The sequence below is a fragment of the Pongo abelii genome, chromosome 7 (genome assembly GCF_028885655.2).
Source record: "Pongo abelii isolate AG06213 chromosome 7, NHGRI_mPonAbe1-v2.0_pri, whole genome shotgun sequence".
Taxonomy (NCBI): domain Eukaryota; kingdom Metazoa; phylum Chordata; class Mammalia; order Primates; family Hominidae; genus Pongo; species Pongo abelii.
This window is the reverse complement of record NC_071992.2, coordinates 116,080,776-116,369,133: the sequence shown is the minus strand read 5'-3', so window position 1 is coordinate 116,369,133 and position 288,358 is coordinate 116,080,776. Positions and strand designations below refer to the sequence as shown.

General features: G+C 39.7%; 4 protein-coding genes and 1 pseudogene across 20 annotated transcripts; 3 read left to right on the top strand and 2 right to left on the bottom strand.

Moving 5' to 3' along the window:
* Positions 1 to 105,356: 105,356 nt before the first annotated feature.
* On the top strand, positions 105,357 to 222,148 carry RNF19A (ring finger protein 19A, RBR E3 ubiquitin protein ligase). Of its 9 annotated transcripts, none has more exons than XR_008509431.1 (13): positions 105,392 to 105,683; positions 127,291 to 128,057; positions 140,797 to 141,005; positions 145,950 to 146,094; positions 146,798 to 146,960; positions 150,960 to 151,074; positions 151,553 to 151,714; positions 154,002 to 154,215; positions 155,772 to 155,915; positions 156,740 to 156,879; positions 192,297 to 192,393; positions 218,992 to 219,146; positions 221,819 to 222,148. XR_008509431.1 is itself a non-coding variant. In XM_054519235.2 (13 exons), the coding sequence occupies exons 2-13, from the start codon at positions 127,384 to 127,386 to the stop codon at positions 196,982 to 196,984; spliced, it is 2,220 nt and encodes a 739-aa protein (XP_054375210.1). In that variant the 5' UTR covers positions 105,392 to 105,683; positions 127,291 to 127,383; the 3' UTR covers positions 196,985 to 198,707. The 9 variants fall into 9 exon arrangements, 8 of the variants coding, with proteins under 8 accessions (XP_054375215.1, XP_054375212.1, XP_024106981.1 ...); XM_054519235.2 differs by lacking the exons at positions 218,992 to 219,146; positions 221,819 to 222,148 and adding exons at positions 196,716 to 196,865; positions 196,978 to 198,707; XM_063726441.1 differs by lacking the exon at positions 221,819 to 222,148 and having other exon boundaries at positions 218,992 to 220,132.
* On the bottom strand, positions 172,377 to 248,461 carry SPAG1 (sperm associated antigen 1). 6 transcript variants are annotated; one of them, XM_054519232.2, is made up of 19 exons: positions 247,575 to 248,459; positions 243,794 to 243,935; positions 240,138 to 240,297; positions 228,246 to 228,371; positions 222,781 to 222,842; positions 222,155 to 222,261; positions 221,485 to 221,590; positions 218,977 to 219,107; positions 214,730 to 214,836; positions 211,948 to 212,107; positions 200,783 to 201,154; positions 200,293 to 200,392; positions 193,816 to 193,968; positions 188,916 to 189,082; positions 182,988 to 183,120; positions 180,733 to 180,859; positions 174,875 to 175,039; positions 173,504 to 173,875; positions 172,377 to 173,386 (listed from the first exon to the last, which is right to left on the bottom strand). In XM_054519232.2, the coding sequence occupies exons 2-19, from the start codon at positions 243,931 to 243,933 to the stop codon at positions 173,255 to 173,257; spliced, it is 2,820 nt and encodes a 939-aa protein (XP_054375207.1). In that variant the 5' UTR covers positions 243,934 to 243,935; positions 247,575 to 248,459; the 3' UTR covers positions 172,377 to 173,254. The 6 variants fall into 6 exon arrangements, with proteins under 6 accessions (XP_054375207.1, XP_063582510.1, XP_054375208.1 ...); XM_063726440.1 differs by having other exon boundaries at positions 247,990 to 248,459; XM_054519233.2 differs by having other exon boundaries at positions 248,062 to 248,459.
* Positions 240,233 to 240,971, top strand: LOC129047707 (ubiquitin-fold modifier 1-like; annotated as a pseudogene).
* Positions 248,462 to 252,135: 3,674 nt separating the features above from the next.
* POLR2K (RNA polymerase II, I and III subunit K) lies at positions 252,136 to 255,670 on the bottom strand. Its single transcript, XM_002819329.6, has 4 exons — positions 255,440 to 255,670; positions 254,732 to 254,801; positions 254,227 to 254,319; positions 252,136 to 252,851 (listed from the first exon to the last, which is right to left on the bottom strand). Exons 2-4 carry the CDS (start codon positions 254,790 to 254,792, stop codon positions 252,829 to 252,831), a joined length of 177 nt encoding a protein of 58 aa, XP_002819375.1. The 5' UTR covers positions 254,793 to 254,801; positions 255,440 to 255,670; the 3' UTR covers positions 252,136 to 252,828.
* A 4,661-nt stretch (positions 255,671 to 260,331) lies between these two features.
* Positions 260,332 to 272,903, top strand: FBXO43 (F-box protein 43). Of its 4 annotated transcripts, none has more exons than XM_002819326.4 (5): positions 260,332 to 261,154; positions 264,039 to 265,524; positions 268,519 to 268,621; positions 271,837 to 272,040; positions 272,151 to 272,903. In XM_002819326.4, the coding sequence occupies exons 1-5, from the start codon at positions 261,070 to 261,072 to the stop codon at positions 272,397 to 272,399; spliced, it is 2,127 nt and encodes a 708-aa protein (XP_002819372.2). In that variant the 5' UTR covers positions 260,332 to 261,069; the 3' UTR covers positions 272,400 to 272,903. The 4 variants fall into 4 exon arrangements, with proteins under 4 accessions (XP_002819372.2, XP_054375203.1, XP_054375205.1 ...); XM_054519228.2 differs by having other exon boundaries at positions 260,354 to 260,748; XM_054519230.2 differs by lacking the exon at positions 272,151 to 272,903 and adding an exon at positions 271,180 to 271,243 and having other exon boundaries at positions 260,354 to 261,154; positions 271,837 to 271,953.
* The last annotated feature ends 15,455 nt before the right edge of the window (positions 272,904 to 288,358 follow it).

The following is a 288,358-nucleotide window of genomic DNA, read 5'->3' as shown; positions in this document are numbered from 1 at the left end:
AGTCTCCAGGGCTAAAATTGGAGATTTGTTGTCATCAGAAAAACACCACCTTTATCAGTCTAACCACATGAGCCAACTCCTCCTCTCTGCCACAGCATGAGGTAGATGGTTTGGAACCAGCTAGGCCACTCCTGTCCAAGTGTGGTTCGGTGACTGCGTGGGCATTGAGATTACCTGGAGTTTAGTAGAGATGCAGACTGTGAGGTCCCACCACCCAGGAGCTACTGAATCCAAATCTGCATTGGCCCACCATGCCCTGGTGATTCTCCTGCACTCATTCCCTGAGTGGAACTGTTCTAGGCCTTCCTTTTGGTTGTGAGGAGAGAGATGAGGGGGAGGAGATGAGCCCTGAAGGCACAGGCTCTTTCTTGGGTGAGCTTGTGAGTAGACACAGGGAAAGTGGCCTGTGAGTAACATGGCAGCTCTTCCTGCTTGTGGGAAACTTTCAGCACTGAGTCACCATCATTGTCTCCCTGCTAAATTCTACAGCCCCTCCTGTCTCCTGCCAGGTGAGAAACACCAGGGGGCAATGACCTCAGCCCTTTACGTATGCAGAACTGTTTATTTCCTTTTGCCTGTAGGAAATCATGTCCATCAAGTATTCCTGGAGCTTCTGACTGCATCAAAGTGAGAGGGGCTCAGCCCCTTGGGAGGAGCTCTGCCGGTTCAAGACCTTCACCCTCACCCTCTTGTCTGGCCCAGGCCTTATTCTCAGCTATCTGGGGCTAGCAGGCAGGTTGGCCTTCACCACTGAGGTCCCTGGTAAACTTCTACAGATAAACCCCATTTAATTTTTTTTCGTGTTGCCTGCCCCTCCCCTGCCACCGCAAGATGCCAGGAGCAAAGAAAGGTTATATTACAAAATTTATTTGAAAGAAAACCTCCTAAGCATTTTCTTAACCTTGCAAATATTTCAAGAATGTCTGTGTTGTCAAGAGTGTGAAGAATGTCTCCTTGGACATCCGTCAGCATCACTGAAAAAAGAAACCAATCGCTGATGTGGGGAGTGTGAAAAACAGTGTATGAAGGAAAAGCAGGGCTTTTCTTTTTGTAATAAGCAACGCTGGCATGCACATGTTTTCTCATGTTACATTAGAACACGATCTGGCCTCCGTCCCTTCTGCCTCCATCTGCCCTTCTCTTTTTGCTTCAAGAAGGCCTTCAAGATAGGAATGTTCATTTATTTGAGCAAAGATGTGTCAAAATTTGGTTTTAAAAAATTGCTGATGAGAAAGCTACGTGAACTTGATCTTTGAGCCAGCTAATTACTCACAAGCTAGGGCCATTTTCAAGTATTAACAGAGTTTGACAAAACATCAAGTATGATATTGAGGACCTTATTATGTTTGTGCTGTATTCCCAAGCCCAGCACAGTTCCTGCCACATTGTAGGCACTTGGAAAGTGTCTGTGGCTGAAGCAGTGAAGGAATCAGAAGAACAGAGGGCCAGAGAGCAGGCAGTGCATCTCAGAGTGCCTCACCGCTTTCCTCCACAGGGTCATGTCAAGCACCCAGAGACCCTGAATATTTACATATAAATTGAGGATGAAAACGGAACAATAAAGATTTGGGGGAGAGTGAACCCTAACAATCCTCAGGCCTCCTGGTCTGTAGGACCCTACCATAAGTATCTTTTCCTATTGCTTGGGGACCCTGTCTTAGGCTGAATTCTGTTAATAGCAGAACTGGAGACAGGGATTCTCATGCAAGTGATTTATCAAAGAGTGCTCCCAGAACAATGGGAGTGAGGACAGCAGGATAAGGTAGGGGAAAACTAGCAAGGATAATGCTCAGGGAGTGAAACTACACCACCAGGTTGGCCCCACCTTGAGACAGGTGCCCATCAGTCTCAGTCATTGAGTCACATCCTTTCACAGGATGTGAAAGGAGCAGGGTGAGGAGAGAGGTTAGAAGTGAAGTTATATCAGAGTTGTATCAGCCCTAAAGGGGATTGGGCAGTGCTCCAGAAGCATCTACCACATTCCCGAGGTTTACTTCAAGATGCAATTGGGCCTGCTTGTCAAGCCTTTGCAATAAACATGTAGGTTGATTTTTGTGGATGCATATAATTTAGGAGACATTTTAACAACCCTCCATCTTGACCCCACCTTCCTTACTCTATTTACATGCTACATAGTTCATCCATCTTTATGTTAATTAACAGCTTATTTATTATCTCTGTTTCCATACACTAGAATGGGAGCTCCAAGAGGGCAGGCATTTGTCATGCTTTTGACTGATGTATCCCGAGGATAGTGCCTGACATGTAGAAAGTACTGGGTAAATATTTGTTGAATGATATTCTGACAAACATATTCTGCCTGGTTGTGGTTTAGGGATTTTTGTAATGATTCTTTGGGTCCAAGCAATCAACTTCTGACCTGCATGAATAAGCAGGGAATGCTAACATACTGGAAGAAGGATTAGAGAGCCCTGTGATTCTCAGATTTTAGCACATTTAAGAATCACCTGGCCGGGTGCAGTGGCTCACGCCTGTAATCCCAGCTCTCAGGGAGGCAGAGGCAGGAGAATAGCTTGAGCCCAGGAGTTTGAGACCTGCCTGGGCAATATAGCGAGACCCCGTTCTCCACAAAAAAGAAGAAAAAAAAAGACAAAAAAAAAAAGTGTAAGAATCACGTGGGGATCGTGTTAAAAATGTGATTCTTGGTTCCCCAACCCAGAAATTCTGATTCAGTAGTTCTGATGGAGCCCAAGAATATGTATTTTACAAAAGCATAACTATCAATTTTGATGTGGGTGACCTGAGCACACATTTTGAAAAACACTGGTAGAGTCTGAGACAGTGGATCAGTTATAAATAGCTACCCTGGCCCACCCAGCTGATCAGCCACAGAGCTGGGGCTAGACCTGGCTCTTCCCAGTTCAGTGCAGCATGTTTTCCACTCACAGTCTTTCTTAAGATATGTTTATAAGCTTTGCACATATGTTGGTTACCATGGGAACATAAAAGCCTGCTAAAATCCTACAACTGTAGTTGGGCTTTGAGGCATAGGTTGATAGCTATCTTTAGCAAAATTTGGCATCACAGTTTATTATGGCTTGTATTGCCCCTATTTTCCTGTAGATTCTTTTAAAATTGTAAATGTGCTTTTGTGGTGTGCCGATGTCATAATCGTTTGTCAGGAGGGAATCCGGTGTGAGCCAGGAACTGGGGCAAAGATGCACGAATTGATTTGGGGGGTGTACTAAAAAGACATGCGGAAGTTGTACGGAAAACTTTGGAATGAAGTGGTGTGATTTAATGCATGGTGAGGAGATTTGGGGCAGGAATACATTCGCTGATTAGGAGTCAGTAAGCTAAAAAAAAAAAAAAAAAAAAAAAAGCCGTGAGGAGGAATTTCTCTGGGCCTAAATGAATGAATGAATGAGGGTTGGCTTAAAGATATTGCAATGAAGCAAATTTCATTCACCATAAATCTTCTGGTTGAGAGCACTGACCATCCTTAAAAGGTGTGTGCTGGGGGTGGGGGTTAGATCCCAAAGAAGGTGTTCAGTGGACAAAGGTGGTTGATAAGCTGTCTCCTAAGAACAAATCCTTAAAGTAAGCACTGTATTACTTGTGCATGACACTTAGTGTGCCAGGCCCGGCTTTAAGTTTTATATATCATCTCATTTGACTTCATAAAAATACTCTAAGGTAATAATTATTTTTTAAGTTTGAGATTGGGTCTCACTGTGTCACCCAGGCTGGAGGAATGTAGTTGTGCAATCACAGCTCACTGCAGCCTCCAACTCCCAGGCTCATGTGAACCTCCTGCCTCAGCCTCCTGAGTAGTACAGTAGATACTATTATCTTCATTTTACAGATGAGGAACCACAGAAGTTCCATCAGTTGTCTAAATTCATACAATATTTGAGCTAGGATTTGATCCAGGCAATCTGGGCCCAGAACCTTTGCTTTTAACCAACCACTACTCTCCAGTGCATCTGAAATGTAACAGATGGGACTTTGTCTTCTGGAGCATTGACAGTAGGGTTGAAGAACGATTTAATAAAGAGAGCTGGGACAAAACTGAATGTCTTCGCATGTTGGTAGGGGGAGGGCATCAGGAAGGGGAGAAACAGCACTGAAAATGGTCTTGGAAGATGCATTTCAAATCATTTCTCTGGAGTTACATGACCTAGATTCTCTCTTCCTTGCCTCTTCGACCTACACAGAAAGTGTACCATATTCATTATTGCATTTGTCAAGTGGATTCTTTTCTGGGGGAGGAGCTCAAAGAGGAGGAAGAGGGGACAGTTGACATCAGTTCCACAGAGGACAGGAGGCACTGGGTTGAAGAACACAGGGAGTCTCTCTTGACCATTGTCTTGAGTTGTGTGCCCTGACCCAGGATTCAGTAAATGAGGGGCCCAAGGAGAGAAGAGCAGTAGGACTGGGGAGGAACGTGGTCTAGATCCTAAATGCTTCCAGGCTGTGGCTGGGAAGCTGTAGGAGAAACCCCGTTGCCTTGGCAATAGAGGCTGCCCAGAGGAAAAGAGAGCCTGAGACACTGGCCTGAGGGAGGAAACCACCGGAGGCTGGAAACAAAAACCAGAGCTGGTGGCAAAAGTTTGCACTAACCCTCAAACCAGAGAACTTTCTTTTCATATATGTGCCATCAGAGAGAGGCCCTGTGAGTGGGGATTTTTCTGGAATCCATCTTAAATGCAAAGAAGCTAGAGGTGGAAGGGAAAGAGAACGTCTTGAAAGAGAAGTTGGTTTCACTCAGAGTGGTGTGTAGCTCCTCCCTGATCCTACATCCTCTGTCCCTCTTTTCCTCCTCCTTCTCCTCTTTCTCCTCTTCTTTCTCTAGTTCTGCTACTTCCTGTCTTCCTCCTCTGTGGTCAGCTAAGGTGTGATGAAAGCAAATGAGATAGAAATATACAGAAAGGTTTGTAGACTTAACCCTTCACCCAGGAAGTGTATTTACACTCTAAATAAAGTGCAGCTTGTTAGCCCTACAGAATTTCTAATGATGAATTTCAAACAGGTGACTGTGGGTGTACAGGGCTGGAGGAAGCCAGGCAGTGGTAGTGGATATTTGTGAATGAGACACCTACTGTTGTTCCTTTCTTATGCAGGAAACCCTATGCAACACACACACACACACACACACCCCATCCTCTTCACAGGCACACCTGCACTACAGTTGGGTCATACTTTGGGGAAGGCTGCCCAAAGACTCTGCAGTCTGGAGGAGGAGGAGAGTTAGCCAGGTGAAGTGGCGCTCCAGGAATAATGCCTTGGACCTGGTAAAGCTAGTGGGGAAGGAGCCACAGTTGCCGAAGCAGTAACATGAGCATCTCATCAAGTAACCCTATAGGATCCCTCTTATATAAGCCTTTTCTAAGTACCAGTACTTTAGTGTGGTCTGATACCAGTATTCAATGTACCAGCATCAGTATATCCTTGGAAGACTGGCTCAATGTAGCCAACGCCCTCCACCTCCCAGCCACTCTCTCCCAGAGCCTATCAATGTTCAAAGTCTCATGTGACTGTGGCCTCTTTGGTACCCACAGGCTAGCAAGGTCTGGGGATATTTGAGTTACAGAGCAAAAATAGAAAAATATGTTTTTGCCTTATTATATGCAATTCAAAGCATGTCCCCTGATCTTTTTCAGTCCATGTATCTCTAATGAGTGACACAAACACAGCTTGGTGAGTAGTCCCCTCCCTGTCCCTCAGCCCTCACATGTGTATTCACAGATATGACCCCCTCTGCCCCGGGAGCCTCATAGCCTGGCCTGCCCCATTCCATGTATCATCATTACAGTTCATTACTTACAACCATCTACGATTTCATGGTGAGTAGGCAACAGAGATCCATACAACGGCTGTATTTTGGGTACAAATAGTATGGTTGATTTTTTTTTTCCAAGTTCTCAGTTTATTTTTGAAGAGTGAGATAGATTTTCCCACACAGAATGACACTGAGGTTTTGGAAAGGTTTCTGGTCTGGGAAATCCATGACTGTGATAAAAGGGTTTATCAAAGCTGGTTGTTTCCAAAGCAGGCATCACACACTGGTGTGAACAGTGCTGACGTGGGTCCTAGGAGGGTTAGGCTCGGAGGGCAGGTGAAACCACCTGATGCCAGACAAGAGCCAGAGATACTCAGGAATCAGGGCTGTGGCTGGCGACGCTCAGAAGAGACTCCAAGATAGGAATCAAGCAAGGGGCCACCCCCAGGTTCCCAGGAACTCCCTCAGAGGATGACACAGGGTTGTGACAAGAAAGGCAAGAGTGGGAGGTTGGCACATCCTGCCAAAGAGCTCCAGCTGCTCCAGCCCCACAAACGTGCTTTGCCTTGCCCTTTGATTACCGACCTGCCAGCCCTCACGTGGCTCTGCACTGAGACCTCTGGGCTCTGTAGATGCCTGGTTTCTGTTACTTTATTTCTCACATTCTAAAGAAGTGTGACCTCTTCTGCAGAAGTTAGGGGCTCAAGTCTATGGTTCATGGGAAATTGCTCAGACAGAAAGCCTGAGCTGATATTTGATGAGTGCAAATGAGTCTGACAGTGCCGATTGTTCAACATTTTGACTATCATCCCCGTGACCCTTGAATCACATTCAGCCCAGAGAGAAGCTCATACTGTGAGAGGCCAGATAAGGGACCAGTCACACACATATGGCACCCTCTAAATTCTTTCCAGGACCACTCTGCTTATGGCTGGTATCATCATCACCTGCATTATTTCTATTGTTATTTTCTCTCTCTCTCTCTCTGTCTCCCGCTTCCTTGACTACACTATTGAATACAAAGTAAATTAAGTGTGCTTTTATGTGTCTTGATCTTTGTCTTCCTCTGCATGTCTAGGTCTGGGCCTCCTGCTCATTCTTGGCTCAGCTCAGGCCCCTCACCCACCCTAGTCCTCAGCACTGTCAACATGAATGTGTGACACCCTGTTTTGGAAACAATGCTGGAAGCAACCTCCTCAGGCTTTGTGGTTCTGCAGCATCTGGGCCCAGCCAAGGACTCTCCCATTCACCCAAACAACAGATGCTCTTGTGAACACTGTGTTGCCATCCATCACTAATACATTTTGGTTACAAGAAGGGTTGCTGATTTAGCAAATAAAAATACAGGACACCCTGTTAAATTTCAATTTCAGATGAGTAATGAATAAAATTTTACTGTATGTCCCATGCAATATTTGGAACATACATATAACAAAAATTAGTTATTGTTTCTTTGAATTTCAAATTTGACTGGGTGTCCTGTGTTTTATCTGGTAAACCTAGTGACAAGTCATACAACAATAACAATAAGGAACTAGAACTTAACTGATGTAGACACCTGAGATATCTAAAGGCTGGACTGGCTGCAGCACACCTGACACTGGGGCCTAAATTATGTCACGAAGAACAGGAAATCCTCTTTCTCTACCTTCTAGGTCAGCCTCCGTGAGTTGGCTCCATTCTTAGATAAAGTTCTGTCCTTGTGGTGGCAAGATAGTTGCAGTTTTCCAGTCTCCTGTTCTAAGATTCTGAGATGGTAAAAAATGAAAAGTTGTTTGTCCAAAGGCTCCCACAAAACTTTTAAGATTCATTCCAGGCCAGGGGTGCAAGGGCTCACACCTGTAATCCCAGCACTTTGGGAGGCCAAGGCAAGAGAATCACCTGAGGCCAGGAGTTCAAGACCAGCCTGAGTAACATAGGGAGACCTCCCCACCCCCAGCCCCTGTCTCTACAAAATATTTTTAAAAATAAATTAGCCAGGTGTGGAGGTGCACACCCATGGTCCCAGCTACTTGGGAGGCTAAGGTGGGAGGATTGCTGGAGCTGAGAGATCAAGGCTGCAGTGAACTGAGATCGTGCCACTGCACTCTAGCCTGGGCGACAGAGTGAGACCCTGTTTCAAAAAAATGAAAGGATTCACTCCAGTTAGATCAGCTTAGGTCACCTTTCCACCACTTGGGTTTGGGTTCCACAAACCCAAGCTTTGTGGCCAAGGAAATGAAATCCACTGATTGGCTTAGGCTGTTGCCAGAGAATGGGAAAGGGACGCTTGGGAGGCCAACAATACCTATTCACTACTCACACCAAATTAGTATATGGGTGGGCAATGCTCTTTGGCTTCTACAGCAGCTTACCAAGCCCCAGAGAGAGGAAATGTAGAGGTCAGCATAAGGCAGTGTGGGAGGCAAGTCTGCCCCTTTCAAACAGTCCAGAATGTGCCATTAAATTGCTGTCCTGGATACTTCTCACAAAGTGCCTCGTTTGTAGCAATACGTGAGATTGTTTATGAGTGTGGCTGAATCTCAGAAGTGCAACTTCATTATCAGAAACACTACTGATAGGAAAGGTTTTCAGGATGTTGAATGACCCAGGCACATATGATCTGCTAGATGGCTTTTCTGTGTATCTGTTTGCAAGGGTGATTGGCTTAGAATATTGTGAATGTTTAATCTGAATTTATTTACATCTTAAGGAATTGCCTCAGCTTTGGTAAGTATTTATTAATAATACTATTTAAAGAATTGCTTCTTTTAAAATCAAGTATGGAAAACTAGGGATTGCTACAATCCTACAAAGATTCTATGAGCAGAACTAAATGGGGAAATGAACCATTAATCAGTGGCCTAATTAATATTTTTCTTTATATGAAAAAAAGTTGAAAGGCTAAAGTCCTAAGAAATAAGATAGAAGCTTCTTTCTCTCTCATGTAAAAGAAGTCTGGAGGGAGGTAGCCCAGAGCTGATGGAGTGTCTTCACAGTCATCGGGAACCCAGCCTTCTAACTGCCCTTTCATTCTTGGCATATTTTACCTCATGGTCCATGATAGCTGCTTGAGCTCCAGCCATCATATCTGCATTATAGCCAACAGGAAGGAAGAATAGGTCAAAGAGCATGCTCATGCCCTTCAAGGACATTTTCTTAAATTTATACATAACATATTATATTTCATTGGCCAGAACGTAATCACATGGCCACATATATCAGCAAAAAAGCAGGGGAAAGTAATTTTTATTACAGGTGGCCTTTTGCCCAGTTGAAAACTGGGAGTTCTATCAGTAAGAAAGAAAGAATGGATATTAGGTGCAAGTAGGAATCTTGGAGCCACGGACAACCGGAAAACTTTTAATAATATAATGACAGTGAAATATTGGAATATTTTTATTTTTAATTTAATTTAATTTAATTTATTTTTTTCATTATACTTTAAGTTCTAGGGTACATGTGGACAACATGCAGGTTTGTTACATATGTAGACATGTGCCATGTTGGTGTGCTGCACCCATTAACTCGTCATTTACATTAGGTATATCTCCTAATGCTATCTCTCCCCCTTCTACCCACCCCACAACAGGCCCTGGTGTGTGATGTCCCCCTTCCTGTGTCCATGTGTTCTCATTGTTCTGTTCCCACCTATGAGTGAGAACATGCAGTGTTTGGTTTTTTATCCTTGCGATAGCTTGCTGAGAATGATGGTTTCCAGCTTCATCCATGTCCCTACAAAGGACATAAACTCATCATTTTTTATGGCTGCATAGTATTCCATAGTGTATATGTGCCACATTTTCTTAATCCAGTCATCATTGTTGGACACTTGGGTTGGTTCCAGGTCTTTGCTATTGTGAATAGTGCCACAATAAACATACGTGTGCATGTGTCTTTATAGCAGCATGATTTATAATCCTTTGGGTATATACCCAGTAATGGGATGACTGGGTCAAATGGTATTTCTAATTCTAGATCCCTGAGGAATCGCCACACTGTCTTCCACAATGGTTGAACTAGTTTACAGTCCCACAAACAGTGTAAAAGTGTTCCTATTTCTCCACATCCTCTCCAGCACCTGTTGTTTCCTGACTTTTTAATGATTGCCATTCTAACTGGTGTGAGATGGTATCTCATTGTGGTTTTGATTTGCATTTCTCTGATGGCCAGTGATGATGAGCATTTTTTCATGTGTCTGTTGGCTGCATAAATGTCTTCTTTTGAGAAGTGTCTGTTCATATCCTTCACCCACTTTTTGATGGGGTTGTTTGTTTTTTTCTTGTAAATTTGTTTGATTTCTTTGTAGATTCTGGATATTATCCCTTTGCCAGATGAGTAGATTGCAAAAATTTTCTCCCATTCTGTAGGTTGCCTGTTCACCCTGATGGTAGTTTCTTTTGCTGTGCAGAAGCTCTTTAGTTTAGTTAGATCCCACTTGTCAATTTTGGCTTTTGTTGCCATTGCTTTTGGTGTTTTAGACATGAAGATCTTGCCAATGCCTATGTCCTGAATGGTATTGCCTAGGTTTTCTTCTAGGGTTTTTATGGTTTTAGGTCTAACATTTAAGTCTTTAATCCATCTTGAATTAATTTTTGTATAAGGTGTAAGGAAGGGATACAGTTTCAGCTTTCTACATATGGCTAGCCAATTTTCCCAGCACCATTTATTAAATAGGGAATCCTTTCCCCATTCCCCATTGCTTGTTTTTGTCAGGTTTGTCAAAGATCAGATAGTTGTAGATGTGTGGTATTATTTCTGAGGGCTCTGTTCTGTTCCATTGGTCTATATCTCTGTTTTGGTACCAGTACCATGCTGTTTTGGTTACTATAGCCTTGTAGTATAGTTTGAAGTCAGGTAGCATGATGCCTCCAGCTTTGTTCTTTTGGCTTAGGATTGACTTGGCAATACAGGCTCTTTTTTGGTTCCATATGAACTTTAAAGTAGTTTTTTTCCAATTCTGTGAAGAAAGTCATTGGAAGCTTGATGGGGATGGCATTGAATCTATAAATTACCTTGGGCAGTATGGCCATTTTCATGATATTGATTCTTCCTATCCATGAGCATGGAATGTTCTTCCATTTGTTTGTATCCTCTTTTAATTTCACTGAGCAGTGGTTTGTAGTTCTCCTTGAAGAGGTCCTTCACATCCCTTGTAAGTTGGATTCCTAGGTATTTTATTCTCTTTGAAGCAATTGTGAATGGGAGTTCACTCATGATTTGGCTCTCTGTTTGTCTGTTATTGGTGTATAAGAATGTCTGTGATTTTTGCACATTGATTTTGTATCCTGAGACTTTGCTGAAGTTGCTTATCAGCTTAAGGAGATTTTGGGCTGAGACGATGGGGTTTTCTAGATATACAATCATGTCATCTGCAAAGAGGGACAATTTGACTTCCTCTTTTCCTAATTGAATACCCTTTCTTTCTTTCTCCTGCCTGATTGCCCTGGCCAGAACTTCCAGCACTATGTTGAATAGGAGTGGTGAGAGAGGGCATCCCTGTCTTGTGCCAGTTTTCAAAGGGAATGCTTCCAGTTTTTGCCCATTCAGTATGATATTGGCTGTGGGTTTGTCATAAATAGCTCTTATTATTTTGAGATATGTCCCATCAATACCTAATTTATTGAGAGTTTTTAGCATGAAGGGCTGCTGAATTTTGTCAAAGGCCTTTTCTGCATCTATTGAGATAATCATGTGGTTTTTGTTGTTGGTTCTGTTTATATGCTGGATTACATTTATTGATTTGCATATGTTGAACCAGCCTTGCATCCCAGGGATGAAGGCCACTTGATCATGGTGGATGAGCTTTTTGATGTGCTGCTGGATTCGGTTTGCCAGTATTTTATTGAGGATTGTTGCATCGATGTTCATCAGGGATATTGGTCTAAAATTCTCTTTTTTTGTTGTGTCTCTGCCAGGCTTTGGTATCAGGATGATGGTGGCCTCATAAAATGAGTTAAGGAGGATTCCCTCTTTTTCTATTGATTGGAATAGTTTCAGAAGGAATGGTACCAGCTCCTCCTTGTACCTCTGGTAGAATTCAGCTGTGAATCCGTCTGGTCCTGGACTTTTTTTGGTTGGTAAGCTATTAATTATTGCCTCAATTTCAGAGCCTGTTATTGGTCTATTCAGAGATTCAACTTCTTCCTGGTTTAGTCTTGGGAGATTGTATGTGTTGAGGAATTTATCAATTTCTTCTAGATTTTCTAGTTTATTTGCATAGAGGTGTTTATAGTATTCTCTGATGGTAGTTTGTATTTCTGTGGGATCGGTGGTGATATCCCCTTTATCATTTTTTATTGCGTCTATTTGAGTCTTCTCTCTTTTCTTCTTTGTTAGTCTTGCTAACAGTCTGTCAATTTTGTTGATCTTTTCAAAAAACCAGCTCCTGGATTCATTGATTTTTTTGAAGGGTTTTTTGTGTCTCTATCTCCTTCAGTTCTGCTCTGATCTTAGTTATTTCTTGCCTTCTGCTAGCTTTTGAAGGTGCTTGCTCTTGCTTCTCTAGTTCTTTTAATTGTGATGTTAGGGTGTCAATTTTAGATCTTTCCTGCTTTCTCTTGTAGGCATTTAGTGCTATAAATTTCCCTCTACACACTGCTTTAAATATGTCCCAGAGATTCTGGTATGTTGTGTCTTTGTTCTCATTGGTTTCAAAGAACATCTTTATTTCTGCCTTCATTTCGTTATGTACCCAGTAGTCATTCAGGAGCAGGTTGTTCAGTTTCCACGTAGTTGAGCAGATTTGAGTGAGTTTCTTAATCCTGAGTTCTAGTTTGATTGCACTGTGGTCTGAGAGACAGTTTGTTATAATTTCTGTTCTTTTACATTTGCTGAGGAGTGCTTTACTTCCAAGTATGTGGTCAATTTTGGCGTAAGTGTGGTGTGGTGCTGAGAAGAATGTATATTCTGTTGATTTGGGGTGGAGAGTTCTGTAGATGTCTATTAGGTCGGCTTGGTCCAGAGCTGAGTTCAATTCCTGGATATCCTTGTTAACTTTCTGTCTCGTTGATCTGTCTAATGTTGACAGTAGGGTGTTAAAGTCTCCCATTATTATTGTGTGGGAGTCTAAGTCTCTTTGTAGGTCTCTAAGAACTTGCTTTATGAATCTGGGTACTCCTGTATTGGGTGCATATATATTTAAGATAGCTCTTCTTGTTGAATTGATCCCTTTATCATTATGTAATGGCTTTCTTTGTCTCTTTTGATCTTTGTTGGTTTAAAGTCTGTTTTATCAGAGACTAGGATTGCAACCCCTGCCTTTTTTTTGTTTTCCATTTGCTTGGTAGATCTTCCTCCATCCCTTTATTTTGAGTCTATGTGTGTCTCTGCACATGAGATGGGTTTCCTGAATACAGCACACTGATGGGTCTTTACTCTTTATCCAATTTGCCAGTCTGTATCTTTTAATTGGAGCATTTAGCCCATTTACATTTAAGGTTAATATTGCTATGTGTGAATTTGATCCTGTCATTATGATGTTAGCTGGTTATTTTGCTCATTAGTTGATGCAGATTCTTCCTAGCCTCAATGGTCTTTACAATTTGGCATGTTTTTGCAGTGGCTGGTACCGGTTGTTCCTTTCCATGTTTAGTGCTTCCTTCAGGAGCTCTTGTAGGGCAGGCCTGGTGGTGACAAAATCTCTCAGCATTTGCTTGTCTGTAAAGGATTTTATTTCTCCTTCACTTATGAAGCTTAGTTTGGCTGGATATGAAATTCTGGGTTGAAAATGCTTTTCTTTAAGAATGTTGAATATTGACCCCCACTCTCTTCTGGCTCGTAGAGTTTCTGCCAAGAGATCAGCTGTTAGTCTGATGGGCTTCCCTTTGTGGGTAACCCGACCTTTCTCTCTGGCTGCCCTTAACATTTTTTCCTTCATTTCAACTTTGGTGAATCTGACAATTATGTGTCTTGGAGTCACTCTTCTCGAGGAGTATCTTTGTGGTGTTCTCTGTATTTCCTGAATTTGAATGTTTGGCCTGCCCTTCTAGGTTGGGGAAGTTCTCCTGGATAATATCCTGCAGAGTGTTTTCCAACTTGGTTCCATTCTCCCCATCACTTTCAGGTCCACCAATCAGACGTAGATTTGGTCTTTTCACATAGTCCCATATTTCTTGGAGGCTATGTTCGTTTCTTTTTATTCTTTTTTATCTAAACTTCTCTTCTTGCTTCATTTCATTCATTTGATCTTCCATCACTGATACCCTTTCTTCCAGTTGATCGAATCAGCTACTGAAGCTTGTGTGTTCGTCACGTAGTTCTCATGCCATGGTTTTCAGCTCCATCAGGTCCTTTAAGGACTTCTCTGCATTGGTTATTCTAGTTAGCCATTTGTCTAATCTTTTTTCAAGGTTTTAAAATTCTTTGCTTTGGGTTCAAACTTCCTTCTTTAGCTCGGAGAAGTTTGATTATCTGAAGCCTTCTTCTCTCAACTCTTCAAAGTCATTCTCCGTCCAGTTTTATTCCATTGCTGGTGAGGAGCTGCGTTTCTTTGGAGGAGGAGAGATGCTCTGATTTTTAGAATTTTCAGTTTTTCTTCTCTGTTTTTTCCCCGTCTTTGTGGTTTTATCTGCCTTTGGTCTTTGATGATGGTGATGTACAGAAGGTGTTTTGATGTGGATGTCCTTTCTGTTTGTTAGTTTTCCTTCTAACAGTCAGGACCCTCAGCTGTAGGTCTGTTGGAGTTTGCTGGAGGTCCACTCCAGACCCTGTTTTCCTGGGTATCAGCAGCAGAGGCTGCAGAAAAGCAAATATTGGTGAACAGCAAATGTTGCTGCCTGATCGTTCCTCTGTAAGTTTTGTTTCAGAGGGGTACCCGGCCGTGTGAGGTGTCAGTCTGCCCCTACTGGGTGGTGCCTCCCAGTTAGGCTACTCGGGGGTCAGGGACCCACTTGAGGAGGCAGTCTGTCTGTTCTCAGATCTCAAGCTCTGTGCTGGGAGAACCACTACTCTCTTCCAAGCTGTCAGACAGCGACGTTTAAGTCTGCAGAGGTTTCTGCTGCCTTTTGTTCGGCTATGCCCTGCCCCCAGAGGTGGAATCTACAGAGGCAGGAAGGCCTCCTTGAGCTGTGGTGGGCTCCACCTAATTCGAGCTTCCCGGCTGCTTTGTTTACCTACTCAAGCCTCAGCAATGGCGGGTGCCCCTCCCCCAACCTTGCTGCTGCGTTGCAGTTCCATCTCAGACTGCTGTGCTAGCAATCAGCGTGGCTCTGTGGGCATAGGACCCGCCGAGCCAGGCGTGGGATATAATCTCCTGGTGTGCCGTTTGCTAAGACCATCGGAAAAGCACGGTATTAGGGTAGGAGTGACCTGATTTTCCAGGTGCCATTTGTCTCCCCTTCCCTTGGCTAGGAAACGGAATTCCCTGACCCCTTGTGCTTCCTGGGTGAGGCGATGCCTTGCCCTGCTTCGGCTCATGCTCGGTGAACTGCATGCACTGTCCTGCACCCACTGTCCGACAATCCCCAGTGAGGTGAACCCAGTACCTCAGTTGGAAATGCAGAAATCACCCATCTTCTGCATCGCTCACGCTGGGAGCTGTAGACTGGAGCTGTTCCTATTTGGTCATCTTGGAACCTATAGGAATGTTTTTATAAGTGGGATTTTAAAACAAAACTGAACAAAGATACCAGACATGAGCAAATAAACATTAAACCCTGGGCTGGGCTCCGTGGCTCATGCCTGTAATCCCAGCACTTTGGGAGGCCGGGGCAGGAGGATCGCTTGAGCCCAGGAGTTCAAGACCAGTTTGGGCAACATAATGAGGCCTCATCTCTACTGGAAAAAAAAAAAAATTAGCTGGGCATGCTGGTGCACGTCTATAGTCCTAGCTACCCAAGAGGCTGAGGTAAAAGGATTGCTTCAGCCCAGAAGTTCAAGACTGCTGTGAGCAGTGATCGCACCACTGTGCTCCAGCTGGGCAACAGAGTAAGACCCTGTCTCAAAAAACAAAACAAAATATTAAACCCTGAACAATCTGTAATATTCTAAATTTTTTTCCCACATGTTAAATGTATCATTTTACATAGATTTAATCAATGTATACTTGGTTTTTCAGTGGTTGTAATTAAATGTTACTTCCAATAAACATTGCCATATTTGGTCATAATTCACATATTTGTAGTTTTTAATATCCACTTGATATTCTACCACATTAGCATAGTTTTAAAGCATGGAAGGGGAGAGAGACGATGCAAGAGTGGCATAATGTTCATAATGGTTGAAGTTGCTTGATGAATACAGAGGATTTATTATTCTGTTGTCTCTACTATGCATGTTTGAATATGTCTCTCATAAAAATTTTTATATGTATATCATCATTTCCTTAGAGATAGGTAAATGTTTAAAGAGGAGGACCAACTGCTGAGTTTTCTTTTTATAGTCGGAATACCTGGAGGGTGGAGAGAAGATGGAGAAGAACTCTCTTGAGGCTTCTTCCATCTCCCCTCTAAGCAAAACAGATTTCATTCAGAAGACTGATCTCAATCTAAGAAAGCAAATTACAAGACTTCTTTGTTCAAGAATAGCAATGCTGTGTTGTGCTTTAAAAGGGTTGGTTTCAGCAGAGAACTTCAATCGTTCATAAAGTTTTCCTTGTTAGAAAAAATCTGTAGGCCAGGCATAGTGGCTCACACTTGTAATCCTAGCACTCTGGGAGGCTGAGGAGGGTGGATTACTTGAGTTCAGGAGTTCAAGACCAGCCTGAGCAACATGGTAAAATCCTGTTTCTTCAAAAAATTAGCTGAGCATGCTGGCATGCACCTGTAGTTCCAGCTACTTACCAGGCTGAGGCAGGAGGATCGCTTGAGCCCGGGAGGTTGAGGCTGCAGTGAGCCGAGAGACAGGGAGAAAGAAGGAAGGAAGGGAGGGAGGGAGGGAGGAAGGAAGGAAGGAAGGAAAGAAGGGGATCTGTAGAGGTGTTGTACATGATTCCTTTTCCATCTCCCACCCCATTCTCCCCAGTCCCCAATATTTATTGAAAACCTGTTCTGAGCTGTTCAGAGATGCAGAGATGAGTAAGACACTGTCACTAACCTCAAGCAGTTTGTATTCTGCAAGGAGAAAAAGACATGGAAAAAGATAGTTGTGAAATAATGTGGTCAGTATACTGACAGGGCTATACACCGCATATCACGACTATACAACGCACATTCATGTAACAGGATGGGTACAAAGTATGAACCCAGGAAGATAAAGCCCAGAAAAACATGATTTCTTTTGAAAATGTTGCCTTCATTGAAAGAAACTTAATACTGAGTGGCATTATAGTTAGATGAAGGCCAACTATGACACTAACATAAACTGCAAAGAAGTTTTAAAAATGAATGGAATTTGCAAATGTTAATATATTCCACAAATTTTAAATGGTAATATGACTTTACCACAAATTCCTCAGTTGCAGTCAGAAAAAATGTGATATTTAATGAGGAAAGTCCTTTAAATAAGCCAGTGAAAGATAAGTTATTATGTAACATGATGCACAGGTTAGTGGAAAATATCTTTTTAAGCCGATGTGACTTATTTAAGTTGTTAAGTAAGTCTTTTCAGATACAGCAATTAGCGCTTTGCTGGAACAGGAAATATTTGTGGATAAATGAATGAACAAGCAAAACGAGTGAGAACACTTGGGCTCTAGACTTGGCTCTACCACAGAGTGCCTAGGTAGGTCAGTTAACCTCCCTGGGATTTTATTTCTTAACCAGTGAAATTAAGGGCAGGATTTATTGGGGGTTTCAAACTTTATTTAGCCACATCACCCTTTGTTCAAATGAGTTATTACTTGGAGTCTCGACAGATAGGATGGAGCTAAGTGGAGGTACCCGTGTGTGTGTGTGTGTGTGTGTGTGTGTGTGTGTGTGTTGTGTCAGGGGTGCATTCTTTTTGCTTTGTTTGTTTAATACAGGGTTCCACTCTGTTACCCAGGCTGGAGTGCAGTGGCATGATCTCAGCTCACCGCAACCTCCGCCTCTGGGGTTCAAGCAATTCTTCTGCCTCAGCCTCCCAAGTAACTGGGATTACAGGCACATGCTGCCATGCCTGGCTAACTTTTGTATTTTCTGTAGAGACAGGGTTTTGCCATGTTGCCCAGGCTGGTCTCAAACTCCTGGACTCAAGTGATCTACCCACCTCAGCCTCCCAAAGTGCTGGGATTACAGGCATGAGCCACTGCACCCGGCCAGGGGCGCACTCTTGGTTCATTCTCATGTTCCCCTCCTCTGGTTATCCCAGAGTCACCTCCTCCAAAGAACCAAGTCTGACAGTTAGTGGTCTAGAGGATCTCTGAGGTCATTTCCAGCTCTGACATTGGATGATGCTGTTCTTGGAAGCCATTTAGCTGTAGAATACTAGCTCAGGAAATATCAAAGAAAACTTAGTCCCATCTGTGGAGAGAGATTGTGGAAAAAGGGGGAGGTTTTGAATTGCTCAAACTTGGTGCATATCTGAAGCCAGGAACAAAAGATGGAGTAGATTTTTATTCTGATCCACTTTTAGACTAGGTTCCTAAAATGGAGAGAATTTAAAGGAGCTTACACCCAGAGTCAGGCCTCCCAGAAGAATCCAAGGGGCAGTATCACCAGGCACAGAAAGTTGGCTTTTCTTGGCCTTTTCTGTTTAATGCTTTCAGCCAAAACATCATGGAAGAGAACTCCAGGCTTATGAAAGTCATGCCTGTTAATACATAGCCTGGCCTACTGATAACAGATGTGGTTATAATAGGAGCTGAATGAACAAAAACACATTTCCCCAACATTAAACCTCAAGTACATTTTCCATCATTTGTAACAGACAGAAATGCTGGCTCAGGGCAGATTTTCTTTGCTCATTTGTGGAAATTGCTGTGAGCACTTGTTGGGAAAGGAAGATCTGAAGTCTCCTTTGGCCGGTGTCTGAAGGAGACGGCAGGACAGAAGCAAATTCCTCTCCTTTTCTTGTAGGAACTGCTTTTGGGCTATTGCTAAAAAAGGCTTTTTGTTGATACAAACCCTCCCTGAGATAACACTAAGTACACATTTCTCAGAGAAAGGCTCCAGAAAGCTGAGCATTGCTGAGCTAAACCGTAACAGTCTTATGACTTATGCCTTGGCCAAAACCACCTCCATATTGCCCAGCCATGAACTTCATCTGTCAAGCTCTTGTGTTAGTGCAAAACCACATACCATCTGGAAACAGTCTTGAAGAATTCATGCAATAAGAGATGGAGCCCCCAAACTTCACCTTCCTAAAGCCAAGCCACCCACAATTGGTCACTTTAGCAGCCCTTACAGCTTTCCTGGGAAGGGCATTGAGAAATGACCAGGTGAGACTTGATAATAATCAGCCTGATTCTCAGGCTGCTTTGAGCTTCTGGCTTCCAATCTTACACTTAATAAACTAGACCAACTACTTCTTTGTACAAATTTATTTCTGTAGACTGTGGGGAGAAACCATTGTCAACAGTGTGCATTTTATAGACACAAGTTCCAAACCACATAACATTTAATTTTTCTCAACACAGCCCTGAGTGCTAAAAGACTAAATCTGTCTCTCAGAAGAGCATTTGCAGCCTTCATTTGAGCGTCTGGCAGGAAGGAATCTGATTTTCCAGTGGATCAGTATTAGCTAAAATGTTTGTCATTATATATTCCCTGGAGTTCTCTATGCTTTGCTGGGTCAGCTCCTGCCCTTCTGATAGTAGCTTGAAATCATTGTCAGGGAGCTTGAGTTACACCATAAATGTGAAGTCACCCAGGAAAGCTCTTGTTTAGACTGGAATTAAAGCCCTTGACTGCATGCTTAAGCTTTCCCTTCTCTTTGTCCAAGTGCCCAAGGATCAAGCTCCCCAGCTAATACTGTAGCATATCTGTATTATGTCTGCTGCAGATGAGCTTCAGTTACCCAGAGCAGCATCCTTGAAATATTGTGTCATCTGACTGCAAGGCAATGTCGACAGTATAATCCATATTTCATTTTAATATGTATGCAAACACTGAAAGGAAATTCCTTAACTGATAACAGTATCTGTCTCAGGATGGTAAAAATCTGGATGATTTCTTTTTCTTCCTAATACTATATTTTCCAAAATTTTGCAATGAACAGCTATTGCTCTTACAGTAGGGAAACAAAGAATGTGTGTGTGTGTGTGTGTGTGTGTGTGTGTGTGTATGTGTGTGTGGTTATCATGCCATAATCAATATAGAGTTCGTACTCTAGAGATCTCAGGCTCCAAAACCTAGACTCTTCACTGAACATTCTGGAAGAGGTTCTTAGCCTCCATATTCCTGTTATACAGAAAATTTGATCAACCTCCTACTTCACTTCAATTGTGGAGGCAACTTAGGAAACACTGGCAAAATTTTCAAGTGCTCAAATGTCCTCACTACTTGATGGAAACAGCTGATGGGAGCCCAAATTAATAACTTAATTTTTTTAATTTTATTTTTATAAATGTTTATGTTTAGTTGGTTACAAACTATGCTTAGTATCAAAAGGATGACCATTGCTAACACTTTGGTCTATTTCTCTTCTTCCACTGAGTCAACGTCAAAAGTTGCCACCCTGGGCATCCATTGCAGGGTGGGAAGAGGAAAGACCCAGGACTGTGACTCTGGAACCCTGGGCCCAGAAGATTTATTTTCCAGTTGTCTGGGCAGGACCTTCAATGATGCTGTTTCTCAGTGCATCCGCAGGGAGAGGAATGGGGCTGCATGATTTTGTTCTCCAGCCTTATTCTTTTAACTCAAAGGAAAAATTTATTTGTATAAGCTCTCCAAATAACTCTGATAATGTGCCTAGATTCTGGTTGTCCAAAGATCAATAAGATGGTTTTGAGACAAAATACAACAAATAATAAAAATACAACAGCGGAGTACTTCGATAGACACAAGCTGAGGACTACAGCAAAGAGTGCAGCAGAGGGAAACCCTGGGGACAGGATTCCCTCTCGGATTCCTCCAGCTGTTCAGTTGAGTGCTGACTCCTGGAAGCAGCTGGCTCAGGCCTGGAAACTAGTTCTGCCATTATTTTCCATAGGCAGTAAAAGAATTACCAAAGTTTTCTGAGTCACAGGGGACTGACCCCGCCTTCCTCATAGGGTTCTTGAGAGAATGACTTGAGATAAGGTCAGCATGCCCTTAGCCAAGCTTGGGAGGCACAGTGAGCACTCCCGAGATTCTGGGGAACAAACCCCGGGCTCCCCTTCCTGCAGGTTTGTCCCATCAGCTTCCTCCACAGAGCCTGAACCAGCACCAGCTCCACTCTGCAGGAAAGAGGATGTGGAAATGAAGAGGGAGGCTCTGATGACTCAACACAGCCACCCAAACAGGTTAGGTGAAGGATACAGTGGACATGTCTCAGAATTCTGAACTGCTTTTCCAACCGTGCTCAGTCTGGGTGGGAGAAAGAGGCTGGGGCAGAGGGGAATACAGTTTTGAACCATCCATAGCCTCTTGTAGTTCAGAAAGGGACATTCTGCCTGGCTTTTGCCTCTGTTGTAAACTTAGCAAAAGCAGGGAATTCACTGAGTACTGGCATGGGTGTTATTAACGCCAGTTTAACCCTTTGGTGAATCAGCATTATTCCATCTGGACTCCAAACGTAACATACTTGCAGGTGGAATAAGGTGGGCTACAGGACTGACACGTGGTGTGCGTGCCTCACACAGTGTCTCATGGATCCACACAACTAACCTGTGAGGCTTGTAGGTACAAACTCATCATTCTGAGTGCACAGAAGAGGACACTGCAATTGCTGATGTGAAAAAACTTGCTCCAACTCACACAGTCAGCAAAGTCTGAAAAGCAGTTGAACCTTTATCTAACCACCACCAAAGGCTACATGTGCAGCACTTACACAGTAGTTTGAATGACCTGGAGTAGTGCCAAGAATCAGGAAATCCTTTAAAGGGCGGCTAAAGGACACAGCATTGACTTTACAAACTAAAGTGAGAATATTTTATTCATAGGCAATCTCCCTGGGACTTGCTCAGGGGATTTTCTCCCCCCTACATGAAGCAGAGAAATAGTGAGTTTCCTCCAAGATGTAAGCAAATCTCATTGACTCCCAGTAGTGCTTCCTGAAAACTATAGTTCAGTTCAGACACGCCTATTGGACAACTTTGACCTATTTGGTCATTGGTCCTCCTACCTCAGTCTCCCCAACACATCACCGCACCTTGCCATCAGGGTTTAGGATCTTATTGAGAGAAGATAATCTTTGAGCTCCAGCTTTAAGGATAACAGGAAAGAAAAGTTTCTCTTGCTTCTCAGCTCTAGAAATGAAGAAATAGGTTTGTTAAGTCCAAGTAGAAGAAAGACCAAGTCTAGCTAAAATTACATTTGAATAGAGAATCCCTTTGTGAGTGAAGTCAACAACTATTTACTGGGAAAAAGTTCTTTGAAAAGAATCCACAAACATGATTCAAAAGTAAAAATATATTCTTTTATTTTCTATTCCTAAAATGATTTATGACAATTCACTTTTGGCATGAGATCAGCAACACATGAAGGATATTTTAAACTTTGGATCTGATGCTTACCTTATCTGTAGAGCCCTGTGTGTTGCTCTACATAAAAGCAAATGCTCACTCACGCTTACTGACCAATGCATTGGAATCAATTTGGGACACTATCATGAGGAGTTCTGCTGGATCCTGCAAGTGCTTTTTTTTTTTTTTTTTTTTTTTTTTGAGACAGTCTCACTCTGTTGCCAGGCTGGAGTGCAGTGGTGCAAACTCGGCTCACTGCAACCTCTTCCGCCAGGATTCAAGCAATTCTCCTGCCTCAGCCTCCCGAGTAGCTGGGACAACAGGTGCACACCACCACACCTGGCAAATTTTTGTATTTTTAGTAGAGACGAAGTATCGCTATGTTGGCCAGGCTGGTCTCAAACTCCTGACCTCAGGTGATCTGTCCTGCCTCGGCCTCCCAAAGTGCTGGGATTACAGGCGTGAGCCACCGCGCCTGGCTGCAAGTGCTTTTTAATGCATTTTAAAGAAATGGAGAAATTCCCACTGATATCCATTAGGGCATTTCAGAGAAGATGGATTTTGGCACTTTAGTAAATCCGGTCCCATCATGATGGTGCAGAGTAAATCATACTGCAATACAACAAAGAGCCTACAAGGAGGTTGGGCAAACAATCACAGAGGCACAGCCCTGGAAACCAAACCAAGACTGGGGAGCTAAAAGATTTCAAGAAGCAGTGATGGAGCATCCCTGCTCTCATAATGCCCTTATAAGAGTATAAATAGGGAGAAAAAAAATTCAAAGCCAAAGACTCATGGGTTAAGATTTAATAACATAGGCACCTAGCAAAGGAACTTTGTTAGACTCAAAATTGGCATTAATCGGAATTTTTCATTAGAGTTACTTTCTTTTATATACAATATTTGAAATGCTTAGCTATTACCAGCTGTTATGTGGACTGTGGGTTATTATTTTATACCATTAAATTTCAGACTGTGGAATTATTTTCACAATAAAATTTTAGGAGTTTATTGTTGCTGATAACAATTCAGCCCTGCCAAATTTTGATATGTCTTGCTTCAGAACCACCCTCACCTGCCCAGCAGATTTCTTTATTAGGATAATTTGCTATAATGACATTTTATGCAGGAGGAAGTTTTTTCATAAGACATAATTTTGGAAACAGAGGCAGGGATACTCCAATGTGCTATCTTTTGAGTTCCTAAACCCATTCCTGGTTTAACTCCACTGGATTCTAATGGTTATTAAGTAACCTTGGAACAAGCACCAGCGTCTTCCTTTGCACTTCATAAATCACAGACACAAATGCCACGTTCCAAAAACAAAAATTATGATAGAGTGGCATGCACAGAAAAATGAAATTACAGAGAACCAGAAGATGATGTGGTGGAGCAGATCTTACTGAAACCCTTCTTCCTAAGCAGGGGTGAAGGTCAGGAAAGGGAGGTCCACTTATTACTATAATAATGGTATTCTTGGCCGGGTGCTGTGGCTCACGGCTGTAATCTCAGCACTTTGGGAAGTCGAGGTGGACAGATCTCTTGAGCCCAGGAGTTCAAGACGAGCCTGGGCAACATGGTGAAACCCCATCTCTTCAAAAACTACAAAAATTAGCCAGGCGCGGCAGCATATGCCTTTGGTCCCAGCTACTCAGGAGGCTGAGGTAGGAGGATTGCTTGAGCCTGGGAAGTCAAGGTTGCAGTGAGCCAAGATTGCAACACTGCACTCCAGCTTGGGTGCCAGAGTAAGACCTTGTCTCAATAATAATAATAATAATAATAATAACATGGTATTCTTTGTCCATAATAATGTCTCCATTGCTGATGAGTCTGAATGGAGCCATGCACATGCTACCATATCTTTTGCAACTAAGGGATATGTTTTGTGAGACGGCTGCCTGGAACAGGGATGGAGGCAGAGAGGAGCAGGGAAAAAGGCAGAGTCTGGAGCTCCGGAACAGGAAAACAAGAGGTATATGTCATCTTGACCTTGGCCATCTGACTTTGCCAGATACACGCCGACCAGAATAACCACTAGTCCTGGTGCCCCTGCTGTTGCAATATGCTGTGACATGTTGTTGGGTTTATAGAACATGTGAGAGAAAAGTCATTCTCCCTGAGCAAGCATCTGCCTTTTGTTTCTTGAAGGGGCCTGAAAATTTGCATTATTTGCATTTTGTAGTCACTGGGGCACAGATGAACGTTAGAAAGAAAACATGTATTAGAAGAATACAAGTACAAATGATTAGGAACACAAAGTCTTGGGCCAGTTGGCATGGATTCAAATCCTGACTTCCACTGAAGCCCACGTGACCTTGAGCATACTTCTTTAACCCTTTTGTGGCTTAGTTTCCTCATCTGTACAATGGGGATCATAACCTTACCTTCCTTACTGAGTTCTCATGAGAATTAAATAAATTGATATATGTGAAGGGCTAAGTCTATAGGTAGCACTATGTGTGAGTTGTTATTTATTGAGTACCTAATGTGCCAGATCCCATGTAAGGTGCTTTCATATAAAGTTTTGGTTAATCTTTATAATATAATAGCAAACTTAGGAGGCGGCAATATTATTTCCATTTTACAGACAAAGACATTGAGGCTCAGAAAGGTTAAGAAAATTGCTCAGGTGTATGGAAATAAGTGGTCCAACTGCAAGGTATCAAATCCAGGTGTGTCTGCTCCAGCATGACAGCAAACACCACTGGTGTCCCAAGCTCTCAATGGCTGCCATTTTATAAACACTTGCATTGTGGTTTAGACTATTACATTTCTAATCAATTTTATTATGAGAAAATTATTCCTCTTCTCCATCATCATTTGTCTAAAGCATTTGAAATTAACAAACACCATTAGATCAATGCATTTGACACCTGAAGTTGAGTCACTCTGGACTTCAGGGGAAAGTCCTGCATGTCATGGGCTCTGGTGCTATTGGAGGGAAAGAGAACAATTGCTCCTTCCTTCCTTCCTTCCTTCTTTCTCCCTTCACCAGACAGGAAGGACCAGCAAACGTACAGCTGCCTCTCAGCAGAGTGATGAGGCCCTGAGCAGCCTTCTTTCCTGAGCCAGAGGAGCATCTGGGAGATCAATTACCAGGCGGTGTTTTTCACACAGGCTCTCCTTTGGGGGCGCCACAGCACTCAGGAACTGGGAACAAGTCTTTCCTCCCTGCCAGCACTTGAGACAGGAAGAAGGCCTTCCTTCAGGTTGCCGGACTCAGCTTCCTGCTCACACAACAGAGTGAAGGAAGAACAGGCGTCGGAAAAACATTAATTAGGAAAAGAAAAAAAAACAAACAAGAACTAGTGTGGAAATAGCACAATGATGTAAAGTTTTAGTTCATAAGAAATGTAGTCCTGGCTGACACTGATCATTTTTTCATCCACCAAATGTTGGCCAAGTCCTTCAGAAGCTTTGCCCAATGGGGTGGGAGGGTTATTGCTGGAGCCTAGAAGGGTGATACCTAGAAGACCCATCAGACAGGACACTATGACACCACCATCAGAAACAGGTCTGTGAGGGCTTGGTCTCTGAAGGGTACCTGGGTTTGGCATGGCCAGAGAAGCAACATGGCTCACTGGGTGATATTGACCTCATAGGTCCCTATGCCCTATAGATGTTAACTAAAGCATTGCTTTAACACACCTGAACGGGTATTTAAGATGGAAATAATGAACAGGCAAATTAATACTGTTGAAGAAATGCTCCTAAACAGTTTCTTCTATTTTGTCTTTTGTTCCTTATGCTCTAGGTGACAGATCTAAGAACCCATTGGCAATCCAAGGTTAAGGGATTTTATGCCTATGTTTTCTTCAAAGACTTTTATAATTTTAGATTATACATTTAGGGGTTTGATTCATTTTCTTTAGTTAAGTTTTGTATATGGTATAAGGTAGGAGTCCAACCTCACTCTTTTGCATGTGGTTATCCAGTTGTCCCAGGGATATTGGTAGAAAAGACCATTTTTCTCCCATTGAATTGTCATGGCACCCTTGTCAAAAATCAATTGACTGTGAATGTCAGAGTTTATTTCTAGACTCTCGGGTCTATTCCAATGATCTGTGCATCTGTTCTTAGGCCAATACCACACTATCATGAGTACTATAGTTTTGTAGTAAGTTATGAAATAGGAAAGTAGGAATCCTCCAACCCTGTTCTTTTCCAAGATCATATTGGCCATTCTGGGTCCCTTGAATTATCGTGTGAATTTTAGGATCAGCTTGTTCATATCTGCAAAAAGGCAGCTAGGATTTAGATAGGGATTACATTGAACCTGTAGATCAATTTGGCAATATAGAAAAAATATTTTTAGGTTAGTGAAGAAATAAGGTTAGCACCTCCCAAACTCTGGCACTTGAAGTCAGAGTAACTTTGGGACTCTTTGAATCTGACTCTCACATCTACTAGAGAAAAATAAAGCCTACCCCAGAGGTGACCAAATAAATGACACAATCTACATGAAAGCATTGTGAAAACTATATTGTGAAAATCAGAGGTGTTGTTGAATCTATTTTTGTAGGAAGTCATTAATTCATTCTTTCAATTGAATTTTTATGGAATTTAGATGCTGTGCTTATAAACTGATACACTTATAAGTGACTTAGAATTCACACATTAAAACAAATATTTATTGTCCCTTTCAAGCTGGTCATCTTGCAAAATTATATATTTATTCTAACAATGCTACATTTGCTTGAAATATTTTCAAGTTATTTTTTCACATTTCTTCTCTTTAAATTTAATAATTAACTGAATTGAACACACATATTTCAAAATTAATAAAAGCATAAAAGTTACATTCATAAGGATCAAACTTGTATACTAAAATGTGTCTGTGTTTACATACTTGTTTGGGAAACAAGAAACTGATGAAAAATAAAAATAATGGTATTATTCTTGCCATAGTAATACAAATGCTTTCCTGATCTAACCAAGCTCATTGAATTAAAGTTATTGTAATTTTATGTTAGCCATTCATACTTAAATTGAAGATTGCATTATAAAATGCATCACATTACTTTGAAGATCCTCAGTAATGGCAAATTATTGCAAATTGTTTTTGAAAGTAAACTTGATTTCTTGGAATGATCAGAAGTCATTTAGAGCCAAGTCGGATGGCTCAGTGAAGGCAGTGATCAGCCTGAGTAATGTGTTTCTTGAGACTGCAGTGTTATTACTAAGTAATAGTTAATTTTTTCTTTAATTAAACTGTCACTTATGTGTTTTAATTAGTTAACTTATTTAGTAGAGATAGGGTCTCGCTATGTTTCCTGGGCTGGTCTTGAACTCCCAGCCTCAAATGATCCTTTTGCCTCTGCCTCCCAAAGTGCTGGGGTTATAGGTGTGAGTCACTGCACTCAGCCATGAATTTATGTGTTCAAATAATAGCAGTCCTACAAAGATGTGCCTGGCCCAGGCAGTGATGTACTTGTCATCTGATAAACTGAGAAAAAAATGAGGTTCTCCCACCAGGTCTCTCCCTCAACACCTGGGGATTACAATTCAAGATGAGATTTGGGTGGGAACACAAAGCCTAACCATATCATTTGGCATATTGATTACTTCGAGCTGAAAGCACTTGAGAAACAGTAGTTGCAGAAAAGGCTACAGACTTGCCCTTTCCTATAGGTAGCTAGCCATAAAAACTCCTTTGTGAAAGATGCTTTCCCTGTACCAGGACAAAAAAAATAACCCTTAGCACCAGAGACTGGGAATTGACACTGAGATGGATCTGTAGAAATAAACTTACTAAAATAGCTATCTTCCAATATTTTATACTCCCCCCTAAAACATATCTCCTAACAATTCCCCATGATTCACTGCCCTTTCTCATTTCTTCACAAATGTATCAATTTTTTGTTTTTATCTAAAAGGCATAAAAGCTTTCTGTTTTGTCCATTTCTTCAGGTCTTCAGCGTCTTGTGAGAGCCCTCATATACATGTAAAAATTAATGAAATGTGTATGCTTTTCTCCTGTTAATCTGTCTTGGATCAATTTAATTCTTAGACCCAGCCAAAGATCAAGGAGGCGAAGGAGAATTTATCCCTTTCCCCCACAATAGCTACCAGTAAGAACCAATCATTGTGAATACCCAAAGTGGCTTCAGTCAGTTCAGCACACCTGCCAATGCTAGTAGATGGGAGAGGAGTCAGATTTCACTTGATTTTGAAAATTAAAAGAACATGACATTTCTTTCTCGCAGGACCAAGGATCAAATGCGTGACTGTTACACCCTTATTCTGTCAATACCGCCAGTGCCCACATGTGGAAGTCCTCTTTTTCAATCATTGTTGGAGAAAAGGCAGTCTTTTTAATAGTCACACCTGGCATGTTACAGCTGCGCCTTGTTGGAATCATGTATCTATAATCTCAGCAAAAGATGCTGAGAGCACCTGCCTAGAAGTGGGGAGAGAAGTCTCAGATTTTCTTCGATGTTTCAGGCGGTTCTCCATGCTTTACCATGAGATACTCACTTATCCCTTCATTTCTATTCAGTTAACACACATGAAGCACCTACTATGGGCCACTTCTCTATTAGGCCTTGTAAGGATTAGAGATGTGAATTAAATGTAAATCTTCAAACCACTGACTTCATAATCGGTGAGAAAGAAAGAAAGATGTGCAAACATCCTATAGTAAAAACCAGAATATGACCATTTAAAAGTGAGATGAACATCATGCTAGGGGACGTGTGGCTGCAGGGATGATTAGGCTTTGGAGAGAAGGTTTAAGTGAGCCTTGAAGAGAGAATGGAGGAGGATGCTCCATGTGTAAGGAAAGCCCTAGAAGTAGGCAAACCCTAGCGTGTACAGAGAAGAGTGGTAGAAGGACACAGCAGAAGGTAAGACCAGAAAGTGGGCTTGGGACCATCTCAACTACAGTTTGTAACTGGCTCCAAGGAATCCTGCCACACGGTCTGTGGGGGAGTGAAACTCAACCCTCCCTCAGCTCATCAGCCATGCTCCAACCACCCAGAGAAAGGGGCATCTTTTCAAATTTACACAGAGACACAATAGGGGCTAGTGGAGCCTTATTTTTTTTGAGACAAGATCTCGTTCTGTAGCCCAGACTGGAGTGCAGTGGCATGATCATGGCTCACTGCAGCCTTGACCTGTGGGGCTTAAGTGATCCTCCCACCTCAGCCTCCCAAGTAGCTGGGACTATAGGTGCATGCCTCCACACCTGGCTAATTTTAAAAAAATTTTTGTAGAGCCGGGGTTTCACTATGTTGCCCAGGCTGGTCTTGAACTCCTGGCCTCAAGCAATTCTCCAAACTCAGCCTCCCAAAGTGTTGGAATTACAGGTGTGAGCCCCCACACTCGCCCTGGAGCCTCATTCTTGATGGTCCTTAATAGCATGCCAAGGAGTCTGGGCTTTGTTGTGTAGGCGACGGGAAGCCCTTGAGGATTGTTGTGGAGGTTAGAAGAGTCTTTAAAAAATAATGTGAATAATGAGAATAGTAGCCAGATCGGTATTAGGCATACTTTCCTTTGTTGCTTGCTCTGTTTCAATTATATTCTTACATATTCACAAAGGCCTCTGAATGGTAAATTTTTCTAACATATGAGCAAATGAATTACATAACAGACGAATTGAAGAGCCCATGTTGAATGCAAATCTAAAGCCCAGTTCTTTAGACTTTCAGCCTAAAAAAGTCAAAGTCAGTGAGACAGAAAGTTGAATTGTGGTTGCCAGGGGCTGGAGGGAGGGAAGAATGGGGAGTTATTGTTTAATGGGTACAGAGCTTTAATTTTGTAAGAAGAAAAGAGATATGGAGATGGATGGTAGAGATGGCTACGCAACGTTATGAAGGTATTTAATACCTTCTTATTGTTTGGGGCTTTTTAATGTTGGACCCATGTAATGATCACTAATGCAGTACTCAAGTGGAAGAAAGTACAAAATAAAACACACGCAGACACACACACACACACAAAATCTAAGAGTGAAAAATAAATTATTTCCCCTTCTTTTTTTTTTTTAGACGTTCTACATTTTTCCACTTATAACCAAAAACCCTTTAGACCTTCTAGTAAGATAAAGCTAAAACTGTAAAACATTAGTAGGTAGTTTACTCAAATAAGTTCAAGATTATAAGCAAAAATGTCAGCCACTTTCACCACCTTACAGAGGCTGACGTATTTCCATTTGTCTCAATGCTAAATAATGTAGCATTTGTCCAATTGTCATTAAAAGCTGTATGCCCTCAAGAAGCAACATCTTGGGCCTTTCTGGGTACAGACCAAGTTTCCACTGCAGTAAACGCTTAAAGGAGCACCAGTTCCCATGCTAGCACTGTCCTGGTGGAGGTTCTCCCACCTCCGGCTGCGATGCTTCATCACTGTTTGTGTAGGTCTCGGCACAGATGAAGGCAAGGGTCACAGATCCAAGGTCAGCTAGCATGGCATTGCGGGCAGGGCAGAGGAGGCCCTAGAGGGAAATATTGAAATCATCAGATACAGAAAGTGGAAGGAAACTTAGTGTTTCTTTTTTTTTTTTTTTTTTTTTTTAACTTTTATTCTAGGTATGGGGTACATGTGCAGGCTTGTTATATAGGTAAACTCATGTCATGGAGGTTTGTTGTACAGACTATTTTGTCACCCAGGAACTAAGCCTCATACCCAGTAGTTTTTTTTCTGCTCCTCTCCCTCCTCCCACCTTCCACCCTCAAGGAAATCCCAGAGTCTGTTGTTTCCTTCTTTGTGAATATGGAAACTTAGTGTTTCTTTACAGAAACCCTTAGGTTACCTTTTGGTTTCTGTAATGAGGTAGGAGAGGCTAAAGTGCCTTTTTAAGTCATTAGGTTCCTGTTTTCAGTCCACTAGTTTTTCTCCCACCCTATTCAGCCTCACTAAATATGTGCTGATCTATCTCATTTTCGGATTTGTGTATTTATTATTTATTTTTCAATGATTATCCTCCCATATATGAGTATTTTGAAAGCATTTTTATTGAGAGATATGTCGCATGGTGTGAAATCCACCACGTTAAAGTGTACACTTCAGTGGGTTTTAGAACATTCACTGTATTGTACAACTATTACCACTTTCTAATTCCAGAACATTTTCTTCACCCCAAAAAGAAACCAGTATGCTAAGTGAAATAAGCCAGCCACAAAAGGATAAATATATACCATAGGATTCTCCTTATATGAGGAGAGTTGTCAAATTCAGTGAGACAGAAAGTTGAATTGTGGTTGCCAGGGGCTGTGGGGAGGGAAGAATGGGGAGTTACTGTTTAATGGATACAGAATTTCAATTTCTAAGAAGAAAAGAGACAGGGAGATGGCAGGTGGAGATGGCTACATACATTATAAAGGTATTTAATACCACTGAAGTGTATACTTAAATGGTTAAGTTAGTAAATTGTATGTTATGTGTATTTTACAACAACAAAAATAATTTTGGTAAATACCACAATGAAAAAAATTGGGAAAGGAATCCCTGTAGGTACCTTGTAAATAGCAAAATATTATTGAATCATTTGTGCTAATAATTTTCATTTATTAAATGTAAACATTCAAAATACACCAAGTATTAAGAAAAAAAAAAGGAGCCCATAGCTATTAGCAGTTATTCTCCATTCTCACCTTCCTCCAGTTCCTGGCAGCCACTAATCCACTTTCTGTTCGATTTGCTTACTGAGGGCATTTCATACAAATGGAATCATACAATAACATGACCTTGTGTGTCTGGCTTCTGTCACTTAGCATAGTGTTTTCAACATTCATCCATATTGTAGCATATATCAGTACTTCATCCCCTTTTATGGTGACATATGTGGGCTTTTTAAAGTAGATTCCAGGCTGAGAGATAAGAGTCTTTCCCTCCAAAGGTTTCCTCCTGGAAGTAGAGCTTTGGCATATCTGAGCTGGGGAGCACACAGGTCTAAGAGGCTTCATTGTACGCAACTCACCACGTGGCCCAAATGTTTTGCCCCGTACAGGCTCCCTTTTCCCTCTTTAGTGTGAGAGGCCCCATAACAGGGGGCCCTGCTTTCAGACTCAGCTGGGATACTATGACCCCTGGTGAGGTCTTTAGTAGTGATATAACTCAGAGATGTCATGGTACCAGTGGCCACTCTGTAACTGGTGCTTTTATTTAAATATAAACACGTATCACAGAGGAGAAATTCTGCTAGACATTCTGCTAATTGCAACTGAATGTAGCCTGTGATAACCAAACCCACTCTTCTGAAGCACGGTTCACTTTGGAGCATACCCTGTTGCACATGCCACTTGGAATCAGAGGTAAACCAGACCCATTTAAGCTATGGCTAAATATAATGTGCTGCTTTGCTGCAGAGCCTGGGGAAGCTTGGCGGTGGGTCATGCGGGGAGGGTGGGCCACTGCTCTATTTCAGCAAGAAGTTGCTGTGCTTTCCTTGTTTTATAAAATGTCCCCAAATATGGAGGCTCTATAACGGGTAAAGCAGTGATGCAGCTGGACTCAGTCTAGATATGATTTATCACAGTATAAAGAGGTAAGAAAGATCACTTCATGTTTCAAAGCACAAATCTCTTTTAGGAAGTTACACTGGGCATTCAAAATTTTTGTGTAATTTTATCTCTTGCTTTTTTTTTTTTTTTTAGATGTGGGTTCTCTCTCTGTCACCCAGGCTGGAGTGCCGTGGCACAATCATAGCTCACTGTAACTTCAAACTCCTGGCCCCAAGTGATCCTCTCACCTCAGCCTCCCAAGTAGCTAGGACTACCAGGGCGTGTCACCACGCACAGCTAAAAGTTTTGGTTTTTCAAAAAAATGTTCACAGCAACAGGATCTCATTATGTTGCCCAGGCTGGTCTGGAACTCCTGGCCTCAAGTGATCCTCCCACCTTGGCCTCCACCAGCATTGGAATTACAGGAGTGAGACACTGTGCCTGATCAATTTTCTTTTTTATATGTGTTACTTTCTACAATTTCTTTGCTAGCTCACTTTGAAGATTCTTCTTTGGAATAGATGTGATGTTCAGGAACCAAGAGGATTTTCCTCATCCAAGTTCATGGGTAATTTGGTGGGTTTTCTTGGAGAGTTTAAGTAGAATTTAATTGTGAATATTTGAGTGTTTGAGATAGGGAGGGAGGAGATGGCCTGAAGGATAGTCACTGCTTGCTTGATGGCAAGACATAATTAATGGGAATGTTCAGCATTATTTTCCTCTAAAACATGGAGTTCTACATGATTCTTATATGAACATGGGCTGAGAAAGCACGCTGTGTTGTGTAGCATTATCTGGATTCAAGAATTCATTATAATGAGATCAACAAAGCATGAGTACTGCCAGCCATGCACTCAGTGGCACCCACTGTTGTTGGGCTGATACACCTTCTCATTACCACTTGCCTACCTCCAATTCTAAAATGCTTTTTTCAGCCTCCCTTGCAGCTAGGAAAAACATATGACATAGTTACACGTACAAAGCTTTTGCTTTTCTGATAAAAGGGGGAAATATTCCCAGTGTGACCCCCTTCTTCTCCTCTTCCTTGAAAGTGGCGTGATGCCTAGAGCCACAGCAGCCTTCTTGAGGCAGTCATCTTGTTATGATAAGGAAAGGCCAAGAGAACTGTCAAACTGTTAGCTCTGGCATCACATCACTGAGCTGGTGAATCAGCACCATTGTTATACTTTTAACCTTCCTGTTGTTTGAGAAACATAAACCCCTATTTGTGGAATTTACTTTTAGTCAGAGTTTTGCTAACAGATATAATTCATGGAAAGAATTTTGCTTTACTAGTATTTACTCTAATACGTCTACCTAAATATCCACCATGTCCTTTTTGTCTCTTTCCCGTATGTTTCAGCACTGCCTAAAGTCTGTATTTATTGTTCCCATGGTTTTTTATTTATTTATTTATTTTCTGAGATGGAGTCTCACTCTGTCTCCCAGGCTGGAGTGCAGTGGCGTGATCTCGGCTCACTGTAACCTCCACCTCCCAGGTTCAAACAATTCTCCTGCCTCAGCCTCCTGAGTAGCTGGGATTACAGGCATGCACCATTAGATTTTGAAAATGAAACTTACTCATAAATATATTTCTCTCAAAATGAATTTTATAACTCTTTTCCCTCCAAATTTAAAACTTAAACCTCCACTAAGTTCCCACGGGTTCTTTTCATGGAAACTTAGTAGAGGTTTAAGTTTTAAATTTGAAAGGAAAAGATTTACAAAATTCATTTTGAAAGAAATATATTTATGAGTAAGTTTCATTTTCAAAATCTAATGTGTGATCACTTCATTTAGATTAAACTGTTGCCTGGTGCACTTGCAACCCACACATGGCAGAATTAGCTGGTGTGGGAGAAGGAAAGGGAAACTCTGACTGCATAGGGTCCAAAGCTGTTTGATGGCAGGTCCGTTTGTGCATAAGGACAATACTTTTAGAAACCCATAACCTTAGCAACCTCAAATGCCAAAAGCAGAGTGTGAAATAACCAAACTAGAAAAAAAAATGGAGACCTTATTGATCTTCATCGCACTAATATACCCTTACCATTTTAAAGAAAAGTATACTTTTTAGAAGAAAAAAGAAATCTATGTTTTTAAAATTTTTTAATTACTCCCTGGAACGTGTGTGTGGTTTCTTTAGGAGAGTCTGGGTAGTTGACATTGTTTTGTCTATTAAGGATATGAGTCTATTGTATCACATAGTTTCCTGTTTATTAGGACCCTTGGGGAAAAATTTCTGTCTGATCATGGGAGCCCAAATATTTGTAACAGAGCAACAGGTTTATTTTAATCTCATGAATATTGTAGGTGATTTAATTGTCAATGGGCTGCTTATTTTTGTTTTCTTGGTTGCTTTTTTAAAGAGTTATTTAAAAAGGTACACAAGTCACATGGCATTAGTTCCTATTAAAAAAGATTGAGTTAATTCGGTCAGATTTTTATGCAACATCCAAGAGTGACTCTGTCCCATAATATGCCCTCTGCTTCACTTGATGTTTTCTAGCATTGACTCAGGATATGCAGTAGCAACTAACATCATATGAATTTTCAAAATCGCATTTTTTTTAGCACCAACTTTAAGGATTTTTATTATGACAATAGAGGTTAATGAGCATTTTCACAAGATAAACAAAAAATCCCCCCAAATATGTAAGTGTTTTAACATCGTGATTGCAGTTTATTTTTCACTCAGGTCATATCCAAGATGGGTGTTCCTGATCTGCCTGTAGCTCTCCTCCAACCCAGACTCCTTTCAAACTGTGGCTCCACCATCTTCAATATGGAGCTTCCAAGATTGCCCCACTGCCCTGCACCAAGCCTGCAAAAGAGGATAGGGGTCAGGCCACTCATATTTCACTGGACCAAATTCAGTCACATGGCCACACTCACTGCAAGGGAAGCTGGGAAATGGAATCTAGCTCTGTGCCCAAGAAGCAGAGAAAAACAGATTTGATGAAGACTTAGTCAATCTCTGCAACAATGAAACAGAGAAGAAGGCAAAAGAAAAAGAATTTTACAACGCGAGGAGGGAGAGAAAATTCAGTTAACAAAAAGATAGACTACACCCCAAGGTAGTCTGCAGAATTCTACCTACCCAAATCATGTGTTAAATTGTGAAAGAAGTTATGATAAAAATAGGGTAAGGGTGAAATTTGATAAATGCTCTGGGGACACGTAGCACACTCCTTCCCTGGTGACGCAGTAGGCAGAACCAAGCCAACTATAAAAGGAAGCTCAGTGTGTTTAATCTGTTGCTCAAATAAAACCATCCTGGAAAAACTCCCAGTTTTACAATCTAACTGATCATCAGTATCTCAGTTATACAAATAACTCCAGCCTGCATGAAATACCTTCTTGCTCCCCTTGACTGGTAAAAATAACTTTGTTTCAACGGAAAAGGTGTAGAAAATGGATGTTGAAGCCAACCAAACTCATAGTATCAATACTTTGTGTTAAGCTTTAGGCGTAAGTTTTGTAATCATTGCAATCAGCTTGTTTTTGTTATTTAAGAAGCTTAAAATGATTAAGATAATCTGACATATTAGCCTTACGATTTTATTTTGGAATGATAAACTAATACTCAATTTGTAATTTTCACTTGAAAGTTGCAGAATAATTGAATATGTTCTTTAAAAGTGTTTGAATATTCAGAAGAATCTAATTTACTACAAGTATAAACTAGTATTATTACAAAAGTTAATTGAGATATTGAAAGATTTTTCTTGCTTTGTTTGTAAATGTTGCCCCATCAGGCATTTGAAGTGTTTGAGAAAGTCAAAGTTATTAAATTTGTAAAGATAGTTAAAAATATTTTAGGAAATCTTTTTACACGTATAAAGATGGTCAGTTTGAAGAAATTTAATGTTTTTAAGTTTGTAAGTTGATTGAACACTAATCAAACAAGAAAAGCAATTGTTCTCATTTTTATATAAAAATCACTATATTTACAAATAAAATAACCAGGTTTATAGATTAAGCTTGAAGACCTAAAACACATTTTAAGTGTAAGGGCCAGAGGTAGGGGGGCAACAAAGAGCAAGAAGCTAAGAGGAGCTAAGAAACTGGAACCTGAGCTGCGGTCCCCAGAGGAAGGGACTTGCTTGGAAGTCTACTTCCTCCCAGGGGTAAGCTGTTGAGTCATATGGGAAAGAGGTAGTGAGACTAATGGGCAGAATCAGGGTCACTCCTGGATTTCTGTCTAAAACAGGGCAAAGGGGAACAGGGGTAGGGCCCAGCAACAGGATATGGGTCTGACCGAGATTCAAGATGGGTAGCAGGGCCCTGTGTGGACAGAGAGTGCACATAAGAAGACATAAGAGGACAATGGAGAGGCTACACCATAATGGAGATGTCTGGCCACTTGGTGCTGAGATAGAGAGCAGAACAGACACTAAATAAGGCCAGTGTCCCCACCACCAAGGGACAGGAGAAGGAACAGAGAGGCCCTTGGGGAAGTGGATGCTCTTGAAGAACAGGTGGAACAGACACTTGGTGTCTTGGTGCCTATCACGTGATAATCATCTTAACTATGAACCCGGTGAAGAAGGACAGGAGCAGCTTATGTCAAGTTCTGAGGTGTGGGGGTGGGGATACAGTGCTCCAGTATGGGGTGTGGAAAAGTGGGGCTACATTGACAGCATCACAGGACTCTACTATCTAGATGACAGTAATGCCCCTCCCCAACTCATGAAAATCAAAACTATCTCCAGAAATTGCCACATTTCCCCCCAGCCCCCAGGGGGGACAAAATCGTCTATGGATAAGACCCACTGCTCTAGAATGTAAATGCCGTGAAAACTGGAACATTTTCTAACGTATCTTCAGCAACCATAAGTGACACTGAATAAGTATTTGTTGAATAAATGAATGAATGAGTGGCTTATGAATCATAACAGCAATGGAAGAGCAGTGAGAACACGACAATCAAATTCCAAAGCCTTCCTGGATTAAAATAAGTGAGAATCAATTGGCATAAGATGGAATCAAGTTAGCTTTATCCTTAATAAAGTTAAGAAAGAAATAATGATTTGTTTATACTTAAAATTTAAAATTTTTCTGGTTGGGACATTGATTTATTTCCTCATGCTAGTAGTGAGTATATACTTATCATTATAAATATAATTTCATACATTTAAACACAGGCATGTTTCTTCTCTGGGGTTCTTAGCATTCCAGTTGGAAATCCATCTCTCTTTTAAGCACAAAGCTCCATATGTCACTTAAGTGAATGGACCGCCAATCAACTAGTGATAGCAACAAGAGGCAAAGGGCACAGAGTGAAGGAGGAAGAGTACAAAATGCCTTCCTATTTTCCCCAAAATCCCAGAATGCAATCGCCATATCTGAGGAACATCTGGTTGAATTGGGAGGGTGGGTAAGATTTTGGAGGATCTGGGAGGCCAGGCCAATGAGTTGTTTTAAGGTAGTGAGCATTTGAGAGCCATGAGAACATGTGGAGCACAGTCAGATGTTGTCAATCGTGCCTTAAGAAGATTCTGCAGGCAGTGGCGGTCAGGGAAGAAAGTAGAGGAGAGAGATGCACCAGGCTGCCTATGATGAGATGTGCACCAAGGAAGCTGGCTGCTTGACTTCAGAGCCAAGGAAATGGAGTGTAGCCATTACTGCAAAGCTGGATTTCTGTTAAAGACAGAGCTTTCACAATGCTTACGCATTGTTGGTTTACAATTCCCTGAATTTAGCAATGCTTGATGATAATGGAATTTACTTTCCTATTAAAACAACTAAGGCAGGGTCATAAAGACCTGGACAAACTGACCCTCTCACCGCCTTGGATAGCCTTGGTCACTTGAGTCAAATCCAGTGTTATCTGGGAGTGAGGGATTATTTTGTCTCAAGGGTAATCAGCTTTAAGGCAAGATTCTAGGAAGCAACCTTCACTTAAAATTTTCTTTTCATTAAGATCCAAAGAATAATTTTCAGTGATTATGAAGTTATAGTCTCTTATCTTTGTTTCTTTGATTTTTATAACATTATGGCAGAAAATGCCAGCAAATCCCTTATATCCATTCTTCCTTTCTCCCTCATAACAGAATCCCTGGTTTATTAGCTGGGAATATGGAAATCCAGACAGCAAATCTCATTTTCCAGATTCCCTTGCTAGCTAGGTGTGGCCCTGTTGCTAACTTCTTCTTCTTCTTCTTCTTCTTTTTTTTTTTTGAGACAGAGTCTCACTCTGCCACCCAGGCACAATCTTGTCTCACTGCAACCTCCAGCTCCTGGGTTCAAGCAATTCTCATGTCTCAGCCTCCCAAGTAGCTGGAATTACAGGCGTGCACCACCAGGCCCAGCTAATTTTTATATTTTTAGTAGAGACAGCGTTTCACCATATTGGCTAAGCTGGTCTCAAACTCCTGACCTCAAGTGATCTGCCTGCCTTGGCCTCCCAAACTGCTGGGATTACAGGCATGAGCCACCGCACCTGACCTGTTGCTACCTTCTGACTAATGACATGGGGGCAGAAGTATCACATGGAAGTTTTTGGGAACCTTCCTTTAAAGACACCCTGTGTCTGCCCTTTGCCCTCCTCCATCTTGCTGATATGGCCTCCCGGGCCATGGGAAGCAGGCTGTCCTAAGGATGGCGGTGGGGTAGTGGGGTGGGGGACCTGGCAAGTCTGCCACACCAGTCCTTCACATGAGACAGAAATAATGCCATATTTTGTGTAGGCTTCTCTTTGGGATGTTTTCCATTACTTGCAGACAAACTCATCCTTAGTAATACAAAAAATAAAATTATATTCTATAGTATGATCTCTCACCTACCCTATTAAAAATGTTTTGCAACTTCTCCTTACTCATTCTTTCTTCCTCACAATTTGTCCCACATGTAGTTGATAAATGATCTCTGAAAGTCCCGGCTGAATCATGTCACCCACACCCTGCCACCCATGTTTGAGAATCTTCATTGCCTTCCCATTTCCCTCAAACCAAGTGACACTTCCTTGGCCCAGTATAGAAGGTCTCCATGAGCCACGCCCACCCTGCCTCTCCAGCCTTCTCTCTACTACTCCCTCTGCTTGGTTGGGACTGCCCTTCTCCTTAAAAAGGAAGCTGTCCCCACTTCTGCCTGTCAATGTTCTCTACATCTTTCAAGATCCATCTCATTAGCCAGGCATGGTAGCTAGTGCTTGTATTCACAGCTACTTAGGAGGCTGAGGTGGGAGGATCACTGGGAGGTTGAGTCTTCAGTGAGCTATGATCATGCCACTACACTCCAGCCCAGGTGACGGAGCAAGACCCTGTGTCTTACAAAAAATAAAATAAAATAAATAAATAAGTAAATAAACCTGTGAAAGGTTGTATTTGCTTTGTTTCCCCACCCCTCAAACTTCCCGGGCTTTACTCATCTTTGACTCAGAGGGTGTCTGTAGCTCTCCCCTGGGAGGGGGAATCCACCCAGGAGTCAACATTACTACTTCTCTAATTGGACCATATCCACAGTATTTCCTTTCCTCTAGTGGCTTTTCGCTGAAGGTGTCCTTTTTCTGATCTGTCATCTGCCATTAGCACTCACCAGGTCATATGTCTTTCCTGTTAACCTAACTTTGGGTTACCTATACCTACTACCCTATAAAAGTTTCCCTCTTCTTTTTGATTTTGAGTTCTATTACAAAGCCTCCTTCTATGAACTTAGCCTGAGGTGGCACCATGCCTGACTTCTTCTTCCTGACCTTCCCACTCAACTGCAGAATTCTGTGGGTTGGGATGGGGGAATCCAAGACAGTCTCTCCAAACTAGAACGGACAGGAAAATGTTAACAATTCTTGGGCCAGATTATCATGACACATGGTAATCACCTTACATCTATCATCTCATCTCTCCCAAAAACCATAAGGTCACATAACTAGTAAATGGTAGAACCAGAACTCAAACCCAGGCAGCCTGCCCCCAGCACCCTTGCACTGTAACGTGTTATCTACTCTGCAAACTCAAGGCAGTATGCCAATGTCACATATGGACAGTTTAGTCCCAGAAGGAATCACTTCTTCCCGAACCTCTTTTGCGTATTTCTATTTTTATAGGAGGTGTTTCCTAAAGCCACAGAGAATGTGCAAAAAATGAAATCAGATTCTTTTTAAAGAAGCTCACGAGGAACAAATGACTCTCGTTCAGGCTGTTTCTCTCTTTGATCAACATCCTGGCAGGAAACATTGCCTGCAACAAGCACAAGAGACTTGAGAAGCAAGGAGTGTTTGCCCTTGCATATAACTGGGTTTCCTGTTTTGCTTTCCAAAATTTTCATAGAATTTTTTAAGTGCTTTTAGGAAAAGTTTTTTTGTATTGTTTTGTTTTGTTCTTTGTGTTTTTTCCATGAGACAAGATTTATGTTGGTGAGTGATCAGCCACAGAAATTGTGCAGGATCAGCTTGACTTACCTAGATACAAACTCTGTTACCTCCTCACTGAAGCCTATTCCATGCCTCTCATCCATCCACTGAGAAGTACCCAGTCCTTCTTTTGTGCTTTCACTGTGACCCCACATATTCCTGTGGCACTTTGTCAAGCTTCGTTGTATATATGCCTGTTACTCTGCTAGACTGTCAGCTCCTTGGAGGCAGGAACTATGACTCATCTGTTTATCTCAACGTGCCTGGCACATAATAGCCACTCGACAGATGCTAATAGCATGAATGAGAAAACAATGACTGCTTGAAGGGTGTCAGCATTGATTGAGTACCTCCTTTGTGACAAGCACCATGCAGGTGGCTTGCACCCACATTTCATTTAATTCTCACAACCCAGCTGGGCAGTTACTCTTATTCTTCATTTTTCGGATGAGGAAACAGCCTCATGGAGTTAAATGCATCACCCAAGGTCAAGGTCACACAGGTGGTAAACAGGAAGTCAAGCTCAAGTGCTCTTTCCCATTCTATGTCTTTTGCCTCCTTCCTTAAAGTAACACATGAAGGAAGTCAGCAGCTTAGAAGAACTGCTGATCCTTACAGCTACTGGGCAACTTTGAAAAGCTGTTTCCTATTTGGAATGGTGAAGCTTACTTTTGGGTGGTCCTGGCAGAATGAGATTATAGAGACAGTAACTGCCTTGGTTTTCTGTGATCTTTCCTAGAAATAGCAATATGGAGCAGGGAAAGGAAGGCAACTAGGGGGTATGCTAGGCCAGGGTTCAAATCCTACTTCTACCACTTACCGGCTATGTGACTCTGGCAAGGTATTCTACAGCTCTATAACCCTTATAGATGGACAATCACACTTACTGGATAGGAGAGTGAAGAGGAAATCAGAAATTTCAAGGAAAGTAGCTAGCACACAGTGAATGCTTCATAAAAAATAGTGTTTTAATTTATTTATTTTTATTTTTATTTTTGAGACAGAGTCTCACTCTGTCACCCAGGCTGGAGTGCCATGGTGCAGTCTCGGCTCACTGCAACCTCCGCCTCCCAGATTAAAGCGATCCTCCCGCCTCAACCTCCTGAGTAGCTGGGACTGCAGGCGCGTACCACCACACCCAGCTAATTTTTGTATTTTTAGTAGAGAGAGGGTTTCACTATGTTGGCCAGGCTGGTCTCGAACTCCTGACCTCGTGATCTGCCCACCTCGGCCTCCCAGTGTTGGGATTACAGGCATGAGCCACCGTGCCTGGCCAAAGGTAGTGTTTTTAATAGGAGGGTGCCCATGAGTTGCTGTGTTCCTGTGTCAGTGGCCCCAGCTGACACCCTCTAGCCTTACCAGGCCCAAGGCATGTGGCACAGCTCTGTCCCTTCATGCCAGGGTTCTCTCTGTCCGGAGAGGGAATCTTTATCTACCCAAGTGACAAAATCCTCTATAAGACACCCTTCCTGAACTCCTTTAACCACTTTAACCCTGCTGCATTGTTTGTTTGTTGTTAGTTTGGTAGTTGGTTGATTGGTTGGTATAAGAAGGATCTTGAACTCTTGGCACAGGCCAGGGGTCCACAAACTAGAACCTACAGGCCAGCCACGTTCATCCCTCCCCCGGTTTTGTGTGGTTCATGAAATAAGAATGGCGTTTACATTTTTGAACAAAAAAATCAAAGGAAGAATATTATTTCATGACACACAAACAACTGTATGAAATTCAAACTTCAGTGTCCATAAATAAAGTTTTATTGGAACACAACCGTGCTCATTTATTTACGTAGTGTCTATGCCTGCTTTCCTGCTACAATGGCCATGCTGAGTAGTTGCAACAGAGACCGTATGGCCCGCCAGCCTAAAATAGTTCCCATCTGGCCCTTCACGGAATAAGTTTGCCAGGCCCTGGTATAAGCAAATCACAGCAGAAGCCTCCTCACTTAGAAATACTCAACCAGGCCGAGCGTGGTGGCTCACGCCTGTAATCCCAGCACTTTGGGAAGCCAAGATGGGCGGATCACGAGGTCAGAAGATTGAGACAATCCTGGCTAACACGGTGAAACTCCATCTCTACTAAAAATACAAAAAATTAGCTGGGCGTGGTGGCGGGCGCCTGTAATCCCAGCTACTCGGGAGTCTGAGGCAGGAGAATCGCTTGAACCCGGGAGGCAGAGGTTGCAGTGAGCCAAGATTGTGCCACTGCACTCCAGCCTGAGCAACAGAGAAGATTCAGTCTCAAAAAAAAAAAAAAAAAAAAAGAGCCAAAGAGAATGAGGGAGGCAGTGAAAAGGCTAAGGCTAAGCAACGTCATAAAGAAGTTTGTTCCAGACAGGAGAATCCATCAAAAGCCAGAAAGGGAAACATTTAACAGAAATTTATAAATACTCCCACTTTTTCTGCAACTGACATAAGCATATCATCTCCTCCTCAAGAAAGCTTTAACAGTTTTGACAAGATGGCAGCAAGAGGCAATAACATCAGCTAGGGAAGAGGATTGATCAAGCAACTATTGTTGAAAAAGTTTAATATTTACTCAGTTTAGGAACTAACCAGTTGACAGGGATGAGCTCAAAACTCTTGGCAAGATTTGACTGTCTGGCAACAAAGCTACAGAGTTAGAGTTATCTAAAAGAAGTCATTGAATCCCTTAAAAAAGAAAGAAACAGCAATTTTTTTGGCATTACAATTGTAATGTTGAAAGACTATAAAAATCAACAAGGACAGCCCTGGTAGAAAAAAGGCAAGGACATTATTTAAATATTTTTAAAAGCCTGCATCTTCACTTGATTAACATGTCTTATTTGATCAATAGAAAGACAAGCCTTTGTAATGTTAATACCAGAGAAGAGCTGCAAAACCTTGGTACCTAAGGACCTCATAGCAAGATTTCGAAGCTCAGAAATAGGGATTGCTAAAAGACCAGAATAAGCCTAGCAAAGCATTTCTCCATTTTAAGACAGAGCAGAGATGAAGACCCCAAGAGCACAAGTGTTTGCCAAAGTCAAGTCCCACTGGGCTTTGATACAGAGGGGAGATTGAATCTAAACAGGACTCACAGGGCGATGTGAGAAGCTGAAAAATCTCATTTCCCAAGATAAAAGAGAAAAATCACAAAAGCAAAAAGCAAAGCAGTACAAGCAAAAAGAAGAGTAAAGCCAGGCATGGTGGATCACACCTGTAATCCCAGCACTTTGGGAGGCTGAGGCGGGCAGATCACTTGAGGCCAGGAGCTCAAGACCAGTCTGGCCAATGTAGTGAAACCCTGCCTCTACTAAAAATACAAAAAAAAAAAAAAAAAAAAAAAAAAATTAGCTGGGCATGGTGGCATATGCCTGTAATGCTAGCTACTTGGGAGGCTGAGGCATGAGAATCGCTTGAATCCAGGAGATGGAGGTTGCAGTGAGCTGAGATTGCACCACTGCACACTAGCCTGGGCGACGGAGTGACATCCTGTCTCAAAAAACAAAAAAACAAACAAAACAAACCAACAAACAAAAAGAGTAAAGCACTTGTAACGCTGTCTACACTCTGGTCCATTTAGTGTTGGCTTATGCTCTTGGCTCTCCCAATTCAGGGGTTCTACATTTCACATTTGTAGGAGTTTGTTTACAAGTCTACTCACAATCTGAGAAGCATATCCCAGTGGTTTATTGTCAATTATTAATTGCCACAAATCAAATAACAAAAGGGGCAAAAGGAAAAAATTAAAACGAATCATTCTAACCAGTACTCCTCAAAACTGTCAAGATCACAAAAAACAAAGCAAGTCTGAGAAACACAATCACAGCCAAGAGGAGTTTAAGGAGACATGATGAGGAAATGTAATGTGGGATCTCGGATGGGATCCTGGGACAGGAAAAGGATATTAGGTAAACACTAAAGAGATCCGAATAAAACATTGACCTTGGTTAATAATAATGTATCAATATTGATTAATTGTGACAAATCTACCATTACTAACAAAAGATGCTAACGCAGGGGAAACTGGAAGAGCAGAGGGTGGTAATATAAGAACTCTGTACTAACTTTATAGCTTTTCTGTAAATTTAAAACTATTCCAAAGAGAGAGGGGGAAATGGGGAGATGTTGGTCAAAGTTGCAGCTCTGTAGGATAAACAGCTCTACAGCTCTAATGTACAGCATGAAGACTGGAGTTAATAATATTGTATTGCATACTGGAAATTTGCTAAGAGAGTAGATTTCAGGTGCTTTTACCACCATCACCACCGAAAAAAAGAAAAGTATGTAAGGAGATGGATATGTTAGTCTGTTTGACTGTAGTAATCATTTCAATATGCACATGTATATCAAAATATCATGTCATACACTTTAAATATGTGCAATAAAAATCAAGAACTTTTTTAATTAAAAAAACTTAAAAGAAAAAATTATTTACTTAGTGAACATTTCATGAGTGCCTACATATCCATCAACCACTGTGCCAGGAGTCTCACTTGAAATCTGGAGTTTTGGTGAGTTTGCCTGTCAAAACTAGCCAGTGGCGCACTACAGATAGGCTATGGGAACAAAGTGTCCCCTTGACCTTGCAATGGCCTAGGTCAGTGTTTTCCAAAGTGAAACTTACTGTAAGATGTAACACGTCTTAATTTAAAAGAAAAAAAAAGAAACAAAAAAAAAAGAGGGTGGTCTTTGATTTTAAAAAATTTTAGAAAAATTTAGATTAAAACAAATTAAACATACGTCTTTACTACTGCACCTCTCAGAGCCCTTATTATGCTTTTGCACATTGCAACTACATTGAACTGTACAATGTAGCATTTCCCAAATTTATTTGATTATAAAACTCATTCATTGCAGAACACCTCTTGGGACAAGCTTCCCCCAAAGATACTTTGGAAACCACTAATTTATGCAGCCTGAAAAGAGGACTAAGATGCTGAAAACTGCTAAAAGAAGAGCCTGATACAGTAAAGTTAAAAGAAACACAATGAAAACAATCTAATTAGCCATTACTGGTTTTTAACTGGTTGCTTCCGAGATCTCAAAAGCAAGAAATTTCGCCAAACTAATTTCTGAAAACTTATCATATGATGCCCACAGCCTGGAACAAGAGCCGAATGGACTGTGTATCTTGTTATATGTAACTGGATGGGGAAACTATTAACATTAAACTCAGTCGAATTCTTCACCCTAAACAAAAGGCATTTGTATCTCAGCCTTTTGAAAAGTTACACAAATTTGGGGGTGGACAACGAATATTTGGTTGAGATTAGTTAATGCAGCAATGAATAAAACCTTCTTATCCTGAAGAACAAAGACAATTCAGTTTGCAAATAACTGCAGACACCCAAATGTATCTTGCACAGCTGGAATATTTAGAACCCATATATGATAAATTGTATATTTTCTTCCTTTCCACATGCAACTTTCTCAAGTCTAAACTGCATTTTAATTTAATCAGTTTGGGCAGTTGTATCTCTTCAGCTGAAATTAAAATAAAAATAGGTTCAGACCAGGCGGGGTTCTTTTGCAAATTTGTTTCAAAATATAGCAGATGATACGGATAAAACTTGAATCTTGACAACACAGCTTTGTTATGGGACACAGTAGTAGCATTTTTATCATCCTGTGACTGCGTTTAGCACAGTCCTTGAAGAATTGAAAAATTCTTGCTTGGGATGCATTTAAAGTAGCAGAAAAATAATTGTCGAGGAAACAGAAGACCTAAGACAGCAGAATAGAGTAAGGAATCAGAACTTAGCAGAAAAAGTACAAGCTTTTTGGAGTGTGACAGATGTTGGTTTGAATCCAAATCCTTCCTTTCAAAGCTGAGTAATCTTGGGCAAGTCACTTTTGGAAACTCAGCTTTCTCCTCAGTAAAATAGGGATACTCTCATCTCCTTTGCAAGGCCATTGTAAGTAATAGAGTTAATGTATGCAAAGTGTGCCTTTAACAGTACCAGACACAGATAACATAGTACTAGTACTAACATAATACTAGTATATCTCAGTAAATGGTTATTATAACAAGAAAGTACCATCACCCATCTTAAACAGCAGAGTTTGGCAAGGATACAAGAAAATAATGGAATACAAACACAAAATAACTGAAAGCCAGGTTAAAAAAGAAATGCAGACCAACTAAAGTGAAGGCTGTATGGAAAGAACAACTTTATTTGTATCAGAAGAGTTTTTTGGAAGGGAAGCAAGACTAGTAAACTTTTGGCTGTTTGACAAAATCGAACTCAGTTACAGTGGTTCTGCTTCAGTCAAGTTTATAAGATGGGCTAATCTGTAATCTCCAGAGCAAAGTCTCTTAAAACTAGTACATTCCTAGACTAAAGCAAGAAAACTATTGGATCTTCAATAATGATACAATGAAAGTGAACCAAGGAAATGTTTCCCAAAGTATATTCTGGGTGTTATTCAGAAAAAAAAAAAATTATGGAATTATATAATGTAAGAGCTGATGGGTTAAACAAAGTTAAACCAGTTTCTAGGATTTTTTCCTAAAGTAATGCATATACTTGATAAAAATTTAGGGAAGAACATTGGATGAAAAGTAAGATTTCTGCTCACTTCAGCTTCTATCCTCCAGTTCTTCACAGAATCAGCAATTGTTACTAGTTTCTTGTATATCCTTCCAGAACCATTGCATGTGTATATGAGGAGACCTCAAAAAGTTTATGAAAAAAAATGAAATTAAAAGATAAAAGTAAAAACATAAACTTTATTTTTCAGAATAAGCTCTATCAAGGTCTAGATACTTTTGTAAGTGATGATACCAACCATTTAGTTTATCTCTAGAGAACTGAGAGTCCTGGGAATAACCATGTCATGTAGTTTCATATATATATATATACACACAAAACTTTGTATATATATATAAAGTTTTATATGCCTTTTATAGTTTTTTTTAGATTAGGAAACAAAAAGAAGTCAGAAGGAGCCAAATCAGGACTGAAAGTTGGATTCTTAATGATATTCCGTGGAAACCCCCACAAAATTGCCTTTGTTTGATGAGGGGAACTAACAGGAGCATTGTCATGATGAAGAAGGACTCTCTGGTGAAGCTTTCCTAGGCATTTTTCTGCTAAAGCTTTGGCTAGCTTTCTCAAAACACTCTCATAATAAGCAGATGTTATCATTCTTTGGCCCTCCAGAAAGTCAACCAGCAAAATGCCTTGTGCATCCCCAAAAAGCTGTTCCCATGACCTTTGCTCTTAACCAGTCCCTTTTTGCTTTGACTGGACCACTTACGCCTCTTGGTAGCCATTGCTTTGATTATGCTTTGTCTTCAGGATTGTAGTGGTGAAACCAAGTTCCATCTCTTGCTATAATTTTTCAAAGAAATACTTCAGGATATTGATCTCACTTGTTTAAAATTTCCACCGAAAGCTCTGCTCTTGTCTGCAGTTGATCTGGCTTAATGGTTTTAGCACTCATGAAGGGGAAAATTTGTTCACTGTAATTTCTCAGTCAGAATTGTGTAAGCAGAACCAATTGAAATGTCTATGGTGTTGGCTATTATTTCTGCTGTTACTCATCAGTCCTCTTCAATTACAGCATGGACAAGATGGTTAATTTTTCTCTCAAAAATTGATGTGGATGGTCTGCCACTATGGGATATATCTAGCACATCATCTTGTCTTTTCTTAAAATGAGTTATCCATTTGTAAACTACAAATTTGTTTGGAACATTGTTCCCATAAAGTTTTCATAAAACATCAGTGGTTTCACCATTCTTCCACCCAGACTTCACCCTAAATTTCATGTCTGTTGTTGCTTCATTTTAGCAGAATTCATGTTGCTCTAAAAGGGGTTCTATTCAAACTGATGTCGTATTCTTTCTACTGCCTCAAACTAGATTCTGTTCAGACATGTTATAAAGAGTTAGTGCAAGTTAATTTTGGTACAAAAATTTTTTAAATCTATGCATAGTTTTTTTCATAATATGCATTTTCCAAGAACTTTTTGAAGACCCTTCATATAAACATTTTAGTTAATCAATGTATAGCTAGATATGGATAAATACATTACAAAATGGTAGCAAACTATAAATATTTCTGCAACTTCCTTTGTTCACTTAATATACCTTGGGAGAATGTCAGTTCATTTAGATCAGTGATTCTCTCAGTTGGATACATTAAATATAACAAAAAAATAGATTAGTGGTTCTCAACCTGGGATAATTAGTCTACAGATTTTTTAATTGTCACAACTGGGAGAGTGACAGAGCAGGTTGCTACTGGCAACTAGTGGGCAGAATTTAGCAGCATCCCAAACTCCCTACCCATTAAATACCCTTCAAATAATGGGTAGAGTTTAGGGATGCTGCAAAACATCCTACAATGCACAGGACAGCCCCCACAACAAAGATTTATTAGGCCCCAAATGGCACTGTTAAGAAACCCTGATTTCTGTCTAGTCACTTTTAAATGACTATCCAGTCATTTCAGTGTATAGATTAATCATAATTTATACAACCAGTATAATATTGGTGGTCATTTAGGTTACTTCAAGTCCTTTACCAGGAAAAAAATAAAAGCTGAAATAAATACCCTTGTGCAAATGCGAGATAACATCTGTAAGTGGAATGCGGAGGGGGTGTCAAACTGTGTGTGCATTTTTATCTTTTATAAATAGTGTCAGTTGTCCTCCAAAGACAACATAGCAACTTACACTGCCTTCAATAATGCATGCAAATTCCTGTTTCCTGATAACCTACCCCAAACAGTGTAGTAACATACTTTTCGATATTTGCCAATCTAATTGGTTAAAATAGTGTTGTCTAAATTTGCACTTACTTAATTATAAGCAAAGTTGAACTTTTAAAGCTATTTGTTACTTTTATCAACTATCTGATTAATTTTACTTGACACTGGACTTCTCAGAGCCTTTAATATGTTTGTCTATATATGGCACTCCAAGAGACAGCATTCAGCATTTCCCAGTCTTTTATCTTTGTAACCTAATTTTTTTCATAGGTCATTTAAGTAAATATCGTTCTGTAAAACAGTCTTTGAGAATTACTGAATATAAGACATCAGGATGAGATTGATATATAGAAAGAATTTATACAATTTCAGTGAACGTGTAACAGTGACTTATCAATTATTTGGTGCACTTCTAGGAGATAGGGACACTGCTAACCCATGGTTGCAAGTAAGAGCAATCAAACTTGAATCTTATAGACCTCTAACACTCCTTTACCAAATGTATTAATCAAGATTATTTTCCTTGTGGGTGAATTAAATTCACGGGAACAATTAAAATTGATTTATTTTTTAAAAAAGAACTTATTTGCTCATAAAAATAAACTTTGGGAAGGGCTTCTATGCAGCTATGCCTCAAGTATAACTGGTGCCCAGAACTCGAACTCTGTGAGTTTTCTCTCCTGACCCTTCAGTTTTATTCTCTCAACTGAGCCACCAGTTAGTTGTCTACATCTGGTGTTTCACTGTTTCACCACCAGAGAGAGACTGAAACACTTGCTGTCATACCCCAGGTTCAGAAGTACCAGGAAAGAGCTGGATTATTGCCTATCCCCGTGCCAAACAGCAATGCCAAGACCAGTAGCCATGAGAAGACTGAGTACTCATTAGTGTCACATGATAGGAGTAGAAGGAGTTTAGCCCAGAATAAAGACAAAGGGAGGTCTCTCTCACCAACACATGACATGACATTCTTTGCTTCCATGTTAACAAGAGACCAAGAAACATCCCTAGAGAACACAGTCATCTTGAACCAAGTGGCACTTGGCAAATAAATTTAAAAGAATTTAATATCCAGTGTCCTTGTGCAGTTTACACAGACTTGCCAATGTTTAAAGCCACTTTAGACACTGGAGAAAAGCTCTCAGTTGAGTGGATTTGGACAGGTGAAGAAATAAATATCAGAAAGATTGGCAGCTGTAGTTCTGGGACAGAATATAGATTCATCAGCTTAGTAAGATATCCACATTCAAACAGCTACAATGGTATCGAATGAGAAAACTGGGCTACTCAGTAGCATTGTGCCAACATTTCAAATCTTATTAGTTTTCTATTTGCTGCCGTAACAAACTACCACAAACATAGTGTCTTAAACAATACAAATGTATTATCTTACAGTTCTGGAGGTCCAAAATGGGTCTTACTGGGTGGAAATCAAGGTGTTGGCAGGCCTGCATTCTCTTCTGGAGGCTCTAGGAAAGGATCTATTTCCTTGCCTTTTCCAGCTCCTAGAGGCTGCTCACATTCCTTGGTTCATGGTCCCTTTCTCCAGCTTCAAAACCAGCAACAGTAGGTCTAGTCCTCACATCCTATCACTCTGACCTCACTGCAGTTATCATATCTCTTTCTTTGTGACTTGTCTTCTGCCTCCCTCTTTCACCTTTAAGGACCCTCGTGATTACATTGAGCCCACAAGGAGTATCCAGTATAATTTCCCAATCTTGAAGTCAGCCGATTAGCAACCTTTATTTCATCTTCTATCTTAATTTTCCTTTGCCACGTACGTACCGCATTCACTGGTTCTGGGCATTAGGACATGGGCTTTCCTGGGGGAGGTATTATTCTGCCTACCACAAATTAAGAACTTAGGAGGCAGGCATGACAGCGTACATCTGTAGTCCCAGCTACTTGGGAGGCTGGGGCAGAAACATTCCTTCAAGTCCAGCCTGGGCAAGACAGTGAGATCCTATCTCTAAAAAGAAGAACTTAGGCTGGGCATGTTGGCTCACCACCTGTAATCCCAGCACTTCAGGAGGCCAAGGTGAATGGATCACTTGAAGCCAGGAGTTTGAGACCAGCCTGGCCAACATGGTGAAACCCTATCTCTACTAAAAATACAAAAATTAGCTGGGCATAATGGCTCATGCCTGTAATCCCAGCTACTTGAGTGACCGAGGCATGAGAATCACTTGAATCCGGTGGGGCAGAGGTTGCCGTGAGCCGAGATGGCACCATTGCACCCAAGCCTGGGTGACAAAGTGAGACTGTCTCAAAGAAAAAAAAAAAGGACTTAAAGACAGCATCACTATTTTCTCCTGAACTACTAAAGGACAACTGGCATTTGAAATACTGATTATCAATGATACTAAATACTCCAAATGTATAAGGTAAATGTCCAAAATGTAAATGTTTAAAATGTTCAGGGGACCCAGCTTACGTGGAAAGGTAAGTCTCTCTGTAAACTAACTCCTAAGAGTCAAGGAGTTTGATTTCTTAAAAATTCAGGTTAACATTTTTCAAACTGGTTACTTATTTTTTAATAATTCAGGAAATTGTTCACATTGCTTAATTTCCATTATATCTCCCAGCAATGGTAGCAATCATATATACGACATAAATCATAGCATCCCATAGAATGCAGACATTAAAATTTGAAAAATAAAATACCCATAATGTAAAACCAGAGGGCAAAAGTTCTTATAAATTGTATTAAAATTATTAAAGAATTGTCCTTTTCTTAGTGGATATGGGAAGCTTCTTCATAATAATGCTGATATTATTCCCTCTTTTCCTGAATGCAAAGCTTATGCTTAAAGCAGTCTAAATATGTAAAGACAATATTGATAGAGTTTCCTGCAGATACAACATGAAATGAGAAAAATAAATTAGTTCACCCATGACCCCATTAAAAACTTGTCTATCTAAGAGTATAAGGAAAGATGTACCCTCATACCCTGTTCGTGGGAGTATATATTGGTATAATCTTTTTGGAGGGCAATTTGGCATATCTATAAAAATATTTCTAGATACATATCTTTCAACTGTACAATTATGCTGCTAGAAATCTATCCTATAGAAAAGCACAAACACTTGAGAATATATGTACTATAACATTTGTTGTAGCATTATTTATAACTGCAGGAAAAATAGAGATAATCATCCACGGATGAATGGTTCAATTATGTGCACCTGTTTCTTGGAATATTATATTTTTAATTAGAAATAGAGTTATAATAGACAAATTATAAGGAAATGTATAAAGAATTGTAGTGGAGGCTGGGTGAGGTTGCTCACGCCTGTAATCCCAGCACTTTGGGAGGCTGAGGCGGGCAGATCACCTGAGGTCAGGAGTTTGAGACCAGCCTGGCCAACATGATGAAACCCTGTCTCTACTAAAAATACAAAAATTAGCTGTGCGTGGTGTTGTGCGCCTGCAATCCCGGACTCAGGAAGCTGAGGCAAAAGAATTGCTTGAACCTGAGAGGCGGAGGTTTCAGTGAGCCGAGATCGCGACACTGCACTTCAACCTGGGCAACAGAGTGAGACTCCATCTCAAAAAAAAAAAAAAAAAAAAGAGAAGAATTATAGCGGAAATTCAGTGGATTAAAAGAAGTTAGACCCAATTTTTAAATGTGCAAAGGATTTAATAGATATTTCTTCAAAGAAGATACACAAATGGCCAATAAACACATGAAAAAATGCTCGACGTTACTAGTCATTAGGAAAATTTAAATCAAAACCTCAAGGAGATGCTACTTTACACCAAGTAGGATGGCTAAAATAAGAACGACAAATAGTAACAAGTGTTAATCAGCATCTGGAGAAAATGGAATCCTCATTCATTGCTGGTGGGAATGTAAAATAATTCAGCCATTACTAATGGGTCCAGATTTCTAGTTTCTTTGGGGACAATGAAAATGTTTTAAAACTAGATTGTAATGATAGTTGCAGAACGCTGTGAATACACTAAAAACCACTGAATTGTGCGCTTTAAGAAGATGCATTTTGTGGCATGTAAATTGTATCTTAATAGACGTGTTATACCAAGAAAGAGTTCAGAGAATCACGTGGTGGATCTGCCCCAGGATCATTAAGTAAAACCAAGCCCTTCAACAATAATTTACATTTACTGAGTGCTTATTAAGGACCAGACTTTCTCTAAGTATTTTATATGTATTAACTCATTTGATCCTTACAAGACCTTATAAGATAAGATTCCTTGTCCCTGTATATAAAGAAACTGACATGCCCATGATCACATAATAGTAAACGGCAGAATTGGGATCTGAACTCAGGCTATCTAACTCCCAGCTCGTATGTCTTAACCACTCACTATTTGTTCTCTTAACCACTACACTATAACATACTGCTTCTTTGAACATATGGTGTCCATTACTAGAACACAACAATCTGGAAACCCAATTAAAATACTACAAGGTATTTTAAGCAAAGAATTATGGTGCAAAAGGAACTTGATATTTTACTTTTAAATAGCTGTGTATTTTGGCAGAACTAAACATTATAACCAAGAAGAGTCAGCCTACTGTCAAAGCCTGGTTTGCCAGAATATGAGAAGTGATAAAACAGAACAAGTCACCACAGATTAAAGCCCCATCCTACCCAAGTCCAATAGACATTTGTTTGTCTGTTGTATGCCCTTTCAAAATTTTATCTATAAGCAAAACAATGCAACCAGAAAAGACCAGATACTACACATGCCATAACATTGACTTCTGTAGGATAAACAGTGATTTGACATCAAGAAGAAATACAAATATCTTCATCATCTACTTTGATGTGTAAGCCATTAGAATTCCTATGTCATTTTCTAAAAATTTACCTTTTTCTTTTGTTACTAGTGCCATTAAGCTAATCTGGTGGGGAAAATTGAAGTATGTATGACAGGTTAGAGAAGATTTCAAAAGCATTTCTTTTCTTCACAAAATAAAAGGCAACAAATATCTGTTAAACAGATTGCAAAAGGATAAGATGGTAACAATTAGTGCTTTATAATAGAAGTGACATTTCTTTGCTCTTTTGTTTTAAAATTAAACTACAGGGTCTTGCTTGGCTGACATTCGAAAACCGAATGTTTTGTGACTTATTGGCTGCACAAAGTACTATATTTTCAAAAAATGATGTTGATGTTGACTCTAAAATTTTCCTACATACAAGGACACATTCTCATCTCTCTCACCCTGCGGCAAGATTTTCATGGGATAAGAGGGCAGGGAATTGGAGTAAAAATTCATCACGGGAGCTTGGTTAATTGGCTTGGAGGTGTACCTGAATTAGAATTTAGGTATAATTGCAAACAACAGTCATCACAATCTTAGTCCTGAACAAGATGTGTGTCTGTCAGAGATGTGGAAAAGAAGAAAAGTGGTAACTAGCTGGTTACTGATCTCTCCTCACTCTCTTCCATGTCTCACTTACCCCAGCCCCAGGCCTCATTTCCACCATGCTGCCTTCTGATGCCTTCCTACATCTGTTCTACACTCCACCACCTCTGAGCGTTGGTCCATGTTGCCCACATTCCTGGAGACACCTTCCTTTTTCTGCTGAACCCTGCCTCCCTCGCCATCAACACTCCCAACATATATATTCTAGGCCTTTTATTTAAGTCCCCACCAAACCCACTTAATTCCAGGATATTTCCATTAACTGTCTTTCATTCATTTGATAATCTTATTCAACTGGCATCCACTCATTTAGAGGAAAAACTACATGCCAAAACAACCTTTAAATGACTATTGATTTCCTCCAAGCACTTTTGTAATGATAATAGTGATTGTGTATATTTATATCATGACTCTGCCTCACTCTGTGTTCCGTTACTCGATGGGACTTTCCTGCTCTTTGTACCTTAAGCACTCTGGACTCAGGTATACAACTGATACTCAGTAAATTCTTGTTAACCTACTGAGAGACTGAGCTGCTGCCAAGAATGACTATTCTAGCTACGGTCCATGGTAAGAGAAAGTGAATGTCCTTTGTCTCACATTTCTGAGCCACATGAATCCAAATAACTTTTGGCTCATCCTCCCCCCTCCTTCAACCTCCTCACCAAAACAGATATGGAATATTTATCTCCAAGAAGTAACCACATATCCCATTCAATTTTGGCCAAAAGCAGGAACCCTCAGACCCCAAATTCTAGTGCATTGCCTAAAAGGCTGCTTATTAACTGTGAGCTGAAATGAAATTTCAGAATGGTGGACAAGAAGACAGGATTTGAGTCCCAATGCTGCCACAGATCAGCTATGACATGCTGAACAAGTCATAACTTCTTGGAAGTTTAATGTCCTCATCTGTAATATGGAAATGCTGGTGCCTTCAGAAGTCTCTTGTGAGGATGAAATAAGGGACTGTATAAGAAAGTGCATTGAGGTGAGCAGATCACCTGAAGTTAGAAGTTCGAGACCAGCCTGGCTAACATGGTGAAACCCCATCTCTACTAAAAATACAAAAATTAGCTGGGAGTGGTGGTGAGTGCCTGTAATCCCAGTTACTCAGGAGGCTGAGGCAGGAGAATCGCTTCAACCTGGGAGGTGGAGGTTGCTGTGAGCCAAGACTGCACCACTGCCCTTCAGCATGGGCAACAAAGCGAGACTCTGTCCAGAAAAAAACAAAACAAAACAAACTACAAAGGCTTACAAAAAAATATTGAGGAGGCTCTTCTGCCTTTCTCTAGTTCACTTATCACTTTGCAAAAATCCCCAAAGAGCCTTCCTAAAACTAATTCCACATCAATGACTCGGACCTTTAATCTTTGCCTTTTGCCACTACAATTTAAAATCAAACTTTACAAAAGAAAATAATCACTGACTTTCTATGCATTCAGTCATACCTCAACCCCCTGCAATCCAGCTTCTGTTCTCAGAAGTCTAATGAAGCTGTATTATCCTGAAAGATCACCTGTGAACTTAATTTGCCAAGTCCAGGGACTTTTTTCTCTCACCAGCCTACTGGTCATGGGAGGCATTTTTCTCTCTCCACTTCTGTAATATAGCAATAGTGTGATTTTTCTCCCACTTCTCATGCCCACTTCCTCAACACCCTTTGCCTACACTCCTTCCTTCTTCCACCTCCTAACTGTGGTATTCTCTGATCTTCTCACCTACAGTCTCCTCTTGCACGGCCTAGTACCCCTCATGGTCTCACTGTCTCTCACAACTTCAGTGACCAGTTTCTAAGCAGAATGACCCTCATATGTAGCTCAGTCTCCATCTCTCCCCAGGTCTGCAGGGTGCTCCCACATATATGGGCTAGCATCAGCTTGACTGTGTCATGCCTAACACAAACCTTATTTTTTTCCCCTAAATGGCTCTTCTTCCTGCTTTCTCCCTCCCTCAACCCCCATACATAGTTAGTTACCCAACTCCAGTAGTTCTCTTTTGCAACATCTTGTCCAAGTCCTTGTGACTTCATGGAGAACTGTAATAATAGCCCTGCATCTATCTTGCATCCCTAGTGGGCTTTCCTTATTGATAAAAGTGGGAGAATACAAGTTTTCATCTGTTGTTTAGTTACACAATAGCTTTTAAAATTATAAAAAAAATTTTCTTTCTTTTTTTTTTTTTTGAAACGGAGTCTCACTCTGTCGTCCAGGCTGGAGTGCAGTGGTGCGATCCCAGGTCATTGCAACCTGCACCTCCCAGGTTCAAGTGATTCTCCTGCCTCAGCCTCCCAAGTAGCTGGGATTATAGGCATGTGCCACCATGCCCTGCTAATTTTGTATTTTTAGTAGAGAGAGGGTTTCTCCATGTTGGTCAGGCTGGTTTTGAAGGCCCAACCTCAGGTGATCCGCCCACCTTGGCCTCCCAAAGTGCTGGGATTACAGATGTGAGCCACTGTGCTCAGCATTCGCAGCTGATTTTTTTATTTTTAGTAGAGACGAGGTTTTGCCATGTTGGTCAGGCTGGTCTCGAACTCCTGGCCTCAAGTGATCCGACCACCTCACCTCCCAAAGTGCTGGGGTTACAGGCATGAGCCACCAGGCCAGGCCAAAAATTTTTCTTTATTTTTTTCTTCTTCTTTTCTTCTCTTTCTTTCTTTCTTTATTTTTTCTGGAGATAAGGTCTCAATCCGTTGTCCAGCCCAGAGTGCCGTGGCACGACCATAGTTCACTGCAGCCTCAAACTCCTGGGCTCAAGCAATCCTCCCACCTCAGCCTCCCAAGTAGCTGGGACCACAGGTGTGCACCACAACACCAGGTTAACTTTTTAATTTTTTGTATAGAGACAGGATCTCACTATGTTTCCTAGGCTGGTCTCAAACTTCTGGCCTCAAGCAATCCTCCTGTCTCAACCTTCCAAAGCACTGAAATTACAGGCATGAGCCACCTGGCTTGGCCCTTGATGGAAATTTTTTCTAAGTAACACATTTCTGCTAAGCATTTTGTACATATTGTCTTAGGAGGAAGGTTTGAGTTTTTTATTCTTATTTGGTAGTACAAAGATACAGTAAAAGATTACATAATAAGTGTTTTTCAGATCAACAAACTGGGAATGATATGGTTTCCCAAAAATATTACTAGCACAGTTTTTCTAACTTTGCAAACTTCTGCCCTATCCAAATTGGCCCTTGCGTCAACATGAGGTTCCAGATGCCCAGGACTTGCAGATGGAATCTACTTTATTTCTAAGTGCCTAGGGATCCAGTACCTTCCTTGACAATTGATGCCTCACCTCCCTTCCTACCGCTCCTACCGTAATGCCCCTGCCTCATGCACACACCAACCCCAGTGAATCCTTTCTTAATTTTCTGCTGTGCATGACCTGATTTTCTCTGCTGCATTGCTGGAACACTTTTCAGTTGTCACCAATGCCAAGCCCTTGCCTTCTGCCCTGTGAGAAGGTTCGTGCCTGTAGTTCCACTCAGGGACTAGAGCCTACAATGCCCCCTAAAAGTACATGATGTTTCGATATGGTCATTTTGAATCTGTCTTTTGAGTCTATTCATACTTTAACATTTATCTCTCTTATAACCCTAAAAGGCAAATCATATATAGGACTCCTTTTTATTACTAAATCGTGTGTCCAACAGATGATGTAATCCTATCTCTATTCCCCTCAACCCTGACGCCCCACACTGACCTCAGAATGCCATGCCATTCTTCTGGGGAAGTCCGGGCCACAACTTACAGCCCCACTTGAGCTGAGGGGAGGCTTCCTCTCACAGCCATAGTATTTGGTCCTGTGCACCCTGCCTTTTCCCCCCTCAAAGGGAGAAGCTTGACCCCCACCCACACCACAGAATCAACTCCAAGACTCTACCATCTGCCGCTCCCTTCTCTCCTTGCAGCTGCTTCCTCTGTTCCCCCAGAGTGCAGAGAATCTTCCCAAGCTCAGTGAACAGACTCAGCTCTGGTACATTCACTCCCCAACCTTTTACAGTCTCTAATCACAGTTGTCCTTTGCCTAAAGTCACACAACAAAATCTTGGCCAAAAAATGCCAAGATACTCCAATCTCTAATTCACGTGTTGCCAGGAGTTCGCTCCAGCAAGCTGAGTCTGTTGAATTGACTGAGAACGGCTGTCTGTCTGTGATGTACATTCTTAGATTATTGCTCCCTCACAGTCAACACCCTTGTGCTGGCTTTTTATTTAAAATTGCAGGCATAGCGGCTAAAGACCACCAACAACATTGAGACATAATTTACTACCCAGCACCAAAGGGGGCTCGTAGAAAGGGAGTATGAAAAATCAGGAAGAGGCCAGGTGAGGTGGCTCACGCCTGTAATCCCAGCACTTTGGGAGGCTGAGGCAGGCGGATCACCTGAGGTCAGGAGTTCAAGACCAGCCTGGCCAACATGGCAAAACCCTGTCTTTACTAAAAATATAAAAATTAGCCAGGCATGCTGGCAGGTGCCTGTAATCCCAGCTTCTTGGGAGGCTGAAGCAGGAGAATCGCCTGAACCTGGGAGACGGAGGTTGCAGTGAGCTGAGATTGCACCACTGAACTCCAGCCTGGGCAACAAGAGTGAAACGCCATCTCAAAAAAAAGAAAAGAAAAAAATCAAGAAGAAGCAAGGCCTGTGGATAGAATTGCCCCCACTTCAAGAACCGTCTGCGTCAGAACAGACAATCACAACAGCACAAACTAGGACAGCGACAGGATGAGTCTCCTTCCATACTAATTCACAAAGATGCTTATGCCCCAGTTCCCATTTAAAACATTTTCTTATTTTGGTGGGGGCTTTGAGGTCTATGACCTAGTTTTTAGTTTACCTTTTCTACCTAGGCTACTGCCTCCACATTCAAAAAGACAAAGCTGTTCTATTTTATTCCAGGTAGAAGTGGTCTTTCAGGACTACTCCTGAATGAGAATCCAGAGCAGTGGAAAGACTTCTCCTTTCCTGCCCCCGACTCCCCTTCTTAACCTCCTCACATAGCCTCTAGCTCCTACTCACTGGCCTGGAATTCTCCTATCAGCTCATCATCCTGAAGCATAATCAAATGGTTTCGGCACTAAGTTAAAATGGAAATATCACAAAAAGAAATAAACATTTTCCTTCCTTCCTTCCTTCCTTCCTTCCTTCCTTCTTTCCTTCATTCCTCCCTCCCTCCCTCCCTCCCTCCCTTCCTCTCTTCCTTCCTTCTGACCTTCCCTTTTAGAGATGGGGTCTCACTCTGTTGCCCAGGCTGGTATCAAACTCCTGGTCTCAGGCATTCTACCCACTTTGGCCTCCCAAAATGCTGGGATTACAGGCGTGAGCCACCTTGGCCCACATTAAGTCTGATTGGTCATTTGCATTTTGATAAAAAGTAGTTGATTGTTTCTCTTTTTCACTTTCCACAGAGCAATTATTGAGAAAGAAAAAAATGAGTCTCAGACAATGAGGAGGATATAAAGGTCATGGAAAAATTTAAGAGTCCAGATGCCTACATCGCAATCTAGCCAAAAGCAGGGTCATAGGTGTTCCTATTTCCATTTCTGCCATATTCCCTCTGCCTCATGTGGTATCTAAGAGACAAACAGCTCACCACTCCCATCACTACCTGAGAAATGAGAGAAAGAAAAAGTAGATGGATCACAAGTCGGGAGCCAAAGCATGCCAAAAGAGATCAAGTCAATGGTTTGGGGAGGTTTCTGTTCCTCGAGTGTAGCTATACTTTATTATTAGTCAACGATCAATGCAAGTTCATGACTTCAGTGATCTTTACTGTCAGAGATACAAGAACCCATTGATGCACAGCAAAAACACTCAATTCCTAGAGCGAGAAGGGGAAGGAGGAAGTAACCCTGCAGCCATCACCTTGGGACCTTGAATGATTTTTTTTATAGGAACTTAGACAAAAGATCTCTGAAATCTTGATAGAAAAATAGCCATTTAAGACCACAAACAGTTTCAGCCTTACAAACAAGGAGATCTAAAGGGCCAGTTAGGACCAGCTACATAATTTGCAGGACCCAGTACAAAGTGAAAACCTAGAACTGTTCTTCATAAATTCGTAAGAATTCCAAAGTGATGGCAGCGGAGCATTAAAACAAACACCCTTTCTAAGCACAGGGCCCTGTGGAACATCCCAGGTTGTAAGACCATGAAGCCCACCTTAGGGCCACTTAATCACTCAAATACTGAGCACAGACCCAGTGTTGGAGACATGACTCCAAGGATCTAAACTGTTCTGTTTAAGAATTTGACTTTCATGAGAACAGGGATTTGTACTGTTTGACTTAGCACTGTTCAAACAGTGCTAAGTCTAGCCAGGGCCTAGAGTAGGTGCTCAATGTTTGCGTTCAATTTTTCTATGTAGGAAACTGGCCTGTAAATAAATGCAGATAAACTATTGCCTGCGCTTATGGAAACATGAATACTCTTTTTTTTCTTCTTTTCTAGAAACAGAGTCTCTGTTGCCCAGGCTGGAGTGCAGTGGTGCAATTATAGCTCACTGTAGCCTTGAACTCCTGGGCTCAAGTGATCCTCCCCGCTTAGCCTCCCAAAGCACTGGGATTACAGGCATAAGCCACTGCACCCAGCCATGAATACCCTTTAGAAAGCATTTATTCGAGAACTTAAGGAGATTTTACATTGAAGGTTTTGAGAGAATCTGAGCACAGATGGTTCCCTGGAGTCAAGAGGACCAAGAGCAGCCCCAAGGTGGGAAAAAGCCCTTTTTCTTACATACGAAAGGAACCCAGTACCATTTTTTCATCTCATCTATTGGAAGCATCAGGAGCATATCTTGGAATACTAGCAGTCAGCAGTGTGCTGAAGACCATCAACTCTGACATCGCTACTTTCGTTATTACTTGCTACTTGACCTTGAGCAATTACTTAGCCTCTCTGTTACTCAGCTTCCTCATCCATAAAACAGAAGAGTAATGCAGTATCTACCTCACAGGGCTGTTTAAAGGATCAAATGAGTTCTATGTGCAAAGCCCTTAGAGCACTGCCTGTGCTTTACAAGTACTTGCTATTTACTATAACACTGTTTGGAAGGACATCACTGTCCATGGTGATCTTGAGGGCCCTTGGAGCAGCTTCCCAAACCGTGGATATTGATGAAGGGAATGAGAACAGAAGAGAGAAACAGGCTGGGTGCCGCCAACAGGCAGGTGTGTGAGCACTTCCATCTCCTCACCTGCTCCCTGGAGAATTCCCAGAAATAGCCCAGGAAGAAGTGTTCTTTACTTGGTCAGGGGCACGAAGTTGATGGAGTGGCAGAACTGCAAGCACAGGACCTTCTAGGCACAAATGCTGTTCCGTGATTTGACTTGTATGTTTAGACTAGAGAGGCAGAATTGCACAATGGGAGCCAACACACCTTGGTTGTTAGGAGCAAGGGCTCTGGAGTCAGACTGTCCAAAGTCAAATTCTGCCTCTACCATAGCATCAAAGCTAATCTAATGGTGTAACTAGAACCCAGCTGATATAGTTTGGATATTTGTGCCCCTACATCTCATGTGGAAATGTAATCCCCAGTGTTGGAGATGGGGCCTGGTGGGAGGTGATTGGATCATGGGGGCAGGTTTCTCATGAATGGTTTAGCACCATCCCCTTGGGCTACCTTCACAATAGTGAGTGAGTTCTCATGAGATCTAGTTCTTTACAAGTATGTGGCACCCTCTTCCTTTTGCTCCTGTTCTTATCATGTGAGACCCCTACTCCTGTTTCACCTTCCATCATGAGTTAAAGCTCCCTGAGGCCTCCCCAGGAGCCGAGTAGATGCCAGCACCATGCTTCCTGTACAGCCAACAGAACTGTAAGCCAATGAAACTTCCTTTCATTATAAATTACCCAGTCTCAGGTATTCTTTTATAGCACTCCAAGAGTGGCCTAACACACCAGCACTGAGTAATAATCCTTCTTGTAAAAGCCCAAAGTTGAACTGGAATTGGTTTTCTAAGTTTTACTGAGTTCCCACAGAAGACCAAACCCATGTTTGGGTAACCTAAAGGACTGCAGCTAGCCCAGTTAGCATCTAAGTGTCACCAGGAAAGGGCTTCCTTTTCTGAGACTGAGAAAGTTCAGGCTGGACTCCACTCCCAATTCATACCCTTGCCTGGGAGCCCTGTGCTGGTCATAACCTTAACACGTATACCCAGAGCACAGTAATTAACATAGTTACTATTTTAGTCTTGAAGAAAAAACTTGGAGGAAAAATGTCATTTAATTAAAAAATTACAAAGTCCATGAGTTTTATAGAAATTTTTGCCACCAATCGGCCGGGCGCAGTGGCTCACACCTGTAATCCTAGCACTTTGGGAGGCTGAGGTGGGTGGATCACGAGGTCAGGAGATCGAGACCATCCTGGCTAACATGGTGAAACCCCGTCTCTATTAAAAATACAAAAAATTAGCTGGGCGTGGTGGCGGGCACCTGTAGTCCCAGCTACTCAGGAGGCTGAGGCAGGAGAATGGCGTGAACCCGGGAGGCAGTTATAAAGCGAGGAATACTGGACTGAGGCAGGATACAGGGGTTTTACTTTGTACCCAGCCACCAACCGGCTGTAGTGCCTGGAATGATCTTCCATTCTCTATCTGGCAAACTCCTACTCAAGAATCAGCTCAAATGCTGCCTCCCCTGAGAAACCTTCAAGGACTACCTCCAGGAAAATCTCTGGGTTCTCATACATTTTGCTCATATCTCTTTTAAAGTATTTTTTCTGTTTCATAATTTTGGTTTTCCTATATGCTTTTCTAACCAAAACATAACTTTCTTGAAGACAGGCAATGTGGTCTAGTATGTTGACTTCCTTGGCACCTAGAACACTAGTTGACTTAATGAATGATTAAATAAATGAAGGAGCTGTATGACCCTAGACAATTCACAGAACTTCTCTGGCACTGCACTTTATTCATTTGTAAAATGAAGGTATCTGTATTAGTTAGGGTTCTTCAGAGAAACAGAATCAAGAGAGAGTAAGACAGAGATAGAGAGAGATTTATTATGGGAATTGGCTCACATGATTATGGAGGCTGAGAAGTCTCATCATCTGCCATCTGCAAGCTGGAGAACCAGGAAAGCCAGTGATGGAATTCAGTCCTAATCTGAAGGCCTGAGGCCTGCGGGTGAGCAGGTGGGGTTCTGCGAGAGTCCCAAGAGCCAGAAGCTCCAGTGTCTGAGGGTAGGAGAAGACGGATATCCCAGCTCAAGAAGAGAAAGGGACAATTTGCCTTTCCTCTCTTTTTTGTTCTATTCAAGCCCTTGGTGGATTGGATGATGTCCACTCACATCAGTGAGGGTGGATCTTCTTTATTCACTCTATCAATCCAAATGCTAATCTCTTCTGAAAACACTGTCATGGACACATCCAGAAATAACATTTTTACCAGGTATCTGGGCATCCCTTTGCCCAGTCAAGGTGACATATAAAATCAGTCATCACAGCATCTGTCTATTTTTTCCAAGTCCTGGCCTGCTCAAATACTCCTTGAATGCATAATATTCAGTTACAAATATTCCATCTAGGCCTCTCCAGGGGTAGGACAGACAGAATTGCCTTTGGAGTTCTGCCATCTCCCCTTTGTACCCTCTCCATTCATCTGATTCCCCTTCATGTCCTGGTTAGGAGTGTTTTCCATAGACCCTTGCACTCAGTTACTTGACAATAGTGTTAAGGTTATGAGCACAGAGCCTGGGGACAGATTGAGTTCAAATACTGGCTCTAGTACTTATTAGCTATGTGACCTTGCATATGTGACTTTGAGAGTTATTTAATCTCTCAATTTTCTAATTTTAAAATAGAGATGATATTAATAAAAATACCCACCTCATAGAACTGTCTAACATAGACTCCAATCAAAAAGAATGGATGTCAGCCTTAAACAACTAGCATAGTCTCTACTGGACATCGGAGTCCTCTCACCTCACCTCCCTCCAGTGCTGAGTCTGTTGCAGTTGTTGACTCTCATTTTTGAGAATGGGTAAAATAAAGGCTTAGTAGAAGATGTATGCACACACGTCCTAGATATTTTAAATAAGGCAGAGGAGGTGGGGCAATTCAGGTAATAAGTCTAGGCCCTTAAAGGCTCACCTCAAGGCGGATACCTAAACTTGGTTGATTTCACTTAGACAATGAATAATGAGATTAGGGCTGTAGAATTCACCCTTCCTGGTTTGTGAACAGAATATACGTCTCCTTGTTATCAAAGAGTAATATTATATGCCTTCCCAAGATTTATATTTCTTTTATCATACCTATTATTATATATTATTTTTAATAATACCTAATATTAGAATAACACTTTATTCATTTTCCTGTAAGTATTTCATAAGCTTCTTACAAGCTTGTGAAGTGAGTAGAACAGATATTATCAGCCCCATTAAAAGAGCAATTACTAATTTATTTTATTTGGGAGTGTCTAACACATAACAATTTTGACGATTCTCTGGAAACTTACATAGATATTTATGAACCAGGAGCATTCTCTGAGAAGGTAAGAGGGTAACTTAGATTGTATTCATCAATTTACTGGAATCTAACTGTAAATCTTGGATAACTTTAGAGTCTAAGTATAATATTAATAGATGTGTAGCTTAGAAATGGTTGCTATTGCAAATAATATATTACTTCACTTATTCCAAAAATATAAGGTAAGTGGCTTTTGTGATTCACAGAGTAAAGTAGAAATAGAAACATAGCAAAAACATGGATTAGGTATAAATTGACATAGCAACATCCCTGCAAGACGCAAAGCTATAAGGAGCTAAATAGACCATTCCTCCTACATAGAAATGAGTATGGTTATTTGGTCACAGATTCTAATTCCACTTGACTTTGCAGAATATATGGTGCAGAATGAATAACGTTTACTCTGACAATTCACCATTATGTTCCCAAATTATACTCACAATCTTCTTTCATTGTTCATTATATTAATGTAGCCATGACTTTATGAATTTATGGAAAAGATATTAACATATAATAGCTGAATCTTCTGCCTTGAATTCTAGGTATTTGTTTGCTGGTAATCTTATTTGATAAGTCCAGAGTAAATGAATTGTATCAGTTCATCACTAAATGCAATTCCTGTAAGGCTTTATTCCTGAGAGCAAGTAAGGAAACACTATTTATTGAAGAGAATGATGGAATCACATTTTGGCAAAATTATGGGGAGTAAGCAGATGGGAAATGGGAGAAAAGCCACATGGGTAATAAAAATCATGAGTTTTCACCACATAACTAAAATATAAAGGAAAATTCTCCTGGGAACCCCATAGGTCATTTGATTCAACAACAGTGATTTATTTTCCATTCAGCAAGGGTTCTACACTTTGGGGCAGAGGGAGTCTTATGACATATGGTTCTCAGCTCCAGCTGTGACAGGGAAAAAGGGCTGTTGATAGAATAATCCTGACCCAGATAATGAGATCCTTAGCTACCTGCATCTAATAGCTTCACAGGACATCTTAGCATGGAAGTCAGCCAAGAAAGCCATCTTTGTTTGCCCTTTACTTTAATTTGGCACAAACAGTGGACACTTATTTCTCTAAAAAATAAATTATTAAAAAAAATTGAGCCGGGCACGGTGGCTGAGGCCTGTAATCCCAGCACTTTGGGAGGCCGAGGTGGGTGGATCACAAGGTCAGTAGTTCAAGACCAGCCTGACCAACATGGTGAAACCCCGACTCTACTAAAAATGCAAAAATTATCTGGGCGTGGTGGCACGCACCTGTCATCCCAGCTACTCAGGGGGTTAAGGCAGGAGAATTGCTTGAACCCAGGAGGCAGAGGTTGTAGTGAGCCGAGATCGCACCACTGCATTCCAGCCTGGGCTATAGGGTGAGACTCCGTATCAAAAAATATATATACATATATTAACGGGGTCATTTCACTTGACAGAACAGCCTATATCTCAAACTAGGTACAAAGCTTTAAAAATGCTACCTAACTTCCTGGCTTATTTCATTCCATCCTTCATCTTTCATTCATCCCTGTCCTTGTGATGTAACACTGGGTGTTATGTCACAACTACTGAGGGTGGAGGGACTGATCAATAACTAGAGCAATTTGGAATGTGAATGCAGGAGGGAAATGGCCACTAAAGAACTCTGAGACTCAGTGAGGTGGCTTATGCCTGTAATCCTAGCACTCTGGGAGGCTGAGGTGGGAGGATCTCTTGAGCCCAGGAGTTCAAGACCAGCCTGGGCAACACAGTGAGACCCCATCTCTACAATTTTTTTTTTAATTAGCTGGGCAAGGTGGTGCATGCCTATGAGCCCAGCTACTTGGGAGGCTAAGGTGGGAGGATTGTTTGAGCCCAGGAAGTTTAGGCTGCAGTGAGTCATGATCACACCACTCCATTCTAGCCTGGGCAACAGAGCAAGACCCTGTCTCAAAACAAACAAACAAACAAACACACAGACAGACAGACAAATAAAAGGAATTCTGGAGCTACTTCTGGTTTGCCGGACTAGGATTGAGCAGTAGCAAGCCAAAAATGTTTTCTTTTTTTTTTTTGACACAAAAGAGGTGATTTATTTCATAAATAAAGGGCTCTTATAAATCAAATAAAAGCAGTCATAAAATCAAAGCAGGACAAGGGGATAAGGGGGCCATTTCCATTACCTGTCATCCATTCTTTGATAAGAACAACGAACCATAGACCTTTTCTCAATCTTATGTAAACTATGGCACAATCACAATTTTAAGGCAAAGTCCTTAGCTTTACCGTTTCCAACAAGGTTGCTTATCTTAAGCTCTTTCTATATAGAAATTCCGGTGTTGCCACTAAAAAGAAGACATTCAATTCAACAGAATAGTGCGCAAAGAACATAAGTAGGCAATATAAAACAACCACATAAAGATATATTCAACCCCAGTCATCGTTACAGAAAGTTATATTAAGATAATAATGTGATATCATTTCCCATCTATCAAATGAGTAAAGATTTAAAAGACTGAAGTTACCCTGTGTTAGAGAAAGTTAGGCAAATGGGCAGTCTTATTTATTATTGGTGGAAGTGTAAACTGGTACAACTTTAGGGCTGCATTTAATATATATATATACAAAAATATATACGGGTGTGTGTGTGTGAGTGTGTGTGTGTGTGTGTATATATATATATATCTCCTTTACCCAGCAATTCCACTTTAAGAAATTTATCTTATAGATATACTTGTATATACATACTATAGTATATATACATACTATAATGTATCTTATAGATATACTTGCATATACAAGTACACAAAGACTACATATGTATGTATACATTATATGTGTGTGTGTATGTGTATATTTTTTTTGATATAAACAGCTGTTTATTAATGAGTATTTGAGTTGTTTTCTTTTTTATTTTTTTAAAGTATTTATTGATCATTCTTGGGTGTTTCTCGGAGAGGGGGATATGGCAGGGTCATAGGATAATAGTGGAGAGAAGGTCAGCAGATAAACACATGAACAAAGGTCTCTGGTTTTCCTAGGCAGAGGTCCCTGCGGCCTTCCGCAGTATTTGTGTCCCTGGGTACTTGAGATTAGGGAGTGGTGATGACTCTTAACGAGCATGCTGCCTTCAAGCATCTGTTTAACAAAGCACATCTTGCACCGCCCTTAATCCATTTAACCCTGAGTTGACATAGCACATGTTTCAGAGAGCAGGGGGCTGGGGGCAAGGCCATAGACCAACAGCATCCCAAGGCAGGAGAATTTCTCCTCCCAGACGGGGCGGCCGGGCAGAGACGCTCCTCACCTCCCAGACGGGGCGGCCGGGCAGAGGCGCTCACTTCCTAGACGGGGCGGCCGGGCAGAGGCGCTCCTCACCTCCCAGACGGGGCGGCCAGGCAGAGGCGCTCCTCACTTCCCAGACGATGGGCGGCCGGGCAGAGGTGCTCCTCACCTCCCAGAGGGGGCGGCTGGGTAGAGGCGTTCCTCACTTCCCAGACGGGGCAGCCGGGCAGAGGTGCTCCTCACTTCCCAGACGGGGCGCTCACCTCCCAGACGGGGCAGCCGGGTAGAGGCGCTCCTCACTTCCCAGACGGGGCGGCCGGGCAGAGGCGCTCCTCACTTCCTCCCAGATGGGGTGGCGGCCGGGCAGAGGCGCTCCTCACCTCCCAGACGGGGCGGCCGGGCAGAGGCACTCCTCACTTCCCAGACGATGGGCGGCCGGGCAGAGGCACTCCTCACTTCCCAGACGATGGGCGGCCGGGCAGAGGCACTCCTCACTTCCCAGACGATGGGTGGCCGGGCAGAGACGTTCCTCACTTCCTATACGGGATGGCGGCTGGGCAGAGGTGCTCCTCACTTCCCAGACGGGGCGGCCAGGCAGAGGGGCTCCTCATATCCCAGACGATGGGCGGCCAGGCAGAGACGCTCCTCACTTCCTAGACGGGGTGGCGGCCGGGCAGAGGCTGTAATCTTAGCACTCTGGGAGGCCAAGGCAGGCGGCTGGGAGGTGGAGGCTGTAGCGAGCGGAGATCAGGCCACTGCACTCCGGCCTGAGCAACATTGAGCATTGAGTGAGCGAGACTCCGTCTGCAATCCCAGCACCTCGGGAGGCCGAGGCGGGCAGATCACTCGAGGCCAGGAGCTGGAGACCAGCCCGGTCAACACGGCGAAACCCCGTCTCCACCAAAAATACAAAAACCAGTCAGGCGTGGCGGCGCGCGCCTGCAATCCCAGGCACTCGGCAGGCCGAGGCAGGAGAATCACAGGAGCCCGAGGCAGGGAGGTTGCAGCGAGCTGAGATAACGGCAGTACAGTCCAGCCTCGGCAACAGAGGGAGACCCAAGAAAGAAGGAGAGGAAGAGGGAGACCAAAGAAAGAGGGCGAGGGCGAGGGCCAAAAATGTTTTCTAATTAGGAGTAGGGCATGATCAGATAAAGAAGTCACAGTAGTGATCATATGGAGGACAGACTGGAAGAGAAAGACAATGGACTTCGCACTATCACTTGTAAAGTTCTAGAAATACACTAAGGAGAGAAATGCAAAAGACTAAGACAGTGGTTTTGGGGATAGAACGAAGAAAACAGTCAACAGCCAGGTCCTGTCCATTCTCTCTCTGAAATTTCTTTACCAATTTAGTCAAGTGTCTCAATAATGTCCTTTATGGCATTTTGTTTTCCTCCAGTCCAGGATCTTGTCCAGGGTCACATATTGTGTTTAATTGTTGTGTCTCTTTAGTCTCCTTTAATCTGAAACAGTTCATCAGCTTTTCATTATCTTTCATGACACTGACATGTTTGAAAAGTACGGGTCAGTTATTTCATAGGTTGTTTCTTAATTTTTGTTTGTCTCATGTTTTCTTAAGATTTGATTTGAGTTATGCATTTCCAGTGGGAATACCACATAAGCAATGTTGTGTCCTTCTGACGGTCACATTTGGAGACCACATTATGTCCACCTGCTCTTCATTGGTTATGTCCATCTTGATTATCTGGTCAGGATATTGTCTGGTTTTCCCACTGTATAGTTACTATTTTCCTTCTTGTTACCAATTTGTGATTAGTGGGAAAATACTTTAAGACCACAGAAATATTCTGCTCTTCAACAAACTTTCTTGCCTAGATTTAGCACTCTCTGATGATTCTTGTCCAAATCAATCTTTACCATGATGTTTGCAAAATTGCAATTTTCCAAATCTTCCATACCGTACACCAGAACTTCCATTTTTAACCAGACACATTACTACCTGAAAGAAAGGACCACATACCACAGTTTGGTCATGGTTTATTAAGTAAATCCTAACAAGTGTTCTGTGGGACTTCCAAGAAGTCTTCTTAAAAGTGCAAGGGTGAGGTAGAAGTGGGGACTGGTGTCTTCCTCCTCCTTCCTAGGAAGAACATGGTGTAAGAAGAGAAAAGAACAAAATATTAGGGCCCCGAGGGACATGGAAAGTTCCTGGGTAACTAAAAAAAAAAAGAGTAACCTGTGTAGAGGTCTGGAGAAATCAAACATCAGAACTGAGTGGTGCCTCCAGAATCAAGGGAAGGAAGATGTTTAAGGAGAGTAGAATGAACAGTTCAAATATCATAAGGAGGTCAAACGAAATAAGGACTGAAAAGTCTCTATTGAATTCAGCCATTTGGAGGTCTTTGATAGCCTAATAAGAGGAATTTTATTAAAATGGATGGGAAACCTGGACTGCAGCAAGTTAAGGACCAAACAAAAACCAAAATATTAGCATTAAGTTTAGATGTTTCTTCCACAAAATTTGCTTCAAAAGAAAAGGAATAGGATCAGGCAAAAACTAACCCTCAGACTATATATTGAGAGGAAAAGCACTATCTTGTTCCATTTTGACTTTCCAGTCAAGATGTATGCTTGCATGTAGTAAACAATGAATAAATATTAGCTGAATACAAACTAGACAGAAAAAGCCTCCTCCCTTAGAGAACTCACACTTAAGTAAGTAAATAAATAAATGGGACAGGATGCATGGTTGAGGTTTTTTTTTCAGGATAAAAGATACTGATTTTTCAAGTTTATGATATTATGCATACAGCTCTATGAGTTTTGACAAACAAATGCAGTCATACAGCAACCGTGACAAATTATTGATTATTTCTATCACCCTCACCCCCCAAATTCCCTCATGTCCCTCACCCACACACCCTAGTCTGTGGCAACCACTGATCTAATTTCTCTCCCCATAGTTTTGACTGTTTCAGAATGTCATGTAAATGGCATTCAAACAGGAGTCTATTTGTTTACTAGATAATCAAACCAGAGCCTTTTGCATCTGGTTTATTTCATTTAGTATAATGCTTTTAAGATTCATCCATGTTGTTGCTTGTGTAGTTCATTCCTTTTGATTAGTGAGTGCTATTACAATTTGTCTTTCTCTCAGTTGATGGACATTTGAATTGCTTCCAATTTGGGCCAATTATAAATAAAAATGCTATAAACCTTTGCATACAGGTCTTTGTGTAGGCGTACGTCTTCATTTCTCTTGGTCCTTGGGAGAGGGTTACTGAGTATAAATTAACTTTTTAAGAAAACTGCCAAACTTTTCCCAAGTGATTATACCATTTTGCATGCCAACAATGTATGAGTTCCTGTTGCTTTGCATCTTCCTCAGAACTTGATATTGTCAGTTTTTAAAAGTTTGGCTGTTTTAATGCATGTACAGTGATATCTCACTGTGGTTTTAATTTCCATTTCCTACTGCATTTGCACTCTGTTAATTATGTTGAATATCTCTTCATGTGTTTATTTGTCATTTGTACCTCTTCCTTGGTGAATTCAAATCTGTTGCTCATTTTAATTATTGGGTTGTCTGTTTTCTTATTATTGAGTTGTGAAAGTCTTTACATACTCTGACTTCAAATCCTTTATCAGATAGGTGTTTTTCAAACATTTTCTCCAAGTCTGTGGCTTGTCTTTCCACTTTCTTAACAATGTTTTTTAAAAAGCAGATGTTTAAATTTTTGATGAAATCCAATTTATCAAGTTTTCATGGTTCATACTTTCGTGTTCTATCTCAGAAATCTTTGTCTAATTCAAAGTCCTATGTTTTCTTCTAAACAGTTCATAGTTTAGATTTTAGGTCTATAATCCATTTTGAGTTAGGTTTTGTATGTGGAGAAAATAAGAGATTTGAACATAGTTACCATTAGAGAAAAAGAGTGATTGAAGATATATAATATAAAAAATTACTAAAGAGTCAAAAGCAGATTGGAACAGGAGTTCATGAGGACACAAATGAATCCCTTTTCCCACTAAAACAAAAAGGAAAGAAATTAAAGCAAAATTTGTAAGTGGGTGGGGTTGGGGGTGTTAAGTGGTATCACCTCTTGGTCTCCATTTTCTCTGGAAGGAGACAAGATCATCTGATAAAAGAAGGGAGACAAGGCTAGAGAACAGTATGTTGGAGAAGAGTAACTAAGATCTGGCATAGATACCATGGAGAATGGGGAAGAGAGGTAACCAGTAACAAATAAAAGGGAAGCTAAATGATGGTAAGGGCCCAGGTGAGTCTGGGAACCTTGAAATTGCAATTGCTTTTGTTAGGCAATTGTCCTTGGTTGTATTGCTGAACATGATCAGCATAAGAGTGATGAGGCCAATGCGGGAGAGGCTTGGCAGAGGACAAAGGAGTGAATTCACTGAGACTGATGAGAAGTGACGCTCCTGTTTGGATGGAAGAGGAAATTAGTCCAGGAGAAATAGATAGGAGGAGACTATAAGAAGTGACTGCAGGAATGAGAGGAATAGGTGAGGCTGCAAAGCAAACTCCAAATCCAGTGGTTATTCTGTGCTTTTTGCCTCATGGGATCAAATTACATATTTGAGCTATACATCAGTTAGGATGCATTTGAGCTATACATCAGTTAGGATGCATTTGGCTGCAAGTAAAAAAAATTTGGTTTAACCAGATAAAAGTGATGTAAACAACACAGGTTTGTTTTAGTTTTGTTTTTTCTCCATTTTGTTTCTCTTCCATAACAAGAAGCCTGGAAGTAGGAAGCTCTGGGAATGGTGAAATAAGTGACATGACAGTGTCAGGACTCTGGGGCAATCTCTCTGCTTGGCCTGGTTTGCTGTCATAATTACAAAATGGCCACCAGAACACCAAGCCTTACATCTTTTCATGGCCATATTCCTTTCTTTTTTTTTTTTTTTTTTTTGGCATTTTAAGACACTTTTATTGTGGACAGTTTAAAGCATAAAGAAAAGTGACAAAATAGCAAAGTGAACCTCATGTACTCATCACTCAGCTTTAACAGTGATCATCTATGGGCAAACTTGCTTATCTTCCACCACCACCTACGTGCCTCCTCCTGGGTTATTCTGGACATTCCATGCTGGAACTCATCCTTGACTTCTTTCCCCAGTCCCACACATCTAATCCGTCAGCATGTTCCACTGTTTCTGTTTTGTTTTGTTTTGTTTATCTCCAAAATATACCCTGACGGTGTCCTGCCCTCCATCTCCATTGGTGTTACTCTAGTGCAGGTACCATCATCTCTCACCTGGACCACTCCAAGAGCCTCCTAATTGGTTTTCCTGCTTCTTCTCTTGTCATGGCCATATTTCATAGATAAGAAGGGGGAAAAGGGTTTATATTCATGGTCTGTCTTTTCACATGGAGGAAAATTTTCCCAGAAGTCCTTTCCCCCCTAGATTTCTCTCCATTCCCATTGGTTGGTATACAACCCCCCACTGGTAAATTTGACTGGCTTAAAAATTAATTAATTAATTTCAGCCTTAGGCCTTCCATTTAACTGACTTATTTGATGTTAGTCCACAGTCACATATTAGATAATGCCACTAAAGTGTCTTCATATGCTGAACTTGGATTTTTTGTGTTTAAGCTAACAAACGGATATTTGAGGTAGGTAGAGGGAGCTACCTGGTAGGCAACAGGTTGATTTCAAATATATTGCCATCTTTCTCTGCCTCAGTGTTTCAACAATTATTCAAATAGTTATTGTATTTTACCTTCGTTTTACTAAAAGTATAAAATATGAAATGAAATTGTTAATAATGGGAATTAGAAGCATTGGTCTTATGAACAATCATGACAGTCAGAAAGATGGGAATCCTCAGCCTCCTCAGATGCTTTTTTAGACATAAGCTGATTAATTTTTGTTCAGTTGTAATGGAAAAATACAAAATTGATAATATGAGTAAAATGCTAGAACCGTATTGCAAAGTTTATGCCTAAAGTTTCATATAGGTATACACAATTATTTATACTCTGGACTAAAATCCTCCTTGTAACATATAATTCTAATGTTCAGCTTTGACACATTTGATTTAAATCCACATTTTCACAAACTCGTGTGTGAAAAGGGGACTGTCTTCCTTTCTTTATATTCAAACTTCTCCAATCCTATGATTTTGTTGAATCAACTTCTCTCATTCCTTCCCAATACCCCCACCAATCCTTTTACTCTTAACAGAAATCTAATATTGCTGTTCCTCTTATGTTTACCTCTGACTTTTCGTCTCTGTGCTGAACCACAGCTCTCCCCTCTCAGCCCTTTTCGTTGTAGTCATACTCTTTTTCCTTATCCCTACATTGCTGGCCAAACATCTTGATTATTCTTCCCAGAGTGATTCTAAATGCCTTTAGGCAAAGGGATTAGAAATATAGTCAACATAAAGAATTAGAAATTAAAATAACTCATCTGTTGATGAGTGCCCTCTGTTTCTTAGTATGTTATTGCATGTAGATTATTTCTTGCTCATCCTCTCTAGGCCATAAGAACTATTCCTCTGCTCATCACAGCTGTGACTATTCTGTTATAAGCACTAAGTGTAACTCTAACAAACAAAATGTAGTGAACGGTGCACACAGAAGACCTAAATTCCAATCCAATGTCAGTCTTTCATATCATAATAAATACAGCAAAATCCTACTCATTTACACGTAGTAGAGAGAAAACTCTAAAGTTGTGAAAAGTCTGAATTAGAGACTTTAAATAACCAAATCATTCAAAAACAAGCAATGGGGAAAGGATTCCCTGTTTAATAAATGGTGTTGGGAAAACTGGCTAACTATATGCAGAAAACTGAAACTGAACTCCTTCCTTATACCTTATACAAAAATTAACTCAAGATGGATTAAAGACTTAAGTGTTTAAGACCTAAAACCATAAAAACCCTAAAGAAAACCTAGGCAATACCATTCAGAACATAGGCATGGGCAAAGACTTCATCACTAAAACACCAAAAGTATTGACAACAAAAGCCAAAATTGGGAAATGGGATCTAATTAAACTAAAGAGCTTCTGCACAGCAAAAGAAACTATCATCAGAGGGAACAGGCAACCTACAGAATGGGAGGAAATTTTTGCAATCTATCCATCTGACAAAGGGCTAATATCCAGAATCTACAAGGAACTTAAAGGCGGGCGGATCACAAGGTCAGGAGATTGAGACCATCCTGGCTAACACAGTGAAACCCCGTCTCTACTAAAAATACAAAAAAATTAGCTGGGTGTGGTGGCAGGTGCCTGTAGTCCCAGCTACTCTGGAGGCTGAGGCAGGAGAATGGCGTGAACCTGGGAGGCGGAGCTTACAGTGAGCTGAGATTGTGCCACTGCACTCCAGCCTGGGCGACAGAAGGAGACTCCATCTCAAAAAAAAAAGGAAAAAAGAAAAAAACAAACAACCCCATCAAAAAGTGGGCAAAGGATATGAACAGACACTTTTCAAAAGAAGACATTTATATGGCCAACAAACATATGAAAAAAAGCTCATCATCACTGGTCATTAGAGAAATGCAAATCAAAACCAAAATGAGATACCACCTCACGCCAATTAGAATGGTGATCATTAAAAATGTCAGGAAACAACAGATGCTCAAGAGGATGTGGAGAAATAGGAACACTTTTACACTGTTGGTGGGAGTGTAAATTAGTTCAACCATTGTGGAAGACAGTGTGGAGATTCCTCAGGGATCTAGAACCAGAAATACCATTTGACCCAGCAATCCCATTACTGGGTATATACCCAAAGGATTATAAATCATTCTACTATAAAGACACATGCACACATATGTTTATTGCAGGACTATTCAAAATAGCAAAGACTTGGAACCAACCCAAAAGCCCATCAATTATATATTGGATAAAGAAAATATGGCACATATACACCATGGAATACTATGCACCCGTAAAAAAGGATGAGTTCATGTCCTTTGCAAGGGCATGGATGAAGCTGGAAACCATCATTCCCAGCAGACTAACACAGAAACAGAAAACAAACACTGCATGTTCTCACTCATAAGTGGTAGTTGAACAATGAGATCATGTGGACACAGGCAGGGGAACATCACATACTGGGGCCTGTCAGCGTGGGTGGGGAGCTAGGAGAGGGATAGCATTAGGAGATATACCTAATGTAGATGACGGGTTGATGGGTGCAGCAAACCACCATGGCACGTGTATACCTATGTAACAAACCTGCATGTTCTACACATGTATCCCAGAACTGAAAGTATAATAATAATTTTTAAAAACGCTAAATCATTGTATTCCTTTTGGAAACATACAGTAACTTGAACTAGTAAGAAGGGGTTTCTAAGTAGAAGCTCTAGTTGCCTACTTTAGTGATGGAATAACGCTTTGGGTAGTTAGCTGTATCTATTTACATATAAATAGCAAATGCATCTATCTCCTTTGCTTTTAAGTAGGCTAACTTCCTAACCACCACAACCACACAATCACAGTCTCACTTAGGGGACTAATTTGCTTTCTTTAGATAGCAGTAAAAGTTATTCCTTCCAAGAATGGTTTCGTTAGAGATTTACATTTTACATTATTTTAATCTCTATAGAGTTATATGCATGACAAATTTAGAAAGGGTTAGAAAGGGATACACTGAATTAAAATAGTGTATATGATTTCAACTGCAAGGGGCAGATTCAAACATTGCCTTAGGCTGTGGTGACCCTCAATTTATCACTCAATTTATCATAAATAATTAGGCAGTCATTTGTTATATCATAATATGTATGGGTCTTGAGGTTAGAGAAACAAAACAAGATTATACTGAAAGTTTGTACTGAGAATTTGCAGGCTTTGATAACCCTAAGATACAGCACTTAACTAATGCCCTACCTCCACCTCTCAAATTTATTTTAAGGATAAGAAAAAGGGAGAGTAAGTGCCATTCAAACCCCATAAGATTTAGAGTAAGACCAGTTTAGTTTTTACCCGGTGCACGTGGCACTGTGACTCTGAACAAGTCACATAACCTCTGTAAGCCTGTTTTCCAGCTACAAAATGACATTACCAACCTCAGAACATTATTATTGTTAATTATTATTATTTTGAGACAGGGTCTTGCTCTGTTGCTCAGGCTGGAGGGCAGTGGTGCTATCACAGCTCACTGCAGCCTCAACCTTCTGGGCTCAAGTGATTCTCCCACCTTAGCCTCCTGAGTAGCTAGGACTACAGGCACGTGGCACCACACCAGGCTATTTTTTTTTCTTTTTAAGAGACAGGATTTCACCATGTTGGCCAGGCTGGTCTCGAACTCCTGAGCTCAAGTGATCCTCCTGTCTCGGCCTCCCAAAGTGCTGGAATTACAGGCATGAGTCACTGCACCTGGCCAGAACATTATTTTGATTATTAACTTTAATCATGCACAAGAAAATGTTTTGTAAACTGTTTAGTACCATTCAAATGCTAGAATAAAAATGGAGAAACATTTACTTTGTATTTTGTTGTTTTTTAAATAGAACTCTTCTGGTTTTGGCTTAGAGGAAATGTTTTCTCTAACACCTGGCACCTTTTGAAAAACTACTAATAAACTCTTTCACCTGTGGTTGACTTGTAATTATTTCATACTTCTGTGAAGAGAAGGAAGTATGATAGAAAGTAGTGATTTTAGACAAATTCTCAAATCACCCCTACATTCCTGAAGACTTTTTGGTCAGGAAAGCATCCCTGTGTAGATGAAATGTGGAGTTTAAATTGATTTTACAAAAACATCAAAAACTTTTAGTTACGTTGTTAAAAATTAAATCTCCACTATGTTTTGTTTGAACAAGAATTAGTTTTATAGTTGGGCGTGGTGGCTCACGCCTGTAATCCCAGCACTTTGGGAGGCCGAGGTTTGGGGGATCACTTAAGGCCAGGAGTTTGAGACCAGCCTGGCCAACATGGAGAAGCCTCATGTCTACTAAAAATACAAAAATTATCCGGGCGTGGTAGTGGGTGCCTGTAGTCCCAGCTACTTGGGAGGCTGAGGCAGGAGAATCACTTGAACCCAGGAGGCGGAGGTTGCAGTGAGCCGAGACCGTGCTACTGTACTCCAGCCTGGGTGACAGAGTGATATTCTGTCTCAAAGAAACAAATGAAACCACAAGACTAGTTTTACAAGGATAATTTAGTAGTAGAGTCCTGAGAAATGACAGAAAAGAGCTGAAGGGAAGAATTGTCTTTAACATTTTTGTAGTTTTATATAAATAAAAACCAAAATAGCAATTATTTACTAGACTAGATAATCTAACTCCAGGTGCTGATAGGTAATATCACCAACAAACAATTTGTTTATTGTTAGTAGGACTTTAAGTGCTGAATAAAGAGCAAAAAAGAAGAGGAAAAGTAAATATGTAATAATACATTACCTATCACAGCTCAGAAATTCAGAAATTTCACTCAGGTCAAAATGCCAGTCATTTCACCCCTGCCAAAATCTCCTTGGAGAGCCTATCCGCCTGCAGACTGGAAGGACATTCCTTAAATAATAGGGGCTGTGCTCTGCTCTCTGACCAGCTACTTTGACTAGGGGCAGTCACTTGGCCCAAACTGAGTAAATCATATTCTGAGAGACACAGAAGCTGACGTGGATGGTGTTGACACTGAAGATGCAAGGTCATGAAGAGTTGTTGCCAAAATTGGCAGCATGGCAGCTCAAAACCATATGTAAGCCAGTGTTATCAGGGTAAAGTAACTAAAAAAACTTACAGAGATGCAGAATAACTAGTCTGCCAAAAGGAAAATGGAGCAGATGTGAAACAAGGACAAAGAGATTGGAAAACCAAGCAAAGGGAGGAACAGAAAGAGGGAGAGAAGCTGCCTGATCACACATGATTTCTTCAGTTGGGTTCTGTATAATACCTTAAAATAAATCTCCTTCCCATTACTTGTGCTGGCTCCAGTATGTTTTGATTCCTCAGAACCAGAGATTACTTTAGTAAGATATGTGCCAACTGGACTAGAGCCAAAAGTAAAAAAGTAAACAAGAAATGCATCTGAATAGCCAAACTGCATTTTCAAAATACTATATACAAAAGATCTTGTGATACTAAAAATCCTTTATTACTTTTTAAATTTGTATAACAACTGTATTAAAATTTAACATACATCCTATAAAATTCACCCTTGTTTCATTGCTTGTTTACTTTCAACTTTCTAATTCCATCAAGCTTCCAGATCTAGTGTCCAAGTCTATGAGTAGCTTTATTAACAGAGAGAATGGCCAGGAGAAGCAACCACACTATAGCAACAAAGAGTGACAGTTGACAGCCTAGCAGCAAAGGAGGAAACAGAAAAACTATAAATAGGAGTACAATAATTCCAAAGAAGAAGAAAAAAAAAACCAATCTGGGGCCATTTAGAGTGTTTTCGTCAGGCTCTTTTGGTTCCGAGGAACAGCTCAAGTTACATCTAATATTAGGGGAAGGAGTTATAAGGAATGAAGAAAACAGGGATCTTAGCCCCAAAAGGCCTCGTGGGAACCAAGGAGAGGCCAAATCACCAAGCCTCTGGAAGAACAGGAGCTTCAAGAGCCAGAAGTCTCATGAAGACTGGAGCCAGGACGTCATCGGGAATCCAAGGTTACCTCAGGACTTCAGCATCGGGAGTTCACCTCAGCGATGAGTTATTTTTGTGAATCTGCTCTCCCTTGCCTCTGTGCTTGTCAGTGTCGTTCGGTTTCTGGGCTTGCCCCTAACTGACTTCCTCGTCCTTTCTTTGGAATTTGCAAACTGGCAGCTCCTGATCTATTTCAGCCTGCAGACTCATTGTGTTTGGCCAGCATGACGCCTTTGCATTGTTGAGAATTCCGAAGTCTCTGGGCGTGGCATGAGCTTGGCAGTCCCGGAATCTTTATGTGCGGGATCACCTTCGCTGCGCCCTCTTCTCTCATTGGCACTGCGTGTCTACTGCCGAGGGCGTCTGAGTGTGGGACCCATGCCCTGCATTTCTTCGCTACCCCACAGCTTCTGCTCATCGTAATACCTGGTTTCTTATCAGTGTTGCTTGTTCTATCCCATGGACTCTGTCTGTACTGTATATCCCTTTAGCTCCCACTGCCAACCAGTCATTCAAATTCTCCAAAGGGAGAATCTGGACCATCTCACCCATTTTTGGCTAAACTTGTCCCATTGGTTCATAGTATAGAAAGCGGCCAGCCTATAGGATAGCTGCTTTGGGTCACCTGTGGGCTCTTTGCCCAATCAGCCGTGGCTGAGGGGCAGCCTGGCCCACTTAGACCAGAGCACTGCTGTCTAGGGCCCGCACCTCCGCAGGGACTGTGGGCAGAGCAGTTACCTTTAGAAAGCACCTAGGGACAGGCGGCCACCGTCACTGTCCAGTGCACTGGGTAAGAGTGACCCAACTCTTCAAACCATAAAAAGCCCCAGAGAATCAGGCTCCATCTAGCCTCCCCAGATAATTAAAGTCTATGACAGTAACAGGAAGTCCTTAAGAAAAGGTTAAATTGTGTTCAGTTTCTTCTATTTAAGGAAGCAGTGATGTATACAGTAGACGTCGGAGTAATTTCCATAAAAGTTATTAAAGTAAAAATAAGAAAAGGTATTTAATATGTACTCATATTTGGGACAGCTTGGGTTTCTTTTTTCTCAATTCAATCTCATTTTCCTTTGAAATAGAAACTAGGAAGTTGTTGAGTAGATATCTCTGAACATTTTCTAATCTTGGCTCTGCCACTTAGCAGCTAGCAAATTCTTTTGTAATACAGTGCCTCAATTTCCTCATAGATAAAATGAGGATAATAATAGTACATCTTTCACAGGGTTGGCACTTTAAATGAGAAAAATCCAAATTAAACATTTAGGATGGGTACCTGGTTTACAGTAAGTGTTAAAAATTGTTAACTATTAGTATTATTGCTGCTGTTGTTGTTTTGTTGTTCTTATATAAATAGGGGAGCTATGTACTAACATATTAGTAGAGTTTTTATAATGGTTGATAATAGTTGAGGTTTCCCTATTTGTATATATGTAATTACTTTTCCTTGACACTGAGTTCTAGCTCTGTCATAAAAATTGTGTATTGCATTTCCAATTAAAACAAATTGCTTCAATCAGATTGCTTAACTGTGTAACAACAGGGTATTGTTTGGGGAGATCTGAGCTTATTTTAACCCTAGTGCTGGTCTATCTACCCATTAGCTTATCTTGATGCCTAGACTGAAAGGCAACCTTCAGAGCAGGCCCCAGTGCAGACAGTTGTCAATTTGAAGGTAAACACCTTTGAAATACAACAAAGGCTATAGCTGATGTCAAAGGACTTATCTAAAGACCTTCTCTTTGGAGCCTCTGGCCAGTTCTAGGGTGACTTCCTGCCTGGAAACTAGACAGGAAAGTGCTGAATGGGTGCACGCCAGCGGGGCTGGGTCTTGAAAGGAGTGGGACTCAATGAAACCGTTAGAATCAACAAGGGAGCTTTAGAAAACATACCAATGCTGGTCCCATCTTAGACCAATAAAATTCTGGAGCTCAGAGGTGGGGCACAGGAAAGGGAGAAGGTGAGCAGCCATATTTTTTAAAGCTCCCCAGATGCTTATAATGTGCAGCCAGGGCTCAGAACCCCAATGTTCTAGGGCTTCAACTAATTTGCCTCTGCTACTGAGCACTACTCAGAAGAGGCTAGCAGGTAAGAACAGAGGAAAGGAGGAAAGAAGACATTGCCCAAGAATTTGGTCATCATATCAGCCTTGTCAGCAGTTTACCAAGCCTTACCCTCTGCTCAGCACTGTGTGGAAACTGAGCAGAGGGTGAAAAGAAGATAATGATTAATACTGCCTGCCTTCACAGAGCTTTCAAAATAGTTGAAGAGTCATAATTAGCACACAAGAAATGGTGGCAGAACCATGAAGCATTATGTTGTGGCTATGATGAAAAGAACATGCTCTGAGAGTTTGGCAAAGGGCAAGGTGAAAGTCAAAATGGAAGAGGTGGAATCTTCTGAAGATGAGAAGGATTTGGGCACAAAGGGAGCATGGGGAAGTGCATTACAAGCACAGTGAACAGAATGAGCAAAATCAAGAAAAGGCATGGTGTGGGCTCAAACAGTGACAGACCAGTCCAACTAGGGTGAAGGATGTTTATTGGGCAGTAGTAGTAAATACACTTGAATAATTTCAGTAGAGTGGGACCAAATTTAGAATATCGGGGTACTAGACTGAATAATTTAAACATCATGAATTAGGGAACAGGGAGTAATTATGGGGTCATAAATAAAGATAAACAATGTGTTTTGAGTTTTTGTTGTTATTGTTTACAGACAGGGTGTCACTCTATTGCCCAGGCTGGAGTGCAGTGGTATAATCATAGCTGGCTACACCGTTGAACTCCTGGGCTCAAGTGATCCTCCCATCTCAGCCTCCTAAGTAGCTAGGACTACAGGAGACACCACCATGCCCAGCTATTGTTTTAAAAAAATTTTTAGAGATGGGCTCTTGCTATGTTGCCCAGGCAACACACAGAAAAGTAAAAGGAACCAGAAAAATATTATGCATAATCTCTAAACACAGGTAACTGCTGCTTTGACATATTTCTTTCTGATTTTAATATACTTTTATATAGTACTGATCTTGCTGTATAAGCAATCTTGAATCTTGCCTCTAATATAATAGTGTGAGCATTTTCTCATGTCATTAATAGCTTTAAGCTTTGTTTTTGTAGCTATGTGACCTTCCTTGGTATAGATGCACTGTGATTTACTTATAAGACAACAGCTGTCTTAGTCCATTTTGTGCTGCTATAATATAATACCTCAGACTGAGTAATTGTTAAACAATAGAAGTGTATTTGGCTCATTGTTCTGGATCTGGGAAGTCCAAGGTTGAGTGGGCACATCTGATGAGGGCCATCTTGCTACATCATTACGTGGCAGAAAGCATCACATGGACAAGAGGAAGAGCAAGACAGGACCAAACACACTTTTGTGACAAACCCACTCCCATGTTAACCCACCCCATTTATGAAGGCAGAACCTAGGTTTGTTCTTTTTTTTTTCCATACTAGAAATAGTAAGAAGGAACAAATTTTAAGAGTTAGCAATATACTAAGGGTGAAAAAGAGAAGAGTCAAAGCTGTCATGTTCTTGGCAAATGTAAATAAGACAAAGCAAAAAGAGAACCCATAGACAAAATGAAAGATTAAACAGCAATATAGAAAAAAATTGAAACACATATGCTAGAAAAGAGGCTAATTTCCATAAAATATAAACAGCTTGTACCAATCAATAATGGTCAACAACCTAATAGGAAAATGGGCAAAGGACATGAACAAATGGTTCTAGAAAAGGAAAAACAAATGGGTTTTAAAAACAAAAGATAATCAACTTCACTCACAATTAAGTGTGCAAGTTAAAATGAAAATGAGAGAACATTTTAACAGATTTGCAAAGACCAAAATGTTTAATAATACACTTTGTTAAAGAGGATGTTGGAAAATAGGCAATGCATACATTGCTGATAAGACCATTTGTCTTATCAAGGTGATTTATGTGATCACTTGTAGGATAATTGGACAATAGATATTGTATTAGTCTGTTTTCACACTGCTATAAAGAACTTCCCTGAAACAGTAATTTATAAAGGAAAGAGATTTAATTGACTCACAGTTCTGCATGGCCAAGGAGGCCTCAGGAAACTTACAGTCATGGTGGAAGGAGAAGCAGCATGCTCTTCACGAGGTGGCAGGACAGAAAGAAGTGCAAACACGGGAAATGCCAGACACTTGTAAAACCATCAGATTACGTGAGAACTCACTCACTATCATGAGAAAAACATGGGGGAAACTGCCACCATGACCCAATCACTTCCCACCACATCCCTCCCTCGACACTTGGGGATTATGGGGATTACAATTCGAGATAAGATTTACATGGGGACACAGAGCCAAACCAAATCAGATATCAATATGGAAAGTGGGCATATCCTTTAACCCAGCAATTCCACTTTTAGGAATTTATCCTACAGATAATTCACAATATGTGTAAAATAATATATAACCCAGATAATTCTTGCAAGTGTGTTTGTGGGAGCATAATATTGGAAACAACATAAGGTATACCAATAGGAAATTATTTAGGTAATATATGGTGTATCTGTAAAGTTAAATATCATGCAGCCATTAAAAAGAACCATGTGGGTTTGTAGGTACTGATATATTAATAGTAATTCTCCAAGATATATTCTTGAGTAAAAAAGCAGGGTGCAAAGGTTAGTACTGTGTAAGAGAGGTAGGTAGGGCTGGGGAGGATATATATAGATTTATTTGTATGTGCACAGACTTGCTTTTGATCAATACATGTGAAACTGATAATAGTTGCCTGCAGGAGAGGCACTGAAGAGGTGGAAATTAAAGAATAGAATTTAAAAAGAGACTTTCTCTCTACCCTTTTATTCCTTTCAAATTTTGCACCGTATATCTGGTTTTTGTTTTGTTTTGTTTATTGAGACAGGGTCTCTCTCTGTTACCCAGGCTGGAGTGCAGTGGCACAATCATGACTCACTGCAGCTTTGACATCCTGGGCTCAAGCAATCCTCCTGCCTCAGCCTCCCGAGTAGCTGGGACTGCTGGTGCATGCCACCATACCCAGCTACTTTTTTAAATATTTTGTAGAGATGGAGTTTCACCATGTTGTCCCGGCTGGTCCCAAACTCCTGGGCTCAAGCAATCCTCTCACCTTGACCTCCCGAAGTACTGGGATTACAGGCAGGAGCCACCAGACCTGGCCTATATCTGTTTTTCTATTCTAAATAAGATGTCTTGAAAGGAGTTGCAATGGGAATATCTCAAGAGGATGATGGCTTTTCTACATTATGTGAAATCAAGGTTCAAAAGGACAGCCACTTGGATTCTCTCCAAACTGAAATTCAGATACAGCTGTGTCAAGTGTTCTTTCCTTTAAACCCACGATGATCAGGCTGTGAATGTTGTCTTTCTTATTGAATTGCCCAGCACCTGACCCATACGGGATGTGCTTAATAAATATGTTAGATAGTAGATTAGGATTCTAACCTAAAGAGTAGAAAAGTGGAGGAGCCATAGATAGAAATGGACGTATCAATGTGAAAGGAAGACTCAGAGACAAAAAGCATTTAGAAGTGAAAAGAAGATTCCCTGCAAAAATGTTACAAGGGAGTCAGATTTCAGAAAGACCAGCTCAGAGCCTTGGAGCCAGTCTGCACTTTTTGCATTAATGCTATATACACAACAAGAGTCTCAAGAGGGTTGTGGAGAGAGATGAAGTTGGAGAGGTGGGCAGGGCCAAGTTTTCTTGGGCCTTAGAAGCCATGGGAAGGAGAGAGAAGGAGAGAAGTTAGAAACTGAAAAGACAAACATATTGTTCAGACTACTTTGGCTTCAAGAGATGGAGAGCTAAATAAAATAGGTAATTTATTGCCTTGGGTAACTGGAAAGTCCAGAGACTCAACAATATCATCAGGATATTCATTCTCTTTCTCCACCCTCCCCAACACCCACTTTTCTGTGTTGGCTTTATTCTCTTGCAGACTCTTTCCACATGTTGGCTTCTGGCAACTCCAGCTTTGCAATTAACACATAAGTGTCCCCAACAGTTCCTAATAGTTCCAGTAAAAATCTCATCACTAATTCATATTGGACAACTGTGTCACATGCCCATCCCTAAAATAGTCACTATGCCAAACACTGGTAGGCCAGGCAAAGATCATAACCCTTACAGGTCATGACTTTAATATTATGAACCAAGAGTGAGGGAGGGATGGGTCTCCAAATAAATCAGGATGCTGTTTCCAAACACAAAGATGCTGAACAGTCGAAAATAATAAAAATAATAACAGTCCACTATGGGCAAAAACAAGATCAAATGACAGTTGTTCCCTTCCTTAACAAAAATTAGAAAGAGCCTTTGGAGAGAGAAAAAGTTAAGATGCTAGAGAAGGTTGGGGAGATTGTGGGAGCAAACTCTGGAAGAAATGGAAGGGATGGTGTTTGGATGGAAACGTCAGTAGAGAATAATTATGAACTCTAAGAGCCAAGAAGGATCCTGGCAGCCCTCTAATCCAACTGCCCCCACCTCTCCTATAAGCCTCCTTCCACAGCCTCCCCTACAAAAAAACAAATTAGGATCCCTTACATGACCATCTAAGCTCTACTTGAACATATTCAGTAATAGATAGTTCATGATTTTGGAAAGTATTTAATTTTTTTCATTTGTGCAAATGTATGGGATACATGAGAAAATATTTAATTTTATTGTCATATGGGTCTGATTCTTTAAAATGTCTGCTTTTCATTGAGCTGAAATCTAGTACTCAGTTTGCCCTCTGGATTAACAAACCATGAGGCTACTCCTTCTTTCATCAGACGATCTTTTAAGTGTTGGAAGACACTTCCTTTCTGCTCCAGTCTTTTCTCTCTTAGCCAAGTACAACCAGTTCTTTTGACCACATATCAGGTGACATGGTTTCCAGACTTCTCTTAACCTAGTTGTCTGTCTTTGGATTCATGCTAGTTTGCATGTGTCTCTCTTTAAAATGTGCTTAAATATAAGCCTCCAGATGAGGCCTGACCATTGCTGAGGTCAGTGGGACCATTGACTTCCTTTATTTGGACACTATACATGCTAATGCAACCTAAGATTCACTGGCTTTTTTTTTTTTTTTTTTTTTTTTTTTTTTTGCAGCACTGTATCACAACTCACTCATTTTGAACATATGACCATTAAAATCCCCAAGTCTTTTTTTTTCCCTCATGAATGGCTGCCAAGTCAGGCCTTTTGTAACTATGTAGGTGGTATTTTTTGAGCCAAAAGAATAGAACGTCCTAATGTGTGTGTTTGTGTACGTGTATGTGTGTATATGTGCATGTGTGAGATGAGCTTTGACCTGTGGTTTCAAGTCAGCCACTGCCAACCTTTGCACCCACTTTTGCTTTGTGCCAGCAGTTCTGGATGAACGAACACTTTGACGTCTGTAAGCTGCACCACCCGTCTCCCTCTCCTATATCAAATTAAAGGGTAGCAGCCAGGACAGCTCTGGAGGCACCTGGAATTAGTCACATCTGGCCTGTGCTTTGGAGAAGAGTCATCACCATGTAGCCACACTGATAAACCTTCTGCCCAAGTCCCAGATTCCTAGATCCACCCCAGTATCCTTAGTGGAACTGAAGCCCTTTGTGCTCTAGCTGTGTCATCTGGGGGCCCTATTCCCTTATGACCTCCTCACCTGGTTTATAGAAGACCCTTTGCACAAGGCTATAACCTGCTTCTTCTATTTGGAAAGATCTCCCTGATCTACGATTTGCACAACCATTGCTGTCTTAAAACATTAACACAGGCCAGGCGTGGTGTCTCACGCCTGTAGTGCCAGCACTTTGGGAGGCTGGGGTGGGGGTTGGGGGGGGGGGTGGATCACGAGGTCAGGAGTTCGAGACTAGCCTGACCAACATGGTGAAACCCCGTCTCTACTAAAAATGCAAAAATTAGCTGGGTGTGGTGGCGCGTGCCTGTAATCCCAGCTACACAGGGAGCTGAGGCGAGAGAATCGCCTGACCCCGGGAGGTGGAGGTTGCAGTGAGCCGAAATTGTGCCACTGCACTCCAGCCTAGGTGACAGAGCGAGACTCTGTCTCAAAAACAAACAAGCAAACAGACAAAAAACAAAAACATTAATGCCTAGAAGTCCTCTCCTATTCTCTGTCCCAGGCCCCTTAGACTAGAACCTGTGCATGTAGACAGACCACATAATGAACTAAAGTTCACTTTGTCTCTTGGATTTGATAATTTCCACTGCTGACCTCTCCCTGGCAGAGGCGAGATCTTTTGACTCAATGAGTCTCAGCCCCAACACTGCCACGAGGTCCTAAGTACCTTGAGGCTCTGGGAAAGTGCCAATTACAATAATTAAGGAGAATGGGCAACTGGGACACTGAGGATGTGGCAGAAGGTGGAGTCTTCCCTGACTCACAGAAAGGGAGATGCATTCTGCGAGGAGTGGGTGGAGAGTGGGGGGATGTAGATACCACCTAACCTTTCATGCCGCCTCCCATAATGCATGCATTCAAGAGCAAAGACAGCTACTCTTATAAAAGAACTGAGTTCTCAGACTCATCATGATGCGAGACTCTTACCTCAAGCACTTGAAGAGCCTACCTGTTTGCTAGGATTTATTTATCAGTTTTCTCACAAATCTCTGCAATAGCTGTCAGATTGTGTCAGCAGCAATAAAGAAATGATATATTTGTGCTTCTTGCTCACATATTCTGAGTCCCTGGAGAAGAAATGGTGCCTTGAAGAACAATGGTGAAGCGGAACCATCCATGATGCTCTCATCACCTTTCCAAACTTGTTTTGTGTGATGCCCTTTTTGTGTTATTTTCAAAAGAGGAACTGGATGTTTTCCTAAAGGGAAATTTATAACACCCTCTTTCTGAAAAATAAGACACTGGAACTGAGGGACCATCCACTCAGGATTTCCCAGGTTATGACCACAATAAAGTCATGGATGACATCACCTATAGGAGAGAGTTTTTCAAGAACTGATGCAGTAAGTAGCATATAAGAAGTAATTGTGGCCAGGCACAGTGGCTCACGCCTGTAATCCCAGCAGTTTGGGAGGCCGAGGCGGGAACATCACTTGAGTCGGGAGTTTGAGACCAGCCTGGCCAACACGGTGAAACCCCATCTCTACTAAAAATACAAAAATTTGCTGGGCATGGTGGCACACGCCTATAATCCCAGCTACTCGGGAGGCTGAGGCATGAGAATCACTTGAACCCAGGAGGCAGAGGCTGCAGTGAGCCAAGATCATGCCACTGCACTCCAGCCTGGGTGACAGAGTGAGACTCTGTCTCAAAAAAAAAAAAGAAGTAATTGCTAAATTTTATAAGAATTCCTAGATACTCAAACACTCTTCCTTACCAACCCAAAATTAGTAAGCCAGAAAATGAGAATAATTTTTCTTTACATTTGTTAGCGAGGCTAAGATTAAAAATGGAAAAACCAAACCAGAGATGTGTGAGACTTTTTTCATAGCAAAATAAAAAGTACCTGGAAGATAATCCACATAAAATCATTTCAAGAGAAGTAATGCTGACACAACTGCTGAGAAACTGTTAATCAGAACGTTTAGACCAGATCCAAGGATGTCAACCCATTGGCTCCTCTGCTGATTATTTTGGGACAGAACCAAATTTCAAAAGGAAAAGAAATATAACACTTAAATAAACCTTGCCAATTCTGAGTTAGAAACTATTAGCAAATATGCTCAGCACTTCTTTCATCAAAGAGAGTCAAACAGTTTTGTGTTTGATACAGACTGTTTAAAGGGTTTAAGATAAGTATCACTTCTTTCAGAATAAAAAATATTAAGGCCCATAAGAAGTAAGGTCTTGGAAGAGAGAAGAAGGGAATGAATTCAAGAGCTCATGGGAAGGAAATAAGATAGAGAAACTTGAAGGGAAGGCAGGGAGAGATGGCATGGGATGAAGGTGGATAAGGGGGTCAAGTGCTTTCCCCTTTATTGAATGTTATCAGTAAAGCAGGAAAGGGGGAGGGGCTACCTCAGTTTCCCTCACTAGACTGCAAGATCTGTTAGGGCAGGGGCTGGCTCTGTTCTGTCTCTAGTATAATACCCTCTGCCCAGCACAGTATATAGCATATTTTTGATTCTTGATTAGAATTTGCTAAATAAAAGGAATGAAAGAATGTGGGCATTAGGGACTTAGAAGAATGGAAAATGCTGGGAATCGCTGTGTTACGAACTGTGCTCTGGAATCAACAAGAAATGAATAATGAGGTTGCTAAACTGAGGTTAGGTGGTATGCATTTAAAGAGAATTGAATCAGCATTTTCCTGAAGTTCAGAAGAAAGAACAGAAAAAACAGGCAGATGGGAATTGGCATGACCAGCAGAGTGGAATGGAAACAGGGTAAGAGAGATTCGTATGCATGTGAGGGTGATGAAAGCCAGGCTGGAAATGAGGTCAAGGGTGGAGACAGACTGAAAACGGCAATAGACTGACAAGGTCATGAGATTACAGGCACTTCTGAAGGCTTTAGACAAAGAGCATAGAACACCAGGATAGCAGATAGCATATAGCTTTGTAGCACATAGATTTGTAGTAGGATAAATGTCCAACTCAAATATATACCCTGAATTCTGTGAGTGTTCAGACATGGACTGTGTCTGATGTGTTTTCTCTAGTAGCTCAGTTTGTTAATTAAATAAATTTTAAAAAGAGGAGAGAAGGAAGAAAATGAGTTAAAGTCTTGCTTGACGTGTTATAGCTATTGAAATTATGAGCTTAGATTTTATGGATATAAATGTGTGTGTGTGTGTGTGTGTGTGTGTGTAATACATACTCACACACAAATACATATACCATCCATAAACGTCCACAGATATTTTCTGCAATATTGGGGTTGATAACAATGACTAGAAAATCCATCTGTTAAGTTGTGTTTAATCTTCCCTACTGTGGGATGGGGCCAAGATATGGCAAATATAGGCTGGGCTTGAGGACCCAGGGAGTAGGCTAGAGGTGTGGTGCTGCTGAGGGCAGAGAACTAGATCCAAATTCCTGGGTATACATAAAGTTGAAACGTCTTGTTCAGAGGTCACTTACTGAAAAGAGGAGACCTAGATAGAGGTGACAAGGTGTGGTCTCACCAGCATCAGAGACCATGAAACTGGCCAGGTTAAACAGAGGGGCAAATTAGCAGACACCATATAGGCAGATCCAGAATTACTTTGTAATTTTATAAATTAAATTTACACAGTTACATTGTAACTACTTTTTGGAAGACTCAGAAACCAAACCCTCTGCAAAAACCCTTCAGGCTCTTAAGTTCTCTGCCTTCAGTATCAAACGTGTTTCTTCTTCTAGGATTTTCTATTAAAAATCGATGCTTTTAAACTGGGTGCAGTGGCTCATGCCTATAATCCCAGCACTTTGGGAGGCCAGGGCAGGTGGATCACCCGAGGTCAGGAGTTCAAGACCAGCCTGACCAACATGGTGGAACCCCATCTCTACTAAAAATACAAAAAATTAGCCGGATGTGGTGGTAGGCACCTGTAATTCCAGCTACTCGAGAGGCTGAGGCAGGAGAATGGGTTGAACCTGGGAGGCAGAGGTTGCAGTAAGCTGAGGTCGTGCCATTGCACTCCAGCCTGAGTGACAGAGTGAGACTGTCAAGAAAAGAAAGAAAGAAACAGAGAAAGAGAGAGAGAGAGAGAAAAGAGAGAGAGAGAAAAGAGAAAGAGAGAAAGGAAGGAGGGAGGGAGGAAGAAGGAGGAAGGATGGAAGGAAGGAAGCAAGCGGAAAGAGAAAGAAAGAAAAAAGATCAATACCTTTAATCAATTTTCCTATAATCTCTTGTAAAAATGTCTTGTCATGAGGTTCTGTTTATTTATTTTGAATTTTCTTGAAGCAAACACGTAGATTCATATTTAGGTTTCTCAGGTTGGAAATTCTTCGTTTGTGAAAAATCAATGCAAATGTATGTTAGAAGCCTATTTAAAAGAAAACAGCGATTCATTACTAGATGGGGGTAAAGTGGGAATAGGGTTTGGACAGAGGAGAGAATGAAAGGAACTTCTACTCTCCTCCAGATTTCCTTAGCCTTTAAAATGTAGAATTTCAAGAGAATCCATTGTTTGTTTTAAAGGAAAACAAAAATTCCACATTTGTTTTCCTGTTGGGTCTATAAATCAGTAAATATTAAGGTGGAAACAAAAGAAACACTTCTTTGTGATTAATCATCAACTTTAGTCATCCAAACTCTTGAACTTGATTGTGTTGCAGATTGTACTTCTGAAAATAGTCTCAAGTATTGTTTCTATACCCCAAAATGCTTGCCACTAAATTATTCCTGTTCTACTCAACACTGAAATACAGAGAAGATCATTTAAAAGGGCTCATGTGATCTATGGAACTAACTTTATAAATCTAGATTGGGCTTCCTCCTCTGTAAAAAATAAATTATAGCAGCAACTTCAGTGTGTGGGAATTTTATTTGAACAAAGTCATCTCAAAATCACAGCTCTGTAGTAATTGTTCAGTTTTTCCCTCATGTCCTTGGGATACATTGTACAAAGTTTTGCTTTTATCACAGGATACTAAACCCTTAGAAACAATTTGAAATTGAATACAGATCTCTGGCCCCGAGACCTCAGATAAATTTTTCTCCCTTGCTGAGTTATCCAACCATTTAAAAATCTTACTTTCTTTGATCGTTGACAGGAATGTTGGCTTGGCACAGCCATTTTACAAACAACTTGTGATGTTTATTGAAAACTCCCAAGTATGAATTTCAACAAGTTAACACAGGGCCCTAAATTTTCCCTTCCAGCCCTAAATATCAGCTGATATGTTCAAGTTATTATATGTCATCTCTTGCCTATCTTTTTATATCACACAAACTTTCAATTAGCCATTTTGGGTTCTGACCACATTTGCTAGGAAATTACTATTTAAATATGTCTTCCCCTAACGCATTTCTAATGGGATTCCCCTGGCAAAGGTAGATGGGATTTTAAAAACTGGAGCCATACTAGAAACAGAATTGTTTTTGGTAATTCCTGATAAGTTTCTTGGCTAGCATACGTGCAGTTAATGCGACAATTCTAAGAATGGACGGCAGAAAAGAAGGGTGAAAGGTGGTCGTCCTGCAAAAACAGGCTGTCCAGCTTCAGCAGGAGTTATTTTCTACTTAGTTGCCTTTCTCTACTGTTTTCTTCTTACTGTTTCAGTGCTGAGATTCTGCCAAGAATATGAATTAAATACAATGTGAAAGGAAAAGGAAAATATTCAGATAAAACTTCCAAAAATGATATTACAGAGAAGAATAAAGTTTTCTTTCTTCCTTAAAAACTTTCTATGAAATACTACCTTAAAATAAAAACCATTGAGTCCTATATCTCATCATCTTAAAATAACACTCTGGGTGACAGCTAATATTTATGGGCTTACCTCATTTTATTGTGCTTTGCTTTATTGCACTTCACAGTTTTTTTTTGTTTTTTTGTTTTTGTTTACAAATGGAAGGTTTGTGGCAACCCTGCATCCAGCGAGTCTATTGGCAACATTTTTTGTTAGCCTGTGCTCATTTCATGCCTCTGTGTCATATTTTGGTAATTCTCACAATATTTCAAACTTTTAAGTTATTATTATATCTGTTATGGTGATCTGTAATCAGTGATCTTTGATGTTAATATTGTAATTGTTTTGAAGTGCCATGAACCACTCCCACCGAAGACAGTGAACCTAACCAATAAATGTGTGTGTGTGTTCTGACTACTCCACTGACCAGCCATTCCCCTATCTCTCTTCCTCTTCTTGGGCCTCCCTATTCTTGGAAACACAATCTTGAAATTAGGCCAGTTAGTAACCCTACAATGACATCTAAGTGTTCAAGTGAAAGAAAGAGTCGCATGCCTCTCACTTTAAATCAAAAACAAGAAATGATTAAGCTTAATGAGGAAGGCAGGTCAAAAGCTGAGATAGACTGAAAGCTAGGCCTCTTACGCCAGTTAGCCAAGTTGTAAATGCAAAGGAAAAGTTCTTGAAGGATGTTAAAAGTGCCACTCCAGTGACCTCATAAATGAAACAGCCTTATTGCTAATTTGGAGAAAGTTTAAGTGGTCTGAATAGAAGATTAAACCTTAAGCCAAAGCCTAATCCAGGGCAAGGCCCTAACTCCCTTCAATTTTATGAAAGCTGAGAGAGGTAAGGAAGCTTCAGAAGAAAAGTTTGAAGCTAGCAGAGGTTGGATCATGAGGTATAAGGAAAGAGTTTGTTTTGTGCCATGAAAGTACAAGGTGAAGCAGCAAGTGCTGATGTAGAAGCGGCAGCAAGTTATCCAGAAGATCTAGCTAAGATCATTAATAAAAGGGACTATACTAAACAACACATTTTCAATATAGACTAAACAGACTCATATAGGAAGAAGATGCCATTTGGACTTCATAGAGAGGAGAAGTCAATGCTTGGCTTCAAAGCTTCAAAGGAGAGGCTGACTCTCTCCTTAGGGGCTAATGCAGGGGTGACTTTACATTGAAGCAAGTGTTCATTTACCATTCCACAAATGCTAGGGCTTTTAAGAATTAAGCTAAATTCTGTCAGGGTATTGATAAAGAAAAAAAAAGAATTTTGTTAAACCTACTTTACATGTGCTCTAGAAACGGAACAACAAAGCCTGAATGATCGCATATCTGTTCACAGCATGGTTTACTGAATATTTTAAGCCACTGTTAAGAACTACTGCTCAGAAAAAAGATGTCTTTCAAAATATTATGTCTCACTGACAATTCACCTAGTCACCCAAGAACTCTGATGTATAAGGAGATTAATATAGTTTTCATGCCTGTTAACCCAACATCCATCTGCAGCCCGTGGATGAAAGAGTAATTTCAACTTTCAAGTCTTATTATTTAAGAAATACATTTTGTAAGGCTATAGCTTCCATAGATAGTGATTCCTCTGATGGATCTGGGTGAACTGAAAACTTTCTGTAAAAATTCACCAATCTGGAAGCTATTTGTCATTCATGGGAAGCGTTCAAAATATCAACATTAACAGCAGCTTGAAAGAAGTTGACTCCAACTCTCATGCATGACTTTGAGGGGTTCAAGACTTCAGGGGAGGAAACACAGATGTGGTAGAAATAGCAAGAGAACTAGAATTGGAAGTGGAGCCTAAGATGTGACTGAATTGCTGTAGTCTCATGATAAAACTTGAACAGGTGAATAGTTGATCCCTTATGGAAGAGGAAAGAAAGTAGTTTCTTTAGATGGAATCTACTCTTGGAGAAGATGCTGGAAACATTGTTGAAATGGCAATAAAGGATTTAGAAGATTTCATAATCTTAGTTGATAAAGCAGCAGCAGAGTTTGAGAGGATTGATTCCAATTTTGAAAGAACTTCTACTGTGGGTAAAATGCTGTCAAGCAGCAGTGCATGCTACAGAGAAATCTTTTGTGGAAGGAGGAGTCAATCAATGTGGCAAACTTCATTGTTATCTTATTTTAAGAAACTGCCACAGCTACCCTAACTCTCAGCAACCACCACCCTGATCATTCGGCCACCATCAACATCGAGGAAAGACTCTCCACCAGCAAAAAGACTATGTCTTTGACTTGCTGAAGGCTTAGATGATCATTAGTATTTTTTAGCAATAAAGTGTTTTTAAATTAAGGTAAATACATTTTTACACATAATGCTATGGCACACTTAATAGCCCACAGTATAATGTTAATATAACTTTTATATAATTGGAAACCATAAATTTGTGTGACTCGTTTTATTGCAAAATTTTTTATTTTGGTGGTCTGGAACTGAACCCACAATATCTTCAAGGTATGCCTGTATTGAGCTATTACTAAGTGCCAGACACTGTGCTAAATGGTTTATGTGTATTATTTTATCTAATCCACATAGAAACCCTGTGAAGAAGGTATTTTTATTACCTTCATTATAAAAATGAGAAAACAGGCCTAAAAGACCTTGATGTATGGGCATTCATCACCCTGATTTAGTCATTTTAGACCTTGTACTGGAAGGGCTCTGAGAATCCGAATGCACCTGTTATTTTTCCACCCAGTGAATATTAGCACCTACAAGTATAATCAGTATGGGGATGGAGGTTGGTTATAGTATTTTTCAACTTTTAAAAGGGTTTCTTCAGTAATTCTGCTTCTAGGCATATACCCTAGAGAAACTCTCCTGCATGAGCAAGAAGATACATGTATGAAAATGTGTATTTACATTGCAGTCGAAATGAATAAACTAAATTTCCATGTATCAACATGGATAGATCTTGAAAATAGTGTTTTGTTGTTGTTGTTGTTTTTTAAAAACAAAGGCTATAAAATGATACATTCAGTATAAAATCATTTATGTAAACTTTTGCTTAGTAAAAACTATTTAAAATATAAAACAATAGAATATGTTATTTGTGAATTTGTACTTACGTTGTAAAAGTATAAAAATGTGAACCAGATAGACTAGGCACAGTGGCTCACGCCTGTAATCCCAGCACTTTGGGAGGCTGAGGTAGTTGGGTCACCTGAGGTCAGGAGTTTGAGACCAGCCTGGCCAACATGGTGAAACCCCATCTCTACTAAAAATACAAAAATTAGCCAGGCATGGTGGCGGGCACCTGTAATCCCAGCTACTTGGGAGGCTGAGGGAGGAGAATTGCTTGAACCCGGGAGGCAGAGGTTGCAGTGAGCCAAGACCCTATCATTGCACTCCATCCTGGGCAACAAGAGCGAAACTCCATCTCAAAAAAAAAAGGCTGGACGCGGTGGCTTGTGCCTGTAATCCCAGCACTTTGGGAGGCTGAGGTAGATGGGCCACCTGAGGTCAGGAGATGGAGACCAGCCTGGTCAACATGGTGAAACCTCATCTCTACTAAAAATACAAAAATTAGCCGGGCATGGTGGTGTGTGCCTGTAATCCCAGCTACTCAGGAGTCTGAGGCAGGAGAATCACTTGAACCTGGGAGGGGGAGGTTGCAATGAACCGAGATTGTGCCACTGCACTCCAGCCTGGATGACAGAGTGAGACTCTGTCTCAAAAAAAAAAAAAAAAAAAAAAAAAAAGTGAACCAGATAGGTAAAACTTCAGGATAGCAGCTAGTTACTTGAGGGAAGAAAGGAATGGTGCACTAGGGGAAGGTACAAAGTAGGCCTCAACTCCATTTCTATGTTTCATTTATCTTGTTTTAAATAATAATACAAATATGAGAAAAGTTAACATTTATTCTTACAGGGTCTACATGAATTTATTACCTTATTTTCTGAAAGCTTTTGTATTAAAAAAAAAGACTTCCATCCTAAGAAAAATTTATATTCTTGCTGGAAAAGAGCAGGAATCACCATATAAAACATAATCTCTCTAAAATTTTAGCTTACAAATATTTTTTGAAGCAGGTTTAACTACAAGCTCAATTTATCCATAAAATAACTTAGTAAACCATCCATAGAGTGTCTATCTTTGAGTCTTGGAAACTCAATGTATCCTCCAAAATGAACTAGTTGTAAAATATATTCCTCAGTAATTTGATTACGGTGAATTTCTTTATTCAGCTTTACATTAGCTGCAAACCACAAGGTACCAGTCCCTACAACCTCTCACAGCATTATCCAGGGCAACAGGAAGAACAGTTGCCTGGGGATTGCTCTGGGCCATGTGCTTCTGGCCATAATTCCTTCTTGTGGGTCAGTGTTATCATCTGGACTGTGCATTCCCAAATCTGATTCCCCCAACCACCATTCTTCCTCTCCCTTTCTTCATTTCCAATAGCATAGGATTTCACTCTGAGGGTAAACAACCATGCATGCTATCAAATTAGGCTACGTAAATCCGGTAGTGAGTGTTCTTTGTTGCATTATTTGGTATCAAGGTTCTGGGTCATATCTAAAAGTGTTCCAGCTTGAAAATTAATTTAATCTCTTGTTTATTTGCTTTTGTTTGGAATCATTTCACTCTTTAGATAATAATGTAGTTGAGGAATGCTGAAGCCAGCATTATTTGAAGTGCTACTCATTGCTTACAATTATATTTCATAAGTGTGGAAATTATTCTGTGTACACATTTAAATATAATCCTTTTCAGTTATATAACAATCAGCACCTGTTTTTTTGTGTGCATGTATTCATACACTTTTTTTATATTTGTCTTGTTTCAAAATTGATAAAAGGGCTACAAATATACATAAAATATAGCACCAGAAAAATTCAGTCTGAAGGCAGTGAAGGAATGGGAACAGAGAATTTAAGCCAAGAGTAAGTTAATTATATAAAATACATCCTGTTAAATCTTATACACAGACCGGAAGGAGACCACATATAAGGCTGTAAGCTTTCTCACAGCCAAGGGAAATACTGTCAGTTCCACAATTAGGTTTCCAGAAGGCAAAAACAAATGGGGATAATAAACAAGGGAAACACAACTATACCAGGTGCTAAAACCAAAGAAAAATATTTTCTAGATATTGTCAGAGGGAGTAAATATAGCAACAAGTTTCATGGCTCCTATAAATCCCTTAATGTAGGCCCGAAGTATTATACCACAGGGGATTCTTTAAGGAAATCTGAGGGGAGGAAGGAGCCATGGCATGGGGTCAGGGGCTGGAGAGGGTGGGGAGGGGGTGGTCTAGGCCCTATCCAGGTGCTAAAATGTCACAGTTGGCCTTGACATGAGGCTCATTACCAGGGTGACCATGTAATTTATTGTCTAACCCAGGACCCTTTGAGAATGAAAGAGGGTACTATTAATAATCAGGCCCCCACAATAGGTGTAAGCCATGAGTGTCCTGGGCAAGCTGCCACATATGGTCACTCTAAGTCATTGCTCATCACCTGCTGACATCCTGCCCCAGTGCATCCTGCCACTCTAGACCTAGTGAGCCAACCTCATCCTGTCAAACATGGAGTTTGTCTAACCAGCTCAATTTGTAGTAGCCTCTGGAGGATTCTGGTCCAGGTCACCAGCACAGTGTGGGCTTGCCTGTGAGTCAGTCAAACAGGGAAGGGAACCAAGAAAGACTGAAGTAGGCAAATGGGAACAGTTGCCTGAGAATCCATCAAGAAGAGTTTTGGGGCTATGTCAGAAGAATGGGTGGGAGGGGAAATAAAGAAGATTCTAAGTAATTGCATGGGTCCCATGAAGAGGAAAGAAACAATTTCCTTTCCCCTGGCACTCTCTGAAGGGCCCAGTGAGAGATCTAGTGAGAGAAAACTTCCTGAAGTTGGGATATTATCATAATGACTGAAACACTTATGCTGTGGTTCTCAAACATGTGATATGAATTACCTGGAGAGCTTGTGGAAAACTAGATTCTAGCACCCCAACCCCATAGATAATGAGTCTGTTAGTCTGAGATGAAACTCAGAAATCTATTTTAAGAAGCAAGATTAGCCAGGCATGGTGGCACACACCTGTAGTCCCAGCTACTCAGGAGGCTGAGGTGGGAGGATCGCTTGAGTCCAAGAGGTCAAGGTGATTGCACTGCACCACTGCACTCCCACCTGAGCAACAGAGTGAGACCTTGTCTCAAAAAAAAAAAAAAAAAAAGAAGAAGACGAAGAAGAAGAAAAATTTCTATGACTCTGCCGGGAAAGAAACTGAATCAATTTGGAAATCTGTATATTTAGTCACATAAGGACGGGTAAGGAGGAGAGTCAAGAAGTAGTACATTCCAATGATCAATTGTACCAAATGAGAATCTCTTTCTCCCTGGACAAGGCCCAAGACTGCCTCCCTAAGCCAGGTGAAATGATGGTGGAGAATAAAGCCCCCAAGCTCCTATTCATTCCTGGTTACATTCCCCCCCCCACCCACCCCAGTGAAACAAACATAAGGCCAAGCTTCTTGCCTTTGATGTCCTGAAGCAGAATTAATGGTACCCTGTCCTGTGTTTATATCATATGTACTTTATTGGCTCTTATATTAGAGTGAGTATACATATCTGGACACAGAGTCTTGCTCTGTCATCCAGGCTGGAGTGCAGTGGTGTGATCTTAGCTCACTGCAGCCTACAACTCCCAGGCTTAAGTGATCCTTTCACCTTAGCCTCCTGAGTAGCTGGGACTACAGATGTGTGCCACCATGCCGGGGCACACGACAAAACTCCTAGAGATGGGTTTTATTATGTTGCCTAGGCTCAAATCATCTGCCTGCCTCAGCCTCCCAAAGCGCTGGGATTACAGGCATGTGCCACCACACTGGCCTAGTGATTTTCTCCATGTCAGTTTCCCTGGCAAGTTTACAAGCTGCTCAAGGGGAGGGACAATACTTTACCATATTGGTGTCTCGCAGCACCTAGGGAAGGCATGTCATGTGCATAGCTAAGCTTCTTTGCCTGCTTCCTTCTCTCACTAGGTGTCAGGCATTAAGCTCTCTGCCTTCAAAGTTTAGTGGGAAAGGCCTACAAATAATGACAATGAAGTGCTTTATACAGAAAAATTATAGAGGTAAGCATGGTTGTTGTGGAGCCAGGGAATGTGAGCTTGATTTAGCCTGTCAGGACCAGTGAGAGTTGATAGAAATGAGCCAGGCAGAGGAGAGGGGAGGGGGCATTTTAGGCATAGTAGCATCTGCAAAGCTAGGTAGTACCTACAAAGAGAAAGAAAGTTAGCAGGGTGTGTGAGAAAGAGAAGAGAAGGAAGAGAGGAAAGGATGGGGGATTTGTGGTACTGCTAGTAGCCTACTGTGGCTAAAGAAATGTTCACTTAGGCTGTGACACCAGCGAAGGGGCCAGGGGTAGGGTTAAGAGAAGAGCATGAGCTCTGGAGCCAGCCTGCTGGGTGGTCCAAATCCCAGCTCTGCCACTTAGCTACGTAACTTTCAGCAAATTACTTAAACTCTTGTGCCTCAGATCCTAATTTGGGAGCTTTAGGGACTCTTTATGATAAACTAAGTGGCTTAATACTTATAAAGCAATCAGAATAGTGCCTGTCATATAGTATATGTACTCAATGAAAAGTATATATAGTATGTGTACTCAATAAAGATATGTACTCAATAAAGAGAACATATAGTGTACTATATATAGTATATATAGTATGTACTCAATAAAGAATAGTTCTCGGCTGGGCACGTGGCTCATGCCTGCAATCCTAGCGCTTTGGAAGGCTGAGCTGGGCAGATTACTTAAGCCCAGGAGCTCAAGACCCGCCTGAGCGACATGGTGAAACCTCGTCTCTACAAAAAATACAAAAATTAGCCAGGCATGGTGGCATGTGCCTGAAGTCCCAGCTACTCATAAGGCTGAGGGTGGAAGACTGCTTAAGCCCAGGAGGTGGAGGTTGCAATGAGCCAATATTGAGCCACTGGGTGACAGAGTAAGACCCTGTCTCAAAAAAAAAAAAAAAAAAAAAAAGTAGTTCTCTTTCTCTTTACTTGCCACTTTTATTCCATTCCATGCAAGTTTGACTGATTATACCTCTAAAACCAAAACCAAAACCAAAACCATCCACTTCTGTCCCACAGTCTCCACCTTGATTCAAAGAACTATGACATCTTTATTGGATTCCTGGAATAGCCTCTTAACTGGTCTCCCTACTTCCACTCTTGCTCTGCCTTAATCTGATCCACAGAACAGCCTGAGTGATCCTTTTCAAAGACAAATCAGATGTCATGCTGCTTAAACATCTATTGTCTCATCACACTTCATACCAATCATTTAGAATTCTCCTTACCATACCTAAAAAGGTATTAAATCATCTGGCTGCCTCCTACTTTTCTGACCACCCCACGTCCCCCGGCCCATGTCATACTCCCCTCCCTTTTACTATGTTCAGCCTCTAGCTGCCTTGAATTTGACAAGTGTTTCTGGCTAAGACCTTTGCATCTGCTGTTCCTCTGTCTTCCCCACCTCCTAACTAGTTTGCCTTCTTCTTGTCTTATAGAATCCAGCTCAAATGTCAGAAGAATTGACGTTAGTTTGAGAGACCAAACTAAGTTACAGCCTCTCTGGTTTCCGTTACGCTGGTAAGTGTATTTCTTTTTCATTATTTTTCCTTCTTTATTCCTCATCCCCCAATGTAAGCACCATGCAAATGGATATGTAGGCTTTTTCATTACAGTCTCAGTGCCTGTAATGGCAAACACCCCATCCCCACCATAGTAAGCATTCAAATGTTTATCGAATTGATGTTAAATGAATTAGAAGAGAGGAGGGAAACAAAAGAGAATACTGCTAAAAATTAAGGTACCTGGGGCCAGTTAGGCTTTTGCAGTATTTCAGTGAGAAATGATGAGGCCCTAGCAGTGGTTTCCAACCTTGGTTGTACATTGGAATTACCTGGGAAGAGGTTATTTATTTTTGTTGTTGTTGTTTTTGTTTTGTTTTGTTTGAGACGGAGTCTCGCTCTATTGCCTAGGCTGGAGTGCAGTGGCACAATCTCGGCTTGCTGCAACCTCTGCCTCCCAGGTTCAAGCGACTCATGCCTCAGTCTCCTGAGGAGCTGGGATTACAGGAGTGTGCCATCATGCCCAGCCAATTTTTGTATTTTTTATAGAGATGAGGTTTCATCATGTTGTCCAGGCTGGTATCAAACTCCTGGCCTCAAGTGATCCACTCACCTATGCCTCCCAAAGTGCTGGGATTACAGGCGTAAGCCACTGCGCCCGGTTTTCTTTCTTTCTCTCCCCGCCTCCTTCCCTTCTTTCATTCGTTCTTGAGACAGGGTCTCACTCTGTTGCCCAGGCTGGAGGGCAGTGGTGTGACCAGGGCTCACTGCTGCCTTGACCTCCTAAGGCTATGGAGATGATCCTCCTGCCTCAGCCCCCTGGAGTAGCTGCGACTACAGACGTGGGCCACCATGCCAGGCCAATTTTTGTATTTTCACCATCTTGCTCAGGCTGGTCTTGGACTCCTGGACTCAAGTGATCCAACCAACTCTGCTTCTCAAAGTGCTAGGACTACAGGTGTGAGCCACCATGCCCAGCACACTTGGGGAGTTTTAAAAACTACTGATGCCTGAACACCACCCTCAGTGATTCTGATTTAATTGTTGGGTGCAACGTGGACATAAGAATATGCAGCCAAAGTTGAAAACACTGCTCTAAAAGCAGAGGGAGATATAGGAGAGCACAGGGATATTTCCGGGGTATAATAAACAGGACTTGGTGGTTAGTTATGAATTGGAAGGGACAAAAAGAATGGGGCCTGGGAAGAATCCTAGGTTTCTGGCTTGTGTCTGGGTGAATGAAAGAAGCACGCTTTGAGGAAAGGACAAACTACATCTTAGCCTGAGTCTGAGGTGCCTCTAGGAATTCAAGTTGGGGATGTTCAATAGGTATTTGTTTTTTAATAGATTTATTTGGCCTAGTGAAGAATAGAAAGTCCTTCTAATTTTTAGGAAGACAAGAAAGCCAGAAGCAGTATCTCTGGAAAATATGACAGTTGTACAGAGTGTAAGACTATTTTCATTCCGCACAGCTTCTTTATTCAAAATCTCCTTTCAAGCCAGTGCCCCATCTGTGCTGAAATGTTGTTTAACATGTTGATATATTTTCTTTCTTTTTTTTTATTTTTTTGAGACGGAGTCTCGCTCTGTCGCCCAGGCTGGAGTGCAGTGGCGCGATCTCGGCTTACTACAAGCTCCGCCGCCCGGGTTCACGCCATTCTCCTGCCTCAGCCTCCCAAGTAGCTGGGACTACAGGCGCCCACCACCACGCCCAGACAATTTTTTGTATTTTTAGTAGAGACGGGGTTTCACCATGTTAGCCAGGATGGTCTCGATCTCCTGACCTCGTGATCCGCCCGCCTCGGCCTCCCAAAGCGCTGGGATTACAGGCGTGAGCCACCGCTTCCGGCCAACATGTTGATATATTTTCAAGAAGGATATTATGTATGGGTACTTAACTTACTATTCTTGTGCTATCTGTAGGCTTAAAGCATCCCATCTGTAAAGTCGCTGGCAGCCTTCAAGTAGCATTTAAAGGTATAACAGCTTTAAAACTTCCCATAAATGAAAATAAACATACCCATAATTACTTCCTTTAAGATTTGAGGCCAAAGACACTTAAACCTAAATTGCCTAGCTTGTTCAATTTTCTAATTGGTAAACATTTACTGGGTTACCAAAGATACCAAGTACATTCGGAAAGACCATGGCTCCTTGGTTTGTTTCTAATTTAAATTACACAGACACACTAAACAAGGACTGAGAGAGTGATATATTTAGTTAAGTAACAGATGGCAAAATGGACATTCTGTCCAGCCTCTATCACATACGTTTCTCAGTATTCCATGTTAGAGTGATCTAAATCTTGAAGAGAAATAAACCAGGAGGAAATGCACCAGGCCCAGACGGAATTTGTTTATTCAACTAACAATACCAAGACTAGTGTAGATTGAAACATTCAAAGGGGATATGACTGGCTGAAAAGATATGAGAGGAAGGAACAAATAAAGCTGGATTAAAGTAATTAGGAATGTATTAGAGATGAAATAGGAATTCTGATTACCTGACTGCAAAATAGCAAAAAAAATGAAATAAAAGAGATGAATGGAAGATACTCTCCAAACCCTCACGTAGGCTTGCTATTGTGGCTAAGTACTGCTCCTAACAGCCTCTGCAAAGACAGGTCCACTAAGAGGGCGGCTGCAGACGCACAGGGTGCTGCCGTCCTCTGGGAAAGGACATTTCCTCGCCGAGAGCTGCAACATCCCGGCACTTCTCTCCCTGGGCCTGCCAATCTAGCAGGTGAACCCTGAGAACACAAAGGAATGAATAATGCCCGGCAAACTGCCAAGAGCCAGGGTCGCCGAGTCTGGCAACTCCCTTCAACCGGGCGCAGCTCCAGCCACCCCGACCTGTCCTTGGAGGAGACGCTCTCTGGGCCACGGAGAACCGGACAGGGAGACACCGGCCCCACTGCCCGGCGCGCTCGAGACGAAGTCCCCTCCGCCAGGGACAGGCGTGGGGGCCGCAGTCCGGGCCACCCGGGTGCGGCGGGGCGGCTCCTGCGCGGGCGCTGAACGAACGTGCGCAAGGGAACAACCGCGCGCGAGGGAACAACCTCGTCCAGAGCCGCCCGCAGCGGGCCCGGTGGGCGTGACGCCATGACGCACAGCACGCGGGCGGCGCGCCGGGGCGGGGCGGGGCGGGGCGGGGCGGGGCGGCCGGGGGCTGGAGGAAGAAGTGGGAGGAGGAGGGGAAAGCCGGGGCTGCGGGAGGGGGAGGTGGTAGTTGCGGCGCTGGTTCTCGGGAGCAGTCGTCGAGCCACAACTGCGGAGGAGGAGTTCGGGAAAGCGGCCGTCGGGACTCCTCCCCTCCGTCGTCTCCGCCCAGGTTGAGAGGCGCCTCGGCACATCGGAGGGACCCTCCCCCGCGCTTCCTGAGGCTGCTGTCGCCGCTGCTGGGAGATGGGCCTACTCGCCTGCCACCCTGCGCTGCCGCCGCTCTGAGGAGTTAAAGGTACGGGCGGGCACCTGGAGGAGCTTGCGCCCCGGAGCGGGAGAAAAGGGGCGGCTCTCGCTTACGACCCGGGGAGCTCTGGCCGGGCCACAGCCCTCGCGCCCCTCCCCGGGACAGAAATGGATTCGGAAGTCCGGTGGGAAAGGCGTCTCCTCCAGTGTCCAGCGTGGGCTCGGGGCCGTGGCCGGCTTAGGGGGTCAGGCCTCGGGCAGCTCCGGGTCCCCTACCCGGCCCAGGCGCGGGCGCCTCCCGGGCCGCGGGGGCCGAGGTGGAGCGTGGGATCCGCCCCAAGCCCTGTCCTCCTGGCCCGGGTGCCTGTGCGGCCGGCGGCCGGCCCGGCGATATTGTGACGGGCCGAGGCGGCGCTCCCTCGAGCTGTCTTCTGCCCCTAAAGCGGGGGAGACCCAGGGGCGGTTGCCGCGGGGAGGCGGCGGGGGCGGAACGCATTCCTGACGGGTGAAATCGGCTCTAACGGGACCGATTTCCGGGCCTCGCTGCAAATTCGGAGCCGGGACATCGCCCCGCAAGCCGTGCTGCCTGGGGCCCTAGGGAGGGGAGCTGTGTTCCGAGGAAGGTTAGTCTGGGACTGCTACTACCTCCTTCAAAAGCAAAAATTACACACCACACCAAAATGGTGTAGCCTTGGGGTGAAGTATGTGTTAACGGGGGTCTTCCGGGATTGTCTCTCCATGCTAAGCCTTTAGGGTGTTCCCAGCCCTCGCCCAGCAAGTAATACTACTATGAATTTTCAGTTTTTCCTATCTGGGTTCCACTCTGCAGTTGCTCTTTTTTTCCCATTTCCATTAATGGGAAGAAGAAAAAGAAGTTTAGGGTTCATTAACCCCGCGACAAGGGCAGTAAATAAAAAGAGGGAAGAGAGTGGTTAAGGCTATATATGGGAGAGAGAAACGTTTAATTTTTTCCCATTGGCCCTTGGAGATATAAATACACGAACGATGCTTTACTCTGCTTAATGTTTACTGTCCACAATGTTGCAGAATGTTCTGTTGGGGTGACGTTAGAAAAGACAGCGTTTAAGTGCCGCTGCAATTTTCAAACCTAGATGTTGGCTAGAAATGCTAATTTTAAGTGTTAGTAAACAGTAGAGGCTTAAAGCAGCCCTTTGATCGGTTGTCTTAAATTGTGATCGTTACATTCCACTTTTTTTTTTTTAAAAGAACATGGCTGTCTTTTCATTGTTTTTTATATCTTTTCTTATTTTAACCTAGATTCATTGAGTTTTGGTTGTTTGAAGTCTGACGGTTTGCCTAAGTTTTATTTTCAGTTTTGCCATTACCCGTCTTAATACACATTTTACCACTTCTGTTTATAATACAAGCCATTACTGTATTTGCCTGTTTATGCTTCTTTAACACTGAACTATCTGAATTGAGTTAAAATGTAAATACTTCTCTATTTAGAAAATGGCGATGATCGTATTTTCAAATGTTCTTTTCTTGTTACAGTTTCATGCTAAAAATTTAGAATTAAGTCTTGGGACTTAATAAACCAAATTATGCTAAAAAAAACACTTTTAAAATTTGTTAGTTTAATGCCCTGCTTAATGTTCTCTTTCTTTAAATTACTGTATAAAATTTAACTGAGGTTTAAATTTTACGTGTCCACGGAAAATATTTTAATGTCATCGCAAGGTGTCTTTGAGGAAAAAATTACAGTTGGCAACTAATGTGAGTGTATTTTTTTCACTATCTCATCTTCCAGGAGATTCCAGTAAGATTAATTTTTAAAACTGCAAAATCATTTTAGGAGTTGAAGCATAACCCAATTCTTAGTACCAAATAGTGGCCATTGGAAATTTTGTTTTCTCATTTAGGGGATGCCTCAGTTGATCAGTAGACTTAATATAAAGAACTGTCCATACTGTCAACCAGACAGTGTTGGGATTTTAAAAAAAATTTTGGTGATTTCTTGAGTTTTTTATGTATTTTGCTTGACTGAAACTTATTTTCTGCCTAACATACGAGAGGTGCTAAGATTCGTATTTTTAAAGATACTTCATTCAAGAACATGGATGAATAAATAAAATACTTAGCATCTTGGTGGAAAGTAAATGCACTTCCCAAATTTGAATGTAAGTGAAGTCGTAAAGCAGTATGTTTGCAGTTGAGGATGTAAGACACTTGGGTCACCTCTATTTTAATGGGGTTGGATTGAAGGATACTATTTGTTATGGGGTTGTTTAGAATTAAATATGGGTAATTAAAAGCAAACTTTTTGTTTCAACTATTTGAAATAATCACTTGTATATTATGGAAGATTCTGACACCCCCTCCCCCCCACGGTTTTTTTTGTTGCAGCAGTTTGTATCTTGAACACTTACTTAGATTTATATAGAAATTTTTTGGTTTCAAATTATTTCCCCCCCTTCTCCAACACACATAGTTTGTTGTTGCCGTTTTTAATCTACAGGGCACAGATGGTTGAGATACGTAGTTTTCTGTAATTTCCAAGTAGGGAAAAAAAGGCAAAATATTTGTGATAACATGTAAAAGTCCCTAGTCAAGTGCTGGGCACAGGGTAAGCTGGAGATAAATTTTGTTATATTAATATTTACATCTGAATTGCTCACTTATATCCTCTCTACTCGGGTTATATAGGAAATCTTAGGGAATTGTTATTCGTTTTTCTAATGTCATTAATAAGTGAAAACTGACTGTCAAATGCAGGCTGGTTTTGTACTGAACTAATAAGCTTATGCTCTTTTAACATTCTTTGCCAAGATAAAAATTAGGCCACCTTGGGCAAAAGCCCAAAGTAAAGTTGAATTTCTAAATTTACATTTGATTGCGTATTGCATTGTATTTGGCCAACTAGCACATCATAGCAAAATGGTAGTTTAATTTAGATTGTCTGAAAGGACCCATGATTATATATGGAGTAGTACTTCAGCTTAAAAGCTATTTATCAAAATATTCATCTTACTACTTACGGAGAATAGCTAAATTTTTCTTTACTTAGGAATTTTTTTTCTCCAACTAGGAGTAATTATGAATTTTCTTTTTTTAAGTCATGCCAGTTCTTTGTTAGCTTAGATAGAAGATGTCTAACGTTGAAACAACTCATTTACTTAACCATACCTGCACAGCTAAAGACTAAGGGATAATATTTCCTTGCTAAACATACCTGTATTTCAGATGGTGGTAGGCTTCAACCAAACAGGCAGTGAAATCACTTTGGGTGTTTAAAACTTGTGTATTTCATTTGTTTCTCAAAAGCTATCATATGTCAGTGATACTTTCTATATCAAAGTGGAAAAAAGTAACACTTTTTGATAAATTAGGTTTTGCTTGCATTGCTCTCTTTATCACTGTCATTAACACCTGAAGAATTATTTTTATTGATAACTTTTTTAAAAGCTGTGCCATTAGCCTTAAAACCATTAGTCTTATCCTATTGATGTTATCTAGTATTTTATTTTATAAATCATTTACTAAAGAATTACTGTTAATTTGTTTTAGAAGTCCTATTAGGGAAGGTTTTGTTACATGAAACTCTCAATATGACAGAAGTGATCAGTTGTTTTAACTCTCAAATAAGTTTGTGCATTGAATTCCGAAGCAAAAATCCTGCTCAGAAATCACCTTAGCTTGTTTACACCCAAAAGAAACTTTGAAACTTAAGTCTTTGTTTCAAAAAACTGGAGTTGGCCCCATGAAATTATGTATACTTAGCATTTTTAACTTCTGTCCTGTTGGGGAGACCCCTGAGGATAAAAGTAGTCCTTATGATTTGAATAGCAGGCAGGTTGCCAATTGAAGAGACTCTGGTAGAAGTGAGCCATAAGGAGGGAGCCAGTGTTGTTAGAGGGAAGGAGCAAGAAACCAGGAGAAGCTTTTGGGAATGTGATGATGTTAGGCTTCCAGATAAATATTATGTAACATATTAATATAAATATTGTATCACAAGAATAAACTCATTAGCATCAATCTATTGATTTATATTTTGTGATTTCTAAGTCAAGTATTGGTATTTGCCCCTGAAAATGGTAAGGTATCCTAAATCAAGTTATTCTAATGCATAATCACAAATGAGACTATGTGAAATGTGCAGAAGTATAGGAGATAATGCAAGCTCTGTGGTGGCAGGGACCATTTTCTTTGTTCACTCTTCAAGTCTCAGCACTTAGCATAAGCCTGACAATAAAAGATGTCGAGTAAGTATTTGCTAATAGAATTAAAGTATCTACAGTCTAAGCTATTTATTTTATAACTATCTCTTCAGCAGTGTTGTCCAATAGAAATACGATGTGAGCCACAAATATAATTTAAAATTTTCTAGTGCCACATTAAAGAAGTAAAAGGAAACAGGCAAAATTAGTTTTCGTAATGCATTTAAGCCAATAGATCCAAAAGATTATCATGAGTGACCTTACATACTTTTGTTCATATTGGACAGCGTAGCTCTAGGGGCGTTTTGTATGACATGTTTCTTTCTGCAGAACTTCTTTGTCTTTTTGTAGTCTTTTTCTAACTGATTGATGTGTCTTTTGAGGCCAAGTACAGAATTGCATACACCTTCGAACTGGAGTTATTGAGTTGGGCTGAAAGTGAGGCTACCTGTCTTCTCTCAGTTTTACATCTCCCCACAAAATGACTTTGCGCGTTACTGTCTTTCCCCGTGTATAATCCTGTAATCCCAGCAGTTTGGGGAGCTGAGGCAGGCAGATCATTTGAGGTCAGGCAAGACTAGCCTGACCAACATGGTGAAACCCTGCCTCTACTAAAAAATACAAAAATTCGCTGGGCTTGGTGGCAGGCACCTGTCATGCCAGCTACTAGGGAGGCTGAGGCAGGAGAATCGCTTGAACTTGGGAGGCAGAGGTTGCAGTGAGCTGAGATTGTGCCACTGTATTCCAGCCTGAGCGACAGAGTGAGACACCATCTCTAAAATAAAATAAAATAAGGAAGGATATTCATCCTCTATTTCATTGGATTAGTATAAGTTAATTATGCCTTTGAAACACTCTGGGCTACTCAGACAAGACTGTTATAAAAGAGATCCTCTAATTATTAGTAACTAGTCAGAGCAAGGCTCAGTGTAAAAAACAGGATAGAAGTTGCCATGAGACTAGTGCATATAGAATGTACTGTTACCTCCCACATTGGAATCAGTAACAATAAATCAATACAAGATGCTCTTAAATAGAATCAGGAGAGGCGACTAGGTTGGTTTGAGCACCAGATTTTAAACCTCTCATCTATTTAATATTGCCTGAACAAATCTGTTTTTCAGTTTTTGTATGGAATAAATGGGACTTTTTATATAGGCATCCTTAAATCAAAATCATGAAATAAGGTCATTTGGAAAGTGGGGATGGGAACTGGTAAGTAGTGTGAGTGCGTAAGTGGGGAAAATAAAATAACCGTTTAGAAAAGCCTATATTCTTAGGGTATATGATGTATATAGTACAATGACTGTAATTCTTTTATCCAAAGCAAGGGTGGCAGTGGTTACCTGGTAGGCAGTTGAGACTTCTGGTTGTATACCTAGCCATATCAAATAGATTTCTCCTTATAGCCATACCCTTTAATATAAAACCGACTTTTGTCAGGCATGGTGACTCATGCTTGTAATCCCAGCACTTTGGGAGGCCAAGGTGGGCAGATCACCGGAGGTTAGGAGTTTGAGACCAGCCTGGCCAACATGGTGAAACCCTGTCTCTACTAAAAATACAAAAAAAATTTACCTAGGTGTGGTGGTGGGCACCTGCAGTTCCAGCTACTTGGGAGGCTGAGGCAGGAGAATCGCTCCAACCTGAGAGGTAGAGGTTATAGTGAGCCGAGATTGCGACATTGCACTTCAGGCAGGGTGACGAGCAAATCTCTGTCTCAAAAATAAAAATAAATAAATAAATAAAAACTTTTTTTTTGGAGACAGAGTTTCGCTCTGTCACCCAGGCTGGAGTGCAGTGACGCAATCTTGGCTTACTGCCTCCTAGGTTGAAACGATTCTCATTCCTCAGCCTGCCAGTAGCTGGGATTACAGGCACCTGCCACCACACCCAGCTAATAATTTTGTATTTTTTTTTTTTTTTACAAGAGACGAGATTTTGCCATGTTGGCCAGGCTGATTTCGAACTCCTGGACTCAAGTGATCTGCCCACGTCAACCTTCCAAAGTGCTGGGATTACAGGCGTGAGCCACTGCACCTGGCCTATTTTTAAAATTATGCACAAACGTTAAATATCCTTTAGATTTTTGCATAATTTAGCATAGCTTACTGATGTCCTTAGCAAAAATTTCCAGAACCATATTGTAGTGCATTGCATGGTAGCCCCGCAAAAGATAATGTTCATATCCTAATCCCCAGAATCTGCAAATGTTATTTGGAAAAAGGGGTTTTGCAGATGTAATTAAGAATCTTGAGATAAGATTATCCTGGATTATCCAGGTAGCCTCAAAATCAAGTGACAAGTGTCTTTGTAAGGGACAAGTAGACACATTACAGAGAAGACGACACACAGAAAAGGAGGAAGCAGTGTGCTCATGGAGGCAGAGATCGGAGTGATGTAACCGCAAGCCAAGGAATGCTTATAGTCACCAGAAGCTGGAAGAGTCAAAGGGCAGATTCTCCCCTTGAGCCCCAGTGGGAGCACGGCCCTGCTGGATTTTGGACTTCTGGCCTCCAGAACTGTAAGAGAAATGTCCATTGTCTTAAGCCAACCAGTTTGTGGTAGTTTGTTACAGCAGCCACAGGAAACTACTATACAGTCAAAAGTCTTCAGTAAACCAAAAATCTCTAATTATCGTTGTTTTATATCATGTGCTATGACGGTCAGAGACTAAACAGCCCTTTCGTTAGAATTCTAATTCTGAGAAATATCAGAGGAAGTGTTTTAATACCCTCCAGTCTCAGCAGGAATCGATTATATCTTGTAAGATACATTTTGTTATTTTTGCTTGTATCGTTTCTTTCTTCTCCTAACTTGGTGGTCCTTCTTTGCTCTTTGTATACTTTTTAAGATGTAGTTGACATGGGGGAGGGGAATGAGTAAAACACTAGTAGGATAGACCAACAGATTTTGACTTCTTTAAGGTGTAATTCCTCCATGATCCGCCTTCCACCTTTTCTGTCTCCTTTACTGGATTCGCCTCTTCTCCCCTACATCTTAGTGTTGGGATGCTACAGGCCTCATTCCCTACTCTTTAGTATTTACTTTTTGGTGATTTCATCTGTGTTCATGATTTTGCATACCATCCAAATAACAGCAACTCCAAAATTTACATCTCTAGGCTTTACTTTTTTCCTAAACTCTGGGCTTGTCAAACGGGTATTTGGATATACATCTCCACCTAGGTATAAGAGATATCTCAAGTATAAATGTCTAAAAATGAACTTCTGGTCTTGGCTCCCTCTTAAAACTTGTGTTTCATAGCCTTCCCCATTTCAGTGGTTAGCAGTTTCAGCCTTCTGATTAATCAGGCCAAATCCTCTTGTAATCCATCAGGAAATCCTTACAGTTTTACCTTCAAAACATGTCCTCAACACTTTCACTGATGTGCCATCGTCATCTTTCTCACAGATTACTTCAGTAGTCTTTAAACTGTTCTCCGTGCTACCATCCTTGATACCTCCCCTATCTGTTCACAACACTTGAATGATCCTTTTAAACTTAGATTTTAAACTATCTCTGTCACTTTAGAAACCCAAGTTTCCCTGTCTCACGTAGAATAAAAGCCAAAGTCCTTACAGTGGCCTTAACCCCACACAACCTGGCATTCTCATGTATCTCAGATAGTCTTTGCCTTGCTCATTTATTTTCAGCCATATTAGGGCCTCCTGGCTATTCCTTGAGCATACCAGACACATTCCTCCCTTAGGGCCTTTGCAGTGGCTGTTCTGTGCCTTGGATGCTCTTTCCCCAGATTTCCACATAGCTAACACCTCCTTTTTACCTCCTTCAGGTCTCTGCTAAATGCCACCCTTTCAATGAGACTGTGATCACCCTGTTTAAAGTAGTAATCAGCACCACACATACACTGATCTCCTTTGCTCTGCCTAACTTTTTTCCCCACCTTCTAGTAAAGAATAATATTAAAATATTTAGACGATATTTAGAAAATTGTAAACTTGTATATAAGAGCATGGAGTAACTTTTAGTAATGCTTATTTATAGTTACTGACCTAGAATGATTGTGGAGATAAGATAGGAGTTGGGCCTTGAAAGAGGAGTAGGACTAGCAGTGAAGATGGAAAAGAATACTCTAGGCAGAGACAAAGGCGTAGGAAAATTCATAGAGGTGAAACTATGTATGTTTTGTTAAGATATTTAACAAATAGGTCAGTTGGCTAAAGTGTGGGGTTTTTATGTAGAACAGTGAGAAACTGAGGTTGCACTGTGGAGGGCTTTTAATGCCACAGGAAGCTTGAAATTTATTCTTCATCTCGGGGAAACCAGTGGAAATTTGTAAGCAGACTTTAACAAAGAGGCTAATATGGTAATTTGGGTGCCAGGTGATTAATGAAGGCCTAGTCTAGGCAGTAAGATAGTAGAAAGAACGCTGAGCCTTTAGCTCTGCCACATTAGCTGTGAGGGTAAGTCACATCTCTAGACCAGTGCTGTGCAATAGAACTTTCTGTGGTGAAGGAAATGTTCTAGACCTGTTCAGTCCAATATGGTAGCCAATAGCAAGCTATGGTTGTAGAGCATTGAAATGTGACTAGCACAACTGAGGAACTAAAATTTAATTTTAATTTAAATAGCCTCATGTGAATAGTGGTGATACATCGAACCTACTAGCTCTAAATTCAGTTTTCTTACTTACAAAATAGGTTAGATTAGAATGCTAGAGTCACTAGAAGGATAGGTTTCACAGCCACATAAAGTTGGTGCAGCCCCTTGAGAAGAGCAAGTAAGTGCATGAGCACAGCGACCTTTACATGACTAGTTTTTTTGTCTGTGTGAAATAGGTCCAGAATTTGTAGCCTTTTCACTCTTTGTATCTTCTTGACTTACTTAAAAGACCCTCTCTGTTTTTTGTTGGCTACTTTTTCAAATTAGTCTTTGGATTACTGTCTCCCAGGAGTTGACTAGTTAAATATCTGATACATCTAATTTAATAGTCTGTTTTAGAATTGTAGTTAAACTGATTATGTTGCTTTTTTTTTATTTTTCAATTTTTTTCTATTTCATTTTTTTCAGAGACAGGGTCTCACTGTGTCACCCAAGGTGGAATGCAGTGGTGTGATCATAGCTCACTGCATCCTGGAAATCCTGGGCTCAAGCAACCCTGCCACCTCAACCTCCCAAGCAGCTGGGACTACAGATGTGCACCACCACACCCAGCTAATTTGTGTAGTTTTTGTAGAGATGGGTTTCACTGTGATGCCCAGGCTGCTCTTGAACTCCTAAGCTCAAGTAATCTGCCTGCCTTGTCCTCCCAAAGTGCTGGGATTGCAAGCATGAGCCACCATACCATGGCCAGCTGATCTTGTTGCTTTTGAATTCTCAATAAGAAAACCATAACAGAGATAAACCTTTATGATTGTTTACCTGCTGTGTAATTATTACCTAAATTTTTCTGTCTTTAGAAAATACTCCCTTTTCTTTCCTTATACAGTTAATAATATTTCCTTTGTACACGAGTTTTTAATCTCATTTTCGGGAGACTTGTGTAAAGAGAAGCTAATTTGAATACTACATATCCAAAGGGAAACAGACACATTTTGCTTATTGTGCCTCTTGGTTCCCAAGAGATATTATTGCATCTGAGAATTACCTTATAGTTTGAAGAAAATTTTAAAACTAAGTTCTAGGATCTCTACCAAACACCTGTTACAGATTGCACTCTATCTCCTATGTACATATATCATTCAATTACATGCACACACAATGATTTAGCTAACCAGAGGTCTTCCCTCCCCCTTACTCATGGTGTCCTTCAGGAGAAAGAGACAAATGAGCTTCCAGAATTGGAGAGGTGGGATGCTACTGTTATCAATAATTTGTATGGAGTTGAGGGATTTCCAGAGAAAGTGGTTAGGATAAGATTAGTCCAAACACTTAATTTTTTTTTTCTTTTTTTTTTTGAGACAGAGTTTTGCTCTTGTCATCCAGGCTGGAATGCAATGGCACAGTCTTGGCTTACTCTACCTCCACCTCCCGGGTTCAAGCAATTCTTCTGCCTCAGCCTCCGGAGTAGCTGGGATTACAGGCATGTGCCACCACGCCCAGCTAATTTTGTATTTCTAGTAGAGACAGTGTTTCACCATGTTGGCCAGGCTGGTCTCGAACTACTGACCTCAGGTGATCTGCCCACCTTGGTCTCCCAAAGCGCCGGGATTACAGGCGTGAGCCACCGCACCTGGTCCAAACACTTAATACTTCTAATTGTCCAAATAGTAGAATCAGATTAATCATGAGACTTGGTAAAATTCACTGTGACACTGAATTTACTAAGAAGAGTATACTAATACTTGGGAGAATTTGGAGACATTTTGTAAAGAACAGAAACAACAATTATTTGTTTATCCTAGAAAATTGTAATCATCTACTTAACCTAGAGTATTCTGTGTATTAAAACTGCCTATATATTTGTATATTATTATCATAGTCTTTTGGAACTAAGGGACCCTAGACATTATCTGGTCTTAATCACCTTAGTTTTCAAATATGGAAATTAAAATTCAAAAACATAGACAAACTTGGTTAAGATCTAATACTAGGTTAGTGTTTCCCTTCTGTTGAGAACCAAGAGACACAGTAAGCAAAATGTGTCTGTTTTCCTTTGGATATGCAGCATTCAAATTAGTCTCTCTTCAGCAATGTGTATTTTAACCAGTTGAAGGAAATTTTTGACAGCTAGGTATCTTTTTAAAACCTATTTAAAAACTTACATGTCTCTGGGCACTTGATCATACCTGGCATTTTGCACTCTGCTTTCCCTGTGGTTTCCCTAATGGTGTATTGTTTGCTCTTCTTGTCGAAGAGGGCCTGGAATAAGCTAACGAAAATGTTTTTATTGGAGAAATTGAATGAGTAATGCTTTATTTCTTTCTGCAGCAGCTTACTTTTTGTAATAACTTGAGTAGTGAATATTACTTGTAATGAGTATTATTAAAACCACAAAGCACCATTTTGTTCTTCTCCCAATCAAATATGGACTTAAACAGGTAGATGTGGCAGGTGCGTGTTTGTGAAGCTGTTTAAGAAATACCTCTTTTGGGAGGCTTTGTGGCTTATGGGAATAGCTTATTCTGAACTTTGAGTTTCTGTTTCTGAGAGATTATAGAAAGTATCTTAAGGCTAGAACCCAAGAGAGTATATCTGGGTCTTGGTAAGCATTTACTTTCTAAAGAACTTGTTGGAAACTGATACCTACACTAATGATATGTTGAATTATCCCCATCTCCCTCATTTATAAGTAGTTGAATTAGAAATATTTATTCAATTTTTAATATTAGACCACTTGAGGTAGGTTTGTACTAGCTGTACATTATTTATATTTACCTTTGAGAAATTTGTGTGCTTTAATAATGTATTCCAAACTTCCAAGTGCCTATTCATTAGGGAAGCTATTTCAGAGCCAAGCATTTGTTTTTATTTCTAACCTAATGTGTAGTAAGTTTTTTTTTTTTTTTTTTTTTTTTTTTTTTTTTTTTTTTACCCAATACATGGTACATTTAGATACATTTGTGCTATCTTCTCAGATGAGTATACTTACAGGTAATATTTAAGTGATTATATGTACCATACCCTTTACTGAATTCTTGATGTGTTATTTTATTTAATCTTTATAATCTATGGACTATAGGTACTGTAATTCACATTTTACAATTGAAGAAACTGAGTCTTAGTAATTTAACCCAATGTCACATAGTTAATGTAAGTTTCAGAGGCTGAACTTGAACTCAAGATATCCTGACTCCAAAGTGCATGCTTTACTCACTCAACAAAATATACTCTATCACTACCCCATATTTGTATAGCATTTGAAAAACCTTTCCCCCCAAGCTAATCTAAATTTTGTTACCTCATCTTATTATATTTTCCAGCTTTAAGGTGAGTAAGATAGATAATTGTATCTGTAACAGAAAACCCAAAATCTCATGGTGGAACACAGTAACAATTTATTTCTCACTGACACAAAGAACCATGTGGAGTACTCAGGTATCCAGATTCTTTCCATCTTGTGACTCCTCTGTCCTCTAAGTTCTGCCTCACTAGAATTACTCCATTCAGCCAGCCATTGTGTGAAGAGAAAGAGAGCTTGAAGGTTTTTTTTCAGGGATGATTTAGAGGTCAGTCCTTGAAAGGGCATACATTATTATACTCAGATTGCATTGGCCAGGACTAATAACGTGGCCACACCTAGCCATAAGTGGAATGGGAAAATGTAGTCCTGCTTTGTGCTCAGGAGGAAAATGAAGCAGATGAGCGTATAACAGCATCTCTGCCACAATAGTATTTTCCCCATTTTACAGATGATACAGAGAGGTCCTTTCTGAACAAAAGGCATAAAACCACTTGGTAGAGATCATAGAACCTAGGTTACCTTAGATCTGCGTATTATGTGCTCACGCTTCTAAGGACACATTGAAATAATTGAAAGGTATTTAGATTGTATGTCTAGTACCATTGCTTTCTTTCACATTGGGCATTAAATGTCTTAATCTCTTCATGTCTGTTATTAATACATTTTAAATAGGTTATTAATTGACTTACCTCATAAGGAATAATCAACTTTAAAATTTTTTCAGTGGTAATTGCCATTTTAAGTAAAGATGACACAATAGCATTATAATATCTTTATGGACATATTTGTGGTCACCTGTCCTTTGAATATACAATATTGATTAACCTTTGTTTATATGATTTTTGTTTTCAGTACATGTGATGGGTTACTCTGGGCCGGCCATCTATCCACGTAATGTTTATTCTTGTGTGATGAATCGGAGACTTTGTTTAGCCATGAAAGTTGTTTTTTAACCTTCCCAAAAACTTAACTCTTGTGGAAAGAGTTGCAACTTCAGCTGGAATACTTCTAATGGAATAGAAGTATTTTCTAACTGAGCTTATAATTGGTACAGCTGTGAATGCTGTACTAATAATGTAAATTAGCGAGAGTAGGAAGGATTTACAGAGAAACTGTTAACTTTTACTGGCAAGTTAAATCTGACATCTCAGCATTAACAGTTAACCTTTCATTGTACTTTAGACTCCTTGGAGAATGTGTTGAAAGCTGTGGATCTATCCTCTGCCTAGAATATGTATATATTCACAATTTCACATACACTTTGAGATTTCATGGATTTCTCTGAAGCCAGTCCATGCATTAGCTGTTATTTTTAAGCATTTTTATTTTTTTCTAAAAATGCGCTTGTTATATTTTTACTTTAATAGGCTGTAGAAAGAGATGTTTAATAAATACTATTACCTGGGCAGTAAGAATAATGCCCAGAGGCTGGGCGTGGTGGCTTACGCCTGTAATCCCAGCACCTGGGGAGGCTGAGGCAGGAAAATCACTTGAGGCCAGGAGTTCAAGACCAGCCTGGCCAACATGGTGAAACCCCGTCTCTACTAAAAATACAAAATTAGCCAGGCATGGTGGCACGTGCCTGTAGTCACAGCTACTAGGGAGGCTGAGGAGCGAGAATAGCTTGAACTCAGGAGGCAGAGGTTGCAGTGAGCTGAGATCATGCCAGTGCACTCTAGCCTAGGCAACAGAGTGAGACTCCGTCTCAAAAAAGAAAAAAAGGAAAAAAAGAAAAAAATAATAATGCCCAGAGAATGCATTGCTGCTTGGTATCTGAATTTGGTAGTTATGTTGGGGAATCAATTTATTAGAGGAAAATAATGACATTTCTAAATTTGAGGTTCATAAGCAAGTCTTACAAGTAAGCATAGATCATGAATGACATAACTTAAAAATAACATTTAAATGTGATTTTTGAGTAATAGCAAACTTTATTATAATGAACTTCAGTGATTTCTCTCTGTTAAGAGAAAGCGATATATGAGAATCTAGTTTAATGCCTCAAACTTCTGTTAATGATATGATTCAGATTTATAAAAACGCTATTTACTTTGGGCCAAAATTAGCTTGGGTAGAAATAAATCATTTCTAGTAGATCACTTTAAGTTATAGTCTGATCAAAGGATGGCTTATGATAATTATCTATTTTTTGGTAGTCAGCTACTACATTAAATTGTACATAGCCATATTTAAATTTGATGAGATGGTGTTTGCAACACTACATATAGTAAATGCTACACAAAGATAGATACTTCCCTTTTTTCGTTGCCTTAGGAACCTTTATGTAGCACCAGAGGCTGAGCAGATCCAAAATAGTGAGTCTAGGGTTGAGGATTTCCCCACCTTTTATCTGCTAATATTGGTTCCTAAAGTTATGCCCAGTGAGCAAAATGAATATTCTGTATACTAGATAATTTGGTTAGATAGTGATTTCTTTTGTGCAACTTAAATTGTCTACCAAAATGTTCAGGTATTAGAAAACCATTGTAACTACGAAAAATAGAGTGCTGTCAAAAGTATCTAAAGTCTATTAGGAAGAAAGCTTTAAAATGGATTTTGATAAATACTAGTTTCAGTTATGGGACTACCATATATGTCCAAATAAAAATCAATTTTTTTCTTTAAAATTATGCTTAGAAAAGAGGGAGTTACTTCATTAAAATTTAGATCCTTGCAGAGTCATTCATGTTACTGTTTGGAGAAGATATCATCTGAAGTATCTGTTCAATGCTTAAATTTACTAGAATGAAAGTTCCACAGAATAGGGACCTTGTCTATTGTTCACTATCCAGCACTTACAAGAGTATCTGGCACATGATAGGCACTGAACATATTTGTTGAAAGAATAAATGAATTAATACTTATACAGGTTACTTGGAGCAAGTAAGGCAAAAAGTTTAACACATTTAGTCATTTGTTGAAGACCTTACAGTTCCAGGTATTGAATAATGCAAGAAAATCTTTTAAAGGATTGTTTTAAAAAAGCAGTCTAGTAAGCAGTTATATTGTGGAGATCGTGGATGCATAAGTAGGCTAAAATTCCCTGTGACAGCATACTGTACAGATTCAAGAATACTATATCTCAAAGCCTAGATGAAGATATTCTTTGGAAAACTGCCAGATGTTTTCCTTAAAAAATTTATACATCTTTCCCCCTAAAGAAAAGTCTATGTAGTGTAGGGCAGCTGAAAGTCAAGCAGAAAATCAGAGTCTTACTGGCTTGAAGTATCAGGGGATGGAGTTAAGTGGCCAGAAATAGGATAAATCGCAGAAAGGAGGGAGTTATGGTAAGTAACTTCCAAAAGTCTGTGGGTAAACTCCCTTCAGATATCTAGATGTCCCCTAGAACTGTGCTTGGGAGATTCCAAGGAGTTCAGTGGAAAACAACAGCTGGCAGGCAGAAAAAACTAAATAGAGATTTTAGGTAATGGCTTCTGCAGGGGTGACAGAATTTGGTGTTTGATTCCCAGCAAGATAGAAGGGATTGGTAAACATGGGTGCTTTCCACAGATCTACTCTAAAAGAGCATAAAACCAAGATTTCAGAAGTTCAAGTTGACTAGCCAGTGACTTAATTGCCCAGTATAATAAAAGTCCTCACTCTTCAGGAGAAGACAAGAGACTACAGAGCCTCTGTAAGATATCCACAATATCTAGTTTATAATAAGCAATTACTAGACATGTAAAAAAGCAGGAAAATATGGTTCATTCCATGTCAAGACTCCCTCAAAAATAGGTAGCAGACCCTGCAATTAGCAGAATTAGCAGACAGACTTTATAGCAACTGCAATGTTTTAAGGACTTAAAGGGGGAAATATCATAATGACTGAACATGTGGGTAATCTCATCAGAGGAATGGAAACGATGAAAAAGAACAATAGATGTTATAGAACCCAAAAGTACAATATCTAAAATGAAAATTTCACTGGATGGATTTAACAGCAGATTGGAGATGGCAGAATAAAAAATTGATTAAATTGAAGATAAATCAATAGAAATTTGCCAGTCTACCAAACGAAGAAAAAAAGATTACAAAAAAGAACAGTGCCTCAGTTGCCCCGGGACAAAAATCAAACTAACATACAAATAATTAGAATTCCAGGAGTGGGGAGAGAGAGAGAGACAGTATGGTAAAAAATACTTAAAGAAATAGTTTCCCCCAAATTCCTTTATTTGGTTTAAATCAACTTCAAATTCAAGAAGTTCAGTGAACCCCAAGCAGGACAGATACAAGGAAAACTACATCTAGGCACATCTTTATCAAACTGCTGAACATCCAAGATAGAAAACAATGTTGAATGCAAGCAAAGGAAAAAAAGACACATTATGTACAGGGGAATTAAAATATCAGGAAAGATGACTTGTCAGAAACGATGGAGGCCAGAAGACAGTGTAATAACCTATTTTAAGTCCTGAAAGGATAAAGATAACAACGTGGAGTTCTGTATTCAGCAAAAATATCCATAAAAAGTGAAGGTGAAATAACATTTTTTCTTCCCCAGATAAAAGTTGAAAGAATTCATTGCTAGGAGACCTGCATAGCAAAAAATGCTAATGGAAGTTCTTGAGGCTGAAGATACATGACACCAGATGAAAAGTGGATCCACAAGGACAGGGCTCCCCAACCCTTGGGCCACGGTGTGTGGCCTGTTAGGAAATGGGCCACGCAGCAGGAGGCGAGCAGCCATGAGCATTATTGCCTGAGCTCCACCTCCTGTCAGATCAGTGGCAGCATTCATTTCTCATAAGAGTGTTGCGAACTGCACTCGAGGGATCTGGATGGCACACTCCATATGAGTATATAATGACTGATGAAACCATCTCTGCTCCCACCCCCCACCTCCATCTGTGGAAAAATTGTCTTCTATGAAATTGGTCCTGGTACCAAAAAGTTTGGGCACTGCTGCACAAGAAAGAATGAAAAGTACCAGAAAATAAATATGTAACAATTAGGTTTCATCCTCCAAAAGAAGACTTTGTAAGCTTATAGAGCAATGGAATAATTTATAAATAAATAAATAAATGTCTCAAAAATAAAAAATAAGAAATTAAAAAATTAAATCAGTGTGTATGTAGCGGGTGGGGCATGGAGGAAAGGTCATTATTCAGTAACTGGTGTTGAGGTAACTGGCTAGCCATTTAGAAAACAAATTTTGATCTCTACTTATTCGTAAACTATCAAATTACCAGTAGAAAACATGTGAAGGGATTTTAAAAATATAATCTTAGAGTGGGCAAGGCTTTCTAAGGCTGATGTGGAAGTCAAAAGTCAGAAAGATATGTGAGTTTGAGCACGTTAAAAACTTTTGAAATTTCTACATTGGAAAATTGCCATATAGTCAAATACAATTTATACGTACACACACACACACACACACACGCACACACACACACACACACACACACACCCCCCCCCCCCCCCACATGATAGCAAGGCTCTTTATTAAATAGAACTATGTCTTACACATCAGTAAGGAAAAGTGCTGCAGCAGGATATGAACATGTGCCTGGTTCACAGAAAGTGAAATGTAAATGACTTGTAGTGAGACTACTAAAAATGTCTTTCCCATCAAAGCAAATGTTCCTCGTGGATTCCCAATCTCACATGCAAATACATAGCCATTAAAATTAAATTTGTTTTCTTTATTATTTATTATCTTCTCAACATAAGCATGTGCTGAAGTTTAATAGCCTGTTATTCTTTTGTAATACAGAATACAGCATTTAAAATAGTCTTTTTTATTTGTCTTCTTTATTGACACTTTCACTTGAGTATAGAATAGCTTTAAGTTTCTGTAGTGACCAAGTTAGTGATCAGTAGAAACTCTGCTGGGAATTCTCTGTACCTATTCTGTCTTTACTTTAAAAAAAAAAAAAAAAGACTTAGTCCTCTTTCTGTTCTCTTCAACAGTGCTAGTAAATATTGTCACATGCTGTTTTTATTGCATGCTTATTTTAGAAGTACCATACATCTGGATGTCAGACATCTAAAAAACAAATTAAAATTAGAAGACATAGGTACACTGCTCTTACATTTAATATTTTGTCCATCAGCACAGAATTACTGGATTTTCTCCGTATTTTAAGCTGTTTGAGAAGTGACAGAAGAAACCTAATTTTAGCTGAATAACAAGCAAAAACTGTTATTTGACCATGTAGTAGGTTTTCCTCTTGGGAAGTAAGTGTTTTCTGTGTATACAAACTTTTTGCCCTGCCTTCTTCATTTCCAGAATACCTTTCTAATGATGTGTAAATCATTTAGGCACATAGGTGGCTATTAGATGCTGCTGAAGTGTTTATGGTTAGAAGATGTTTATTGATGGGATATTATAAATGTATAATTCTTGTGGTGTCAGGATACTTAACATGTTTTGCGAATCCTGAAGCACTTCTGAAGGTAAAAGGTTCTTGTCTTTCCACAGTTAAAAAACTGGATGTAGTAAGGCCGTATGGCTTAAGGATCACAGAGTAATAGCAACTGAAATGCATCATTCATTCATTTAATATTAAGCACTTGCTATAAGGTACACATTTTGTAAAGCACTAGGTTACCTTACATTCCATTTCAGCTAACATTTAGTACGGTGCCGGGTTTGTTAGGCAGGTTTAACACGTGTCAATTTCACATTATTCTTAGAACATCTATTTGAGGTGAGTGGTATCATCCATATTTTGTGGTCCTGATCACTGATTCAGGAATGTATCTTACCTAGGATATGATAACAAAAAATAGCTGAGCCAGGTCTTTTGACTCCCAAGTTCTCTTCTTTATACATACAATACTGGATGTTTTTTGTTTGCATATCCAGATCTACTCTCATTCAGCCTTCTCTACCCTGCTTTGTGCCCCAGGAGGTTGACCTCTAAGGACTGCCTTAGAGGCAGTTGGTTTCTGGTTGGATTTACCCAATGCGAGGCACTGGCAGGATACTGGAGAGCCAAAGGAATGAAACGTTCCTTTTCTATGTTTAGGTACACAGATATCATTGTGTTGCAAATGCCTCCGGTATTCACTACAGTAACATACTGTACAGGTTTGTAGCCTAGGAGCAATAATCTATACAGTATACCCTAGGTGTGTAATAGGCTATAACATCTAGGTTTGTGTAAGTGTGCTCTGTGATCACATGACAAAATCACCTAATGACACATTTCTCAGAATGTATCCCGATCATTAAGTGATGCATAACTATGTTTGTATAGATTGAGCTCTCTGACTGTTCCTTATCTATCCTGTGTTTGTGAAGGGAAATATAAACCGAGGGACATGAGGTGAAGTTTGTTTGAGTGAAATGTTTTTTCAAAAAACATGTTAATTATGAGGTCAGCCATAGGAGGAAAAAAACACATAGAAAAAGGCACATTAATCATGAGTTTCTGGGTCATGTATGTATCACAAAGTGAACATACCTTTGTCACCACTATGCATACTGCACATATGAAGAAAGTTTGGCTGGGCACTGTGGCTGACGTCTATAATCCCAGCACTTTGGGAGGCCAAGGCGGGCAGATCACTTGAGGTCAGGAGTTTGAGGCCAGCCTGACCAACATGATGAAACCTTGTCTCTACTAAAAATACAAAAATTAGCCAGGATGGTGGCGCATGCCTGTAATCCCAGCTGAGGCAGGAGAATTGCTTGAACCCGAAAGGTGGAGGTTGCAGTGAGCCGAGATTGCGCCACTGCACTCCAGCCTGGGCAACAGACCCAGACTCTGTCTCAAAAAAAAAAAAGGAAGTTCCCTTTGTGCCTCACCACAAAATGTAGCCACAATCCTGACTCCTAACATTGTACATTAATTAATTCTGTCTGTTTGGAACTTTATATAAATAGAATTATACCACATACTCTTTTGTATGAGAGTCCTGTCTTGTGTGTAGCGGTATTTTGTTCCTTTTCATTGCTTCATTGCTTTAGTGTGTGAATATACCACAAATTATGTATTCATTCTACAGTTGATAAAATTATGGGTTGTTTCTAATATTTTGAATATTATTACTAATGCTATTGTGAGCATTGTTAAGTATGTCTTTTAATGTATGTGTACATTCATTTTTCTTATGCACTCCTTTCTAGGAGTAAAATTGTTGGGTAATAGGGTATCTCTGTGTTCCAATTTGATAGATATTGTTAAACAGTTTTCCAAAGTAGTTATGCCATTTTACACTCCCACGAGTAGTGTAAGAGAGTTCCTATTCTTCCACATCCTTGCTAACACTTGGAAATGTCAGTCTTTTAATTTTAGCCATCCTATTAGGTGTGTTGTCTCTGAATGTGGCATTAATGTGTTTTTTCCTGATGACTGATGATGTTGAGCACTTTTCATATCCTTTTGTGAAATGCCTGTTAAGTCCCCTGCCCGTTTTTCTACTGGATTGTCTATGTTTTCTTATTGATTTGTAAGCATTCTTTACATAGTCTGGGCACTGTGCCTTTATTAGTTATATGTGGCAAAAGTCTCCTCCCATACCCTTAATACTATCTGTTGATTTTATTCTAGTCCAATTTATCAGTCTTTTATTTTATGGTTGGTATTCTTGTATGTTCTGTTTAAGAATTTTTTCATTGAAATAGTCTCTTGTCTCCTAGAAGCTTTATATTTAGATCTGTAAACCATCTGTAATTGATTTTCACACATGGGTGAGCCATCCATCCATCAAGTTTCTTTTCTTTTCTCAGGTGGATAACCAGTAGACATAGTATTTTTCTTTTTTCAAAGGCCATTTATTCTCAGTTCTCAGCAACATCACCTTTGTCATAAATCAAGTCTCATATACATATATATGACTTTTTTTTTTTTTTTTGTGAGATGGAGTCTCGCACTGTTGCTCAGGCTGGAGTGCAGCGGCACAGTCTCGGCTCACTGCAAGCTCCACCTCCTGGGTTCACGCCATTCTCCTGCCTCAGCCTCCTGAGTAGCTGGGACTACAGGGGCCTGCCACCACCCGGCTAGTTTTTTGTATTTTTAAAAGAGACAGGGTTTCACTGTGTTATCCAGGATGGTGTCAATCTCTTGACCTTGTGATCCGCCCGTCTCGGCCTCCCAAAGTGCTGGGATTACAGGCGTGAGCCACCACGCCTGGCCTATATGGGACTTTTTCTTGACTACTTTCTGTTCCACTTGTCTTTGTATTCATCCTTGTGGCATAGCACACTATGTTAATTACTGTAACTTTATAATAAGTCATTATATCTGGCAGTGTTAGAGCCCTTTCCCCACTTTGTTCTGCAAGATTGTGTAAGCTATTCTTAGCCCTTTGTATTTGCATGTATACTTGATGGTCAGTTATAAACAACAACAAAAAGACCTGCTAAAGGCAGTGAGAAATCATTGAAGTCAGAGTGATAATGACCAGAAGTTTTTTCTAAGATTTTAATAATAATTAGGCCAGCTCAAATCTAGAATCTTTTATTAAGATTAAAGAATGCCCTTGTTGTTATTTCATCATTAGTCTTGTAGTTTCTTATAGACTATTTAATAAATTGGCCTTATTAAAAAAAAACTACTACTAATGGTTAAGAAACATACTTGTTTGAAATTTCATATTTATAAAAATATACAAACTAAGAATACAATTAAATGATCTTGATTTTTTTATTTTTTATTTTTCAGAACATCCATGATAGCAGTCTTCTGTAAATCGAACTTTTCAAGAATTCTCTGAAGGAACCAAGTAGGATATTCTTACATCATGACTTAATGTGAATGCAAGAACAAGAAATAGGTTTTATCTCTAAATATAATGAAGGGCTGTGTGTAAACACTGACCCTGTCTCAGTTGTAACAGGCATTTTAGACATGAGTTTACATCGGCAAATGGGTTCAGATCGAGATCTTCAGTCCTCTGCTTCATCTGTGAGCTTGCCTTCAGTCAAAAAGGCACCCAAAAAAAGAAGAATTTCAATAGGCTCCCTGTTTCGGAGGAAAAAAGATAACAAACGTAAATCAAGGGAGCTAAATGGCGGGGTGGATGGAATTGCAAGTATTGAAAGTATACATTCTGAAATGTGTACTGATAAGAACTCCATTTTCTCTACAAATACCTCTTCTGACAATGGATTAACTTCCATCAGCAAACAAATTGGAGACTTCATAGAGTGCCCTTTGTGCCTTTTGCGGCATTCTAAAGACAGATTTCCTGATATAATGACTTGTCATCACAGATCTTGTGTGGATTGCTTACGACAATATTTAAGGATAGAAATCTCTGAAAGCAGAGTTAATATTAGTTGCCCAGAATGTACTGAACGGTTTAATCCCCATGATATTCGCTTGATATTAAGTGATGATGTCTTGATGGAAAAATACGAAGAATTTATGCTTAGACGGTGGCTTGTTGCAGATCCTGATTGTAGGTGGTGTCCAGCTCCAGACTGTGGGTAAGAAGATATTGTTTGATTTTTCTTGAGTTAATTTTTTTCTCTGTGGGTAAAATAATTTGCTATTACTCAAAAGAAAAATTTTTACATGCTGGAGAATTCATTCAACAGACATGTTGAGTGCACACCATATGTCAGGCACTATGCTAGGTGTTAAAGGCAGTGATCCTATCTTACTCATTTCTATGTTGTCTCTGCATTACATACTCACTGAGCACTTTTAGAAGAAAAGGGTAAGGTGGTAGAGTACAGGATCTAGTTGTATACAAAATTGGTTTTCTCATCCATTTGGAGATTTTTATTTTGGAATAACAGATGAAATGATCAGGGTTGTTTGTGATGAGGGGGTTATTTGTGGTCATAAATTCAAATGACCTTCTTCTTTATTTTTTTTCTCTTTATTGACATGTTTCTCATGTGAGATAAATGGCCCTTTTGAAAGGTACCTACCTTAGCATGTGCCACAGTATGATGTGTTCATGTTGATATACATAAGCATTTGCTAGTCTCAAGTTCTAGGGTTATGTAATATTGGATTTGCCTCAAGTTTTTGAATTACACATACCATATTCTCAACATTTAAAATAATTTTGCTTATATATTTGATTATTATGTTGGTGAGCAGCTCCGGTTTATAGAGTATTTATTGTGTACAGTTGTCAGAATTAGGGAAACAGTAGTCATATACTATTCAAGAATAGTAAAAGCCACAAACAATTAATGTGATACATAGCATACTATTAGTAAACCAGAGATTATAAGTAAGGTTTGGGGAAACCCAGAACTTCCAAGATTATCTGGGTATAATCTCAGAGGCAAGACTAGGATGTGAGTTTCATTTATCAAATTACAATTTCAAGACTGATGACCTGAATCAAATCCACTATTTAAAAGTTTCTTGAGTAGTGAATTTTCAGATGGCATCTAACCTACATTCCATAATTTTAAATGAGAAAAGTAGTGTTTCCTGCCTGTGCAAATCCCAGTTTTCCCAGGTATCACTAGCACTTTATCATCCACCAAGGATTTCTATGTAATATACAACATTTAAAAATTACCTAATTAATATTTTATGAATTAATTAGTTGTATGTAGGATTCAGATATTATTCATTATTAAATTTGAATTATGCTGTCCTATACTGCAGGGAACTTGTACTATAATATAGATAACAACAAAATATGTTATGTATGGTGTCTAAACTGGGCCAAGGTTAGCTGTGTTTCCAGGTGTAATGGCAGAAGCAAACGCTGGGACGTATGCAGGGCTAAATTTTCAAGAAAAAGGTGGGAAGAAAATAGGAATAATGAACAGTAGCTTTAAATAACTTGAGCAGAAGACAGTATTCTGACAGAAAAACAGCTTAGATACGATTGAATCGCCCTTGATCCCATGGACCAACCCTTGCATAACGTCTCCACTGGTGCACATGTGGAAGTTATACTCTTGAAATTAGAGTAGATTTCAAGTAGGATAGCAAATTTTAGTTTAAAAAAAACTTTTTGTGAGTCATTATAACAAATACTCCCATAGCAAGAGTTCAGATGCTGAGGAATATGTCTATGTTATGTTTCATCTACAGAAAGAGTATGGTTTTTCTGTCTATCCTTCATAGAACCCCAGGGTGCAAGAGGTGCTTCATACATTCCTCTAAATTTTTAGTAGCTTAAAAAAAAAATCTACACCTGGGCATGGTGGCTCATTCCTGTAATCCCAGCACTTTGGGAGGCCAAGATGGGAAGGTAACTTGAACCCAGGAGGTCGAGGCTGCAGTGAGCCGTGATTGCGCCACTATACCCCAGCCTGGGCAATAGAGCAAAGCCCTGTCTTAAAAAAAAAAAAAAATTCTGACAATGATAAAGGAAAAGGAGACTTAAGTTGTCACAGCCTTTGGCCAGGAGATATTAAGACAATAAATCCAGGGGCACAAACCTTCTGGTCACTTAATTGCTGTATATTATCTTGTACTAGGTTGATTGGTAATGTCATCATAATATATAGTTAATACTAGCAACCTAATTGAACACAATAGATAGGGCTAAAGCAAATTATAATTTGTATAAGAACTTGATTTTAGGGGAAGCATGCCAAACCAACTGGAAAAGAATTGATTATTCAACATATAGAATTATGAAAATTAGTTATTTGAGGGGGAAAACATTAGATTGTCACCACATATATTAAAATCAAAACAGATTACAGAGGTGTAGGTTATATAAATAAAAGGAAAAAATTAAAAGAAAATGTAGGTGAATGATTAGCTAACCTACTGCCACATTGTGTATTAAAATTGAACACACATTTATTCTACAACTGAGAATTTCAACTCCTAGGTAAGTACTGTAGAGAAAATCTTTACTTGTGTACCAGGAGATTTGTATAGGGATGTTCCACAATAACAACAACAAAAAAACGTTCATTAACAGTAGAATAGATAAATATATTTAGTTTATTGGTTACCTCGAGAGTAGGAAGAGGGGATGTGAACTTCAGGGGGTAACCAAGTTACTTCTAAAGCCACTGATAAATAAAGGTTCTGACTTCCAGTTCATGCTTAGTATACTGATATAATTTTTAATAGCACTACATTTCTTTCTCAAGTGTTCCAATTTAGATTGTGAGTTAATGATCATCCTACTGATAATGTTCTTAACTTCTGTGGTAGATACAGGAGTATTTATTTTACTATTCTTTATAAACCCTTTTTATATGTGATATTTCTTAATAAAAATACTTTTTTTCAGAAACTCATACTTGGGGATATTTTGGCACATTTTCTTCTCATTGAGACTTCATTGTTAAAAAGTAAAATGGCTCAGTATTAATATTTTAGAGATGATAATTCAAATGTTAACTCAAATATAAAATATCATAAAATAATACAAACACTTGCTTTACTAGACTCTGTTACTATGAAAACAACCACATGATTATTATATAAATTTAACAAATAATTGTCCGTGATTAATTTGGCCATACATTAATTTTTGGTGTTATTGGTTGTCATAGTCTTACCCACAAAGGACAGAGGAAAAAAAGTCACAGAGATTACTTTTGTGTATTTTCTTTTATATTTGACTTACACTGCTCTGTTAGTTGTTATGGTCGTATTTCACGTACTTGATGACATAGGTTTTATGATTGTGTTTTGAAGAAAATGTCACCCAATAATATAAAATTTGTATGTATACTTCATAGGATACTACACAAGCCCTCATTAAAAGTTAGCTTTACTTATTATGAGCTGTAAATACCTGATTTTGAGTCCCTATCCTATCTTGTTGTTATAAGGATTAAGTGAGATCTTTAATGCTATTACTAGCAACATTCTTAGCACACAGTAAGCTTGTCATTGCTCTTACTTATTATTCTTCATCTCTGTTTCCAAAGTTTTGCTTTTTTTTTAAAATCATTCAAATATTTAATGCACCTATATACCAGGAACTGGAGGTTTATTAATGAACACAAGACAAAAATCCCTGACCTATTAAAGCTTACTGAAGCCTTTGAAACACACAGAGGACCCCCCTTTTTAAAAATTAAAACCCCATTTTTTATTTAAATCTGGCATAAGAAGTATTGGTAAATTTCTGAATATTTGATTTTTATAAAAATGTTTAGCCATGGTGCCAGGACCACAGGCATATATGTAGTATTTAACCCTTTTATTATATAAGACACTTGAAAGGTTCTTTTCTAGAAATGCCAGGTGTGAAATTATGAGTTTTTTCTTTTCTATTTGTTATTTATAGATATGGCCATTTTCTGTATCTGACATTAATTTTATTTAAACATATAGTTTAACACACCTTGAGAAATACTGTCCCTACCACAGAGTAGAAAAGAGTTCTCCCTGACCTGGTTTCCATTTAAGATCTCTTGGGGTTTCTGACCTAATATTCTTTCCACTCTTTTGAGGGCTAGGACTGATCACACTTGTTTAAAGGACGGTATTTCTAAAAATCCCACTTGAGGAGGGGCCCAGGGGACCAAATTTGAGTGCTGTGATTTAACCAGAGTAAGTCTAGCTAGACAGCTTCTAGAACATGCCAGTCCTCACAGGTTCAGAGAAAAATCCAGCCATAGTTAGGGAGAAAAATTGGGGGAGGGATCCCAGTGTGCAAGGAGAAGCATAGAAGCTGCTTTGAATAAAAATATCTGATTACCTTCTGCCTTGGAGTCCTAGTTTGTACATTGTTTAGGCAGATGAGCAAAAAGTTGTTGTTTTAGTTTCTATCACCTGTTTCAGTTGGCTAAGGCCACCCTGCTACCAGCACACATTATCCCTGTCATCCCATGTGAGTTCTTCTGACCTTGTTGGGGAGCTTTGAATATACAAGAACATTTATTATACTGGGACGTAATTAATGATTTATTGTCTATGAGCCTCCCAAGGATCCTCCAGAAAAGTTCCTTTTTGTTTTTGGAACCACAGGCTAACCTCATGCTCAATAAAAAATTGTTCAATGAACCAGCCTGACTGTATGCTACTAACATAACTCATATACATTTGGGTAATGTGATCAAGTATAATTGGCTTTGTTTGTAAGCTTCAATCTGGTTTGCTATGACATTTAAATGGCTTTCAATGATAACTCTGGTAGAGAATATTGTTCTTAATGGATTAAAAAAAAATAGGGCCATAGACTTAGGGACTAAATAACATGTATTTTTAGAATTCTAATTAATGTCTGTGTAACTCATTCTCATCCTACAAAGATGTGTTTTAGCTATACCTTGACTATCTTTTGACATGCTGGAAATGCTGTTGTAGACTGGCCTTTTACAAATTATGCAGAGATCACAGATCCTACTTTGATTTTATCCAGAGAAAACAAGTACATGGGACTTAGAAAACAGATTTAGGGTATAAAGAGCCATAATGAATAAACTGCATTTCAGGGGACGTTGTAATTCATGACTAGTGATAAATTGTATGTGTTAGAACACACATACATAAACATATTATAAGAGTTAATAGCTTGAACTAAGAGTGCTATTTTTAATTTATTCTTCCTAACCATAAAATTAACCCAGGTATATTTTAACACTAAGTAATTAAATATACTATGTGGGTAGTTCTTTGAAGTTTAAAAATCACATTTTCTATGTCTTCTAACAGTGTAATAAACTTTAAGCATTTCAGATTTTGAATTTTTTGACTAGGGATGCTCAATCTGTATATTACTCCTATACCAAACATTGTTAGTTGATACTAAGATTTTTGGTGGTGTTTTAATGAGTCAATAAAAATAACATTCTTCCCCTCCACCCTCATTCAAAACCATGTTAATATATGACAAAGAAGACATGTCAGCTTTCTCTAATTAGTTGACTAAAGAATGTGACTTTGGATATGCAGCCAAAATGGCTGGCTAACACTTCATCCCTAAATTGGACAGACTTCCCCAACTATTCTCAGGCATGTAGCCCTGAGAACAACTGAAGGCCTCTCCTGCAGCATGTAGTGGAAAAAAGAACAGAATGTATCCTGTCTGCAGGATGCAAATCCTACAAAAGGGAACCAGGAGATGAACCTCCCTTTGTCTAGACCTTCTCTCAAGTGTATTAAGTAAGTCATTCCTTTTTCGCTGGAATAATCAAAACGTTAAAGTAGAAACATGAGCCTCTTGATTCTGATACAAAACTTGACTGTTCCCTTAACTGGATCAAATAATTTTGGTATTTTTGATTATATTTTCTTTCTGTTCTTACCTTTAAAGAACAAAGAAAGTTATTTAAAGGTATGTTAAAAGCTTTATGCTTTAAAAAATTATTTTGGACTTAAAGATACTTTTTCTTCATTCTCTTTTCATCGACAGAAGTGACATGAAAGACAGTGTCATTTTTTAATCAGAATATTTATTGAGACTGTCATGTCTTTCTTAGGATTACATTTCATGTTAGGTATGTTTTTTTTCTTCTTACTTGTTCCTCACAAGGAATTTGCTCCAGGTAGAATATATCACCCTAGCTGGTATCCCTACTTGCTTGATGTTATCAATAGTATAATTTGTAAAACATTAGTACTATGAAATTCTCCCAGGAGATATTATAAATGACTTAATTTAAATAAATTAAGAAAATACTGCATACTATGTACTGAACATTGGTATGTTAAAAATTGTTTTAGCAAATCCTATAATAGAAAACAAAAACCACTTTAATTTTACTTGGCATTTTCCTAACTTGACCACTGAGTTCTTAGTGTGGATCACCTGTCAACAATGCAGTGAACAGAAGATACTTCTGGAGAGACTGCTGTTTCAGCCCCTTCCTGTCTTCCCCACTTTCTTGCTGTCCATCCACTCCTAGGTTAAGCATTTCAAGTACAGTAGCTAGAGACCTTCAGCTGAAGGATAGAGAAGGAAAGTAAGGCTTGAATTAAATAATGGACCATGGAAGGAAATGGAGCTAACCACTAAACTAAGGTTTGGGGGCTGTTTGAGCCAGAGATGTTCAGTTATTTCCATGACCTTCTATTGAGCCTGTTCTTTTTCCAAATAATGCTTATTATACCAGAGCAGAGAGACTCCTGGAATTTTCTATAAAGCAAGTTTCTTGTATTTAATTTACTTTTACCATTTGCTTCCATTATAATTTGAGAGTTATTTTTCAATGGAAAATAAATATGGCTCCCACAAAAGGAATGTCATCTTCAAGAGGCCTGACAATCTGTTTTCAAAATGTGTGAATGCCAGGTACCTTTAATTCCTTGATATATTACAGAACGTGCCTAATACTGTTATGGTTAGGATTGAATACATATGAATGTGAAACACCTACATAGGAAGCACTCAATAAGTGTTAGTGTGAGAAAAAACTACTAGACAAACTGCTCTAATTTTCGTTGTCAGATTATACATTTATGAAAACATTTGGTCAGTATTATTAAAGTAATCCTGTTTTTCTTCGGAATTTGTATAAATTCAGTAAGACTTGAATGTTTAGTTCTAGGGGTAGGACATCTTACCTTTTCCATTTAAAAAATACTGAGAAGTAGCATAAAATGTTGGTACTTTAACATTTGAGTAAATATAACATGCTGTGAACTAAACTCTCCTTTTCTTTCTACCCCCGTAACCCTACCTCTCCTCTGTCCTCCTCTCTTCTCTCCTCATCTCTCTTCACAGACACACAAACACTACGTTATGTATGATCTTATTTTAATCTCACAAGTCTTTTTATTATTTGCTAGTTTTGGGGATATATTTTGACCAAATGCCAGGTGGCCAAAGTCAGGTATCTCCATCATAGTATGATGAACTTCTGGGATACAAGAATAAATGGAAATTTTTAGTTAATTTTTAAAAACTAGCAATCAAGGGCCAGGCACTGAATGGAGATTTATTCAAATCCAGCCCTGCCCCTTAATGACTGGCCAATTCACTTTATTTCTTTTAACTTCAGCTTCATTATCAAAGTGCAGGAATTATGATTATAAGTAATCATAGGGAGTATAGAGATAACAGTGCTTTAAGACAGCTATCTTAAGAGATTGGAGTTATGAAAAATTCAAAAATGAAATCAGAAATGAAGCCAGGAGTGGTGGTTCACACCTGTAATCCCAGCACTTTGGGAGGCCAAGGTGGGCAGATGAGGCCAGGAGTTCAAGACCAGCCTGACCAACATGGCAAAACCCCATCCCTACTAAAAATACAAAAAATTGAGGCTGGGTGTGGTGGCTCACACTTGTAATTCCAGCACTTTGGGAGGCTGAGGTGGCCGGATCACTTGAGGTCAGGAGTTCGAGACCAGCCTAGCCAACATAGCAAAACCGCGTGTCTACTAAAGATACAAAAAAAATTAGCCAAGCATGGTGATGTGCACCTGTAATCCCAGCTACTTGGGAGCTTGAACCCGGGAGGTGGACGTTGCAGTGAGCCAAGATTGTGACACTGCACTCCAGCCTGGGCAACAGAGCAAGACTCCATCTCAAAAGTAAATAAAAAAATAAGATAAAAGTACAAAAATTGGCCAGGTCTGGTGGCTCACGCTTGTAATCCCAGTTACTTGGGAGGCTGAGGCATGAGAATCACTTGAACCTGGGAGGTGGAGGTTGCAGCACGCTGAGATTGTGCCACTGTACTCCAGCCTGGGTGACGGAGTAAGACTCTGCTTAAAAAAACAAAAAAAAAAAACCTGGCAATCAAATATTAAATGTTTGACATGATAATGCAGGATTGGTAATTTCTCCTATACTGCCAGCTATTAGTTTGCTCCTGATAAATATATGTGTGTGTATATATGTATATTTTATACTGTGTATTTTAAAAATTCTAAATATTCACTTTAATATCATCACTATTGATATAATTCTAATAAAATTCTAAATAGATAATCTAATAATTCTATTATTAAAATTATATTATAATTATAAATATTTTATAATTATATATTATAAAAATGTTATAAATATATTTTAAAATATATTTTAAAATATAAAATATAATATAAAAATATAAAAGTATAAATATAATATTTTATAATTATAATTATATATAATTTATATATAATATATAAATTATATATAAAAATATATAAATATAATTTATAATTATAATAATTATAAAATTATATATTACAATAATATGATATATTATTAAAATTGTTATAAAAAATTCTAAATAGATATTCTAATAATAAAATTCTAAATAGATATTCACTTTAATATCATCACTATTGATATAATTCAGGAGAAAGTTTTATAGTAATATATCTTATAGGAGGAACACTGTATTTGGTATAAAGTTTGGATAAATCTCAAAAATCTTGTTCTCTATAAGCAGCCATTTTCATGAGTTTAAGTCTCTAGACTCAGAACTTGTAAGGAATTATCATCTGAAAGCAATTTATGAAGCTGTTTTGAAATTTAATTATTGAGAAGATCTGAACAGAGTTAGAAATACAAGGAAAAATTTGAGAAGAAAATATGCTTTAGGTCCACAGTTTTCTCTGTTTTCTTGCCAAACCCCTTCATGTTTTTATGGAAATTGTACCAGATTTTGGAACTTGTCATGAAATTTTTAAACGGTGAGGTTGATGTTCTGCTTTTAATTCTTCTTGTCAAGAAGAAGTACTTTTTTTTAAACTTAATTCATTAATTTTTTTTTACTTAAATCATTAATTAAAAATTAGATCAGTTCTTAAAAGTTTGTGTAGTGCTATGAATACTAGTATATTGAGCAGCCTTCTACAAAAGTTAGAATTGTATGTAACCTAATTTCTATTAATCTGCCTTGTATATTTTTATAAATCTTTATTTGCTTAGAAACGATATATTCTTCTTAAATTTATATAGATAAAGCACTCTCAGTGTTCATATTAGCTGTAAATTGTTTTCCTATTTAATTATTTGAAAGTTAAGCATGTACCTAAATTTGGCTTTTACGGTCATCACAAAGATTATAACATTTTACTCTTGCAACATACTGGACATTTATACTTAAGTTACTCAGTTATCCAGTAAAATGTTACCATATAAAAGATGTCTGTTGTTATGTCTAAAATGCCAACCAATATTTATTTTAAGGTGAGTATTCAAATATTAATATTCAATCCTAATAACACATTATTTATATTATTTATGTAGAAATGATAGTCACTTGTATGATCACATGGTCATTAGTCAAGCACAAGTGCAGGGCTATGAGAAATGTCATCAAAGCAGCCATTTGCTTATTTGGCATCCTAAAGGCCAAGGCCAAGGCCAAAGCCAAAGATTATTTTGGCTGAATACTGAGGCTAAGCCATACTAAAGTGAATGCCTGTTTTATGTATGAGAAAACTTAGTTGTTGGGAGATAATGTAATTTACTTAAAATTACACAAGTATTAAGTGGTAGAAGTAGAATTTGAACTGGCCACGCTAAAACTTCTTTGCTGCCTTTGTATATTGTAACCGACTTCAGAAAACAGTTTTGGCATTGTCTCCTGCATACACAGATTTCCCCATTCTGCCCGTCCTCTTTCCTTCTTCCTTCCTTCAATAAAAGGTAGGTAGAGAAAAAGTTTGAAAGAGAATGCCATTTCCTTTTCACTGACATTATTGTTTTAAAACAAAGACTACACTTTAGCTTATAGATACTTTAGATTAAAACTTTGATTTAAAAAAAATAGGGTCTTTTTTCTTTATCTGGGACTGCAATGAATAAGCTGTCTTGGAAATTTTAAAGCTCAGGGAAATGAAGCTTTGTTAAATTACCCATTGCTGATTATAAATTGCCTTTAATTCAATCCTGTTTGAACATATCTATGATAGAGAACGGTAATTAGATAATTGGTCTATCAGAAATAAGATGGAATTTAAGATGTATTTAAAGAGTACGTGGTACTTGGGAGGCTGAGGCGGGCAGATCACAAGGTCAGGAAATCGAGACCATCCTGGCTAACACGGTGAAATCCTGTCTCTACTAAAAATGCAAAAAAATTAGCTGAGCATGGTGGTGGGCGCTTGTAGTCCCAGCTACTCGGGAGGCTGAGGCAGGAGAATAGCTTGAACCCAGGAGGTGGAGATTGCAGTGAGCCGAGATCACGCCACTGCACTCTAACCTGGGCAACAAAGCGAGACTCTGTCTCAAAAAAAAAAGAGTGTGGTACTAAGGGACCAACAAGTCCAAAAATGGAGGGAACTCCCTGACTCTTAAAATCCTGCACAGTTTTATAGAGTATCTTGAAACTTAATTGCAATCTCAGTTACAATTATTACTTAAATTTTATTGACAGCTCTGAAAACTCCCCTAAATTTCCAGGCAAAAGGAAATGTTTAGTATTTACAAAAGACATGCGTTGATAAAACTTGATTGTTGCTGCTTTCAAAGGGAACTAGAAACTTCTAGAAATTTTTAAATTGAAAGTTTTATAGAGGTAATGGTAGATTCACATGCAGTTGTAAGAAGTAATTCAGAGATCCTATGTACCCTTCTCACTGTTTGTCTCAGTGGTGCCATTTTGCACAAGTTATAGAACAATATCAGAACCAGGATATTGGCATAGATACAATCTACCAATCTCACTCAAATTTCCTGATTTACTTCTAGTTGTTTCTGCACAGTGTATTTAGTTATATGTATTTTATCACGTTTAAGTTTGTGTACCCACCACCACAGTCAAGATACCGAACAGTTCCATCACAACAAAGATCCCTCATTTTACTCCTTTTTTTTTTTTTTTGGTACAGTGGTGCAATCTTGGCTCACTGCAGCCTCTATCTGCCTCCCAAGTTCAAGCAATTCTGCCTCAGCCACCCAAGTAGCTGGGATTACAGGTGTGTGCCACCACTCCCGGCTAATTTTTTAAATATTTTTTGTAGAGATGGGGTTTTGCCATGTTGACCAGGCTGGTCTTGAACTCCTGACCTCAAGTGATCTGCCCACCTCGGCCCCACAAAGTGCTGGGATTACAGGTGTGAGCCACCACGCCTGGCCTATGTTGCTCTCATAATCACATGTACTTCCCCCCACTCTTTCCCCTCCCCAGTCCCCATTCCTAATCCTTGGCAACCACTAATCTATTTGACATTTCAAAAATATTATATAAATGGAATCATACAGTATGTAACATTTTGAGATTGACTTTCTTCTTGGTGTAATTCTCTGAAGAGTCACCTAAGGTGTGTTACTTGTATCAGTACTTTCTTTATTGATGGTAGTGTATATGCACTATAGCTTATTTAACCATTTACCTTTCGAAGGTCGTCTGGGCTCATTCCAGTTTTGGTTATTATGAATAAGGCTGCTTTGAACATTAGTGTACAAGTTTTCGAGTGAGCACAAATATTCATTTGTTTGGGATAAATGTCAAAGAATGCCTAGAAGTTAAGTCATAAGTTTTTAAAGTGTCAGAAATATTAACTTGGAGAAAGGTATTTGTGCTAGTCATGAATCTACAGTTCTCAGTCTTTAATCTGAAGAAAAAAAAAAAAAACAGTTTTTTTTTTATTTTTTGGCAGGAGATTGGCACCAAAGACCACTTTTGCCATGCATCTTAGGAAGAAAAATGTGTGACTTCTGCATACATACAAGATTATCACAAAATTTATAAATTGGCACAGTATGCCGTTACCTGACAGTTAAAACTTACCTATAGTCATTACATTTTTAAACAGGCAATCTTTTTTTCTTTTAACTTTTTCCACTTTAACAAGTAATTGTAGAAAATCAGAAATGTATAAACATATAAACAAGAAAATTAAAAACCAATACCAAGAAAACCATTATTAAGATTTTTGGTGTTTTTCCTTCTAGTCTTTTTTTGTGTGCATACAATACTGTACTAATTTAATATGGTTTTTTATAAAATTGGGATTAGGCTAAATGCAGTTTGATATCCTACTTAAAAGTTAAAAGTTGAGGGAGAGGGGCAAGAGTTGAAAAACTGTCAGGTACTGTGTTCACTATTTGGGCGACAGAATCATTAGAAGCCCAAACCTCAGCATCATGCAATAGACCTATGTAACAAACTTGCACATGTACCCCCTGAATCTAAAAAAAACCCCTGAATCTAAAAAAAAACCCTGAAAGTTAAAAATTGAACTTTTAAAATATTTTACGCCATTTATGTATCTTCATTCGTAAACTTCATTTTCCCCCATTTTTATATTGGTGAGATTGTGCTTATGACTGTTTGCTAATGTATAAATAGAAAATGTTTTTCAGGAATAATCTTTAGTTGGATACTTTTTGAAATGAGTATCTCTTGTTTTATGTCACATTTTAAATCATTTTTCTTGTTCTTTCAAGATATGCTGTGATAGCATTTGGATGTGCCAGCTGTCCAAAATTAACTTGTGGGCGAGAGGGCTGTGGAACAGAGTTTTGCTACCACTGTAAACAGATTTGGCACCCCAACCAGACCTGTGATGCTGCTCGACAAGAGAGAGCCCAGAGCTTACGTTTGAGAACTATACGTTCTTCATCCATTAGTTATAGTCAAGAGTCTGGAGCAGCAGGTATTTATGTCTAATTTTTTTCTAATAAAATATTTGACACAAAACACTAGTTATTTTAACTTTTTAAAGTTAAGTATTCCTGTTTTCCTTTCACTTGCCCAAAGTGTTTTTAAGTGCATTTCTATCCCAGAAGCACTCATTCTTTCCTACGGAAGGAAGTGGTTCTGAAATTAGAAAGATTATATTGTCCAAGAAAAAAGGAAAAAAGGAAGTGTTGTGATAATTTATATAACTGATAGCTAAAGATGGTCTGAAACTGTTGATTATAAAGGTATCTGTCCAGGTGTGGTAGCTCACGTCTGTAATCCCAGCACTTTGGGAGGCTGAGGCGGGCCGACCACTTAAGGTCAGGAGTTCGAGAATGGCCTGGGCTACATGGTGAAACCCCGTCTCTACTAAAAATAATTTATATTCCTGCCAGCAGTGTATTGAGATAATCGTGTACTTCATGCTACTAGAAAAAAAGTCACATGAAATTTTAACACAGAATGTTCGACATTTAATACTTTTGTAACATAAATTTTTTTTATACTTGTTTGCTGATTGATTTGCTTCTCTTTCCTAAAGATTTGTGGAACTCAGTAGTATTAATATTAATTTGTAGGTATGGGTCCAGAAGCAATTCAGAGAGGACCTGAATATACCTAAACTGTTCCCTGAAGAGTCAGCAGTAGCCATTGGGTAGTTCACTTGGAAATGATATTCCTCTCCTCCAAGTTGGGGGTGTGTATTTATTGGTCACAGAACACACAGTCATACAGAGCAAGAGAGAATGACTCTGGAATCAGACTGCCTGAATTCAAATCCCACATTCTCTACTTACTCCGTGAGCAATGCTGAGCAAGTTACTTGTCTCATCTTTAAAATAAAGATACTGGCCAGTCACGGTGGCTCATGCCTGTAATCCCAGCACTCTGGGAGTCTGAGGCAGGCGGATCACTTGAGATCAGGAGTTCAAGACCAGCCTGGGCAACATGGTGAAACCCCGTCTCCACTAAAAAAATACAAAAATTCGCTGGGCATGGTGGCGGGCGCCTGTAATCCCCAGCTACTCGGGAGGTGAAGCAGGAGAATCACTTGAACCCAGGAGGCAGAGGTTGCAGTGAGCCGAGATGGTGCCACTGCCCTCCAGCCTGGATGACAAGAGTGAAACTCCGTCTCAAAAAATAATAATGATAATAATAGTAATAATAATAATAAAATAAAGATACTAATAATGCTTATATCCATATAGTTGAAATATTTCCTGGCTCATAGTAAGTGCTTTGGCTATATGAGGTAGGGGACCTTAGAGAAACCACAGTCACTTTATAGAGATTTAAGTATGTCTGGGCTATCATTAAATTAAAAAATGACAGAAATGGCTTTTATTATTTTTTAAAATAAACATCATGATTTAGTTATCCAAATGAATATTGGTCTTCCTCAACGTAGTCACCATGGGAGTTTTTGTGTTTATTTCAGCAGTGCTTCCCTGGAATGCCTCATTGGCATAACCTTTAGGATATGTCAGTTTAATATCAGTTTGATTTCTGAGTATGACTAAAAGTTCCTTTAGACCTAAGTCTAGCAGCTAGAGTATCATACCAGGTTGGATTATTGGTTTGGTATAGATGCAAAGTAAGATGTGACTGTATGATCATGAGTGATTTTTCTTTTATATAAAGGAGCTTTGAGGGTAATTATGAAAGAAAACCTTACCAAATTCTTTGAGCCAAACAATAACATTGTTGGAATAAATATCCTCAAGGTGATTGTTTTAAAAAAAACTTCATTTGGAATTTGTTCCATGTTTAAAAATCTTGGCTGGGCACAATGGCTCACACCTGTAATCCCAACACTTTGGGAGGCCAAGGCAGGAGGATCGCTTGAGCCCAGGAGTTCGAGACCAGCTTAAGCAATGTGGCGAGACTCCTTCTCTACAAAAAATTTAAAAAATTAGCCGGGCGTGGTGATGGGCATCTCTGGTCCCAGCAAGCCAGGAGGCTGAGGTGGGAGGATTGTTTGAGCCTAGGAAGTCAAAGCTGCAATGAAATATGACTGTGCCACTGCATTCCAGCCTGGGTGACAGAGTGAGACCCTGTTTCCAAAAACAAGAGGAAGAATTAGAAGTGCAGTGAGGGCCGGGCGCAGTGGCTCATGCCTATAATCCCAGCACTTTGGGAGGCCGAAGCGGGCAGATTGCTTGAGCTCAGAAGTTCTAAAACTTCAACAGCCTGGGCAACATGGTGAAATCCCGTCTCTACTAAAAATACAAAAATTAGCCAGGCGTGGTGGTGTGCGCCTCTAGTGGTGTGTGCCAGCTACTTGGGAGGTTGAAGTGGAGGATTGCTTGACCCCAGGAGGTGGAGGTTGCAGTGAGCTGACATCATTCTACTGCATGCTAGCCTGAGCGACAGAACAAGACCCTATTTAAAAAAAAAAAAAAAAAATGTAGTGAACTTGGCTTCTCACAGACTTGTAGAAAGTTAAAAAGGAAGCTACCATCTAAATGGTTTTATTATTATTCCACATATTTTGGTATTGTTTTCTGTATCATGATAGTCTGAAAAACTAGTTTTACTTTTAATATTAATTGGTATAATAATTAGTTGTTTTTTTCCCCAGTCACTGAAGATAAATGTGTGCTTAGTTGCATAAAGTACATTAATATTTGTGTTTATAAAATAATATTTATAGTATAATGTTTATATTTGTCTTTAAATTGTGACAGCACTGCATCCACTTGAGGCTCTTTCTTATAGCTACTAGGAGGTTTCTGCACTTGGAGTTAAATTTTAAATGAACCACATATTTTTCATTTTTGTTACTGTAGTTTTCCCATTTTATAAAAATAAAATATTTAATTGGCTCCCCACTCCTGCCTCTGTCCCCTTACCGCTACCACCCTAAGAGATTATCATTGTTAACATTTGAGGACATGGTGTTTTGTAACCTGTTGTTTTTTCTTAATATGACAATGGCCCATATTTTAGCACTAAACAAAAAGATACAGAAGGTGAAAGCTTAGCCAAACACTCTAAATAGAAATGGGGAGCTTTTTCATATCGGGGAACTGTGGCTTAATTGATTCTTGGGGAATGGGGGATCAACTAACCATAAACAATTTCACTTAGGATTTTTGCATTATGAGGGTATTTGGAGAGAAATATATCATCCTATAATGTGCACAGTAAGTTTTTCCTAATTTGTTGCTTTGCGGAAAGACACAAAGCAAACTAAACAGCCTTTCATAGATAAATAAGTATACAGAGAGTGAAAGATGTGGGTACAAGTATATACAGACCTATCAAAAATACATTGCTTGTGGTATTAATTCTCTCACGTGTAATTTTAGCATATTAAAAGGCTGTTGTGTGTTTTTACAACTGTAAGAATAAATGGGGATGTTACCTTTCAGTTTATTCCAAAGATTGCATGCATCAGTACCAAAGCTTTTTACTCCCCCGTCTTATTGAGATACTACTACTTGAGCATACTCTGGAATGAGAAAGTTTATCGATTAACATGCTGCTTAAGCAGATATGATTAGCATTTCCTTAATTTAGTATACTATGTGTTGTATCAGGCATAAAAGCCAGCTTTTTTTAGTCATTCCCCAATGTTTAAAATTGTTAAATGCAGACTTTATGTTCTTTTGATCATTTAAATCATGACATGGATATTTTTAATTTTTATATTCTAGTAATTATCAATTGTCCTGGTCTGGCTGCTTAGAGTATCAGTTTGCTCAAAATTGCTTGAATCATTAAAATAAATACTAATTGTGAGCATTGACCAGATCTTAAGTTAAAAAAAAAAAACATCTTTGGTCCTAGAAGAAGCACTAAGGAAACCTGAATTAACTGATAAAGCACAGGTAAAGTTGGACCATAAAACTTGTAGAAAGAATGGAATATAGCTTAATGCTTATAATGTAAGACATTGGAACAAATACTTAAATTCAGTGGTTAGCACTATAAATATCTTTTCTAAACTGTGAGTAGTTGGAAAATATAGCTGGCTAATAGTAATTACAAGTTACTATTTAAACAGATGCCAACATGCAAAGTAGTTGTATAATTTTCCTAAAGTTATGTTATACTTGATTTTAACTTGACACCATTGTGCATTGTAACCATATTATTATACAAGGAGCATAGACCAACAACAGTTGAGTAAATGGGTGAATAAATGAATAAAAAGGATAAACACAACTAATTTAAAAGTCATGAGCATAACTAACAATGATTGCTTTTATTCTGAAACTGTTTTCCATGGTTTATAACGTTCATAGCCATATGACCCTTCCTTAATCTCTTCCTTCCTTCCTTGTATTTTGGGTACTGATTCTTTGCAAGGTCCATCTCTCTTTTGTGTGAAGTAAAATACTGGGAAAAGGCTGCTTTTCTAAAGATACCTGTTTTGCAGTTTTTATAGTGCTTATAATTGATGTAATTAGAAGAAATAAATTCATAGTGCTTTGGATATAGCACCTCAGATTAATATCAAATTGTCACCTCCTGTTAGTGTTCATTCACTAAAGGAATAGTATACAGAATGTGTACATTTGAATTAAGGGAAGATGGTTAGAAAAGTTCTAGAACCGAGAACTACCATTCAGAAGATTTCTATGGGACCAGGACAATGACAAACTTTATGTAGTTCACAATTTGCCTAGAGCTGTCCTTGATTCTCCTTTCTCTTTTCATTCTTTTGTTATTCTTTGTTCTCATTGTTTTACTACTATGTTTAAAAAATATTTATAACTTGATATTTTAATGTAAAGTATGTTTTCTTGGGAAGAAAAAATGCTTTATATACTAAAAACAGCAGGCTGAAGCTATGAGTTAACAAACTATCTACATCTTAAGATTTTTTGGCAGTGCTACAATTGATAAACTGTTGGAAGTTATTTTTAGACCAGTTTTATGTACTTAATAGATTTCTCTATGTTCCCAATAGCTGATGATATAAAGCCATGTCCACGATGTGCTGCTTATATAATAAAGATGAATGATGGGAGCTGCAATCACATGACATGTGCTGTTTGTGGTTGTGAGTTTTGTTGGTTGTGTATGAAAGAAATCTCAGATTTACATTATCTAAGGTAAGCTTATAGAAGGAGCTATTTATATGTAAATGTAATTTTATATTGTAAGACAAAATAACTTGTCTTAAATTTGGGTTTTATAAGATACTTAAAGGGATTGGTTTTATTCTAGTTAAATAAATTTAAAAGAAACCAAGTTATTATGCTAGTCATTTGGAATTAATAACTAGTCAAAATAGGAAATGGATATTTCCTTTTTTTGTTTTTGTTAAACTAGAATGCTAGTAAGTATGTAATACCCTGTGTAATTATGCTAGACCATAAATACTTTCATTGAATTTTCCCATACATAAATTTTATCATTTAGGCTACAGAGTGAGTTTATGATATAATCAGATAATTGGTGCCTAAAAATATGCATGTTTTGCATTAGTTTACTATGAAAAAACTGACTTAAGGGTTTGAGGATAATGGAGGACTAGGGTTAAATTTTTAACCTGAATCTCAGTTATCAGTATCTTGTTAATATAATATAATATAAATTAAATAATAAAATATAATATAAAATAAGATATATCAATATCTTGTTAATATAATTTATAGTGGTTCTTACCTTAGTTTAATGAACTCAGAATTTAAAGGGGAAAAAAGCTCCTAACTATGAGAAGTTTTTAAAAATAGTCATTGCTTTAATATATTGCACTAATTTGTTATTGTGGTGTTTTGCGGCAGTTATTTACAATATAATTTTTTCTGTTAGTCCATCAGGATGTACTTTTTGGGGGAAGAAACCCTGGAGCCGAAAGAAGAAAATATTGTGGCAGCTGGGAACACTGGTTGGTGCTCCTGTCGGAATCGCTTTAATAGCTGGCATTGCTATTCCTGCAATGATTATTGGCATTCCTGTGTATGTGGGCCGCAAGGTAAAATGCATACTTCTTGTTAGTCCATTATCTTATTCTAAATCTTTAGGTGTATTCTTTTAGTATTGATGATTTTTGGGTTTTTTTTTTTTTTTTAGACAAAGGGTATCTTTAGTTTCTTCAGTATAAAACAGTTAACTCTTTTTTCATAAATTTTTAGTGTTTGGCAAGCATATATAAATACGTATAAAGCAGACTTGCTTTAAAATGTTCTGAATCTGATAATTTTAGTATGTTTGTATTATAAAACTTTGAGTATAAAATATTGAAGGATACCCACCTGAGATTTTTCTCATAGGTATATCCTTGTAAGGTCAGGTCTATGAGATCTTTTTAATGAAAGTTAATAGCTAAATAACACATGCCCTCAGGCAAAGAATAATTAGCCAGTTCTTGAATTATTTCTGCTGCAGTTCAAAGCTTTTTTTCTGGATTACTGCTCTTAATAAATACACTATTTTGCAAATTATAACAATCTTGTGAAAGTCCAAACACCAGTGACTGCCACTGGCCTCTAATTGATGAATTATATTTCATTAGCTAAGCAAATAGTTCTTTTGTTAATTGTTAATGGGATAATTTATGAGGTCCTAAGAAGTCTGTTGTTGCCTAAATTAATAGAATCTCTGGATTGAGAAGTAACTTTCAGTAGGATATAGCTAAAAGAAAAAAAAAATTTTCTTTGGTATCCAAGAAGATCAAAAAAATTAAAACTTTTTTTAAAAAATAAAAAGAAATTAATCCCAACCTTGTACCCAAGCAGAACAAAGGATAGCAATTTTTACAAAGGGAACTAACAGGCCGGGTGTGGTGCCTCACCCCTGTAATCTTAGCACTTTGGGAGGCTGAGGCTGGTGGATCACCTGAGGTCAGGAGTTCAAGACCAGCCTGGCCAATATGGTGAAACCCCATCTCTACTAAAAATACAGAAAAAATTAGCCAGGCATGGTGGCAGGTGCCTATAATCCCAGACTCGGGAGGCTGAAGCAGGAGAATCACTTGAACCTGGGAGGTGGAGGTTGCAGTGAGCTGAGATTGCACCATTGCACTCCAGCCTAGGCAACAAGAGCAAAACTCCATCTCAAAAAAAAAAAAAAAAAAAGAACTACAAGCTGTGGTGGCTCACTCCTGTCATCGTAGCACTTTGGGACGCTGAGGCAGAAGGATCACTTGAGGCTGGGAGTTCAAGACCAGCCTGGACAACATAGTGAGACCCCATTTCTCCAAAAAATTTAAAAATTATCTGGGCATGGTAGTGTGCACCTGTAGTCCCAGCTACTTGGGAGGCTGAGGTGGGAGGATTGCTTGAGATGGGGAAGTGGAGGCTGCAGTGAGCTGTGATCATGCCACTTCACTCCAGCCTGGGTGATAGAGCAAGATCCTATCTCTAAAATAAAAAAAGGATCTAAAGGTTGTCATACTGTGTCATAGGTGTTGTATGTACTTTTATTCATTTTAACCCAGCAGCAACCTCGATATTTCGGTCTCTGTGTGTTAAAATATTGAGATTTAGGAAAGTTTATGTAATATATCTTCAGTTACACACAAAGAAGCAGAGCTGAGATTTGAACTCAGATGCATGAATTCTTAATATAAGTTCCCTGATTAAGTTTCATTAGCTATTTGGGAACTCAGTCATTGGGAAACCACCAACTCATGAAGCAATCCATTCTGTTGTAAAATGGCTACTAATTGTTACAAAATTCTTACGTTGAGTCAGATCTGTTTCCTTTTGTTTCCTTTATTTCTGTTTCTAACTTCTGGGACCCGACTGGGAATAAGGTTGATCCTCTTCTGTAAAACAGCTGAATTTTTTATATTCAACATACATTTTATAATCAGAAAAATAATATATACTATTTCTTAAAAATTAGTTTTGGGGCTGATGACAAACATATTTATAAGCCACATATTTATTTCTGAAGGTTTTAAGTGAGTAAACCTGGACTTTAAAAAATGTTGGGCCATGTGTGGTGGCTCACGCCTGTAATCCTAACACTTGGGGAGGGTGAGGAGGGAGGATTGCATTAATCCAGGAGTTTGAGACCAGCCTGGGCAACACAGTGTGACACCTTGTCTCTACAAAAAATTAAATAATCAGCTGGAAGTGGTGGTGCATGCCTGTAGCCCCCGCCATTAAAGAAGCTGGGGTGGGAGGATTGACTGAGCCTGTGAGGTTGAGGCTACAGTGAGCTGTGATCGTGCCACTGCACTCTAGTCTGAGCGACACAGAGAGACCCTATTTCCAAAGAAAGAGAGAGAGAAAAAATAAAAAATTTCAAAATATAGTAGCTGATTGTAATTTTTCATGTAGTCATTCAAAGCAAGGCTTTGCTGAAAACAAAACTATTCAGATACTTAGAAGGGAAAGAGAGACTGTTGTACCACATGTACCTATAAATCATTTATAGAGAAGAGATTATTTACCTCATTGTTCAGGTCATAGGGTACAGTTACAGATCTCCTTTTTTCAAACATGTACCCAAAGGGTTGTAAATGAATGAATTAGTTTTCCATTGAAACAATATTCTGTGGTGCTTTGGGATCCCAACCAGCCCAGGAAAACCTACTAAGTCAATAAAGTACCCAAAAGCTGAGCCTTCACTTAACAATAAAAAGTAGAGAATGTGGCAAAAAATAGTAAACAGCAACATTAAGTTGAACCAGAAATAGTGGGATGATGTGATCACTAATCGAACATTGGTGCTTGAGGCTGAAAAATTTTCCAGAAGACTCCTTTCTCTTGGCAGCCTGCCTTTGCAAGTCTGCTCCATCAGTTGTGCCTTTTCTCTTCTTCAGTGCTGAGTTTCCCAGGAATGGGAGTGGGGAGGAGCAGGAATTAGCTGCAGTGCTGAAGGATAATGAAAGGTACCTTGGGAAGGTCTGTCATCTCTGCCTGCATGGACTGTGTAGGGAAGTGAGGAGGCTCATTGACAAGGAACCTCTAGTCAATGCTGGGAAATAGGATTCTGACTAGGAAATAGAAAGGTTTCTTGTCCCATACATGCATCACCCACCTCCCACCCCAACCTTTCTACTGTTTTCCACAACACTCATTGTACTTTACAGCCCTCCAAAGGCCAAAGATATTATTATACCACGTAATAATAGATTATTTTATAAGTCCCATCTGTAATATTGTTTATAAGTCATTTTATTTTAGGGAGTCCCCATACTTTTGAGGCTGTTTTGAATTTGTCTTGGAACAGAGGGGGAAAATGTGCTGTATTAGCCCTTGCAAACCATGAAAATAAAGATCTCAAAGTTCATATAATTTCACAGGCCACTTTTTAATCACCACTTCTATGATGATATCAAATTCTACTTATTAACACCTGTCCTGTACAGAGATTGCTGAGTGAATTCAATCCTGTCCTCTGGTAGCCATTATTTATCATCTTTTTTCTTTCTCTGCCATTTACTTTGAGCTATAAATGAGAGCCCTGGAATTTGAGTCATTTGTCAATAGTTGTCTTCATAAAAAGGATCTGAGAAAAAAATAATACTGTTTATTCATACTTGTTTATTAGAACTGCTTTTTGAGGTCAATTTTTAAAAAGAAACCTTCCCTGGAACCCAATTTTTACCATTTAGAGAATCTTCTTTAGAAAGAAACCTTTAGAATGCTGGAAATATCCTGTTGGTGAACCATGTAACTCATAACTGTGTTGAAAATAATAATCTTAATTTCTTCCTCTTTGCTCAATACATAATTATACTACTTTTGATTAAAATTATAAAGACGACTTTTACTCAAAACTTTTAAGCACAAAGTAAAATCCATTAAATCACTGTCTTAAGCAAATTATTAATAAGGAGCAAATTATTTGTGAGAATATACTAATAGTTTAAGGACACTAGTAGGTTTACCTTGAACTAAGATACTCAGCTACGAACTTTTATGAAAAATCACTTTAGCAAGTATAGGTCTTTTTCAACTAAGTTAAATTGTAATGTATTTTCTCTTTAATCCCCCACTCCTATTTTTATTAATTCAAGATTCACAATCGCTATGAAGGCAAGGATGTTTCAAAGCACAAACGGAATTTGGCCATAGCAGGTGGTGTAACGTTGTCTGTAATCGTGTCTCCAGTAGTAGCTGCAGTGACTGTAGGTAAGAAAATGCTGAAAAGTACTAATTACCTGCAATTTTATGGAGTTAAAGTTTTGCGGAAGGATTTTTTTTAAAAATTGTTTTTTAATTTGAGGACAATTTAAATTGAGCCTGCAGTAAGTCTTGGTTGAAAGTATTACAGATTCAAGAGCCTAGCCTTAAAGTAGTTGGTAAATTGTTAGTGGCTGATACCCTTCCTCCCCACTCCACCCCAAGTACAGTTCAGAGGCCTGGCACTTCAAAAGAAAAAAGTTTACATCTCTCTCTTTTTCGCCTTATGTGCATTACCTGAAAGGCTGGGAACCTTGAATTTGCTTAACAACTGGGTAAATCTACTTTTGGCAAATGTTCCAGCCAACTCTTCAGAACCCTGGCACTTTGCTCTGTATGACTCTCTTGAAAAGACTTTCTAAAACTCATGTTTCTGTGAGTTATTTTGTTGTTGTTGTTTGTAATGACTGATTTAATTTCTCTTTAGGTATTGGTGTTCCTATTATGTTAGCTTATGTCTATGGCGTTGTTCCAATTTCTCTTTGTCGAAGCGGAGGTTGTGGAGTCTCAGCAGGCAATGGAAAAGGAGTTAGGATTGAATTTGATGATGAAAATGATATAAATGTTGGTGGAACTAACACAGCTGTAGGTAAGTCCTTTAAGCAAAGGGAGAAAATGTGCTTATTAACAGTGTAAGTAGTGGGGAGGCCAGAGATAACATGCAAGTCAGAATTTCCATTTTCATCCTTTTACTAGGCCTAATAGTATTCATTCAGAAGTACATCAGTGAATAAACTGCCAAGGAGGAGTGTATGGATGAAAGAGGTGGGGGTAATTCTGGGTACCTGACCTCTAATTGGAATATAATGTCTTAGAAATCATAAACTTTTCATCTTAAATTTTGCCTGAAACATTACAAATAACTAAGTAAAGGATATGAAGAGGAATACAGTTAATAAAAGAAATACGGATGACCAATAATTCAAAAATATCTTCAAATCAATGTTGTTCAAAGAAATGTGAATTAGAACAGTAACGAGCAAAGATTAAGAAGAATAAAAAAGCCTTCATAGATTGCCTATAGGAGTATGTCAATAAACCTTTTTTAAAAAGTGCATGTTCTATATTCTAGCAATTCTTGTTTTAGAAATTTGTCATAGGGAAATAATTAGGCAGATGTGTAAAGATAATGCCTACTTTCTTACCTCTTATTTTCTCTTGAATTGGCCTCAATCAGATTTTTGTCCCTACCACTCCAGAATTTTATTTCTGCTATTCACTGAAGCAGAGTCACCAGTGGCCTCCACGTAACCTAATACAGTGGTCAGTTCTTGGTCCTCATCTTAATGTAACAGTATATCTGACATGGTAGAGACTCTACCCTTCTTGAAATACTTCACTTTTCTTATGGGAAACCACTTCTTAACCATATTTCCTGGCCAGTCCGTCTCATTAATCTTTGCTGGTTCATTTTCCTCTTCTGACGTCTAAATGTTTGTTCCCCAGAGCTCAGTTCTCAGAATTCTTCTCTTATGTATCTACACTTTTGCCCTAATCTCATCTGTTAAATAATACATAGACTGACCTCTCCCCTGAACTTCAAACTTGCTTGTCTAACTTTCCTCTTTAATCTGCACTTGAGTGTCTAACAAGAATTTCAAGCTTAACTTGTCTACAGCCAAATTCTTTGCTCTAAAATCTCTTCTTCCCTCCATCCTCCTTAACTCAATAAGTAGCTTCTCCATTCCTCCTGTTGCTTGGGCCAAAAACCTTCACTTACAATGCCTCCCTCTTTTCCCTCTTGTCCTACATCTGATTGATCTGTCAGCAAATTCTGCTGCTTCCTTCAATATTTAGCCATAATCCAACCACTTCTTACTCTCTTCATTGTCCTTCCCTTAGTCCAAGCTACTATCCTCTTTCCTGGGCTATTGTAATAGCCTCTTAACTGCTGTATCAGCTTCTCAGCTTCTATTCACTAGTCCATAGTGCAGCCTTAGTCACATGTCTAAACCCTATCAGATTATGACTTTCTTATGCCCAAAACTTCCCCAGTGGCTTCTAACTGTACTGGGGAAGAAAATCCAAAGTCCTTATCGTAGCCCAAAAGGCCCCACATGATCTGCCCCAACTATGTCTCTGAGCTCATCTCTTGTTACCCTCCTATTTTATACCACTCTCACTTGATTTTTGAGGGTGCCAAGCATGCTCCTACTTCTAGGCTTTTAAACTGGCAGTTCTCTGCCTGGAATACTCTCCCTAGAAAATTTCGTGACTCACTGTTTTACTTCATTTGTCTCTACAAGTATTACCTTATCAAAGAGGCCTTCTGTCATCACATCATATAAAGTGGCTCACAGACATGTATGTACATGCACTTCTCATCACTCTCCTCCCTTTACTCTCTTGTATTTTTCCTCATAGCATTTATCACCATGTGATTGGGTATATAATAGGAACTCAAATGTTGGTGCAAATAAATGACTCCTTCAATACAAAATGTGTGAGAGGTACTGTAAAATTGGAACATAGTGTTATCAGATCTTAATAATAGCTTGTAGACAGAACTGTGGCATATATCTAGAAATCAACTTTTAGCCTATTCTTACTGACCTAGAGAATAATAAGCTCTTTAAATGACACCCTTAATGAAAACTGTCACATAATTTTCCTCTAAAGTCAGCTATATTTTTTAACAATCATATTCTTTATAGAATTCCTAAACCTGGGTTTTTGAAAAAAGAAACTAGTGACCATTTAAAATCGTCGGCTCTATTCCCACTGCTTCTAGTGGACTAGCCTGAAAAAAAATATTTTTCCATGTTTGCGTATATTTTATACCTTATATAACGTCCTCTCTGAAATCATGGAGGAATTTAAGAAGGAGAAAATTGATAATCATACTTACTTAGTTTCTTTGGAATATTTGCATTTAGACACAACATCAGTAGCAGAAGCAAGACACAACCCGAGCATAGGGGAGGGAAGTGTTGGTGGGCTGACTGGCAGTTTGAGTGCAAGTGGAAGCCACATGGATCGAATAGGAGCCATCCGAGACAACCTGAGTGAAACGGCCAGCACCATGGCACTAGCTGGAGCCAGTATAACGGGGAGTCTGTCAGGAAGTGCCATGGTAAACTGTTTTAACAGGTGTGTGTTTTGGTTTGGTTTGGTTCTGCCTTCTGGTAACTACAAAATATTAATTAGGTGAGAATTTTGAACATAAAGCATGATGATTGTATATAACCCTACTATGTCGAGGTTCAAAATAGTAATGTTAAAAATGAAATTTGGGGCCAGGTGCAGTGGCTCACGCCTGTAATCCCAGCACGTTGGGAAGCCAAAGCAGGTGGATTGCCTGAGCTCAGGAGTTCGAGACCAGCCTGGGCAACATGGCGAAACCCCATCTCTACTAAAAAAAATATTAAAAATTAGGTGGATTTGGTGGTATGCACCTGTAGTCTCAGCTGGTTGGGAGGCTGAGGTAGGAGGATCACTTGAGCCTGGGAGTTGGAGGTTGCAGTCAGCCAAGATCACACCACTGAACTCCAACCTGAGTGACAGTGAGACCCTGTCTCAAAAAAAAAAAAAAAAAAAAAAAAAGAAAAAGAAGAAATTTGGTGGTAGATTTCTAAGTCTAAGGAATAACATTCTGCCAATTTTTTCACTGTCCTTGTCACATTTTATATTATAAATCATTGCTACAGCTGCTTCAGTAGACATTGAAGCAAAGGCAATACTTAAGCCTAGATCTTACCTCTGTGGGTAGCAACAGCCGGATATTAGGAGATGGGACTTTGGCTGAGTCCTGGGAAACAGGTGGAGTCAGGACATCCAGGAATGTGTGAACTGGGACCGGGATAATCGGCTAGGGTCCTTTTATGTATTAATGCTTGCTTACTTTGTTCTCACCAAGTCTTTTATCAATAGCCGTATAGATAAGTAGGAAAATTATCTTCCCCTGTTTCTCTTTAATTCACTATTTTTCACTTAGGCTTATTAGCCTTGCTTTTTTTAAATGTAGGGGAGAATACATGAATTAAAAGATAAATTAGACATATTTTTAGGTAATTTGCATTTTAAATACAAACTCTTAAGTTATAGTGGTATATATTACGTCTTTTTAAAAAGGCAAATGTTGGTTGGGCTCAGCGGCTCATACCTATAATCCCAGCACTTTGGGAGGCCAGGATGGGAGGATAGCTTGAGGCCAGGAGTTTGAGACCAGCCTGGGCAACATAACGAGACCCTGTCTCTAAAAATATATATAAATAAATAAAGTATTAAAAGGCAGGTGTTATTTAGAGAGTCATTTTTTAATATAGATGCCCAGGATTTTTGGATTCATTGGTCTGTCATGTTTAATAATGTATTCTAACTTTGTGTTTTGCATTGAAACGTTACAAAGTGCCATATGCTGAGTGAGAATAATGGAGTACATTTAAGTGAAAATCCTTTGTGTCTTTTTTGTGTTATTTCATTGCCACTTTACTTGGCAGACAGCTGATTTTTCCCATTTTATTTGGATGGCTGGTACTATGCAGTGTGCTGCAGTAGAATTTAAATTAAATAAAAGGAAATAAAAAATAATGGTTCCTAAAATAGCTTCTGGTTACTAGGGTTCTTAACTGAATTATTTAAAGATACATATTACAGTAGTGCTGATATTAAATATAATTTTGGTGATTTCATACCCCCCCTTTAAGGTTGGAAGTACAAGCAGATGTACAGAAAGAACGGTACAGTCTAAGTGGAGAATCTGGCACAGTCAGCTTGGGAACAGTTAGTGATAATGCCAGCACCAAAGCAATGGCAGGATCCATTCTGAATTCCTACATCCCATTGGACAAGTAAGGAAAAAACTGTTATAAAATCGAAAGTATTTTTTAAATTAATTTTAAAGGAATAATTCCTATCATTAGAGAAATTACCAGTGAAAAGTGGCTACCAACTATTAAGTTCTCTGAGAAAAGGAAACAGTGAGCTGTCCAGAGTAGGCAAATCTGTATAGATCATAAAGTGGATTTGTGGTTGTCAAGGGCTGGGAAAGGGAAGAATGGTAACTAACTACTAATGGATGCAAGGTCCCTTTTTAGGATCATGAAAATGTTCTGAAGTTAGGTAGTGGTGATGGTTGCACAGCTCTGATCACAACTAAAAATCACTGAATTGTACACTTTAAATGGGAATTATATCTGAATAAAGCTGTTCTTTTTTTTTTTTTTTTTTTTTTTTAGTCATATAAATTTTATTTTGTTCTGTCTGCACATAACACAATGGTAAGGCTGGAGAAGATGAGTTTCTCCTGAACATTCCAGGAAACTAGAAAACAGAAAACAGACAAAACTTCAAATGCAAGCCAAACTTGTCAAATGCCACTCTTGGAAATATTTACTTCAATAAATTTAAGGCTCTTTTTCCTTCTTTAAAAAAAGGTAGCATAGTGTCTAGAACAGCATAAGCAATAAATGTATCCACTACTATTTTAAAACATTGAAGCATTATAAAGAGTTCTCTTATATCAAGTACGTTTTTTAAGTAGAACGTGTCCTGCGTTAAGATGTTCTCATAGCTTATATATAGTCTGAATTTTCCACATAGAAACCCTTCCCCCAGTCATCTGAACAAAAAGAAGTCAGCAATTGTGTTTGTATTTGTTACTCTTATATTTCAGAGAAGGCAACAGTATGGAGGTGCAAGTAGATATTGAGTCAAAGCCATCCAAATTCAGGCACAACAGTGGAAGCAGTAGTGTGGATGATGGCAGTGCCACCCGAAGTCATGCTGGTGGTTCATCCAGTGGCTTGCCTGAAGGTAAATCTAGTGCCACCAAGTGGTCCAAAGAAGCAACAGCAGGGAAAAAATCAAAAAGTGGTAAATTGAGGAAAAAGGGTAACATGAAGATAAATGAGACGAGAGAGGACATGGATGCACAGTTGTTAGAACAACAAAGCACGAACTCAAGTGAATTTGAGGCTCCATCCCTCAGTGACAGTATGCCTTCTGTAGCAGATTCCCACTCTAGTCATTTTTCTGAATTTAGTTGTTCTGACCTAGAAAGCATGAAAACTTCTTGTAGTCATGGTTCCAGTGATTATCACACCCGCTTTGCTACTGTTAACATTCTTCCTGAGGTAGAAAATGACCGTCTGGAAAATTCCCCACATCAGTGTAGCATTTCTGTGGTTACCCAAACTGCTTCCTGTTCAGAAGTTCCACAGTTGAATCATATTGCTGAAGAACATGGTAACAATGGAATAAAACCTAATGTTGATTTATATTTTGGTGATGCACTAAAAGAAACAAATAACAACCACTCACATCAGACAATGGAATTAAAAGTTGCAATTCAGACTGAAATTTAGGCCCATAAATGCTGCAGAATAATTACCACTGTACAACCGTGTTTGGAGCTGGTTGGACTACATGTGACTGCTTAAGTTTCAGGTTACCAGCAAAAGCTGGGTTTCATTATCATAATGCAGATACATTTTCTGTGTTCAGCAAGGCATTGTGTGTCATGTGGATCTTAGTTACCAAACTATGAAGTGAAGGCTTTAAAAGTGCATTATTTTAAGGATAATAAATTTGAAGAGCAAAGCATGTTTTGTGTGTTTGCCACAAAACATTGCTTGAAGCACATACTTAGATAGAAATTGGTCTTAATTTATATAATCAATATAAAATACTAATGCAATTCTACAGCATTCAAATGAAGAAAACTTGAGGCTTTAGGGATAAGTGGTTAGTGATATTTTATTGAAACCACTAAGAGATAAGTTTAAAAGAACTGCATAGGTTACTCTCAGTATATGATACTCTGTAACATTTCTATTTATATCGGCATAAATTTCATTTTTTTTCTTCATATGCAATGTGGTTATATAAAGCTTAATGCAGCTCATTTGCTACCATTTGGATACTTAGACACTTTGAGCAAGATTGTGGCAGTTTTTGCACAACTTTGAAATAGAAATACCTGGTACTCTATCTTGTTTACTGTTGATGCCATCTTAGAGGAAAAAATGTAAAGGTAAGTAATTAAGCATATGACAGCAACAAATAAGATATATAAAACTACAAAATAAAGTCCCATTAGGTTATAAGTATTACAAAAAATCCACCTTTCTCTAAGGGGAAGTTTGTACCCCATTGATTCTTGGTGCCTTTGGGATCGACTAGGTTTTAATGGCCTAGTTATTTGAGGATTTTGCTGTGTTGTTTTCCATGTCTTCTCTGGTCACCTTGGATTATATATAAAAATACAGGAAATAGATAAACATGAATGTGATTAATAATGCTGAAAAAGTATTAGCCTACCAAAGACACACTCAGGCTTTAGTGAATAACTTTACATAACCTCAGTTTTTAACACATGCGTATCTTCTCCAACCATGAAATCAAAGCACGGTGCAGAACTTGTACCAAGTACAAAAGGTCCATGTATGATTAGCATTATTTTCTTTTGCTTTTGTTTATGGACAATGTTCAGCTGACATAAGCAGAAGTTGGCCAAAATACTGCCTGTACTGTTAATTTCCTGTATAATTCACTTAAATAAAAGCAGGTTAACCTCAATGATAGCAGTTAAAATGTTCTATCTTATGTATTTCTTTTAAGTATTACCATTATGGTGCTACTGAGCGTTTTCTTTTGGTAAAAAGAAAAATGCCATGGGCTGCAGTCTTCTTCCATCACTTTTCCCTACCAGGTCCATTAATATGCTTACAACACTAGTGCCAGTTATTTTATTTGATAATGCTTATGGTATTTGTATATTTGTTTGCATTCCAATTTTGTTTAATAATGAGTGTGTAAACTGCATATGTTAAATAAATGTAAATACTAATGTATTGCTGCCTTCTGGTGTGTGCACAAGTGTTTTTTGTTTAATAAGAATGAGAATATTCATTCGCCATGTGGTAGTATTCATAAATATTGCAAGCCATTGTGATTATTCTGCCTTCTGGTCTCAACTCAAAGGGAAGCATTTGCTGAACTTTTCAACAGTGTTAGAAACTACCCTTTTTTCCTAATTCCTGCCTTCCCACCAGAAAAAAAGATGCTGTATACATCAACATAGTTTTTTTGAGTAAATTGGTTGAATTTAACTTGAGTAAATATATCTATCATTAAATTGTGAAGAGAAATCAGTATTATAAATCCTCATCTTAGAAAAGTGGAAAGATCAGCTAACTTGGGAAAAGGAGAAAAAAGTAAAAAGATCTTATAAGACTATTGTAAGAGATTCTATTCTAGCAACATTAGATTATGAAACTGGAGCTATTTAAATTCAAGCTAATTGTAATCAGATGCTTTCTATTCTTGTAGCCTCTATAAAATGCATAGATGGTTTTTCTGTTTCCCTGGTATATAGTTAATACTTCATGAACATAATCTTTTTTTTTTTTTTTTTTTTGAGATGGAGTCTCACTTTGTAGCCCAAGCCTGAAGTACAGTGGTGCGATCTCAGCTCACTGCAACCTCCGCCTCCTGGGCTCAAGCAATTCTCGTGCCTCAGCCTCCCAAGTAGCTGGGATTACAGGCAAACATTACCACGCCCGGCTAAATTTTTTGTGTGTTTTAGTAGAGATGAGGTTTCGCCATGTTGCCCAGGGTGGTCACAAACTCCTGAGCTCAAGTGATCCACCCACCTCGGCCTCCCAAAGTCCTGGGATTACTGGTGTGAACCACCATGCTCGGCCAAAATCTTATGAATATGTTGACTGCCTTCTTGACATTTCTTTAAAAGGCTGAAGATGAAATGGAAAGCTAAATGATCTTCAGAGGAACACAGCAAAAATAGTGCCCTATAGGAGGCTGGTGCATTAATTCACCCTACACCTACTTCTGGTGATATTCCCAACCAGTACCACTTCAGTCTCACCTTAAAACTAGCTTCAAAAATTCCTTGTCTCCTGGATCTTTCAACTAGCTTCAGAAATTCCTTGTCTCCTGGATCCTTCAAAGTTGGATTAATTTAGGACCAAGCCAGTTTTCCCTGGAGCTCAACTCTGGGCTAGCCTCGAACAAGAGATAACCTCCAGGGTATTCAAAATAAACCTTAACCCACTGAAATCTTGTTAAAACTCTTTGTACTTTAAAGCCTGTTGGAAAAATCATCTATTAATGAGAGAAAAGAAATACAAAGATTATAATATTATATCCTACTGTTGATTATGTAGACCACCAATTTAACTGGTAGATTCACTTCATTGTACAAATTTTCAGCTTCAGAGCACTTAGTTAGCTTTTTATATTAAATGCACATAATCCACCACTCCTAACTTATTTTTGCTGGAAATTGTGTAATGTAAACATGTAAGACTTTCCCTAGCCTGTTATCTAGGTAAACATATAGACAAATCACCAAAGGATAAAGTATGTGTTGAAAAACGTCAGAGCTATTAATTGCTACGTGACATGAGCAAAAGAAATTCCTGCTCCATAGATTATTTTGCCTTTCCATTCAGAGTCATCATGCTTCTTACAGATTCTAGTCTGTACTTGGATCTAAGGAAAAAATTCTTTTCTCAAGGCTACATTTCATATGGTTCCTTTTAATGGATTTGTTGTTTCATTTATTTCCTTCACTAGAGCATAAGATATCATTGCTTAACAGCCAGTGTTTACATACTGGTTGATTTTTGGATGCCAAAAATAGTATTTTAAACTTGGGGAGAGTTATGTTATTTAGGGTGGCTATCATTTAATAGATGGATATGAAAAGGTTTGCAGTTTTAAAATTTAGTTCAAATTGGATCACTGTACATCATATGCTAGTCAGAATTTTTGTGACTTCTACCAATTTATTCATTCAACAAAGTAGATGCTGGAAATACAGCATAGTACCAAATAAACAAACACCCTGGCTTCAGAGGGCTTATATTAGAATTTGGAGGATACAAAAATAATAAACATATGCATGTAGCTTCAAATAATGGAACCGGATGTAAAATAACCAGATGATGGTTGCTATGAAAAATTCGAGGTGGGCACAGTAAGAGTGACTGGGGTTTTGGGGAAGCAGTACTGTTTTATACAGGGCAAAACAGGAAAAGTCTCTGTTTGGAAGACATTTGTGCCAAGATCTAAAGGAAATGAACCATGTAAAAACATACCTGGTGAATGAGCATTTCAGAAACATCTCCAAGGTGAGTTATTGGACAATTTAGACATCAGTCTTGGAATCCGAGTTTGCGATCTAATAGGGCAAGTCTGCCACTGATTTTTCCTCGGATGGTGTCTTGACTGTCCTCGGCACTTTACATTTCCATAAACATATTAGAATAACCTTGTTGTGTTTCGCTAATTTTGATTGGGATTACATTAAATCTATAATTATCCCTATAGAATTCTTTTACATCTTTTGTTAAATTTCATTCCCAGGTACTTGATATTTTTTATCCTATAATAATGGTATATTTTTAAAATGTCATTTTCTTTCTTTCTTTTTGAGACAGTTTCACTCTTGTTGCCCAGACTGGAGTGCACTGGTGCGATCTCAGCTCACTGCAACCTCTGCCTCCTGGGTTCAAGCGTTTCTCCTGCCTCAGCCTCCCAAGTAGCTGGGATTACAGGCATCCCACCACCATGCCCAGCTAATTTCTTGTATTTTTAGTAGAGAAAGGGTTTCATTATGTTAGCCAGGCTGGTCTCAAACTCCTGACCTCCAGTGGTCCACCTGCTTCATCCTCCCAAAATGCTGGGATTACAGGCGTAAGCCACCACGCCCAGCCTCATTTTCTGTTTGTAACTAATAGTATACAGAAATGCCATTGATTTTGTATAACAGTTTTGTATCTGGTGAATCTTACTCTTTTAATTCCAATAGTTTATCTCCAGATTCTTTGGGATATCACTGTACAATTATCACTTGTGAATGTTTGTATTAAACACTTTTACAGTGCTTTGAAGTGTGAAATACTTTCCAAGCACTTTTAAAATAGTAACTTATGGAAAAGCAAACATAAAAAATAATAAAAGAAAAATTTATCAAGTTTACTTATATAACAAACCTGCACATGTACCCCTGAACTTAAAAGTTAAATTAAAAAGTAATATTGGGTTTACCTTGAACAGTGAATAGGGGTCATATAATTTAGAAAGATGCAAAAGGTAATTGTATATCAAATTATATATTAAAGTCTTAATTATCATTAGAGTTGGTTCAAAATAAAATACTTTTTCCTCAGAACAACTCTGTGAAGGAGGTATTAACTGTCTTCATTACAGATGGAGGCAACTGAGGCACAGAGATATTAAGTAATTTGCCTGGAGTTGCACAGCTGCTAAGTGGTAGAGGTGGGATTCCCATTGTTTTGGTTTTTTTCTCTTAGATCATTGCATCATTTATTTATTTTTCTGGCCTTTTGCACTGGCTGGGACTTCTAGTGTATACTTCTGAATAGCAGTGGTTATAGGGGGCATTGTTGATTTGTTAATAACCTCAAAGGGAAACTTTTCATCATTTCAGCTATTATTTGCCACAGATATATTTATAGGATATCCTTTATTGAATTTTGTAAATTATCTTCTAACTCCTAGTTTGCCAAGAGTTTTTACCTTGGAAAATACGTTGAATTTTATTGGCTGTTTATTTTGTGAGGGGAGCATCTGCCATATAATTGTGATTACTTTAATATGTTAATGTGGTGAATTTGATTCTTCAAATGTTAACCTGGGGCAAACTTCAGTGATCAAGTATGTAAGATTGGAATGATGTCTTCGTTGAATGTTTGGTAGAAATTGCTATTAAGGTTGTCTGCGCTTGAATTGTTTGTTTTTTAGTACAAGAGAGAGCCAGGTTTTCAGGGTTAGTAAGCAGCTCATTTTCATCTATATGAGCAGTAAGATAAGGCAGTCTCTTTGCTCTGTAAGAGTGGACTAATTCTAGAATGTGTGGGCTGGCTGGTGACAAGATAGTCTTGCTTTTGCTTTTTTTTTTTTTTCTTTCCAGCCTTTTGCCTAAATAGCATTGGATCACATATTTCTGCCACTTTTTGTCCTGCATGGAGGTAAAATATAGACATACATAACACCATGTGTTCCAGGTGTTAATACCTCCAGATTATTAATTCTGTAGTCAAGATATTAGGAGAACAAATCTTAAAGGAACTCTAGTCTCATACGGGCAGGGACCTTGTCTCTCCTTTTATTTTTCCTATACTTATAGTATTTATATATATGAAGAGGAAATTCTGATGGGACAGAAGAACAACTGAGCAAAGGGAATGAGGATGTTTCTGGACTCAATTCAGAGTTGATAACCAGTCACTTCATAATATTGTACAGTAAAATAAGTTGTTTGAAGCAATACAGTGGCTGAAAAGACAGTTAACTTTTAACAAGGTTTTATACCAAATACGTTAGTTTACAAATATTCTATCATGTATGACAGCCATTGGAACCTAATTTTCAGGGTTAATATAGCCAAGGCATTTTAATTTTGCTTTTGGGGGCTTTTTGTTGCTTTTTTTGCTTGTTTAAAGAAAATGTAGTACTTTCAACTAGATAAGGAAATCACAGTTGCCTTAAAGGTATCATGAACTGATGTTTTAGAGACTTTCTATTGAAAGCTTAAATAAAATGTACACAAACAAATTATTTCCCTATCCTTTTTTCCTTGCCTTCTTTTTGTGTTTTGTTCTCCCCTTCTCTGCCTCCTTCCCTCATTATCTTCCCCCATAACCAGTGCAAATAACAAAATGTGTGTGATGCCAGTTTTCTCCATGTTCATAGTCACACACAATGCATATATACATTAATTTTCTTGATTTTTTCTCAGTAATATCTTTGGGAAATCTGTCCAAGTCAACTGTATAACTCCAATTCATTCTTTTTAATGGCTGCATAAGAATTCTGTAGTATAGATGTGCTGCAGTTATTCAGACATTCTCATATTGATGAGCATTCACTTTGTTATTTGTTGTTTCTTTCCTCAATACAAAACACTGCAAAAAACATTCTAATAATTACGTCCTTATATTCTGGTACTTCTAAGTATGGGAGATAGATTCAAGGAAATCAACTGGCTAGGTTAAAGTCCATGTCTGTTGAATTTTTAAAAGGTTACCAGATTGTCTCTCAAAAAAGGCTGTCACAATTTACAATTTGCTAACAATACATGAGTTCCCTTTTCCCTTCCCTGCATTCTACTAACAATAGGTATTAGAGCTTTACAAACTTTTAAACTGTTTGGTGTAAAGTAATGTCTATTATCTAATGTTACATTTTCCTGGCTAGTAAATGTGTACATCTTTTTGTGCTTTTTTTTTTTTTTTTTTTTTTGGCCTAGGGGCTGGAAGATGGTATTTGAATTTGCTGTTCTCTAAATTGGCTCTTATATCCTTTGCCTATTTTTTTTTTTTATTGTTTTCTTGTCAGTTTGAAAGGTATTTTGGCCAGGTGCAGTGGCTCACTTTGGGAGGCTGAGGCAGGAGGATTGCTTGAGGCCAGGAGTTCAAGACTAGCCTGGGCAACATAGCAAAACCCCATCTCTGTTAATAAATAAAAATGAAAATAGGGCCGGGTGCGGTGGCTCACACCTATAATCCCAGCTACTTGAGAGGCTGAGGCAGGAGAATAGCTTGAACCTGGGAGGCAGAGGTTACGGTGAGCTGAGATCACGCCACTGCACTCCAGCCTGGGCAACAGAGCAAGACTCCATTTCAGAAAAATAAAATTTAAAAAATGAAAATAAATATATTTTTTATACAATAGCTGTTAATAGTTTGACTCTTGTATTTTTCTCCAGATATGTCATTTGCCTTTTATTAGCGTTGTGTGTGCATTCTATTTTATCCTTAAATAAACTTTTAATTTTTGAATATTTTTAGATTTACAGAAAAGTTGCAGATATTTCAGGGTTTCCACATACTCTTTACATTTTTTTTCTGCAATATGAAACCTGTTGTGTGTCTTTAATTGTAATATTTTAGACCTTCTGGTCATGATTAAGCTCTCCTCTCTTTCTAAATTGTACTTATAGTCTCTTTTGGTAGTTTGTAGTGAGATTTTAAATTTTTCATATTTTTTAAAATCTATCTTCAATTTATCTTAGCATTTAGTGTAATATAAAGGTCCAGTTTTACTTTCTTCCAGATAGAAAGCCATTTGTGATGGCACTATTTTTTAAATAATCTTTCCTTTTCCCAGTGATTTGAATACTGTGTTTACACTAGAATACATTTCTAGATTTCTACCAAAAAGTCTGCTGGGATTTTGACTGAAACGCCACTGATACCTATTTATCAATATGAGGAAAACTGGCATCTTAACAATATCAAGTCTTCCTATTCATGAATACAGTATATCTATCTTTTAGTTTTTTAATTTCAACAATGCTTTGTAGTTTTCAGTGTACAGATCTCTTAAAAATATCAATTTATGATTACATTCATTACTAGTATATAGAAATAAAATAGATTTTTGTATATTGATCTTGAATCCTACGACCTTGTCAATCACATTAATTTTAGTAGTTTTTTTGTAGATTCTATAGACTTTTTTTTTTTTTTTTTTAAGTTGGAGCCTCACTCTGTCGCCCAGGCTGGAGTGCAGTGTCTTGATCTCAGATCACTGCAACTTCCGTCTCCCGGGTTCAAGCAGTTCTCCTGCCTCAGCCTCCAGAGTAGCTAGGATTACAGGTGTGCACCACCACACCTAGCTAATTTTTGTGGTTTTTTTTTTTTTTAAATACAGAGTTTCACCATGTTGGCCAGGCTGATGAATTCCTGACCTCAGATGATCCGCCTGCCTCGGCCTCCCAAAGTGCTGGGATTACAGGCTTGCGCCACCGTACCCAGCCTCTATTGGCTTTTCTATATAGATAATTGTGTCTGCAAATAAAGAAAGGTTACTTCTTCTTTTCCAATCTGGATGCCTTTTATAACATTTTAACCCCTTATTGCACTGGTTTCAACCTCCAGTACAATGTTAAATAGGAAGGGTAAGAGAACATCTTTACCTTGTTTTCAGTCATGGGGTGGAGGTAGTCTTTCAGTCTTCCTCAGTTTTTATTCCTCCTGGCAAGTTCTTAAACTCAAGTACGTGGCCTTATCAGGATTGACTGGAAAACCCCAGAGTTTGCCTCTAAGTTATTCACTACCTTGGGTGATTTGCTTCCCCCCACCCCACTTCGTTCATTTTTCACAATTGAGATGCAGTTCGCATAATTCACATTTTAAAGTGTACAATTCAGTGTTTTTACAAGGTTGTACAACTGTTACTAATATCTGACTGCAGAACATTTTCATCATCCCAGAAGGAACCCTTTACCCATTAGTAGTCAGTTCCCACTTCCCATTCCTCTCAGTCCCTGGCATCTACTAATTTACTATGGGTTTGTCCATTCCAGACATTTCACATAAATGGAATAATAAAATGTGGCCTTTTGTGTCCAGCTTCTATCACTTACTACTTTCAAAGTTCATCCAAGGGATAGCATGTATCACTACCTCATTCTTTTTTATGGCTGAATAATATTCAGAAATGCTTTGTAGTTTTCAGTGTACAGATCTCTTAAAGATATCAATTTATGATTACATTCATTACTAGTATATAGAAATAGTTTTTTGTATATTGATCCTGAATCCTATGACCTTGTAAATTACATTAATTTTAGTAGTTTTCTTGTAGATTCTATAGACTTTTTTTTTTTTTTTTTTTTTTTTAAGTTAGAGCCTCGCTCTGTCACCCAGGCTGGAGTGCAGTGGCTTGATCTCAGATCACTGCAACTTCCGCCTCCCAGGTTCAAGCAGTTCTCCTGCCTCAGCCTATAGAAGGCCTACACAGAAAAGCCTATAGAGGCCGGGTGCGGTGGCTCACGCCTGTAATCCTGGCACTTTGGGAGGCCGTGGCAGGCAGATCATCTGTCAGGAATTCAAGATCAGCCTGGCCAGCATGGCGAAACTCTGTCCTTATAAAAAAAAATCTATTCATTATTTAGTTAATGGACATTTGGGTGGTTTCCACTTTTTGGCTATTATGAGTAGAACTGCTATGAACGTTTGTGTACAAGTTTTTGTGTGAACATATGTTTTCTACTTTCAGTAATAGGGGTTGCAGAATTATTGGATCAAAATGGCAACTCTCTGTTTAAGTTTTTGAGGAGCTGCCAAACTTTTCCAAAGCAGCTGTGCCATTTTACATTCCCATCAGCAGTGTATGCAGTTTTTAATTTCTCCACATCCTCACCAATATTGTTATTGTCCACCCTTTTTTTTATTGTAGCCACCCTAACAAACAAAATCTTTGCCCTTGTTTTAGCACAAGTATGAATTAGGATCAAAATTATGTTTATTGAAATAGTCATCCCAATCCACTGCTTAATTACAGAAAGTAATTGGTCTTATTTTGCCGGGCGCAGTGGCTCATGCCTGTAATTCCAGCACAGCAGTTTGGGAGGCTGAGGCAGATGGATCACTTAAGGTCAGAAGTTCAAGACCAGCCTGTCCAACACGATGAAACTCCATCTCTACTAAAAATACAAAAATTAGCTGGGCGAAGTGGTGCACACCTGTAATCCCAGATACTTGGGAGGCTGAGGCAGGAGAATTACTTTAACCTGGGAGGCAGAGGTTGCAGTGAGCCGAGATCGTGCCACTGCACTCCAGCCTGGGTGACAGAGCAGGACTGCATCTCAAACACAACAAAAAAGAACAAAAAACAGCTGATACAAAAGAGACATTCTGACCTCCTTTTTAAAAATAAAAATAAATTGGTCCTATTTTACAGATGGGAAACTGATACAAAAGAGATCTAATGGCAGGTAGTAAGATTAAATTTTAGGCTATTTTTGAATTTGGGTCACTATTAAAAATAGAATATTAATTCCGGTTGCTTCATAAGTCTCCTGTCTGCTGTTTCCTGCACTGTGAAGCATACCTGCAGTGGCAAAATTTTTCTTACCAAGTTCCTTCCTTGTGCAATGTGGTACTGGAAATTCTACAGTAAAGTAATCCAGTCACACTGAGCTCTCCCTTCTCATTGACCTGAGTCTATTTCAAAACATGGCTCAGGTTTTACCTCTTCCTGAAATGTTCTTGAGTAACCCTATTTGGCCCTTTTAATACCTTTAACACTTGAACATTTCATTGATGCTGTTTTCTCCTAGGAGAGTCTCTTGCACTTCGTGTTATTGACAGTTTTTTCCAAATGAAGTATGAGCTCATTAAAAGCAGGGGCTATCTTTTTAAAAGTTTATCCCCCACAATACTTAATTCAGAGCATCATAAATAGTGTCATTCACTGGCAGTGCTTATGCAATTCAGATGTTAATTATTGCATCCTCAGCTTCTATGCCATAGATCATAAATTCTAACTTCCCTATGTATCATAAGAGAGATTTTTAGATGTCCAACCCCCTAGACTGTAAGATTCTCAAGTGACTCTGTGCAAACATTTCAAGAACAACTGTTTGAGAAATAGAGTGTCATTGTAAACATTTCTGTAATAGGAACTTCCTAATCTGAACTCTGGAGACAAGAACACCAATAGGGCAATGTCCTCTGGATTCATTCATTCAGCAAACTTTACTAAGCATCCATTAGCCTATACCAGACTCTGGACGTACAACCATTTGCGTATTGGTTCATTCTCAAAACAATGGCAGATTGGAAAATAAAGATGCTATTGCAAACATTCTCTGTAGCTCAAGTTGTGGGGTAACCTCTTGGCTGTTGTACCATGACTAATTTCCAGGAGATGACACTAGAGGTCCAAGACTAGCCATTTCTGTCTATATTAATATTTCTATTGGAGGGATCTTAATGTGTGCCTCTTCTCCAGTAAATAACTATTAAGGTGTCCATACTATTTGAAAAGAGGTTTCTTACATTTTTCTAACACATAGATGATATTATACTTAAAAGAAGAAAGCAGTTATACACATGGAAGGAAAGATAAGGTGCTTATCAAATAAAAGGCATTTTACATGAACCACATAAACCAGCAACCCCAAATGGTAGGAAGATACCCCATTTTGCAGACGAGAAACCTGAAGACTGCAAGGTCATACAGCTCCTAAGTAGAGCTGGGATTTGATTCCAGGTGTATCTGATGCCAAAGTCTGTGCTCTTAAGCAGTTTCCCAGAGGAAAAGGAGAGCTGCTGAGAGTTAGTCTCTTGCTTTTCATTGATTCTTCTGATATCAATTGACTTTCAGCCACCTCTTTGATTTTTGGCAAAAGGCATCAAAATCTATAAACTCGGCTGGGTGTGGTGGCTCATGCCTGTAATCCCAGCATTGGGGAGGCTGAAGCAGGAGGATCGCTTGAGGCCAGGAGTTTGAGACCAACCTGGGTAACATAATGAGACCCTGTCTCTACTTTAAAAAAAAAAAAAAAAATAGCCAGACATGGTGGTGTATGCCCGTAGACCCAGCTATTCAGGAGGATGAGGCAGAAGGACTGCTTGAGTCCAGGAGGATGAGGCTGCAGTGAGCCATGATTATGTCACTGCGCTCCAACCTGAGCAACAGAGCTGAGACCCTGTCTCTAAAAACAAGCAAAAAACCTATAAACGTGACAAAATTCATAGTACTCTAGAGATAGATTTCTCCTTACAGACATCCCTTGATAGAGGTCAGGCAGGAGAATTCTGTGACTTGCACATCAGTTTTTAGGGAGTCCTTTTGGTCTGAGTGGTACCTACAGGCTAATAGGAAAGTAAAACAAATTCCAGCTACACACTGCTCCATTCTCTTCCTAGAGAGCAAAACCCACATGTTAGGAAAGTAACTATAAGAAAATATATTTGAAATCACTTTAACAACATGCTGTGCCATAACTCATGCTTAATCTCTGCACATAACATAGAATCAAGCCTTCTGAACTACTTCCTGGGAGGCCTCTAGTGAACAGTATACTACTCCTAATAGGCACCACAACTTGGAGGGAGTTTTCACTAAGATACGTAAGAAGTGGAAATGAAAAGGTTAAGCTTAAAAGCTCCATGTCTTTGAAGCTTTCCTGACAAATATCAAATTCTCAATATATCCATCACTTTGCAGTCTCAACAAAATACTAGCAAACAGATTCAACAGCATACTGAATGGATTATACACCATGGCCAAGTGGGATTTATCCCAGGAATACAAAGCTAGTTCAGCATTAGAAAATCAATCAGTGCCAACATACCTCATTAACAGAAAAAGTAAAGAATTGCATACATGATCCAACAATTGATGCTGAAAAGGCATGACCAAATCCAACATGCTTTCATGATTAAAAAAAAAAAACTGTATAGAATTATTTTTGAGACTTTTCTCCTTCCAGATGCACAATTTACAGCAAACCAATTAGACATAACAAGTGCTGACATTCCACTCAAATACTTTAGGTAATATATGTACCCACAAATATAAAATTACTAAGACATCATTCATTCAGTGAATAACTCACTGAATCTATTATGCCAGGCATTTTGCTGAGCACTATGGGAAACAGAGCGGAACCAGATATTTTATATCAGACAAGTAAACTCAAAAACACCAAAACAATGTGGTAAGACATCCTGTGCAAACGCAGTTAATCTTGGGTGAGTGTGCCATGTTTGTGTAATGAAATGTCTGCCAGTATGAAATATCAGATGTGAGGACTGAGAGCAAGGAAAGTTTAGAAGCCCAGGTTTCTTAGGCCAGGGTGTGAGTGCTGGTACCTTCTGTGGAACTATGGGATAAGTGAAGCCTGAGTTTCAGGGAACAGCGAGTTCCATTCAGGGCATGTATAGTTACAGTTTCTGTGAGACACCTGTGTAGAGATGAACAGTCTGAAGTTGGCTTTACAGGTCGAAGCTCAGGAAAGATTCAAAGGCTGAAGAAGGAAGAGATACAGAAGCAGACTGAGAGGTTAAGTGTTTGGATATAGTTACAAACAATAAAAATCTCAGCGGCTTAACAAGAAAAGCATAAGCTTGTTCATTCTGTGTGTCCAATGTGGACTGGCAGAACCCTGCTTGAAACCAGCATTCAAAGAATGAGGCTGACAGAGCCAGTCATCTTGTAACTGCACTGACTGCAATATGAAGCCTTGTCACTGTAGCAAGGGAAAAGATCAGGGAGGTTTTGGGGCCAGATCTTGCATACTTTGGCTCAGAAGTGACACATCACTTTTACCTAAACCCTACTGGCAGAAGTGGTCACATGGCCCCGACCAATCACAAAGAGGCTGAAAAGTACTATCTTGTGTATGCCCAGAAGGGGAAGAAAACTAGGTCTTAGTTAAGAGTAATGCCAGAGTATAATTAAAATTCTGATATTTTCTGCCATTTTATATGCAGCATGCAATTTTCTGTTCTATCCAGCTATCACTCAAGCCACATGTTCCAGTAATATTAAGATTCACGCAGTTCTCTGAACATGCCAAGTGACTTCACACTTTCATTCAACCTGTACCTTCAATATGCACTTTGATGCCCTTGCATCTCATTTCCTCTGCCTATGACATACTCAAGCTGTGGCAGAACTGTGCCCCATGAGAAAACTTTCCTAACCCTCTCTCAGGCAGGCCTGGGCATTCCTCTTGCTCTGTGTTTTCACTACAAATACCAAAATTGCCAATTTACATTCACTAATCTTTTACTCATCTGTGACTGTTAAGGAATAGGCATCTGAACCATTAGTCTATTCACATATTTAATATTTTCCATTACACAGCATAGAGTATATGAACTCAAAAGATAGACTGCCCAGGTTTGGATCTTGGAGAGAGCACTTGCAACATTTGTAAATCCTCATTAATTTATACAACCTTCTGTTCCATTGTTTCCTCATCTGTAGCAGAGTTATGAAGATTAAATTAGACAATGTGTGATAAATGACACACAGTGCCTATCACAAAGCTCAAGAAAATCACCTACAGTTATTAATGTCACTGTGTCAGGCACCAAAAGAGAAAGTTCCCTTATGTCTCTAAAGTTAATTTCAAGTTGCTATGTATAGGAAAAGAGTGGTCCCATTTCTGTAAGTAAACTCCAAACAGGATACATTTCTAACAATCCACCATTTACTTTTATAAAAATTAAATAACATTAAAAAGGAGAAATTTTGTTTGAAGACTAAAGTCCCATTACAGATTTTTCACTTATGAACAAAGAAAGCAGTTTCAAAGAAAAATGGCACAGTTTGAAAGATACTATTTACCCAAGATGAGTTAAAATATTCTATAACTATAAAAGATTAGATAAAATAATAATGAATATGGAAATAGTAAACATGATACTAACTTTCATCTTCACTTCTAAGTGAATAAGAAAATGCTCCAGAAAGGGGGAATACACTATAGACCGCAGGAATAAATGACAGTACACTGATGGAGATTGAAATTCCTTCACTTTGACCCAGTCAACAAAGGAGCTCTCAACATATATGAGTTCTTCATGTTCTTTTACAGTAAAGGAATAAATACAGTCATAAAAGCAGAAAACAAAAAAGGGGGAAGGGGGACATTCAAATGTTTGGTAAAATATGGAGGTAATAATTCAGATAAATGCAGGCTTAGTTTGCTTTAATACAGTGGTTGGTTTTTTGCTTATATAAGCAATATATAAAAGAAACTAGCTTTTTAAAATCTGGTAAAAAGTGGTAGAAATTTTTGGCAATTTTTGTTCTTAATTATTAGGCAATGCTTCCATATTAGAAAAAATAAGTTCCTCTTATAGCTCTAAATTAATAAACAATTTAATAACCGTTTCATGTTATAGACTTCAGTGTTGCATTTCATTTTAACTGTAATCCACAGGTACTAGTACAAAATGGGATTTATGTGTATCTCAGCAGGATATAAGTGATATAATAATCACTGTTAATGACTTCCACTTTTAAAAAAGAATGTTAAAGAAATTCATTTCTATCAAACTTAAGAGGACTCCTTCATAGCCCAAAGAAATGCAACTTAACTCAAAATTTTAACAAGTAATTAAAATAATATGTATATTATAAATTAAAATGTATTTTTAACAAGTTCTAAATATACTTATTTGGTTCTGGTACATAAGAAAATATTTACAACTAATAAAAAGCAGATTGTAGAATATACATGTTCTATGTAGGAAAATAAGTAAAATGTTTTATAGTGCAGACCAAAAGATCTTTTCTAGGCCAAGTTTTATCCATGCAACTCTTTTACACCATCTCATTAACACTCCTGGAACACATACATGCATGGAAGAAATCTAACAATTATCTTGATTTAAAGCTCATACTGCCTTTTTAGGGCCTGTATATCTTCTAAAGTAAAATGGTTGTTTGGTGTGTCTGAAAGGTCCTCAAACAGCTGTTCAATTAGCTCCTTTTGGCCCTTGCTAATTAGTGTCAACATCATCTAAAAGAAGCAAAAAAAAAAAAAAAAAAAAAAAACTATGTTAGCATAAGTAACATTTTTAAGTTACAGAAACCCTAATAAAACCAATTTCTATTAATAAAATACTTAGCCACTTACCTTAAACCTTTCTGCTTTACTCAGATATAAAAGATGCTGATACACCAATGAGGGATCTTTTTCAATAAGATTATTTTTCAGAGACTGAATGAGGAGGAGGAATGTATCCCCTTCAAGTTTGTTACTTAAAAACATCGGCAAATCTTTTGGTGCAGTGATGGCTAAAAGATGTGCACAGGCTTCTTTATCCTTCCTGGTACCGAGAGCATTTATAATCTGACCAAATTCATAGGCATTGTTAGGCTTGGTTATCGGAAGTTCCTCAGGGTCTTCTGGTGACCCGCTGCTTTTGCCTCCCTTCTCAGAAGCAAGGCATCCCGTGGAGACCTCCCCTGCAGGTCTTCCAGGCTCCTCCTCCTTGCCTTCATTCACCTTCATGAAGAAAAAAAAAATGCATTGTGACACTGAACCCCAATCACCACATACATCCTAAGTACGTCTGTCAGAATGAGAATTGAAAACTACAAGTAGACTATACTGTAGTCCAGTTCCAAGTGAAAAATTTGTAATAATTTTTTTTAGGAAGAGAAGTTTTAGGGTATAAGATCCAATTCATAAAAATTTTAAAAAAATATTTGACATTGAAACTATGACAACAAAATTTAATTTTTAGACTTTCCCATAAATACAATTGTTGTATAAATGCCTATGTCAATTTTATCTCCTTTTCACAATAAATTTTAACAGAGAAATGAGCTTATATTGCTCGATTCTCCTAAAACAGTATTTTCTTCCCTCCTTAAAGAGAAAAAAACCTTCCTAGCTTCTCTTACATATTAGCCTCTTATTCTTAGTGGAAATGTGAGACGAAATGGGGTATTAGCATTCATGAATGTACAGGGATTCATAGCCTAACATTCTTCCCTAATATTAAGCAGAGAAAAACATTTTAGTTATCTGAATCACAAAAGCAGTTTGATCCTGAGGTAGTTCGAGATCTCTGATGAGGCAGTCATATTTCAGAGTGCTAAAAAGGTCTGAATCAATCTGGAAAATCTCTGAGGTGAGGCTTTCAGGGTCCCTGTAGCAAAATCAGTCCCGTCAGGATCCTCCAGCTCTACCCTGGAGCAAAGTCAGTGGCTGTTGGTTCGCAGTGTACTCTGGAGTGAGAGCAGTACAGATGGAAGCCAAAGAAAGGAAGAACTGCAGTAATGCAGAGACTCCCAGTACCATCCATGGACCCACATTGGGAAATACAATGGCTAACTATCATCGCAAAGGAGATGTTTTGTTGCTGGTTAAAAGTTTGTCACTGATCATCAGAATAAAAACGCAAAATTAAAAATGTTTTAGAACTCATAGGAATATGACCTTAGAATCCAGTCTAAAGACCCCAAAAGAGTACTTTCAAAGATAATCAAATACAAATACCTCTTGAATCTCAATTTTCCTTCTCTCCTTTTCTTTGTTGAATGATGCTGTCTTATCCTTAAGATTAAGGAGTCTAGTTACCTCTTCCAGTTCCATCTTTGCCTCAATAATACTTGGATCTAGTAGGATAACTTTATTGAGATCAATTAAGCTTTTCTGATAATTCTGTAAGTAGGAAGACAGAGAAAATAACTTTCATAAGTAGAAGAAGCCTAGAGTAACCTGAGTGGGAGTGGGGTTGATGAAGTGAGTTGTGCAGTATGTGTGCAGGGTCCACATTAATACCACTCTTATAAAAAGTGAGCCTGTGGGGTGAGTATGCAGCTGAAATATTATAACCCATAATACAGTGAACATCTACTATAGAAGAAAAAGCACAGAATCTGGAGTTAGAAAACGCAAGTTAAATTCTGTATCACCACAACCTTCCCAGTCCCTAACACATGATAAGCACTTGTTGCTTGCTGAATGAATAAATGAAAGAATGAACTCATCCTTGTATTAGCACCTACTAGCAATGAAACTTAAGATCCTACTTAACCTTTCTGGGCTTCAGTCTTCTCATCTTTAACATAAGGGGAACAAAAGCTCTATTCAAATTTTCACAAGCCTGTACCAAGAAATAAATGAACAAATAATAAGTGGCTTAAATCTATAAAGGACTATGCAAAGGGTAGTTATTATAATACTTTTCTTCCATAAAATCCTTCCAGGTTGTTTACTCTTCAAAATTGGCTACAGTCAACATTTAATCTTCCATGAGTCACACAATACATTGAAGAAGTTGAGGGAAAGAAAGGGCATTTAACAAGACATGACCACTGAATCTAGCAGCAAAGACAGATGCCCCAAAGTCAGTCTGCTGTGACAAGCTATGTTCTAAACTACAGACTAGACCCATGTTTTGAATAAACCAAACTGTGAAGAGGCAAAGAATTGCAAGGATGTGTAACCTCTTTAAGTATTCATGACACATCAGTAACAGCATGCAAAGAGGCTGAGCACAGATAAGCTGAGCTAGTGATTATGTGACATTCCCGGGGGCCTAGCTGTAATCCCACATGCCTTTCCCCTCCACTACAGCAACACGCCAGAGCAAGAGGGACATATTTAAAGGGATAACCTTAAATCTGCTCTAATTTATAAAAGTAAATTATTTACAAAGTATAACAAATCTCCAGATACCACTGTCCTACACCAGCACTAGAACCTACCGGGGGAAAAATGACACTGTATTTATATCCTAAGTGCTCTAGGCAGGGAGCCATACCTGAAAGGCAAGGGAGTGGAGCAGGAAGGCAAGTTGAGGAAGTAATAAAAGCTAATTCTTACCATTCTAAGCATTTTACAAGTATTACTTTACTCTCACAACAGCCCTATAAATATTAACTTCTATTGTCCCCATTTTAAAAGTGAAGAATGGGATGGTCACGACAGCAATGACCAGAAGGTGGATGATTACATGGGGTGGAGCTCAAGGAAAAGGACTGGAAATAGAGACCTGTGAGCCACAGCCTTGGAAATGGAAGCTCAGCACCCTAGGAGTCAATAGGATCATTTTCATGAATCCAGAAAGTCTCTGCCTAAAGAGCAGCCTGACTGGCTGGAAGAGACACAAGAAAACAAGAAATGCACGTTGACAAGTGTTAGTACTGCAGACAAGCATGAAGAGAGGGCAGAACGGCAGCAAGGGCGTAGACAAAATTGGGCAAGGAGGCAGCTTAAGAGGGGGCCAGGCTCATTCACTTCACAGATGGTCTCTGAGCATGTCCATGTGCCAGGAGCTAAGAAGACCACGGACAAGACAAGGAAAGACAGACTTAGGCCTTGCATTTATGGAAGCTTACATCCTATGAGGGGAAGCAATTAACATGTAAACAAATGAATAGATAATTACAGACTGTCATTGATGCCATGAAGAAAACTAAAGGTTGAGATGGATACTAACAAGAGAGCCTCCTTTTTCTACAGTTCAGCTGTCAGAGAAGTGAAGACCTGAAGAGAACCTAGCCATGCAGCGTAGAGGGAAGAGCAGAGCTCACAGAAAGTGTGTCCCAGCACTTTGGGAGGCCAAGGTGGGTGGATCACCTGAGGCCAAGAGTTTGAGACCAGCCTGACCAACACAGCTGAACCCCGTCTCTATTAAACATACAAAAATTAGCCAGGCGTGGAGTAGTCCCAGCTACTCGGGAGGCTGAGGCAGGAGAATTGCTTGAACTCGGGAGGTGGAGGTTCCAGTGAGCCAAGATCACGCCACTGCACTCCAGCCTGAGTGACAGAGCAAGACTCTGTCTCAAAAATAAACAAAACAACAAACCAGAAAATATGGCTTTGACAAGAAAGAAGGCATTAAAAGTTGCTAACCTCATTAGGCCTTTAAAAAGGGATGTATTATAATCACGTGTTTGTGATAATATTTACCATTAATAGTTTTGCTGAAACCATAAAAGCAATAGTTATTTTATGATATTCTTTTTGATATTTGTATTGATACATAACAATTGTGTGTATCATCCTCTACAGCATCCTCTTTTGGGTGGATCTTGCAGCATTCTCTATTGGGTGTAAATTCCCTAAGTAGGCAGCATGTCTTTATTCACCTCTATACTCCTAACACCTACCACATAATTGGCACTCAATAAGAGAAATAAATTGTAAATAAAAGCAAAATGTTCAGTGATCTTTTCTTACAAGGAACAGCTGTACATTAAAGACAGCTCATATTTTTCAAAGCTGGCACCATTAAAAATAACAAAGTCAGAAAACAAACAGAAGATCTGAGGAAAACATAGAGTTGAGCTGGGAGCTAAAGGCAGGGCACCGGCCACCGTGAGCCCCTGTGCCACTTCCTCATTGCAGTCACCCTGGGCAAACAGGCCTGGGCGTGAGTTCTGACACATTCTATAAGCAGTTGTAGTCTTTGAAGATCCTGAAATTAGGCCAAGCATGGTGGCTCACATCTGTAATCCTAGCATTTTAAGAGGCCAAAGTGGGAGGATTGCTTGAGGCCAGGGGTTTAACACCAATCCTGGCCAACATAGTGAGACCCTGTCTCTCTTAAATTAAACATTTTTTAAAATTCTGAAATTAAATTCACCTGGCACATACCTCAAATTACTGGACAACAAATCAAGCTATAAGCTACCAGCCTCATAATCTAGTGGGATAGGATTACTCAAATTTGGGATTATTTTTGTGCATCATAATATAATTTCTGGAATTCATTCCACGGAAATAGAAAAGCCCAATGAAGTATTAATGATGATACCCACACAAACTGAAGTCCAGTCTTTCATTGGGGTGCAGCTTCTGACCTTTAGTCAGCTCACCAGGTTCAGAAAGTCAGGCAGCCACTAAGAGGTAAATGTGCTCCAAGAGTTTGGCCATCTGTAAACTCATGAGCCATACAGATCCTCATTTACCAAATCTACTAAGCTCAAAGAAGTGAGTAAATTTCAAAGGAGTCTCTTTTAATTTGTGGTGCCATACACCATCTAGGAATTTTTTTTACAAGTGAGTGTGTTGCTAACCCAAAAAAAAGAGGGCTGGAGGGGGAGGCAAGTGTTAGGGTCACATGGACACTGTGTGGCTCCCTCAGCATGGGGCGGGGGTCACAGGGCAGCACGGGGGTCCTGGCAGGACATGCAGGCATGACTGCACTGCAGCCAGAGTGGATCTACGATCTGGAAAAGCTGGCCATTCAGTGCACCTGGGTGGTCCTCATTTGCTATATTATGCAACATGACTGCTCTTCTCCCTGCAGAACCTAGATAGTTCCCTTTCAGTCATGGGCATGGAATTAAAACAACTATCTCAGACTCAATCAGTCAAAACAATCCTCTCCCCACTCCCAAACTGCCCTGCTCCTGAATGCTCCCCATTATCACACCACTACCCTCAGCCACCCAGCCAGAACCTGGGAGGCATCCCCTCCATCACTTCCCCTAGACATTTGACTGCTATGTCCTGTCAACTTTACCATCAACCCTTGAATTGGCCCCTTCCCTTCTGTTATGGGCTGAACTACGTCCCCACAGAAATTCCTGTGTTGAAGTTCTAACCTCCAGTACCTCAAAATGTAACCATATTTGGAGACAGGGCCTTTAAAGAGGTAATCAAGTTAAAATCAGTAGGCCCTACCTAGTCCAAGATGACTGTGTCTTTATAAAAAGAGAAGATTTGGGCACACACACACAGAGGGAAGGCTACATGGAGACCCAGGGAGAGGACAGCAACTGTAAGCCAGAGACATAGGCTTCTGAAGAGACCACCCCTATTAACACCGTAAGCTGAGACTTCCCGCCTCCGGAATAGATTTCTGTTGTTCAGGCCACCCAGTCTATGGCGCTTTGTTATAGCAGCCACAGCGGCTAACATACTTCTGCCTTTCCTTGGACATTACTTTCCTTCAGGTACCTGCTTCTCACCTTGGTGATCTCTCACTTACCTTCCTCCTCATCCTGGGCCCTTCTGATCAACCTTCCACGAGGTCCCCAAATCTGATCCATTACACCACCATTTACCCTGCTCTGGAGGCTCCATCACCTTCAGAATTAAGTCCAGCCTCCTCAGCATGGCCTACCAAGCCCCTCAGGATCTGACCATCTCCCTCTACCCCCACTCCTAGTCACATCTGGCCTCCAGCTGTACAGTTTGTAAACAAGTCCATCCATTAAAAATGTACACAAGAATGTCACAGCAGCCTTATTCCTAACAGCCCCAAACTGGAAACAACCTAAGTGTCATCAACTGGTGAATATATACACAAATTGTGATATATTCATATAACACAGTGATAAAAAGGAACAGTTCCTGATACCCACACAATATAAACAAATCTCAGGTTATGCTGAAAGAAGCCAAACAGTAGAGTCCATTCTGTATGATTTATGGTAATGTCGAAAACAATCAAAACTAATCTATAGTGATAGAAATCAGATGAATGGCTGCCTGAGGGTAGGGGTGGAGGGAGGGAGATTTATTGTACAGGGGCACAGAGAACTTTCTAGAAAGATGAAAATGTTATTTTTTATTTTTAGCACACACCACCTTCAGAAGAAAATGTTCTTTATCTCGATTGGGATATTGGCTACAAGAGGATATGCACATACCAAAAGTCAATGACCTGCACACTTATAATGTATGAACTTCATTGTATTACACCTTAATAAAATTGAGTTTAAAAAAATTACTTCAGGAAGTACTATTTTCCAATATGTTCTGGTTTTTCCTTATGATGTTATTTTCTATAAATATGAACATTCATTCATCAGGATTTCCATGCAGAAGAATGTGTGAAGAAAAGTGTAATGATACAATATCCACTTTCTTCTAAACTAATGGCATGGTTTTCTTAGAGAAGAATGGCATTCTACAGACTTACACTGACCATCAGCTGGCTTAAGGCCCAGATCACTATAAGCTTTCAAGTCTGCGATGTGTCTCTCCCAACTTCCGCTGGGTCACCCATCTTCCATTCTGATGCCTTCCCCACCCAACCTCCAACAGCAATCCTTGCTGGAGGAACCAGCAGCATTACTGCTAGTTTTGGTAATTCAGTACCAAACCTTCCTTTATCTTAAAATGAACCTACTATAACTAACAATATTTCTCAGAAAACTAGAGAATAAATCAACATTTTGGAGCTGGAAGGAATCTTAGAAGCAATCTAGTTTCACATTATGGTTAAGGGTGAAATCTGAGGCCTTTATCAGGGTTTTAGAACTGGTTAGTACAGTTCTAGGATTAAATCCAAGAATAATCTCAATCCCATCCCAAGATCTGGAGACTTACGCTTGTGAAAACCACTTGATTTGTTCAGAACTGAAGTTTATGCATTAAAATGAAGATTTCCTCACCTTGAGTCCTTTATGAGCCAGAGCTCGTCTATAGAAGGCTTTCACGTTCCCATCAGCTAGCTGAAGTGCCTGATCACAGTCCTGCTTTGCCTCTTCAAACTGGCACAGCTTCAAGTAACAGAGAGCTCTGGCATAATGCAACGGAACTCAGTATTATGAAAGGTAAAGACTGGCTATCTATAAGTTTTAGACAGCTAAGAAAAATCAGAAAATAGCTCAATATGTCTGTTTCTATACCACTGCGGTTTCCATTGAAACTTAACATTTGATTCAATTATGGCACTGGGGATACAACTGCAAACAAAATACAGTCACAGCCCTCAAGGAGGATGCAATCAAGTGGAAGAGACAGACCATTCAAACAAGCAAACACAATAAAATCTGTGCAAAGTACTCTGGGAGCACACGGCTGAGAACTACATCAGATTCAGTGGGGCTGAGACAAGGCGCAGAGCAGCAGGGAAGACTTCCTGGAAGAAGTGACATTTAAGTCGAAATCCAGAGTATGAAGTTAAGAATTATCCAATGCAATTGCACTGGGTTGAGAAAGTTTAGATGGAGGTAGCGGGGAGTGGAGGCCAAGGACACAGCGAGTGCACAGACCTACACCTACGGTGGAAGAGAATATGGTGTTCCTGAAGAATTAAGAAGAGTTCCATATGGCTGGAATGCAGGGATGAGGCTGGAAGAGCAGGCAGGCCAGATCACGAAGGGCACTATAAGTCATGGAAGGAAGTTGAGCTTTATAAACTGAGCTTAATGGAAGTCTGATGAAGGGTTTTTAATAGGGGCTGACGCGTTTGCCATGTTTTAGACAGTCCCTCTGGCTACAGCTTGGAGAATGAGATGATGGAACAAAGCTGTGCAAGGACACCATGAGGGTGCTGCAGACATTTAGGAGGAGAGGACAGTGGCCCAGAGCAAGGGAATGACAGGGGGATGGTGGCAAGGAGACAGAAAGGGTCACACTGAAGACGGATTTGGGATTTAGAAGGTAGGAGCATCTGAGCTTGCTGACTGGAAGAGGGAGGTAGGGGATGATATCCAGCCCTGAGTGCAGAAGAGATGGGGAGCGCTTCAGTCTGGAGCTCAGAAGACAGAGATTTGGAAGACATCATTGTAAGGTGGTGAGTGGACCTGGGGAGAGGATGGAATGGCCTCTAGAGTACGTAGAAAGGAAAAAGGATCTAGACCCTCAGAACTATGAGAATTCTAGGAAAAGAAAAGCCTACAGAAGGAGAGGGAGAGGAAGAGAACCAGGCAATGAGCTGCCTGCCTCCTCCTCTGCAGCGAAGAGGAGGAGGAGTCTTCACAGAAAACTGAGTGGCCAATAATGCCCGATCCTACAGAGGCTGAACAGAAGGGCAGAAAAACATCTGTTGGATTTAGTGACATCTTTTGTCCAATATTCTATCACCATATTCTATATAGGTATCTTTTACTACGTGGTATAAAGATGGTACCTGAGCAACAATCTGCCCATTCCTGCTGCACACTATAAATGATGCTGGTGCCTTCCCGTAGCACTTCAGAAGGAAAAGGGCATTCTCCATAAGACAGTATTTTTTTTTTCTTTCTTTTTTTTTTGAGACACAGTCTCGCTCTTTTACCCAGGCCGGACTGCAGTGGTGCTATCTCAGCTCACTGAAGCTCTGCCTCCTGGGTTCATGCCATTCTCCCGCCTCAGCCTCCAGAGTAGCTGGGACTACAGGCGCCTGCCACCACGCCTGGCTAATTTTTTTTTGTATTTTTCGTAGAGACGGGGTTTCACCGTGTTAGCCAGGATGGTCTCGATCTCCTGACCTCGTGATCCGCCCGCCTCGGCCTCCCAAAGTGCTGGGATTATGGGCGTGAGCCACCGCGCCCAGCCAAGACGCTATTTTGAAAGGCGGTTGATCCCTGCTCCTTCCACGCTGGACAATGCCCAGGCCCGGCTAGCTGCAGCGAGGCCGGCAAGCCAGGAAATGCCGAATCAGAGTTGCACAAGCCAAAGCAGCCATGGTAGCTTTTGGGAACCTCGTGGCACAAACTATGTCAGACCTCCCATCCCGCCCACACCTCAGGCTTCCAGTCTCTGTAGAACTCCCACGGCCTCACCTCTCAGAAACACTTGGTTAGGACAGCTTGCTATAGAAATTCCTAGAACCATCACAAAAAACTTTGGCAATTACTTAATTGTGTTAATAAAATAACAAAATATTTTTAATAATCAAAACTATTAACATAAGAAATATATACAGTTACAAAGAACTTGCCTGTTTGTATATATGGTACATTCCTTATTGTTAATCTTTAAGCATTCGCTGTATTTACTGAGGGCGTCTTTATAGTTTTTGTCATTTACACATTGATTTCCTTCTTCCTTAAGGGCTTTAAATGTTTTTTCATCTATGGGACAAAAAAACAAAGAAGAGGAAGTATCTGTACAAGCACCTCTATAAAATCTTAAGTACAGCTATATAGTAAATCTTCTATTGCAAATTAACTTGACCACACAGCATGCAGAGTGAAAATCTAAATGGAACAAAACTTTGTAGACAAATTAAAATGACAAATAGGCTATAAGTAAAAATAATTATATAATTATGATACTATTATTTTCTAATTAGAAAATAAGATACAAGTGCCGGGTTCAGTGGCTCACGCCTGTAATCTCAGCACTTTGGGAGGCCGAGGCGGGCGGATTACCTGAGGTCAAGAGTTCAAGACCACCCTGACCAACATGGAAACCCCATCTTAACTAAAAATATAAAATTAGCTAGGCGTAGTGGCACATGCCTGTAATCCTAGCTACTCGGGAGGCTGAGGCAGGAGAAGTGCTTGAACCTGGGAGGCAGAGGTTGTGGTGAGCCAAGATCATGCCGTTGCACTCTAGCCTGGGCAACAAGAGCGAAACCCCATCTCAAAAAAATAAAATAAGATACAAGTAATAATTCTGTCATGTTATCCATCTTGACATGCCATCTTTTCTCTACTGGGATTCTAAAGACAGTAACAGAGGCCAGAACCACCTTAGAGATGGAGAGAATTAAGCAAACAATGCTAACAGGGCTCAGGTGACTATATGACAAGAGGCAGAGTCTCCAATAAGGCTGCACATGTGAACTAGCAACCCTCACAGTGTTTTCTGTCATCTCCATCTATGCTGCCTCACACAGCGCTTTTACAGTGGTACAGGAGTACTTCAGACCTCTGGTTAAGCTTGGATATGACAGAACCAGTCAATGAAATGGGATACAAATATGCACAGTGTTTTGCTTGGCAATTATGTTGTGAATAGTGAACGCTCCTCTTTAAGCCTGAAGTGGACATCTATCCAGCACCCCAAATTTCCTTGGGAAATCATATCTCTTTCATTCTCTGCTCCTTTGGTTTAAGTGAAGCAAACCTCACTCCAGCCCTAACCTTTGGGATAATCATTTTATTAATCAGCACATCATGGTCCTATGGCCATAGTAATCCAATTGTTCAGGGATGAGTCTATAAGAGCTGATAAAATGTTTTGCAAGATTCTTGTAAAATAAATCTTTTTCTTTCCTGTGGGATTTAAGGCTCAAAGGAGGAGCTATTTTTCCATCTTGTGATAAAAAGGGATGATATGAAAATGGGGCCATCAGAGCAAGGAAGAGGCCAAGATGGAGAGCTGGAGCCTCTGAGTCCTGAATCCAGCCATCCCTGCAGCCACTCCACCTGTGGACTTGTCCATACTAAGTACCCATAAACAGCTTTTTGCTTACTTGAGGCATTACAAGTTGGGCTTTCTGTTATCTACAATCAGAGTCTGAACTGCTCATTACCAGAATTACAGACTATCCCTATTATCTTGCAGTGAACATGGCTGATACCCTGCTCAGAATCTGTTTCCGAGACCTCAATATTCATTCAGCTATCACCCCTCTCCTATTCAGACCACGTGTTCAGGGGAGGCTGACCTCACTGATCAAAACCCCAGGTCTAAGCCAATCAGTGCATGGGGTGTTTCCTCATCAAAGAGATTGGCTCAGGGATGGGCACATGGCCCAATTCAGATGAACAGAATAACAGATTAAAAAGCCTGGGCTTTGGGGAAATGTACTTCCTCATTCTTTCGTTTTTTTGTTTTGTTTTGTTTTGTTTTTTGAGACGGAGTCTCGCTGTCGCCCGGGCTGGAGTGCAGTGGGTGGCGCAATCTCGGCTCACTGCAAGCTCCGCCTGCCAGGTTCATGCCATTCTCCTGCCTCAGCCTCCCGTGTAGCTGGGACTACAGGCACCCACCACCACGCCCGGCTAATTTTTGTATTTTTAGTAGAGATGGGGTTTCACCATGTTAGCCAGGATGGTCTCCATCTCCTGACCTCGTGATCCTCCTGCCTTGGACTCCCAAAGTGCTGGGATTACAGGCGTGAGCCACCACGCCCGGCCTACTTCCTCATTCTTAATGCCATCAAAATCAATGGTTTCTGTCTCTCTTCGGACACTGATATGTGCAGATGTAAAGCCTAAAACTGCTACAGTTCTATTGTTTCCTGCTACAGCCTAAGCCTTAATGAGTTAAGCCTGATTTACAGCCTGTCTGGGCCTTTTCAGTGACACAAGCCAAGACCATCCCTTACATTTTAAGTCAACAGATTTTCTGTTACTTACAACCAAGTTTTCAAACATACACAAAATATTAAAATTTAAAGTTTTAAACCTAGGTAATAAGTTTATCCTATGGAATAATTTGATATATAATAAAAATCCATAAATTAAAATTTAAAATATACCTTTAAATTTTGCAATCTTAAAATCTTCTGATAGATAAATTTATTATTTTATTATTATTATTATTATTTTTTGAGACAGGGTCTGGCTCTGTCGCCCAGGCTAGAGTGCAGTGGTACAATCTCGGCTCACCACAACCTCTGCCTCCTGGACTCAAGCCATCCTCTCACCTCAGCCTCCCAAGCAGCTGGGACTACAGGCGCGTGCTACCATGCTCAGCTAATTTTTGTATTTTTAGTAGAGACAGGGTTTTGCCATGTTGCCTAGTCTGGTCTCAAACTCCTGAGCTCTGGCAATCTGCCCACCTCAGCCTCCAAAAGTGCTGGAATTACAGTCGTGAGCCACCACGCCCAGCCAATTTTTTTCTTTTTTGGTAGAGATGGGGGTCTTGCTTTGTTTCACAGGCTGGTCTTGAACTCTTGGCCTCAAGTGATCCTCCTGCCATGGCCTCCCAAACTACTGGGATTACTGCCAAGAGCCACCATGCCCAGCCCCCTAAATTTATAATATAAACTCAGAATGTAAACAATAATCTTATTTGTCCCTCTGCACAAATTGTATAAAATGCTAGTTTACTTTTCATCTTCTATTTCAAATCACAGAATATTTCTGCCCATGTTTCATGTTTCAAAAGATCTCACACAGCCTAGGCTACTCACACCTGTTAGCCCAGCACTTTCAGAGGTTGAGGCAGAAGGATTACTTGAGCCCAGGAATTTGAGACCAGCCTGGGCAACATAATGAGATCCTGTCTCTATAAAAAATACAAAATTAGCCAGACATGGTGGCACACACCTGTAGTCTCAGCTACTCAGGAGGCTGAGGTGGGAAGACTGCCTGAACCCAGGAGGTCAAGGCGGCAGTGAGCCAAAATTGCACCATTGCACCCCAGCCTGGGCAACAGAGCAAGATCCTGTCTCAAAAAAAAAAAAAAAAAAATCTGACACAATAGGGTCAAATGGTACTTTCCCAATCCTCGTATATAAACCCTGAAATAGAATATTAGGGAAGATTTTGCTGAAAAATTTTCCTCAAGCTTTTATCCTCCAGTGTCTTTAAACCTTTGGTATCCATTCTATCAATCAGTAAACAAATATGGACAGAAAAATTCAAACACAGCTGATTATACTTGTGCTATGGTTTGCTAACTCACAGCTATATACGCATTTTGTTAATAAGAAGTAGCTCTTATTTACTGAGCAAATGCTTTGTGTCAGGCCCTATTAATAATGGACTCTAGAAAACTACAGATCTCCATAATTTCCCTAGGACTGCTAGATCATCTACTTGGCAGATGTTCCCTGTCTGCTCTTTCTTGGCAATAAAGAAAATGAGGGTCCAACACTAGCCATCTGAACATCATGGGTCAGGAACCTCAGGGCATCTGCAAGATGAAGCACAGTCTGGGGATACATATGGAGTTTCTAAGCTTTGTGGGAGAAATGGGGCCTCAGCTGGCTTTAAAGCAGAAAGCAAGGGTGAAGTCACATTTATTAAATGCTTACTTACTATGCTTAAAGTAATAATGTAGGCACTAAGGGAATACAAATTTTTTAACAACTACGATAAAGACAGAAGGAAGCACCTGCATTACACAGTCATGCATCACTCAACAATGGATACATTCTACGAAATTTGTCGTTGGGCAATTTCGCTGTTGTGCAAACATCATAGAGTGTGGTTACACAAACCTAGATGGTATATCCTACCATATATCCAGGCTGTATGGTGTAAGCTAATGCTCCTAGGCTACAAACCTGTAACAGCATGTTACTGTACTGAATACTGTGGGCAACTGTAACACAATGGTATTTGTGTATCTAAACACAGAAAAGGTACAGTAAGAGTATAGCACCTTTATAGTAAAAACATAGTAAAGTTACAGTATATAATCTTATGGGATCACTGTCATATATGTGCTCCATTGTTGATTGAAATACCATTATGAGCACATAACTATATTTATGTTGTGGGGCTTTACTTTATTATTTTAAACATATCAGTCTTATTCCTTTAGCCTCATCACATACAGGGTCTACTGTAGAGCTACATGTTATTTAACTTTTTTTTTTTGAGACAGCATCTCATTCTGTCACCCAGGCTGGAGTGCAGTGACACCATCACAGCTCACTGCAGCCTCAACCTTCCTGGGCTCAGGGGATCCTCCCACCTCAGCCTCCCAAGTAGCTGGGACTGTAGGCATGCACCACCACGCTTGGCTAATTCTTCTATTGTTTTGTAGAGATAGGGTTTCGTCATGTTGCCCCGGCTGGTCTTGAACTCCTGGGCTCAAGTGATCCACTTGCCTCCCAAAGTGCTGGGATTACAGGAGTGACCCACTGCACCTGGCTTTCTTAGTTAACAATGTTTAAGAGGTTACTACAGGTTTACAAAGTCAGAATATAGTATTTTATATACACACCTCCATTTATTTCTGACAACCTCCTTGTGAGACATTTATTGATACATTCCCCTGCCTTAAACCACGCATGGTGGCTCATGCCTATAATCCCAGCACTTTGGGAGGCTGAGCCAGAAGAATCACTTTAGCCCTGGAGTTTGAGACCAGCCTGGGCAACATAGGGAGACTCCGTCTCTACTAAAAATACAAAAATTAGCTGTGCGTGGTGGCGGGCGCCTGTAATCTCAGCTACTCGGGAGGCTGAGGCAGGAGAATCGCTTGAACCTGGGAGGTGGAGGTTGCAGTGAGCCGAGGTCACACCATTGCACTCTAGCCTGGGCATCAAAGTGAGACTCCACCAAAAAAAAAAAAAACTAGCTGGCATGGTGGTGTGCACCTGTGGTTCCAGCTACTCAGTAGGCTGAGGCAGGAGTATTGCTTGAGCTTGGGAGGTCGAGACTGCAGTGAACCGTGATTGCACCACTGGAGTCCACCCTGGGTGACAGAGCAAGCCCCTGTCTCAAAACAAAACAAAACAAAAAACTCTTTTACATGTATACTAGTAGGACACAGGAGGTATATAGCAACTTCTTAAGACCATGTAGTTTTAAAGAGGGAGAACATAATTCCAGCACTTTGGGAGGCCAAAGCAGGCAGATCATTTGAGGTCAGGAGTTCGAGACCAGCCTGGCCAACATGGTGAAACCCTGTCTCTACTAAAGAAAAACAAAAAAAAAAAACGCTAAAATTAGCCAGGTGTGGTGGTACATGCCTGTAATCCCAGCTACTCAGGAGGCTGAGGCAGGAGAATTGCTTGAACCCAGGAGGCAGAGCCAAGATTGCACCACTGCACTCCAGCCTGGGCAACAGAACAAGACCCTGTCTCAAAATAATAATAAAATAAAAGAGGGAGAACAGGGACTTCACTTAAACCTAGGTCTGATTCTAAAATTAATGCTCTTATCTCTCTGCTTTACTGTGAAAGTACACACACAACTCAAGGTAACCTTGAGAAGAAATGAGTGCAGGCATCCCCCACCTGTGATGCCCTGCTGGTGATGGCTGCTGGAGTCTCCTGCTTGTTTTGAGATCATCTCTGTTGCCGGATGCCAAGCTTGCAGTGGCACAGAAGCAGGCACAGCAGGAATAGGTGACAGCTTCTCCCGCCAATTTGGTCCATCCAGCTCCATTAAAATTCTTGATAGCCTGAAGAGAAAATGAATTTTCTCTGTTGATCATTTAGTTTGCTTTTTATATTACTGAGGTCAGATTAAGAACAAAATTTACAAATGCTATGCAAATGTGTACTTCCTTGTAGAAAACATGCAATCCTGAGCATTTTCTGTCTATATAAACTGTTTTCAAAAAGATTTTTACAAGTTGTCATAAATGATGCAACTTAGACTATTTTTTAATCAAAAAAAAATTAAGACTTTTTAATTTGTTAAAAAATTTTAACATATACATAATAAAATTGTATTTTTTGATAAAGTTAAATATATTAATGAAACTAAAATTTAGGAGGCCTAGAAGAAATGTCTCCTGTAATATTTAAAATCATTACTAAATTGATAATGTATTACTCTTGAGAATGATCAGAAGTATTTTAGAATTTCTGTGCCCAAACTGTACATTATGATAACCACATTACCAACTACTGTGGTTGACAACAGGTGTACAAGACTGGTTGCCAACACTGGTAAGGGCTCGCTGTCATGTGAATAATGCTTTTTCTCAAAACATTTACACGTGGTTAAGATACTCTTTCTTGATCTGTATTTTTTTCATCTCTATAATTATCAGTTTATTCTTTTGTTTGTTTGTTTTGTTTTTGAGATGGAGTCTCACTCTGTCGCCCAGGCTGGAGTGCAGTGATGCGACCTCGGTTCACTGCAACCTCTGCCTCCTGGGTTCAGGCAATTCTCCTACATCAGCCCCCCCAAGTAGCTGGGATTACAGGCACGCGCCACCACGCCCAGCTAATTTTAGTATTTTTAGTAGAGACAGGGTTTTGCCATGTTGGCCGGTCTGGTCTCAAACTCCTGACCTCAGGTGATCTCAGCCTACCAAAGTGCTGAGATTACAGGCGTGAGCCACCGCACCCAGCCCCATTTATTCTCTTTTCATATGAATAAAGATGAAAAAACAAGATACTGGATTCTACTACAAGGGCTTTTTTATTAATGGCATTTACTGATGGCCATCATAAAATTTAGATTAATATCCTCAGTGATCACTTTTTCACTATTTTAAACATACAGAATGTCATAATTAGATGTAAAAACAAAATTAAAAATTACGTCTTTTGAACAAATCTGGTTAAAAAGAACTGCTTCCTAAGACTGAATTGGTTTACTGGCAATTAGCAGAATAAATTCAAGTTAGTTAAATCTAGTCGCACATACTTTTTGTGTGAAAAACTTTTATATTTATATATAGACAAATGTAATGCACATAATTTCCCTACAGTTTCTTAAACTTAAATTCCCATAGTGATCTTTGGTTATAATAATTGAATCTTATGCTTTAATGTAAAAAAAAAATTTAAATTAATGTATAACCACCCAGAATTGCAGAAGAAAAAGAAGTTTCAGAAAAAAGAATTTTCAAGCAAAACTTATATTACCAGCAGAGAGGAAGGAAGAAGCAGCTGAAAAGAGATGATGTGTTGCCAGGGAATAAATAAGTATATGCAGGGAAACTTAACATATAAGATTCCTGGAGAGGAAGAGAGGCATATGGTTAATGGAAGACAGAAACAAAATAAATACAGATGTTTAAATTTAAAAAAAAAAAGCTTCTGTTGCTTAATTTTCCATAATGAATTGGAATAGATGGAAAAGCAAGCATAAATGTGGGATTCACAAATAAGAAATAGTGAACAATTTTAAACAGATATTGTATATAAAAATATACATGGTAAACCAAAGCCTCCTCATCAACAAAATATCAACAAGAACCATTCAATTAAAAAAATGACTGAGTCTTAAAAGTCAATTACTTTAAATGAACCTTCTTGAGTACATATAACAAATATAATACAATCTTCAAAAAGTTAAACATAGAATTACCCAGCAATTCTACTCCTAGGCATATACGAAAAGGAACTGAAAGCAAGTATGCAAACAAAAATTTGTCCATGAATGTTCACAGCAGCACTGTTCACAATAGCCAAAAGGTGGAAATGACCCAAATCTTCATCAACTGGTGAATGGATAAACAAGATGTGATATGATATATACATGCATACAATGGAATGTTAGACATAAAAAGCAATGAAGTACTGATCCATGCTATGCCGTGGATGAACCCTGAAGACATTATGCTAAGTGAAGGAAGCCCAACACAAAAGGCCATATATGATTCCATTTAGACGAAACATCAGAACAGATAAACCCATTAGAGACAGAACACAGATTGTGGTTGCCAGGGGCTGGGGGGAAATGAAAATGGGGTGTGGCTGCTTACGGGGTACAGGGCTTCCTTTTGGGATGGTGGGAATGTTTTGGAACTAGAAAGAAGTGATGACTGCCCAAGATGGTGAGTGTACAAAATACCACTGCATTGTACATCTTAGTTAATTTTATATACATGAATTCTACCTCAATTTTTTAGAAAAACTACAATGCAAAAAGGTCAGAAATGTCAGTAATCATGGTCTCTCAGACCCATTTCTCCCTTCAACCATTCAGCCTACTATTAATTAGACTTCCTAAAATACCTTTTCATCAGGCCCTCCTCTGCCTGATACTTCCGGTGTCTCCCCACTTGCCGTTTCACGATAACCTCTAACACTGTGAGAAGATCTTACTTTCTCCAGCTCTACCTTGAAAACTACCAAGCCGAGGATGGGGCAAATTAAAAGCAACAAGCAATGCCCCAAAGCACAGGAGTGAACCCTGCATTCTCTGTTTGAAAATGCACTCATTTTTATTGAGGACGTCTACTGGAGGCAGACACAGGAGGCAGTGCAGTGACAAAGATGAAAAAACACAATTTCTGACCTCAGGGAATACCGGCTAGGGCCACAGGAAAAGAATTTTACACAGAGAGACAGCAAACGTGAAAACAATATAGAAGCTGGGTAATAAAAGAGGGCCCAGTGTTATGGAGGCACTGAGAAAGGGAACCTAAGGTGCACCTATGGAGTAGGGAGACAGTGGATCAGGGAAAGTAGTTTCCTAGAGGAGGCAAGTCCTCTCCTGATAGATGAGAAGGAATTCAAAGACAAAAAGGAGAAAGGGCCTGCAGGCACATAAAAGGAGGCAGCAGATGGCGCGCCGTGGGGTGGCTGTGCAGCACCAGGTGAGACTGCCTGGTCAAGGCCAAGGAAGCTCAAGGTCAAGGAGGCTGTGGGTGCAAGAGGTTCAGTCTCATCTCACCCCATCACAGATAATGGATGTATGTCCCTTTCTTCTAGGCAGGCTGGGATCAGACATGTTCCCTGTGACTACCAAGAGAACGGTTGTCAGCTCTGCCTATATATCTTTCCAGCAGGGCTGGGACCACATGGGAAGGTAAGGTCTGATTTTAAAACTTACCTTGAATTACCATTCTCATTTTCGACAATTTTGTTTAAGGTCTCTTCACGTTCTCTCAGTGTCCTTCAAAGCCCCCCCTCAAGTGCTCTCTCTGCAACAAGTTCAGCCCATATAGACACAGGTGGCCTGGCCTGTCTGTGATCCCCTTCCCCCAGCCTGGGGATAAACTGCTGTACACTGTTTCTACCCAACTATATTCTAGTATGTTTAAAGACGGAGACCATGTCATTTTCCCCCGCTTTTTTTTTTTTTTTTGAGGGGAGCAAGGCCTGGTCCACTAGACCAGCACAGGGTACAGTGTAACATATAAATATTTCAGAAGTTACACTTTAAGCAAATGGGATCAGAAAATATCATATATAACTAGAAATGTTATCCAACTAGTAATTTTCAAATTTCAACAGAAAGCAATTGATGAAGTCTGGAAGTTTTTACCTTCCCATTCTCACGCTGGGGGTAAATAGGTCATAACATAAATTAGATCCAAATTCTTTGCTATTTCGCCATTATAAATTACTATCCATCCTAGATAAGTGTCTATTTACAAGGGCATATAACAGAAATATCTGGCAGGCTCATGAAGACATCCATTCTCCGCAGGAGAAACAAGAGATATGTTTCCACTGACAGATACGGTGCCAATGAACACCTGCAAATCCTCTGGGAGGAGAGGATTCAACACAGCAGTTTTCACCACATTTTTGGATCTTATTCTATAGCTAGTACTGATTTATTTATTTAATTTTAATTTTTTTTTTGAGATGGAATCTTGCTCTGTTGTCCAGGCTGGAGTGCAGTGGTATGATCTCAGCTCACTGCAATCTCTGCAGCCTGGGTTCAAGCAATTCTCCTGCCTCAGCCTCCTGAGTAGCTGGGATCACAGGCGCCCACCACCACACTTGGCTAATTTTTGTATTTTTAGTTGAGATGGGGTTTCGCCATGTTGGCCAGGCTGGTCTCGAACTCCTGACCTCAAGTGATCCACCCGCCTCGGCCTCCCAAAGTGCTAGGATTACAAGCATCAGCCACCGCACCCAGCTACTAGTACTGATTTTATGATATCAATGTAAATACCCTCTTATCACCACATATATTTAAGCAGCACATATGAGTTATATCCTGTGTTACTAAGACCAAAAAAAATATTGATTGAACCGTAATAAATGGATCAGAAAACAAATACAAAGGCATTAGAGGACAAGTCAGAATGTATTAAGGGAGAGTCAGAAATTAAGTTAAGGGAGAGAACCATTTGATGTAATGGAATAAAAGAAGGCAATCATTCAGGTGATAAAAGTAACTGAGAACACATCTATACTTTGACATGTTCTTGAAGGAGGGGAAGGGAAAAACAGTATAAAACAACTAGGTTTTAGGTAGCTGCCTCAGATTAATTACCTGTTAACACTGTCATTTGCTAGCTGCAGTCCACAGTCTATCTGCAATACTGTTTTATAATCCACATAAGCTTTCCCATACTGCTCTAGAGTTTCACAGGCCATCGCCCGCCTCAGAAGAGGTTTCATTGAGAATGGATGAAGTTCCAGAGCCCTAAAGAAGACAAAAATATTACATACCATTTGTTTTGAAAAATGCTCTTTCGTTTATACTTCACTGAATAGATACTGCAGTACTGAACTCTCAAATATGTACACATTCGAGACTTCGCCTTGGGAACCAGGCAACATGCCAGAAAGGCAAACCCAGAGTAAGAAAGCAATCATATTTGTGTTCCTTTCTTTTAAACCAGTAGCAAAGCACTCTGCATTTACTCTTTCCCACTGAGCCGGGAGCTCCCTGGCAGCATGCCCTGGCCTCCCCAGTCCCCTAACAGAGCAGCATGGCACAAGGCACACAGCAGGGTTTCAACAGATTCTTGTCGTTGACTGATTAAAAAGAAAATTCTTATTTGCACCTATGTATTTAATAATAAAGTACAGAACCATAAAAGTTGCATCACATTTTGAAAATCAGCACTCTAAACTTATTAGTTTATTATGATTCACTTGCTGCAAAAGAGCTTCAAAAACAGACCAAAGGGGAATCAAGGAACTAAACCTACAATGATTTCTTCTAAGTTATGAATTTTCATCTTGCACGTTTTAGTCTATGAAGTGTTTCCAATATCACTAAAGATGTATCTCATGGTTGTGTTTTTTGGTTTTGTTTGAAGTGTTTAAAGCTACTTCAGCATTTAACGTACTTCATTATATTCTGAAGTAAAACAATAAAAAAACTGTACATATAATCCTCGATTTACAATATGGTTATGTCCCAATAATCCCATGGTAAACTGAAAATATGTTAAGTCAAAAGGCAGCACAGAGTCTTTGGTTAAAGAATCACAAATCTGTATTTATGAATGAAAACTATAGTACTCTTGGTTTTAACAAAATCAACAGAAGCTGCAAAGAAGTCCTCCATGCAGAGATCCTATGAAGAGCCTCCTTTCTATATAACCTACTAACTAGCATCTGCACCAGACTGTCCACATTGAAGATTGTGGATTTATTCTTTCAACTCATGCTATAAGCAGTTAATATATCAAGTATTTAACTTTCCAGGAAAGCATGAGCAAGGGCTGCTTTCTTTAACTTGCTTTTTTTTCCAATAGTCTTAGAAATCTGCTGTCTATTCCTGTCTACAATGATTCAGTAGTGAGGAAACATTGACAGAGTATCTGCTATGTGCTAGTCACTGTAGACTTCCCCATCTAATCTCACAACAAACCTGTCAGGTAAATATTAATATGTTCATTATGTGGGTGAAGAAACAGAAACATGAGGAGTGATGTGCCCACAGGTCAGTTCTTTCTAATGTGAGCTTCGTGAGGGCAAGGGCATTGCCTGTCCAGAGCACCACTATATTCCCAGTCCTAGATCACCTGGGTCATGAGAGGCACTCAGCAAACTTGTCTGTGAGCCCTCAAGAGCCTACACTCTGCCTACCACAGTACACACACAAACACTACAAATGAAGGAACTCTGAGTCATCTGCCACTCAGACCACATCATACAGATACTCAGCTGCACTTGTGGGAGCCCTTCTGGCGTATCATAGAAGTTATTCTAGAAATGCTGTTAAACCTAATCTGCTTCACTTCTCTGAAAAAATAACCAATTTCACTCTGCCTAGGTGTTAGGATTGTGAGTGATTTTAATGATCATCTTTGTGCTGTGCTAGTTTTTTCTTAAGTTTTCTATAATAGGTAGGTGGTTTTTTAAAACAGTAAATGTTATTTAAAATATAAAATTAAAATCAAGTAAACATATTTCAACACTAGACAATAGATCTGTGGGCATCAGGATCTGTCACCTGTACTACTGCCTTAAATTTAGCTTAGTTTAATGTTTAGGTAATATTAACTCTATGAGCAGAGTCACAACCATGTGACTACCTTCACTTCACAGAAGACTTCCAATGACCAAGGTGCCATTTATCTATTCAAGATGGCCTTAAGCCAAGCTTGGGATCTAAAACTGATGAGATGCTGTACTTAATTTTTAGCACTTTCTGCCCAGTAAATGCAAGACTTTTTTCTTTAACCACAATCCTGAAAATGAATATGAACTTATGAATGGAAATTCCATTAAGGAAAAAAACCACCCATGCATAAAAATAAGCACAGAGAACTTTTGAAGCAGAGCTTACAAAAGAGGCTATCTATTCAAGGTAACACAGTTAAGACCCTAAAAAATCTTCCAATTTCAAGACTGTGAGAGTAGCAAAGATAAGAAAAAGCAGAGAACTGGCCAGGCACGGTGGCTCAAGCCTGTATGTAATCCCAGAACTTTGGGAGGCCAAGGCTGGCAGACCACTTGAGGCCAGGAGTTCAAGACTAGCCTGGCCAACATGGCAAAACCCTGTTTCTACTAAAAAAAAAATACAAAAATTAGCTGGGTTAGGTGGTACACACCTGTAATCCCAGCTACTTGGGAGGCTGAGGTACAAGAATTGCTTGAACCCAGGAGGCAGAGGCTGCAGTGAGCCGAGATCGTGCCATTGCACTCCAACCTGGGTGATAGAGTCAGACTCTGTCTCAAAAAAAAAAAAAAAAGAAAAGAAAAGAAAAAGGAGAGAATTACTAGGCAACATTCATTTGTATTTAGTCTGTTGAAATGTCCTCAATGGAAAGTCACCAAAAGATTTTTGGTGTGGTTTAGATAAACCAAAAAGGTTCTGATAGATGAGAAAAGTGAAGTATTTTAGCTTATAAACAATTATGAGTATTTTAAAAGTTGTAAAATGATGGCTTTCAAACTTAAGCATCATAATCCCTTTTCATGTTTCACCTGGAGGTCTAAAAGACAGTTAGGAGATGCTGTGATGAGGGGAGAGGCCAGGCTTAGAGACCTTCAAGATCTTCAACCCCCCCCCAACCCCCACCCCGCACTCCAAATGGCCACTCTCCAAACACACCCCTGGAAAACAACCAATGCTCCTCAGAGGTTAAGACATTTAAAATCAAATGGTAGTTTTTCCCAAAATACATCTAAAAATTATTTTCATAGGTAAAATTTTCTCCTCTTATTTTAAATTTTGCCTGTTTTTCTTTCTCAGTGTTTGACTCCTGATACCACTTATCTGGTAATAAGAACTTTTGGGCCAGGCACAGTGGCTCATCCCCGTAACCCAGCACTTAGGGAGGCCAAACCAGGTGGATCACTTGAGGTCAGGAATTCAAGACCAGCCTGGCCTGCAGCATGGTGAAACCCCTTCTCTACAAAAAATATGAAAAATTAGCCAGGTGCGGTGGTGAGTGCCTGTAATCCCAGCTACTCGGGAGGCTGAGGCAGGAGAATCACTTGAACCTGGGAGGCGGAGGTTGCAATGAGCCGAGATTGCACCACTGTACTCCAGCCTGGGGGACAGAGCACAACTCGGTCTCAAAAAAAAAAAGAAAAAAAGAAAAAAAAAAGAATTCGTGGAACTCTCCAAAGAGCAAAGATAATTAACTGAAAAACTAAAACAAAACAAAACAAAAACACAAAAACTCCCTTTAACATGTATGCAATCTGTTTGAATATAGTCACTTGAGCTGAAAAGATGTTCACAAAAGCACAGAGTGGCTTCTCTGGCATTACAACAAGATTGAGAATCACTGCTTTAGTGTAAAATCACCCCTGCTGGGCCTCATCTCCATTTCTCTTACACTGGGACTGGTAGGCCAGCTATCAAAGAAAACATCTGAGTAGGTCAGTCTCTACGGAGGTCAGCACCAACCAGCAAGGCCAGGTTCCTTGCCTAGAAAACAGCTCTTAGGTTAGCACAACCTACCTAAACCGACGCCCACTTCCCTCTCGGGTGAGCCATCTCCTGCCCTCCCCTAGGACAAGCCCCCACTCTAGCCTCCCTGGACACCATGGCTGGAGTCCCATACTTGACTTCCTCCTATGTCTACACTGAAACACAGCCAATTTTAGCCAGTAAATGTTAATCACCTTAGAGGATCTCAGGTAAGGACAACACAAACCCACTCTTTTGCAGCAGCTCTAATGTTAGGGGTCTCAAGTTTTAACTAAAGTGTCCTGACCTCCCTCACTGTGGAAAGGCCTAAAACAAGTCTGAAGGGTAATGTATTAGAAACAGACACTTGAGCTGAAAGGATGTTGGCTGCAAATCACCACGGGCTTGGTATCCAACAAATTCACATGGTCTGGTCTGTTAGTTAAGAGCACTGGTAAAAGCCCTTAACAACCGGCTCTCTGGGTAAAGAAAAAAGGAGGGGTGGGAAGCCCAGATTTGTGGCATTTGCTCATTTCATGGTATTAAATGGTATCCCACCATGGCAGATTTCAAAATATCAACTTGACATCAACCAGCTCACAAAATCCTGAAAAATGTAATGATTAGCGAGTGTGAGCCAGCACAACTGAGGATGCGGTCTGATGTCAGGCCAAAGAGAATATAAGTATTATTCACTTCAAATTTAAATATGTAAAACTGGCAAAAAAATTCAAGTGCCTCAAGGCCTTCTTTTTAAACTTAGGCACAGATACTAGCAAGCTTTACCCATATCAATAAACTGGGCCTGGCGCAGTGGCTCACGCCTGTAATCCCAGCACCTTGGGAGGCCAAGGCGGGTGGATCACGAGGTCAGGAGATCAAGGCCATTCTGGCTAACACTGTGAAACCCCGTCTCTACTAAAAATACAAAAAATTAGCCGGGCGTGGTGGCGGGCGCCTGCAGTCCCAGCTACTCTCGAGGCTAGGGCAGGAGAATGGCGTGAACCCGGGAGGCAGAGCTTGCAGTGAGCCGAGATGGCGCTTGGGCGACAGAGCGAGACTCTGTCTCAAAAAACAACAACAACAACAACAAAAACAAAATAAAATGATACAGCCAATGAAAACAATAATAAATTACTCACCTTATAAACAGTGTCCACATAATTTACTGTTCAAACTAGAGTTTCTGAGAGTGTTATATGAGACAACAGGAGTAAGCCAGAGCTGTGTTAGTCAAACTAGGACATCACTTCTTTTTTAGATGTACTAATAGTAGCTTCTTGCCAAAGGGCTTCTTATTACTTAATGGTGGAAAACAATGTTTTATTTATGTAGATATTTACCATCCAGGCAGGTAACTTATTGAGTACCACGGGTGACTATTATGCTTCGAGGGGTATGAAGCTGTATAAGACAGGGTTCCTCAGAGGATACCAGAGGCTGGAAAGGGTAGGGGGAAGTGGGGGACAGGCAGAAGATTTGTTAAAGGATACAAAATTACAGCTAGATAGGAGGCACATGTTCTATTATTCTATAGCACTGTAGGATGACTATAGTTAACAATGGTACATAGTTTCATATACATATATATATATATGAGTAAAGTTTACAGAGTCTCTTGTCTGTTGCCCAGGCTGGACTGCAGTGGTGGGATCTCTGCTCACTGCAACATCTGCCTCCCAGGTTCAAGCAATTCCCCTGCTTCAGCCTACCGAGTAGCTGGGACTATAAGGGTGTGCCACCACGCCCAGCTAATTTTTGTATTTTTAGTAGAGACCAGCTTTCCTCATGTTGGCCAGGACGGTCTCAAACTGACCTCAAGCAATCCGCCCACCTTGGCCTCCCAAAATGCGGGGATTACAGGCATGAGCCACTGTGCCTGGCCACATCATATATATCGAAGCATCACTCGGTACCCCATAAATATGTACAGTGATTATTTGTCTATTAAAAAAAGAAAAGACCTAGTTTCTAACCTCGATGTGTTTAAACCCCCTTGAGTGGATAACAGGACTTAAGAGGTGTGACCGAGTGTCAGTGTAGGTGTTACAGGCCTGCAGATGACCAGGAAGTCTGGGGCACCCAAGAAGGTAGAGAGAAGGGGTAGCTGAGCAAGAACTTCAGAAGCTAAGATGTGCAAAGGGCATTACCACCATTAGGGGCAACATGGGCAAGAGCTCAGAGAACAGGGTGGGCGAGAGTAAGCAAGTGGTCCAGTAGACCAAATGGAAGGAGAAACTTGCTTGGAGGCAGTGTAGTGACAGAGAAGTTTACAGTTATTTCGAAGCCAATACTGAGCCATTAAAGGCCTGTTGGAAACAATCTGAACAAAATAATGTTTCAGGAAAGTTATTCTGATGCCGCAGTGGATTGGAATTAGTTATCAGGCTTCTCCAGTAGTCTAGGAGCGATATGAAAAGAGCACGAATTAGGGCAGTAGCAGTGGAAATGAAAAAAGTTTGCACAATCTTCTATAACTCTCTTCATATACGTGAGATAATTTATTATTTTTATGCATCAATCAATTAACATACCGTAAAGCTCTTAAGAAATTAGATCCTTAAGCAGAAAATTTAGGATCTTGGATATTGCATTCACCATAATGAAATTATAACAATCTCTTGACAAACCTGAAAACGTGCAGTTTACCTGTTACAATCTTGAATGCAGCCACTGCAGTTTCCTTCTTTTAGGTAACATGCTGCTCTATTTGAATATAAGATACTTAGATCATCTGCAATTTCACTTCCTAAAAATCACATTTAATTAAATACAGTTAAAATCCATTAGCAAGATCACAGTTCACCAGAATTACAAGACGGCCGAGGTCTCCAGTGGGGTGGCACTGCAGTCCTGCAGACTGATCATGCAGAACTCCGCGGAGCTGCTACCCGCAATAGCCACCAAGGGAAAGCCCAGCGGGGACGGAGGCAAACGTGCCTGGCCGGGAACATGCCTGCATTCCAAGGTGCTACTCACTGAGGTCAGGTGGCACGGCGCTCTTAGTCACCTGGGAGGAATGCACCGATGCCGGCGCCTGTCACTCAGGAGGCGGCAGCGCCTCTCCCACTGGGCCCCCGGGGGTCGGGTGAACCGCAGCGCGAGGGGCCCGGGAAGCGGCGGGGCGCGGCGCACCTACCTGCCGGCTCCAGGAGCGCGATTGCCGCCGAGTACTTGCCGGCCGCCTCGGCGAACTGCCCGCTTCGGAACAGCTCGTTGCCCTGGCTCTTCAGGCCGGCGGGGCTGACTGGGGCGGCGGGTGGGGGCGCGACGGGGTTCTCCGCGCCCTGCCCGCCGCCCGGATGCCCGGTGGCGCCGCCGCCCGCCGCCGCCGCCGCAGAGGCCCGCCGCGGGCTCCGCTTGTCCGCGCCGGCCTCCGGGGACTGGCCCCGCCGCGGCGCGCCCCTTGCCGGCCGCTTGCCGCCCTCGGCTTTGCCAGTCAGCTTCTTCTGGATGTTGCCCATGACGCACGGCTGGGCGGCGCGCGCGGCTCCCGCCGGCTCCGCGGGCTCTGTGAGGAAGTGGACGCGGGAAGTGAGGGTTTGCATCACCGGGAGCAGTTGCCGCGGAGGCCGCGGGGGCGCCCGGCGCGGAGGGCGGGCTCTGGGGAAGCCGGGTTGGGCACCGCCCCTGCGGGCGGAGCCGGTGCTGCCCGACCTCTAGGGCCAGTCGGCCCAGTCCGCTCTCTCGGGGCCCCTGCGGCTTCGTGAGGACTCGGCTCCCGGGCTTCGGCCAGAAACCTACCCTGTCTCTAACTGTTTAAGCGCTGAACGGCCTGTGGCTGAAAACCGGCATCTCAGAGCCATCCCCTTCATCAAGTCCACCTGTCCAGGTGAGCTTACAAAATACGTACTTTTTTTGAATGGAGTTGCGAAAACTTGAATACAATTATAATACCCAACACGGAGGCACCTTTCCTTATTTTAAAAGATTAGGAGAAAAAGATTTGAAAGAAAAATAAAGCGTAAGTGATTTTTAAGTCATTTTAAAAGTGAATTTAGCGAAAAAGTCACAAATTAGGCACCTAGTTTTTAAGCTTAAAGGGAGCCTTAAAAACACAGCAAATTTCCCATCCCATTGCCTTATTCAAACTAAAAATTTATTTGATTTTGATTAGGAGTTCAGGTATTAATAGCTTTAATAATTGTTGAATCTGTTTTTAAATATGAAAAGGATGTATAAATATTTAATTTATGGTGTCTTATCAATATTTAAAACAAAGCAATTAATAATTTCAAAGCACTGTTAAAAAGTACTTAAATACAGAGATTTCCAAGCTTTCTCTTTTAACGAATTCTCATCTGATTCTTAATGGATATATTTTCCATTCTTTTTCATGAATGGTAAAGCCAAGATTTTAAGCACAGAGACAGAGGGAATAGAAAAGCACAATTATTTAAGTGAAAATCAGTGGATGATCACCTTAAGACAAACATCAAGTATAAAAACACATTAATAAATACTGTTTTCTATACAGCAGAATAACATCCAATTTGGATCACCAGCCAAAGGGATCTTAACTATTAAAACAATAAAAAAGATTTTGCTATAAAGATAAATCTGCAGATTAAACCCAGTAGGGTTATCAGAGTAAGGCTCCAGTTTTAAATCTGGTTTCTGTCAATCAGGTTCTCCACCAGAAACTGGGTGAAAGCACAAAAGTCAGGGTCGGCAGAAACAATGGTCAGCTTATTACTTTCCACCCCTTTGCACAGTATCCCCTCAGGTCTGACCAATACTATCACTAAAGAGCTGCAGTTCATTTAGAACTTAATATGGGTCACATTAATCCTAATACCAAGTATTATCATTCCCACTTTACAAATGAGGCAACAGAGAAACAAGAAGCTAAGGAATGCACTCTAGTACACAGAGCTAGAAGCCAGCATAACTCAGATTTGTTTTTATTTTTATTATTTGTATGTATTTATTTTGACACAGGGTCTTGCTCTATTGCCCAGGGTGGAGTGCAATGGCGCCATCATAGCTCACTGCAGCCTTGACCTCTGGGGCAGGCAATCCTCCCCTTAGCTTCCAGAGTGGCTGGGACTACAGGTGAGAGCCAGCCACCATGCCTGGCTAATTTTTAAAATTTTTTATACAGATGAGGTCTTGCTATGTTGTCCAGGATGGTCTCAAAGTCCTGGTCTCAAGCAATCCTCTCTCCTTGGCCTCCAAAAGTGCTGGGATTGCAGGCATGAGCCACTGTGCCCAGCCATAACCCAGATTTGAACTGAATGCAAAGCATTCTTTCCTTAAGATTGAAATGGCTCTGAACAACTTTGATAGTCTCTGGACAGGTAAACAGAGGCCCAAACATGAAAGACTTGTGAGTTCTTTTGGGTGTTGGGATACCTGTGGGACAATGCAATGGAGCTGTTCAGGCGGTGGCTCCACATGTAGATCAGAGAAGTGGCCTTATCCAGAGACAGTGACTTGGGAGTTACTAATATATAAAAGTTTGGGGCCGAGCATGGTGGCTCATGCCTATAATCCCAGCACTTTAGGAAGCTGAGGCAGGCGGATCACGAGGTCAGGAGTTCGAGACCACCCTGGCCAACATGGTGAACCCTGTCTCTACTAAAAATACAAAAATTAGCTGGGCATGGTATCGGGTGCCTGTAATCCCAGCTACTCAAGAGGCTGAGGCAGGAGAATCGTTTGGACCCCGGGAGGTGGAGGTTTCAGTGAGCCAAGATCGCACCATTGCACTCCACCCTGGGCGACAGGGCAAAACTCCACCTCAAAAAAAAAAAAAAAAAAAAAAGTTTGGGTGTGGAACTGGCAAGGTGGCTCACCCCTGTAATCCTAGCACTCTGGCAGGCTGAGGCAGGAGGATTGCTTGAGGCCACTAGTTTGAAGCAAGCCTGGGCAACATAGCAAGACTCCATCTCTACAAAAAATAAAAGTTTGGATGTGGATGGGATCACTCAAAGGCTCACAAGGATCCCTGAGATATACTAACACTTAAAGGATGAACAGAGGAAAAATCCACAGTGTAGGCACAGAAATGCCTAGAAATGAGAGAAAAAAACAGGAGCGCATACTGCCTCAGAAACACCAACAGTAGTTTGGGAAGAAAGGAGACAATAATAACAACTATCAAAGGAATGAATGGCCAACAGTGTAGCCTCAAGTAGGGTAGTGTGAGTAGTTGATAGACCAAAAATCCTCAACAAAATACTAGCAAACAGATTCAACAGCATACTGAATGGATTATACGCCATGGCCAAGTGGGATTTATCCCAGGAATACAAAGCTAGTTCAGCATTAGAAAATCAATCAATGCCAACATACCTCGTTAACAGAAAAAGTAAAGAATTGCATACATGATCCAACAATTGATGCTGAAAAGGCATGACAAAATCCAACATGCTTTTGTGATTTAAAAAAAAAAAACTCAGAAAACTAGGAATAGAAGTGAAATTCCTCAACATAATAAAGTATATTTATGAAAAAACCCAGAGCCAACATCATATTCAAAGATAAAAGTAATGAAAGCTTTCCCCTAAACATAAGCAACAAGACAAGGATGCCCATTTTCACCACGGCTATTCAACACTGTACTAAAAGTTGTAGACTGATCAATTAGGCACTAAAATGAAATAAAAGGCATCCAAATTGGAAAGAAAGTAAAGGTATCTCTATGCATAATTATATGATCCTATTTATATTAAAAAAAAAAGAATCCACCCCCTTCACCACCCCCACCAAAAAAAACTAGAGCAATAAACAAATTCAGCTAAGTTGTAGGGTATAAGATCAACAAGCCAAAATCAGTGTTTCTATACACTAGCAATGAACAGAGCAAAAAGGAAATCAAGGAAACAATTATATTTATAATAGCATCCAAAAGAATAAAATACCTAGGAATAAATTTAACCAAGGAGATGAAAGTATTGCTTTAAGAAATTTTTAAAAAGACTTGAATAAATGGAAATATATCCTGTAATCATGGATAGGAAGACTTATTGTTATTAAGGTTAAAATGTTAATACTACTCAAAGCAATCTACAGATGCAACACAGTCCTATCAAAACTTTTTGCAGAAATGGAAAAGAGAATCCTTAAATTCATACAGTATTGTAAGGAGTTCAGAATAGCCAAAAAGATCCTGAAAAAATAGAGCAAAATCAAAGGACTCTCTTTTCTTCTTCTTTTTTTTTTTTTTTTGAGACAGGGTCTCACTCTAATGATATTAGTCAGGGTTCTCTCTAGAGGGACAGAATTAATAGGACATATAATATATATATTAGTAGGATTATATATATATAGTAGGATTTTATATATATATATATATATATATATATATATATATATATATGGGAGTCTATTCAGTATTAACTTACATGATTACAAGGTCCAACAATAGGCTGTCTACAAGCTTGAGGAGCAACGAGAGCCAGTCCAAGTCTCAACAATGAAGAACTTGGAGTGTGATGTTCAAGGGCAGGAAGCACCCAGCACAGGAGAAAGATGTAGGCTGGGAGGCTAGGCCAGTCTCTCCTTTTCATGTTTTTCTGTCTGCTTTATATTCGATGGCAGCTGATTAGATTGTGCCCACCAGATTAAGGGTGGATCTGCCCACTGACTCAAATGTTAATCTCCTTTGGCAACACCCTCACAGACACACCCAGGATCAATACTTTGTATCCTTCAATCCAATCAAGTTGACACTCAGTATTAACCATTTCAACCACCCCTTGTCAATTTGAACCCCTATACATTTCCTGAGATTATACATAATCTTCAAATAAAGACAATAATAAGGTCATAATTACACCTAACATAATACAACTATCCTTTGTACAACCAGAAATGCACCAATCCCCAACCCAAATACTATAATATAAAGTTAATATTTAAATGCTGATATGAAGTCAATAAATCTTATGTCACATGATAAAGAAAAAAGGAAATAAAATGAAGACATTTCTTAGTACAAACGTATACATGCACAAACATGTTTTAACAAAAGGAGAAAATACTCATGACAATTACGGTCCCCATTTCTGCAGCTGGTCACGTGGTCATAGCTGGTATTGATGACTACCTTCTTCTACTACCCATTCTGTATTCCCTTTGCCTTCAGCAAGCACCTCGGCAGGTCGTGGTTTTTTTCCTAATGGAGTGATCCAAACTTTCATTCCTGAAGGGTCTGGGCCATTTGTAGTCCTGGCTGGGTTGAGCTATTGTAGTTTCCCATTGACCTTAATCAGAGGGCATGGTAATACTAAGACACGCCCTCATGGATCTCCTGCATTCCATGCATACTCTTACTTACCTCCATTGTGGAGTAGACTGATTTTGTCTTGAGAGTCTGGGTCAATCACCCCAGCCAACACTGTGACTCCATTCTTAGCCAGTTGACTTAAAGGTAGGAGGAGCACAAAGTATCCAGGTGGCAATCTTAACTTCCAGTTTAACAGGATCATTGTTGTGTCTCCTTGTGGCAGCATTCCTCCCTCTGGAACTAAGACCTCTAGGCCAGCAGAATGTAATATCACAAGAACAGGAAGCAATAATTTTGCTGGTGGATTGCTAGGGGTGATGGTGAGTGGTACCACTTCCACTTCCACCCCTTGATTCCTGGACCCATGAATCCTGGCTATGGGGGGAAGAGTACCATATATTGGACACTGATTCAGAATATACATGGCCTCCTGGAGAACTTTGCCCCAGGCCTGCAAAGTATTGTCACCTAGTTGATTTTGTAATTGTGACTTCAAAAGGCCATTCCACCATTCTATCAATTCAGCTGCTTCAGGATGATGGAGAACATGGTAAAACCAGTGAATTCCATGAGCGTGAGCCCACTGCCACACTTCTTTAGCCATAAAGTGAGTGCCTTGGTCAGAGGCAATGCCGTGTGGAATAACATGATGGCGGATAAGGCATTCCATGAGTCCATGGATGGTAGTCCTGGCAGAAGCATTGGGTGCTTCTTCCAAATCCCTGACCATCTAGCCAAACCATTGGCTACAACCTATGAATCAGTGTAGAATCACACATCTGGCCATTTTTCCTTCCATGCAAAGTGTACCACCAGGTGCACTGCTTGAAGTTCTGCCCACTGGGAAGATTTCCCTTCACTGCTGTCCTTCAGGGATGTCCTGGAAAGGGGCTGTAGTGCTGCAGCTGTCCACTTTTGGGTGATGCCTTCATATTGTGTAGAACCATCAGTGAACCAGGCCCTAGTCTTCTCTTCCTCTGTCAACTGATCACAGGAAACTCCCCAGGAGGCCATCGGTGCAGGCTGGGGGAGAGACGGCAAGGTGGCAGGAGTGGAGACCATGGGCATTTGAGCCACTTCCTCAGGTAACTTATTTGTGCCTTCAGAACCTGCTTGAGCCTGATCACATATAGACCACTTCCATTTGATGATGGAAGGCTACTGTGCACAACCCACCTTATGGCTAGATGAGTCAGAAAGCACTCAGTTCATGATAGGCAGTTCAGGTCGCATGGTGACTTGATGACCCATAGTCAAATGTTCAGTTTCCACCAAAGCCCAGTAACAGGCCAAGAGCTGTCTCAAGAGGAAAGCAGTTATCTGCAGAAGATGGCAGGGCCTTGCTCCAAAATCCTAGAGGCCTCCACTGTGATTCATCTATGGGGGCCTGCCAAAGGCTCCAAACGGCATCCCTATCTGCCACTGACACCTCAAGCACCATTGGATCTGCTGGGTCATATGGCCCAAGTGGCAGAGCAGCTTGCACAGCAGCGTCCATCTGTATGAAATACTCAAGATAGGCAAATCCATACAAACAAAAGTAGACTAGTGGTTGCCAGGGGCCAGGGGAAGGGTAAAATGGGCAGTAACTGCCAGTGGGTATGGAATTTCTTTTGGGGATGATAAAAATGTTCTGAAATTAGATCAGTGATAGTTGTACAACTTCATGAATATACTAAAATTCACTGAATTTGAAAAGGATGGATTTTACTATATATGAATTATATTAAAATATTTTTAACGCTTATCTTACCTCACTTTTGATAACAAAGGGTACTATTTTTTCTATCTCAGCCAATTTGATAGGAAAGAAAAAGAATCTATTTAATTTTCATTTTTATGAGTAATACAAAGTTTACTGATCCTTTCTATTTCTTCATTAGTGATTTGTCTGTTTGTATGCTTTGCCCAGTTTTGTACTAGCACCTCATCTTTTTCTTATTGTTTTGTAGAAACTTTTCATATTATAAGGTTATCAACCCTTTGCCATCTTTCCTAGTTTATCATTTGTCTTTTAGTTTTTTTTATGGCGCCTAACATATACATGTTTTTCATTTTCACATAATCAAAATTGTTCACCTTTATGATTTTGTTGATTGTTTGAACTCCTGGAAATCCCTGACTTCCACCTTCCTGATCCTGCCAGTTCTAGCACAAGAGAAATACTGATCTATATTTTATCCTTCTGTTTGTGAGTGACTTTAATTTTCTTAGCTTTCATTTTTAAGTAGCAACACCAACAGCACTGCAAGGGAGGGTAGATGCTCACTTTCCTCTGATTGCGTCTCTGTAAGGAGATAGATGGAATAAATACCAAACTCTTCGACAGCTACAGCTGTATGGTGATGGCCACTTCTTCCTTCTAAATGATCTCTACTAGAGAAGGCAAACAGATAGGGAGCTTCCAGGAAAAAGCCCATGAACTCAAATCCCCAGGTGTAATCATCCTGGCCAATAGGCAATTTGTTAATCCTGGCCCTTAGAAGGAGAAGCAAAGAAAGCCTATCAATTGTCTTATCTCAGCACCTGACACAGAGTAGGTGCTCAATAATTGTCAGTTGTTAAGTTAAATTCATCAGTTATGTTATACCCCAGTCGGGATGAACTGGGCCTGGCCAACCCGAGTGGAGTTCATAAAGGGACAGCATTACCAGCCAAGGTTACAAAACACAAATTGCTGCCTTTTTCCATGGTCCTGGAACATACCCCATAATGACTGGGAATTCTTTCCTGGAATGTGATGAGATGGAGAACCACATGTAAAGATTCCAACTTGATAACTTTCCTCTGGGCTTTAACATGATTTTCCTAAAAGTGTCTGGGGTTGCTTCTTTTGTGTCCAAGGCTCTAGCACCTCTTTTCACACTCTATCAAACAATGTAACTTGTTTGAATGTAACTAGTTCAATGTAACTATAGGTGAATGTAAACTAGTTCAATTGATTTCATTTCATTTTAAGATGAAAAGATTATGTCTGAGTTTTCGGCTATTTATTCTACTTCATCTCAATTTACTTTTCTGATAAAAGGGAGCTTACTGGTCTTAAAATTTATATTATATTATTTTTCTAAAAAAAAGATGGGGTCTCGTTATGTTGCCCAGGCTGGGATTGAACTTCTGGCCTTAAGCAACCCTTAGCCTCCTGAGCTCCCTGGGACTATGGGTGCATGCCACTGTGCCTGGCTTAAAAATTATATTCTTTCTGTCAGAAAGAAACTTACAGCATCCACTGCTTATATTCGGAGGAGAAATTCTCAAATATTTCAAGCTTCTGTCTTGAGAAATTAAGAAAAAGAGGAGCAAGCTGAGTGCAGTGGCGTGCCTATAGTCCCAGTTACTCGGGAGCCTGAGGTGGGAGAATCTTTGGCCCAGGAGCTTGAATCCAGCCTGGGCAATATGGCGAGACTCCATCTCAAAAAGAAAAAAAGAAAAAGAGAAGCAAATGAACATAAAAACAAGCAGAAGGAAGACAATAATAAAGAGTGATCATAGCTGTAGTGAGCCATGATCACACCTCTGCACTCTAGCCCAAACAACAGAGCAAGACCCTATCTCTGAAAAAGAAAAACTTACAAGAAAAAATCTTCATGACTTGACTTAGGCAAAGTGTTCATAGATATAACATCAAAAGCACAGTCCATTTTAAAAACTGGATAAATTGTACTTCTACAAAATGAAAAACCTTTGCTCTGTAAAAGACTGTTAAAAGAATGAAAAAAGCTACAGACAAAAAATTTTTAAGAGCTTGCATCAAGATTATAAAAAGAATTCTCAGGACTTAACAGTAGGAAAACAACAACCCAATTTTTGAAAATTGGTGGAATAATTTGAAGAGACACTTCACAAAAAGTAACATAGAGATGGTAAATGAGCACATAAAAAGATTCTCATCAGGAAAATGCAAGTTAAAACTGATGAGAAACCACTATACACCTAATAGAATGGGTAAAAAGGGAAAAAAATCAATACCAAATGCTGGCAAGGACGAGAAGCATCTAGAACTCTCATATGTTACTAATGGCAATGCTAAATGATATAGCCACTCTGGAAAACAGTCAGGCAACTTCCAATAAAGTTAAACACATACTTGCCGTATGACCCAGCAGTCCCACTCTTAGCTATTTACTTAGGGGAAATGAAAACATATGTTTACACAAAAACCTGCACATGAGTGTGTATAGCAGTTTTTACTCATAATTAGCGAATACTGGAAATAACCTGAATGTCCTTGAATAACCGAATGTATAAACTTTGGTACAACTATTAATGGAATGCTACTCAGCAGTAAAAAGGAATGAGACAATGATACATGCAGCTACATGAATGAATCTCAGTGACATGCTAAGTGAAGGAAGCTAGACTCAAAAGGTGACATACTTTCCAGCTCCATTTATAGGACATTCTGGAAAAGGTAAAGCTATAGGAATAGAGAAGAGCTGGGGTGAGGGAAGGGTTTCACTGAAAGGACAGCAAGAAGGCCTTTTTGGGTGGTAGAACTGTTCTGTATCCTGAATATGGTGATGGTTACATGAAACCATACATGTATTAGAACTGTATATTCAAAAGGTCCATTTTTACTATATATAAAATTTTAAAATAACAATTTTAAAATAATAGGAAGTAATATAGTTTATACTTCATTTCACTTCATATAAGATATAAAATGGTTTCCTTTAACTGTAAGACATATGGTTAATTATGCAAAGCTAAATATAAACCCTAAGAAGATTTGCTGCCAGATCGTATTTACAATCTGGCTAAAAGGCAAGCCTGAATCCTTGAAAAACTGGTTACCTTAATTTCTCCCTTTTGAATCCTTATTATGTTCTCTCTTCCTTCTCACCTCTCTGATTGCCTTCCTCTTTCTCGCTCCCTCCCTTTCTGTTCCTTTGTCTTTATCCAATCTTAACTGATTGTATTTTAATCTGAAGTGTATACATTGCATTATTTTTTGTCACTTAAAAAAATTAAAACTCGTTCTTTATTTTTAAAATTGAATGAACTGAACATTTTGTATCTCTCTTAAAATTAGAATATTCTGTCAAATTACTTACAAGTTAATTTTTACTTGTGAATGATTTTCAAAATTGATAATATCTCCCCCCTCCACTACCCCACCACTGCCAGTTGCTCAGGTGTTCTCAAGACGGAGGGAAAAATCTTTTTTTTTTTTTTTTGAGATGGAGTCTCGCTCTATTGCCCAGGCTGGAGTGCAGTGGCACCATCTTGGCTCACCACAACCTCCACCTCCCGAGTTTAAGCCACTCTCCTGCCTCAGCCTCCTGAGTAACTGGGATTACAGGTGCATGCCATCACACCCAGCTAATTTTTGTATTTTGAGTAGAGACAGGGTTTCACCATGTTGGCCAGGCTGGTCTTGAACTCCTGACCTCATGATGCACCCGCCTCGGCCTCCCAAAATGCTGGGATTACATGTGTGAGCCACCACGCCCAGCTGACGGAGGGAAAAGTTTTTATGTCCCTTGTCAAGTGAGGAGGCAAATCTTTCCCCTCAAAGTTGAAATAACTTTCTATGTTTTATATTATGAAGATAACCCTTTATCTAGTCTAGATTCTCTTAAAATATTGTTTCAAGTGTTAAATTATACTTCTTTTGCATATTTAAAATATTTTTTAAAAACACACATAGCAATGTTCTAGTAATGCATTCATTTTTGGCATATAAATGGGGCTACACATACCTGTTTTGAAACCAACACATTTGTTTGCAATCAAGTAGATATATACAAAACAATTATCAAAGAGAGATATTTAAGGTTAACTTGCAAATGGTCTGCGTCAAATAAACACAGCCATTTACATTTAAAGGTGGTGACCAGAAATTAAACTGAGCACTAGAAAAAGGTGACAGGTTAAGAAGGAAAATGAGTTTGAGAGATTCTACCAAGCTGTATTAAGAAAAAGATGAGCGAAGCCGGCTTGTGAATTTACAAGGCAAAGCTAGAAAAACTTTGATAGATTACGAATTTCTGTACAAATAGAAAAATTGAGCCAGCTCATCATATAAAAAGGCAGTTTTTTACATAATCTATATAGAAAAGATATTTTACTCTTATCTCCACCGCCATCTTCATGTTTTCTTCCGCTGTCTTTTCCTTCTTCATCTTCGGAGTTTTCTATTTCCTGAATAACCATCCTTTTCCCTTTGGTTTGAGTCTTAGATGCAGCTTCAGAATTTTTCAGATCTCTTTCAACCTCTGACAAGGTTTTCTGCAACATAATTACCATATTAAAGAAAATATTTTCCTTTAATAATAAATATAACCATTCTTTCAGGTTAAAAACATAAAGATGTTGAAAAATGAATACAACTAAGACAAGGCTTTTTTTTGGTGGCCTTTGATTGTAATCATACATGTCCACTGTAAAAAAAAAAAAAAACACACACACACAAAAAGCAGTGTAACAAGTATTAAAAATAAAGAAAAAAATCACCTAAAATCTTGCCATTCAGATACTACTATTAACATTTTGATAATCATCTTTCTAGATGTTTCTATGAATATATACCCACAGAGATGTATAGTTTTACACAAATGAAATCATGCTATATATGCTGTTTGTTTGTTTATTTAAAATATAGAGATGAGGTCTCACTATGTTGCCCAGTCTAGTCTCAAACCCGTGGGATCAAGCAATCCTCTCACCTCAGCCTCCTGAAGTTCTGGGATTACAGGCGTGAGCTACCACACCCAGCCCGCATTACTGTTTTAGAGTAATGCTGAAAATTCTGAAATATTTTATGCTGACTCTGATGAAAAATAGATATATCATCCTTTGTTGGATACATGATTTTCAAATATTTTCTCCCAGTCTGTGGTCTGTGGCTTTCTTGTTTGTTTTGTTTTGTTGTTGTTGTTTCTGAGACAGGGTTTCCCTCTGCTGCCCCGTCTGGAGTACAGTGGTGCAATCACAGCTCACTGCAGCCTTGACCTCCCAGGCTCAAATTATCCTCCCACCCCTGCCTCCCGAGTAGCTGGGACTACAGGCTCACACCACCATGTCTGGCTAACTTTTAAATTTTTTGTGGAGATGAAGTTCAGCTGTCTTGCCCAGGCTGGTCTTAAACTCCTGGGATCAAGTGATCTGCCTGCCTCAGCCTCCTAAAGTGCTTGGATTACAGGTGTGAGCCACCATGCCCAGCTGTGGCTTGTCTTTTATTCTTCTAATAGTGTCTTTGAAAAGTAGATGTTTTAAATTTTGATGAAGTCCAATATACCAACTTTTTCTTTTATGGATTGTACTTTTCATGTCTTACATAAGAAATATTTGTCTAAGGTCATAAAGATTTTCTCTTATGTTTTCTTCTAGAACTTTTATATTTTATATCTTACATCAAAAAGTATATGATCCATTTTGAGTTAATCTTTGCATATGGTTAAGATAAAAATGCATTTGAAACCAGGCACAATGGCTCATGCCTGTAATCCTAGCACTTTGGGAGGTGGTGTGCACCTGTGGTCTCAGCTACACAGGAGGCTGAGATGGCAGGATTGCTTGAGCCTAGGAGGTGGAGGCTGCAGTGAGCCATGTTCCCACCACACCACAGTTGAGGCATCAGAGCAAGGCCCTGTCTCAAAAATAAATAAACATAACCATTACAAAAAGGAAATACTAAGCCAGGCCCTAAACCTAAACCTAAAATGTTGACTTGACAAAAGCAGCTGATATTCTAGGAACATTAGCTGCCACTCAGAGACAGTGGGATAGGTAACCCAATAGGTGTATGTGGAAACTTAGTAACAATTTCTCCATGGGTTTCTCTTATTTCTGACTATACTGCCAGCAGAGGCACTAAACCACCTTCTTTCTGGACATCTCTAAGGATGTTTGTACTGAGAACAACCTTGGCAAACAGGAATAGTATTCATCTGCAGCGGAGAGGGCAGGTGTGTTGGCTCTCCAGTGTAATAAAGGTGATGCTTCCCTATGGAGCAGAGATTGGGCAGGTTTGCTTATACCCCATCATAAAAGAAGCGGGTTTCCTAAATTTTTGTTTGTTGAGATGTAGTCTCACTCTGTTGCCCCGGTTGGAGTGCAGTGTTGGCCAGGCTGGTCTCGAACTCCTGACCTCAGGTGATCTGCCTGCCTCAGCCTCCCAAAGATCTGGGATTACAGACATGAGCCACTGCACCCAGCTGGTTTCCTAAATTTTTGATTTGTCAGCCATCACATAAATCCATTGAGTGTGCAACATCCATCTGGGCCACTCTGTGTCACCCCTGTGGGACTTGGGAGCAAGGGGAACTGACATGAACGTGAAGCTCATCTGCTTGGAGTAACAAAGTCTTTTGTTTTTGACTCAGGATATCTTGTATCCTCTGGTAGGCCACCTTGTTCATTTGTAAGCAGGGGAAAATCTCAGTTCTTGACACTTACCTCTACTCTTTAGGTGTGAATACAGATCCCCTAAGTGTATAACTGAGTCAGTCTGCTCAGTCAGGTAGCACATGCTACCATGCTCATTACAGACAGGCCATTGAAACGCTCTTCAATGGCCACGGAGTTCACCCCTAATCCTACCTAGGAAAGTACCTTCTATACCACTCCACATGGCTCAGAGAAAAACATTGCCTACAACACTATAGGAAAAAGAAAAATTGATATTTGTCTTTCAGAGGAAGGTTTACAGTTTTGAAAAAAAATTTTAAGATTCTGCTTTCTTCCACTTCAAATAGATGTTAATGTTTTGGGGTGTCTGGAATATACCTACCTTTTAAAGCTGTGACCTGATCTTCAACATAATTTGTTTGGCAAGATTGATACCACTTTAAAATAAATACAGAAACAGTCAACTACAGAATTAGGTGAGAAATCACGTTCTATACTGACCTTGGCCAAATCATTATCAGGCTCAACATCTAGTACTTTACTCAAATCTTCTATAGCTTCCTGGAGTTTGTTTTGATGTTTATATGTAGTAGCACGACGCAGAAGAGCTGAAAATTTACCAAAATAAAAGTTATGTTTTTTAATATGTGGCATTATGGTTACAACATATTTTGCAAGTGGAAGAATATGAGCAGCACAGAATACTTTAGGATGTAATTACCCAAAGCTCAACTACACCCTTTTTCATGTTGATACACACATAGGAGATGACACTGAGGTACATAAAAGAGGCTACATCAGCCAGCTGTCCCCTCTATAACAACCCTCTGGCCCTCTGGCCCTCTGGCAGCCCCAGGCCCCGCCAGCTTTTCCAAGGACTAAGAGATTTCATACCTCAACCCTTCACAGGTAACACATTGTATTGCAATATCGGAATGATTTTCACTGATGATAATCCTTTCCTTCTTATAATTATGGCGAGTATTATTTAGCCACTTTTTGAAAACATAAAATCCATTATCAAAATTTAGTATATTGGCTAGGCACAGTGGCTCACGCCTGTAATCCCAGCAATTTGGGGGCCTGAGGTGGGCAGATCACTTGAGGCGAGGAGTTCAAGACCAGTCTGGCCAACATGGCAAAATCCCATCTCTACTAAAAATACCAAAAAAATTAGCTTGGCATGGTGGCACACATCTGTAATCCCAGCTACTTGGGAGACTGAGGCAGGAGAATTGTTTGAGCCTGAGAGGTGGAGGTTGCAGTGAGCCAAGATTGTGCCACTGTACTCCAGCCTGGGTGACAGAGCAAGACTCTGTCTCCAAAAAAAAAAAAAAAAAGTATATTACTGACCAGCATCTAGGTCAGAATATGGCTCATTAGTGACATCTGTATAACAATCTCTAAAATGATTAGAAGGAGTTACTTAGCATAGGGAACTGAGAGAATCCTGATGATTAAGTCAGTTAGGTCCAGAAATTAAGCACTTTGATAATTCGCATTTGATTTTTTGGGTACGTTTCAATGTATAATTTGATAATTATTTAATACTGACAATGAATGCCTCTCTAGACTCGTCATTAACTATTATATAAGGAAAACTTTGTGTGATAAGTCATTACTTTGAAAAAGAATCAAGTTTGGTAATTCTGAAAAGTGAGAATTTTTTTTTTTTTTTTTTTTTTTTTTTTTTGAGACAGAGTCTTGCTCTGTTGCCCATGCTGGAGTGCAGTGGCACAATCTCAGCTCAATGCAACCTCTGCCTCCCGGGTTCAAGCGATTCTCCTGCCTCAGCCTCCCAAGTAGCTGGGACTACAGGCTCATGCCACCACTTCCAGCTAATTTTTTTTGGTATTTTTAGTAGAGACGGGGTTTCACCATGTTAGCCAGGATGGTCTCGATCTCCTGACCTCATGATCCACCTGCCCCGGCCTCCCAAAGTGCTGGGATTACAGGCATGAGTCACCGCGCCCACCCGAAAAGTGAGAAATTTTATCTGACATATTTTAATATGCTATTTTAAAACATAATTATAAATTTGACCAATTTGAATTTTAGTGTTAGAATAAGCTATGAAAATTTAAATGAGAAATCATTTTGTTATGAATTTAATTAAAATTGTAATACTGCACTTTAAATATAATTTAGCTATTGCTATTGCTACGCAGATTTCTGACGGGAATTTCCATGAAGAAATATTCATGACATAATGATTATCCTTTTTTAAAACTTTTTACTTTGGAATAATTGGAGATTTACAGAAAAGTTGCAGAGATAGTACAGAGAGTTCCTGTGTCCCTTAACTCAGCTTAACCTAATGCTAACATATTCTTTATTTATTTATTTTTTTGAAACAGTCTTGCTTTGTCGCCTAGGCTGAAGTGCAGTGGCGTGATCTCGGCTCACTACAACCTCTGCCTCCCAGGTTCAAGCAATTCTCCTGCCTTGGCCTCTCAAGTAGCTGGAACTACAGGTGCCCACCACCATGTCTAGCAATTTTTTTTTAAATTTATTATGGGTTTTCTTGAGATGGATTCTCGTTCTGTTGCCCAGGCTGGAGTGCAGTGGCGTGATCTTGGCTCACTGCAACCTCCGCCTCCTGGGTTCCAGTGATTCTCCTGCCTCAGCCTCCCAAGTTGTTGGGATTACAGGTGCCTGCCACCATGCCCAGCTAATTTTTTGTGTTTTTAGTAGAGATGGGGTTTTGCCACATTGGCCAGGCTGGTCTTGAACTCCTGGCCTCAAGTGATCCACCCACCTCAGCCTCCCAGAGTGCTGGGATTACAAGCATGAGCCACTGCAGCCCTCCATTTTTTTTTTTTTTTAATTTTAGTAGAGATGGAGTTTTGCCATGTTGGCCAGGCTGGTCTTGAACTCCTAACCTCAGGTGATCTGCCCACCTCGGCCTCCCAAAGTGCTGGGATTACAGACATGAGCCACTGCGCCCGGCTGTGAGTTTTGTTAAAATTAACAGAGTTAATACATGTAAAGTGCTTGGCACAGGGCCTGGCAGAGCAGTGGTATGGGGTTGGCAAAACCTTCAGTGGGCTGCTGCCTAAAGCTGGGAGCCCAGCCATACTCTGTGACAGAGACCAGCTTGCATAAAACACAGGCTCAACAGGACTTTATCGGTAAATGGAGGGCAATCCATGACAATGACAGTGGCAGGTGATGCACCAGGCTTCCCCTTAGCACTCCCATGGCTTCTGCCACCTCCACCATGTTTATAGGCAAAAAGGGATACATTCCATGTGAAAAAAGTGTTTATATTTATTTGAATCCATAAAAATTTAAAGAAATATAATGTGTCTATTATAATGTATGTCACTCCCTCTTGGAATGACTCCTTCTTGATAACAGAAAAGGAGAATAGAGTCTGATTTGCATATTTCAGGCCTGAACCATGACAAGGTGGTCAGTCAGAGGGACAGGGAATCAAAATAGAGTGCAGGTTTTTGGCAGAAAGAGTCAGTTTTGGACAAATTTAATTTAGAATTAAGTTATTCAAATTATTAATTTAAAATGAAAATTAAATTATTTATAGCAGGCCAGGCTTGGTGGCTCATGTCTGTAATCCCAGCACTTTGGGAGGTCGAGGTGGGCAGATCACTTGAGCTCAGGAGTTTGAGACCAGCCTGGGCGACATAGTGAAACCCCATCTTTACAAGAAATACAAAAAAAATTAGCCGGGTGTGGTGGCACATGCTTGTAGTCCCAGCTACCTGGGAGGCTGAGGTGGGAGGATCACTTGAGACTGGGAAGTGGAGGTTGCAGTAAGCCAAGATTGCACCACTGCACACCAGGCTGGGTGACAGAATGAGACCCTATCTCAAAAAAAAAAAAACAGGCTGGGAGCGATAGCTCACGCCTGTAATCCCAGCACTTTGGGAGGCCGAGGCAGGTGGATCACCTGAGGTCAGGAGTTCGAGACCAGCCTGGCCAACATGGTGAAACCCTGTCTCTCTACTAAAAATACAACAATTAGCCAGGCGTGGTGGTGCACGCCTGTAGTCCCAGCTACTTGGGAGGCTGAGGCAGGAGAACCACTTGAATCCAGGAGGCAGAGGTTGCAGTGAGCCGAGATCACACCACTGCACTCCAGCCTGGGTGACAGAATGAGATTCGGTCTCAAAAAAACAAACATACAAACAAACAAAATTATATATAGCCACCTAGGTGGAAATATCCACAAAGAAGCTGGGAGAAGGTTCTAGAGGTCCAGTGTGGGCTTATTATTTTATTATATTTATAAATACCAGAAAATCTACATTAAGTTATACTTAATTTTTTTGCAGAAAAAGAATGTTCAAATGCAAGCTTGAGTTTTTTTTTGAGACACAGAGTTTTGCTGTGTTGCCCAGGCTTGTCTCAAACTCCTAGACTCAAGCAGTCGTCTCACCTCGGCCTCCCAAAATTCTGGGATTATAGGTGTGAGCCACTGTGCCTGGCCAAGATACTTCTCTTTTATTTTATTTTTGTTGTTGTTGGTTTTTTGTTTATTGAGATACTTCTTTAAAATATATATGTATTTTATTAAATCCTCTGGGATTATTAGCTACTTCAGTACAAATAATCAGGGGCTTAACTTACAAGTTCAACTTAAAAGCAACTTTATGAAGTTGGTGATTCACATATAGAAATTTGCGTTTATCTGAAATATTTTTAATGTAAACATTACAAGTATCTACAAATGGTCTTTATTAATGGATCCTGCAGTAAATGTAAAAGAATTCTATAATATTTTTTACCCTTTACGTTTCCAGGTTCTAACTCCAAGACCTTTTCACAATCCTGAAAAGCACTATTCCAGTTCTGTAATTTGATTTCTGCTTGAGCTCGATTGTTATAGGCAACTACAGTGGGAAGCGCTGATATGCTCCTAGAAAAGAAACAGTTACTGGCAACAAGCAAGCCTAAGGTAAACATAAGAATGTAGAGAAATTCAGCTTAAGTTATACATAAAACAATTATAACCTGTCTATGGGCTGAATTGTATGCCCCAACATTCATATGTTGAAGTCCTAACCCCACAGTATCTCAGAACATGACTGTATTTGGAGATAGGGTCTTTAAAAAGCTAATTAAGGTGAAATGAAGTCATGAGAGGGGGCCCAGATCCCATAAAAATGTATAGAAGAAGATATTCGGACATACATGTATGGACAGACTGTGAAGTCTCTGGGAGAAGACGGCCACCTACAAGCCAAGGAGGGAGGCCTTGAAAAAACCAACCCTGCTAGCACCTTGTTCTCAAACTTCCAGCCTCCAGAAGTGTGAGAAAAGAAATTTCTCTCCTTTAAGCTGCTCAGTCTGTGGTACTTTGTTACGGCAACCTTAGCAAACAAATACAGCCAATATTATAAAAAATAATAAAATACAATTCTACAAGCTACTAAATCAATATTTAAACAGATGCTTAAATATCCAGTTAATAGCCTTAAAGTTAACTCAGGCTTTAGAGGCATTATGGGAATTTAAATACTCATAGATCTGGAATCTGAGCTTTAGTTACTGGAATAAAAAATGAAGGTAGAAAAAGATAAATACCTATAGATCACTTAAAAAAATCCGTTGATGTAAGTTAACATCAAATATCAAATACCAAACACATTTTTTGAAGCCAGGCATGGTGGCTCACCCCTGTAATCTCAGCACTTTGGGAGACTGAGGTGACAGCATGGCTTGAGGCCAGGGGTTCGAGACCAGCCTGGGCAACATCATGAGAGCCTGTCTCTACAAAAAACACAAGAGAAAATTATACAGGTGTGGTGGCTCACACCTGTAGTCCCAGTATTCTCAGGAGCTGAGGTGGGAGGATCCCTGGAGCCCAGGAGTTTGAGGCTGCAGTGAGCTATGATCACACTACTGCACTCTTGCCTGGATAACAGAGTGAGACTCTGTCTCAAAAAAAAAAAAAAAAAAAAAAAGAATCTGCCCAAGGTCAGAAAGTGGTAGTCTGAATTCCCTTAACCATCATACTATGCTGCTTTAATTCTTCAACTATATGACTCCAAAAAAGAAGAAAAGAGCTTTGTAACCTGTAATAGACAAGAGAATCTCTGGTATAAACCTACAAGAAAAGAAAGAACAGTTATCAAGGCTGACATCCACCTGACTGAACAGGGGAGGCTGTACTGAAGGAATGATCCATCATATATCCTCTTTACCTCGTATCTTCCTTTAAACAATCTGAGAAAATTTCTTTAGAGACACCAACAACATTGAAAAAAATCTATCTTATTTCCAAAGGTGGAAAAAAGATTGTACAGAGTTTAGTGCTAAGGTAGCATTAGTGATTCTATAAGAACAGTTTATCTGTAACAACATTTTAAAAACTTAGTCTACTTTTCCTAGGCTGTTAAGAACTTCAGAAGTTCATATACATATTTATTGAACATCTACTATGAACCAGGTACTTTGTTGGGCCTTGGGGATACAGTGGTGTAAAAATCCTTGACAAATGGGTTCTGCTCTTACAAATCTTACATTCTAGTTATTATCAAATCACACAAGCTTAAATTATACTTCTGACAAGTGCTACAAAGGAGAGGTAAGACTGCTATAAGAGCCTATAAATTGGGAGGTGAGGTGGGTGGGGTGGGATGGAGATTTAACCTAGTTTGGAAGGTCAAGTAAGACTTCTCCAAAGAAGTAAGGTGAAGACTAAGATCTGAAGGATAAATCAGAATTAACTAGATAATGGGAGGAGGGAAGAGCATTTTTTTTTTTCTTAATTTCCTTTTCTCTTTTAAAGGCTAGTCAAGTGAAACGGTGGGAGTGGAGAAGGAACAAGGAAATCTGTAACTGGTTGTGATCAATTAGTTGTAAACACCACTTGTACTCAGACCAGCCATGGGAAAAGCATTTTTGATGGTGCACCCAGCATGTGCAAAGGCCCTGTGGTAGGCAGGAGCACCAAAGTACTAGAAGTAAATCCAGGCAGTCTACAATGGAATCCAAGTTATTCACTTCTATATCATATGGGCCTTCTGTTGAATTCCTGTCAGATGCCTTCTATTTTCTCTGCAAGATAGGAACTTAAGTCCTCTGTCAAAAGTAGGAGTGGAGTGGGAGCTTAGAGGTTTGAGAAAAGTTATTGAAAAAATAGGAGAAACACAAGTGAATATATGATAAATCACAAGTACAATACATTGAGAGATTCTGACATAGACTTTCGCTTATTTATATTGTTTCAACAATTAAAACATTATCATTTTTTAAAAGGCAAGTTTAAACCCCAACAAACATCTGCTCACCTGGTATAATACATCACTGCTTCTTCATAATCTCCTGAGTTGAAAGCTTCATTTCCTTTCTCCTTTTCACGAGTGGCAAGAAAATCCTTTTCTTTCTCAGTTAGACCTAGAAATAAATGTTATCTGCTATATGTAAACATATAATTTAACAGAATTTTTAAAGTTTAAATCTAAGAATGCTTATTTTAACAGAAGCAGAAGAAAGCAGAAAGATCATAAAATAAACAAAAGAAAATAAAAGATTCCCCAAGCTTAGGGATGTTTTCTTTTTAAATCATTCACAAGTTTTGAGGATTCAGAATTTTTTAATGATTGATTTCGTTTCACTTTATAGGTGCTAGTCCAATGAACTGCCCCATCTTTTTGTTTTGAAGCAAAAAGAAAACAATTGAGGAATTTGGAGGAAAAAGAGGATTGGAAAAAAAGGAATTAAAAACAAATGAATTACAGTAAGAAAAATAGGTTTATATTTTAAAGCCTTACTACATTTAAAAATTAAGTGAGTAAAAGAGAGAAGTGAATTTGTTGAGTGGTCAACTGTAAGAGAAAATCCATAAACTTTTCATGGTAATCTGTGCAGTACTCAAAGACAATGTCTTCTAGATTGACACTTTTTATTATAATTGAAAAACTTTAAAGACTACTAAATTACCATTTTTTCTCCAATTACCTGCTGTATCTATTCTTGTCTCAATTTTAGACAAGTGTGACTTGTCTATTACTGTCTTTTCTTTGTAATCTTCATCAATTTTTAAACATTCCTTCTCCACGTCAAATCTTAAATGAAAGAACAATAAAAACCAAAAAAAGTACAATACAGGCAAGAAAATAAATTTATCATTGATATTCTTATATTTGTAAAAGTATGCCTTTGGATACATATTCAAAAACACGTAGTAAGTTAATAGTTCAAGTCATCTGAGTTCCTTCTTAAAAAACATACAATTTGGTGAGAACTTAAATGTTAATCAAATCTAAACTGGTCAGAACTTTGAAATTAAAATTCTGACTAACTTATCTCAATTTTAAATTTTTGTTCCTTTTTAGTTTGGATGGGTATAAAAATTACATTAGCTTTTTTGGCTGGCTTTATAAAAAAATAGGATGTAGTAGTTTTTTATTTACTGAAAAAAACATCAAAAGTGCTGAGGCCAGATATTCTCAGTACTCTATTGAAGTAATTTGGTATTCTTGACATGTTCAGGTTTATAATAATTATTTAAGAAATTATTGCAGTATTTTGTGGTAGATAACTTTTTTAGTGATAGATTTTATATAAAGACATGTAAAACATACTTATCCCATTCCGCATAATCCCTTGGAGTTTTCTTTTTAGTTGGTCTTTTAGAATATTTTCCCTAAAAGAATAAAATCATATTTTATGAGACATATTTAATATAAGATTATCAGGTTTTACTGTAAATGCAATGGAAAGTATTGGGTTAAGATATACAAATGGAGGCCGGGTGTGGTGACTCACGCCTGTAATGCCAGCACTTTGGGAGGCTGAGGTGGACAGATCACTTGAGGCCAGGAGTCCCAGATCAGCCTGGCCAACATGGTGAAACCCCGTCTCTACTAAAAATACAAAAATTATCTGGGCATGGTGGCGCACGCCTTTAATCCCAGGTACTTGGAGGTTGATGCATGAGAATTGCTTGAACCTGGGAGGTGGAGGTTGCAGTGAGCAGAGATCGAGCCACTACACTCCAGCCTGGGTAACAAAGAGAAACTGTCTCAAAAAAATAAAAATAAAATACAGATATACAAATGGAATGGATAAGAAAAATAGGTACCCTGGAAGTTATAATAACTTCAGTATTATAGTTATTAACATAATAAAATACAGCATGTAAAAGAAAGAATTTTAAATTTGTAGTTAATTCTGGGGACAATCTATAAGTTTTTAAGTATATACATATAAAATTTTAAAACTTATGTGTGAATATGATTATTACTGATTTTCTTATAATAAAAAAGTACTAAATTCTGATTCATTCTTTTCAAACCTAGGCATTGGAGAAACAAGAATAATTGCTATATTAGTCAGAAGGTTGCAATGATAGTAATCTGATTTGGAATAATTACATTAAAAAAGAAGACATTATCAGCTTATATAACTAAACTGATGGAAGGGCAGGGGTGCTGCTGGATGAGGGGATTCCTATGCCCTTTCTCCAGCTCTCCCTGCCCCTCCCAGGCTCTGCTCCTCTCTACCTACTGATTTCACTTTCCCTGATGAGTACTTGCTTTCTCCATGTGGCAGGAAACATCACCACAAGCATTCTGGAATTATAACCTCACAGCTGTCTCCACCAGAGGAAAAGGAGAGTGATTCTTCTCTCCATCTTCAGTTAGAGAAATTCCAAGGAAGGACTGATTGGCTAGCTTGGGTCATGGGCCCATCCTAACCAAGCACTAACAGTGGCCCAAAGTAGCCACATTCCCACTGCTAAAGACAGAGGGCAGGTTCTGCACCAGAACAGAATGAGAGAAAGGCAAACAATAGCCATAATGCTCGCAAATAATCAGTCTCCCAGAGAGGGTACAATTTTTTGCCAGATAAGTACTAAGGAATATTAACTTTAAAATATTTATCTATATAGTCTGAAGAAAGGGAAGTATAGCAGAATTTATAATAATAAAGTAGGTACTGATTTGTTTTCAAACTATTATGTATCTTCATTCTCATTAGGCTCAGGTTTGCTAATAGCAATACTAGGGACTACATAAATCAGTACTATGCAGTCCTTACAGGCTCAAAAAGTATCATTTGATGCTTGAACTCGATTTCCTGCTCATAAAGCCAATGTTCTCAATGCTAAGATGATGTTATGGGTTGAATTGTGTCTCCCAAAAACAATATAATGAAGTCGTAACCCCTGGTACCTGTGAATGAGACCTTATTTGGAAATAGGGTCTTTGCAATGTCATCAAATGAAGATGAAGTCACTAGGGTGGGCCTTAATCCAGTATGACTGTGTCCTTATACAAAGAGGAGAAGAAGTTCCAATAGAAGGAAGCTGGCGGTGTGGAAATGAAAACAGAGCTTAGAGTTGTGCCGCTACAAATCAAGGAAGGCCGGGGCTTCCAAAAGCTGGAAGAGCCAAGGAAGGATCTTCCCTTACAGGTTTTCGAGGAAGCAAGGCCCTGCCAATACCTTGATTTTGTACTTCTAGCCCCTAGAACTGTGAAACAATACATTTCTGTTGTTTTATGCCAACCACCTCCTGTGGTGTTACAGCAGCCCTAGGAAACTAATACAAGTGGTATCACTTAGTTTCAAAAGGTCATTGATTCGAAATCAGGGGTATTTAATATTCATATGTGGCTCTCAAATACCTACCTGTGACAAAAAATATCCCCCTTTAGGGATCAAGAAATGGACATGAATTGGCTTGACTGTGGTAAGCATTTCAAAATGTGTAGATATATCAAAATGTCACATTGCACACCATAAATACATGCAAGTTTTATCAATTATAACTGAATAAAGAAGAAGAAAATTTCCAATAAAAAAATGAATGTGGAGCAATAAAAGTCTCAAGACATGGACTCAGTATATGTGATAAATTCTAATGTGTAATATTATATTTGGATATTTTAAGAAGGCAATGCTCCCTGACTTTGAAAGGCTGGGACATGTGCCTTCTATGTATTCTCATAACACTGCGTATTTACTGTCATAATCCATTATATGCTACATCAGTGGGGCTCAAACTTTTCAGAATCACGACACTCTCGCACTCCTCAAAATTATTGGTCATTGGAGTTATACAGATTTTCCAAATATTCACAGATTCCATTATGCAATTTTAAAAATCACAATTTGTTAATATCTACATGGAGCTCATCAAAAAAGACTTTCAAGTATGTTAAATAAAATTTATAGGAGGTAAATGATTTGGACTAAGCTCCTGCACTAGGCCCCAGCAGACTTAAATACAGTCACTAGTGCTCAAGTTCCACATCACCAAACCAAAACTAAGTTGCTTATCTGACTGGAGAAATCAAGAGACAGAGATAATAGCCAAATTTCTGCTTTAACCCTTATAAGGAAAGTAACTTGTTGTTAAATAGTCTATTTTTTGTATTCCTTGTCCCTGCTCAAGCTACCTTATAAAAACCAGCTGTTCTGCCATGGCCATTGGAGCATTTCTAAATTTTTAGAGGAGATGCCATCCTGATTCATGAATTGTTAATAGAAGCCAATTAGATCTTGAAATTTGTTGTAATTTTGTCCTTTGACAAGTATCCCCCTTAAGGGCTATTTTCTGTCGCAAGCAGATATTTGAGAAACACATAGTATCTAAATTATTAGATATTATTATATTATACTAAATATTTAATATCTCAAGCCCTAATTTGTACTTTGTTTTTAGAGACAGGGTCTTGCTCTGTTGCCCAGACTGGAATACGGTGGTGTCATCATGGCTCACTGCAGCCTTGACCACCAGGGCTCAAGCAATCCTCTTACCTCAGTCTCCTGAATAGATAGAACTACAACTACAGGCATGTGCCACCACACCACGCTAATTAAAAAAAAAAATGTTTTGTAGAGATGGGGTCTCGCTATGTTGCCCAGGCCTCGAACTCCTGGACTCAAGTGATCCACCCGCCTTGGCCTCCCAAAGTGCTGGGATTACCGGCATGAGCCACTGCCCCCCTGTGCCTGGACCTAATTTGCACTTGAAAGGTCAGATTTTCTTACTAGCAACAAATACTGTGAGTTGTTTTTCTTAAAGTGACAGGCCTCCTTCATTCACTTCCAACAAAATTTTTGCCAAAATCCTAAGTCTGAATAATGACAGTTTGTCAACCATTATTTCAAGTAAAAACAGCATTCCAGGAAAACGTGGCTATGCATCATATCATAACCATCATATTTGACTATGCAGGGAAGTGCTTTCTGCATACTTCTCACTTTGTCACATAAAATACTAAAATGACATGTCCTGGAAGTTCAAGATCTAACAAAGTAAATATTCCATTATTTTATCAAAGGTATTTTTCAGTAAAATTGGAATTTGTTTTTACTGTATATACAACGTGGTGCCTGCCTTGCTTCATGTTAAAGCAATAGCAGCTTTATCCTCAGGGCAAATACCAACACAGTGACAAGGACAAAGCATTAGTATTATTTTCAAAATAGCACTGACTTTCTGGACCCCCTGGAAGAATCTCTGGGACCTCAAGGGCTTCCTAGACCATACTTCAAGAACGACTGTACCACTAGTCCATCTACCCCACTGCTCCTTCAGCAATGCTTGTTCATTGTTATATTTTCAGGGCAACAGTCTTAGTACACAGGGACTATTATTATTATTATTTTTTGAGATGGAGTCTCACTCTTTCCCCCAGGCTGGAGTGCAGTGGCGTGATCTCAGCTCACTGCAACCTCTGCCTCCCAGGTTCAAGCGATTCTCCTGCCTCAGCCTTCCAAATAGCTGGGATTACAGGGGCCCGCCACCATGCCCGGCTAATTTTTGTATTTTTAGTAGAGATGGGGTTTCACCATGTTGGCCCGGCTGGTCTTGAACTCCTGACCTCAAGTGATCCACCCACCTCGGCTTTCCAAGGTGCTGGGATTACAGGTGTGAGCCACCATGCCCAGACTTTTTTTTTTTTTTTTTGAGACAGAGGAGACAATCTCAGCTTGCTGCAACCTCCATCTCCTGGGTTCAAGCAATTCTCGTGCCTCAGCCTCCCAGGAAGCTGGGATTACAGGCACATGCCACCATGCCTGGCTAATGTTTTTGTATTTTTAGTAGAGATGGGGTTTCACCATGTTGGCCAGGCTGGTCTCGAACTCCTGGCCTCAAGTAATCCATCCACTTCAGCCTCCCAAAGTGCTGGGATTACAGGCGTGAGCCACCGTGCCTGGCCAACTATTCAATAAATACAATTTCATTGATTGCAGATAGTGGCATCCTCACCAGATTACTGTACACCTCCGTTACCTGCGTAATTCCTAATGAGGAGTAAAAAGATCCAGGAAGGTAAATTATCAGAGAGCAGAGTGATGAAGAGCCATGGATGTTTTTAAAATAAAATTGATTCAAAGAAAAGATGAGAATAACAAGAATGAGTTAACCTAGAATGAAAAGGCTTGGGGAGTCATCTGAGAAATTACAAGGTCAGATGGATGCCAGGAACCCTAGTTTCAACCTAAAGTTAAATAGAATGGGCCTGGAACTTCAACAGGCCCCTTCTCTATGGAGCCCACAGATAAAAAAGGAGAGGTCTATGTGACAAAATAGGGACCAACCACAGAGAAATGGGAATAACGGGAAAAAACATGCATTAAACAGAGGAATGACATTTATAAGTACTGAAAGTATCTGTTTACTGTTTTAAATCCATAATTAAATTATGTAACATGATATACCCTCTATAGCCCTACTAGATATATACAATTGTTCCCTGAAATTTTCACACACTGAATCAGACCTTTTGCTCTCATCAAAACTGGACAGAAGAGACAGGGTGTATAAAAAAAAAAAAAAAAAAGACTAAAGGCAGTAAATAAGCCCAAGATGCAAGACTTCAAAGGAAAAAACTGTTTCATTTTGATTTCCAAGTAATGAGATAGTAAAGAATGTGATAGTTCCCAGCCGATAGTTCCCAGCCAGCTGAACAAACTCCCCAACTCTCCTAGAGGACATCACACATAGGCTGCTCCAATTAAACTGAGATTGCCCCTTAATAAACAGCAGCAATCCTCTCCCACTACCACCCACAAAGATATCAAAAAGGCCTACCTTGCCTACGTGAAGACAGCTGTTTGAACCACGAACTGGAGGCAAATTATCTTTCATTGCTGGAAATGTCTCAGTTTCATGAAAGTGCATTTTATCTTCTTCTTTTTTAATTTCTGATACCCAACTCTGAGAATAGAGAAAAGGGTAAATATATAGTTTGAAATAATTATAACCAAGCATAAGAAAGAACTATAGCTGACCCTTGAACAATACAAGTTTGAACTGCATTGGTCCACTTATATGTGGATTTTTTTCAGTAAAAATATTGGAAAAATTTTTGGAGATTTGTGACAATTTGAAAAAACTCACAGATAAATTAGAAATATCAAAAAAATTAAGATAAAGTTAGGTATTTCATGAATGCATAAAATATGTGTAGATACTGGTCTGTTTTATCATTTACTACCATAAAGTATACACAAGTTATAAAAAGTTAAAATTTATCAAAACTTACCCACACAAACACAGACCATAAATGGCACCATTCACAGTAAAGAGAAATGTAAGAAAAAAGACATAAAGATGCAGTATTAAATCATAACTGCATAAAACTGACTGTAGTAGACACTATAATATGTAATTTCACAGCCACCTCCTGTTGCTGTTGTGGTAAGCTTAAGAGTTACAAGTATCTGCTTAAAATGCCTTGTGACACTAGTCATCTCTGCAGGAGCAGTTTGTCTCTAGTAAACTGCATTTTGCCATAAAAAGTGATCTCTCACAGTTCTCACATATTTTTATGATGTTTAGTGCAATACTGTAAACCTTAAATAACACCATGGGACCCATACAAAGTGTCACTAGTGATGCTGGAAGTGCTCCCAAGAAGCAGAGAGAACACATGATATTACAAGAAAAAGCTGAATTGCTTGATATGTGCCAGAGATTAAGATCTGGCATAAGCTACAGTTGCAGTTGCCCACCATTTCAAAATAAATGAATCCAGAGTAAGGATCATTGGGAAAAAAAAGAAAGATGAAAAAAAGAAGGAGAGGAGAGGGAGAGGAAGAGAGAAGGGAAAAGGAGAGAGGGAGGGGGAGGGGGAGAGGGAGAGGGAGGTGTAGGGGGAAGGGGAGAGGGAGGAGAGGAGAGGAGAGGGAAATTTATGAGGCCATCATTGCATCACTGCGGCTACATCATCAGGTGCAGACTTTGCACTTCTTGTGAAATGCCTTTTTATCTTGTATTGAAAATGCAGCCTTCATGTGGGTGCAAGATTAGTGTAAGAAAGACATTCCTGGCTGGGTGTGGTGGCTCACACCTGTAATCCCAGCACTTTGGGAGGCCGAAACGGGCAGGTCACTTGAGGTCAGGAGTTCCAGACCAGTCTGGCCAACATGGTGAAACCCCATCTCTACTAAAAATACAAAATTAGCCAGGCGTGGTGGCGGGCACCTGTAATCCCAGCTACTGGGGAGGCTGAGGCAGGAGAATTGCTTGAACCCAGGAGGCAGAGGTTGCAGCGAGCCGAGATTGCACCACTCTACCCCAGCCTGGGCAACAGAGCAAGACTCAGTCTCAAAAAAAAAAAAAAAAAAAAGAAAGAAAGAGAAAAAAAAAGAAAGACATTCCTATAGACTGTAATATGATTCCAGAAAAAGCAAAGTCATTATATGACAACTTAAAGCAAAAGGAAGATGATGGACCTATAAAGCTGAAGAATTGAATGCCAGCAAAGGATGGTTTGAATTTTAGAAAAAGGTTTGGCTTTTAAAATGTCAAGAGAACAGGAAAAGCACCTTCTCCCAACCAAAAGGCAGCAGACAAGTTTCCAGGCGCCATTGAGAAAATCACTAAAGAGAAAGAGTATCTGTCTGAGCAGGTTTTTAATGCAGACAAAAGTGCTGTATTCTCAGGGAAAAAAAATGCCACAAAAGATATTTATTAGTAAGGAACAGAAGCAAGCACCAGGATTTAAGGCAGGAAGGGATAGGGAAACTTGACTATTTTGTGCAAACGCAGTTGGGTTTATGATCAGGACTGACCTTATTTGTAAAGCTGCTAACCCTCAAGCCTTGACGGGAAAAGATAGATATCAGCTGCCAGTCTTTTGGCTGTACAACAAGAAGGCCTGTTCAAGAACCCTTTTTCTGTATTGGTTCCATCAATGCTTTGTTCCTGAAGTCAGGACGTACCTTGCCACTAAGGGACTGCCTTTTAAAGTTCTTTTGATGTTGGACAATGTCCCAGGCCATCCAGAACTCCATGAGTTCAAGACCGAAGGGGTCAAGTGGTCTACTTACCCCTAAACACAATGTCTCTAATTCAACCTCTAGATCAGGGGGTCACAAAGATCTTTAAGAACTTTACTGCATGCTAGCCAGGTGCGGTGGCTCATGCCTGTAATCCCAGCACTTTGGGAGGCTGAGGCAGACGAATCACGAGGTCAGGAGATTGAGACCATCCTGGCTAACATGGTGAAACCCCATCTCTACTAAAAATACAAAAAAAATTAGTCAGGCATGGTGGCGGGCGCCTGTAGTCCCAGCTACTTGGGAGGCTGAGGCAGGAGAATGGTGTGAACTTGGGGGGCAGAGCTTGCAGTGAGCCAAGATTGAGCCACTGCACTCCAGGCTGGGCGACAGAGCAAGACTATGTCTCAAAAAGAAAAAAAAAAGAACTTCACTGCATGCCCTTCTCTATGGAAAGGATTGTCAACACAACAGAAGAGAACCCTGATAGAACATCATGAATGTCTAGAAGGATTACACCATTGAAGATGCCATCATTATTATAGAAAAAGCCATTAAGCCAGGAGTGGTGGCACATGCACCTGTAGCCCCAGTTACTCAGGAGGCTGAGGCAGGAGGATCGCTTGAGCCAAAGAGTTATAGGCTGTACTGTGTGCTATGACCCTGCCTGTGAATAGCTATTGCGTTCCAGCCCTGGCAGCACGGCAAGATCCCATCTCTAAGAAAAATAAAAGCCATGAAATAATAAATCCCTGCTAGAAAAAAACTGTCCAGATGTTGTCCGGGATTTCATAGGATTTACAATAGAGTAAATCAAGGAAATCACAAAAGAGATTATGAATCTACCAAAAAAAGTTGGGGGTGAAGTGTTTCAAGATATGGAAGTTGGAGAAATTCAAGTGGTAACGCCACACCACAGTAATTAACAGAAGATGACTTCATGAAGGTAAGTGCTTCTGAACCAGTGCCAGACAATGAGAAGACATAGAAGGAGCAATGCCAGAAAATAAACTAACATTAGACAATCTGGCAGAAGGGCTCCGATTACTCAAGACTATTTTTGACTTCTTTCACAACATCTACCCTCTGTGATATGGGGACTAAAACTAAACAGTGGAAAAAGGATTGGTACCATATAGTAACATTTTTAGGGAAATGAAAAAGCAAAAGTCAGACAGAAATTATGATTGATTTCTATAAAGTTACACCAAGTGCACCTGCCTCTCCTTTCATCTTCTCCAACTCTTCCATCTCTGCTACCCTTGAGACAGGAAAACCAACCCCTCCTATGCCTCTTCCTCCTCAACCTACTTAATGTGATGATGAAGATAAAGACCTTTATGATGATCCACTTCCACTTAATGTATAGTAAATATATATTCTCTTCCTTATGATTTTCCTAATAACATTTTCTTTTCTCTAGCTTACTTTATTGTAAGAATACAGTATATATAATCTATATAACATACAAAATATATGTTGATCAACTGTTTATGTTATTGGTAAGGCTTTCGGTCAACGATAGACTGTCAATAGTTAAGATTTGGGGGAGTCAAAAGTTGTAAGTAGATTTTTGACTGTGTAGGGAGCCAGCACCCCTAACTCCTTGTGCTGTTCAAGAGTCAGCTATATTTATCATAGTTTCCTATGAGTCAATTTTTTAGACAATGTGATCCATGCCATCCTCACTATCTGGAACATACTTCCTACCTTTTATTTTAAATTGTGGTAAATATGTATAACATAATAAAATTGGCCATCTTAAACATTTTTAAGTCTACAGTTCAGTCTTCTTAAGTATATATACATTGTTATTGCCCTTCCTACTTTTATTTATCTTGCAAGACCTTATTCATCATTCTTTTCAGCAAGATTTCCCAGAACTTCCTAGTTGGGCTAAAACTGCTTCTCCTCCATAATACATTAGCATAAAGATTTAAAAATCATCTATTGTTAGTCTCTCTTCTTATACTGCAAATTCCTTGAGGGCAGGGCCTATGTCTTAATTTCATCTTTGTGATTCAGTGTCTGACATATAGTAGGTTCTTAACATTTATTAAATTGTCACAGATGCCAGAAAAAAAATTGAGTAAGAGATTTATTATCTGTGAAATTGTATTACTTATTATTCAGAAAAGATGTATTGAGGGTTCTAATATTTGTTAGACACTCTTAAAAGCACTGGGATACAGCAAAAAAACAACAACTATATTATCTGTTCTATCTGTATAGAAGGCAGGGAGGGTGAAAAGGAGCAAAGAGAAGAAATATGAGAAGAAAAAGAAAAGCAATAAGGTAAGAAAGGTAAAAGATAAGAGGAAGACTTATAGAGGAGGAAGGGAGCAAGAAAGAATGGAGAAAAGGGGACAAGTGGCAAACAAAGTATGAAGGAAAGGCAAGTGAGAAGGAGACTAACTTGCGAAGTGGCCAACAAGAGTTCTAGACCAGCCTGGACAACACAGCAAGACCCCTGTCTCCACAAAAAAATTAGCTGAGTGTGGTGGCTAATGCCTGTAATCCCAGCTACTTGGGAGAATGAGGAGGATCACTTGAGCCCAAGAGTTCAAGGCTGCAGTGAGCTATGATTGTGCCACTGCACTCCAGCCTGGGTGACAGAGCAAGACCCCAACTCAAAAAAAAAAAAAAAGAAGAAGTGGTCAAGAAGAGCAAAGACACACAATGGGGAAAAACGTACGCTCTTCAACTAAAATCAAGCTGTCTACGTCCTGAAAACAAAGCCAAAAAGTCTGGACATAAAGTGCTATTTTTGACTGGTAGATTAATTACCATATTTTTTAGCTCAAGCCAATAAAATGAGAAGGCTGAAAGTTTAAAAAGCAGCATTCTAAGTTACAGAATACATATACCTCAACATTGTTTTTAGATATTTTAAAATTGTTTTTAACCCCAGAAAAATATAAATAAAATAAACCAAAAAACTGGTTCTCTAGAATCTGCGAGGTATATATTATACATGTACACACACATATATATACACATACATACACACACACATATACACACACACACACACACACACACATATATATATATATTTCTTTTTTTTAGGCAGAGTCTAGCTCTGTCTCCCAGGCTGGAGTACAGTGGTGCCATCTTTGTTCACTACAACCTCCACCTCCTGGGTTCAAGTGATTCTCATGCCTCAGCCTCCTGAGTAGCTGGGATTACAGGCATGCACCACCACACCTGGCTGATTGTTTGTATTTTTAGTAGAGACAGGGTTTCACCATGTTGGCCAGGGTGGTCTCGAACTCCTGACCTCAGGTGATCCACCTGCCTCAGCCTCCCAAAGTGCTGGGATTACAGGCATGAGCCACTCGTGCCCAGCCCAAAAATAATTTCTTAAGCAAAATGAAACTGAAGAAACTCTGAGAAAATATAAGTAAATATGTATCTGGTAGAGAGAAAACCTTCCTAACTATAAAAGCCGATGAAAAGATCTTAAAGAATAAAATTAAGAGGATAGCATAAAAATGTAAAAAAATAAAAAACACCACACACAACATTTAAAAGGTAAACAACAAGCTAGAGGAAAATTTACAATATACAGTACAGAACTCTTACAAAACAATGAGAAACACATTAATAGAAAAAATGCAAAAATTAGCTGGGCGCAGTGGCACGTGCCTGTAATCCCAGCTACTCAGGAGGCTGAGGCAGGAGAATCACTTGAACTGGGGAGGCAGAGATTGCAGTGAGCCAAGATTGCGCTACTTCACTCTAGCCTGGGCGATAGAGCGAGACTCTGTCTCAGAAAAAAAAAAAAAAGAAAAATCAATAAAGGGACTTCTTGTGGCCTGATGGAGTCAGGGACTGGATTTACCCTCTTACCTAAATTCTAGAAAACTGGGTAAAATATATGGAGTGATGGTGTTCAGACACTAGACAACAGGTGGCACAGGACAATCGTGATTCTTGAAAGAAGGGGGAACAAATGAGGTAAGCCCTACATTTGCTCCAACTCACTGCAGTTTCCAGGCTGCAGCACAGGAAAAGTACCCAAACAGAACCCTGTGGTCTTGCTGAATTCAGCAGACAAAGTTTGGACGTTAGGGAGGCCAAGACTGTGAGGATTCGGGGGAAAAAATATCAGAAAGGAAGAAGCCATACAGAAAGAGAGCTCTAAAGATAACCTGAACAGCCTTGTATATATTTGAAAAATTGAATTCACAGTTAAAATCTTTCCTACAAAGAAAACCCCAGGCCTATACAGTGTCAACAGTGAATTGAAAACATTTAAGAAAGAAATAATACCAATCATACACCAACTTTTTTAGAAAACAGAAGAGAAGACAATACTTCCCAGCTCCTCTTATGAGGCCAGCATTACCCTGCTACCAAAACCAGACAGTCACATTACAGGAAAATAAAACTATTGACCAATATCTCTCATGATCATAGACACAAAAATCCTTCGCAAAATTTTAGCAAATCAAATCCAGGAATATATTTGTAAAAGATATATCATGACCAAGTAGAGTTTATCCTGGAATGTAAGGTTGGTATAATATTTGAAAACAATCTACATAATTTACCTTATTAACAGACTACAAAGAAAATCATCTGTTCATCTCAATAAATGCAGAAAAAGCATTTCACAAAATTCAAAACCCATTCATGATAAAAATTCTCATCAAACAAGGAACAGAAGAAAACTTCAACTTGATAAAGGGCATCTACACAAAATTTAAAGCTAACGTTATATTTCACAGTGAAAGTCAGAACGATTTCCCTGTAAGACTGGGAAATAGGCAAGGATCTGCTCTTACCACTTCTACTGAACTGGAGGTTCTAGCCAATTCGATAAAGCAAGTAAAAAATAAATAAATAAATAAATGGCAGACTGGAAAAGAAGCACATCTCTTATTTTTCACAGATGGCAGGTAGAAAATCCAATGAATCTACAAAAACATTGCTAGAACTAATCCATGAATTTAACAAAATTGCAGGATATGAAGTCAATATGAAAAAGCAATTAGATAAATATAAACTTGTACAATTAAAAATTGAAATTAAAATTAGGTATCTAAAGTAGTCAAACTTATAGGAACAGCAATAGAATGGTGGTTGCTAGGGGACAGGGGAGTGGGGAAAATGGGGAGTTGTTGTTTAATGAGTATAGCGTTTGTTTTGCAGGATGAAAAAGTTCTGAAGAGTGGTTGCACAACCATGTGAATATGCTTAACACTACTGAACTGTACACTCAGAATTGGTTAAGATAATAAATTTATGTAATATGTATTTCACTATAATGAAAAAAACAAAATTTCGTAACTGAGATGACAGGATGAGCAAAAAATTGAAATTACAAAAATATTAACATTTATAATAGCATGAGCTACATATAAAACTTAGGAATAAGTTTAGCAAAAATATGCAAGAACTACATACTGAAAACTATAAGACATTGCTGTAAAAAAAATGGAAAACTTAAATGAATGAAGAAATATACAATGTTCGTGGATCCGAAACCTCAATATTAAGATGTCAGTTCTTCCAAAATTGATCCATTAATTCAACACAATCCCAATTCAAACACAAGCAAGTTATTTTGTAATAAGCAAAAGACCTAGAATAGCCAAAACAACTTTTAAAAAGAACAAAGGTGGAAGACTTGTACTACCTCCAGCCTCTTTTTTTTTCCAGCCTCTTATTACAGTAAGATTTCAAGAGTTACTGTAAAACTATTGCAATCAAGACAAGAAGGTAATGGAGTAAAGATGGACATTTAAAATAATGAAACAGGCTACTGTGGGCAGACTGCCTAGGGGGTAGCCTTGCTCATCAAGGAGTATAAAATAAATAAATAAATATAAAAAATAAAATAATGAAACAGAATTGAGAGAGTCAGAAATAGACCTACACATAAGATCAATTGATTCTTTTTTTTGAGACAGTCTTGCTCTGTCATCCAGACTGGAGTTCAGTGACACCATCTCAGCTAACTGCAACCTCTGCCTCCTGGGTTCAAGCAATTCTTGAGCCTCAGCCTCCTGAGTAGCTGAGACTATAGGCACACGCTACCATGCTCAGCTAATTTTTGGTATTTAGTAGAGATAGGGTTTTGCCACGTTGGCCAGGCTGGTCTTAAACTCCTGACCTCAAGTGATCCATCCGCCTCAGCCTCCCAAAGTGCTGGATTATAGGCGTGAGCCACTGTGCTCAGCCCAGTTGATTTTTTAAAAAAGATTTTTTAGAGATGAGGTCTTGCTGTGTTGTCCAGCCTAGAGTTAAGCAGCTATTCACAGGCTTGGTAATAGTGCATGATAGCCTAAAACTCCTGGGCTCAAGTGATCCCCTTGTCTCAGCCTCCAGAGAAACTGGGACTACAGGCATGCGCCACCACACCCAGCTTTGGTCAACTGATTTTTGACAATGGTATCAAGAAATTTAAAGATAATATTTTATTAAACGGTGCTTGAACACTTTTTGTTCAAACACCAATACAAAAATTAAAACTGATTATAGATCTAGATATAAGAATTAAAACTATAAACTTCCTAGGAGAAAAATTAGACGTCCTGGATTAAACAAAGATTTCTTAGATAAAACACAAAAGCCCAAACAATAAAAAAAAGATTTCATCAAAAGTTAAAACTTTTACTCTTCCAAAGATACTGTTAAAAAAAAATGAAAAGAGGCCGGGTGTGGTGGCTCACACCTGTAATCCCCGCACTTTGGGAGGCCGAGACGGGCAGATCACCTGAGGTTGGGAGTTCGAGACCAGCCTGACCAACATGGAGAAACCTCGTCTCTACTAAAAATACAAAATTAGCCGGGCATGGTGGCGCATGCCTGTAATCCCAGCTACTCAGAAGGCTGAGGCAGGAGAATTGCTTGAATCTGGGAGGCGGAGGTTGCGATGAGCTGAGACTGCGCCATTGCACTCCAGCCTGGGCAACAAGAGCAAAGCTCTGTCTCAAAAAAAAAAAAAAAAAAAAAAAAAAAAAGAAAAGATGGCAGGGCATGGTGTCTCATGCTGTAATCCCAGCATTTTGAGGGGCCAAAGCAGCCCAGCAGTTCAAGACTAGCCTGGACAACATAGTGAAGCCCTGTCTCTACAAACAATTTAAAAAAAAAAATAGCCAGGCGTGGTGGTACACACCTGTGGTCCCAGCTACACTGAAGGTTGAAGTGGGAGCATCGCTTGAGTCTGGGAGGTCAAGGCTGCAGCGAGCCATGATGGTGCCACTGCACTCCAGCCTGGGTAACAAAGCAACGTATCTGATAAAGAACAATTATTTGGCAACTCAATAAGAACACAAGGCATTTTTTTTTTTAACGGGCAAAGGATGTAAAGACACTTCACAATAGAAGTTACATGAAAAGACACTCAATATCATTAGTCATTAGAGATAACGCAAATTAAAACCACAATGAGATACCTGGTAGGATGGCTAAAACTAACAAAACGGACAATACTATGTGCTGACCAGGATGTAAAGCAGGTGGAAATTTTATATATTGCTGTCAGGATTGCACAATGGTACAGCCACTTTGGAAAACATTTTGGCAGTTGAAACATAGTATATTTAGGGCTCAGTATTATCTAGGTTTTAGGCATCCACTGGGGGTCTTATCAAAGGTAAGTGGGTAAACAAACTGTGGGATATTCATACAATTCCATACTACTCAGCAACTCAGAGGAGCGAACTATGGACACATGCAACAACATAGATGAATCTCAAAAGCATTATATAAGTGAAAGAAGACACACAGGAATGACAACATACTGTATGATTACATTTATACACAAGTCTAGAAAAGGCAAAACTATGCTGACAGTTCAGTGGTTGCCAAAGGTCAGGCAGTGGGATCTACACTGACCACAAATGGGCAAGAGAAAACTTTTAGTGGTGATGGAAATGTTCTGTATCATATACGTTTGTCAAAACTCAGTGAAATGTACACTATAAAGTTGGTAATTTGTATGGAATGTAAATTTTACCTCAATAAAGCTGAGTAAAAGAAATCTGTAAATATTTAAGAAGAAATTTAAGTGACAGATTCATGAAAAATAACTCAACTTTACTAGCAATCAAAAAATATACTACAATAGTCCTCACCTTATCTGTAATTTTGCTTTCTGTGGTTTCAGTTACCCACAGTCAACTGCCATCCAAAAATAGGTGAGTACAATACAGTAAGATCTTTTGAGAGAAAGAGAGCTCATATTCACATAACTCTTACAACAGTATGCTGTTATAATTGTTCTGTTTTTTATTGTTAATCTCTTAGTGTGCCTAATTTATAAGTTAAACTTTATCATAGATATGCATATAGAGGAAAAAACATGGTATATTTAGGCTTCACTACTATTTGCAGTTTTAGGCATCTACTGGGGGTCTTGGAAAGTATGCCCCAAAGATAAGAAGGGACTATGGTACTACCATTTTTTCAACTATTTAATTGACTAAAAATGATTACAGTATCCAGCAAAGAGTACCTAAAAATGGGCATTGTTTTTTTTTTGTTTGTTTGTTTTGTTTTTTTAAATAAAGAAACCAGGTCTCTCTGTATTGTCTAGGCTGGCCTCAAACTCTTGGGTTCAAGCAATCCTCCCTGAGTAACTGGGACTATAGGCACACACCACTGCACCTGGCTTGGGCATTCTTTTACACTGTTGGGGGTGGTGTATGAAGGTACAACTTTTCTGAGAACATATGTTTGAAAAGGCTTAAAAATATTCAAATCCTTTGATTAAACAATTTAAATTCTTTTTCTCTTTCTCTTGCTTTTTGTTTTTAGACAGGGTCTCACTCTGTCACCCAGGCCGGAGTGCAATGACACCATCACAGCTCACGGCAGCCTCGGTCTCTCAGGATAAAGCGATCCTCCTGTCTCAGCCTCCTGAATGGCTGGGACTACAGACACATGCCACCACGTGCAGCTAATTTTTATATTTTTGTAGAGACAGCTCTAACTATGTTGCCCAGGCTGGTCTCAAACTCCTGGCCTGAAGTGATCCTTCTGCCTCAGCCTCCCAAAGTGCTGGGATTACAGGTGGTGTGAGCAACCACATCTGACCAAGCAATTTGAATTCTAATAATTTATCCTGAGGAAATAATCAGGGAGGTGCAAAAAAATTACAAATAGGCCAGGCATGGTGGCTCACACCTGTAATCCCAGCACTTTGGGAGGCCGAGGTGGGCAGATCACCTGAGGTCAGGAATTCAAGAAGTCTGGCCAACATGGTGAAACCCCATTTCTACTAAAAATACAAAAATTAGCCGGGCATGGTAGCATGCGCCTGTAATCCCAGCTGCTCGGGAGGCTGAGGTAGGAGAATCACTTGAACCCGGGAGGCAGAGGTTGCAGTGAGCCAAGATCGTGTCACTGCACTCCAGCCTGGGCAACAAAGCGAGACTCCATCTCAAAAAAAAAGAAAAAAAATTACAAATAAACATGTTTATACAGCACTATTTATTGAAGATGATTAAATTATAGGTTTTTTAATAGGACAGAATATTATTCAGTCAATTTAAATACACACATGTATGGACACACACACACACGCAAATTCGCAATGTTCCCCTGGGTGTAAAAAGCAACCAATCCTGCCTAATTGACACTAAAAGCCCTTTACGGACAAATAAGAAGCCTAGGATTTCAGATAAGTGAAGTAAACATATTTAGAATGTCTCAACAATATCTATGGAAAATTGGTATAACTATATACCTTTATATCACCATCAATTTTTTCCCATTCTTCAGCTGTAAAACTGGCTGCTGTTGCTGCTGGTTTATCTTTCCTCAAAGCTCTACTTTCAGGGGCCAAGGCTTGAAGATGCTTTTCACAAAATTCTGTAAGTTCAGGATAATATCCTTCTTCACCAGACCTTAAAAAGAAATAAATAAGTTTTAGAGTTAGCACCTTATTTAGGATCATCTAGACCAGCGATTTGCAGGCTGGGTTCCATGGAACCCTAAGGTTCTGTGGAGATCTCAAGGGCTGCTTCTCAGTCTCTTTCCTCAACCCGCACAGTCTCCATTTTTACCCGTTGATCTATGGAATGATTAAAAGAAGAAAAAAAGGAACTCCAAAGAAACCAATTTTCATCACACACTTTAAAAACTGGATAAGGGTGAGTGGGGCGGGGCGGTCCCCGGCACCGTGGAGGAAGTGGGGCTGCTCCGCGGAGTTGGCGTGGGTTCTAGGTTCCTCCCGGCGCCACCATGTCAAAGGTTTCCTTTAAGATCACTCTGAGGTCTGACCCGCGGCTGGCGTACAAAGTACTCTGTTCCTGAGAGTACACCTTTCACAGCAGTCTTACAGTTTGCAACAGAAGAATTTCAAGTCTCTGCTGCAAGAAGTACAATTATTACCAATGATGGAATAGGAAAAAATCCTGCACAGACCGCTGGAAATGTTTTTGTAAAACATGGTTCAGAACTACGAATTATTCCTAGAGTCGTGATGGAAGTTAATATCGGCTGCTTGGAACATACAATTACCTTTCAGAATAAATGTTGGTATTTTTTGTCGCCGTAAAATTGAAATCAGGCATTTAACACACTATGAAAACACCAAGAGTCAATGAATAATGAGACTCATCTGTCCCTTTTTGTTGTCTGTACTCTTCATGTGAAGAGGGAATGCACATGAATTAAGGGTAATAGTGTCACAGAAGATTGCTACCTCACACACAAACAGGTAGTTCATTTGGGGTGAATGGATTATCCAACTATTTTATAACTGGGAGCTTCTGATAATTTTTTGGAAAACATTTGAAACATTAAAACTTACTGAATATTACATATTTGTCTGAGTTAAAAATATAAAAAGAATTATGGATCATGGATGGTAATTTGCTTGATAGCATCTGGTTTGCAGACTCATAGTTTGATTTTTAGTTAAATATATAGCTTATGATGAAGTCAATAAACATATCAATGAATAGTTAACTATATTAAATTTTTATCAGGTTGGGCACTGTGGCTCAGGCCTGTATTCCCAGCACTTTGGGAGGCCAAGGCACGCGGATCACTTGAGGTCAGGTGTTCGAGAACAGCCTGGCCAACATGGTGAAACGGACTCTCTACTAAAAGTACAAAAATTAGCCGGGCATGGTGGCAGGCACCTGTAATCCCAGCTATGCAGGAGGCTGAGGCAGGAGAATCACTTGAACCTGGGAGGCAGAGGTTGCAGTGAACCGAGATCGCGCCACTGCACTCCAGCCTGGGTGAAAGAGTGAGACTGCATCTCAAAAAATAAAAATAAAAAAATTTTTTATCATTTACTTTTTCTAAGTTTCAAATCTCATGTATCATATAAATTTCAGTTTAATATCAACCAAAGAAACAAAATTTTAATCTAACAAAAACAGAATAATATTTCCTCTTCAACATATATATGTTCATATGTTCATTTTGTACATGATATTAAACTCATAAATTCAATATTAGAGACTGGCAGAAAGAGAATTTGGACTTCCTTTTCAACAAGGAGTTTCTGTTCATAAATTTTTTTATTTCAAAGAGGTAGGAAGAAAATGGCAGATCAGCTTAAACAAAACACCCTGAAATTCAACCACTCAAGGAACAGAATTCCTTCCTTAGAGAGTTAAATGGAGACATCTGTTCCTTTTATTTTAAGGAAAATCAGTCTTTTCCCATTCTTTTTTAGGTCTGTTCACTCTTACATTTCTAGAAAAATATAAATAAATTTCATTTCCAAATTAAATTTTAAAAACCAATTCCAAGTTCAATATATTATCACTGAATTAGGCTATTCATAAAATTTCTTGGAACCAACATTATTATAACTGTAGCTTTCCAACTGTTTCATCCAATAAACTTTTCATTTTTATTTATCCGTCCTTTACCAAGTATACATGATAATATTCTGCTAAAAAAGGGAAAACAATTGATATTAATTTTTCACTTTCCATTTTAAAAATGATGCTGTTATCACATCAGGATCTGGCTGTGAACCAACAGGGAAGACAGGAAGCTAAAGGTGATGAAAGAGAAAAAGGAAAGAACCCAGTGATAAGGAATAGGGATAGAGGAAATAAAGAACCACCACAGGGTAAGAGGAATTCTAGATGTCCTGGAAAATAGCTCATGCTCCACAAGTGTCTTCTGCAATAGAACTCTGGTATCCAAATGAAAATAGCTCAAGAGACCCAAAGAGGCCCCAGCACTTTGGGAGGCCAAAGCAGGAGGATTGCTCAAGTCCAGGAGTTTGACATCAGCCTGGACAACATAGTGAGATCCAGTCTTAAAAAAACGAAAGAAAAGAAAAGAAAAGAGGAAAGAAAGAAAGAAGGAAGGAAGGAAGGGAGAGAGAGAAAGAAAGAAAGAGAAAGAAAGAAAGAAAGAAAAAAAGAAAGGAAGGAAGGAAATCCAAAAGAGGTGTCACAGGTTGGTGGTACTCAGGACAGTGTTTCTTCAAGTGGGTTCCTTGAACACCTGCATATCAATCAGCCAGCTCCATTGTTAAAAACACATGTTCCCTGGCCCTACCCCAGATTTTTTGAAGCAGAATCGCTGGGAATAGGGCCCTCAAATGTGCATTTTTAACAACCACATTTGATGTATATTCAGTTGGACAGTCACTAGAATGGGGCTCTATCCTGAAAAGGTCCTAATTCCCTTCCTTCTGGTATTACCTGCAGGCCTCCCCACCACCCTCCATGTGATCAGCATGTGGCGGGTCACCCTCCTTTGTTGTCAGGTGATATGAAGTGGGAAAGTGCCACCAGCCTAGTCTGGTGAGATAAGCTTACCTCCTAATAGCTTATTTTATTTTATTTTTATTTTTTTATTTTTTTATTTTTTGAGACTGTCACCCAGGCTGGAGTGCGGTGGCACAACCAGGGATCACTATAGCCTCCAAGGCCCAAGCAATCCTCCCACCTCAGCCTTCTGAGTAGCTGGGACTACAGGCCAAGATAATTTTTGTATTTTTTGTAGAGATAGGATTTCACCCTGTTGCTCAGGCTGGTCTTGAACTCCTGAGCTCAAATGATCCACCTGCTTCAGCCTCCCAAAGTGCTGGGGTTGCAGGCGTGAGCCATCACACCCCATCCTAATGGCTGCTTTCACAGTTACTTTACCTTCTCCTAGAAAATGTAGAGAAGGCAAGAAAAATGCCCTCCTGGATATTAATTAGCCTAAGCTCATGCTGGCAGTAGACCTATGTGGAACTCTCCAAACTAACCATAGGATCAAAACCACCGTTTTGGGACCTACCATGCATGGGTAAAAACAACAATCTCAATATTTGAGAATTTTCTTTGATATTTCTAATGTAGCTTTTACCTTTAGAAAGTAACAACAAGATAATTAAAACTGTCTTACTAAAACATGTAATGATTTTAAAATGCTTACCTGAGCACGCAAAGAATTTTTTCCAGATGTTTAACATCTGAACATTTTTCAATGTATTTGAAATCCAGATGTTCAATGGGAATTTTAAATGTTTTTGTTGTTCCAAAGCCCCACAATGATGGATAATCTTTGGTGGTCATAGCTGAAATACAATATTTAAAAGTTATTGATCTAATGTATAAATAATACTCAATTTGGATAGTGGTAACCATGTAGGTACTTCTTTGTATTTTTTGAATTTTTAAAAATTTTTTGTAGAGACAGGGTCTCCCTATGTTGCCCAGGCTGGTCTCTAACTTCTGGCCTCAAGCAATTCTCCTGCTTCAGCCTCCCAGAGTGCTGGGATTATGGGCATGAGCCATTGTGCCTGTCCTGCTTAGGTGTTCCTGGACCAAACTGAGAGTTGGCCTGCTAGTTTTGTGGCCCAATAACGAGACGCAGATGAACTGAGGAGGAAGACAGTATTTATTTCTGCAACTGGTTACAGGGAGAAGGCCTGGAAATTATTGCCAGACCAACTCAAAATTACAAAGTTTTCCAGAGCTTATATACCTTCTAAGCCATATGTCCATGTGTAAGAGTGCATTCATCTAAAGACATAAGTGATTAACTTCTTTTAATCTATATCTAAAGTCTGAGTCCTGAAGACCTTCCTCTGGGGTCTCAGTAAATTCACTTAATTTAAATGGGTCCAGATGCTGGGGCAATTACCCTTTTCTTGTCTCCTGCTAAATCACAGAGGTTTGGGGAGTTCCTTCAGACCCTCCATAAACTTGCTTGTGGAGGTCTGGGGAGTTTCTTCAGACCCACAGTAAAACTTGTTTAATCCTAAATGGGTCGTTAAAAATTCCTTTGCTATTTTGTCATGCTTTAAGGCCTAGGCAAAACTCTTGGTGGGCTTTTGTTACATCCCAGCCTTTGTATAAGGGCACTGGCTTTTAATATTTAACTTAACCACTCAGTCAGTACTGAAATCATTGTTATGGAGGCCTGTGTTAGTGAGACCTGGCCTGCCACATAGGTACTTCTGTATAAAAGGAGGTAGAGTGTTTTGTTTGTTTTTGTTTTTGAGATGGTGTCACTCTGTCACCCAAGCTGAAATGCAGTGGTGCAATCGTGGGTCACTGCAGCCTGACCTTCTGGACTCGGTGATCCTCCCACCTCAGACTCCTGAGTAGCTGGGACTACAGGCACGTGCCACCACTCCCAGCTAATTTTTCTTAGTTTTTTTGTAGAGATGGGGTTTTTCCATTTTCCCCAGGCTGGTCTCGAACTCCTGGACTCAAGTGATCCTCCCGCTTTGGCCTCCCAAAGTGCTGGGATTACAGGTGTGAGTCATCATGCCCAGCCCTTCTAGGTACTTCTGTAGAAAAAGAAGGTAGAGGTTTTTTTCCATGGAGGAAGTCAACTAATTTTGAATTCTCTGTCCCTGATAACAACAGTTGGCATTTATGGAGTTAAATTACTGTGTGCCATACACAGATTACCTCACTTAATCTTCACTTAAGCAAAGTTGGAATACAATGACAGAGAAGGTTGTGGTGCCCAAACTGCTTTTTAAGATTTTTTAATGTTAATTTTGAATGACCTTCTGCTGGTTTAGCTGTTAACATCCCAATCATTCTTTGTGATTCACCATAAACATAAATAATAACATCCTTTCTGTAACTTGCCTTAACACAATCCCTTTTCCCATTCCCTGCCTACTTCTTCTCCCTACCACACAATGAACTGTGTTCTAAGGGCACTCTGTACATACTTCTCTTTTTTTTTTGAGTTGGAGTCTTGCTCTCTCACCCAGGCTGGAGTGCAGTGACACAATCTTGGCTTACTGCCACCTCCTCCTCCTGGGTTCAAGCGATTCTCCTGCTTCAGCCTCTTGAGTAGCTGGGATTACAGGCGTGGGCCACCACGCCCAACTAATTTTTGTATTTTTAGTAGAGACGGGGTTTCACCATGTTGGCCAGGCTGGTCTTGAACTCCTGACCTCAAGTGATCTGCCTGCCTTGGCCTCCCAAAGTGCTGGGATCACAGGCGTGAGCCACCGTGCCAGGCCCTATACATACCTCTCTCTTAGCACAAATTTGAATTATGTTTATTTGTCTTCCCTTCTAGTTTGTGAAAGAACTTACTTTATTTATCCTCACAGCTCCAGGGCTAACATAATAAGTACTGCCTATACCCCTTCAGAAACATTCGCTGAATTTAATTGAATTGGGAATAAGGAGGGCTTGGAGAACATCACTTTAAAGATACTGCTGCTAATGCTAATGATAATAATAATAGCAACAAATATATAGTTTTTAATGTGTGCTAGGCACCATTCTAAGTACTTTACATATATTACTTCATTTAATCCCTCAATTACTGTATCGGGTAGGTTTTAAGTGACATTAGTAATAACAGTTAACATTTACGGAGCTAAATTACCATGTGCCATAGCTTATCTCACCTAATCTTCAAAACCTCTCTCATAAAGGATATTAATAATTACTCCTGTTTTACAAATGAGCAAGTCGACAAGTGAACTAAGGATATGAGTCTCAATAGGCTAACTACAGAGCCCACATACTTAACCACTGTACCAGTGATTTTCAAACTGCAGGTAGCAACCCATAAATAAATTTAGTGAGTTGCAATTAACATTGTTTTATAATGAGATGGAACAGAATAAAAAACAGACTACCTGACATATAATATTAAAGTAAATATTGCTTTATAAAAACTTTTACTTCATGTCTATATAAATGGAAATTATGTGTGTATATAAATGCACGAGGTTACAAAGTAAACTATATTTCTTATTGTGGGTCACTGTCAAAGGTTAAAGAAAACCCACTGTACTTGGGCAATGATTTTAAAAACAAGAAGTAGCAGTGGGTCTAATTCATAGAAGTATTTCTTTCAGCCCTCTGGGAGTCTAGTCATATATCAGACCTCTGCAGAAAAGGATGACATTGCCCACTTCTCCAAATTCCTGCCGGCTTTGACTTAGGTATAAGATATAGACGACAGTTCTTAGGCTTCAGGATGAGATCTAGCTGAGAAGTTAGATGTGGCTTTCACACCATACCTGCAGGGCCTACTGATGAATGGCTCCCATGACAAGGATAACCTTAAGGGTAGAAGTTACAGGAAAGCAAGATGAAGAACTCGTAAATTATTGATGCTGCCCACAATAGAATGGGTCACCTTAGGAGGATTTTTCCAAAGAGCGAGGAATCTTTGGTGGGAGAGATGTAAGCATCTAATGGGATTAAAATAGATTACCCTGAATTGAAGGTATTTTGCAACCCCTGAGATTTTATGATTTCAATAAAATGTGATTAAAAACACGTGAAATGATAGAGCCATCTCTTACCTAATCAAATGAATTTCATTCTGAACATCGTTTTAACATTTCTCTGAGAATCTTTTTTTTTTTTTGACTAATCAAGTGCAGTAGTGAGAAGGGGAGAAAGAGTACAACGAGGAGTTGGATCTATAACTGAACAATCAAGTGAGAGAACTCACTACCTTTGGACCAAGTCTCTCTGAGAATCCTTTTTGAAAACTACCATGGTTTTTTTTCTTTCTTTCTGTAGGATACACCTTCTCAAGACTACTGAATGTCCATCTCAAGTTCCAAAAAACAAGTTATACAATACTTTAGAACTCTTCCACCTCTGTTTGCAAAGTCTTTGTCCCTGATTGGGAAAACTTTCGGTCCTAGCTGGATTTAATTTCTCCATCATCCTGATCCACATCCACCTCCCATATTTCGTAGCCAGCTTAGTAATACCTCCAGTTCAAACTGCTCGGGCCTACTAACGCGAAAAGCTGGGTCTCTCCCACCCAGGCACCCTTTCCTGCATCCACAGGGCCGAGCGCCCCCTGCGGTCGGAGACCGAAAAGAAACGGCATCCTCCCGCCGTGGCAACGGTTTCTATGTACAGCGGCGCCTGGACCCGCCGGGACTGAGGAGCCCCACAGCCCAGCCACAATGGTCTCAGATTGCTCCCCAGCCCCTGGCTTGGGTCACCAGGGCTGACTGCGCCGGTGGACCCGGGAACTCCAGCGTTGCCACCACGCCCCGACACCCGCCACCGTCCCCCGCGGCCTGGAAAGCCCCGTGTGTTCCCCGGCCTTGAAGGACGTCCACCCCATGGCTCCCTCTCCCTCGCGGCCCACCGGCCCCTTCGCCTCCCTGCCTCGACCTCTCGCTCCCGCTCCGGGAGGGAAGGGCTGAGATGCGACAAGTCCTATATTCCCGGCCGGCAGGTACACACAGGCACTCACTGCTTCTCAGCGCCCCGCCTCGGGGAAGTCGCGGCCGCCGCACCGGCTCTGGCTGCGCTGCAGGTGCTGAGAGGGGGGCTGGTCGCCCGACCCGAGCCAGAGGCGACAGGCTGACGGCCGGGGCGGGGACTAGGCCTCTGCCACGCCCCAACCCGCAGTCCGGCAGATCTGCCCACGGCACCAGGTTCACCTTCCCCGCCTTCACTGGCAGAGGACCAATCGGGCATTAAGAGTTGGTGTGAGAGGTCCACTTCCTCTCGTTTGAGTTTCAGTTTGTTGTAGAGAGTTAAAACGCTGGCATCACCCGGGCGCGGGGGCTCACGCCTGTAATCCTAGCACTTTGGGAGGCCGAGGCGGGAGGATGGCTTGAGGCCAGGAGTTCGAGATCAGCCTGGGCAACACAGTGAGACCCTGCCTCTACTATATATATGTATTTATACTTTTTTAAAATTTTTATTGTATTTATGTATTTTTTTTTTTTGGAGACAGAGTCTCACTCTGTCACCCAGGCTGGAGTGCAGTGGCGTGATCTTGGCTCATTGCAACCTCTGCCTCCCGGGTTCAAGCGATTCTCTTGCCTCAGGCTCCTGAGTAGCTAGGATTACAGGCGCCCGCCACCATGCCCGGCTAATTTTTTTGCATTTTTAGTAGAGATGGGTTTCACCGTGTTGGCCAGGCTGGTCTTGAACTCCTGACCTCAAGTGATCTGCCCGCCTCGGCCTCCCAAAGTGCTGGGATTACAGGCGTAAGCCACCACACCTGGCCCATAAATAAAATATTTTTTTAAATGCTGTTACTGTTCTGTTATCCTGGACTGCTGTATTCTCTGCTAAGTAAATTGATTACTCCTATTTAACTATAAAAAATGTAATTAAAATTTCAGAGTGCATTGCAACCAAGATTTACTTACCTCTTCCTCTTTAAACAAAAGAGTAAATGAAAGACAAGATTCCCTCTTCCTTTTCATGAATTCCACATTTTCTGAGTACTGGTTATGAGTCAGGCACCATACTCAGCACAGGGATGAAAAGGTGAATAAGACAAAATACTAATACAATTCAGATGAATAAAACAATAGAGGTTACTTGTCAGGAAATTTATTTCAGTTTTATAATTTCAAACTAGTTAAAATAGATGATGAAGATCAAAGTTCATTTACAGTGCCTGGCAGTTCTGTAAATGTATTTCTCTTTCCCTTTTGCACTTAAATTACAGACCTGCAGTCTGCCACCAAGCACTGTTAGTGGCATAAATTCTAATGCTCGGCAGGACACGGTGGCTCATGCCTGTAATCCCAGCACTTTGGGAGGCCAGGGCGGGCAGACTGCTTGAGCCCAGGAGTTCAGACCAGCCTGTGCAATATAGTGAGAGGCTGGCTCTATAAAATAAATAAAAAAATTAAAAAAAATCACTTTAGTCTTCATAGAGATAAAAGAAGATACCATCCAAGAAACAAGGAGATAAAGTGAGGCCTGGTAAGGTCACTTAGCCAGGTAACAAGGGGTGGTGCACGTATTTGGACCCAAAGCCTTACACCAAAGCCCATATTGTTTACTGAGCTCTTAATTACTAACCAATCCATCAGTAAGTCCCATTGGCTCAATCTCAAAATGTAACCCACAGCCAGATACTTCTCATCACCTCCACAACTACAGCCCTGGCCCAGCCACCATTACCACTAACTTTAACTATTACAGACGGTCTGTTGTTTCTTTGTTGCCACCTGTCCTATATAGTCTATTCTCACACAACAGCCTAGTAATTCTTCACATCAGACCAGGTCACTCTCCTGCTTACTGTCCCAATGGCTTTGCATCACAACACCCTAAGTGAGCTGGCCTCTGCCCACCTCTGCAACCTTATCTCCTCCCACTATCCCTCCTGTCATGAAGTTTGAGTCACATGGGCTTGATTCTGAAGTGGGAACAAGATTAAGCTCGCTTTCCACCCCATGACTTTTACATGGAGTGTTTTCCCTGTTTCAGTAATATTCTTTCTCATCCTTCAGTCCTCTCTGTTCAAATAACCACGCCATCTAAACTTATTACACAGAGCTTATTTTAAGGAAGGGTGAGGACATGTGTGTATTACGTATTATGAGGCAACTTGTCACCCAGGCTGGAGTGCAGTAGTGCAATCTTGGCTCATTGCAACCTCCACTTCCTGGGTTCAAGCAATTTTCATGCCTCAGCCTCCCGATTAGCTGGGATTACAGGCATGTACCACCACACCCAGGTAATTTCTGTATTTTTAGTAGAGCCAGGGTTTCGCCATGTTGGCCAAACTGGTCTTGAACTCCTGAGCTCAAGTGATCCTCCCGCCTTGGCCTCCCAAAGTGCTGGGATTACAGGTGTGAACCGCCACTCCTGGCTTCATTTCTGATTTCATTTTTGAATTTTTCATAACTCCAATCTCTTAAGATAGTTATCTTAAAGCACTGTTATCTCTATACTCCCTGTGATTACTTATAATCGTAATTCCTCCCTTTGATAATGAAGCTGAAGTTAAAAGAAATAAAGTGAATTGGCCAGTCATTGAGGGGCAGGGCTGGATTTGAACAAATCTCCATTCAGTGCTTTTCCCATGGACAAGGATGTGCTTTTCAGTGTGTGTAGTCAGTAAGCAGTTTATAGGGTACCAAGTGATTTGCTAACATCCAGCTCAAGCTTACTAATTTTCATATTGACAGAGCACTAGTCAAAAGAATGTTTTAAAAGCAATTTTATATCAGTTTTTTCCTTGAAACTGTCTAGGTAGGCAAGAGGTAAAATTACATCTAGTTTATACATGAAGGGAGCACAAAAAGTTAAGTGGCTGACTGAAAGCAGTCTGAGTTCCAGCTGTAATACTTTTTGCATGAAGTTATTCTGTCCAGTTAACCAGATAACAATATTCAATTAAACTACTGATATGCAAAGGACTTAGTCTAAAATTAGAAGAGTTAAGAGAAGTATAACTATATTATCCCATAAGTTGGGGATTTATCTGTTTAGGGAACTGTCATAAAGAAATACCATGTATTGGGACTCCCATATCTAAAAAGTTCAAGAAGGAATATACTAAAATTATAAAATTATGAAAGCTCAATTTCATTGCCAGCCTGGGCAATGTAGTGAGACCTCATCTCTACTAAAAATCAAAATAATCAGCCAGCGTGGTGGTGTGTGCTTGCAGTCCCAGCTATTCAGGAAGCTGAGGTGAGAGGATTGCGTAAGCCTGGGAGATGGAGGCTGTAGTGAGCTATGATCATGCCACTGCACTCCAGTCTGGACAACAGAGGGAGACCCTGTCTTAAAAAAAAAAACAAAACAAAATCTGAGCATGGAAGTAATTCATATAGCATGTAATAAATTTATAGAATTTAATATATGAAGATGGTGGTAAAAATACAGGTTTTTTTTTTAACAAAATATTACGGACAATATTTTGAATGTCAAAGACAGACATAGCTATTAATAAAGTTGGAATACATCTAATCTTTAAAATGCACATCAGGCTGGCCAACATGACATTCCACAACCATGGAATCCTTGAACAGAATAGCGTATAGGTGTGCCATTAATTCTACATCCCAAAGATCAAGGCTGAAGACTTAAACATTTATCCAATAATTCAGTGTAAACCAATGCTCCCCTCCCCAGCCCTTGACTCAGGGTGTTGCTCTGTCCATCAGGCTGGAGTACAGTAGCGTGATTATGGCTCACTGCAGCCTCAAACTCTTGGGTTCAAGTGATCCTCCCACCTCAGGCTCCCGAGTCACTGCCTGTTCTTTTTATATCCTAAAAGCAGAACTGTTGACCTTAATGAGTGATTACACCTGGGAAACTGCACTTGGCTTAATAGCCTGCTTCATTCACTTTGCTTGGGGTTGATTTTGCCTTACAGAAAACAATTAAAGTTTCCCTTCATTATTCTGAGATTTAAAAGAGAATCAAGCATTATATGAAAATACAGAAAGGCCTATACCTAGTAATAAATGAAAAACTGAACTCAAGAAGACACGTGCATACTGACACCAAGCACAATGGTATACTTCATATCAAATGATACAGTGACACAGGACAGTGGTTTGCAATAAATTTATTTAATCAGAACTTCAGAGGGTTCTAGAAACCTGCATTTTTAACAAGGAAGGACTGCAGATGATTCTAGGTTTTGATTAAAAGTGTGGTTTGGGGAAGCAACTTTACCCTTTATTGTGTGTCAGATTACATATACAATAAAACAAAAAGTCATGTAATGGAACAAAAAATTGCTTTATACAAAATATTAGTAGATACCCAAACATAATATGGTCTTAAAAATAAAATCATATGTATATAGTTGTATTCCTAAGTACAGTAGTGCCCCCTCATCCAAAGTTTCTCTTTCTGTGGTTTCAGTTACCTGTAGTCAACCACATTCTAAAATAGGTGAGTACTGTACAAGAAGATATTTTGAAAGCAAGAGAGACCAACCACATTCACATAACTTTTATTACAGTATGTTATCATTGTTCTATTACATTATTATTAATCTCTTGCTATGCTTAATTTATATATTATACTTTATCATAGGTATTATATATATATAGAAAAAACAGTGTATAAAGGTTTGGTACTATTTGAGGTTTCAGGAGTTCACTGAGGGCCTTGGAATGTATCCCCCGAAGATAAGGGGGAACTACTGTAAGCAAAATCGAAAGCTATACAACAATCAGAAATGTGAAGAGAACAAATCCAAATATAAGTGAAGACATTCCTCTGAATTCCCAGCATTCATCGAGCATCAAAAACAACCACTGTATTAATTTCAGTTAAGGACAAAAACGGTACTTAAACGTTATTAAGATTGAAGGTTTCAAAGTCACTTACTGTTTGCAATAAGCTGGTTTGTTATTTAACTTAAAATGCAAAAAAGAATGGAATTCACTATTTACTATGACAACTGGTTTTTAAATAAACTAAAAACACTTTCAATTTTTATCACCACCTTTTCCATAAAATGTATCAAAAAACACTAAAGCAGGCCAGGCGCAGTGGCTCACGCCTGTAATCCCAGTACTTTGGGAGGCTGAGGTGGGCAGACCACGAGGTCAGGAGATCAAGACCATCCTGGCTAACATGGTGAAACCCCATCTTTACTAAAAAATACAAAAAATTAGCCGGGTGTGGTGGTGGGTGCCTGTAGTCCCAGCTACTCAGGAGGCTGAGGCAGGAGAATGGCGTGAACCCGGAAAGCAGAGCTTGCAGTGAGCTGAGATTGCACCACTGCGCTCCAGCCTGGGTGACAGAGCGAGACTCCGTCTCAAAAAAACCAAAAAACAACAACAAAAAAAAACACTAAAGTAATGTTAAAGGTGATAATCTGCCAATTTAAAATATGTGTTAGTTATATCATAACAATTTACTCTGTATTTTATTTTTCCACATGGGGTCACACTATGTTGCCCAGGCTGGTCTTGAACTCCTGCAGCCTCCCAAAGTGCTGGGATTATAGGTGTGAGCCACCATGCTGGGCCTACTGTCAGTATTTGAACAATTTGTATGCCCAACTTTTTCCATTAGGTAGTATACACAATATTTGTATTTCTCCTTGTGAACTTTAGCTTGTCCATGAACTCAAGCTCAAGAATGAATACTTATATAAATGTAGTCATGCATCCATAATGATGTTTTGGTCAAAGATGGAGCACGTATAAACAGTGGTCGCATAAGATTATACTCTATTTTTGCTGTACCTTTTCTATGTTCAGATATACAAAAACATTGTGTTACAATTGTCTATTCAGTACAATAACATGCTGTACAGGTGTGTAGCCTAGCAGCAATAAGCTATACCATATAGCCTAGATGTGTATGTATAGTAGGATATACGGTCTAGGTTTCTGTAGGAGTGATGAAATTGCTTAAGGACACAATTCTCAGAATGTATCCCTATCCTCAAGCTTGACTGTACAGAATCCCTAAAAAATAAATTTATGAGAACCAAAATCAACTAGTATTATTTAGATTATTTAGAGCCTATGCATTGGTCCATGAAAATGCTAATCATGTTTGTTTTTTAAGTACTGTAATCCAGGACGTTATCATTTTAACCAGAAATTAATCTTTATCAACCCCAGCATTATTCATTTCCTCCTACCTCATATTTAGAAAGCATAGTTAAAAGGATACATCTTTTAGTCCTTTTCTTGTACATTATTCTGTATCCACATTCTCTGCATCTGATTGGATCCCTAGATTTTATTTCATTTTCTGTGTGACACTCTAGAATTAAAAAAAAAAAATTACTCAATGCCTAAGAGGAAAATATTACAGACAAATTATCTTAACTATATTTTTCACCTAAGGCAATCCAAAACACTAAAATATACTCAATCTCAAGGGTCTGCTGCTTTTATTAAATATATTAAATAAGAAAGAAGAAGGTTGTAAGCCATGCACATTTCCAGGAGAGAGAATGAAATCTCAACGAGCTTTGTTTTTTTCTGTTAGTAAACAGAAAACCAAGGACGAACCCAGGTCTACTGACCTCAACGAGATTTTTTTTTTTATGGTTGCTAAAGTGTTCTACTTTATAACTCTGAAGACCAGTAACTCATTTAAGCAAAGAATAAATGTAACAATTTCAAAAAAACTTAAATAAAATATTCTTACTTTATGTAAGTGCTACTCTTACCTCCACAGATATATATCATTGGTTGCTGCTTTGGAGGTTGAACGTCCTTCTGGGTGTCCATTGTTAGCCCCTGAAATCACAGATTCAAATACTGAATATCTCAAAAGGGCTTCTCACAAGTCCATCCGGGCCCATTTTTCTCAGGAAAAGCTAAAAAGATCCCAATTCCTCATCTGTTCCTTTCCCCAAATCCTATGGGTTAGGTCTCAAGGACGAAACGCTCACACACAAGTATTGAGCGTTTACCCCAAACTGGACATAATAACTACTTCATACGTGTTAGGCCATTATAATCTTCATAACAATCCTAGGAGACATCACTCTTATTTTACAGATGAAGCAACCGATACTTAGACATGTTAATTTCCGCAGGATCACTCAGCTACTAAAAGTCAAAGGGATACAGATCTGACTGTAAAGCTCGCGTTCTCGTTTAACACAAGTTCTATTTTCCCAAACTCTAGCAGAAGTTAGCCAAAAAAAATTATATCCCTCAACAGGTGAACAGGCTCACCGAGGGAAGAACAATGAAATAACTCCTATTGGCTAAACATCTAAACTAAAAGAAAATAGGGAAAAAAGCGATAGCATGGACTGTATCCCCAGCCACTCTCAACTCTACCCCCATACTGGACCTTTTTACCCCAGGTGTCTTTCCAGTTTTGGCCCAAATATCCACCATAAACCCCAACCCGCCAATTCGCTTACCTACACAGCACGGAAAAACTTCTCACTCCGCGTTTCCAAATACAACCCGGCTAGCCTAGGTGTCGAGACCAACTTCCGGCGCTGGTACATGACGCACAATGCTGTTCCCCTCCCCCCCTTTCTCCCCGCCTCTTCCGCCGCAGGCGTGGCCAGACAGCCCGGATTGCGCAAAGGCGGTAGAGCAGGGGCTTTCTGTCTATTAGATTCTACGGGTTTAAGTGCCTGGTCCCCAGCTGTTTTAATTTTGCAGGAAAGCAGAGCATTTTAACAGTTACGCAAGTACAAAGCGGTGTGTGTTTCTGACTAACGTAGTGGTACATACAAAGTAACACTTTTCCAGAAGAGTAGAGGGTTAGAAGAAAAACCGAGATGACAGTGTCCGAGAAGTACTAGGCTAGTCGTTACTCGGACGAACATAGAAGAATCGACTACACCAGTGATTTTCACGTAGAAAAACGCTTTTCCAGATTGTTTTTAAAAATTGTTTGATATCTGTACTGGGGCAGTGGGGCAGCTGCCTCCTACCTTTCTCTTGATTTTGTTTTTGCTTTCTGGCCCCTTCTCTCATAGGCTACTGTCACATCCCTCGCCCAATCCGTTTACTTGTTTTAAAGCAAAGGCTAGTGTGACGGTAGCTACATGAACAACTCCCACTTAAATCTAAGAGATTTTGGTAGCTGTCGCTGTCTACTCACCCGCCCTCCGTTCTATGTATTCCACCATAGAAGAACAAAACGCCCTGCTCAGTGGAGGTGCGTTCTTTCAAATATCAAAATTTCAATATGATGGATCAGTTGGGTTCAGAACGTTTACATTTGTTTCCTTTTTTCCCGGAAGATATTTTACTTAGTAGGGTGAAGAAAATGAAGCTACTTAAAAAAAAATTTTAAAAATAACTTAATAACTATTTTAAAGTTAATGAAAGAAGTAGGCGTTTTTTCTTCCAACACGCACTATGTCTGATATTTTATTAAGCAGGTTATACTCCTTTCTGGCTCTCCATCCAGAAATCTGAGAGCTTTGAGCTTCACCTTTCACTTCCAGAAGTTCAAACTCCTTCGATTGCATCTCCCCAGACCAGCTTGAGAGATTTAAGTTGATCTTTCCAAGAAGATGCCATTTACAAACCTTTCAGGGAAACACAGCACTTCCTGGCTTCTTTCTTCACAGACAGGCTAACAGAGCATAAATATTTTAACCATTAGCCCTGTTACAAAGTACCTCTCCTCTTAACCAAAGAGGTGATCTAATACAAGAGGCACAATAGGCTTCCCTGTAAGAACTATTAGATGGAACCATTGTTATCCTAAGAGAAAGATGACAGAGTGATCCCAAAAGTCAGACTTTCATATTTACAAGCTATCTTGTATATTAACTCTCCAGTTGAAATATCAAGATAATTCTCGTGCAGAACAATTTATGGAGATCAGAATGGATCAACATATGTAGAATACAAATGGGTCCTGAGGTCCTACAAAAGGGCAAAGTACTGACAAGTCATAGCAAGAAGATCCAGAATTTCAACAAGAATTCATGTTGGTGCTAGTTCCCAATCTAACATGCTCTTTCCTATCAGCAAAGACTGGTAGTTCTAGGATCACTTGGGAGTTTGGTCTGTGTAAGCTACACTATTATCAATGATAGCATTAACTTTTTCTGAGCATGTGCTACATGCCAGACATCATTGCATTGCTCTGTTTTAATGGGGGTAGTTGTCTTGCCATCCTGGACAACAGTGCTTTTAACTCTTTATTAAGAAGGTTATGGAGATGGAAGTTGCTATTTTTTTCCCTGAATCTCTGTCTTTCCTTTTTCCTTGATTATATTCACTTAAATATATCCAGATAGCTTGAATATCATGGTAATTTGGGAAATCTCCCATTACATTTTATTGGATGGTCCCAAAAAGAAGCATCAGATTTTGTGGCAAGCAGGTAGGTTTTAGAGTTCTGAAGTCAATGATGGGATGACACCCAATGCAAGAAAGGAAAGCAAAGGGCTGGGCACCATGGCTCACGCCTGTAATTCCAGCACTTTGGGAGGCTGAGGCGGACAGATTGCTTGAGGTCAGGAGTTCAAGACCAGCCTGGCCAACATGATGAAACCCTGTCTCTACTAAAAATACAAAAAATTAGCCAGGCGTGGTGGCACGTACCTGTAATCTCAGCTACTTGGAAGGCTGAGGTGCAAGAATCGCTTGAACCCGGGAGGCAGAGGTTGCAGGGAGCTGAGATTGCCCCACTTCACTTCAGCTTGGGTGACAAAGTGAAACTCTGTCTCTAAAAAAAAAAAAAAAAAAAAAAAGGGAAGCAAAAAGGCAAAAGACTGTGGTGAGTAAAGAATATGAAATTACAGCTCAGTGGCTTCAATCTGGGGTATGTAAGTAAAGCTCAGGCAAACTACATATAACTAGGTGTCTTTTTGCCCATTTTTAGGTGGGGAGAGGTGACAATGATTCTTCCTTGAACAATATAAAGGAGATATGATATAGTCTTTTACTCCTCAGACATAATAAAATATCTCAAGAAAAATAAATTAACTGGAGAAAAAAGAAAAGGGCAATGTTTAAATGGTTTTGGGGTTATGTGGATTTTATTTAACCATAGGCAAAATTCCCTGCCATGTTTACATTGGGATGGAGATGGGGAGCAGACATTAACCAAAAATGAGTAGATAATATGGGATTTTAGAAGGTAGTAAACTACACAGAGAAAATTCAGTAGAATTCTGCAGGAGAATTGCAAATGTGGGGCAGGAAAGGGTAAAATGGCTGTAATAGAGATTTGTTTGAAGAGCTAGAGAGGGTACTATTCACTCTACCAGGGAGTGTGGGGGTAGGCTTCAGAGAGGTGCTGTCTTGAAGAATGTGTAATTCATTAATTCTTTACAATCCTACAGGTACCTCAAACTTAACAACCTCACACTAAATGCATCTTATTTTCTCCCAAGCCTATACTCTTCATTCCCTCACTCCTTGCCCCATGCAGTTGATTCTGCCAACTGAACATGTCACGTCTTGGTTCTGCTCCACCCCCACTGCCTTCTGGAGAAATGCGGTAGCTTCCTACTGGTCTCCTGGCAGCCACCCTTGCCTCTCTTCATTCTGTCCTCCATTCTGCCACCAGAGTGGACTTTCTAAAATGCTCTTCAGACTCTTAACGTGCATCCAGAACTTTCCAAGACTTAGCTTCTTCGCTTCTCAAGAATTTTCTCTAATCCTTTCCTCCAACAACTCTTAGTTTCTGCCTATAACAAATTATTTGCAGTTTCTCCATGTGCCCAACTGCTCTTGCACATTTTGTTTTGAGTTTGAAATTTTCCTGCTCTTGTACACTTTAAGTTTGGAATTTCCTGTTGTCTGCCTTTTAAATTGCCACTTGTACATCAAAATCTATCTCATGCACTCTGTTCTCCAGTAGAGTTAGCTGGTTCTTCTTTCCTTTGTGCTGCTACTGTTCCTCTGTTACAGCACTTGCTCTATACCAATGAGCTCCTTAACAGCAGTAACTGTGGCTGTGTCAGCTCTGTATTCCCAGTACCTAGCACAGTAATTGGCACATAGTTGGAATTTAATAACTGTTAGTGGACGGGCACAGTGGCTCATGCCTGCAATGTCAGCACTTTGGGAGGCCGAGGCAGGTGGATCACCTGAGGTCAGGAGTTCGAGACCAGCCTGGCTAACCTGGCAAAACTCTGTCTTTACTGAAAATACAAAAATTAGCTAGGCGTGGTGGCAGGTGCCTGTAGTCCCAGCTACTTGGGAGGCTGAGGCAGGAGAATTGTTTGAACTTGGGAGGTGGAGGTTGCAGTGAGCCAAGATCGCACCACGGCACTCCAGCCTGGGTGACAGAGCAAGACCCTGTCTCATAATAATAATAATTTTAGTGAGTTTGGTTTTGGATGACTGAGGGACATCCAGATGGAGAAATGTCCAGTCAGAGAAGAGTGGTGGTAGTGCCTGTTATTGGCTTAAAAGTGATGGTTGAAGTTCTGAATAAGAATTACATAAGCATGGGATGATAAACTAATAAAAATGCTGAGGTAGGACCTCTCATTTAGGGAGTAGGCCAAGTAAAAGAAGCCAGAAAAAGGAGACTAGGAAGAAGCTGCCAAGAGCAGCAGGAGTGTCCCTGGCATATAATAGATGCCCAGTAAATATTTATTGAATGAAAAAATTAGGGTTTAAAAAATTTATTTGGCTTTGAGGGTACTTGGGAGTTCATGATGCCCAAAAAGGGATGTTTGTAAACAATGAACACATTTCACTCTGGTTTTTATGAATACATTTTTTTTACATCTTTTTTTTTGAGATGGGGGTCTCACTATGTTGCCCAGGCTGGTCTCGAATTCCTTGGCTCAAGTGATCCTCCCACCTCTGCCTCTCAAAGTGCTGGGATTACAGACGTGAGCCATCAGGCCTGGCTCAGCTTTTTTTTATTATCACAAAATCTGTATATATTCATTGTTGAAACATGAGAAGAAAACACAGATAAAAAGACACAACTAAAAAGCAAACATAATCCTGTACAAAGGTACCGTATCCATCCAAGTTATTCATACCTTTCAGACCTCATCCTGTGTATACCCATATTTTTAACCTAAAAGGGGTCAGTTTGTAACTTGCTTTTTGCATTTGACAGTTTGGAGAAACATTTCCAAGCGAACATTCTCATACATGATTTCTAATGGCATCCCACTGTAGGCCACGTTAGCATTCCTAAATACGGCAATGCTTCCCAAAGTGGGAACGGGGAGAGGCAGAGCCTTTCTGATCCGCCTCGGGACGGGTGCAGGAGTGAGCGAGAGAGGGGGCGCTCCTCCCGCTCAAGCGAGGACCCAGGCCTGCGGACGGCCGGGCGGGAGCGCTGCAGAGCCGGAGGAAGGGGCGGGACAGCGCGGCGCGGGGCGGGGCTGCGCGTAGCGGTTACTCCGGGCGGGCCGTTCAAACCTAAGGAGGTAAAGGCAGCGGCCCCACGCGAAGCTGGCGTTGGGGTTGCCATAGCCCACATCCCAGGGGGCGAGGCCGAGGCTCCTCCCCGGGGCATCCAGCGGCTGCTGCCCGGCTCCTCTCCCACCTGTCCGTTTCGGCGCCTCGCCCGGCCCCGCGGCCTCCAGGCGGGCGGCGGGGGGACCCCAGGCGAGTGCCCGTTAGCGGGTCTCCCGGCGGCCCGGCCCCGCGTCGCCCTGTGTCTTCCAGGTGCTGGGCGTAGGGAGGCGCGCGGCAGCCCTCACTCCTCCGTTCCCGGTGACGCCAGCCCATCCCCTGCTGCCCTTGGCTTTCTGGGCCTAGCGGATCTTTTGACGCTCTGGTGAGACCGTTACCCACCCACCCGCCATAGCTCCTCGGGGGAGTCAGTGCCAGGCTGCAGCACACACTGCCTTTTCAGGAACCCGAATTTGGGGAGTTTACTCATGTCTAAGTCCAGCTGGAGAAAACAAGGATATTAAGATAACTATTTTCTGGAGGGCTGAAGGAAATTCAAAATGATTTAGACCTTCTCAAGTGTTAGGAATAATCCCTGCGGCATGCACCCTGTGTACCCTTCGACTTTGAGCAATCATGATGCTGCTGCACCTTTCAATTAATTGTGCAAACTAAAGTTTTCCTCTTTAAGTGGCATTATTTTGGCATGAATTTTAAAGACAAAGATGAGAGAATTTCTTGTTTGGAAGCCTACGTAACTTTGACATCTAAGAGCTCAAGATTTACTGATGGTAAGAGTTTCCACTTTAACAAATGAAGGACATTTGGGTTTAATGTAAGTATTTCATTCTCTGATGTGGTAGGTGCTTTTTCTTTTTTTTTCTTTTTCTTTTTTTTTTTTTTTTTGAGACGGAGTCGCTCTGTCGCCCAGGCTGGAGTGCTGTGGCGCGATCTCGGCTCACTGCAAGCTCCGCCTCCCGGGTTGACGCCATTCTCCTGCCTCAGCCTCCCGAGTAGCTGGGACTACAGGCGCCCGCCACCACGCCCGCCTAATTTTTTTGTATTTTTAGTGGAGACGGGGTTTTCACCGTGTTAGCCAGGATGGTCTCGTTCTCCTGACCTCGTGATCCGCCCGCCCCGGCCTTCCAAAGTGCTGGGATTACAGGCGTGAGCCACCGCGCCCGGCCGCTGCTTTTTTTTTTTTCCTTAAAGAACACTTTAGGAATAAGTTTTCTCAGCCTTTTATCAGAAGCCTAGTTTTTAAAAATGAATATCGAAGAGGCTTGATTGATTTATCCGTGAACTGTTGAGTCCGTAAAATACAACAGACAGTCCATGATTTTACATGAATAATTTTAAAATTCAGTTGCGAAGAACCACGTTTGAGACCAACGTCTTGGGGTAGTAGAAAGATGAAAATGATAGCAGAGAAAGGACGTTGGAGGCAACTTCAAGTGTGTAGGTGAACAGAAACTTTTTTTTTTTTTTTAAGAGATGGGGTCTCACTATGTTACCCAGGCTGGTCTCAAACTCCTGGACTCAAGCATTTCTCCCGCCGCGGCCTCCTAAAGTGCTGGGATTACAGGCGTGAGCCACTGGCCAGAATAGATTTTTGGATAACATTTTAGGGGAAAGAGATTATATCTGCATTCCCCACTTTGTTTTTAACAATTTGCCTCTGAGTTTCCCAAATTCTAGCATTGTGAGACACCTAGTGGTGAAGTAGCAGTACAATTGCCATAACCTATTAAAAGGACCGTGACCTGCTGGGCGCGGTGGCTAATGCCTGTAATCTCAGCACTTTGGGAGGCCAAGGTGGGTGGATCACCTGAGGTCAGGAGTTCGAGACCATCCTGGCCAACATGGTGAAAGCCCGTCTCTACTAAAAATACACAAATTAGCCGGGCGTAGTGGTGGGCGCCTGTAATCCCAGTCAGTGGGGAAGCTGATACAGGAAAATAGGTTGAACCCGGGAGGCAGTGGCTGCAGTGAGCCGAAATCGCGCCACTGCACTCCAGCCTGGGCGAAAAAGCGAGACTCCGTCTCAAAAAAAAATAAAAAATAAAATAAAAAATTAAAAATAAAAGGTCTGTGACCCAAATTGAGTGAAAAGTGTTATTTAACAGAATTACTTTCAGAGAGGGAGAAAACAGTTCATGGGTGGAGATGTAATTTGAATATGCATTCTACTTTATTAATTTAATATTTGTAAAACAAAATTGTTTAAAAATATAACAAAATTATAAAAAGCAGTTTGATAAATCTATTTGGTTTGTGACCATGTGCAGAAGTTAGCAGTGATCTGAGAGGATGTAGATCAGAAGGGGACATGTATGACATTTATCAAAAACGAGTATAGATTTAAAAGGTTAAAAAATACTTAGACTTTGTTTAGTAAAAATAATCTTTTAATGATCATCAAACCATAAAGAAATATTTTGTGTTTAGCAATTTGCTTTTGTAACAAAAATCATTCACTCATGTATTTGATTAAATTTAAGCATAAATAAATTACTGTCACATTACAGCCAATAAATAGATCTTCCCAGGATCTTTTAATGGAGAAAAATTGTGCATTTGTCCTGGAGAAAACTTTGAAGGAATGACATGAAAAGGAATTTGAAGGAATGATATGAAAAATATCAAAAACTATAATAAATTTTTTTCTTAACACTGTTTTTGTCAAAACAAATTTGTTAGCTTTCTTTGAGTTAAGATTTATTTCAAGTTTCTAAAAAGAAGGAATGTGATGACACTGTTGAAAAGTTTAAGGAGTAAAATATTTCTTAGTGTCATTCCTTGCTCATGTAACTACTGAGTAACTGTTCTTTAAGTAATTGAATTGCATTCTTTATTTGCAACTTCAAGAATATTTTAAATGGTGGTTTTCCCATAAATAATTGCCTATTAACTGTGAATTCAAGGCTGAAACTGGACCTTGCATCACAAAATATTTAGAAAGTGAGATATGAATAAGTACAACATGCCAACTTTGAAATGGCCCTATCTGTGGTGCAGTGGTTCATTATGGTTAGCTCAAGAAGAATGTGTTAGTAGTTCATCAATGAGCCAGTCTTTGCAAAGGCTTGAGTCTGGGAATTCACACCTTGTGAATGGTTATGGGGACTAGGTTTCTACAACAGGTCTACGTTACATGTTTGAACATTACTTGAGTTGTTCAGCCTGATTGCAGGTAGATCTAGAGACAGCACTCATTATTTGACACATTCCCCAAGGTGTTTAAAAAGTAGCATATAGCGTTTTTTGAGTAGACTAATATAGGCTGACACAAATAAGCTGGAATATTAAAATCAAAATCGTTTAGTTCTGTGAAAATCATAAGGTAATAAAATAACCTAAAAATAATGCTTCTAGGTTTTTTTCTCTTTAGGGTAGTTCAATAAAATATGTGTGCATGATGCTTAGCCTATGATTAATCAAGTGATCTTTGAATATTTATAACCTGAACATTTTGGCTTTGTGATGTCAAGAACTCGTTTTAAGTAGGATACACATCAGTTTTTTATGGAGTAGAATTGTTTTTTTAAAGTAACTTTTCAAAAATTGTCATACAATTTTCCATTATTATCTGTACTCATAACGAATAATGTATTTTGGTATAAGCTGCCTGGATACTCATTTCAAAGGCAGAATAACTTTGTTGTCACTTTGCAGAAACGGAGATTTTGAAGATGTCACAAAGGCACTCAGGTCAAGCTGGCACTGAAGCAGGAAATGGGGCGGACTCTCCTCCAATTGTCAACTCCAAGTACTCCACCTTCAGAGATTTTTGTTCCACATCTTCATTTCAAGATAGTGGCTACAATGAGTTAAAATCTTGTAGCTTTGATAATATAGATAAAGAATATCTTGGAAAGAAAGAAAAAGGCCCACCATTACTCTATGAGCACCCTGAAACTTCAGGCCTGGGCTTAAAACATCCTTTAGAGTCTCCCACTCAAAAAAAGAAATGTATCTTGCCTAGGAAGGAAAAGGATAAAACCCCAGAACTTTGTGAAACACCTAAAATCAGTGGGAAAAAATGTTTACCTCGCAGAAGGTTGAATGTATCTTTCGCTCTTCTAAAGGGGGACTTTGAATCACAAAATAGTTCTTTAGAAAGTAGTATAAGCCAAGTTATCAACTTAGAAAAAAATATTCCAAGCAGTGCCTCAGGTTTTTCCAGGGCAAATAATTTTAGCCCTTTAGTTACTAGCACTTTAAAAACAGAAGAAGTGACTTCATGCAGTCAAAAATTGAGGCTTAATTTTTCTCAGCAAAAGACTTCCACAATTGATGATTCCAAAGATGACTGTAGCCTATTTGAAGTTGAATGTATATCTCCAATTCAGGGCAATAATTTTAAAGACTCTATCACACATGACTTTAGTGATAGCAGTTTATGCATTAATGATGAGAATGCATGTCCAGAGCTCCTGGGCTCCTCTGTTAGTGGGACAACTTGTGGAACAGATGAGGACATATTTGTGACTCCGATAAGTAATCTTGTGGCAAACATTAGATTTAACGCAAGTCAAATACTTTCTCCTTCACCTGAAGTGAGAGGCAATATTTCAACGCCTGAAGACAGTGGTTTTAACTCACTTAGCTTGGAGAAATCAGAAGATTCCCTCTCTGACCAGGAGGGTTCTTTTCAAGAACTACTGCAGAAACATAAGGGGACTCCCAAAGTTGGGGACACCATAAGAAAGACAAGACATCTTGGAAGGTCGAGAAGACTGTCCACCCTTCGGGAGCAAAGCTCGCAGTCAGAGACAGAAGAGGAAAAGCAGATTGTCCACCCTGACTCTGAAAAAAGAGCAGCAGCTGCTTCTGCCATCTCAGAGGGTCAGCTGAGTAGTGATGACAGTGGGGATTTGACCTTTAGCTTAAAGAATTTATCAAAGACCCCAGCCTTGCAATTGGTACATGAGCTGTTCATGAAAAGCAAGAGGAAAAGATTCCAGGAAAATAGTGGACATGAATTCTTAGAGCAAGGGGATGGGGAGAAAATAGCTGTACTGCAGTGTATACTTGCAGGACTGATTGGCAAGAAAATGGGTATAGAAAAACTGGACATCTTAACAGAATTAAAATATAGAAATTTAAAGCATATTCTTGCTATGGTTTTAGATTCCTTGACTGCAGAGAGCCTATGCAGGTAAGAAGTAAGAGTTGTTTATGAAATAAAACATCTTTTTTTAAGTTGGAAATTTTTTCTGTGACTTGAGTCGTTGTCCTTTATTTTGTTTTATTATCTCTATCTTTTGTTGTCTTATATCAAAGGTAGTTTAAATGAACTTCCCAACAGAGCTACCTAGTACAGATCCTTCTGTTTTTGTTTTTGTTTTTTGAGCAAGAGTCTCGCTCTGTCGCCCAGGCTGGAGTGCAGTGGCATGATCTCGGCTCACTGCAAGCTCTGCCTCCCGGGTTCACGCCATTCTCCTGCCTCAGCCTCCCAAGTAGCTGCGACTACAGGCGCCCGCCACCACGCCCAGCTAATTTTTTGTATTTTTAGTAGAGACGAGGTTTCACCGTGTTCGCCAGGATGGTCTTGATCTCCTGACCTCAAGATCCGCCCATCTCGGCCTCCCAAAGTGCTGGGATTAGAGATGTGAGCCACCGCGCCTGCTGATCCTTCTGTTTAAAAGCCTGCTTAAGTAGCAATGATATAGTCTTTTTTTTCTGAATAAAGTTCTTATCACTGTCATTTGGAAAGAGAGTTGCTAAAAGTTGAATTTTAAATTTTCAAGATGGCAAGCTCTATTCCATGGAAGTTGTTTAATGATTTAATAGTTCAGATCATATTGTCAGATTGCAAGCAGTATTAAAGTTATGACACTTGGTCAGAAATAATGTAATGCATTGTGGTGACTGAGAAATGACAGTGTACAAATAATACCACTTAATTATTTAAGTTCTAAAATTTAAAAACAATCGTTAGCTTTTATTTTAGGGTTTGATCTTTCCAGAGACCAGGGGAATGTGGCTTATTTCATTTTTATTGTTAACACAGAGGTGAAAGTTAATTACTTTGGGGAATTTCAAGAAATTAGAAACTGAAGAATTTGTGTTCATAGATGTTGCAGTAGATTGAATGCTGCTACATAATAAAGAGAAATACATTTCAGAATATTGAGGGTGGGAACTAAGGTTACAAAGACTAAAATGAGACTCTGTTCATGCCAATTTGGGGGAGTTACAGGACTATCAGAAGACAAGACCCATGAGAATGCCATGGCAATGAAGGAGAGAAGTCATGTGGAACAGGATTTCTGCAAGATGATGGTTATGGAGGAACATGCGGGAAGTTAGTGAGCCTCTTTCTTGATAGGTATATGTCAAAAGAGTTTTTTACAGGGTCCTTGGTTTTTTTGTTTTGTTTTTAGTTTTTGTAGAGATGGGGTCTCACTATGTTGCCCAGGCTGGTCTGCAACTCCTGGGCTCCAGTGATCCTCCCACCTCGGCCTCCCAAAGTGCTGGGATTACAGGTGTGAGCCACTGCCTGTTCTGTCCTTGTTTTTATGGCCACTACTTCTATCAAAGCCCTTTATCTTTCCTCCATACATTAATTATATGTCTATTGTAGAGAACTGTAGGATTTCTTAGCTGGAAGTCTTCTAAGGTATCTAGTTCACATGTTTTGCAGATGAGGAAATGAGCCCCAGAGAAGTGACCTGCTAACAGCCACTCAAGGAGACAGGCATAGATCTAGGTCTATAATGAGTCCTCTGATTTCTAATGCAGTATTTTTCCATAAACTGTTACTAAGATTTAAGGCTTTCTGGAATAGATTTGATCAAGAATGTATTTGGTGTATCTTAAGTAGGATAATAAACAGATTAGTGCACCCATATTGTGTGCCTTTTAAAAATGTTCAAACGATAAACTGTTTAAAAAATTAAGGAGATGGCTGAGATATAGGATTTTAAAAATATTTTTGGTGTGGATGGGGTCTTACTACGTTGCCCAGGCTGGTCTCAAACTCCTAGGCTCTAGCAATCCTCCTGCCTTGGCCTCCCAAAGTGCTGGGGTCACAGGTGTGAGCCGCTGTGACCGGCCAGGAATGCTATTTTTATATGCTGGAGTATTTGGACCAGTTAAAATTAAAATTGGGTGACACTTTTGGGTGCTTGCTTATGTGAGCAGTTGATTTTCAGTCATATTTCAACAATTACCTCTCCTTCCCATCTCTCCAAACATACAGTATTTGTACTGCAAAGTATGTAACTATGTTGGCAGTACTGTTCCTAGTAACTTGAGAGTTGATCAGTTGCAATATCTGTGGCAAATACCCAATTATGTAGTTCATTTCTTCCCCATTATTGGGTGACTTTCTGCCTGTTCCTTTCCTTCCCTCTGATATAGGGCACATATATCAGCCTAGAGAGTCAGTGGCAATTGAAGTGGGCATGGTAGCTGGAAGAATAGTAGCGTTGACAACTGGGACCCTCTGTAAGAAGTGACTTATTTCAATCTTTTCTGACCTTACTCCTTTCGATTTGTTAGAATAACAAAAAAAGATGAGATTAACAGTCAAAATATTACTTTTTAATAATAATATTATCAAAGTTATTGATAAATCAGCAATCACTGGACAAAAATTGTGTTTTTTCTTTAGCTGCTTCATTTTCATAAACTTTGGTTAATGAAATAGGAACTCTGTGGTGCGACCCATAATAGTATTTATAGTTGGCACTTAGTAATGCCAATGAAGGATTAATTGTACTTGTGTTTATGTAATCAAAATGACAGATCTGTTAAACACAGGAATAGGAGAAATTGATGAAACCTCTTGTGTTATAGATGACAATCATTTCCTGCATCTCTTGTTCCAAATTTTTAATGTTACATTTGAAGTTAAATCCTCTTAATCAGTCTCCCAGTGGACTCATACTGGCTTTATATGACCATTTATAAAAGTAATCTATCTATATAATGCTGGCATATACTTTACATTTTAATTGGAATTCTTTTATATGATGAATTAATATGAAATAACAATGTTGACCACGTCATACTTTTATGTAAATTTTTAGGTTCAAATTTACTGCCCGAAATCTTTAAAACAAATTTTTCTCATTAGTTAGCATATACAACAAAATGTTAATCCTATAGAATGTATGCAATATAAGGATGGATCTTTTTGTTATAGTGTTTGGAAAGTAAGCAGAAATTGGCGTGAAATTGTTGTTCAAGATAAAAATGCAAATCGGAGGAGGAAGTTTTATATCACACAACTGAAAACAGATTCTGAGGTAATGTATGTAATACTTCTCTAAAATGGATTTGTATAAATACATAATTATCTCATGTTGCTAGACAACCTAATTTGGTTTTCCTACTATCTTTTAACCTTTTCCATTTAACAAACATTCACTCATAAATTCTTTAGTTTTCCCAGACTCAATTTTCACCCAGTCTGTAAATGGAATAAACAACATAAGCATCAAGAACATCTTGTTGGCCGGGCTTGGTGGCTCATGCCTGTAATCCCAGCACTTTGGGAGGCCGAGGCGGGCGGATCACGAGGTCAGGAGATTGAGACCATCCTGGCGAACACGGTGAAACCCCATCTCTACTAAAAAAATACAAAAAATTAGCCGGGCGTGGTGGCGGGCGCCTGTAGTCCTAGCTACTTGGGAGGCTGAGGCAGGAGAATGGCGTGAACCCAGGAGGCAGAGCTTGCAGTGTGAGCCGAGATCGCGCCACTGCACTCCAGCCTGGGTGACAGAGTGAGACTCTGTCTCAAAAAAAAAAAAAAAAAAAAGAATATCTTGTTGGGCTTTGTTGCTGCTTACGTGGGTGTACTCTTAACAGCATTTGAATACCAATGATATGCTGGATCCTAATGATAATGAGATACCCTTATAGCATTTTTAATTCAGTCTTTTGAGTGGACATTACATGTTAGTAACTGTGCCAGTGCTCAGATTACAATGGTGAACATTTCTGACATGGTTCCTGCTCTTTTGGAGCATAACACCTTGAGGGTGATATAGGTAAATAGGTGACTACAATCCAGGTGTGTTAGAGGAAGCCCAGAGTTATTTAAAGGAGTTTTTGACTGATACTTGGGAATCAAGAGAAGTGCATCTCTACTGAGACCTGAATAATGAGTTAGCAGTTAGCCAGGTGAACACAGAGAAGAGGGTTTTAGCAGAGAAAGTAGCATATGTACAAGCCTGAAGGTGAGTGAGCAAAGCACATCAGTACCTGTGAAGCAACATAAACTTGCACTCCCTTGAGGATTTGAATTCTGGCTTTAAAGTTACAAGAAAAGTCCTATAGAAGCTGATGGATTCCTCTCAGGCATGCTATTTTGTGTAATAGGCATCTGATGACTAGCACCCATGTTTGATTATAGATTCAACTTTAGGCCAGAAAAGATTCTGAGAGTTCACTAATTCATTCTTGATCTAGTGAAAAATATTTAATAACATACTATAAGTAAATTTCTAATTTGACAAAATATAATAATTGGAATAAAGCGTGGCATAAACAAATATGAACACCCAGATATAGATTGGCAGGTTTCTCATTAAAGTGAACTATCAGGGACTGCTATTAACTAAAACTTTGACTTTCTTTTTTATTTTGAAGAAAAGCTTTACCTTTTCACCTGTTCAGAGCTCCTGGCTGCTTCTGCAGCTGCTGGCTCTGGGAGTTTGTCATAGGGAAGATATTAATTGCCTTCTTAACATCTCTTTTTCAAATGCTGCCCTGTATGCTAGGGACAGACTTAAAAAACAGTTGTTTAAGCATGCACTTATTAATATTTAAACATTTGGCTCCATATACTCCTTAACTCCTCTAAGGAAGAAGCATATTGTTGTGCTGGCAACCCTCCATGTAACTCCAAATAATGAAATGTTCTATTCTCAAAAAAAAAAAAAAAAGAAAAGAAAAGAAATAGTCTCATATTTGGCCAGGCACAGTGGCTCATGCCTGTAATCCCAGCACTTTGGGAAGCCGAGGTTGGTGGATCACTTGACATCAGGAGTTCAAGACCAGCCTGACCAACATGGTGGAACCCCTGTCTCTACTAAAAATACAAAAATTAGCTGGGTGTGGTGGTGCAGGCTTGTAATCCCAGCTACTTGGGAGGCTGAGGTGGGAGGATCGCTTGAACCTGGGAGGTGGAGGTTGCAGTGAGCTGAGATCATGCCACTGCACTCCCGCCTGGATGACAGAGTTAAACTTTGTCTCAAAAAAAAAAAAAATCTATCCTCATATTCTAGCAATCACTTTTTTAGAAACTCAGTTTCTTAAAGAACTGTACTTTTCCCCCTTTCTTATGCTCTTTTTCTTATTTTGACTTGCTTTTTAAAATCTTTTTCAAAGTAATACATGGTTTAAAAAGTCAAACTGGACTATCATAACAAAATATACCATTATGCCTTCATACTCTTGATTCTTGTTCCATCAAGACAATCATTTTCAACACTTTCTTCTAGTGTTTAGCTCCGTATTTCTAAATAATTATATTTCCCTGTCATTTCTTTACTATTTTCTATAGAAGGATTAGGTTCTCTAACCTCTCACTACTACTGCCACTACTTACATAACCCCTCTCTCTCTGAATTCCTTTCTCTCTTCTCCTGTCTTATGACTATAATTACACCACCATTTGGGAATGAATCAGAATTAGGTGCTGACATTATAAAGATTGTGTTGAGATTATTATAACTTTTTTCACAGCTGTAGTATGTTGTACACTATGATTACACTTCTGTTCTAGTGTAACTTTTTCCCTCCAGAGTTAATAATTGCATAGTTTTTTCTCTCTCTCTTTTATTTATTTATTTTTGCTTAGTGTTTCTCTATACAGATCCCTGATTCATCTCCCATTATCCACCAGAACTGAAAGTCTCCTCTGTGTAAGTCCAAACAAATCAGGTATTCTACCTGTTCCTTCTTTTCCTCAGAGACATCCTTCCTGGGGCCCTTTGCTGTCCTATTCCAACATAGACTGGTTGCTTTCTACTTGAACTATTCTAATGTATTATTAACCAAAACAAAAAAAATTATAAAAGAAAGTTATTTGATGGTTTTCTCCACTCTTTTGTTTACTTCTTGTCTACAGCTGCTTTTTCTACAACCGCAGAGTTGAGTAGCTGCAACTACATGGCCCACAAAGTCCAGATTATATATTATATTATCTGGTCCTTTACAGGAAAGGTTTGCTGAACCAAGTTTAAAATAAATGGAAAAATAACCAGCCATACAAACTTAGATGTAGAATTTAATTTAAATTTTTTTCTTTTTATATTTATTTAACTTTTATATGTTAGGTGAGAAAAGGTTGGTTGGTTGTTTTTTTGTTTTTTTTTTCCCCTGAAAAGGAATGGCCTAGGGAGAGAATTCTGATGGCAAAAAACCTCTTCAAAGCATATAAATCCGTGTGCATCAGAAAGCTATCCTGGAACTGTTTTGGTATTGCAGTATTGATGCCTCTTGTCCTTTACCACAGGGGGCTGTATTAAATGTCGAGGATGCTGCCACTCGGCTCCAGCTTTTAAATCGCTCAGCTTTAAGATCTGTGCAGGCACAGGCTAGGATACCTGGTTCTCAGAGAGAGCAAGGGTCAACATTATCTCCCTGGGGAGAAGTTTTGACACCTCTAGCAAGCTCTTCTGTTACTCACTTAAGTAGTAAACAGGAAGAATATGTTAAGGTGAGTATTTATTATGTCATAAGTTATTAGAAATAAATATTTACAGAGCTTGAAATAAAGTGCTCCTCTATATGAAACCAGAAGATTTAGTGTGTGTGCTTTCACTGCAGGTTGCCAAAACACTTTTTACTGATGAAGCATTAAAACCTTGCCCAAGGTGCCAGTCCCCTGCTAAGTACCAGCCATATAAGAAAAGGGGACTGTGTAGCCGAACAGCCTGTGGTTTTGACTTTTGTGTGTTATGTCTGTGTGCTTATCATGGGTCTGAAGAATGTAGTAGAGGAGCAGCAAAGCCAAGAAATAGAAAAGATGCTCTCCCAGGAAGTGCCCAGAGTAAGCGGAATTTAAAACGCCTCTGAAGAGACTAAATATAGAACTCCCCCATGCAGTGTTCTATTTATCTGACTTAAAATTATGAATATTTTGAATACATGCAAATCTTCCCATTAATGACAGGTGATGATTAATTTCCTATTTTGTATATATTATAATCCATGTCATTGTATGTTTTCTTTAAAGTTGTTTTGAAAAAATTTTACTGTGTCATTTTACCCATTTTAATAACTTGGTATTTTAAATAAAGAATTTTCATTGTTGTTATATGTATGTATTTTATTGTTTTATGTAACATTTTAAATTTGTGCATTTCATCACTCTTGACATTTCTTCAATCATTTTTAAAAAAATAGTTTTTCAAATAATATTAAAGATTTTGAACTCTAGACAGATGGCCTTATAGATTTGGAAAATGAGTACTTGACTGAAATGAAATATAAATAAAATATTTTCAGAAGTTCTGTTGAATTTATTCTATAATTTCAGTCTCTGGTTAAGTAAAATTTACTGAATATTAATAACTAGGAAGACATAAAGAGTAAATTATTGGAAGTATATAGTTATTCATAATGGGAGTCTTAGTTAATATACCCTTATAAGTAACACATTTCAAATAAATACTTTAAAAAATTCTAGAGCTACAGGCACAGATTTCATTTCTTTAATCTGGAAATTCTGACAAATTTGGGCTGCTTGGAAAAGACAGATTTAAGTAAGAAGATTTACTAAGTTATTTACAAAGTACTTAAACGATTTATAAATCGTTTCCAAAAATGATTTGAGTTTGCATGTTCCATTCATAGAACAGCAAGAAAGAGATAAGTTGTTGTTGTTGTTGTTTGTTTTTGTTTTTTTTCTTTTTGAGGCATGGTCTAGCTCTGTCTCCTCAGGCTAGAGTGCAGTGGCATGATCTCACAGGATCTTGGCTCACTGCACACTCTGCCTCCCAGGTTCAAGCGATTCTCCTGCCTCAGCCTCCAGAGTAGTTGGGATTATAGGCACGCACCACCATGCCTGTCTAATATTTGTGTTTTTAGTAGACACGGGATTTCACCATGTTGACCAGGCTGGTCTCAAACTCCTGACCTCAAGTGATCCACCCACCTGGGCCTCCCAAAGTGCTGGGATTACAGGCATGAGCTACTGTGCCAGGCTAAGAAAGAGATAAGTTCTACTGTTGAACAAATTACTAATACCAGGAGAAAATTTGAAGATAGTTTCATAATTTTTTTGTTTGTATATGGGTAACTGATATATATACGTATCTGTGTTCACAATCTATGCATAGATTTAAATGTAGCTCTTATATGTTATTTTAACAAAGCAATTTAAAGTATGAGTTAGATATAGACATATGTGAGGGAAATCTGCCTGAAATTTTAACTTCTTACTTAACTTGCTATAAAATTTTGATTAGCTGCTAAATATTAAATTTTCATCTATATCCTTTCTAATTCCACAAAGGGTTTTTGGAGGCTAAATTATATTTATGTAAATTATATTTACTCATAAATTTTCTGAGACATCTTTCACATCAGGATCAATTTACTAGTTAATATTCTTCACTTAGTCTTAACTTCTTTTCTCTATAAGAGAAGTTAATTTGTTTTTAGGAAATTTATTTCAGTCTTGATTCTCTTAATTTATGAAGTTAATTCTTTGATTAATTTAATTATTTAATTTATTTAAGCCCTTTCTTTCTTTTTTTTTTTTTGAGACGGAGCCTCACTCTGTCATCCAGGCTGGAGTGCAGTGGTGTGATCTCAGCTCACTGCAACTTCCGTCTCCTGGGTTCAAGCAATTCTCCTACCTCAGCCTCCTGAGTAGCTGGGATTACAGGTGCCTGCCACCACACCCGGCTAATTTTTGTATTTTTAGTAGAGATGGGGTTTCACCATGTTTGGCAGTCTGGTCACAAACTCCTGACCTCAAGTGATCTGCCCGCATTGACCTCCCAAAGTGCTGGGATTACAAGTGTGAGCCACTGTGCCCGACCTAAGCCCTCTCTTTCTGTGGCTCAGATCAAACCATATCTTCATCTGTCATATGAACAGTATTGCTATTTTATACTCTTGATTTCTGCCTGGCCTAAATGACATTCCTTCAGTGACTTTTTAGATCTTAAAAATCAAAGATCCAGTTCCTTGACATATTTTTAAAAAATGAAATGCAATGTTGTCTATTCAGTTTAATGGGTCATTTTAAATACTCACATTTCCCAATATCTTATGAATTTTTCTTATTTTATTACAGAATAATGCAAAAGGAAACAGAAACATTTACTTTACATGTGAAAAATGTCAGTAGTATGATGAAGGAATCTGGAATCCTATTTCTAGTCCATCATGAGACACTCTGTTATTGTCTTTTATATATTGCAGTCATACTGATCTCTTGGTCTGATCACCTTTGTCATTTTGTGGTTACCCAGCTGATATGGTTTGGCAGTGTCCCCACTCAAATCTCAACTTGAATTGTATCTCCCAGAATTCCCACGTGTTGTGGGAGGGACCCAGGAGGAGGTAATTGAATCATGGGGGCAGGTCTTTCCTGTGCTATTCTCGGGATAGTGAATAAGTCTCAGGAGATCTGATGGGTTTAACAGGGGTTTCCGCTTTTGGTTCTTCCTCATTTTCTCTCCACCACCATGTAAGAAGTGCCTTTTGCCTCCCACCATGATTCTGATGTCTCCCCAGCCATGTGGAACTGTAAGTCCAATTAAACCTCTTTTTCTTCCCAGTCTCGGGTATGTCTTTATCAGCAGTGTGAAAATGGACTAATATAGTAAATTGGTACCAGTAGAGTGGGGTGTTGCTGAAAAGATACCCGAAAATGTGGAAGCGATTTTGGAACTGGGTAACAGGCAGAGGTTGGGACAGTTTGGAGGGCTCAGAAGAAGACAAGAAAAAGTGGGAAATTTTGGAACTTCCTAGAGACTTGTTGGATGGCTTTGCCCCAATGCTTATAGCAGTATGGACAATAAAGTCCAGGCTGAGGTGGTCTCAGATGGAGATGAGGAACTTGTTGGGAACTGGAGTAAAGGTTACTCTTGTTATGTTTTAGCAAAGAGACTGGTGCCATTTTGGCCCTGCCCTAGAAATGTGTGAAACTTTAAACTTGAGAAAGATGATTTAGGGTATCTGGCAGAAGAAGTTCCTAAGCAGCAAAGCATTCAAGAGATAACTTGGGTGTCATTAAAGGCACTCAGTTTTATAAGGGAAGCAGAGCATAAAAGTTTGGAAAATTTGCAGCCTATGTGATAGAAAAGAAAAACCCGTTTTCTGGGGAGAAATTCAAGCTGGCTGCAGAAATTTGCATAAGTAGCAAGGAGCCAAATGTTAATCCCCAAGACCATGGGGAAAATGTCTCCAGGCCGTGTCAGAGACCTTTACAGCAGCCCCTCCCATCACAAGCCTGGAGGCCCACGAGGAAAAAGTGGTTTCATGGGCCTGGCCTAGGGTCCCTGTGCTGTGTGCAGCCTAGGGACTTGGTGCCCTGTGTCCCAGCCACTCCAGCCATGGCTGAAAGGGGCCAGTGTACAGCTTGGGCTGTGGCTTCAGAGGCTTGGCAGCTTCCACGTGGTGTTGAGCCTGTGGGTGTACAGAAGTCAAGAATTGAGGTTTGGGAACCTCTGCCTAGATTTCAGAAGACGCATGGAAACGCCTGGATGCCCAGGCAAAAGTTTGCTGCAGGGGTGGGGCCCTCATGGACAACCTCTGCTAGGGCAGTGAGGGAGGGAAATGTGGGGTTTGATTCCCCACACAGAGTCCCTACTGGGGCACTGCCTAGTGGAGCTGTGAGAAGAGGGCCACCATCCTTCAAACCCCAGAATTGTAGATCCACTGACAGCTTGCACCATGTGCCTAGAAAAACTGCAGACATTCAATGCCAACCCATGAAAGCAGCCAGGAGGGAGGCTATACCCTGCAAAGCCACAGGGGCAGAGCTGCCCAAGACCATGGGAACCTACCTTTTACATCAGCGTGACCTGGATGTGAGACCTGGAATCAAAGGAGATCATTTTGGAGCTTTAAAATTTGGCTGCCCCACTGGTTTTCGGACTTCCATGGGCCCTGTAACCTCTTTGTTTTGGCTAATTTTTCCCATTTGGAACAGCTGCATTTCCCCAATACCTGTACTCCCATCGTATCTAGGAAGTAATTAGCTTGCTTTTGTATTACAGGCTCATAGGCAGAAGGGACTTGCCTTATCTCAGATGAGACTTTGGACTGGACTTTTGAGTTAATGCTGAAATGAGTTAAGACTTTGGGGAACTGTTGGGAAGGCATAATTGGTTTTGAAATGTGTGGACATGAGATTTGGGGGGGCCAGGGACAGAATGATATGGTTTGGTGGTGTCCCCACCCAAATCTCAACGTGAATTCCCATATGTTGTGGGAGGGACCCAGGAGGAGGTAACTGAGTCATGGGGGCAGGTCTTTCCTGTGCTATTCTTAGGATAGTGAATAAGTCTCAGGAGATCTGATGGGTTTATCAGGGGTTTCCACTTTTGCTTCTTCCTCATTTTCTCTTCCACCTCTATGTAAGAAGTGCCTTTTGCCTCCCGCCATGATTCTGAGTTCTCCTTAGCCATGTGGAACTGTAAGTCCAATTAAACCTCCTTTTCTTCCCAGTCTCGGGTATGTCTTTATCAGCAGCATGAAAACGGACTAATACACCAGCCCGTTAGAATGTAATCTTTTATTTCACTTTGGTGGTGAAAAATATTTTATCACATTTACTTTTAGAAATCAACAATAAATAAGTGGTTCTCTTTACTACAAGTACTGTGAAACAATGGAAATGGATGTTTTTTAAATTTCTGATTTTATTTGGGGTTTAAATATTACAATCAAGTATATGTGAATGAAATAGTATTAAGACTGAATACCCGTATTTTAATGATTTTGTAATAAAACTCTGAAGAAAAAAGATCAGAGTAGGAATTCAAAAGGCATTTCTTTTTGGTGGGTTTTATATTTGTGATGGGGTCAAGAGATAGGTTAACTAGAAGAAAATCATACAGTATTGTGTACAACTTTATCAAACAGAGGATTCAGCTACCCAGAAAAAAGCGACACTATTGTTATTGTGTATTGTCATAACCGACTGGACCAGTTATCCCAACTGTGTACTTCCATAGCAGCTTATACATCCTCTGTCATGGCACTTAGTTCACTTTATTTAAATCAGTTGTTAACTTTATTTCCCGGTAACCTCTGTGAAGTCCTAGAGTATCGCATGTTTGATGTAAATACCATTGCATCCCTAGCACCTAGCATAGTGCCAGCCAAGTAAAAGGTGCTTAGTAAATAGTTATTGAACGAGTTGCTTTTTTTGGTGCTATTGATGCTTTCATCCAAGTAAACCACTATAAAATGGTAACTAAACAATTTTATCCTAATAATTCGTTAATTTCTTAATGTTTGATTTTCAGTGATTAATGCTTTAATATACAAAAAGTGGGATCTAAATGATTTCTTAAATTCCATGTAAACATATAGTCATGAATATATTTGGTCTACTCATTCTTTTAGCTGATCTTTCTTAGAACCATTTAGGGTATAATGGAAGGAACCTTAGGCTAGAAGTTAAAAAGCTTGGGTTGGTCTCCTGAGCTACTTACTAGTTGTTCCCTTATGCAAGTTACTTATTGCATCTGAGCCTATTTCCTTTATCTGTAAATGGAAAGTTAAAAGGCATGATGTATTGTGAACTCACTCTGGAAACTCTTACACCAATTTGTGTTACTACACCTTTGCCTGCATGTGAACAGAATAAAATGGAATAGCATTTGTGGGGATAGAACACATAACCTTGATATCATTATCTTCATGCCAAATGAAACTATAAAATCAACATCTAACCAGCTTGCAAAAAAATGTCTGGCTTAGGCCAGGCATGGTGGCTTACACCTGTAATCTCAGCACTTTCAGAGGCTGAGACAGGAGGATTACTTGAGCCCAAGAGTGTGAGACCAGCCTGGGCACCATAGCAAGACCCTGTCTTTAAAAAATTTAAAAAATACTAGCTGGGCATGGTAGTGCATGCCTGTAGTCCCAGATACTCAGGAGGCAGAGGTGGGAGGATCACTTGAGCCCAGAAGGCCAAGGCTGCAGTGAGCCATGATCATAGCACTGCACTCCAGTCTAGGAGACAGAGCAAGACGCTGTCTCAAAAATAAATAAATAAATAAATAAATAAATCACACAGAAAGTAGGGGCCAGTATTCTAACAAGCAGTCTGCCATTAGTACATAACAAAACTCCTTGTAGAGCTATTGGTAAACTCAGTACACATGTAATTACAATGTCATAAATGGAAAATTGTTTTCCTATTTTTAAAAATAAGTTGGTCTACTCAGGGAAAAAACAATTCTAACTGAGAATAATTTTGCTTGAATAGAGTAGTTCCTTAGCTCATGAGTAGCTTAAACAACTTCATTACTTGAAAATCTAAATGAATGAAATAAGTATACTATTATCCAAGAGCTCGGCTCAAAAGAAAGAGAACTGCTCCAGTTCCAAAGTCTTTATAAAGACATGGCATGAAAACAAGAGAAAGTATTTCTACATTCCAGTTATTGCTACATTCTTATCAGTTTTTTATTATTAGGTGAGAGAAAGCAATAAGAAAAATTGACCAAACATTTATTGATGGATGTACTGTGGGTTCCCAAGGAAGTTCCAAAACAAGAGGAATGATTAAATTTAGCACTTTATTTTTGTGGTTTGCTTCACTTCTTAATAAGGATATAAGAAAATAATGAAAACTGGCCGGGCGCGGTGGCTCACACCTGTAATCCCAGCACTTTGGGAGGCCGAGGCAGGCGGATCACGAAGTCAGGAGATCGAGACCATCCTGACTAACATGGTGAAACCCCATCTCTACTAACAATACAAAAAATTAGCTGGGCATAGTGGCGGGCGCCTGTAGTCCCAGCTACTTGGGAGGCTGAGGCAGGAGAATGGCGTGGACCCGGGAGGCGGAGCTTGCAGTGAGCCGAGATCACGCCACTGCACTCCAGCCTGGGTGACAGAGCCAGACTCCGTCTCAAAAAAAAAAAAAAAGAAAAAAAAAGAAAAAAGAAAAGAGAAGAATGAAAATTAAGAGGAAAGCCAATAAATGTTTTACCTTCTATTGATTTGGGGTAATAACCTCTTAATGTTTTCTCCTTATGGTCTGTTGCTTTGACAGTCTTGCTAACTAATGGGTAAGATTATTCTTCCTATTTGACTTCTACTTAGTTTTAGGAAGGGCAGGTATTTTCTGCTTCTAACTCCATAGTTTAGAAAAAATTGCCAGAAACTTGTGGCAAATAATGTAAAGAGAAACAACACTTTAAGAGCTATCTGATAATTTTATACTAGCATTTCTATGGGCATAAATATGGATTTACATTTATCCTAGCTATTGAAAGACTTAAGTCTTATTATGGATTTCCTAGCAATAATTTAAGGATTGAATTGCTCTTGAGAAAATATTTTGATACTTAGCACTGTGTAAAGCTACGTTTTTTCACTACCTTTGCTTAGTCTTCAACACAAAGCAAAATTGTCATAATTGTATGACACAAAAATTTACTGAACTTTAAAAAATGTTATCTGTTATGTTCCTGGTTTGCACTAAGTTATTTATTATGGCTTTATTTTCAATTATTTCCATTAAAAATAGTGTACCATAAATAGAAAATGCTTTAAGTGTTTTTAAAAATTGAAATACCCATTATTTCTGTATGGAGGGTATTTCAAGGATTACACTGAACATTTCACAAGGGGGCACCAAAGACTCATTTATGATGATTTTGGCTTTTCTTCAAAAAAGTAAATGTAGCTTTGACGCTGATGTGCTGTGACATTGCCAAATAGGGGAAATGTTCCTTGAGTTAATTTTTAAAGTGTATATAGAATAAATTTTGGTAATAGTTATTACTTAGAGTTGGTAATTAAAATATTTTAGTTGGCTTGCAGGAGTGTACTGTTTTCCTGGAACACCTTATTGGTTTCCCCAGAACACCTATTGGTGGGCCCTGGTTTGTGCTTTGGCCATCTGTGTTTACTTGCCCAACAGCTCTGCACTCCTGGCTCCCTCAGCATGGACTGTGGAGCCAGAGGAGTAGAAGGAGCAATGGAAACCTGGCAGGTGAGTGCTGTTGTGAATGGTGGTGGCGTGCTACCAGTCATTTCCCTCTGGCATTCTCATTCCTGCAGAAAGGTAGTGTTTGGTTCAGGTCCTAATCTCATCCTGCCTAGATTATTATAAATGCCTCCTGACACGTTTGTTTCTTTCTTCTCATGTTTCAAACGTGAGAATTTGAATTTGGGGAGATTCAAATTCTCCCCATTTGAATCTCTCCTAAACGTCCACTGCCTGGTTATTTGTACCAAAATGTGGCCCCAGTCATGTTGCCTCCTACTAAAAATGTAGCAGAATTTAGAATCTCCTAATGGTCCTAACTTTCTAGCAATCTCTCCCATCATTCTACTCTGTACACTTTGTTCTAGCCAAACTAGATTCTTCGTTGTTTTCTAAACTTCCCATGTGATTTCTCTACTTCCTTCCTCCTTGCCATATTAAATCACATAAAAATCCTGCTAATCCTTAGTTTGTTTCCATGAATCATTTTCTGATCTCTCCAACAAGATGAGATATTTACCTTCATTGAATCTGGTGTTTATTTATACTTTTCTTATGGTATTTCTGGCATATTTTATTTGTGATAATTCTTTACTTGTCTTCTACCATTAGCAAGTTCCTTAAGGGCCAAACTGTTTTCTCTTTCTACCTCCTTTAGCATGGTATCTTGTGCACGACAAAATGTGCAGCAAGTGTTCATTGAATTGCTGAAGTAATGATGACTGGTTGTCATGTGATATGACAAATTTCATCCAAATCTCAATTTTCTTTACTTTTTCAGCTGGTATCATGGGGAACTTGAAATACAGTTGTTTTTGAGCAAGCTAAAATAGAGACACCACCCTCTTCACACTCCCTTTGCTCTAACCCTCCAATTACTTGGAGTTTGGACAGCATTCCATTTTTCTATTCCTCCTTGCCTTTGCCAATGCTGTTTTCCCTCTTGGATTGTTGTTCTCTCCCTACCCCATGTGTCTCAATCTAACTTGGCTTTGAAGACTACTCAGGGGTCATTCAATTGATCACCTCCCCAGGCTGGTTGTATCTTTCTCCTCAACACAGCTGGAGCCCCTTTATACTGTGTTATCACAGCATTTATTAGCTCTTTTATGTTTTCCTTCTTCGACAGTGATTTCCTTTGACCTGTGTCTGTGTCCCCAGTACTTATTTTGTTTAGTGTCTCAGCACTGAACAGATGTTCAATTTGGCAAAAGGCTTCCCTGCCACCTCTTCTGTTCCCAGTCTAAGTTGGGTATACACACAGTGCTATGGGGCAAAGAGGGAGCACCTAAGTCAAACAGTTCTTCCCTATTGTTGTTAAAAATGAGGAAATGTAGGCCAGCCATGGTGGCTCATGCCTGTAATCCCAGCACTTTGGGAGGCCAAGGCGGGTGGATCACTTGAGGTCAGGAGTTCGAGACCAGCCTGGCCAACATGGTGAAACCCTGTCTCTTATTAAAAATACAAAAAAGCTGGGCATGGTGGCTCATGCCTGTAATCCCAGCTGTTCGGGAGGCTGAGGCAGCCAAATTGCTTGGACCCAGGAAGCGGAGGTTGCAGTGAGCCAAGATTGTGTCACTGCACTCCAGCCTGGGCAACAGAGTGAGACTCTGTCTCAAAGAAAAAAAATAAAAAATAAAGAGACGTCAAGGCTGCTGATGTGAAAGATCTCATTTTTTCTTCTGTGCTGTGAGAAATATATAAACTGCTACCTCCCTCTTTATGTACTGATACAGAGTATAATTTGCACTCATTTTCCAGTTACTTTATAAGTACTCTTGAATTGTTTTATGAGGTGTGTAAATATCCCAAGGGCAAGGGCTGTGCTTACCTCTCTCCAGTGCTCTAGTGTCTGCTACAGGTACTATAATCAGATAGAGACACAGTAAATGTTGACTAAAAGGGCTGTAGAAACCTGAACAGTGACACCAATTAAAAATATTTATATATCTTTTTTCCCTTCTTTCCCCTTGCTGTCAGTATGCATACATTTTATATATCTTTATCATTGATGGCTAATTTTCAGTTTGGCCAGGCAGTAAACTATATGTCTTACAGACATTATCTTATTATGTTAAGAGCAAACCTATGAGGTGGTACCATTATTATCTGCAATTTCTTTTCCAGAGAAGGAAACTAAGGCTTAGAGGAGCTTAAAAATATGTTCATTCCACGTTAGTAAATTCAGAGCTGGAATGAAAAAAATGGTGGCTGTTTGATTTCAAATATTTCACCTTGGCTTTCTGCCTGCTCATACTGCCCTGAATAGTACTCTTCTCCTGCATCAGCCCAACTTTGGTGCTGCTAACCCCTGATTTATTAAAGAATCACTTGCTGTTGGTTTGGCCTTGGGTAAGGAGATTAGAAATTCAAGTTATTGGACTTCTTTTTTTCTGACCACCGATACCTGATTGGGGGATTAAAAGTTGAGATCATTTATTTTGACCAATCTAATATTCTTTTATAAGTTTTAATAACATAATCTTTATTTCTTAATTAAATATGTCAATTCATTTAACAAATATTTATTGAGCATTTACTGCATTATGCCAGGCTTTGTTCTAGGTGCTGGGGCTACAGGAGAGACCAACACAGGTCAAAAAAATTCCTTAGAGCTAAAATCCATTTTAAAAAAAGAGGTGGGAGGAAGAAGAAACAAAGGAGGAGAAGAGAAAAATAAATTATTATCTACTAGTAAAAATTATAACGTCCTAAGGCAATATTAAGAGTTTTCAAACTTTGACTAGGGAAGGGTTAAAAATTGAATTATCTCATCAGTCTGTGCAAGAAACAAAGCAATGTAATGGAATATATTGACAATTAGAATAAATCTAAACCAGCAGGTCCAGATGGTAGTTATCTTGGATAAGTTAAGAAATTGCCTAATGAATATATTAAACTAATTATGTTCCTTTTTCAAAAAAAGTATGAACTGTTAAGTTAGGAAATAAGGGAAAAAAGTCGTTTTCCAGTTAAATGTAATAATGATGTGGGTAGTTGTTATCCAGTATAGATAAGATACATAATTTAACAAAAGTAAAAATAACCAATGATTATTTAAAAAATGCAAATAAGCAATATATAAAATTTATAACCCATGTTTCTAAATCTCCTTACCACATGCAGTTACTTTAGAGATTGGAATGTGGGGGTGGTACCACATATCATTCCATGTGGAGTTGCCATCCATCTCCTAGGAAAAACACTCTAATGCACTGTCCTGTCATTCAGATTAATTTGTGTATACAAATTTAAAGTATGCCTTAGCTATGTGGAAATACATGAAGACAGCCCTAATAGGAACAGAGGCTATTTATTCAGAGCTTGCTATAGCCAGGGAGTCAGCCTCCATCACTTGTATTTTGCAGAGACTCAAATATAGGCAAAGTAGTGGGAAATCTTTATAGTGAAAAAAAGAGATTTTAGGCATACTCCCATTGGAGCCTGTTAACATAGGAAGCTGAAAATGAGTTAACTAGAATCTAGTGGGCATCCTATGTGATTGATTTAGGGAACATACTTGGCTTTTTTTTGGTTGGTCCTGAGTGGGAAGAGAGGGCAAAATTAGGGAAGCTGGCAGTTACCAAGTCCATACCATTCTGAGCCTATTGCTGCAAAAGTTGTGGTTTGGCTTCCAAGGCTGACTGCTGCCAGAGTTTTGTCATACATGGCATGGCCACTGTCCATTTGTATATTCAGACTCCCAGCCATATAAAATATCCAATTTCCATCAAAAATTAAAATCACAATGATAATATGAATTTTGTCTATCGGTGCTATTCCTGTTCACATTCAGAAAAGTTAAGAACAAGGCTTACGTTGGCTTATGTTGGACCCTACCACACCAAACTCAGAGAAGGACTGACACTTTAAAATCATTAAACAATAGGTAGGATGCCTGAAAATATGCTCCTGATTGTCAAGGAGATATTTACACATACATATACTAGCCAGTCTCTCCAACAGAACTTGGGAGAATCATTAAATCCCTGTAGTTTTTCACCCTAAACGAGCTACATAAAATACCCCAAAGCAAATTAATCATTGTACTTCAGAAGGTCAGCCCTTGTGGTTTTTGGTTTGAGGCTCATGTTGGAAAGCCTACGGTCTTTTTCTCTGTAGCAGCTTAATATGATATCACTTTTGTCCCACAATTATACTGGTTTCTCATATCATAGTTTTAGCTGTTTTGCAGGGTGATTGCCTGAGATGCTCTCCAGGATTCCCCAAGCTGAATTTCAGGTGTACAAAAAAATCTATGTAAGAACATACCAAACAAACCCTCCAAATTTGCTGATTATATGTCCAGAGTTAGAAGAGAATAAACAGAGAAGCTTAATTCCATTTATGTTTATATTTCTATTTGCCATTAAAGACTTTGATTTTAAACTATCTTGGTTTCAACAATGATAAAGAAAAAAGGCTTTTCCACAGTTTTAGAAAAACTGGCTAGGGGCTGGGTGCAGTGGCTCATGCCAGTAATCCCAGCATTTTGGGAGGCTGAGGCAGGTGAATCACTTGAGGTCATGAGTTCAAGACCAGCCTGGCTAACATGGTGAAACCCTGTCTCCACTAAGAAAAAATACAAAACATAGCTGGGCATGGTGGTGCATGCCTGTAGTCCCAGCTACTCAGGAGGCTGAGGCAGGAGAATTGCTTGAACTCAGGAGGTGAAGGTTGCAGTGAACCAAGATTGCACCACTGCATTCCAGCCTGGATGACAGAGTGAGACTCCATCTCAAGAAAAAAAAAGAAAAACTGGCTAGGGTTTATCACTTGGGGGGCAAAGACAGAATCTAATGTGCTAAAAGTAAATAGTTCAAGCGATTCTCATGCCTCAGCCTCCCGAGTAGCTGGGATTACAGGTATGTGCCACCACACCTGGCTAATTTTTTTTTTTTTTTTTAGTAGAGATGGGGTTTCACCATGTTGCCCAGGCTGGTCTTGAACTCCTGACCTCAGGCGATCTGCCTGCCTCAGCCTCCCAAATTGTTGGGATTACAGGCGTGAGCCACTGTGCCCAGCTGAATTGTGTACTTTAAATGGGTGAACTGTGATATGTCAATTATATCTCAATGAAGTCGTTACCAAAGAAATTAGCAAAACATTATAACAGTTTATAACCTAGGCATTTGGATTCAAATTACTGTCTTTGTGGTTCTCATGCCATTCTTTTACCTTGTGAGATTGCTTTTAGAGAGAAAGGCCACATAACATAGTGGTTAAAGAGCAAGGGCTTTGGAATCAGACTTTTGGCTTCAGCACTTTCAAGCTATGTATCTTTGAGCAAATTATCTCACCTTTCTAAGTTTTCTAAACGGTAAATTGAGACTAATATCAATCTCTTTGGGCTATTGTTAGGATCCCATAGCAAATATGTAATAAGTGTTAGCTACTATTAATGTTAAAACAGATTGACTTCCCATCAGCATGGGCTATCTAAAATAGGGATGAACAAATCCTGCCTGTGAGCAAAGCACCACGCAGAATGATCGCAATGGAGAGCAACTCCAGAAGTTCATTTCAACAAAGATCTAGTGAGTGGTAGGCACTCAGCAGGGGATGTGGTGGGGCTGGGAGGAGGTTAAAATAAAATATAGCTCCCTCAGCCCCCAGGAATTTACTGTCTGGTGGGTGGCACTAGGGGAAGAGGGTGTACCTCTTCGTACCAGTGATTTTAATACATTTTTGAGATACGGTTTTGCACCAAGTATTCAAGAGCAAGAGGAGAGACAAATGAAAATAATTTATGGGAAGGTATACTGAAGGAGATGAGACCCAAGCTGAGTTTTGAAGAATGAGAAAATTTAGCCTGGTAAAGAAAGGCTGGGAGAGTTTCTCTGGTGGTAGAAACAGCACAAGCAAATGCCTGAAAAGCCCACATACATGCTAACTCTCAAATTGCTATCTCCCAAATTCTGGGTTCCTATGTCAAATGCAAACTGAAAATCTTCATTTGGATGACTAATAGACTTTTTTATTTTTTTCAAACTTTTTAAGTTCAGGGGTACATGTGCAGGATGTGCACGTTTGTTACATAGATAAATGTGTGCCATGATGGTTTGCTATACAGATCATCCTATTACCTAGGTATTAAGCCCAGCATCTATTAGCTGTTCTTCCTGATGTTCTCTCTCCTTTCATCTCTACCCTCCAACAGGCCCCAGTGTGTGTTGTTTCCCCCCATGTGTTATCAATCAGCTCCCAGTTATAAGTGAGAACATGCAGTGTTTGGTTTTCTGTTCCTGTGTTAGTTTGCTGAGGGTAATGGCTTCCAACTCCATCCATATCCCTGCAAAGGACATGATCTCATTCCTTTTTATAGCTGCATAGTATTTCACGGTGTATATATACCACATTTTCTTTATCCAGTCTATCATTGATGGGCATTTAGGTTAGTTCCATGTCTTTGCTATTGTGAAGAGTGTTGCAGTGAACATATGCATGCACATATCTTTATAACAGAATGATTTATAATCCTTTGGGTATATACCCAGTAATGCAATTGCTGGGTCAAATGGTATTTCTGCATCTAGGTCTTTGAGGAATTGCCACACTGTCTTCCACAATGGTTAAGCTAATTTACACTCCCACCAACAGTGTAAAAGTGTTCCTTTTCCTCCACAATCTTGTCAACGTCTATTGTTTCTTCTTTTTAATAATTGCCATTCTGACTGGTGCGAGATGGTATCTCATTGTGGTTTTGATTTGCATTTCTCTAGTAATCAGCGATGTTGAGCTTTTCTTCATGTTTGTTGGCTGCATGTATGTCTTCTTTTGAGAAGTGTCTGTTCATATACTTTGCCTACTTTTTAATGGGGTTGTTTTTTTCTTGTAAATTTATTTAAGTACCTTGCAGATGCTGGATATTAGACCTTTGTCAGATGAATACATTGCAGAAATTTTCTCCCATTCTGTAGGTTGTCTGTTCACTCTGATGATAGTTTCCTTTACTGTGCAGAAGCTCTTTAGTTTACTTAGATCCCATTTGTCAATTTTTGCTTTTGTTGCAATTGCTTTCTGTGTTTTAGTCATGAAATATTTGCCGGTGCCTATGTCCTGAATGGTATGGCCTAGGTTGTCTTCCAGGGTTTTTATAGTTTCGCTTTGTTTGTTTGTTTTTTGAGACAGAGTCTCACTCTGTTGCCGAGGCTGGAGTGCAGTGGCATGATCTTGGCTCACTGCAACCTCTGCCTCCCAGGTTCAAGTAATTCTCCTGCCTCAGCCTCCCGAGTAGCTGGGGCTACAGGTGTGTGCCACCACTCCCAGCTAATTTTTGTATTTTTAGTAGAGACAGGGTTTCACCATGTTGGCCAGGCTGGTCTTGAACTCCTGACATCAAGTGATCCACCCGCCTTGGCCTCCCAAAGTGCTGGGATTTCAGGCGTGAGCCACCACACCTGGCCAAGTTTTGGATTTTACATTTAAGTCTTTAATCCATCTTGAGTTAATTTTTGCATATGGTATAAGGAAGGGGTCCAGTTTCAATTTTCTGCATATGGCTAGCCAGCTAACCCAGCACCATTTATTAAATAGGGAATCCTTTCTCCATTTCTTGTTTTTGTCAGGCTTGTTGAAGATCAGATGGTTGTAGATGTGTGATCTTATTTCTGGGCCTCTATTCTGTTCCATTGGTTTATGTGTCTGTTCTTGTACCAGTACCATGCTGTTTTGGCTACTGTAGCCCTGTAGTATAGTTTGAAGTCAGGTAGCATGATGCCTCCAGCTTTGTTCTTTTTGCTTAGGATTGTCTTGGCTATTTGGGCTCTTTTTTGGTTTTATATTTTTCTAGTTCTGTGAAGAATGTTGATGGTAGTTTAATGGGAATAGCACTGAATGTATAAAT

Coding starts and splice junctions, on each gene's coding strand:
- RNF19A (XM_024251213.3), top strand. CDS start 127,384: ATGCAAGAACAAGAAATAGGTTTTATCTCTAAATATAATGAAGGGCTG. Junction 128,058..140,796: donor TGTCCAGCTCCAGACTGTGG/GTAAGAAGATAT, acceptor TGTTCTTTCAAG/ATATGCTGTGATAGCATTTG. Junction 155,916..156,739: donor TCCTACATCCCATTGGACAA/GTAAGGAAAAAA, acceptor CTTATATTTCAG/AGAAGGCAACAGTATGGAGG.
- SPAG1 (XM_054519231.2), bottom strand. CDS start 244,005: ATGGTTACCACTATCCAAATTGAGTATTATTTATACATTAGATCAATA. Junction 212,108..214,729: donor CTGATAATGATTTGGCCAAG/GTCAGTATAGAA, acceptor ATTATGTTGCAG/AAAACCTTGTCAGAGGTTGA. Junction 175,040..180,732: donor TGGCTCATAAAGGACTCAAG/GTGAGGAAATCT, acceptor TCCTACTTACAG/AATTATCAGAAAAGCTTAAT.
- POLR2K (XM_002819329.6), bottom strand. CDS start 254,792: ATGGACACCCAGAAGGACGTTCAACCTCCAAAGCAGCAACCAATGATA. Junction 254,320..254,731: donor AATGATATATATCTGTGGAG/GTAAGAGTAGCA, acceptor TTTTAATTCTAG/AGTGTCACACAGAAAATGAA. Junction 252,852..254,226: donor CAAGAAAAGGACTAAAAGAT/GTATCCTTTTAA, acceptor AAATTAATACAG/TGGTTGTTTTTGATGCTCGA.
- FBXO43 (XM_002819326.4), top strand. CDS start 261,070: ATGAATTTTAAAGACAAAGATGAGAGAATTTCTTGTTTGGAAGCCTAC. Junction 261,155..264,038: donor GAGCTCAAGATTTACTGATG/GTAAGAGTTTCC, acceptor GTCACTTTGCAG/AAACGGAGATTTTGAAGATG. Junction 265,525..268,518: donor ACTGCAGAGAGCCTATGCAG/GTAAGAAGTAAG, acceptor TTTTTGTTATAG/TGTTTGGAAAGTAAGCAGAA.